Below are 240928 nucleotides of genomic sequence, written 5' to 3' on the forward strand. Positions count from 1 at the left end.
AGCATTCTTGCTGCCACCCTCCTGTCCTGCACTCAGGGCAGACATGAGTAATGGATAGTGACAGTCTCCTGCTGAACCTCTGCTGACTGTAGAACTCCCTCACAGCATTCAGCTAAGAAGTCAGATTGAACTTGCCTAGGTTGGATTCATGTGAGCTGAAATTCTGAGTAGTCTAGCTTAGGTGGGTTATTAGAGATGCCAGGCATCACAGTTATAGAATTAAGCTGAAAAGAACCTAAAGGACTAGCCTTTGAGTTTGATATTTGTCTAGAAGTCTCTAGATGTTCCACCAGAAATAATACCATACTAGATAAATTGATAGACTTCATCAGAATGGACTTTCTAGACCACTAACACATTCACTGTGTTGTTGTCAACCAGGACAGAATTTGCAAGGGAATTTAGAGGTCATTACCAGGTTTTAAACCCTAGGTCTGTCTCTTAGTGGGTGTGCAGTAAGTTACTTAACCTCTCTGAGCCTTGTTTTCCTCCTATGAGAAATACTATCCAATTCATAAGCTTGGTATCACTAATTTAGATAACATATGCAAAGTGCTTGTGGTTCGTAGGTACTCCCAAATATTAGTTCCTTCTTGCTTCTCATGTTGAAAGTAGCCAACAGTGAGCAGAATGCCTTAGCAAATATTTTCACTCTCTACTTGCATATTTCTAGGGATGGGTAGCTCATTGCTTCATAAAGCATCCCAAGATTTGAACAGCTTCATTACTAAAAAAAATCGACTTTATGTTGCACTGAAATCTGCCACACAGCACACAGCTTGCCTTCTGCTCATAGCAAGCTTAGCTTTGGAGTCTGTTGGATATTTGAAGAGAGTTGCTCTACCCTCCTAAACTTCTTTTTTTCTTAGCGAGGGGGTCACCAGTTCCTTTGCCCCTTAGAGGACACAAATGCCACTCCCATTGCCATGCAGACTGCCATCACTTGTATCACTTTCCAGAACTCTAGGATTGGTCTAGCCTCTTCTGCTTTTAGTATTAGTTCAAAGAATTTATTTTGAAAGGAAGGCATGCTGTATTATATTTAATTGTTTCTTTCAGCATAGTATTACTTCCAGAGAGAGAGAGAGAGTTCTGCACAGTTAATTTTTATATTAAACATATAGAAATTATATAAATTTAATAGTCACTAGTAACAATTCCCCCCCCCCCTTGGTTTCAGGGAGGTGTTTTGAACACATTTGTCATGGAAACATGCTTTACTCACTTTTGGGTTCACCCTCTTCTCTTGGGTGTGGGGCAGAGGCTTGTCACTCATTTCTGATTATGGTGTTGATTAACTGCTAGGCTCCTAAGCTATAATTATCTTCCTCCTTCAATTGAAATCACATTTCTTGTATTACAACACGAGCTATTGCAAAACTACTAATACATATTGGATTTTTATTTCCCTCTAAGCAAACTTTCCCTGACAATTCATATTTTTTCTTCTGGGTGGTTCAGCTGCTCCCTATTGCTGTTTAGCCACTGCTGACTAAGATGTTCTCCCTCACGGAGACTGATCAGTGCTCACTTTGCAATATCTTGGTTTGTTTTCCTGTGTCCTCACTTGCTACAATATGCTGATTAAAATACACTTCAGCATTACTCCCAGGTGATAGAATTTCGAGCAACTCATATATTAGAGCCATATCTATATGACAGCATAATTGTACGAAGATGAAAAACTCAGTCAACATATGATTTTATTTTTAACTGCGCCAAAGGATGGGCTGGATGAATAGCTTGCACTGGATTTCAGCCAATCCTCTCCCTGTGAATTTTTCCATCATTTTGACACTGTGTGAACTGAATCTGGTGTTTCTAAATCACTCTCCACCCTACATGTATTTGGCATAATGTAGTCTGTGGGATGTTGCCTTGAGTGCTGGGAATTTATTTCTGAAAGACCAATAATACGTGGCCCTGCCTTTGAAGAGGGACCAGACACACGAACTCATCTTGTAAGAGAAAGTTCAGGGCCTCCCCTGGTGGCGCAGGCAGTTGAGCACTGGGCTATGAAGCTGTCCGCAGCCTCTGCAGCGCCAGTTCCATCCTGGCCGGCTGGCGAGGGTCCCACATGGCATGGCAGACCTCTCCTGTCTTGCCTGCTGCTCCCCTCAGCAGTGTATTTCGTCAGTCTGCCTGTTCTGTTCCCCGCTCTGTCTCTGGTGAATCCTCTCACCCTCCCACACATCTGGCCTGTACCCCAGTTCTTGTATAAATAAATAAATCTTAAAAAAAAAAAGTTCAGACCGCTGTGGTTGAAGAACATAGGGTTGTCAAGAAAACGTCACTTAGTCTTGTGGGCATATCGTGGGTGAGATGCTCTTCGGTCCTTTCCTGCCCACCCACTCTGCTCATCACCATACTTTGTCATCTCATTTACTCATCAAGACTTTACTCCAAAGCTTCCTTCTGGAGAGTGCTCCTAGCCCCACATCTGGGTCCTTCATTTCTTCTCCCTCCTCCAAACTCTCTAATTCCTCATCCATTTTTCCTTTCACAGGCAAGTCTCCTTATACTTTAAGGCAGCTCTGTCTGTGTTTGATCATGCTTGCTTCTGCAACGTCCTGTAAATGTCAGTCTGATTTGGAAGAAAATCCATTTTACTTAACTAGGAACAATTTCTATTTTGGTTGATTGCCAGGAACAATAAGATTTCAAACTCATGTTTTCTTCAAGGCAAGTTAGTCTTTCTTCCATCAGTTGCTTTAAGAAGCTTGTTTTTGTACCCATACTTAGTGGATTGCATATATACAAACTTTAATGTTTATTGTCATGATGGATATGAGGATTCTGTGGTGGTTCTATATGTGAACATTAAGGGGCATATTTTTTCCCCATAGAATCCCTAGAAACCAGGTTACTCTATTTTATGGAAACAACTCCTAGGACTCTTCATATATATGGGAAAAAACCCCCAGGGTAATTTCTTAAAAAAAAAAAAAAAGCACCATGAATTAAAGGCAGCTTAGAAATTGAAAATTGCTTTCTACTGAGTCATCAGATACAATACCTTGAGCAATACGATTTATATCCATATGCCTTGTGATATCGCCAAGTTAGGATTTGTGTAGTTTAGATAAAACTGTATCTGCAGGACTGTCAAGAACCGTGTAAGTTTTCTGAAAATATTGAATTCATCCAATTTCTCAGTACAATGCAGAGCAACTTCTTTGTGGGTCTTTAAGTCTTTGACAGCCCAATTCCTTGATTCAGATTTAAGGAGGATAATATCGTTTTGTTCAAAGTCATTTCATTAGAATATCAGTGAGAAAAATATTATTCCCACTGGGGTCATGGTGTGTGGAGTTGCATGTTCTCCCCAGGCTGTGTGGGTTTTCTCTGGGTCCTCGTTTCCTCGCACACCCCAAAGATTTGCACGGTAGGTACATTGGCCTGTCTAAGGTGTCCCAGCGGAGTGTGTGTCCTGGGATGGAAGGGCATCCTGTGCAGGGGTGGGGGTGGGGTGTCCACCTTGCTCTTTGAGCTGCCAGGATGGGCGGGCTCCTGCCCCCACCCCAGACCCTGAACTGGAATAGCAGTGTAGGAGATGAATGAATATAAATGATTTTTTAATATTAAAAAGTATTTTAGGTCTTTATTTACAAGTTTAATGATGCTTTTGTGACCTGAAACCTGACACAGGAACTTAACTGTTGTCTATTTCAGTTAGCCCACGGTAAAATTGGTTTTATTATACATCATTTCTCAAGAACCAGTTTGTGACTTTTAGTGAGGAATTCAAATTCACATGACTCATGCAATTTAAAAAATAAGTAACCAAAGTAAACAGATGCAAGTTAAATATATTCAAAGCATCCTCTTAGTGCCCTCTGTGTGAGGGACACTGCTTAATAAGCTGGGGCTCCTTCATTCAATCTTACCAAAGATGAGTGGTAGAAATTTAGTGAATAAACAGATAAAAAATCTGACGGATGTTTCAAGAAAGTAATAGGAAAACTATATCTCTCACCATCCAATATTCATATTACAAATGTTTATTGAGTGGCCTTTGTGTGGTAGAAGGAACTGGGGATACCTAGAAAGTAATACAGGTGTAGAAACCAAAGTTAAGGGGTTGAATGGTTCTCCAACTTAAGAATACAAAAGAAAAAAAGACTTAGCTAAACTTTTCTTTGAGGTTTATTTTCACAAACAGCAGAGTGGGAGCTTATCAGCAGGTGAGCCAACCTGAGCTTGCATCTGAGGAGACAGCACTAACCTGGAGGGAGCCCCAAGCCAGTAGTCTCAGGGGAAGGGCAGGGATCCCCAACAGGAATCTAAAACTCCTGTTACCAAATGCCGGCCTCAGTTTCCCTCAGCCAATAAAAGGAAACAGAGTTTGAGGAAAAGGAAAGTGGTTTAATTTGTCGACATATGAGGAAGGCAGCAGACTCGTCTGAAAGACCACCATCCTGCTGTTTGGCAGAGTGCAGGGGTGTTTATACAAGGGCGAGATGGGCAAGGGTCTGCGAAGGGGAGGGGGGAGGGGGAAATTGCAACAAATGGGGCAAGACAAACTATTAATCTTGTTAATGCTAAATAAGGGGAAATCGCAAGAAATGGGAAAAGACAAACTTGTTAACTGTATCACTCCCATGACCTGAAAGAATTCCTTCATTCTCTGTATGTGCCTTGCCCTGTAACTAGCCAGTGGATTCAGCCCAGTGCACATTTCTTTGTCCTTAATCTGCTCCTTAACCAGTAAAATTTAACTCCTTTATTCTCAGCTCTACTCCCCCAAACCAATATAACCCCATTCTCCTACTTAGATGGGGACACACGTGAGTTATTCTCTTGCCTCCTAGCTCTGGCTTGTGATAAACTGTGATAAACTTGTGATTACTCTCAGCCCATTACTCTGGAGGAGTGTTGCTCCAGCTTTTCCTGAGTGAAAACCTAGCACTTGCACAGATTCATGCAAATAATGATGGTCTCCTCTGTGGAGATGTGCTGTATTGGTCCCCGAGGCTATAGTGGAAGGCAAAACAGTAGAGACTTCGGAGAGGAAAAACTCACATTAATTCAGTAGTCATGCCAATCGATTCATCATCGCAGATCCTGCTAAGAAGGCTGCAGGAAGACTGCTGAGTGCCCTGAGAGCTGCTAGGAGGTGGCAGGTGAATGGTGGGGGTGGCACAGGGACAGAGACCAGTGAAGGCTTTTCAATGGAGGGGACTGGTGAGAAAAAAGCCAGCCAGTCCAAACTGGAGAGGAAGCACCTGCCAGGCAAGGGGGGAAAGCCAGAGGGAGGGAGTGGGAAAGGGAGGCTAACCCAGTAAGGCGGTGGAGTCGTGGGGGTAGGGGTGGGGGGCAGGCACACAGTTGGAGAGGCCAAAGGGGGCCAGGCCAGACTTGCTCAATTTGGGTCTTTATTCTAAGGACCATGGGAAGTGTCTGAAGCGTTGGCGATAAAGTCAGGTCTTTGTTCTCAAAAGAGCTCTCCCTGGCAAGGGTGGGGTGATTGCGAGGGAGGAGGTGTGAGTGGATGTGGTGTGGTCACCCAGGGGAGGAATGATGGGTGGTGGCCTGGACCAGGCAGTTGCCGAGAAGTCGGAAAAATGTAACCAGATGACAGGTATTTAGGAGGCAAATCCTGCAATGGCCTAGGTATTTACTGAATGAAGAAATGGATGGTTTCAGGAAATGTGGCATTTGACCTAGTTAAAAGCTACAATGAAAGGCTTTTAGACTGAAATGGTGGTGGGATAACTCTTCTCGATTGTCTGCAGTTTAAGTGGATTAAAATGTACACATTTGTTAAAATAGCACTTTTTTATTTGGTGATTTTCCTAATCAAACCAAACTTAAATTGAATGACCTACAGACACCCTCAGCAGGGAGAGGTTGTCATGCGATGTAAGGTAGTTTGGATGTGTGTGTTTATGGCAAGTGGCATATGATTCATGGCAGACTTTTTGGGGCGCAGTTTTATGTGATCATGTTTTCAGAGTGTCAAGACTTGGGGAAAGGTAGCCAAAAAATATCTCCCTCTGGATCAGTCAGCCACTAATTGCGTAACTTGGTATGTTAGATTTGTGTCTTGGGAATGACAAATATTATATTGTCTTTTACCTTGCAGAAGTCATCTCTGTCAAGCAGCTGCTCCCTGAGTACCCTGAGGTGACAGATAGAATGATAATGATGACTAAAGTGTTCAGTGGGGCCTCCTCCCTGCCCAGACCTACCTTCCCCCAGAGCGATTCTCATCTTCCCACTGGATCTTGTTTAGTGCTCTGGCTACTTCCAGCTCTGGGAGCCGTGAAACCACCCTCCAGAATCTCAGGAGGAGAGAGATTTTCCCCTGAGGACTCCAGGGAGGAAGCTAGTCAAATTCTCACAGCTTTCCTCACCTCCTCCCCTGGACTCTACTGGACACTCAACCTCTGATGAAGGAAGTGGGGAAACTCGACCTTATCTGTCACACCACCGAAGGATGGATGTGGTAGCAGCCTGGGTGAAATCTTGTAGTTCCAGGGTTATTTCCTTATTAGATATTGACTCAGGATTTGTTTGTTTGTTTTTAAACAATGAGGGAAATTTATCTTATTATTTATCAGCCTACTCAGTCACTTATTAGATAAGATAGGGAAGTTTAATATTAAAATTACTGTGCTATCCAGATTCAGGCACATAAGTTGTTTAACATGGGTGTCCAGTGGAGATATCTTAAAAAGTCCTCGGTGGTACTTTTATTTATTTAATGAAAAATGTAGTATGAAATATAATTAAATATTTATGAGTATTATAATTTTAAAATATGCCCTGAAAATATCTTTTTAACAGTATGGGTTGAGCCTTTTAAAATTTCTAAGACCACAAAAATGAATGAGGAGGTGCTAGATCATCCATAAGGTGTTGACTTTGTTAAGTTATTGGCATATATGGGGAGTGGAGCAATGACAACTTTGCCAATTAAATAATGATGATTTATCTTATTCCATTTACACCAATGCAACAAAATAATATTAATAATAACTATAAAACTGTATCATGTATTGACTTTCAGTTGATAAAAATGAGGACTGGGCCTCCCTGGTGGTGCAAGGGGTTGAGCACTGCATCATGGGGCAATCCAAAGCCTCACAGCATGAGTTTGATCCCCGGCTGGCCAGGGAGCTACCCACCTGGTGCAGTAGACCTCTCCTGTCTCGCCCGCTGCTGCCCTCAGCAGTGTATTTCAGTCTGCTTGTTCTGTTCCCCACTCTGTCTCTGGTGAGTTCTCTCACTCCCCGCATCTCTGGCCTGTACCCCAGCTCTTGTATGCCTAAATAAATAAATCTTTAAAATAAAAAAAAGACTGACATATAGTTGGTGTTATAGAAATTTGCTGAATGAATAAACACACTAATAACTGAATATAAGATGCCCTGCATGTGTACATAAATATATCAATGGAATGTTGATTCCAAGGCAAAATTATACTTAAGTTGGTTAACAATTTATATTGAACAATTTATATTTAAATTGAACATTTAAATATATAAACATACAAATATTGAACATTTATATTTAAAATGAACAGTTGTTCATTTTAAATGTGAAAATTTAACAACCGATTTTAAAAATCCCATGATATTTCCAAACAAAACATTTCAAAATGAATGACTGCACTTTTCTCAGGTGAAACTTCAGGTATATATATTTATGGGAGGTGGGTTTCATACTGATAACTAAAATGAATATACTCTGGCTGGCCAAATGAATATACTCTGGCTGGTCCTCTGTGCTTACGGTGTTTTTAAAATGAGGATTCCAAAAGGTTGGGCAAGTGTGATTGTGCTCGATATTATTATTGTCTTTTTATAAAGGTGAATCATCTCAAGATGAGTAACTTGCTCTGATCAAAATAATGACTCACTGAGCAAAGTCCAGTGCCACCTCGTCCCCGCCTGCTAGAACCTGTTACCTCTGTGGTGTTTTTTCAAATTTTATTTTATGGTGGTAATTTTGCAGGGACTATACCTGAGAGGAGAAAGCATGCATTGTAGAAAAAGGAAGAATGATCTGTGGATGGTTTTTATTTTTTTTTAAAGATTTACCCATTCATGCATACAAGAACTGGGGTACAGGCCAGATGTGCAGAATGGTAAGAGGATTCACCAGAGACAGAGTGGGGAACAGAACAGGCAGACTGACCAAAATACACTGCTGAGGGGAGCAGTGGGAGAAACAGGAGAGGTCTGCCGCACCATGTGGGTATCTCGCCTGCCGGCCAGGATCAAACCTGTGCTACAGAGTCTGCGGACAGCCTTACAGTGCTGTGCTCAACTGCCTGTGCCACCAGGGAAGTCCCCCCCCTTTTTTTTTTGGAACGGCCCAGTTAAAGATCTACCTCTAAGAGCTGTTCCTCTGATTTTGAAGAAAAATAGCATTTCTTGAAGAATATATGCATTTGCATAGTCAACATGAACAATGAGATATTTTTAGCAACTAAAATTCACAATTTAAACAGAGGGAAAGCCAGCAGAATTTTTCCTGTACACCTCGGCTGATCCTACCCAGCCTTGTCATGCTTCCAGCACAGTATCACCATGTAGACAGATGATTACATTTTTACTATTGAAAATCAACTTTAATGAGGTATGATTTACATGCAATAAAATGTACCCATTTTAAGCACACAGTCTGAAGAGTTTTGGAATATGGATAGACCCAAATAACCACCACAAAGCCATAGACTGTTTTCTTCACTCCTAAGGATTCTCTTGAGCCCTTTGCCAGGTAAGCAGTTACCTTTCCAGCCCAGGCAACCACTGCTTTGCTCTTTATTGCTGCAGATTAGGCAAGCTTTTCTAGACATTCATACAAATGGAACCACACAGTAGGTATTCTTACGTGTCTGGTTTCTCTTGTTCAGTACACTGATCTTGGCACTCATCCGTGGTGATTTTGTGTCAATAGTACCGTCTTTTTTTTTTTTTTTTGAATTGGTAGATTGTATTCTATTTAAAAAAATTTTTTCCTGTTTTTTCATTTTTGGTAAGTTGTGTTCTGTTGTATGGATGTACCATTTATCTGTTTACTGGGTGAAAATTTTTCAAGCATGAATTCTGGTCCTAATAAATTCTTTTATATATATAAGTTGAACAGTGCAGTCATAGCTTTATAAGAAGCTGTAGTGATGAAGAGGATCCATCCAGTTAGGACATTTAACTTTTTTTAGTTTGATTTTGAGTTATGATACTAATATTAAGCAATGAGGTCTAAATCTTATAGACCAAGTTCAAGATTTAAGAAACACTGTTCCATAAAAAGTCACTTGCTCAGCGTTTTCATTTTATATTTGAGCATTTTAAAAGCCTGATAGTTCGGGTTGGCTGTATGGTCTCTAAATTTGAAATAGTTGCAGCTTTCTCCTTTATTATGTGCTCCTAGAACTTGCTCCTTTACTCTTAGATTTTCTGGAAACAAGTATTGTTAGGGGGAAAGGATGTCCTGAGATAATCTCATACAGGAATCTCAGGACATCCTTTCCCCCTAACAGTATCATTTATTATTCAAATAGGGAAATATTAATTTGTTAGGTTGATGATTTTTAAAAGGTCTGCTTTTTTTCTGTTACATCTCTCTTCCTTCTTTTTTTAAAAAGAACCAGAACTTTCTAATATTGGGCAATAATATCTTAAGTGGCTTGAAAAGCAGTGTATCTCAAGCCCCCCCCCCAACGTTCATTCCCTGAGATTCCAGTAGGTGGCGATCTTACAAAGCCTATAGAAGTGAAAGCTTTAGTACCCATTTGTTTTGCATAATGAAAATGCACCCCCCCTCCCCACCGGTTGTCAGAGTTTTACATTCTGCTTGCTAAGCATTTAAAAAATGAACAATTGAAAAAATAAAAATGTTTTTCAATTCCTTGGTGGTCCCTAAGAGACAACCTGTACACATTTAATGTGTGCAATGTTTCCAGGTTTTTTTCTAGTTCAGACAAACAACAAATTCATGTTGTAAAAATTTAAGTTAGTTTATCTTTTTGACTGCTAAGTGGCATTCCATTGTGTATCTAAACCACATCTTCCTGATCTATTCATCTGATTTTGGGCACTTTTGTTTCCATATCTTGGCTATTATCAACAGTGCTGCAATGAACACAGGGGTGCAGGCTTCCTTTGGCATTAGTGTTTTTGTGCTTTTTTGGGGTAGATATCTAGGAGCGGAATTGATGGAGCTGGGAGGGATTATGCTAAGTGAAATTAGCCAGAAGGAGAAAGATAAATACCAGCTGGGTGTGGGTCTGTTAGAATTAAAGAACTGCTTAAGCCACCATTTTGGCTATGCAGTTTATCAGTACAAAGTCCTTTAGGCCTAACCAATCCATTAACTATGAGTATACGAGAGGAGGCATGACAAGGAATGCCTGGGGACGGTTGACTGAGATGTAACTTTGCGTCCAGAGAGACTTCAGCGGAATGCCTTGTTAACAAGATGGGTGCCAGAAGCACAGGTCCAAAAATCTGATATTGGTCTCCAAATGTTGGGCCATAAAACTGGGCTGTAAATCTGAATTGGGTTCGCAGACTCCGCTCCCCTAAAGTGCAGTTAACCTAAACATACATTCCTTCTTCTTAACTTTTTTCTCTTCGTCCTCCTGCCCTGACTCTGTATAATCACTCCCTCAATAAAAAGGCGAGGTTCTACCTTCTTGGTAGCATGCTGCCAGAACAGTTGGTTTCTTTGTCAGTGTTGTGTTGCCTTGCCACAACAGACGCGGTCACCTACATGTGGAATGTAGAGAAACCAAACAAAGGGTCAAAGACAAACATTAAAACCAACCCTTCATGGCTGACCATGGATCTGAAGCTTCCAGAGGGGAAGGCAAAGGGGTGAGAAGGAAGCACAATGCACTAGTGGAGGACTATGGGTGTGGTAGTGGGAGAGTAAAAGGTGCCCACACTTGAGGGGAGAAAGCCTATACTGCCAAAATACTAACAAGGAGGTAAAACAATGGTACTTTGTTAAATTTAAAAAAAGAAAGAAAAATTAAATTAGTGAAATTTGAAATAAAAAAACCTCATCAACAAACAATACACTTGTCATTTGTTACCTGATCTGCTACTTAGGTTTTTTTCTTACTTGTTGACTTCCTTGGAGACACACCTCCCAATTCTGCAATTCCGTCAAGGCTGAGTCCAAAAGGACCTTTCATATCTGTGCTGAATTGGGGCTAATGAACGCAGACTGAATTGGCCTAATGAACGAGGGCTGGAGTCTCACGATAAGGTTATTGTGCTAATTGCATTTCTCAACAGTGAGACTGATACCGGAATTGAAGGTTTTCAGGCCTAGTCTCCCAGCCAGGAACGGATCCCAGGCTGCAGAGGCAGCGCTGAGCCCCAGCCACTAGAACACCATGGGTTGGTATCTCACGAAGCCGCAGCAGGAACTTCGCTGATGCTCAGGCAAGCAAACGAGAAGAGACAGATTTGTTTAGAGAAAGAAAAAGTTTATTGAGGAGAAAAGGAACAGAAATGAAGTGGGACTCCCAGGCCATGGAACCATGCCAGGAAGGGACAAGGAAGCTGAAGTGGAGTCGTGTCTCAGGGAATATAGACCTTCTTTCCCTAATTATTCTAAAGCTCCACCAGTCTCTGTGATTGGTTAGTTCTTGGTGGTATCACTGCCTAAATGTCTCTGTGCCGGGAACTAAGTCTCTGTGTCCCAGCCCTTCTTTTCTTCATTGCCCTCTATTTGGAATGTCTTGTTGACCCTTAGGTCATAAAGTAAGTCCCTAATGTCATAAGTCCTGAGGTGTGTGATTAGTCCCCTTTGGAATTTGTTGCCCTTATCTCTGGAGCCTTCCTTAACTCTCCTGAAGTCCCTGCACTGTCCTTGAGGCTGCCTCAGTGTCCCTAACTTGCCCTAGGATTCAAGATGAGGGCCAAGCACACTTATAAATAAGACACCAGTGCTTCCTTTACCAACTAAAAAGTACAGGATATTCTGCCTGAGAAGTTATCTGAAAAACACTGTGGGTTTGGATTTGCTACCAGTTCCCTGAGCTCCCAGCCATGGAAGCTTCAGTGGGAGATTTTGTGAACTCACTGAGGTTTTGGGGTAGACTTCCCCCTCGCGCTAGTAGAACGTAAGGGCAGCTGACTGCCCTCAGGGTGAGCATTCGGAGAAGCCCAGACTCCGGGTCCTGGCCTAGGCAGTCATCACTGTCCCTTCTTCAATAGGGCTGTTCACTGAGGGAGGGGAGCATACAGGGTTTGGGGACCAGGAGGTGAGGGTCTTTGGGGCCAGCCTGGAGGCCACTCAGGAAGTAATCAGTGGTGAATGGCAACCTAAAGCTGCAGAATTAGCTGGGGTCACCTCCAGGATGAGTGTGAGAAGGAGACCGGAGGTCACAAAGAGGAGCCTGAACAAAAACTTCCAGTGAGGAGATGTGACTGGGACTTCACTGGAGAGAATATTTCCAAGAAACAGGTATGCTGAGAATCTAAGATAATAGCTAAGACGTGACTGCTGGATTATACTCATGCAAAACCCCCCTCTTGGTTGAATCTCCCACAATTCAGGTGTAGCTGAAGGAAAACACACATTATTTAAGACAATAACTACTTGCAGCTCAGGACATAGCAGGGAAGTGGTGGTGTTTATCACTGAGGGCTCCGGAATTTGTTTAGGAGAAGGGCTTGACATCTGTTTGGGTTGGTGTAGGGGAAGGTAAAAAGTATCAGGCTTTTCTGCCCTCCTGCCATCAGGAGAGATGATGGAACCCTGCGGTCCCGAATGCATGCCTGATGGCGGGCACCTGGAGTAGGGTGTGGGCATAGGTAGATAGGGTTCACTTGGGCTAAGACTGGGCTTTTAAGGGCGGCGTCATGGGGACGCCAGCAGAAGCCGAAAGAAGAAGAAGAGAAGCAGAGAGAATGCCAGAGAGCCCAGATAGAGTGAGGATTTGCTGGGGGCTGGGAAGACTGCCAGCCTCCGGGCCCCCAGCACCCCTGCCTGCCATATGCTTGGTAAATCCCAATAAAAGCTTGCAAAAGCCACTGAGGCCTCCAGGACTCTCTGGACTCCTCCTTTACCTGGTCTGCTGAATCAGAAAACCTGCACTGTGTCATTCCTACCCCCTACAGTTGGAAAGGTGAGGTCTTCTTCCTCTGAGGGCTGGAGGGGGAGCTGAGTAGCCATGCCTAACAAACTGAGGTGACTGGAGCCCCTGTAACCAGTAGGAAGTAGTAACAGGAAGGGTGACTTCAGCAAGCTGTATCTCAAGTCAGCTTAAAAAGGCACAGGCCTTTGCACTCAACTTTGGATCTGAAAGATGCTGTTACCCCCTTCTGCTTCCTTTGACACTCCTTGCTGTTCAGTTCTTGGTTTGATTTGGTTACTCGATTTGGTTCCATCGAGTAAATAATAAAGGACACAGATATTGTGTACTTGCTAGGTGCTGGGGACTGTTCTAGTGTTTTATGCATATTTCCTTAACTAATCATCATTCCCTCTCCCCCTTATAGATCAGGAAACTGAAGGACACAGAGGTTATTTAGTACTAAATAGCAGGGTGAGGGTTTGAACTCATTCTGGCTTCAGAGCCCAGGCTCTATATCATTAAATCCTGCTTTTAGCTTCCTTATAGGGTTTTGGGTTTGGCAACCCAGACTGAAATGTCAGCTACTTAGGTTTAGACTTTGGTCACCTTTTGATCCAACCCAGAACATGACACCTGCTATTGATTTGTGAGCCTGATTTACCCCATTGGAAACCCCACCTGGGCTCTGCCAGGGCCAGATAGGAGAAAGGACATTAAAGCAATATTTGTTCATGTGCCTCTGTCTTTTCATAGTATTTTCTCTCTTCCCTTTCTCTGTTCTCTGCCTGGTTGATTTCTGTGAGAAGCATTTGTTACCCTCTGAACAATGGTTTACTTCTTCCACCTGTCCGCCGAGCTTCTATTTGCTCCATTTTGCTCTAGCACCATTCCCTGTGGCTCCACCTCTGCCCTTGACTGTGAGCTCCTCATGGCAAGGACCACATCGTACTGGTCTCTGAACTTTCAGTCTCGCACACTGTAGGAGCTCAAGCCCTGTTTCTTGACAGAATGGGAAATGATGCTGGAAAAGGAACAGGACAAATATTATTCCCTGTAGGGGAGGATATGATTTTGGTGTGACCTGGATGGGCTGGTGTAGAAAGGACAGGACTTCTAAAAGAATTTTTTGTTGGAATCAAGAGCGTAGACACTTCACGTTATTACTGTTCACCTTTTTTTAAAATTAGTTACTAAAGCAATAGTACTGATCAAAATTTTATGATTTAAAAAGTGTCACTAGAAGAAAGTTTTTTTGTTTTTGTTTTTTAAAGATTTATTTATTTTTATTTATACAAGCACTGGGTACAGCCAAAAGCGTGGAAGGGTGAGAGAATTCACCAGAGCCAGAGCGGGGAGCAGAGCAGGCAGAAAGACTGAAGTACACTGCTGAGGGGAGCAGCGGGCGGCAGGAGAGGTCTGCACACCATGTGGGACCCTCCTTAGGTGGCCGGGGAGCAGCCGGGGGTCGAACTGGCACTGCAGAGGCTGCGGGCAGCTTTGCAACCCAGCGCTCAACCACTGCGCCACCAGGGAGGTCCTAAAAGAAAGTTTTTGAAAAGACTATTTTAGGTCCAGAAAGACTGGAGGCAAATTTGATTTACTATAAATACCAACATGTTCTAATGACTTGGATTTGTAGGCTGCTTCAGAGGATAAAAAAGACTCAGTGAGAGCAGGTCCAAAGAACATTAATCAGACAAAAATAGGGATGGAACTACTACAGCATGGATTCTGAAAGGAAAAATTTCTACTTGTAAAATTCTTGTTTATGCGGAACCAGCCCTGGGCAGGTCTCATACAGTCTTACATCAGCTGTTCAACTTCTTGAACTTGGGAGGAGACCACCTCACTGTTCACCACTTCTTGCATGATGGTCTTGATTTTTCAGATTTTTGTTGGCTCTAAAGATAAAAACTGAGTCTTCAGGGGGTGAAGGTTAGTGTTGCAAATATCCAAAATTGGTTGCTCTTATCTTAAGCATCTAAAGTAGATATTGGCTGATAGAGTTAAACTTTCAAAAGTGATTTTTGCATTCTAAAAATGCATTTTATTCAATGAAAATGAAATATAGTGGTGTTTTGTGCCAAATCAAAAACATTTGCATTTCTAAATATTTAAAAAGTGATTATGATGTTTATACTACCTCTTTGGAGAGTAGATTTTTTTTTTCCTTAAAAAAATTTTGTGGAGCAAAAAGGGCCTACTTCTTCCCGAAGTCTGTGAGGATAGAGTATGGGGAAGGAGGAGGAAGTTAAAAAAAAAAAATCAACACCTGGTTTAGTCTTTTAATGTTATGTGTCATCAGGAAAAGAGTTATTTAACTCCCAGGCAAAAAAATTGTTAATTCATTTTGACACTTGAAAGGTTGAGGATTAGGCCATTGGTGGAATTGTAAGGTTTCATTATGAGTCAATGATGAGTCAATAGCCAATTACAAATATGGTGATCCATAGCCCTAGGATTAAGAGACTTATAATTACAGGAATGTAATATGAATTGTGTTTGAGTATAATTACTTCCTAGAATACCTAATGTGCATTTACCAAACCACTAAAGTATGGAGCATGTGAACTGCAGAGGTGGGAAATATTTGCATCAATGGAGGCAGGAAAACATAAGTAAGAGAAAATAGGAGGGCATTTGGGTTGTTTCCAAAACTTAGCTATTGTAAATGGTGCTGCTATAAACATAGGCGTGCAGGTGCCCTTTGGAATTACTGTTTCTGTGTCATTTGGGTAAATACCTAGGAGTGGAATTGCTATATCATATGGAAGCTCTATGTTTAGTAGGTCATGAAATCTCCACAGCTCTCCATAGTGTTTGGGCCAGTTTGCACTCCCACCAACAGTGCAGGAGAGTTCCTTTTTCTCCACAACCTCGCCAACATTTGTTGTTGCTAGTTTTTTTAATATGTGCCATTCTCACTGGTGTAAGATGGTATCTCATTATAGTTTTGATTTGCATTTCCCTGATTACAAGTGATGTTGAACATTTTTTCATATGCCTGTTGGCCATTTGCATTTCTGGATCAAGAAGATGTGGAACATATACACCATGGAATATTACTCAGCAATCAAAAAGATAAACACATGCCATTTGCAGCAACATGGATGGAGCTGGAAGGGATTATGCTCAGCGAAATAAGCCAGAAAGAAAAAGAAAAATACCGGATGGTCTCACACATAGCAGGAATCTAGAAAACTTAAATAAGGGACCAGGAAAATGAATAACTGTATGAAAGAAAATATCAAAATCAACAAACAACTATGAACCAGAGACACTCTATGGGGGGTGGGGGGTGGGGAAAGGAGGGCTTGGGGTTGTAATTGTACGGGGAATATAAAAAATAAAATTTAAATAAAATGTGAAAAAAAATATTTACTGTGATCACTCTGTGACCCAGGGTCTCCAGATCCTGGTGTTTCATACCGTTCTCGAATTTTGTTTTCTAGCTCAGTATTAGCTTCTTTTAGAGCTCGAACCTTATCCAGGTAAAAAGCCAATCTGTCGTTTAGATCTTGTATGGTTTCCTTTTCCCATCCAGAAAGGGCTCCATCATTGCAGGAGACGATACCTAGAGAACCGCCTCCCGAGCGCCCCCAATTTCCAGGCCTCCCTCGCAAGCAGTGCCCAACCCTCCTGCTAAGGGACTTCCAAAGCCACCCCAAAGCCATTGCAATACCCAAACATGGAAGCAGCAGAAAAGCCTGCCCCACAGCTGCCCCGCCCCCCCATAGCCCCTTCCACACTGGAAGCGGACATGCCCCCATAGTCACCTGCTGGCCTGCTCTCGAGGACAGGGGCAGGGCAGCCCCGCGGTGCGCCCTGAGAGGGGGGTTGCCTGGGGGAGACGCGCAGCTTGGGGAGGAAAGCCCAGCCCTTTATAGGTCGTGAAATGGGTGTTGCTGCTGAAAAGGTCACTCTATTCAAAATCTAGTGCCCCCCCCCCCTTATTTTGGCCAACTGAGCTCGTCATTGACTTATGCGTGTTGCAAATCCACTGGTATAGAAATAATCGAATAACGGTGCCCACTGCGTACTTGCTATACAGGAGAGTTGGGGTGGGGGTGGAGGTCGGTTGTCACGAGGAATTTTTCTTTCCCAAACGCTTCTACCGCCTGTGTGGTCTGCACCGCCTTGTGCGCTGTAGGAAAACACGAGCGCCCTGGGAGGCAGTAAAGGCTTCTTCCTAAACCGCAAGTTTCCTGACGTTCTTCGCTCATATTTCCTATTTGCTTCCTTTAGAAAACTTGATATGCGCCATCCAGCCCACCCTCTCGAGGCACAGAAGCAGCGTGAAATGCCCTGTGGGTGGACGTTGGCAGCTGGTTAGTTCAGGCTTTGAATTTTCAGGGACTGTGAAACTGTGTCATTGGGAGCTTGCATGGTTTCTTTTTTTCTGATTCAGAAAGACCTCTCAAACACTGAAACATGTCGTTTCTGAGCAGACTATTGTAGCATTTTCAGCAGATCTTCCTGTATGTGCAGAAGAGTGGACCTTCTTTGCAAACCCCGTGAGCTCAGTAGTCTAACCTGATTGTTCCATACTCAACCCGCAGCGCCTACGTGTATTCCTGCCACACATACTGGAGGATGATGTGCTTGCTCAATACATGTGTTGACAGCATGTGAAACTTAGGTTTCATTGCCATTATCAATCAGGAGAAAGAGGAAACACAGGGTTCAAATTCAGAAGTGACTCTAAAGCCCCAAGTTTAAGAAGCTAGACACCCTTTCACTTCAAGGCTATGAAAAAAGGGTAGTTTGTAATAGAAACAAACCAGGAGGTGTTACTTTTTAAAACTTTTGTGAACGTTTTGCCAACTGTGCTTCAAAGAATTGTAACATATATATATATATATATATATTTTTTTTTTTTTAAATGAAGCTCTCGTTATAGTTTCTTCTTTGGTATTTTATCTGCTTTCAATATTGAACAGTAACTGGATGCTTTTGGACATTTTTCTTCAATAGCAGAGATCATATAAGTAAGCCTCTAGTTGTTCTATAACTTGCATTATGTCAAAATGTCTTGATCTTTTTGGGAAATTAAATCAAGCATTTCAATCAAGCCAGTGTGAAAGTATTCAAGTGTTGCTCAGCCATTAGTAGATCAATTCTACTTCAATTTTAGTCCATTTGTCCAGTGTCTTGGACCAAATCAGTTCAATAAGTACTTGTTGAATTGATTTGTCTCTTAGTAAATCAGGAAAGTCTGTTATTCTTGGGGAATTTTTTTCAACATTAAAAAAATGAGTATGGGGGGCCTCCCTGGTGGCCAAGGGATTAAGAACAGCACTCTGAAGCTATCTGCAGCCTCTGCAGCATGAGTTCGATCCCCTACCAGGCCAGGCAGCTACCCACATGGCGCAGCAGACCTCTCCTGCCTCGCCCGCTGCTCCCTTCAGCAGTGTGTTTCAGTCAGTCTGCCTGTTCTGTTCCCCACTCTGTCTCTGGTGAATCTTCTCACCCCTCCCCCCACCTCTGGAGCCTGTACCCCAGTTCTTGTATGCACAAATAAATAAATCTTTAAAAAAATGAGTATGGATAGAAAGGTAAGTTATATGGTATATTAAGTACCAGACTCCAACATAGATGTGTACACAGCCAGAGGGTACCCTCACCCTGATGTTGACACACGCACACACACACGCACACACATATGCACGTGGACGTGGACCTGGTGCCGCTGCTTCGGTGCCCGGGAGCTGTGGGCAGAGGGAGGTTTGCGGTACCAGCAGCTCCTCCCCCTCACCAGGAACCCATTTTCCAGGGAGTTTTTCTTTCTCTGCCTCTGTCTCATGGTCATTAAACTCCAGAGTCCCTACTTGTCTTTCTTCTGTCTTCAGGAGGACACGCTGAGACTTGAGGAACCCTAGACCTGGAGTTGGATCCCCCTCTGCCAGTGCTCGCACCCTCACCCTTTCTCCTCCCCCTGACCCTCACCCCAAATAGCGAGATGTCCTCCCTGATGCCAGCCTCCCAACTACAGTTCCCTTTTCCCTTATTGGAGAAGAGATATATGCAAACGAACATACTTCCTGCACCCCAGTGAAGGCTGGAGCCCCCACAATTCCCAAGGACTCTGCCCATCCAGGGACCTCTCCCTGGGTGCCCTTTTGTTATCTCTAAGTAAAATTTGCTTTTGCTTCTGCTAAAGACATGGCTGTGAATTCTTCTCACACCATAATCAAGAACCGAGGAACCCCCAAATCCAGGAACCCCAGAACCTGGTGACAGGGGCGGTGCCTAATTTATGTTTCATCCTGAGTTCTAGCCTAGCACTTGGCTCAATTTCATCCCTGCTCGCCTACAGTTTTCCACTTGAAAGAGCTTCATCCTTACTAGGTTTGAATGTGTTATTTAAAGTTCACTTCATTTGAAAACAACTTCACTCTAATTTTCTGACATGCTTTGACATTTATTCTGAATCCAATTGTGAATGGGGAGCAATTTCAGAAGTTGAAAGGAGAAATATTTCTTCTTCAGTGGCTTTTTTCCTCTCTGAAGGCAAGGCTAACTATTTTAGAGTTTTTAGAGTAAAAATAATTGTCTTTGATAGCTGTTAATATATAGAAGGTGTATGAAATAAAGAAGATCTTAAGCTTGTTGGCAAACTTATTCTGTAAATTGAGCATAAAGTGACTGGAGCCAGGGTGAACTGCTCCAAAGAACTGTTTTCTAGTTTTGTAGAGTCCAGGGAATCCGCAGAATAAACATTTCACAACAACCATTCACTACATAAAGAGAGCAGCTGATGATTTGTGTATGATTTATTTTCATATCAAGAGGTATTAGGTCACAAGGAGGGTGTCAGTAATTTTGCTTTTAATCTACTATTTCAAGCATAGTGTGCTTTATTCGATTCAGCATTTATGATTAAAAATTGACTCTCAAATTATCACAAAAACTGAGTAGAACTTGAAAAAGAGTAAATCCCACTCAAAGCTAGCAGAACTGTGCCAAAAGGACATGGAATGAACCAAGCAATTGGCTCCTGAAAGGAGAATTTGCAGAAATGGCAAAATTGAGAGACATAGGAAAATTTGTGATTTTCATGGACTCTTCTGCTTGTGAGGTTCAGTACATTGAAATGTGCTATAATTTTCAGAAGCCGTAACAAATTGATATTACGAGGGTCTATAGCTTGTAACTACCGTACTTCATGGTGGAGATGACAGTAAGGATGTTCTAAATGTCCTAGGATTTCAGTTTTTCAGGTCAGTGGGATTTCCTCTGAGTAAAATATTCATTACAGATGCTGGTAAGTGGACTTTTCCCCTTTCTAAACACCACAAGCAGTCACAGCACTTTCTGATGGCCTCGTTCTTGTTGGGAGCAACAGTTATAGCTACAACTCTTTTAAAACCTCAGCAGTGTCTCCTCAGGCAGCTTTTTAGATAGTTTCTTCCATTTCATTGACTTCAGATGACACAACCTTGCCATCCACTATTTCTTGCACGACATGCTTAATCTTCTTGGTTTTCTTTACATCTAAAATTAGATCTGAAACATAACATGTTAATTCAGACACATGACTCTCTTGATTTATAGAATTCAGCTCAGAATTATTATTTTGTATGTAATTCCTTTAGAAAATTATTGAACCTATTCTTCTTAAATTTTATTAATATATGAAGAAGAAAATGTGTCACTAGCTTCAAATTTACAAACTATCTTCCCACTCCCAACAGAAACATGCAATATTGAATTAGGCAAAATGCTCATTTTTATCCTAGTTTTCCTTCTCAGGCTCTGAGCACACCTTGGGACAGTCAGGGCACAAGATAAGAGAGGCACCTGGCTATAGGGCCATGACACGTTTCCCATAGGAAGGGTCTCCATGCGATGCGCCTGGTCTCCAGAACCCCTGGGGTGATATCTGCTCACCTAAAAACTCATCTCTCTTTACTTTTCACCGTGACAGGTAAATGGTAAGTTGCTGAGTGAAAATTCAGTCTTAAGGAAAATGCATGAATATTAAAATGCTTACCTTTGTGTTCCAGGGTCATTACCGGGAAACTTGTATCTCTGTTTTATTTTTTTTTTAGGAAAAGAAAAAAGAAATAGAAAAAAGGTGTTATTACCCTTTTGGAAAGAAAGTGTGGTCCTGCCTTTTTTGCTTCCAGAGAAGCTCTGAGTGATGTGCTTTTAATGCTGTGTTACATTTTTATTCCCCTTTGCACTGCTGGTTCCTTCCAACTTGAGAGTCTGACTTTTTACCTTGAAAAATACACAGCTTCACAAGTGACCTGCAAAGCAATACTGCAAGCTTTACTAATTAAAATATAAAATTGCAGTGGAAGTTTAATCTCCACTTGCTGACTTTCCTGGGTGCAGGATTTAAAGATAGTCACTGTTGCAATGTCCAGGATCCTCCAAATGATCCCCACAGACCTTGGGGGACTGTTTTTTGATTCCTAACCTCCTAATGAGAATTCTACAAAATGATTGTGCTTTCAATTATGCATTAATCATAAACATTTACGTAAGCATGATGTGTATCACCTGTATAACCATTTTCTCCCAGGACAACCTCAAGTGCCAAGATTGTACTTGATCTATTTGGGTTGTGTGTTCTTTTGGGATATTGTTGTTGTGTTGGTGGTGTGTGAGTGATTGTATTTGAGCCAGGGATTGCTGGGGATTGTACTGGTGCTGGGGATTGCACTGGTGCTGCGGATTGCACTGATGCTGGGTATTGCACTGGTGCTGGGGATTGCACTGGTGCTGGGGTTTGTACTGGTGTTGGGGATTGCACTGGTGCAATGAGTGACAGGGTTTGGTGTGTGGACATTAAAGCAGCATGGCACGTAGACAGTGTGCCTATCCTATTCTGAGAACCTTACATTTCTTCCCCTTCCAGAAGGCGGCGGTAAGTGGCAATTTCCTGCTCCAGCCGGGTCTTTATGTCAAAGAGAGCGTTGTACTCTGCAGTCTGGTGTTCTATGTCACCCCGGATCTTCATCAGTTGCTTCTCTAGGAAGGTTAGCTGTCCCTGGATGGCGGCCAACTGGTTACTGTAGCGAAGTTTGATGTCCTCGAGTCTACGCTCCAAAGATTCTTTCTATGAACACAAGAAAAAGTGGATGTTTCTCTGTGGAGGACTTGATTTTAGGGGTGGCTCTATTTTAATTTCTTTGGAGAATTTCTGCAGCTAGTCATTGTGAGCATCATACACCTTCTAGCTTCCCCCCGACTCTTTCTATCTGACTAATCTAAGCCAGTCAGCTAAGACCACTAGTGCTTGGGTTTTCATGTTTGTTTTTGGCTTTGCACTCGCTCTTTGCACTCACGATGCATGCACTGCATTATTGTTCTCAACAGTTGCTTAACTGTCCATCCCCCCACGGGGAGGATTCACTTTCTCATCCCATTGACACCAGACTACGTCACGTATCTTTCTCTGGATGATGAAATGTAAATGAGACTGATGGATATCTTTTCTAAGAGCTATCACATGCTACAGACACTGTTCTTTTCTTTCTCTCACAACACTTCTAAGCCCCAGTGGGGTCTACTCTTCCAGCCTCACCCCTGGGGTGGGAATGTCATGGAGCAGAGTCATAGCTAACCCATGATGAGTAGAATGTCGTTCTAAGTCACTGTGATTGAGGGGTGTTACTATAGTGTAATTCATCCTGAACTGATGGATTTGCGCAGCCTGGAATGTCTGTACCCCTATTCTCCAGCTTAAAAATTCATTTTAGTTTTTCTGATGTAGTTTAAATGCCTGTGAAGTCTTCCAGATCTACTTTTCTTCTTTGCATCCTTGCTGTACTTTGCCCTTTTCTTTGTCTTCTTTTGATCTTTGATTTATAGTCACTTGCCTGACCTGTTTCCCTGCCAACTCTGCAAGGGGTGGGTCATTTCTTAGGTGTCTTTGCCTTTCCTGAGTTCTTAACACAAGCACCCAGGAGACACTGCATTGAGGATTGGTGTCAGCTGTGCTTACCAGACTGAGCTGGGACTGCATGTCGATCTCCAGGGTCTGATAGCTCTGTCTCAGCACCTTTATTTGACTCTCAGCTTCTTTTAACTCTCCACTGCTCACTGAGACTTCATTGCTCAGCATGGAAATCTAAAGTTCCCCAAATGAAAATAACACACGAGTCAGGAAAGAAAGAAAGAACATGAGTCACCACTTTTTGGATGTTATGTCTACACATTTGCTCACCCTTTTAGCATGACACTGTTACCTGTGAATCATACTGATCCTTGGCCTTCTGAAGGTTGGCCTGGGCCATGATTTCATATTTCTGCCTCATTTCCTCCAAGATGGCACCGAGGTTCTTAGATGGAGCTGCGTCCACCTCCACGCTGACAGTGCTTCGCAGCTGCCTGCGGAGAGCGGCCACTTCCTGTAGGAGTGAGAATCTGCATTAATTTTCGTTTGAAGCATATTCTCAGAGGAGGCTGAGCAGAATAGACATAATCAGTCTTTGGGAATGAGTTAAAAAAGAGAGAAGGTAACTTAGGTAGGGTTTCTATGGTCCAGAATATTCTATTTGTTTCCTCCATGCCATCTGATGCCCAGAGTAACCTTTTCAAAGGAAGTGAAGGTTAACATTACTCGTTGCCATTTTCACCATCACCACCACCACCATCACCTCTCCCCCCTTCATTTTTATTATTGTTACCATTATTATTATGGCCATTCCATCCCTGCCAATACCATTTCTGAATATTTTCTCACCTCCTCATGTTCTTTTTTGAGGTGAACCAGGTCTTTATTCAGTTCTTCAATTTGAAGTTCCAAGTCTGTCTTACTCAGGGTTAGATCATCAATGAGCTTATTCAGGCCTTGGAGATCAGCCTCCACTGATAGGCGAAACCCTCTCTCTGTTTCAAACCTGTAAATTAATTAATATGAAGCAATAATTTTTCCTCTAAAGTCATTGTGGAAATCATCTTGATATCATGAAATAGGTTTTTATGCAGTATGGGAGATTGATTTTAATACATTATTGTGTTTTTCTTTAAACATTCCAAAAATGTTCATGAGAACCTAGGGATCACATAAATTGCTCCTTAATATAATCTCTGTGATTTGCAGTGATTAGTAAGAAAACAAGCTGGAATTATTTTAGAAAGTCCTTACATTCTAGAATATCTTAGAAATATAAAATCTTTTTCTTTAATTACTCTGTTAGCAAAAGTGTTCTCACTATTAATGTTAAGTAATGGTAAGTCATATTTACTTAATGAATGTACATGTTAATTTATTTTTATTACTTTGTAAGCGGATACACCCAAAGTGAATTTCTATAGACCTATTTTTTTTTTTACTAAAGTATAAACTTCAAAAAACGATAATGCAATGGGACATGCTGATTGAATTAATGATATTTTATTGCTTTAATTTTCTAATCTGATTTACCATTCCTTTTTTTTTGCTCCCTGGTAGCATAAACTGTTATGCTTCTAAGCCATAAAGGGCTTGGTAGTGCCAGCATATTGTACAAACTCAGGATGGGGAAGTGTCAGTTTCTGAGGAGCCATCTGTGTCATGGTTGTGGAAGGTGACTACAGAGAGGGAACACAATTTGAACTGCTTGAGTCATCATCCTAGTTCTTTGGTCACCAAGGCCATAAAACACTGGTCTGAACACTGACCAGCTAGGAAGCATTAAGAACCCCTGAAACTTGTAGGCACTTGAAGGGACATGAATGACTCACTTGGGGAACACAAGGGCAGGCATGATTGATGCAGAAGAGGAGTTGTAATTGCTTAATTATTAATTTAAAGGGCAGAACTCAGTTCAGTGGGTGAAAAGGTAGATACCAGGTTACTAAAATGTTCTAGCCACCAAGCTAAACAGTGAGGACAGTGGGAGCTACCATAGGTGTCAGTTATACACTGAGTCACCCTGATTTAGGATGGGGGAGAGAAAAGTCTAGTTCTGTCTTGGACAACATCAGTTTGCTTCCAACCACCCTTCAACCCCAAGGTTCTGAAAATGTTTACTGGTAGTTCCTGCACCAACAATTACAGGGAAAGATGAGTGTCATGAAGAACCATTAAAAAAATTCTTTTCCAGAAGTTTTACATGGTATTAGAGAACCTACTTCACTCTGAAGTCCTCAGCAGCCAGTCTAGCATTATCAATGTTCAGAACTAATTGGGTTTTTTTCAGCTGAGCATCTTTAATCTGGAAAATATATGAGAAAAAAAAGACATTTTTAGCTGGGCAGGAGCTGAAATAATTGCCTTTATCTCAGAAAGAACCAGTATAATATCAAAGATAGTGTGCATTTCAAGGATTCCCACTCTAAAATAGAAAGGAAGAATCATGATATGAGTATTTAATTAAGAGTCATAAAATGCAATTCTAGTTGTCAGGGTTAGGCCAGTCTTCTTGAAATTTTACAGGAGAATTTAATTCAATAGGCTCACCAAACTTATCGAATATCCCGCCTTGGAGTTGTTCTTCCTAAGACTCCCACTGCTCCCTTAGATCCCTTGCTTGGTGAACTCCTTCTTCATGTCTACACTTAGATATCATTGCTTCAAGGAAGCCTCAAGACAGAATGGGTGAGCTGCCTGTGTTCTCATTGCCCTGCAGAGCCCTTCCTGCCATTAGCACTGACCCCTTCTAGCCTTTGTCCATGTCTGTTTCCCCTTAAAACATGTTCATCACCATTTTCCCCTGTGCCCAGCACCTTGTTCGTATCTACAAATGGTTATTGGCTGAGTGACTGGGCAGTTATTGTGTGGTGGGGGTTGTGTTAGATACTGAGGCTATGAGGATGGATAAACGCTTGATCTAAGAAGCAGTCACCAATGGTGAGCTGTCTAAAATGCATATGGATCAAAGTCATGACATTGTAGAAAATACCATTAACGTGTCTCTGTAGCAGACACTGGTTGTGCCCCGCTACGTGGAAGCCATGGCTGTGCTTGGTCCAAAATAGGCTCAGAAACTTGACTCATGAGACAGAAAGGGGAAAAGGGTTGGCTGACTTTGTTCTTAGTGTGAGTCTGAGAAGAATGAGAGGTGACAGGGAGCAATTTAGACACCACTCCCTCAAATCCCCATTAGTCCCCAAACCTCAAAGGAATTTCTATAGAGTTCAATCACATGTCTAATAGGACACAAAAGACTTATGGTGAGTTGGTGATCTTTGTTGGATATGAACATTAAAGTAGAAATGAAGACAGTGAACAAAGATTTAAATTAATGGTAGTCCAATAAAAATAAAAAAAATAGAAATGAAAATGAAAGGGACATTCTCCTTGATTAGATAAGAATTTTAAAGCAGAGTGATTGCTCTGTGTCATATCTGAAATACTCAACTAGGAGTAAAGTCTTCTTTTTTTTCTTTATCACACAATTGATAAAACAGAGATGATCTTTCCAGGTTATCAGATTTTGATATGATTGCAATAAATCTGAATTGGGGGCAATAGAACATTTTATGGCTGAGAAAGTAATTTCTGGACTGGATGATGTTGAGGTTATGCAACAGGACATTTAAACATCCAGCTCTCCTGAAGAACTGTCCTCTTCCCCCTATTTCCACCTTGAATCACTTTGTCACGGAAATCCATGACACAATATTTTAACACGTTTATTACAATATTTACATAAATGATAACAGGAAAATCTCCAGACTGATGAGGGTTTCAAAAATTAATGGGAACTACGTGAGAAATTAAAGATTTAATATCACATGAATTTTTTTTTAGCTCTTTTCAAAATAAGTGTTTACTCTCTGCTTAGCTCTAATGAGTAAGCAGTGACAAGGTGCAGATGATAAGACTGGAGGATAAAATTTCATATTTTCTATGTAATTTGATTAAAAAAAATTAAAGTCATAGGGCCTCCCCTGGTGGCGCAGCGGTTGAGCGCTGGGTTGCAAAGCTGCCCCGCAAACTCTGCAGCGCCGGTTCGATCCCCGGCTGCCAGGCGAGGGTCCCACATGGCGCGCAGGCCTCTCCTGCCGCCCGCTGCTCCCCTCAGCAGTGTACTTCGGTCCTTCTGCCTGTTCTGTTCCCCGCTCTGGCTCTGGTGAATTCTCTCACCCTCCCGCGCTTCTGACTGTGCCCAGTGCTTGTATAAATAAATAAATAAATCTTTAAAAAAAAAAAGTCATAGTGTCATAGTGTCATAGTGTCAAAAAAAGTCATAGTGTCACATAGGTACACCAGCATACACAATACCCATTTTATAGGTGCGGCATTAAGCCTGATTGTCTTTACAAAGTCTACCTGGACCCACCTAACGTCTATGCCCTCCTGACTTCCCATGCAGCTGAAAGTGGAGTAGAAAAGGAAGACATCATCCCTCACCTGAGTTTGCAGCTCCTCGATTTGTCTGAGATAGGCGCTGTAGTCCCGGGTGGAGGTGGGTGTGTTAGTGTCGTGCCACTGCTTGATCTTCACCTCCAGCTTCTGGTTGGACTGCTCCAGGGACCTCACTTTTTCTAGGTAGATTGCAAGGCGGTCATTGAGGTTCTGCATGGTCGTCTTCTCATTTGCAGAAGTCAGATTCCCTCCAGCAACCATGGCCCCGTAGTTCCCTATTTGTTTGACATTTGAGATGCGGGTGTTGTAGCCTCCAGCCCCCCCATATACACTGGGTGACCTCCTATAAATGGGTGGAAGTCCCAAGCGCTGCTTGCCCCCCACATTCATTGTAGAGTTTCTGTTTAAGTGTCTGAAAGTGGCTTCCTTTGGGGATCCTAGGAGGAAGCTCCTGAAGCTGCAGGATGGATGGGGTGACTGGAGTCAAGTCTATTTCTGGGTGGTGGCTGAGCTGCCCTTTTATAGTTCCGGGACATGTCACCTTAGGACCCGCTCACAGTCCAATTTGCCTTCCTAGTTTTTATTCCCTTTGTATAGCAACCTGTTTCATTCCGTTCCAGAAATTAATACTAGAGGCGTTTCTTACAGGTTTTTCTCAGGGGTGATTTCCTCTTTAAATAGCCAACAAAAGGAAACAAGAGGATGTATTCTTTTAGCCCTTGAATTTGCCTTGGCTGATTTTTTTTTCATCCTCACACACATACAAACAGCACTTACCAGCTCCATGAATAATTTAGGGGTCTGAAAAGACAGATGTGGGTACATAACAGTGAGTCCCATTGGCTGATGATAAAGAACATTGTTTAAAATTTGTTTATTTCTTTTTTAGTGAGAACATTTCAGTGACACTCTCAATAATGTCAATTACACAATAAAATGTTATCAACTGCAGGCAACATGTTTATATCAGATGCTCAGATCTTTTTTTTTCCCTTAAAGATTTATTTATTTATTCATACAAGAACTGGGGTACAGGCCAAAGGTGTGGGGGTGAGTGGACTCACCAAAGACAGAGTGGGGAACAGAACAGGCAGATCTACTAAAATACACTGGGCAGTTTATATTCATTTTTTTAGGAACTACCATGGTTTCCCCCATAGTGGCTGCACCAATCCCATTCCCACCCGGGGTCCTCAGGTCTGTTGCCCTTTCTCCACCTCCTCACTAGTGTGTCCTGCTCTCTGTCCTGTGATGGTGGCTCTGTGTTGGTAATCACCTTCAGAATCTCTGATTTAAACCTTTTTTTTCTTTCAAGTTTACCCATGTTTAGGGCTCTTATTTTATAAGATTATGAAAATATTTTCTTATAGTCCAAACATTTATTTTTGTTTTATTTAGTTAATTTGTTTGTTTTCTCTATATACCACATAGGAATGAAATCAAGACCAATTAGTTGTCCAAAGGGGAGGGGGTGGCAGAGGGAGTGGGTAGTCAGGGTAAAGAGGACAGCAGAGTGGGGGAGGGTAGACTTGCACTTCCAGTGGGGACCTTAGACAAGTTGATTCTCATTGATGAGTGTCTGAAGCTTACATAATGCTATAATGCGACGTATTTCAACTAGAGAAAGTATTTTGTACATACACAATGCCTCAATCATCTAAAACATCTGGATATATAGTTTGGGGAAATGAATTAATGACTTTAAATGAATGGTGATTAGATGATTTTTTTAAAAATTCTTTTTTGTTTTAAAGATTTATTTATTTATTTATACAAGCACTGGGTCCAGTCAGAAGCGTGGGAGGGTGAGAGAATTCACCAGAGCCAGAGCAGGGAACAGAACAGGTAGACTGATGAAGTACACTGCTGAGGGGAGCAGCGGGGGTGGCAGGAGAGGTCTGCGCGCCATGTGGGACCCTCGCCGGTGGCCGGGGATCAGACTGGTGCTGCAGAGGCTGTAGACAGCTTCGCGGCCCAGTGCTCAACCACTGCGCCATCAGGGGAGGCCCTAGATGATTTTTAAGTTGTTGATTTTCCCCCTAATGTTCTAATACTACATGAACATTTTCATTTCTCAGTTACTCCCTGATTTTGGTGGTGTCCCCCAGAAACTTAGAATAACTATGATTGTGCTTTGCACCTGCCCTGGTGCATGGGGAGCCTCTCTCTCCTGTACAAGTTCAGTTCTATCACCACTATGAGTCAGACTCTGCGCACTCCACCCTGAAGCTACGGCTGATCCCTCCTAGAGCCCCAATGGATTACACTGGCAGAAGCTGCCACTGAAGCCTGAACACGCCCACAGACCCCAGATTCACAAACAAGCTGAGAAGTTCCATATATAGGAAAGGGGTATATGTGCAGTGTCTGCGGGGTCACAGCCAGAAGCCAGCACAGACATGGGGTGGGTATGCATGTGATCTCCCCAGTAGGAATCTGATAAACATGGAACTGAGCACAATTTATTCACTTGCTCTCCCTCCTTCAACTCCCCTTGCTAAAAAATTTCACGTCTTTCCTGAAACATTGAAATAATTTCTTTAATCAAATTAAATCAAAGTCATGGAAGCATCTCATTCATTTTCATCCTGTTCTTTTAATTGGACTTTGGTTTGTATATGATTAAAGTAAACAACAAACAAAAAAGAAAAAAACAACACAAAACCTTAAAAAATCCATATCCCAAATTCCTGGACATTCTTTCTGGAAAGGAATTTACTTTTACTATTGTTTTCCCACTAAAAACCAATGGCTTTTTTACTTTTGAATTTGAGTTTTTTAAGATAAACATCCTTCTTCCAAAATAAGGTAAGATTATATTATTTTCCTTTTATAAAGAATATACTTTGAAACAATCCCTTGTATTAGAATTTGCTTCTATTCTATTATGAAAGTAAAAATTGCAGGTGAGAGTTAAACCTATTTCATGCAACATAAGGCATATTCCTGAGTGACTTTCCTTGTATTTTTATCCATTTACATGCACATCAGCCACCCCCACCCAGGGCCCATGACTGATGACTGACATGTAATAAGCAGCTCTTGCTATTTATTGCAGAGCTACAACATGCTTTGTAAATAGAGGCCACAGCTAAAATCTGTAGTAAAGAACTTTTGGTAAACACATAAACTGTGTTCGTTATGTATGTGAATTTGCAAAATGAATTGTTGTATTGTTGAATTTGTATTGTTGCTTTGTCGGGGGGAGGGAGGAAGTTGTTTGATTAAAGTGATTGGAAAATTATACTGTTTAAATTGCACAAGTGTTGAGGTGACTAGTTTTGGATAAGAGTTTCATACACTGACTCATATGGTGGTGTGTAAAGGTCTCCTGTTAACCACCAGTTAGCTTTATAACGAGAAAGGAATATAAGTGCACTATTGAATGTGGCATTTTTCTTCTGTCCTTTAATGTAATTCTTCCTCATATGTGGACCCAATTATGATTAAGTCAGTGTTAAAAATCTCATTAAAATGATGAAAGTAATTTTTAATTTTTTTGCAGAAATAACTGTATGTGTTATTCTGTCAGTTTTTGGGCTAGTATTTGTAAACTTCTGAGATTTTATATCTAAGCTATGGTGTGACATGATGGAGCTGATATCATGAGGGTTGATCACTTTCTATGCTCATTTGCTGGAATCGAAAAATCTCTGCTATGGAGACTTTCACATGTTTATGGAAGGGAAGGAGAATTTGTCAGTTCCTTTACCACAATGAGTGTTATGCTGATTGATCATTACACTTTATAATGTGGTCACAGGGAACCAGGCTACTATTTCACAATAATTATTTTTTTCTAAATTATACCTGAGAATTAAGTGTAGACCCTATTGATTCTTGGTCATGCACACATCATGCATTTAGGGGCCTTGAGGTCGGAGGCTGTCAATGGTGGCATCTGCAAATAAGTCCCGATTTCCTTGTAACTAACAGGAGATTCATTTTGATGTCTGAGGGTGTTAATGATTAATACTAAGTCTGGCCAGTGATTTGGAGAGTTATGTAGAGGACTTTCAACTTTCCTCCCCCTCGCCCCCCATCACTGATAAACTATTCCAGTTCAAACGTGATAAGCCTGGAAACTGTAACCTCTTGGAAGAGAGTGTTGTCTCTTGACATCCTGGTTGGAATGTGTTGCTCTGGCTGGTTGAGAAGGACAGCAGGGTGACATGCTCAGGCACTGTAGTTCCAGATTCTACACAAATTTAAGTCAGGAAAAAAAAAATCATATCCTCTTTGCTCTAAAACTGGTATTTAACTTAAATAGTTATGAGTGAAATGATATGAAGTCTTTGCTTTTCTTCAAATTAACATGGAGTGAAGAAAAGCTATTTGTTGAAACTGGAAAATGTGTATGTGAGGATTTATTATATGATGCAAACTACTCTAGTGTTTCCTTGAGAGCTACTATAATGAAACCTTTTCAGATATTGATGTAGTAAACTCACATTATTGCATTTTACACAGTTACTCTTGCATATACAGGTTTTGACTTGTCCTTATTTGGTAAGTCTGCCCTGCTGTGCTTCAATGAATTGGCAGACTTAACTGTGTCATAGTAGCTCAAACATTGTATGCACTTGATATTGATGTGCTATATGAATGATGAATAAATGAATTACTAAAAATGCCAATGCCCAAATTTGAGGGAGAAGCAGGTGACCATGTGGGGAGGTTCTCCATGCCTGCTGCTGTTTTGCTAGTCATGTTAGGAAAGTAACAGAATTATAGGTCTAATTGCTTGCAACTGGGGAGTTCAATGTTATGGCATTGGCACATTGGATACCCCTCCCCAAGGGAAACAACTAAAGTGCATTACCTATTTCTTTCCCCAACCACACATGATGGGAGAAGCAGCTGCTCTGCACCGCCCTCCTCGCTGCTGAGATGTTCCTTCTCTAGGACTCTTCTGCAGATTTGCCACCTGCTCACCAGGCTTGTGAGAGCCTGAAAGTGTGGTACTTACAGTGCTGGGGCGCATCTGTGAAGGGCCCAAAATATATTGCCTGGATTTAGCTCAGTAAATGGTAATAGCCAAGTAATACTGAGCTTTCTTATAGGATTTCTTTCTCATATGACCTTTCATTATATGATTAAAAGAGAAGTTCAAGTCACTTTCATTGAGAATTTGTTTCAAGGGAAAGAGTGACCAGAGGCTCAGTTTTAGGATTACTTTCATGTGATTCCAACAACCCAAACTTCATATTTCTGAAAACAAGTCAGCCAGTGACAATAATTCACCATGCATTTTTATTTTTCATGGTGCTTATTTTTAAATACAAAGAAATGCTTATGTTTAAATGCAAAGCTCCCTTCTTTAGAGACCTTGAAAGTCATTTTGCAAACAAGAAAGACAAGGTATTCCTAGATTAAATAACTTGTCTATAGCAACAACACAAAGATAGTTGAGTTCATCAACATAACGTTTGCTCTCTAAACTGATTGTCAGCATATTTGTGTGGTCAGGAAAGCAGTTTTGCAAACTCAATCTGGATGGAGCAAGAAAACTCCTGCCAATGGAATTACTGCGTAAAAGGCGAATAATATAAGGGTTGTGCCTTACACATTCTGGCTTCCACCCTGGGGTAAAGATCTCCTCTCTCAATATCTTCCCACATTTGCTGCTCAGAGCACCAATCGTAGCAGGTATGGACACATCCCACGATGTGAAGAGGCGCGTTATGAATTGCCTTCCAGAACACAAGGTGCATGGGCTCACATCAGCTCCTTGGTGCCCTCACCATCCCATCACCCTGTCACCTGCAGCGCTGAAGTCAAACCAACCTACACTAAGCAGAACATTGACTGGTACAGTTGGTAAAAAGAGAAGCTCAAGGAATTTCTGTTGAGAATTGTTGCTGTTGACAGAGTAGAACTTTAACTGAGGTAGAGTGAGCAGGAGATGGAGGGAGAATAAACCTTTCTAAATGCCAAAGGCCTTCCATTTAGGACGGAGGAGTTGTATTTAGGTTTTAGTGTAACTGCATAGAAAGGTCAACATTTTCTGAACCAGGGAGTTGGAAAAACAGGAAGTTTTCACACCTGGTTTATAAAAATCGAAAAATTTTAGTTGGTTCAGTGAATCACAGCATCGGTTTTTCAGCGAGTGTTTGTTAGGGGCCTGTGGGGTGATCAGACAACACTTTCCAGGAGCTCGTGGTCTGGCAGAGGAAACCCTGACATGAATTTTAATTTTAATTTTTAATGTGGGTGAATATGTAAGATGGGGAAGGGTGGGAAGTGAGAGAAGAACCCTGGAGACCCCGGGGGCCCTGAAGATAAAGAATCAGTTGAGTCAGGCTGCAGATTTTGGGGTCCTGGTGATGTATTAATGGTAGGGCTGGGGCGAGGGCACAGAAGAAGGTATCAGTCCTTACGGACATTCTGCTTGTGCATCCGTGGTCCCAGGAAACCAGCCAACTCTCAAGAGCCGGGCTTAGACCCCGAAGCCAGAGAACCTCTATCACCACAATGGATCACCCACACAGTCACTGCAGAGGCCACCTTTTTTGTGCATTTGTGTTTTGGCCCTGTGAGGTACTCCCCAGCCTCATAACCAGGGGCTCTGTGCCTTCCTGGGGGCCTGCGAGGTATGCATGGAGACATGTTTATTAATTTTTTTCCCCAAGAATGACTTTACTATTGGACTCACACACAGCTAATATTTTTGAGGCATCAGATTCCACAAAGATCACATTATTTGGTGTTTTCTACTTTTTTTTTTTTTTTTTACACCGTGCAAAGGTAGGAAAAGCCTGGAGCAATTTCTTATGTGTTTGACATATATGTTGAGGGAGGCTTAATAATGGCTGCCCAGGGCCAAACAGAACAGTGTTTTTATGGCTGAGTTGATAGAACTCGCAGGTGGGAGGCCCCACACACTTGTAAAAAGTAAATGCATTGCTGTGAAATGAACTGTCAGAGACCCCAGGGCTTTGGCAGCCAGCAGCCATCAACGAGTGATGCCTTGGCCCTGAGGGACTGATGTGAAGGTCGAAGCCTGATGTTTCCAGGCAATTTGATCCACACAGTCATTCACTTACATAGTTTCCTGCTACAAAACCCATTTCCCCCTTGGTCATTTGAGTCTTTATTGAATGTTTACCTGGTGGCCTGTTAAAAGCACAGCATTGACTGTGTGGTGTGTGTTCAGCCACAAGTTATATTTATTGAACATAATAAAAATAGGACATGTGATTAGAATTTAGGTTTTTATCTCTAATTCAGATCCCTGTCCTCCCTGGATGACACAGGCTGTCTTACTATCGTCAGAACAGAAGAACTAGACAGGAAAATTGACCCGAAAAAGCAATGCTCAATCTGTGGGAGAGTGAAAATGGCAACCAATGATGCTGACTCATCACACTCATGTTACTACCCTGATCCTTAGTCTGCTCTGTCCTGATGCTTATGGTCGTTTTGCATTTTAGTGCTCTAGGAACTTAATCTGACATTTTTTAAAAAAAGATTTATTTATGCATACAAGTGCTGGGGGATAGGCCAGAGGTAAGGTGGGGGGGCGGGGGAGAGGATTCACCAGAGACAGAGTGGGGGACAGAACAGGTGGACTGACTGAAATACACTGCTGAGGGGAGCAGCGGGCGAGACAGGAGAGGTCTGCTGTGCCATGTGGGTAGCTCCCTGGCCGGGGATCAAACTCATGCTGCAGTGCCTGCGGATAGCTTCATAGTGCTGAGACTTAACCCCTTGTGCCACCAGGGAAGCCTCTAATCCTGCATTTTTAATTGTCTTTGCTGGGTTTGTTATAGGACAGGGAGAGGGGCAGCCCAAACCCCGCAAACCTGCCTATTCTAAATGGGTTCTGCCATCCGCCGCATCAACACAAAACATAGGACACTTTAATGGGAAGGATCTTTAATAAAAACTAGGAAACAATACAGGTGAGGCAAAGAATCTAGTTTCTAAATGAAGCACCCAAAGTTACCCGTCCCCTCGTGGGTAAAAGTCCATCCAAATGGGATTGGCCCAGAACAAGGCCCCAAAGCCTGCCACAAGTCTAAAGCATCTTCCAGTGGGGACCCACAGAAAAGGGTCACAAACAACTGGACAAGCCCGGAAGGAAAAGAGCAAAATCAACATCAAGATAAAAGCTGCCATGGTCACCTCCCCACGGGTCTCACCCACATCTGTGTCACCCAGTCCACGACCAAAAGACAAGCGCAGTTTCTTCACGTGTCTCTAGGCTCCATGCGCCTCCTCCAGGTCTCCTGGCTCCATCCTGCTTCCTTCTTCAGTCTCTTCTTCAGCTTCTCTTCTTCCTGCTCAGCTCCCCCCTCCCTTGGGTGGGGCAGGGAACCTGGAACTTCCCCCTTTCCTGGGGACCACCCTGTTACAGGTTCAGGGGAGAGAGAAGGCTGCACAAGACAAGGTCCTGTCCTCAAGCCCACTTCATGTCTCTGTGTGTGTGTGTGTGTGCGCATTGCTCTATGCATAGGTTTGTGTATAGGTGTCTGTGAGTCTCCGTGTAAATGTGCACATTGGTTCCCTGGAGCAAGCAGAGAAGCAAACTTGGTGAGGTGAGATCTGGAGAGATGAATTCAGCTATCAAGTTGCTCCCTCCCTGCGTGATATCCAGGGCTGGTCCCATGCTCCACCCAAGGAGTTTATAGTCAAGTGGAGAGAATGGATATGTGACACTCCACCTAAGCTCCTGGAACAGAGTTGGTACTTTAAAATCCTCTAGGGCCACGTTAAAAAAGCTAAAACAAACAAAACCCAGACAGCCCTCCATGGCCCGGGACTACGCAGGAGCTGCTTCTCACAAACCTTTTCCTCTTGCAAAGCAGTAGCAGCAGCAGCTCTCTGCCTGCCTGTGTCTAGACAGGTGCCTCTTTTCCTTTCTCCTTTACCTACTAAACCTTTCCTTTCAAAATGGCAAAAAAGAAAAAAAAGCAGGTGAAAATCACTATAAAATTATTGAGATCGGGCCTCCCCGGTGGCGCAGCGGTTGAGCGCTGGGTTGCGAAGCTGCCCGCAGCCTCTGCAGTGCCGGTTCGATCCCCGGCTGCTCCCCGGCCACCTAAGGAGGGTCCCACATGGCGTGCAGACCTCTCCTGCCGCCCGCTGCTCCCCTCAGCAGTGTACTTCGGTCCTTCTGCCTGCTCTGCTCCCCGCTCTGGCTCTGGTGAATTCTCTCACCCTCCTGAGCTTCTGACTGTACCCAGTGCTTGCATAAATAAATAAATAAATAAATAAATAAATAAATAAATCTTTAAAAATAAATAAATAAATAAAGTCTGTCCATGAAAATTCAAAAAAAAAATTAATTTAAAATTATTGAGATCATTCACCTTCTGGGGGACTGTTTTGGAAGTGAGTGAGCATTTGCTACCTACGCACAGGTCCCTTTCAGGTGCTCCGCAGGTGGGAGTGGTAGCAGCTACAGACACCCTGGGTGACCCCAGAGCTCCCTGCAGGTGTCCCCACTCCTAAACCCTGCTTTGGAACCAGGATCTTTAACAAAATCCTTGATAGATCTTTGAAGTCTGATATGAGCAGTCCAGTCACTGGAAAAACTTGTTATTTGAGATAACACACCCTTCCCTATCACTTTATGCCGGGCATATCCTTATCAATGACTTGTCAGCCTCTTCATAGTCAGACTGAAGGTCTGACCTTCTTGGAATTAGGTTTTTCTCAATCAGAAGGTTGACCCATTTCATCAAAAAATGAAGGAAAGCCAAGCTCAAGATGAGACAGGGGCAATTTTTTACTCAAAGATGTGATTCAGTGGGTGATACCACCCTCCTTATTGTTGCTATTCTTTCCTGGCTTATGTTTTGAGAAGACAGAGGGGATGAGAGGGAGGGGATCTGGCTAGGTTCTCATTCATGTTTTTTTTTTTTTTTTTACCCTGTCTGAGTCCTTCTCTGGGACATATGACCTTAGAGGGACCCACACTCAAAAATGTTCTGTGGTCACAGAGGAGACATTCTTAATGATTTTTGAATAAGGGGCCCCACATTTCATTTTGCACTGGCCCTGCAAATGATGTAGTCTTCCTCTTCGGGCACACTTAATATCCACCTGCAGCTCTAAGAAAGTCAGTGGATCAACTAGGTTTGGTGAGGAACTGATGCTCTCTTTCACTTCCTCAATCACCAATTTCTCTTTATGGCCTAAGAAATAGGGAAGAGTTAACCCAGGCCTTTAGGGGAATCAGGCATTAGATAATGTTCTAAAGCCTACATCAAGAAAGGCTGTAACTATGTAATAAACACCAGTCACCTTGGGGCAGAGTGTTTATAAATCAACAGGTATAAGTGGCCCCACCCTCCCAACCCTCTCTCCCAGGTTTGATATTATCTTCTCTGTTTGAATAGAGCTTGTACACCTGGGCAGTGCCTATGAGTCAGCTGGGCCCATTCACATTGGAAGTTTAATATGGGTGAGAGGTAAAATGTTAACTGGCTTCTATTTTGTCAAAACATTTTAATAAAGTATAAAGGTATATTGGTAAGCTTAGTGTTCAGACCTGAAATCAAATGCTTTGAACCAACTCAAAGCTTTGAGACCTAAGAAAGTAGGTTAATTTTACTCCTAATCTATTTGGTACCGTTGGTATTGATATAAATCCAAAGTACTAGGAGCTGGTTAGAAATTCAGATCTGGATAAGAACCCACATCTATAAAGGATCTGCAGGTGATTTGTGTACTTACTAAACTACATCTCAAAGTAGTCATCATGGACTCGTTAGTCCTGACTTGGCTGCAGTGTGTGATAGGGGCCCAGGGGCTAACCCATTTTCACCTTAGTGCCTGAGCCCTCCTGGAGAGTTAAGGGGAAAGCAAAGCTTCTCTAAGTGAGGTCCCCAGAGGGGCAGCATCAACATCATCTAGGAACTTGTTACAAATACAAATTTCAGGTTCCTGAATTAGAGATGGGGGCCCAGCAATCTGTCTTAAATCTTTCAGGTGACTTTGCCACAAGGTCGAGTTTGAGAACCACTGCTGACAGACCCAGTGGTAGAGATGCAGGGGCTGTTTTAACCGTGTGTGCATTTTAGTTTTGAATGCTTTATTCTGTCAAGTGGAGCCCGAAGCTAAATCAAATGTATCATAAGACACTGATTCTAACTTGGAAAGAAGTCCTGACTTCTGGCCAATTTAACTCAGTTGAAATTTATTTTTATTGCAGATGATCTGAATTAGGAAAGTGGATAGAAGGAAACTAAACGGTTGAAAAACTGAATTGAGATTCATGAAGCCAGGGATGCAAAGAGTGATTCCACTTTATTTCAGTAAAGGGTGAAAACTTCCTAGGGCTCACCTGGAGAAACCCTTTGGTTTTTTCTCTCTTGCCTCAAAGTGGCAAGCAGGCTGTAAGGGACAGGACTGACCACAGTGCGGGTTTTCTGATCCCATGCCGACCGGGTAAAGGAGCAGTCAGAGTCCTCAGTAGTTTTGCAGGTTTTTTATTTGGGGTTCACCAGGCATATGGCAGGCAGGGGTGCTGGCTGGGGGACTGGGAGGCTGGCAGGCCTCCCAGCCCCCAGCAAGTCTTCACTCTATCTGGGCTCTCTGGCGTTCTCTGCTTCTGCTTCAGCTTCTCCTTCAGGTTCTGCTGCTGCTGGCTGGGGCTGCTGGCGTCCCCCCGTGACGCCGCCCTTAAAAGCACAGTCTTAGCTCAGCTGAATCCCATCTACCTATGCCCACACCCTATTCCAGGTGCCCGCCATCAGGCATGCATTCAGGACAAGGATCCATCATCTATCCTGATGGCGGAAGGGCAGAAAAGCCTGACATTTTCTTTACCCTACAGTCCACCCCCTCAGGGTTTTCTGCCATACAGTCTATACATATATATACAATTTTCTAAGCAAACAAACAATGCAGCCATGGCCCACAAAAGCAAATACATCAAATATAACAAAATACAATATAACAAAATACAACAGAACACAAATAAGTCCAGGCAGGGCACCAACCAAGTGCAAAAGACAATTATTGGTACCAGCAGATGAGCCACCAAATCTGCTGCCGAAGGCACTGCTCATACGAGGGAGGGGAATCACTCACGGCATCTACTATAACATACCAGGAGCTGTCAGGCTTCCTGGCCTTCTCTGGCTGTAGTCTCGGCTACAAGGCACACACAGCATCCACCCCCAGGATGCACTAGCTCTGGGATTGGCAATTTTATTCTGTTGGGGGTAATCGCCAACCCTCAGGGTTTCTGTCTGCAGTCGCTCCAACACTCGGCCTTCACGGCCACCAATGCGACTCACAGACCCCTGCACTCAAGCCAACCCACTGCACAATCACATGGGTTGGGGATCCAAACTCTGCATTCGGCTTGGGCTCCACCCCAAGCCACATTCCCCACCCGTCCCCCAAGGACAGGTTCCTCAGCTCCTCACCCTCGCTCAAGAATGACCAGGGCATCACCCACAGGTGATTTTACGAGACTCACAGTTCTTCAGCATACCCAGGCTGCTTAACAGCCGCTCAGGGCTTCTCAACTTATCATCAGTACCAGCTTTTGCTTTCTTAGTTGGCTTTTCTCCTCCACCTGGCTGCTGGGCATACACAGGCTGCTTTTGGCCATCAAGGCCCACTGGCCACCCCCAGTGTCCCAAAACATATCAACCTGCAAGGTCCTCCGCCTTCTGGCGGGATTGTCAGTCCAAGTCCATCAGTCCATCAGTTCAAGTCCGTTGGCCTCTCCCTGCGTCAGCAACGGCCTGCTGCCTCAGGGGTCATTGGCTGGTCCTTTCCGGTGTTGGTGGCTGGTCCTTTCCGGTGTCGTTGGCTGGTCCTTTTGGGCGTCTCCTTCACGCCAGGTCTCGTCCTGTAGCTCGTGGGCGTTGTTCACCTTCTGTGCCGCCATGGCGCCTCCAGCGTCATCACAGGCAAACAGTCTGTTCTCCTTAGTCCCTCCAGGTCTTCGGAGGGCTCCAATACCCGTCTGCATGGATCTTGCCGACTTACGCCAATTGTAAGGGACAGGACTGACCACAGTGCGGGTTTTCTGATCCCATGCAGACCGGGTAAAGGAGCAGTCAGAGTCCTCAGTAGTTTTGCAGGTTTTTTATTTGGGGTTCACCAGGCATATGGCAGGCAGGGGTGCTGGCTGGGGACTGGGAGGCTGGCAGGCCTCCCAGCCCCCAGCAAGTCTTCACTCTATCTGGGCTCTCTGGCGTTCTCTGCTTCTGCTTCAGCTTCTCCTTCAGGTTCTGCTGCTGCTGGCTGGGGCTGCTGGCGTCCCCCCGTGACGCCGCCCTTAAAAGCACAGTCTTAGCTCAGCTGAATCCCATCTACCTATGCCCACACCCTATTCCAGGTGCCCGCCATCAGGCATGCATTCAGGACAAGGATCCATCATCTATCCTGATGGCGGAAGGGCAGAAAAGCCTGACATTTTCTTTACCCTACACAGGCCGTGGACATTCCATTCAGAACTCCTCGAAGGTCTGTTCCAACATGTGGACACTGTGATCAGCAGTGGGGCTGAGGGGTGCCCAAGATTTTCCATGATGCCAAGGAGGCTGCAGCCCAGCTGGGGAGTCGGATCAATAAATCAGCAATTACACATCAGTAGTTATACTCATGGAGAATTTGAGGGCAGTGGAGAGGGACTCATTCCCCGGTGGAGGAAGGTAAAAGGGAGCCAGTGAAGGTTACCTGGAGCTGGTCACATGCCCGTGCAGCATTCAAGGAAGGCAACCAGGAGCAGCGGCATGAGGCTGGCCAGGCATCCTGAGAATGCAGCGATGAGTGACCTGTGGGTAAGTGACATGCGATGAACGTGGAAATAAATTCACGTGTCGCACATACATACATTTATTCATGGTGCACTATGTGAGGGAGACTGTCCTAGGTCACAGGGCACTTCATTGAGAAAATTAGAAAACAATTTCTGTTTATGGAGCTTCATACTAGCTAGAATTGTTCCTAGAGGGGTTGTCAATCAATTGTATGGCTACATTCCACTGTATCATTCTATCTAGAGGGATGCAGACAAAAAATTATATAAGTTAATTACATAAACAATAAGACAATGTGATACAATATACCAGAAAGAGAGAATAATGGATACAGGTGGTGGGGGTCATACAAGAATACTGCGTCGTCATCTTCCACAGGAGGAATTTAGGGCTTTTGTGTTGTAAATGGAATAATCAAGAAATAGCAGTATAAGCATGTTCTTAAAAAAATGCAATTTAGTACTGAAAGAAATAGTTAAAAGATTGGGAGAGGAAGATTCAGGAGACCAGGGCATGAGCCTTGTAGAATATTTGATGGTCCATTTATTCATTTTTTCACTCATTCACAAATACTATAAATATTGTAAGTATGTGCCGGGCCTCACTGAAGGCCCTGAGGGTATACTAGTAAAAAAGACAGCACGTTTTTGCCCTTGTGGAATTTAGATTCCGGGAAGGGGACTTGAGGTGGAGGAGAGCATGTCAGAGACTGATCTGTGCTATGCGGAGAAATGAAGGGGGTGCGTGGGGTGTGGGGCCGAGCGGCGAGCTTGTTTATGGAGTCATCATGGCAGCTTCACTGGAAGGGTAATGTTTGCACAGAAACCTGGAAGTTTGTGGAGCGGGCCCATCCAGGTGCAAAGGTCTACAGGTGTGGGCTGGGTGGGGTGTGGGTGGGGTGTGGGCAGAGCTGGAGCTGAGGGATGGAAAGGGCTCCAGGGGGGAATGCAATGCTGTGTCCATGGGCTCTGGCTTTTTTGCAAGGACTTTTTTTTTTTTAAGATTTATTTATTTTTATACAAGAATTGAGGTACAGGCCGGAGATGCAGGGGGTGGGTAAGATTCACCAGAGACAGAATGGGGAACAGAACAGGCAGACGGAACAAAGGCATTGCTGAGGGGAGCAGCGGGCGGGACAGGAGAGGTCTGTCCCACCATGTGGGTTTCTCCCTGGCCAGCCGGGAATCGAACTCATGCTGCAGTGGTTGCAGATTGATTCAAAGGTTGCATCTTAAATCCTGCGCCACCAGGGAGGCCTTTTTTTGCAAGGACTTTTTTGCAAGTTTTGCAAGGACTCTGGCTTTTCTTTGGGTCATGTGGTAAGCTATTGGGCTTTATTCATGGTATAACCCCTTATATCTTTAAAAAGAGAGGTAGAGACCCCATTTTATAAATGCTGATTTTAAATGAACAGATATATACTTTTAAACAGATTTTAAACAGAACAGATGTATACTTCAAATATACTTTTTCAAAGATTTCCTTTTCTTTACAATGTTTATTTGAAAGGGGCAAAGTTAAGTATCCATGGTAACACACGAGTGCATGTGCGCGCACACACGCACACATCTAAAAGCAAAGAAATTAAAATAAAAGCTAAAGAACAAACTTCTTGCGATGGGATTGGAAGCTTTGCAGCCCAGTAACCCAGGTGGTGTCTGGGTAACTGGGGCTGCCTTTCATTCATGCATCACCCCATCTATCCACCCTTCCATCCAACCATCTGATTATCGGAAATTCTGAAGGCCTAGTGCCATCCAGCTCCAGGTAGGTGTAAGCCCTCTTCCCTGCCCCCAACACCTCTGGAGGCCTCACAACTAGACAGAGGGGCTGGTCTCAGGCCTGCAGGTAGATGACACGGGAGCATCTGGTGAAAGTGGGGAATAGGTAGTGACTCCAACAGGTAACCGGAGCAGACCATATTGTGCAACAGGTGCCATATATACCGAAACAGGAAAATGCCTGTCAAGACTCTTCATAGACTTTGTCTACCCCATGATCATGGAACAATTTTCCAATGTCTAATTTGTAGGCGCATTGATCGTGAGACCAAGGCGCCTGGTGTAAGGGTGAAACAGCCATGGCATTCCCACTGGAAATGAATAGGATTCATTCATTCATTCTTGTGAGTGGGATCGCAGGACTCCTTTCCCTTGGCACCTGAACAGTCTGAGTACATTGGTGAAATCTCATCCCTGAACCTTAAAGTTTGAGGGCTGGACCTTGTACTGAGTATCTAAGGTGCAGTGACTCAGGGGAGCTTATCTGGGCCTAGTCTGTCTCTCATGCTCACTGTTGATACAGGGTGTGAGTGTGCCCCAGGGCCTCAGCCTCATAAGGAAGCACATACAGTGGCATGCAGGAGTGTCGCGGTACAGGAGGGTCAAAATAACCCAAACTTGAATTCAGGGCTATGAAGGGACTGAGGTGAGGTCTGGACACAAAGTACACAGTCGATGGTTAATAAATGAGTGAGCGATCTTACCTGACATGCAATTTATCTGCTATAAAGAAGAAACATCTTTATATTTTTCTTACAAATTCTTCCAGTTTTTCCGGTGTCCGCTACCAATTAAAATGCATGTGGCCATGTTCTTGCATCTAAATTAGGAGTTCAATAGCATGTTTCTGTAGGTAAATAAACATGAGCAAATCTTTTCAGGAAGAGAGCCCAGGACCTGGAGTCAGGAGACAAAGGCCTTTGTTCTCTGTGTTCCTGTGACCAAGTTTCTTTAGCTTTCTAGAAATAATATCATTGAAGATAAAATTAATCCTTTGGGCTCTAAGTTCTTGATTTCATGCTTTGACTTCAAAAAAGTATTTATTTCCCTCTTGCTCCCTCTGCTGGATGATTGGTTTTCTGAATTGCTCTTGTAATGTATAGCTGTAGAATTTTCTTTTTTTTTTTTTTCCAGTACTTAAATTCTCCCCAAGTTAATATTGAATTATAATTAGACTCAAGAGAAATCCTTCAACACAGAGGTTCCCAAAGGGCTACACAATGGAATCTCCTGGGACCCTGGTGTGACAGTTAGGTGTTTTCGGGGTTCAGTGTGTCCTGGAGGATGGCGCTGCACCCCAGTGCTTCCCAACCCTAGAAATCAGAAGCCATGGTTATTTGTTTGTAAACCAAGGGCTTTAAACCATCATGGACATTTTAATTTAATTTTGAGTAAAATCCTTGGCCAGTATTTTTTTCAAGTAAGGAGTTAAGTTCTGTGTTCATTGTTAAAGGAATTTACATTCTATGAATCCTTGTCGAAAGCTGTAGTTTCATTTTTATTTTTAATGGGAAGGGAGTCTCAAAGGGGAAAAGTGGAAACCTGGTGAGCCTGTTTTGCTGGTCATTCTTTACTGCTGACAAGGTGTACTGACCACTGAGAGTTAAGGCATGAACTCATGTTCATGCCTTGAACATGAGTTGTGAAGGTTCCCGGTCTATCCTTTCACCAGAAGATTCTCATCCTTGTGCAATCTGAGCTGACCGGAAAAAAGAAGATTGTTGCTTCTCTTGGCAGTAGGGGGCGCTCTTGCTCTTTGCAGCTATTCAAACCTGAAGCAAGCCCTCCCTTGCTTCCAGAGCCCATCCCAAGTCTGAGTCACCATTACTGTGCTTCTCACTCATTCCAAAAAGGCATTTTGCAAACAACAGCGTCACTTCTTGGTGAGCTACAGCTGACCAGTCATCCTGAAAAGCATTTGGGAAATTCAACAATTCTCAAAGTTAAAAAAAAAGAAAATATATCCTTTCTGTGATTTAAAATTTTTGCCACAAGTATGCATTACCTGAGGGAAAGGCAGACACTTTTCAATCTTCTAAAGTTATCCCACCAGAGTGCAAAATGATCCAACCACTGTGGAGAGCTGTGTGGAGATTTCTTGACCTATTAAAGATAGAGCTTCCATATGATCCAGCAATTCCACTCCTAGGTATTTACCCAAAGGACACAGTAACATTAATTCCAAGGGGCACCTGCACCCCTATGTTTATAGCAGCACTGTTTACAATAGCTAAGCTTTGGAAACAGCCCAAATGCCCAAAAATAGATGACTGGATCAAGAAGATGTGGTACATATACACCATGGAATATCACTCAGCAATCAAAAAAGATAAACTCATACAATTTGCAGCCACATGGATGGCGCTGGAAGGGATCATGCTCAGCGAAATAAGCCAGAAAGAAAAAGAAAAATACTGGATGGTCTCACTCATAGCAGGAATCTCGAAAACCTAAATAGGGGACCAGGAAAAAGACTAATTGCAATAAGGTAAAAATCAAAATCACCAAGCAACTATAGACCAGAGACACACTACAGTGGGGGGCGGGGGGAGGAGAAGAAGGATTCGGGTCAGAAAAAGGGGTTGGGACTTGTTTGGGGAATAAAACCAAAATGAAAATGCATACATTATGCAAAAATGAGAAATGATGTAAGAATTATATAAAATAATTCATAAAAAAATAAATTTATCCCACCAGTTCTGGTGTTCTTCAAATGAACCATGCTTGTGTTTGGTGACATGTGAAGGGTCAAGACCCTGTCAGGGAAAGGTTAAATGGCCTGACCGTTTCCCCTCCTCCCTGTTTCTGCTGTCATTTAACTCACTTTCTCCTGGCCTAATAGCTACAGACGTGCTGGCAGATTTCTCTGTGAAGGGCAGATGGTAAATATTTTAGGCAGATGGGCCAACGAGGCTGTCTCAGTCACTCTGCACCATCACTGCCCCCCCAAAGCAGGCAACACATGGGGGCTTCATCCTCGGGAAATTTTTTCATAATTTGACTAACTCCAGCCTATGGGTGTCCACAGGGATTCAAAGTCAAAGCCAAAAAACAGCTACTATCTTCCATATATCTGCTGTTTTAGATTCTTTTCTAACCCAGGTAAAGGTAACAAGAAAATCATGGAATCTGAATGTTCCCCTGGCCCTGCTCCCAGTTGGGAGGGGCCCCTGATCCCTAAAGCAGCCCCACTGATGGTAGTGTCCCCCATTTGCAGAGTTCCAGCTTTGTCTTACCCCATCATGAAGGCTGGGACCCCAAAGAGCAGAGAGGATGATAAAAGCCCACGGGAGTTTATAAAGTAGATAACCCAGTGATTTAGAAAGCAGTGGGGCTGGAACTGTGAACTTTTCATCTTTCCATTCACGGTGTCGCTTAATCCATGTTTTAAAAGGAAGAAGCCCCAGTATGAAGCAACAGGCTCTGACTGGCCTGAATATCGCAGGAAAATCTGGTTTAAAATTTTTCTAGGAGTTGATCCAAGAACATTTTTCTTTGTGCCTTTTGATTTGTCGAAAGCTACACAAGGTTCTTGGAGGCCTTGGCCTGGAAGATGCCAGCATGGAATTCAGACTGACGGCCAGTGCGGGTGGATGTGGGCAGGTGGGAGGGACTGTCTGTCGTCTACCGCCTGAGCCCAAGCCCTCCTTGGATTTTGCTGTGAGTGGATTCTGTTCCTCCCAAGTTTGAGTGGACTTGGGGGTAACTGAGGCAAGCTGCTTGCTGCCTGCAGTCTTCCTGCCCCCTTAACCTCCTGTTTTTGCCTCCAATTCTGACAGCAGGAAGCTCATGCCCTGTCCCCTCCCCTAAAAGGAACTTTTATCTGGGGGCTTAAGAAAGGGGAGGAGACGGGAAGCGGCAGGAGAAGCAGCGCTGGAGGCTGTTCTGCAGCTGGAGGGAGTCTGTAAAGATCAGAGGTTACTGGAGTCATCAGCTTGATGCTGGGGGGCAGGAAGCAAATGTCTGAGTGGTTCCCTAGCCTCCCTCTGCTGTGGGGCCCAAACAAGCACAGTTGGATCATTTGGGTCCTTTAAGAGTGGAAGAGGCCACTTAGAAAATTTTATTTCTAAAGGTTTATGGGGGTGATTTCTCCCCCTTAAACACCTTTCAGGGGGAAGTGGGGGCAGTTCATAGTCCAAGCAGCAGGAAGACCCTGGAAGAGCATCTTTATGGAACCCAGCCTTGAACCCCCAGCACCACTTCCCCATCACTGTCCCCCATCCCAGGTGTCTGTGGGTGCCTCTTGCCAGCCTGTCCAGTCTGGACCTCATGATTCTCTCTGGCTTGCCCAGAGATGCAGCGCCTCCAACTTCCTTCTCTCAGCTGTTGGAAGATCCTGGGTGCCTTTCAGGAGGGTGTGGTTTGAACTCTGCCTGCTGTGAAAATAATCCACAAGTGTGTGCTTGTCACGGGGGGGGGGGGGGGGGGGGGGCTTATTTCTTCCTTCTGTTCCCCATCACAGGGGAGGATTGACTCTGCATATCTGCTATCCCGAGGCACCTCCAGCATGGCTGGCACAGGAGCTGGCCTGGCCTCTGATCTCTGGTTGACAAGGGGGAGTGTGTGAGTGTGTGTGTGAGTGTGAGTGTATGGGTGTGTGTGTGTGCGTGTGTGTGTGGGTGAGTGAAATCATCTCCTCCGTTGGTCATTTTGACCTTGGCTGCATCCTCTAGAGGTGGGGCAGAGGAGGAAGACCAACATCACCTGTGGAGACCCACAGCCCCAGCACTAGGGTCACTAGTGGCTCAGCCTCTGGGACATGCAGGAGAGAGGACACTGCCTCCTTCCCAGCTGTAGCCGTGTGTGTGTGTGTGTGTGTGTGTGTGTGTGTGTGTGTGTGTGACCTCTCAGCCATCCACACTGTACCTGGCACATTCATGAACTTTCGGTGACTCTTACCCTTGTGTGGACGCTAGCCCTTTCTTTAAGTAGCAAAAACTAAATAAATTTCAAATTTCCATGGCTTCCCCAAACACTTGTAATAATGTTTTCTTGGAATGCCTTCTTTCAGCCTGCCAGCTGATTATTATTTTCGGAGACACTAATGACAGCCCAGAGTTGTGGATACAAAGCTGCACATTAAGGCAGCTTGCAGGGCGAACCTGCCATTCAGGTCTGCCTCTTGCCGCCCTCTGCGAAAACAAGCCGGGCCTTGCCAAGAAGGCCTGTGGCAGGCCATGCTGCCAGGAAGGTGTGCACCAAGTGGGTCTGACTCCGGAGCTGGGCCAAGGGGTCTCAGTGGCTTTATGAAGTTGCTGTTGAGTGTGAGAGAAAACTTGAAGAGAGTGGAAAGAACTTTTCAGAAGAGACATTTTTTTTTTGTCTTTTAGCTCAATCAATTGCCTTATCATATTACCAGCAAAGGTATTAATTACTACGATTACTTACCCTGATTACGGGTGACAGGAATTGCAGTTGGGCAAAGGGACTATTTTGTGTGATTTAATTTTCTTCTCTGAAGTTCTGACTTCATGAATGTCCTTATTTTGTCTTCCTAGTAGTGACTGACCCCAGAGGAGGCACATGTCAGGAGCTTAATAAAAACTTTTTTTTTTTTTTAAAAGCTATGGATCCGTGGTAAGTTCTCAATTATTAATAGTTATTTTTATTGCCATTTCTCCCCCTCTTGGGGACATTTTTTCCTCCTTTTAAGAACCCTATGATTTTATTTTATTTTTAAAGATTTATTTATTTATTTATACAAGCACTGGGCACAGTCAGAAGCGCGGGAGGGTGAGAGAATTCACCAGAGCCAGAGGGGGAGCAGAGCAGGCAGAAGGACCGAAGTACACTGCTGAGGGGAGCAGCGGGCGGCAGGAGAGGTCTGCACGCCATGTGGGACCCTCCTCCAGTGGCTGGGGAGCAGCCGGGGATCGAACCGGCGCCGCAGAGGCTGTGGGCAGCTTCGCAACCCAGCGCTCAACCGCTGCGCCACCGGGGAGGCCCAATAAATACTCTTGATTCGTTCTTCATTCCACCTCTGATGTGGATTTCTCAGAAACAAAGACTGACAACATCAATAACGATAATGAAAGCAACCAGGCCGGGCTGCTGTGGAGTAAGATGTCACATCACAGAGTTATTGGGGTTTTTCTTAAAAGTTCAGTCATTGTTTGGTTCACTGAATAAAGAAATGATTCTCAAAGAGGTTGTATCAGGAATTTGATAGGTGGGTACTCACAGGTAAATAGAGCATACATTTCAGGGCTGTGTCAGCTAAGACAACTGTAGGATGATCATTTTCATCCTTCTCAATGAGACTGGTTAGTGGCAAACTTTTCAGGACTTGTACTAATGCACTGAGACCAGGGACAAAAATTGGGACTGGATGGTTGATTTTTTTTTTTTTTTAAAGATTTATTTATACAAGAACCAGGGTACAGGTCACATGTGCGGGAGGGTGAGAGGATTCACCAGAGACAGAACGGGGAGCAGAACAGGCAGACTGACGAAATACACTGCTGAGGGGAGCAGCGGGTGAGACAGGAGAGGTCTGCTGCGCTGTGTGGGATTCCCGCTGGTGGCCGGGATTAAATCTGCGCTGCAGAGGCTGCGGATAGCTTCACAGTGTGCAGGCGCTCAACAGCCTGCACCACCAGGGAGGCCCTGGGTGGTTGATCCTGTTAGTGTCGAGACTTCATTCTGTTTTCCACTCTTGACCCCAACCAATAAACACCCTTTCAAGGCCTAATTGGTACTCTTGGCAGCTACACTTGCTTTGAGATAATGGGATTCTAATGATGCCACCTTTCTTGATGTATTTTTCTTCCATTTCAGTCCACATTCAGTTATGGATAAGATATTCAGTCAAGGGGGATATATCAAAGCAGATGGATTGAAACTATCATACTCTCACTACTCAGAGTCTAGCAAAGTGGATCAACAGCCTCATCATTACCTGGGAGCTTGTTAGAAATGCAGAATCTTGGGCTCCCAAACCTGACTTACTAGAAACCAGGAATCTGCATTTAAAATGGTCTCTAGGTTAAATGCATGTGGTTAAGTTTGAGAAGCACTAATACAGGCTTGCATGCACAATACCTGTATACACATGTGTATGTATATGACCTGGGGCTAGATGTTGACCCAAAACTACTGTTCTCTAGAGTGATGGGTACAACAGATATCTGCTATGTTTTTGTGATAACACTCTGGATAGAATCCTTATATCTGTGGCCCATCTATCATCACCATCTTCTCTTCATCCTTATCTTTCTTCCTTGTTCTCTGGGTGTATGGGGAGATATAATTTTGATGGAATCTAGAAGTGAGTGTAAGGTCTAACTTGACAGACTAAGGAATGTAGTCCTTTAGGTTTGGAACTTGCTAAGCTCTTCCTTGGTGTTTACCGAGAGAGTTTTATTTTATTTATTTTTTTTTAAAAAAGATTTATTTATTTATACAAGCACTGGGTACAGTCAGAAGTGCGGGAGGGTGAGAGAATTCACCAGAGCCAGAGGGGGGAGCAGAGCAGGCAGAAGGACCGAAGTACACTGCTGAGGGGAGCAGCGGGCAGCAGGAGAGGTCTGCGCGCCATGTGGGACCCTCCTCCGGTGGCCAGGGAGCAGCTGGGGATCGAACCGGCGCTGCAGAGGCTGCGGGCAGCTTCGCAACCCAGTGCTCAACCGCTGCGCCACCGGGGAGGCCCCCGAGAGAGTTTTAGGCTGAGGTAATGGCAAGTTAAGAAAAATCCTTCTGGGCACAGAGGATGGACTGCTTCACAGTTTGGGTAATGGGAAGGTAGCTGTTGGTCATAAAAATCTGTCCCTTTCCTGGCCCTGGGTGTGTATTTCTGACTCAGGTGGATTATTCTAGCACAATGTCAATTCACAGTTCTCATCCCTGGATTCTTAACCTGGACTAAAACCATCAGAAAGAGTTCATCAAAATGTATTGCCTGGGTTTATGCTTTACACGGCTCTTTAACACCCATTGCGACTTTGAGCGATGCTGAAAAGAGCATGTACGCTGGGTGCTGATTCTGTTTCCACCCCTTTTAGCCACATGAGCACAGGTAAATGAATTTACTCCATTAGTAGAGCTAAATGAGGATAAGCAACCCGGTAAGCTTGTGACACATGTTAAATGCCATTATGAATGAAAGCCGCTGTCAAGAATAGTTGTTTTTGCCAACATTTCATCTAGTATGTGTGTGTGTGTCACCTGCATGGGGGCTATGTTGTGTATACATACTTTTAAAATTAGCATAAAGTGACTTGTTTTTATTAGATGACTCACAATTTTATTAGATAGCTCCTAATTTAAATTTCAAAGAAGTTTTGGTGAGTAGGGCAGTCCTTGTGCTGTGATGACTAACACATACTCACACTCACACACACACACTCATTCACACTTACACACAAGTTCTAAGTGAGGTTAGGTCATCCCCTTGTGAAGTGTGCCAGGGCCCCTGTCTTCCTTTCGAATGATCTCACTGCAGGTACTTTTCAGAAACTCTAATCCCTTCAAGACAGTAACATGGAGATGTCATAAATGAGATGGAGAATGAATCACATGCATGGTGACGGATCAGGTGTGTGGTAAGTCAGAGAAATCAACTCTGGTTATGATACAAAAAATAACCATTAGGACACTTCAGGGGTTAGGCATAAATACCCCAAATCATAAAAGTACTTTTTCTTATAATTTGTTTATGTTGATACAAGAACCTGGGTACAGGCTAGAGGTGCAGTGAGGGGGTAGGGGGGTAGGATTCACTAGAGACAGAGTGGGGAGCAGAACAGGTGGATCTACTGAAATACACTGCTGAGGGGAACAGCGGGTGAGACAGGAGAGGTCTGCTGCGCCATGTGGATCAGCAACCTGGCCAGCCAGGGATCAATTTGTGTTGCAGTGGCTGCTGATAGCTTCACAGTACTGAGACTTAACCCCTTGCACCAGTAGGGAGGCCCCCTAAATATATAAACCAGTGGCCTCCCTGGTGGCGCAAGGGGTTAAGATGCAACCTATGAAGTTATCCGCAGCCATTGCAGCGTGAGTTCTATCTCTGGCCAGGAAGAAACCTCTTCTGACTCACCCGCTGTTCCCCACAGCAGTGTATTTCAGTCTGCCAGTTCTGTTCCCCACTCTGTCTCTGGTGAATCCTCTCATCCACCACACCTCTGACCTGTACCCTAGTTCTTGTATAAATAAATAAATAAGTGCTTAAAAAAATATTATAAACCAATAGTCACATTCCTCTTAAACTGTAAAGTCCTTAAAGCTTCCTGCTTAAGGAGAACATTACTTATCTACGTTGAAAATAGGTCACCTTTCTTGATCTGTGTGATACTGTTAGCATAAATATTTATAGAGAATTTGTTACTGTCCCTGGAATGAGGAACTTAAAGAGAGTGAAAGGGAATCAAAACTCAAAGATAAGAAGGAAGATTGACCACGATAGCTCAGTATACCCAGTGAAGGGCTGGGGTGCCTCTTCTCTCTGGGTTGGAGTTACACTGCTTAGTCCTGGTTGTGAAGATGCAGAGAGGGAGGCTATGAATGTACGGGGCCAGTAGCTTTGCTTACTGCCATCTCTGAAGAGGGGAAACCTTGACTTTTCCCTTGGAAGTCTGGGGCTTCATGTGAGGTTCTTGGGACAGAACTTCTGTCCCTATTCAGTCTTAAAATGACAGAAATCCTGATCAAAAGTTTAATGGGAAGTAAACAGCCTTGACTTCAATCGAATAGTATCACCGAGTAAATGATAAAATCTTTTTATTGAAAATAAACCATTTTGCTTGTCTATTGCTGTGTGAAAAATGGCCCCCAAACTTACTGGCTTAAAATAACTGCTATTTTATTCATTCATAATTTTGTGGATTTTGGATTCACAATCCTGGGATGATTTGTTTCTGCTCCATGATGTCTGAGGCCTCAGTGCGGTTGGCATGAGTGACTGGGAATTAGCTGGAATGGCTTGACCAGTTACATGTGATGGCAGTTGGCTGGGATCCTCAATTTCCTTTATGTGGTTTCTCAATGAGCTTAGACCTCTTCACAGAATGGTGGTTTGGGGAAACTGAACTTCTTATATGGTAGTTGGATTCTTAGCTGGAACATTCCAGGAGGATGCCCCTGAAGGGCCAATAGCTAGTAGGCCTCTGTGTCACACTTGAAATGTTCTGTGGGCCAAATCAAGTCACATGTCTAGCAGCTAGAGAAAATGTGGCAGAAACTACTGAGAGACATGAGCACTGGTAGTGTGGATTCACTGGGGCCAGAGGTATCTACTGAATACCGAGAAAATAATACACTGCTGAGGGGAGCAACTGGTGAGACAGGAAAGTTCTGCTGTGCCTTGGCTAGGGATGGAACTCAGGTCTTTGTGGAGATAGCACTGAGACTTAGCCCCTAGGCCACCAGGGAGGCCCCAAACCTTCAGAAATATTGATTAAATTATCTATAACATGGCTTAGGTTTTGGAATTTTAAAATCTCTCTAAGCGATCCAGAAGAGCAGCCATGTTTGAGTGTCCCTGTGCTAAAGAAACTTTCTCAAATTCTTTTCCCACCATAATTCCAGTCCTTGCTCTCTTCTCAGCTTAGTGATTCCCCCCCCATCCACTTTGCCCTCACCCCCGGCAGGATACACTTGCTACAATTCTTAATAATGAATCTTTATGAAATTTAGTTCTCAATTTCACACATCATTAACAGGGTAGGTGTGCAAAAATACTCGTGGAAAAGCAAACATTTAACTGGGCCATGTGTGTGATTGGATTAAAAAATATTAACTGGATCTATCTACCCACCATGGAGTGTAACTGTTGGGAAATACATTGACATAAGTACTAAATTCCAAAGCAATACTTTGTATTTCTCTTGATTAGTCAACTCTTTGTTTAACTGGGTTTTAGGATAATGGAATAAGTGTTATTTACTCAAAGTATTTATAACGAAAACAATAGAATTTATTGCCAGCTCCTTTATGTGGACTGGGTGTGTGTTATTCAAAATCAAATGCAAATGAAAACTGCTTTGGTTGGTAACTCATCGGAACACACAGACACTAATCAATTTGTAATGGGTATTTTGCAAGATTTTGTGCTGCTTTAGATGTGGGAGAGAGGTTATTCTTTGTTTCCTTAGCTCATGCACATGCAATTGTCTCTTTATTCAGGAAGATGGTTTAATTTCCTTTCCCTTTGTCTTTCAGTAAAGCGGAGGTCTTCAAGTTCGAATGTTTGTGCTTCCACAGATGTGTTGAAATCCTAGCCCCTGAGGGTAATGGTATTGGGAGGCCTTTGGGGGGTTTTTAGTTTGTGAAGGTTGATTTCTCATGAAGGGTATTCAGGCTCTTATAAAAGAGACCCCCCCATTGCTCCTTAGCTTCTTCTGCCATGAGGGGAGGTGTTGGCTATAACCCAGGGAGCAGGCGGTCACCAAAAGGTGCCTTCACCATGAACTTCTCAGCCTTCAGAACCATGAGAAATCAGTTTATGTTGTTTATAAGCCACCAGTGTGGTATAACCTTCTGATGCTGAGTTCATGGACATGCGGATTTTCATCTCTTGTTCTCCAGCCTTGCCCCTCTGCACCAGCCTGGGGAGGCTGCTGATACCTTACGACTTGTGAAAGTGGTGTCTCCTCCAGAGGACAGAGGGCCCAGTTTCCATGCTGTAGCCCCTACCATTGCTCAGTGTAATAGTCTGGATATTAATATTTGCAATTTAGATCATCACTCGACCTTGTAGGTTTGTCATAATTTATCAGTAACAAGGACTTTTTCTAAGTTTCCCTTTTTATTTTTAACTCTCTAAAGTTTTTTCAGGTTTAATTTTTTTTAAATATGAGAAGGACTAGTATTTGATCGCCTAACATTACCTATGAGAATCTCTGGGTTTCCCTTTCTCTGCTTTCTCCCCTTTCTCCTGGTACAAGTCTGGAGCCTAGTGAGCCCTTCTTGTTACTAGAACCACAGTTCTGCCTAGTGTTTGGCTTGGCTGTGATGGAAGCATCTAGTTCCTTCTGGAACGTTCACACACAATACTCTGAAGACCTGTCCTTAGGAAGTGAACTTGAGGCCCTGTCTTAACTTATGATATTAAAAAAAAGACAAGATACAGGATTGTGGAGTTTTATTGGCTACACAAGGATGGGAATCTGAGAATTGTCCCTGGAAGAGGAGCTTTATGCTCACGAACTCATGCTTGGATTTGAAAAGTGCGGCAGTGTGTAAGGTCATTAGGGGACATCTAGGGAAATCGTTACGGAAAGAAAAATAAAAGCTTCCAAGTTGGATAACACTGAGGATACCTCTTAGGACTCACCCACTTGTGTCTGGGCAAGGATTTTCCATTGGGGAAAAAATAGTTTTGCAACAGGCAGAAACTTTTTTTGGCCTCACATGTACTTTTGGATCTCATTCACTTGAGAAAGGATTATTCTTCCATTGACACTCTCCTGTGTGATGGCCTTGATCTTTGTTGCTGCAGACGCTGAGGGAAAGAAAAATGAAGAGGTCACGACCATGCTCGCCCCATCGTCTGAGCTGTGCTCATTTCAGCTCCAGCTTTCCATGCATGAAGGCTCACCATGCCTTATAGAATGTGCTTCCCACTAAGCAATATGGTGGGCTTTGCTGGAGCTAAAAAGGGGTCTTATCCAGGGAGGTTGTCCTCCCATCCTCTAGGAAATAAGGATATCCAGGCAGTGTCAGAGGTCAAGACCATCTAGAGGTCAGGACCTTCATCAGAGGCAGGGCTGAAACAGAATCTGGTTTCTGCCTGTATAGGCTTCACAGCACTGGCCCCACAGCTTCTGTAACCTTACTGAGGGCTGACAGCCATTTCTGTTACCTCGTGTGAAGGTCTAGAAATCATGCCACATGAGGACTGGTGAGAAGCCAGAGATGTTTATCATGGCCACTGTGGGCAAACACAGGCCTTGTTTGAAAACTTGTCCTGTGGACATATCAGTAAACTGGTTCTTGGGAGGGAAGAACTGAATCCATTCATAGAGCTACATGGGGAACTTTGTTAAAAATCAAACCTCTCCAGAAGTAGAATGGGCCACCCCATGAAGTTGTGGGGTCTCCCTCCCTGGAGAGGCTGAAGGACCTTCTGCTGGGATCTTGCGTCTGCTGTGATGATTACTTGGACTAGAATTCTGACTCCCAGAATGTACCTCAGAATGTTTTTACCATGAACTAGGAGGTGCTACTTGTCCCAGACTGTTGTCAAAGACATCGGGGAACACTGGGTTGAACAATGTAACTTTAGTTGTTGTGTCTCTCTCTGCTCCCTTTCTTGCCCACAGCACTACTTGTTCTCTTTAACACGGTGAAATGCTATGTTACTGTCCATGAAGAGGATAATGATGTATGTTATCGCCAGGGTTTATAGTCGTAGGACACAGCTTTCACAATTCCCAATGAAGATCTCATAGAACATGAGTTTCAACATGATACAGTTTGGGAAATGATGTGGCATCATTTTCTTGGGGGTTTGTGAACAGATTTCATTACTTAATAGGGGTCTCGGAATATGAGTGTTGAGGACAATAATGAGAGCTCATTTCATTCTGTATTATCTGACTTGTTAAGTGAATTAGGACATCTGGGGGTGCCCCAGGGTTTGTGGTTGCTACAGCTTGGGTAAGTGCACTGATTCATTAAAAGAAGTGGATTCAAATCATGAAAGACATTGGTTTTACCTTGCATGCTGGACTTCGAATCTTCCATTGTCCTATAAAAATGGTAAAGGTTACAGCTCATTTTAGGATTAGCAGCAATCATAAAAGTCTCAAGCTGAACTAACTTCCTTGCCTGCTTGTAAATTCATCACTTTTAATGATGATAATTGTCTGGACTCTGTAGTCTCAAGGTCACGAGTTCATGGGAGAACATTTTCCTGCTCTGAAGGCAGCTATACCACCTCCCGTTAGCCCTGGGGTCAGGCAAAGTCTCTCCAGATCATTCTCCCCTTTTAGTTGGCTGCAGGTTTGGATCTACCAGTCCTTGCCAGGGCCTGGACTCCTGGAGCAGCCCCGGGCTTCTGAGGCTATTCCAAGTTTGGTCTGATAACATTTTATTTATGTGTTAAAAACACAAAACATAGCACAAACGTTTGACTTAAAGGTTTGGTTCTTGGACATCAGGACTGAGCAATGCCAGGGCTGCTTACCCCTTTCCCTAGAGTTCTAGAACGTGTGTGCCCTTTGGGTGAACAACCATTGTTATTTCCAAAGGTGCTTAGAAATATGCGATTGAAAATCTAGACACTCAAATCTCTCATGAATCTTTTCCTAATTTCAGGCTAAAATGTATAGAGGTATATATGGCCCAAATTATGTGTATTCTCACTGGAAAACACTATCACCAGACCATCGTCATTGGTTTTTTTCTAGAGATTTTAATATATTAATTTTAACCATCAACCTTAAATCTCAGCGTCCTGCAAATAAGATCTGATTAATTCACGCTTGCTGGTTAATGAAATCCAGCCTGATCTAAGTATCTCCGGGAGAAATTCAACATAAGCCTTTTCCTCTGGCGTGACCCTCGCCAACAGGCTGGGCCCTTGGCGTCCTGCCCTCCCGCTGCCCTTGCCTTACCCCCTGCCCTCGCCCTCTAGGAGCTGGCGGTAGGTGGTGATTTCCTTCTCCAGGTGGGTTTTGATGCCCAGGAGGAGCTTGTATTCGGTGTTCTGACGCTCCAGGTCGTGGCGAAGCTGCCTCAGTTCCTCCTCATAGTGGGAGATGATGGTCTGCATGTCCTGGAGCTGGCAGGAGTAGCGAGACTGGGTCTCTGATAACATGTTTTCTAAGGCAGATTTCTGAAAGGGGAAGTGACATTTCTCTCATTAATCGACGGATGCCTTGACTGATTCAATAAGGTGCCCTTGCGAGAGGTTCGCCCCATCTCCCAGCTGGTTCTTGAGGATGCTGGGGATGCAAACATAGAAACAGACTGACTTGCATGTTCAGGACTTGAGTGTCTGGGGTTGAACAATGTCGGGGGCTTTTGAAGCCCAATTTCTGGGCATAAAACCTTTGTGGCAGGAGCTCTTGGCAACTCTGCTGCACTCCTGAGCATTTATTGTTCACGATGCCCACTTGGGATGGGGCATTGGGCACATGCTGCCTTCCCCGATCTGTCCCTCATCTTCTTGTGCTTGTGTTTCATCTTGAACCTGTTTGAAAACTCCTAGAGGGAAACAGCAGCTGGGACTGGTGTCTTTTAGTATCTTCAGAGAAGGGTCTTAAGAAGGAATGTTAGAAAAAATAGGGGGCACCCAACTGAACTTGAATTTCAGATAAGCAACAAGTAATACTTTAGCATAAATAAGTCCTAAATATTGCCCCAATATCGCATGGGACACATTTATATTAAAAGGACTTTGTTGTTTACTTGGGGTTAAAATTCAACTGGGTGTCCATATTTTTTTTTTTTTTTTAAGATTTATTTATTTATACATACAAGGACCGGGTATAGGCCAGATGTGTGGGAGTGTGAGAGGATTCACCAGAGACAGAGTGGGGAACAGAACAGGCAGATGGACCGAAAGCACTGCTGAGGGGAGCAGCAGGTGAGACAGGAGAGGTCTGCTGCACCATGTGGTATCTCCCTGGCTGACCAGGATCGAACTCCACTTCAGTGCCTGCAGACAGCTTCACAGCACTGCGCTCAACCACCTGCGCCACCAGGGAGGCCCAGGGTGTCCATATTTTAATTTAGTAAATCTGACCACTCTAGTCCCAAGCAATGCCTTTTGATGGTGACAGTGGTAACAAATAGTCACTGACGAAAACTTTAAAAACTGCAAAATGAAGTTGCTGGGCTAGGATCCAGAGAACCAAGCTCAAGCCCCTCTTCAGGCTTTACCACCTGCTTTAGGGAGCACATAACTTTAATCTTATAGAGAAACTTATAACTGTGCTGGATATTTTCTCTTTATCAGGGCTGCTACCTTTCAGGGAGCCCTTAACACTGCTGACCCCACACCCTACCTCCCGGGCCCAGCCCCTCAATCTCCTGGAGGCTGCCTTCCCCTCTGTTCTCACGCCTCCTTCCTCCCCATCCTTTGTCTCAGCCAAGGCTTTGCTTCCCATGTCCATGAGGAAATGGAAACCACCTGGGAGCACACACAGCGCTTCCACCGTCCTCACGCACGTGCCTGGTCCAGCTCTCATCCTTCCTGTCAGTACACGGTTGTCTGTGTCTGCGCCTTCCTCTTGCCGCAGCACTGCCCTCCTCTCTACCAGATTACTCCTACCAGCTTCCTAACAGAATAACTGCTCCCACTGGAAGGTTTTCTCTTGTTCCCATATCTCACTTCAGCTCTCAGTCAATTTTTCTGTTCTCCACCCAAAGCAAAGTTCCCCTGTACCTGCTGTTTCAAATTCCTTTTGACCACTCTTCCCATCAAGGCTTAGAGTTGGGCTCCATTGTCTCGTCTCCCCTCCCCCACCTCTCCCCTCCCCCACCTCTCCCCTTTCCCTAATTCCCTCCCCTCCCACCTCCCCTCCCCTCCCCTTCCCCCACCATAGCTTCCCTGAGGGGGGGTTAGGGAAGTGTTCCTCCGGCCCACTGGGGGTACCTGTGCTTCACAGCCTTTACATTTACTTCTCCCTCACCTGAATGCCCCTCTCTCTTAGCCATGTAACGCACCCCCCCTTACGACTTTTATGTTTTTACCCAGTTGTCGCCCTAATGTAAAACCTTTCCTGACTACCTTGTTAAGCTACTCCCCGTGGTGTGCTAGACATTCGTCTTTGCACCTCCCCCCATTTAGCCAGGATGCACATTTACTGTTACCCCCGCCAGAATATAAACTCCATTATTACTGAGTCCTCAGAGTTGAGAACATGCCAGATGCACGGGCCTGGTGTAACTGCCCCGCTGACCTCACAAGCTCGTGCTGGAATACTATGTGTTAAAATGTCTGGAAAGCTCCACAGCACTGAATCGCTCTAGTGCTCGGCACCATGCCTCGACCGTGCACATTTCCAACGTCTGCTTGCATCACAGGCTCCTAAGACCTAACAGCAATTTGCCTCAGGCATCAGCAACAAAGGGAACTAATGATTCCCCCCCAAAACCGAGTGCAGAATAGCATGAGGGGGCGATGCTGATGGTGGATGAGAAGGCTCAGACAGGCTGCAAAGGGAATCAAACGGCTGGCGTAACCTAATGAACTTCAAGTGCTTATGATGCTCAGGTTAGTGCTTTCCTGAAAACCAAAACCATGGCGATGGCAGCAATGACTTAGACTCCAGAACTTGGAGCTTGCTGGGTGAGCAGACACATACCTAGTGGACTGGGCAGTGCTGTGGAGTCAGCCAGGTCTGGATTTGCCAATTCATGTTGGCACCAGAGTTTCTCTTTACTGGAGCTGGCTGGGGGGGGCAGTCTGGTGGAAAGTGGGGTGAGCACTGATAGAGATTATGGGAGCTGCCCCACCCCCCAAACATCCCTGGCCATTTACTAGCTGTGTGACCTTGGCCAACTCGCTCATCTGTTTGGGGCTTTGGTTCTTCCCTCTCCAAAATGGAGACACTAAGAACTGTTTGGAAAAGGTGAGCGTGAGGCATGGTGATGTTTAGCACAGTGGACGGCCTGGCACACCAGCCGCCACAATATGAGAGCCCTGGCTATCGTTCGCAGCATGAACCATTTGGAGGGAAAGTGGGGAGTGAGGGATGTCCTGGGGGGCAGGAAGATGGGCCCAGGAGAGACGGCAGGGCCAGCCTTGTGGGGTGGTGGTAGCTGACTAAGGACTGTCCTCACTTAGACTTACCCTGCTGTGTTGAGCCTGCAGGTCAATCTCCAGGGCCTGAAAAGTTCGCTTCAGCTCATGGATGTCACTCTGGCCACTTGGCACGGCTGCTGGGGTGGCTGCCTCCTGGGCCATGGCTGCCGTCTGTGAGCCCAAGCAAAAGACATGTGTTGGCCCTGGCACACATGGGATGGAAACTTTGCAAAGTCTGGGTGGCTTTCCTTTACCTGCTCTTTATACCAAGCTTCCAAGTCTTGGTGCTTCTTCTTGATTATGAACTCATATTCCTGCCTCATATCCTCCAGGATCTTAACCAGATCCTCCCCTGGGGTTGCATCCAGCTTCACGTTGACCTTGAAGTCACTTGGCATGTGCTGCTCCTCCATTTCCTGTGAGTAACAGAGGAAGTCAGTGTGACCTCAGGAGGCTGGTGGGTGCTGACCCGCGGTGGTCAATAGGTCCTTCAAAAATGTGGCTGATGAGGTGGCTACTCTTTCACCGATTTGGTTTGTTTTTCAATTACTTGCGGATGACAAAGCATTATTTGCTTTTCTTCCTCTCATATTTTAATAAAATAAAGAATAGCACTAGGTAGTTTATCAAGTGGCTTCTGTGATTACTGGCTTAATAGCTGGTTGAAGACATTTCAGAAACATTCACTGGCCTAATGAGAAGCAAATTGGGGACAGGAGAATAAGAGAATCTTCCATGGACCAAAGTGACTATGCCTTACAAATGTCATTTACAAATCTAATTTCCAGAAGCTTCTAACTGACTTTTAAAAAGCTACTATCTACCTAATGTACCTGAGATTCTAATGAAATGACAGAAAAACAGGGCCACCCCGGTGGTGCAGCAGGTTGAGCACAGCACTGTGGGGCTGTCCACAGCTTCTGCAGTGTGGGTTTGATTCCTGGCCAGCCAGGGAGATAACCACATGGCACAGCAGACCTCTCCTGTCTCGCCTGCTGCCCTCCTCAGCATTGTCTTTGGTCCTGTTGCATTGCCTGTTCACTCTGTCTCTGGTGAATCCTCTCACCCTCCCGAGCCTCTGGCCTGTAACCCAGTTCTTGTATAAAAAAAAAAAAATCTTTAAAAAAATGATAGAAAAACAATCCATTTAGGCAAACAGAATCGGTTATATCATGTGTAAGGTTTTCTTCACCAAATGTTCACAGATGAAGTGATAGCACATTTAAGCAGCTGAATATTCTGGGATATATACATATATATGTGTGTGTGTGTGTGTGTATTTAAAAATTTGTTTATGCATAGGAGAACTGGGGTACAGGCTAGAGGTATGTGCATGAGAGGATTCACCAGAGAGAGTGGGGAGCAGAACAGGTGGATCTACTGAAATACACTGCTGAGGGGAACTGTTGGCGAGACAGGAGAGGTCTGGTGGGCCATGTGGGTAGCTCCCTGACCGAGGTTTGGACTTAGGCCATGGTGGTGACAGTACTGAGACTTAACCCCTAGGTCACCAGGGAGGCCCCATGTTGGGTCATAGACCAAAACTTTGAGAATAAGCTCTATAACTAACACACTCAAAAGTTGCAAAGGTTTCCTAAAGCTCATTGCTCATCAAGGCTTGATGACTATAGGGCCAACACCCATGGGACCAGGAGAAAACCAAGAAACCACAGGGCAGATTTAATTAACAATTGCCTTCTGACCAGCTGTGCAGAAGCTGAGACTCTTTGATGTCCATAAGGAATTGTGTGTGCCTAAAATGGAGATTGTTTTTCTAGCATTTCATTAGAGCACCAGGGACATTAGGTGGGTGGTACTTTTAAAAAGTCAGTTAGATGCTTCTGGAAATTAGGGTTCTTAATGTTTACCTTCAGGCATCTTTACCTTGGTCTGTGGCAGGTTCTCTCTATTCTCCGGTCAATGAAGGAAGTTCAGCCTGACAAGTTTATTCTTATGGGCTCCCATTAACAAACAATTTTAGTAAACAGTGCATGTCAACAGAATGGGGGACCAGTTCATCACTGGTTGTATTTTGGCAGCTGTACTTGGCATGTGAGTAGATAACCTTGATGTTGGAAAAATTAGATATTTACATGGTTCTTTATGATCACTTAAGCTGAAGGACAGCAGTTCTAGCAGGCAATGGTGGCTTCTTGGGTAGTCGCTGAGTCCCCCTAACTCTGCAGATTAGGAGCTGGGAGTCCTACCTGCTCGTGGCGCTTCTTCATGAGGATGAGCTCTTTCCGCATTCCTTCAATCTCCTGCTCCAGGTCTGTGGTGACGATGGTCAGATCGTCCAGGGTCCTTCGGAGACCCTCAACTTCAACTTCCAAGTCTTTTTTGAAGGAGTGTTCATTTTCGTACCTTTGGTTAGAAGGGAGGGAAAAGCACATCTGGTTTTGGAAGGTCACAGCTTTGTGAGGACTCACCTTAGTTTAGAGGTGAATGTTCTTACTTTTCAGGTTCAGTGCGAGCAAATGAAGGCATCCTTGTGTGTCTGTTTCAGGCAGGTTTTTATATGATAGTGACTCCATGTTATTTTTTTTAATTAGAGAGAATAAAGTAATAAACAGCCACATGCCCAAGGCTGAGATTCAGCAAGTGTTAACATTTTGCCATATTTGCTTCATCTATATTCTATTTTGTTATTTAAAGCAAATTATAAACATTATGACTTTTCACCCTTAACTACTTCATGATATATCTTTTCAGAAAAAGATAGTTTTCTAGCTAATCATAACATTATCACACCTAAAAATAATAATGACTCTTGAATATCATCTAATTTTTTCATATTCAAGTTTCTCCATACCACTGTATTTTATGTCTGTTTTTTTTTTAAAAAAACATGCCCAGCCAAATATTTATTCGCATTTATGCCTTGAAGTTTTACTTTTGTAAGATTCTGCATGTGGGTCAGGGTGAGATAAGCTTTCCTTTTGCAAAACAAAAACAAAAAGCAGAACAACTCCCCAAAGCAAACCAAAACACCAAATGGAACACACACAACCCTGGAAGAAGGGGCTTACTTGAGGTTGAAGTCATCCACTGCCATCCTGGCGTTGTCAATGAGAAGGATGATGTGGGCATTGGTCTGCTTACCATCCATGATCTGGAAACACACACCAAGGGTTAGTTGGGTCAGACACTCACACAGGAGGCTGCATTTCTGCCCTCTGGTCTCCTGGGTGTAGGACTTGGTCACCTAGATGACTTTTGCTTTTGGCAGTGGACCAATAGACTAGCCAGCCAATATGTATTTACTGAGTTCTTATTAGGTACAATGTGCAAGAATAAATTCTAGTAAAGAGAGGGTTTACAGGGGTCTCCCCCAGGGTGCAGCAGTTGAGCACTGGGCTGTGAAGCTGCCTGCAGCCTCTGCAGTGCCAGTTTGATCGCCAGCCTGCCGGCGAGGGTCCCACATGGCGCGCAGACCTCTCCTGCCAGGCCCGCTGCTCCCTTCAGCAGTGTATTTCGTCAGTCTGCCTGTTCTGTTCCCAGCTCTGGTGAATTCTCTCACCCTCCCACGCTTCTGACTGTACCCAGTGCTTGTATAAATAAATAAAAAAATCTTTAAATATATTTATATATAAATAATTAAAAAAAAAGAGAGGGTCTACAGCCAGTTTTGCTGTATTTTTTATACAGCAAAATAGGATAGTCTAGGGTTCAACTGCAGAAAGGACAATGTAGGGAGGAGAAGAAGAGCAAGTGTTCAAAATGCCTCTCACTTTCTAGGACAGCACATAGGTCTGCATTTTGTTTAAGCTCATCCAATTTGATGAGGTTAAAAGAAGTAGGTTTTGTCACTTATGTGAATATTAGTTTGACTCTCCTAATGTGCAAAGATTATTTTAGATGCACATCATTCTTTCTTGTGGCTGGCATTCATCACTCTGTGATGCTAAGCAAAATATCACTGATATTAGCTTGTCAAACTAATTTCAAATGATTTGAATAGTACATTTATGCTTATTTTAAATGTATTTTACAATAGTTATCACATACTATAATTATTACTTTTTTTGTCCAAAGTGCCTGTTGCCACACACGTAACTCACAGGTATGTGTCTATGTTCTTAATTGATTCAATGATGAGAATACTCCAGTTGTAGCTATTAAAAATATTAGCTGACATAAGTCTTTACCATCTTATGAAGCAGCTTAATAAACTTTGTGTGAAAGTCTCCAGATGTTTATATACTGTTTTTTAAAATTTACTTTAGAAACAAAGTATTGTTAAAATGTTTTTACTCGGGCCTCCCTGATGGTGCAGGGGTTAAAGACAGCGCTATCAAGCTACTGCCAGCCACTACAGCATGAGTTTGATGCCCAGGTGGCCAGGGAGAACCCACGTGGTGCAGCAGACGTCTCCTGTCTTGCCTGCTGCTCCCCTCAGCAGTGTATTTCAGTGCATCTGCCTGTTATGTTCCCCATTTTGTCTCCGGTGAATCCTCTCACCTCCCTCACCTCTGACTTACACCCCAATTCTTGTATGCATAAAGAAAATAAATCTTAAAAAAAAGTTTTTACTTGAGCAATTTGTATACATATAGGATTTGCAAATACATTTAGATAGCTGTAATCAGAAATAGTGAGAATCTGATGTATGTGGTTGTCTTTAGGAAAAATGGGTTGAAAGTGTTTCAGTGTCAAAATATAATACTAATTCTGTGCCAAGTGTGCTGAACCAGAACTGGGAGGTTTCCTATTTACCTCCCATTACCCATCACCAGTGTGACCCTGGGCTCACTGTTGAATAAGAAGTTTGTACGAGAAGCAGGTAACCTTGGGGATCCTAGCTCTAAACTGCTGTAATTTAGATGGGGCCAAGGAATCCTGTGACATTCCCGTGGTATTTATACAGATGATTCCTTTATTTGGAAAAGATTTTCTTAGGGCCAAGTTGTACTTCAATACAAAGGCACCCTTTGAAAATCCTGTCCTATTCAAAAGCCCAGTGATTTCATGGAATTTGGTATTATGAATACTCAATAGGGAGGACTCAGAGATGGGGATAACACTGGGCCTGGGACTCGAGGAATGCGGCCTGATCCAGCACCTGTGAGCTGAGTGAGCTTGGTTGAGTCTCAGTTTCTTCATCCATAGAATGGCAAATATAATAATAATAATAATAATAATAGTAACTGCTTCATCAAAGAGTTAGGAGAATTAGATCAGAAGAGATCGGATAAAATAATGCTGTAAAATACTTGGCTGTTCTTGGCATACTTACAGACATTCTGAGAAATTAGTCAAACTTAAATAAGTCAAAAAATATAAGCTGTTCAATTTTCTTTTTAAAATCTAGCACTTCTGTTATGAGGGCCAATGTCTGTCTGTATTGGACTGATCACAGATTTTCTGTGTTGCCATGCATTCTCAAACTCCTGCTGTTTGTGGTGGGAGATAGCCCCCCAGTGCCCTGCCCATGTGGATTCCAAATGGCCTTGTGAAAAAGAGGCTTCTCTACCTGTTTCCTTGCCTGCTCTCTGCAGCACTGCTTAGGGGCTTTCCCCCCATGTTTTTGCCTACAGGCTTGTTACTCTGCATTATCTGAGCTCATGGGAAATGAAAAGTAGCTCATGGGGCCCCTGGGGTCAGCCCAGGTGGTGCACAGAGGTGTTGACTGACACCCAGAGACACGGTGCCCTGTACATTCAGAAAATGCAAAATGCCATCTGTGGGTCTACGTGACTTCTCTAAGTTAAATGGGTCATCTCTCTGTTGTGAAGCCCACATCAGGTCTGATTCCCCAGATAGTGTCTGCTCTGAAAAGCAGCAGCATGATACAGCTGCGATTTCTGAGACATTCTTCATGTGAGCAGCAGAAGAGGCTAGATTGAGAAATAACACAGGAAGCGCGGGCTTTGTATTGCATGTTGTAATTAATCACCCGGATTCTCCCCAAGGCTCTGAGTTCGTGCTTTGAAAAGAATCTTGTTGGTCTATTAGTGCAGCATTGTTGCTCCGGGGTGTGTAATCTCCTACCGGGGAGAGGGAAAAAGAACTTTTTGCTGCAAACCAAAAGGACAAATATAGTGCCATCGGGAGACATTTGAATATTCTGGTACTGTGTTCAATTCTTCAATTCTATGTTTCAGAAGGATGGGATTAACTTTTGAACTTAATTTCTCATAGGCAGCTGAGCAACATCTTTTTGAGTAATATTTAATAACCCCAAAGTGGAAACCTCTGAGGATTTCTTTGGGGTCTGGGAAGGTGTGAGATCGGTGGGGGGCTGTGGACTCTGTTTGGTGTCTGTTTTCTCACCTATAAAAGGGGAGGTCTGGATAGACAGTATCAATTTCAAAGACCTGTTTTCTTTAACCATGGAGGAAACATAGCCACAAAAGCAAGAAATCTAGAAGAATGGAATTTGAAGTCCAAGGAACTTCCTATTTAATGTGAGAACCCAGAATCTGGGGTGTGTAGAGGGGGGTGAGCTGCTCCTACCAGGTCATCGCCCCTACTCAGTCTTCTCAATTCTTTTCAAGGATCTGGGCAACCACTGGGTCTCAGTCATCTCATTTATAAATTGGGGATAAAAATATCTGCTTTCCATAATGAGATAATGTATATAAAATATGTGCTGTATGATTGACAATGCAAATGTAATGCATTCATTTGATTAAAAAATAGTGTCATTTTTTGCATGAGGTCAGCTAGTTAGCACCATGCTGTGTGGAAATTATAAGGCCACTGGAACAGACCCAGGTTAGAATCCCACCTCTGCCTCTTGCTGGTGGCTTTGGATGGTGAGCTCACTTTTCTGACCCTCAGTTTCTTAACAGGGTTGTTGTGGGAATTAAATCAGATGATATAGAAGGTTTTCATCATTGGGAATGATGTTCTGGACAATAGTGACAGGTGTATTAAGTGCCCGCTGTGAGAACTGGCATGCCATAAGTGCTCAATAAATGCCTCCCTAGCTCCCTCTTTTCCTGCCTTCTCTCTGATGTCAGTTAACAAATTATTTGACCAGGTCTAATCTCATAATTGGGAGTTCTCAGGTGACCATTGGCATAAACCTTTTCTCCATTTTAAAACAAAAGCAACTTTATTCATGAAAACAATATGGTGAGGTTTGTTGAGTCATCTTGTTTACTTTGTAAAGACAACCATGTACTATATAGTTAAGGTAATTACACAGTCAGTTATTAGGTTGATTATTCAATAATTAGGGTTCATTATGAGGACAGATTTATATTATCTTGATTGGTCCTTCCTACAGTCAAGCAAGGATGACTGCCTGGTGCGAAATAATATGGTAAAAGTATTGGAAATCTGTGATACCCTTTCTAGGACATGATCTTACAGGGGATTTCCCGGGACTGCTTGATAGCCCAGGCAAGTGACAGGACTTTGAAAAATAAACTTACAGATGATTGCATTCCTGATCCTTCTAGTGAGTGTTATGAGATGTCTCAGAAGGCATAAACTTATCTTTAAAAAATGTTTGGTTGAAAAGTTATTTCATTTTTGATAGAGTCTTCATAAGTCATCCTAACCCTGGGGTTCCAAAAGTCACATTTCTTTTTTCATTTCCTAGCAATTTCTCACTCAGGGATCTGTGTGTAGCTGGAATGCAGACCTGCTAGCAGTCCCTAGGAGGGGACATCTGTCTGTGGAGTGATGCTAAGACAGTGCGACCCAGCTAGCTGAAAATCACCCTCTGCCAGTGCTTTGGGGTGGAACAGAACTGATGTAATAGGAGGCCCTGCTCTCCACACCTGGCGCTGAGTCTGTGGGCTGATAGCAGCCCTGCCACCACCACACACTGCCGGAGCCTCAGTGATCTGGGCAGATTTTTAAGATTTTTTCTTGGTGAGACAACAGACGTCCCCGAGTTCATTTAAGGTATAATAAGAAAACACCCTCAAATACCGTTGGGCACAATTACTTAACGCTCTTTGCCAATTTCCCAGAAATTGTCTCTGGTACTGATTTCTCCTCTCCCTGCCACCTCCGGACTTCCCAGGTCACCAGAATCTTACCTGCTCCTGTAGGCGGCTGATATTTTCCTCATAGTGGGAGTAATCTTGCTTGTTGCTGGGCTCTCGCTGCTGATGCCACTTCAGGATGTGACTTTCAAGCTGAACGTTGGCCTCCTCCAGGGCGCGCACCTTGTCCAGGTAGGAGGCCAGGCGGTCATTGAGGTTCTGCATGGTCTCCTTCCCATTTCCGCCCAAGAGGGCGCTGCCTCTCCCGGACCCCCAAGACCCTCCTGGGGGCGGGCAGCTTGGCTTGGTGAAAGACAGGGAGATGCGGACACCCCCTGCGCCGCCATGCACGCTGGGGGCCCGGGGGAAGCTCCCCGGCCGGCCCCAGCCGCCTCCCGTGCCTGGCAGGGAGCCCGAGGGGGTCTGGCTGAAGCTGTGGCTGGAGTTCATGGTCCCATCTGTGTCTGGGGCAGGGCTGGGCTCTGCTCCGCGCGGCCTGGCACGCAGAACTGAGCCACCCCAGACTGCCCGGATGGTTTTATGCCCTTTGCCGTGGGAGTTCCCTGCTCTGACAACTGTACCAACAAGATCGTATCGTTGTGCAACACGTGTTTCCTCTTGGTCAATCCCGAAGTGCCCCTGGGCGTCACACACGTTGTTGTTCAGAGCCACATCAGTTCACAAGTTTGCTTTTCCCTTCCAGTTGGGACCTGGAGGTGTGGCAGGGAGCTAGGCTGGGTAGTCTCAGCTGTCTTTCTAATCTTTCCCTGGAGCTTTTCCATGGCCCACCTACTGAAAAGGGTCAGGTTAAAGACCACCAAAAAGTTATTTGGAATAGTGTAAATTTCCTTGTAAAACACACATGTCCTCCCACCACTTTCCCCGCCCCTAAATAAACAAACCCCAACTCTAAAGCAAGGTGGGGGCAGAGACTCACAGGGGCGAGCCAGATCAGAGCAGAATCTCAGGTCCTGGAATAAAAACACTGGTGCTGAGGAAATGGAGAATGTTCCAAATATCTGGTTATCTGATACCTTTGTGGCTGTCACTGTTTGGTGGAAAGTAATTTCAAAGGACTCATTCTTAAGAACAAACCCTCAATTATAATTAATTAATGAATGACCGAGCCTTCCATTTTAAGGATGCCTTTCATCCCAGCACACCTAAAATCCAAACAATTGAGCTGGTGCTCAGGACACTCTTGGCCCCTGGGATGCAGGCAGCTTGGTCACCTGGCCAGCTGCCCTGCCCCCTGCTGAGCCCAGGAAGGCTGGCTTCTGCTGTCTGTGGCCTGCAGAGGGGCCCAGGAGCACAGGAAATGTGCCAGGGGTTGTCTGGCATGCTTGGTGAATCTGTTGCTTCCACTGCCAAGGTAAAGGTTAGGGATGAATACGGAGGCAGTCGGGGTGGGGAGTCATGGGTTGCTTACTCGAAACTAGCCTTCAAGGAGGTTTGGAAATTAACCGTCATCATCAGAAGGGACTTAAAGGTTCGTTGGTCCCAGTCATTTAATTTTGGGGTGGGCAGAGACAGGTGGTGGCTGAGTGGCCAAGTGAGGGTAGGATTCTTTCTGCCACGTGGCACTGTTATCGCTGAGTTGCATCTTAATATCTCATGCAACACTTCTCATTTGTCGTGGTGATAATGAGACTTTCTAGCTTACAAAATCCTTTGATATTCTTCATTTAATCTGCAAAACATTTTTTTAACATTGCAAATAAATCCTTGTTTACTTATTTAGCTCACAAAGTCTTTTGGTATTCTTTAATCTGCATGACATTTTTTTTAGTGTTGCAAAGAAATCCTTATTTATTCTAGGTAAAATTAGTTTATAACATTATATAGATTTCAACTTATCTATCAAAATCTGTACATACATTATGTGATTTGCTGAAAGTTTACTTTCCATCCATTAAAATACACGTGACCCCTGTTATCTGGCTTACATCCCTCTTTCCTTTTCCCTTCTGGTAACCACTATTTTGTTCTAATAATCTTAAGAGTTTGTTTTATTTTTCTTACTTATTTTATATATATATATTATATATTTACAGAAATTATAAATTTATATTTATAGTCATATAATTAATTATATATTTATAGAAATATATAATATGTATAATTACATATATTTATAGAAATATATAATATATAAAATATTTATATATATAAATATATATAATACCCCCTTTATTCATTTATTTATCAGTGGGCATTTTGGTTGTTTCCAAATCTTGGCTATCACAAGCAATGTCTCCATGGACATAGGATGCACACATCTCTTTGAATTAGAGTTTTTTGTGTTCTTTGGATAAACACTCAGAAGTAGAACAGCTGGGTCACAGGGTGTTCCTATTCTTAGTTTTTGGAGGAATTTCCATATGCTTTTCTATAGAGACTGGACTGATGTATAACTCCACCAATATGATGTATAACTCCTCCAGTATATGAGGGTTCCATAATCTGCGCGGTTCTAGATGTGGCCAGATGAGGCTTAGGGCCTACTATTTACAAATAAAGAGTTGGGGGTAATGGGGGTAATGCACATCAGAGCAGATGTGCATGTACAAGGCCCTTTAACACACGTATCTGTGGGGTGCTGGCCTTGGTCTGTGCACCATCCAGTACCTGGAGTCAAAGCCAGGGCTGCCCGCGTCTGCTCCCCTGACTTCATGACATAATTCAAAGGTTACCTCCTTCAACAACTGTCTGCTGAATTCTCCTTTTTGAGTTGGGCTCTCCTCTATGAGGAAGTGACCTCTTCTGGATCCCAAGAGCCTCCAGAAGGGCAGACAGCTTGGCAGCACCTGGCTGGGCCTGGCCACCTCCTGGATCTTTCACACCTCACATTTTACTGCATCTGGTGCCTTCCTCTGGGACTGCAGGCTTCTTGCAAGCAGTGGTTAATCTCAAGCACCAAAACCTGATTTCTTACAGGCGTTTCCTAAATACCTGCTATCTCAATAATGAACATTTTAGAGCCAGTATCCTAACTCCAGTCTTTTGGCACCACCACCTCTTGCCCCTTTTATGAGTGTGAGTAAGAAGACTGGAGAGCAGGAAAAAGCCTCTTCCAGGAATGAACTGGACAGTCAGAAAGGCAGAATCATTCCTAATTACACATAAAATCGCTAAAGCACACCAGCTTTGCTTATTGGCCTTGACCACAAAACCTTGCAACATTCCTCTGCACTTTTCTCATCTCACTGTGCACAAGAGAGAAAACTTCAGTCAAGACTAAAGGCAGCCTAGGGGTGCTTGAGGGAGTGCCTTTTAAAAGTGTTCTATCGTCACTTACCTCACTGAACAGCAGACAGAAGGGAGACAGATGAAAACAGAGCAAAGGAAGGAACCCCAGAGACTAGTTCAGACACGTGGATGAAGCAGTGCAGTGGTGGGTGTGGATGGGCCCTGATGGTTTGTTTGACTCAAGGTCAGGGTCAGCCCTGGTTCTTGTCACATGGATGCGAAGTCACAAAGGAGAACACCTACCTCTAGGTCATGCAAGGCCGGCTGCACTCGGTTTCCCTAGAGTCTCTCATAATATTTACGATGGATTTCTCAGCTCATTTCAGGTGTGCCTGATGGGTGAGTTATTAGCCCCATAAATCTGCCCGTGCATCATTTTATACAAGTGTGCAAGAGTGTGGGATTATGGGACTAACCTGGAGCAAAATGTCACTTGCATTATAGCAGGACCAGGGTAGAAGAAAATTGCTGGTGAGATTTGAGAGGAGTGAGCAGAAATATCTCTTCTGGAGACATTGCACCATGGTTTTTCTTACAATTTCTTTCTTTTTTTTTTTCTTAAGAAAGTAAAAATCAAAATCAACAAGCATCTATAAACCAGAGACACACTACGGGGGGTGGGGTGGGGGAGGAGGGAGTAGGATCATAACCAAGGGACTATAACCAAGATGAAAAGGCCTACATTGTACAAAAATGAAAAATAATGTAAAAATGTATAAAATAAAAAAATAAAGATTTATTTATGCATACAAGAACTGGGGTGCAGAATTGTGGGGGGTAAGGTGATTCACCAGAGAGAGTAGGGAGCAGAACAGGCAGATCTACTGAAACACACTGCTGAGGGGAGCAAGTGGGCACAGGAAAGGTCTGCTGTGCTATGTGGGTAGCTCCCTGGCCAGGTATTGAACTCAGGTATTGAACTCATAATGGTGACAGTGCTGAACCTTAACCCCTAGGCCACCAGGGAGGCCCTAAATTATTCTTCTTTGCATGAATTTCCAGCTAAAAGGTTTATAATGTTCACAGTTGTTTCATCTTCCTGCTAAACTGAAATGTCATCATTATAAGGGAATGAGTTTTTTGCCTGTGAGATGGGGGGTGAGTGAATGAATAGAGGTGTATGTGGGTTTATCAGGAATCAAAAGGAAGTTCTGTCCACAGCTGACATTAACTGGGAACCCAGTCTGTTGGTGCCTCTTTTTTTTAAAAAAGATTTATTTTATTTATTTATACAAGCACTGGGTACAGTCAGAAGCGTGGGAGGGTGAGAGAATTCACCAGAGCCAGAGCGGGGAACAGAACAGGCAGACTGACTGAAATACACTGCTGAGGGGAGCAACTGGCGCGGTGGGGGAGAGGTCTGCGCACCATGTGGGACCCTCACCGGCAGCGGGGAATGAACCAGCGCTGCAGAGGCTGTGGGTAGCTTCGCAGCCCAGCACTCAACTGCTGCTCCACCAGGGGAGGCCCTGTTGGTGCCTCTTTAAGGTAATAATTGCATCACTGAAGTTCCATAGGCGAGAGAAAAAACAATCCCCAACAGATTTTTATTATGCATGACATCTCTGAACAGATGAAGAGCAGGTCTTCAGGCAAAATTCTATGCCATTATCCTGTGATGTGGAGGGTTATAATAAAAGAAGAGATATTTAAAACACAGCTTCTGCGGAGACATCAGTTCACTGCACATTGTATAAATGCCATGTTATTCAAACTGGTTGCATCAAAAGAAATTATTCTTATATTCAATTTTGGGGGGAAAGGGACCAAAGGACAGAAGGTTTAAACTAACAAGTATTCAATGTAATATTTCAGACCAGGAGGAGACGATAAATCTACTTAAAGTTGCTTTCAACCAGTGTCTGGATATATTGATGGCTAAGTGACCACAACAAGCAATCTTTAGGGTCTTAAGAAAAAGAGTTAAGAAATTTGAAGAAGAGAAGATACCAGAATGAAGAAAGAGACAGCAGATTTCAATTAAATAGCTATGTCTTGACAGAAATCTAAGTCAGGGTCTCCCTGGAGGCACAGGGCTTAAAGTCTCAGCATTATGAAACAATCACCAGCCACTGCAACATGAGGTCAATCCCCGGCCAGGGAGCTGACCCACATGGCATAGCAGACCTCTCCTGTCTCGCCCGCTGCTCTTCTCAGCAGTGTATTTCAGTAGATCCACCTGTTCTGCTTCCCACTCTGTCTCTCTCATCCCTGCACCTCTGGCTTACACCTCAGTTCTTCTATGCATAAATAAATAAATCTTAACAAAATAAAAAAGAAATCTAAGTCAGCAAGTGTTTATGAAAGCCGTCATCTGAATTCACATATTTCTGAGAAGCTGGGAGCATACGAGAAGTGAAAGATGTGTTTGCAGTTCGCCTGTGAGTAAAACAACTGTCTTGGCTACCCAGCCCCTCATTGTGAGGAGGCTGAAAGGCCCAGGCTCCCAGGCTGTGGTTGGCTGCCCCTCACCCTCCGAGGACTCCCCGCTTACAGGGGCTGGGGCAGGCCCTCTGCCAAGGCCATCGCCCCAGATCTTGGGAGGGACAGACAGTGTTAGTAGGTTGTATGGAACAGAGAAGGTGAAATAAAAATGGAAAGAAAATGAAAGCTCACCAGGAATACTCTTCAGCCACAAGGCAAAATGCTGCCATTTATAGCAAAATGAAAGGCGTTTGAGGGGATTATGGGTAGTAAAGCAAGTGAGAATGACAAAGACAAATATTGGATATTTACATAGCAGACAGTTTGACATGATATGACTAGCAGACACCTAGTGAGTGACATTTCTGAGGTTGAGGGGTGGGGGTGGGCCTGGAGAAGGGATCAAAGAATCTGTAGGATGATGATGGGAACAGAAAGGAAGATGAGGGAGAGAAAGGCTTCTATGCCTCTGAGTTCTCATTTCAGATGAGTTTAAATTTTATTAACCTGCCCTCTTGCATTTGAACCCTAAGTCTAGAAATATATGTTCATTTGTATAGTTAAGAATACACAAAATAAAACACTCCAAGTTTCCATCATCAGAATTGTCAAGTAACAGTCTCTCAAAAAATTCTAGAATGCTCTCTGAGAGAGCTAGAAAGTTCTAGAAAGCTCTCATTTAACCCAAGAACCAATTGAGATATTCATCTAGACTCTGGCATCTGTCTTGAAGTGAAACAAAAAATAGTTAAAAAAATGTAGTTCAAAAAAATATAATAAAGTGAAAATCAAAATCAACAGGCAACTATAAACTAGAGACATTCTGCAAGGGGGAGAAGGGAGTGGGATCAAAACAGCGGTGGGAAGAGCACAAGGGACTATGGTGCTGGTTCACCGGTGAATGGGTGGTAGGAATTTCACAGGGACTATAACTGAGATGAAAATGCATACATTGTACAAAAATGAAAAATGATATAAAAATATATGAAATAAAATAATAATTTAAAAAATGTAGTTCAAAAAGATAAAAAATATAAACTCTCCAACAAAGTGCATACTTAAAGGACATTATGGTTGGGAAGGAGCAAGAGATCTCATTCTCATAAAGAATGGCCAAAAAAGAAAGACAAATCCTGTAGACTTTCTCAGATTCTGGATTGTGCTAACTGCATTTCTATGATTCTGCTGATTCACTAGGGGTTGGATCTAAAGGTTTTAACAGATTCAGGCTTGACATTTTGTGCAAGAATCCCTCCCAGGGAGTGCAGAGTGCACCAGGTAACAAGATGTCTTGCACCAGCCTTCCATGACCATGGCAGCTTATGTTCTCGTAGTTTCTGATCCACTGGGAAAATTCCCCATCTGAAAAAAAAAGACAGTGCTTCCATGGAAGATGAGGTTTTCAACTTAGAATTCAATGGCTAGAATTCAGGAATTGAGTGAAAACTGGATGCACATTTTCTCTGTACCTTTTACTCTTCTGAGGGAAAAGTTGCACAGACTTTTCATTAACTTTTTAAAAGAGCATATAAATAGAAAATGTTCAGATCCAATGATGTATACATTAGACATTCTTTCTCTCCATTGCCTCTAGTTATCAATAAAACGCTTAGGATTTTCATGTTTTACAGGAACATAATATTGGACTTTGAAATGAACCATAATTATCATCTGTCTCATACCTGTCATTTTACAGACGAGAAGCAGAAGGGAAGCACTTCTGACAAGCCTATGCCAGCTACTGGCAGGGTTAGGACTGCCAGGAGGATTTTGCCATTAGATTTCTGCAAAGTTCCCTATTCTCTCTATTTTGTTACTATTATTATTTTTTAAAGATTTATTTTTATTTATGCACACAAGAACTAGGGTGTGGTCCAGAGGTGCAGGGGCAGGGGAGGGGTAAAAGGATTCACCAGAGACTAAGTGGGGAGCAGAACAGGCAGACTGACTGAAATACACTGCTGAGGGGAACAGCAGGCAAGACAAGAGAGGTCTGCTGTGCCATGTGGGTCAGCTCCCTGGCCGGGGATTGAACTCATGCCGCAGCGGCTGGCAATAGCTTGATAGTGCTGAGACTTTAACCCTGTGACACCAAGGAGGCCCTGTTATTAAATTTTTAAAGTCATAGAGAGGATGCTTTAGTTCACTAAAATTTCTGCAGTTGTGGGATGTTGGTTCAAGTACCTGTGCAGGTAGAAATCATCAGCTATGTTAAAAATGTCTCCGCTGTTTTTTCTCCTACCCCAAATTGTGCATTTTATCTCTGATTCCATGTTAGTGAAAGTCCATAGCCACAATAGGGTTAACATCCTCTAATTTAATTCACTTAATTACTTATTACATTGAGAGTTTGCTTCAGAGGAGCTACAATTCTGTGACCAGGGAGACTAATAAGACCTAGGTCCTGCCTTCAAGGATCTTTGGGTCTTTGGATGGGAAGATTTTGATTTGTTTAGCTTCTTTAAAATTAATACGTGTTTTGTGTCAAGTGACTTTCTAAGTGAGGGTCTGTCCTGGGGTGCTTAGGAGAAGTTACTGCTCTTTACCTGTTTATTCCTGGTGTTCAGAGTTGCCAGTTCTCAGGATTTATCATCAACAGAGAAAGTTTCGTTCTCTGGTTGTCAGAATCTTTTCAGCTGGTGGTGATGAAGTCATTATTGTTTGAGGGACACATTTGTTATTTAATACCTGGGATGGACGCTTGGGAGGCTCAGCCTCGCCCATGACTTTGGGAGTTGAGTTTCATAATCCCCTTCAAAAAAGGAGACCTTTTCTCTCCCTTTTTCTAGCTTCCTCTTCCAGTTGATACCAGACCTTTCAAAGAAGGTGAGAGATGTTTCAGCCACATACTGTCTTTGAAAGGAGTGCCAGGGCAAGCTGACTTACACTTAGTCTTAGAAAGATCCTTAAGTCCTTCTATGCTGCCTTTGGCTCACCACCAGGTCTCCTGGGGTGATTTTGTTCATTTAAGGCTGTAGGAAAAAAAAACAGAGCCCCACTAGTGGGTGGGGAGAGCTAGTACAAGACTGAACTGATATCATTCTTCTTTCTTCCCCTGTGATCATCTTAATCCCATGAACATGATAGGTAATCAAATAAATCCCTTATGCCAAGGCTGTTGTCATTGATAATCCTCGAATTAACCTGTACATTAGCTTCGTGCTTCCTGGGCGTCACTGTCTTTAGCCATTTAAGGAGATATTTTAAATAACTGTGGTGTGACTTTGCTGAGACATCATAGCATACAATCTGCCGAAATCTTGTCCTGGTAGGTTTTACCTGTAGCCCAGGATGGGTCAAGCAGCAGTGTCAGCATACGAAAGGCGGTGGGAAGACTCTGGTACCTCAGGATTCTTCTTCCCTTGACAGTTGCTGGTGCTTGAAATGCCCCCCTTTACTTGTTTTGGGTCTCACTGTTTTTTTGGAGAATGATTTAGTGAAATATTTGAGGATATTAGAGGAGTAGCATCGTGTTGATTAGCTTTGTGCCATGAAAAAAGGCATTGTAATAAAATTCAATTTATTATTGATTCTTAAGGAGCACATAGTATGTATGTGTTTTATTCATCTATGATGAATAAATCATTAGTAATCATCAATGTTTGTTTTGCTCTCCTTAAACTGGACATGTTTACAGCTTTCAGTACAGACCTTGAAATGCTTTTAGACAGAATGTAGAGTTATCATATATTTTGCTCAAGTGTTCTTTTGCTCCAGATTCTTGTATCATGGACAAGTGACTACTGTCATGGACTCTTCCATAAACAAAAGAATTAAAGCAGTGAGGGAACAGTGACTTACCTGAGGTTGCCTAGGACAAGGGCAGAGGTGTCATGGAGCCCAGCCCCCAAGTCCATGCTGGCTTCTGGCTCATCAGGTGTTCCCAGCTGCTCCATGTGTGTTTGCAGCATCTTCAGGCTCACGTCTCGGCTTCCCCATCCCCTGCTTGTGGCAGTGACCGCCCTACCTACCTCCCTGCTTAGTAATTACAAGTCATGGTTTGACTTTTACTTTGGGGAAATTAGATTCATTCTTTCCACCTCCCCTCCTTTCCTTTGGCTAGGGATGATGATTCTCTTTCTCTTTTTCCCTCTTGCCAGTTTCAAAGAACCCCTCACCCCTTTCTTAGTAGTCATTTCAATGATGCTGTGCCTTTTTGAGGTCCTTGTTATGGTGAGGATTAGTGGAAAGAAATTTGGGTTGGGGGTAAGTTTCCTGCTCTGCTATTAACCCCCTGGAGAACCTAACCTCTCTGACCTCAGTTTTCTTCTTATTAAAATGGGGCTAATACCAATATTCCCTGTAATTAACAGGGCTTTTGTGGGGAGGAAATGAGGTGCTGTGTGTGCAATGTATATATGTGAGCTATGTGATTGGTGTGCAATGCACACACATGAGTAGTATAATAATAGCGTGCAGTGCACATATATGAGCTGTGTGACTGGTATATATGGTGCACATAAACATTATCATGTGTACCCTGTGGCCTGCAGGTGAGGGCAGAGGATGGCAACGATTGTAAGCACCCCTTGGCTACCCGTAGCCTTGACCTCGCAGTCTAGAGAAAGAGAAGACCCGTGAAGTTGTCAGGAGTTCACAAAGGCTAGATAAAATCCTAGCTTCAAAGGCATCCTTCTGTCTCCAAGATGAATTAAAAAGATAACCATTAAGTATAAGAGTTCACATTTTATAGACAAAGTTCTTGTAAAGGTCAGTGTAAATTTAAACAATGAATGTTCTGGCTGCTAGCTCTAACATTATGATTCTACCCAACTCCTCAGGCCTCGGTTTCTATAAGTGTCAAATGAGGTGACTATTCATCCCTGATTGATGGGGTTCTTGTAAGGATTAAATATAATAATCCAGGCATTGTACATAAAAGTGCTCAGTGGTGCTATTATTATTAAAATGTGTGTGTTAGAATACTCCATATTGCTCAGAAAATTAAACCTATGTCATTCTATGCCCTGACTGTCATATAGTTGGTAGAGAAAAAAATATTTTTTATAGACTGCTCTAAAGTTGTAGCATTTATAAATGTCACTGACATTCTCACTTTTTTATATAGATCATATCCAAATGTAATTATAATCTCTTTGTCTGGTGATGAAGTTAAATCAAACTTTAAAATTAAAACTGGGTCCTGGACAGGCACCCCCCCCACCCCCAGCCCAACCCCTGGCATTATTTCCTGTGCCACAGCAGCCTCTTATCAGCCCCACCATCACCCAGACCCCCTGCAGAGAACAGGCTGTTCCCTGCACTTGCTAAGCAAGCACTTGCTACATGAGCATAAAGAAACCACGGGGCACAGGAAACTAAAGCATAAAAGTAGATTCCAGTGCCTGCCACTTTGCAGACAGCCAGAGGCTTCTGCAGAGTCTGCCTGACTCTTGCCCTTTCCTGCCTTGAAAAGTACTTTCAACAAACTTTGCTTGACTTCTAAGCTCTCAGTGTCCGTGGATTTGTCCACGCCTGTGCCAAACTCACCTAGACCCCTGCCCACCATCTCATTGGTGTATTTTATTCTTAATCCTACTGCATTGCGGTTTAAAACTACTCACATTTTAGGACACTGTTATCACCGCGGGGAAGTAACCAGAACGTTCTGCATGTTACAGTGACCCCATCTTACTGTCCTTCCCTGGGAAGGCTTGGGCAGGTGGACGTCCTTCCCCAGCCCCTGCATTAGCTCCCATTCTTTCCCTTCCATCTCTCTGCCTTCTTTGTTTCCCCCACAGACTATGGCTCTTTTGTTTTCTTCCCCTTTGTTCTCTCCTATTCCTTTAGAATTAGAGGTGAGATCAGGGAGAGTGGCTGAAATTGACGAGTGAGAATCATTCCAGCTAGCTGCCCTTTTTCTTTAATATTCAGATCACGACAGCCAGTTAGGAACTAAATTCTTGTAAAGTGTTGATGGGTGAAAAATGAGAAGAGGTGGTTTCGCATGATGGTTAAAAGTGCAAGGGCTGGTGTTCCTGGTCCTGGGTTAGAATCCTGGCTCTGGTGTTCCTGGTCCTGGGTTAGAATCCTCCCAGCAATCCTTGAGAGGCTTGTGAGCTCTGAACATCTCCTGCTCAGGTTCTTCCTTTATAAAATGAGGAGGTGCAGGGCCTCCCCGGTGGCGCAGTGGGTTGAGCACAGCGCTGTGAAGCTGTCTACAGCCTGTGCAGCGCGGGTTCAAGTCCTGGCTGGCCAGGGAGATACCCACATGGCGCGGCAGACCTCTCCTGTCTCGCCCGCTGCTCCTCTCAGCAGTGCTTTCAGTCCGTCTGCCTGTTCTGCTTCCCACTCTGTCTCTGGTGACTCCTCTCACCCTCCCGCCCCTCTGGCCTGTACCCCAGCTATTGTATAAATAAATAAAAAAAAATCTTAAAAAAATGAGTAGGTGCAGAGAACACTGAACACTTTGACACATTGGAAATATTCAGTAGGAGCTAATTGTTACTGTTGCCATACCTAGCACACTCATAAGGCATGTTTACATCTTCACACTATCAGTTAAGGTTTAAATCTAAAAATTGCTTCTTTTATGTCAGCTGTGTTCCATGAGGCTTGAGGTTCCCACATGGAAACCTGACTTTAAACACTTTAAACACCTGATTTTAAACACGCATAACTTTGACCTGGTATGCATTAATCTCCAGTTTGGGTCTTGTCTTACAAACATTATATATGACATTCTCTCATTTTCCTTTGGTTCAGCTGTAGTTGAGTAGGCAGAATAATGGTCCCCCAAAGCACTGGCTAATAACTAGAACTTGTGAATATGTCACCTTGAAGTTCTATATTTCAGAGTGGGTCTCACTGGGCTAAAATTGAAGTGTTGGTCAGACAACTCCTTTTTGGAAGGAATTGGGAAGAATCTGTTTCCTTACCGTTCCCAGCTTTGGGGCCCACCCACATTCTTTACCTGGTGTCACCACTCTCAGCTCCCAACCCTATCTCTCCACATGCCTTCTTCAAAGCTGCCTCTTTTACCTTCCTCTTTTAAAGACATTTGTGATTACATCAGCCCCACCTGAATAATTCAACATAATCTCCCTTTTTAAAATCCAGTTTGTTTGCAACCTTAATTCCATGTGCAACCTTAATCTCTTTGCCATGTAAAATTGTGACAGGTCATGCTCTGTCCACAGCTTTCGAGCTCCTCCATGGACCTTCTCAGATAAACCTCAACCATAGGTTTCTCATTGCTAATTGCTATTTACCATACAGGCCTCATATCATTAGTAGGAAGGGATGTGCTAGAACTGGGACACAGGACATGACACCTACAATCTAGTCTCTCTGAACATTCTGCTCTGCTTGGGTGAATTCCAAATGGGCTCTTGGCTTATTTCACTTATGGCCGCATCATGTCTGTTTTCTTCCTTCTTTGTTTATTTCTTCTACTGTCTCCCCTGCATTTGCATACATAGCATCTTCTAAAGCTAATATATTTGATTTCACTTTTGATTACTACAATTTTTAACCTTGATCAAAAGGGATCCTGGAGGGTAGACTTTTGATATCTGATCCTATCACTCTTTATCCTGTTTATCTTAACATGGATCAAAACCAGAAAGTCCCCTGCAGCTTCAGCAACCATGATTACTGATAAAGCCACAAATCATCTGTTGGAAACAGACATCTGACAGCCATTTTTTTTTTTAAGATTTATTTATTTATTTACACAAGCACTGGGTACAGTCAGAAGCGCGGGAGGGTGAGAGAATTCACCAGAGCCAGAGCAGGGAGCAGAACAGGCAGAAGGACCGAAGTACACTGCTGAGGGGAGCAGCGGGCGGCAGGAGAGGTCTGCGCACCATGTGGGACCCTCGCCCGGAGGCTGGGGATCGAACTGGTACTGCAGAAGCTGCGGGCAGCTCAACTGCTGCGCCACTGGGAAGGCCCTGACAGCCGTTTTTTTTTTTTTAACCCTGTGCTGATCATAAAGATCAACAGGCTTAGGAATGTGATCTCTGCTTCCCTGACACTTCTACAATGAAGAGCTATTAGTTTTATGTCTAGTGGAGCTGACCTACCCTGTGACCGTCTTCAAACAATACTTCACAAGAATTGGACTATCAAAACTGTCATGGTTTTGATGAGATGAGATGGCCATCCTGTCCAGCTTCGCCATCTAATCTCTCAGGCAGCTTCATAGGGTGAAACTCCTCTGGGCATTCACAATGGTCCATGTCTGTTTTCAGGCTGGTTTTTTTGAAAGCACCAGTTTTATTAGAGAATCCAAAGGGATTCTCAGGAGGTGACTCATCATAACCTAACTCTTAAGAGCTGAATGATTGAGCCAGAATGCATACATTAATTTATTTTTTAAAATTTATTTATTATTATTTTTTAAATTTTATATTTTTTTACATCATTTTTCATTTTTGCACAATGTATGCATTTTCATCTTTGTTATAGACCCACACAATTCCCACCCCCCTTGTTTTGATCCTCCCCCCTACCCCCCCATTGTATGTCTCTGGTTTATAGTTGCTTGTTGATGTAGATTTTTACTTTATTATAATTAGTCTTTTTCTGGACTCTTATTTAGGTTTTCTAAATTCCTGCTATGAGTGAGACCATCTGGTATTTTTCTTTTTCTTTTTGGCTTATTTCACTGAGCATGATCCTTTCCAGCTCCATCCATGTTGCTGCAAATTGCATGAGTTTATCTTTTTTGATTGCTGAGTAATATTCCATTGTGTATATGTACCACATCTTCTTGATCCAGTCATCCATTTTTGGGCACTTAGGTTGTTTCCATAGCTTAGCTATTGTAAATAGTGCTGCTCTAAACATAGGGGTGCAGATGCTCTTTTGAATTAATGTTTTTGTATCCTTTGGGTAAATACCTAGGAGTAGAATTGCTGGAGCATATGGAGGCTCCATGAAATTCATAGCCAAATCTCTCCTGAAGAAAAAAAGGAAGGGAATGGAGGTATCACACCCCCAGGCTTCAAACTATACTACAAAGCCATAATAATCAAAACTGCATGATATTGGAACAAGAACATACACATGGACCAATGGAACCGAACAGAAAATCCAGAAATAAACCCACAGATTTACGGTCAACTAATCTTTGACAAAGGAGCAAAGAATATGCAATGGAGCAAAGAAAGTTTGTTCAATAAATGGTGCTGGGAAAACTGGGTTGCTACATGCAAAAGAATGAAGCTTGACCACTACCTCACACCATACACAAAAACCAACTCAAAATGGATTAAAGAACTAGACATAAGACCTGAAATGATAAAATATATAGAAGGCAATATAGGTGAACCACTACATGACATACACCTCAGTAACATCTTCAAAGACACATCACCCAAAACAGTGATAGTGAAGGAAAAAATAAACATCTGGGACTACACACATTAATTTAATTTAACAGAGAAATGGTCCATTCTGCAATCATATAGTTCTCACCTGCAAGTTGAAGTTTTTTAAAAAAATTTGAGTATCAAAGAAGTCAATTTGTGATGGAAATTGTTTGGCAAAAATGGAACTGGAAGAGAGATGTGAGGTCTGAAGGAATGAGGCCCCAGAAACTGCCCGACTTATGCCTGTGTGAATGTGATTGTGTTCAGTGTCACCTCCGCCTGGACTAACTGGGTATAAACACCGCTGAGTTGCTTTTATTTCTCTTCCTTTTCAGATCTCCATGATAAACATGTTATTTCTCTAATTATTTATGCCTTTGCCTGAGCTATAGAGGTGATAATGTTAATCTTGAATGATTAAGACCAGGCCATTTGGAGTATAGAAGATATGAATTTATTCAAAGTTTAACATTACCATTTCCTAACTGTGTGATGTTGAGAAAGATAGTTAACCTCTGGAAGCCTTGGTTTACTTGTTAGTAAGACAGGAATAGGGCCTCCCCTCGTGGTGCAGTGGTTGAGTGTTGGGCTGCGAAGCTGCCTGCAGCCTTTGCAGCGCCAGTTCGATCCCCGGCCACTGGCGAGGGTCCCACATGGCGCAACAGACCTCTCCTGCTGCGCCCACTGCTCCCCTCAGCAGTGTATTTCATCAGTCTGCCTGTTCTGTTCCCTGCTCTGTCTCTGGTGAATCCTCTCACCCTCCTGCGCTTCTGACTGTACCCAGTGCTTGTATAAATAAATAAATAAATCTTTAAAAAAAAATCTTAAAAAAAAGAGACAGGAATAATAATGCATTATAGGTTGGTCATGAGAATTGAGTGAAATAATTCATTAAAAACACAGCACAGTATCTGTAACCCTGGGACACAGTGTTCGCTGCACACATCTGCTACCCTTTGTGTTGGTTCTGCTACTGGGACTCAGAGCTTTATGGGAGCCTCCTGCTGTTTTCTCTGCTGAGACCATAGCCTGTCTCCAGGGATCACCTGGGCCATGAGAGACACAGGCCAACAGGTAAAAGGCCTCCAATCTTATCTGCACTGCCCTGTCATTTCCCTTCTACACGAGAGTGACCCTATTTGCAGGGCTGTCTTCAAACTGTTCTCCCTCCTCCTTTGGGGCCATCTTCTTCCTATTGTTCACCAAAGAATGTGAAGATGGACATATTGTAGGGAGGCCCTTCCAACCAAGTTCTATAACATTCTGGAAAAGAGTTGGAAAGAAAGAGTTGGATCTACATGTCATAATCACATCACCATATATATCAAATCACCTCCAATATATACATTTTTTATTAAAAATAAAATTAAAAAATCCATTTTAACCCAGTGCTTTAGTTAGTTATCCGGATGGCTTTGTATGACTATGATTTTGTCAGCTTGAGTGAAATATATCATTAGCTCCCATGTGATTGTTTTGCTGTTGGATGTTGCTTCTCAAAGCACACAATGAAGTCACACTCCCAGCTTTACTGGGTGCCAGGCATGCTCCAAGAGCTTTGCATGCATTAAATACATCATCACCTCAACCCTATGCAGTAGATGCTATTAATAGCCCCATTTTATTTTATTTTATTTATTTATTTTTTTAAAGATTTATTTATTTATTCATATAGGCACTGGGTACAGTCAGAAGCGTGGGAGGGCGAGAGAATTCACCAGAGCCAGAGCAGGGAGCAGAGCAGGCAGAGTGAGGAAGTACACTGCTGAGGGGAGCATTGGGCGGCAGGAGAGGGCTGCGTACCATGTGGGACCCTCGCCCGGCGGCCAGGGATCGAACCGGGACTGCAGAGGCTGCAGGCAGCTTTGCAGCCCAGCGCTCAACCGCTGCGCCACTGGGGAGGCCCAATAGCCCCATTTTAAAGATGAGGAAGTGGAAACACAGAGGTTAAGTAATTTGCCCAAGATTTCACAGTAGGTGGCATGGCTGGGAATCAGATCCAGCTGGTCTAGATTCAGGTTTCTGTTCTTAATCAGTGTGTGATTCTGCTTCTTGACCAGAGATGGTTACAATTGTCTTTGGGCTTTTCTAATGTTTTAGTCAGGAACATTTGTTATGAATTTTCACCCTAGTTTCCTTTTCTCATTCAAACTAGAGCCCTCTTACATGGCTTATAATTTTTATTTCCCATTGTGAGAATTCTATTTACACCCACAAAGGTTATGCACAGGAGGTGGAAGGGGATGGTGTCCTGCGCAGTAGCAGTGAGGGAGGAGGGCGTGGTTTTTTGTTTATGATAGTTCAGTGGAAAACGAGCTGATAAATACTTATTCCCATGAGGTGCAGAGAGGAAACCTTTCTACTCTTATGTACAAGATGTGGAAAGTTTTTCTCTGTAACCAGTTATTCAAATTTGGAGAAATTTAGCCCGCAGTGTGGTCTCTTGGGTCTGTAGAGTGTCAAAATATCAGGTGGGGGAGTCCAGTTCTGTCCTGGGGAACTCTCAGACACCTGCTAGTCCTCTGGTCAACATAAGGAGCTGTGATAACAGAGATTTTGGCCACTGATTTGGGAGAAAAGGCCTTCTTGATCATTTTTTATTCTTTAGAGAAGAAAGAGAGGGGAGGTCCAACCCCTCTGTCTTTCTAAGGAGTAGTCAGGGAAGCTGTAGCCTCCAGGAGTGACCAGTGTGTCCTTAATTGTGTGTGTGTGTGTGCGTGTGAGTGAGAGAAAGAGAGAGAGAGAGAGAGAGAGAGAGAGAGAGAGAGAGAGAGAGAGAGAGAGAGAGAGAGAGAGAGAGAATAGGGCAGGATGTGCAGGAGGAGAAAGGAGAGAACAGAAAGGCAAACAAAAGCATGGAAAGTCCAAGAAAACATACTCAGCAACCTTGCTGCTGGTGACACCTTACCCGGGGTCTCTAGGAAACAATGGCATATTACACGTTTTCTGATGTGCATGTAAGTGATGGTCTGTGGCTTCAGAGCACTAAGCCAACCCCCCAAATATAATGCTCAACCTGAAATAATCATTTCATTACATCAGTCTTGGGCTGTTCCCATTTTAACTGGGTGCGTGGGCTGTTCCCATGAAGCTTGTGACTCATGCGTGAACACAATGGCCAGACACTTCCAGTCCGTCAAATAACCAAAGGACTCACTTCCTATAAAAGGCATTTGATTATAGTGTTGAAACAACACGTCCCAGGCTTACTGGCTCTGTGCTAACGCAGGCACAGGGCCTGGGATGCAGCTGCCTCTGCCTGGACACTCTCCCTGGTGTGGATGATGCCTTCCCTTCCCTTCTGCGACACTTTCCTTTTCTCCAGAATATTCATCTCTTTACCATTCCTTCTCATTGAGAGACAGCGCTTCCTTTTAAAATATTTTTTTATTATACTCAAAGCTTTAATTTTAAATCAAAATGGACAGGATTAGGACAAGTTTACTCAGGCCATAAATAAGGTATATTTCTCCATTGTTTGGTAAAAGGAAATTATGGGAATTAATAATAACAACATATGGTCATTAACTTCTATAAAACTTAAAGCTCTTATTGATAGCATCCGGTTGCCTTTTAAAAGACACCAGAGAGAGAGGCTATCGGAGGATGTTATTTCTGGTGTCATTTCCTACTGAGCATAATACCTTCTAGATGCCTCCATGTTGTTGCAAATAGCAGAATTTTGTCTTTTTGATATAGCTGACAAATATTCCATTTTATAAACACGCAGACATACTAGGTTGTTGACAACTCTTGGCTATTGTAACTAATGCTGCAGTGAACATGAAGTGTACACATCTCTGCCAATTGATATTTTCATGTTCTTTGGATAAATGTCCAGCAGTGGGATAGCTGGACATAGGATGTCTCTAATGCTCATGTTTTGAGGACTCTCTATACTGTTTTCCATCGGGGCTGCACCAATTTACATTCCCACCAATACTGTCCCGGATTCCCTTTGCTCTGCATCCTCATCAGCACTTGTTGCTTGTCTTTTTGTTAATAACCATTTGGACATGTGTGAGGTGATGTCCCCTTGTGGTTTCCCTGATGGACTGTGACCACGGGCATCTTCTCATGTGCCTGTTGCCACCAGGGTGTCTTCTTCAGAGAAGTGTGTGTTATAGCCTCTTCTATTTTTTCTTTTTATTATTATTTTTTGAATTTTATATATTTTTTACATCGTTTTTCATTTCTGCACAATGTATGCATTTTCATCTTGGTTATAGTCCCCATTCAATTCCCACCCACCCCTTGTTTTGTTCCTACTCCCTGCTCCCCACCTGTAGTGTGTCTCTGGTTGATAGTTGCTTGTTGATTTTGATTTTGTAATCAGTTTTTAGGTTTTGTTGTTGTGTTTAATTTCCTTATAAATTTTGGATTTCACCCCTTGTGCGTATATGACTTCCAAACCTCCTCTGTTTAAAAATACACCTGTGGACCCACAGTAGCTTCTAATGCCCCTTCCCTGCTGACGCGGGGTCCCCAGGCTTTTTGCTCTGGAGACAGTGTGCCCCATGCTGCATCTTTCTTGGACTTCTGAGCTTTTGGAGAAAGGACACTGGTGTTGCGACCGCTTTGCAGGGTAGAACCTCACAGACTCTTGGTTTTGAGGATCTATCATTCAGTCCCATGGTTAAGAATGTGAGTTTGGGGACAGAGGAATCCTGGCTCAGCCACTTCCTAGCTCTGGGACAGTCACTTGCTGTCTCTGAGATTTATTTTCATCTCATGGAGAGAGAAGTAGCACGAACTGCCTGGTGGGGCTGGGCCAAGAGTCGGGGCTGAGCTGGGCAAGGCACAGCTCACAGCAGTGTCACGACCATCATGGTTACGATTGTTATCATCACTATTAGTACGCGTATTAGTACAGCACTGTCTCCCCATGTGGAGGCCCATGTGGTGCTACCTTCATGTAAATAGTGGCGATATTGCTAAGAGCAGCTAACATTTATCGAATAGGTGCATTTCCCCAGACACCCTTCTAAGTATCCTGCATGCTTTCGCTGATTTACTTCTCACAATGGGCTGTCAGTAGGTACTACTAATAGCCCCACTTCACAGAGGGGGCAAGTGAGATTCAGAAAGTTTGATAACCAGCTGGAGGTCCCAGAGTAAAATAGAGGTGGGATTTGAAGTCGGACTCCAGAGATCATGCTGGTGATTCATGGTTGTTTTTGAGCTAAGATTATACTCCTTTGGAACCCAAAGGAGTTTGGGTACACATGTCACTTTCATGTGTACTCCAGAGAAGCAGAGCCAAGGGCCAGACAGAACCAAAGTAATCAAAAAACCTAGAAGCGTGACTGTAGTGTTGAGGCTCCCAGAGAATGGGGTAGGTGGAGAGCAGGGTGTGGGGGGGCCCTGACAGATGATGGTCAGGGATGCTGGGGGCCTCCGGGTGGTTGCTGTTTGGTCACACACGTCTGAAGAGGTGTGATCCAATACCCTTCCATCATATACAGTGTTGTGAATCAAGGTTACCTCAATTAAAAAGGAATAAAAGAGAATTAAAAACCACCCATGTGCCTTTGAGAGATTAAACACCCTCTTTACCATGAAATTTATAAGGACTTATTTTTATCATTAAAATAAATTACTTTGCTCTGAGAGGAAGGAAGAGATCCTTTTTCTGGGGTAAACTGACGACGGCATTGCTACACCACCCTAGGGTGGAATCCTGAATCTTGTGAGAGTCAAAGCTCAAAGGTACTAACCAGCAGCTCTGGCATCTCACCAGTGGGTTTCCCAGTTAGTGCTGACTGGTCCCAATGGGATGACTGGAGGCCAGCACTGGAGCAGACACAGGGAAGAAGGTGTGGAAGGGAATAACATGGAGCTAGTTTGCCACATACAGAACTAAAGCTGCCTCTGCACAGCACTTGACAGTTTACAAGACCCTTCCCCACCATCATCTGGCTTAACCCTCCCGGATGCTGTTGGTATGTCCCTTTTACTCAAGGTCACCCAGACCACCTGGGGTGAGATTCTGTCCCAGGCCTCCTAAGTCCAAATCCCCGTGTTCTTTCCATGTTCCCATCTTCTGTCTGAGAAGGATTTATACTGGGAAGCTTAAAGCAATTGGGCATTGATGGCATGGTAATCGGGGTCTTCAGATGAGAGAAATGGTTGATGGACGAGATCACTCCAGGAGTTGCGCATTCCTCTGGCCCAGTGTAAGTTGCTACTATGTGGCGGATGTGGATGACTGCTCTGTTGTTAAAGGAGGCTTTGTCTTTGATGTGGGCATCACCATCAACCCATACCTGATACATCCCCCAAGACTTCAGAAATGCTTTATTGGGTAGGACTGTAGGCTTGGTCACAGGAGGTCTTGTTCCATTCTTTAGTCCTCACCACCCCCCGCAAAGGAAAACACTATTAAAATTCCAAAATCATGACTGGGTAAGTACATTCATGAAGAAAGAATTTTAACATGCCATAATAATGATGCAATTAGGTCTAGATTGAAGCTAAAAGTAAAGCTTGTATAAAAATAAAGTGTGTAGTCTGTTCCAGTGTGCAAGTAGCATGACGTAAACAATTTCTGTAGATTTTCACAACCATGTCAAGTAGGCACGACCTTCATTTAACAACAAAGGAAATTAAATTTGATGAAGGCTAAATGTTTTGTGCAGGGTCACAGTCACTTAGGAAGGGACAAGTTTAGAATTTTCAGGCTTTTTGACTTCCATTCTGTGTCTGACTCAGAAACATTTATGAAAACCTGGAAATAGCCAATAAATTTTGTAGGAATGACTGAAGCACATTATCTCTGTTAATGACTGGAATGCAAATGATACCTTCTCACACTAGGACTGCCTCATGCTTGCAAGCCACAATTATTTTAAAGTTTGTGAATATTAAGACTATTTATGGACAGACTGAAGCAAGAATTTAAATGAATATTTTCATGGTCACCCATCACAAGGACAGAGGGGAACAGGGTTATGTCTTGAGAATTCCAGCAACAGGTCCCTTGCAAAACAATCAGAACCAGCTCCCATTCCCTAAAGGATAGAAAGAGAAACAGCACACATTTAATGAAGGACCCAAGCCATTCCTTCAAAATGCTCTGCATTCACTCCCTACAATATTTGGGGAGAAATCAGAATATTTCTGATTCTCCAGGAAAATATTTGGTAAGCCTATTGGCTCATCAAGGATTGGAAGATGTGTACATCAAAGGGACAAAACTAGACCAAAATAAACCCTAGAAATCTGACTGCACAACTGGGATTACCAGAGGGGGAGCTTGGAGGAGGAGTCAAGGGTTAGGGGTCCCAATGGGCTGGGGTAGACTATGGTGGAGGATTATGGGTGCTTTGGCGGTGGGCGTGGACTGGTAACATACATTTGAAGAGCAATGAACCTAAAATAGATATTGTGTACAAACCAGTGCTCCATCCAGAAAACCAATCATTAAAAAATATGTGAATTTTTAAAATAACTTTTCTCAATTTAAAAAGCTGTCTTGGGGAAGGTGAAATATGTTTGTCTGGATAAACTAATGGAGATAGCAGAGTTCAGCAAGGTTCAACTGTGACTCTACTCAAGGAAATGAAATATTACAGGTGTTTTTTTCTTTATTCATCCTGTTCCCATTGAGGCTTCTTTCTATATCCGAAGAAGGAGCTTAGAAGGGAAGGTTGCAGCTTTTCACCTTGATGTACCATGGCCAAAAACAATCCCCAAACTCGTCTGACTGGCTCTAATAAGGAATGTAAGTAAACAAGACCTGAGTAAACAAAAGAGAAACCAGCCCATCACCTTTGGAGCTAAGTAATGTAGGTCACCTTCCTGGTGCCTGTCCCTGAGAAGTGCCACATGAGCTTCCAGAGAAGTGACTTTTATCATCACGCTGGCACCACCGACTTAGGGAAGGAGCAGAATGAAAGATGCTCTAACTAGCAATGGAGACCCGCTGTAGTAGTAAGAAACTAAGTACCTTAAGGGACTGGGGAGTTCTTAAACCTTTTTGGCAGGAGCAAGTATTGGCCTCTCTTTCATGAATGAGGGTCATTTTCATCACCTTGGGATGTTAGACTTTGGCAAGTCTGGTGATGTAGCAAGGTTGCACGTGTTCATAAGAAGAGATGACTTTCCCATCCTGGAACTCCTCAGTGAGGGTGCAGATTTTAACCAGTAACCGGGACAGGGCTCTGTAGGGATTGCAGGACTCATGTCTCCCATGGGGCGCTGCATGTTCCATGACTCTGGTCTTACTGGGTGTGCAAGTGGAAGACTCACAGTTGGTAGCACATGGGTTACAGGGAAGCCTAGGGGGAAAAAAAACAGAATTTTCCCTGTGATTGAGGGAAGGCAAGCATGGCTAAGGAGAAAAATGGTGGTGGTCAAATTGTCAACATGGGTGACTCAAGACAAGTACTTCCAATGTTCATTTGTTCATTCTGTACTGTCACTAATGGGAGAAAATGAATCAGACCAGTCCACGAGAAAGCCACATTGCAGGTACAGAAACATTACTTATGTAAGCTGCATTAAGTTGATACTGTAGCTTTGTGGCAAAGCACCACACCAGAAAGAATAGGTGGGGCCCATTTACCAGCTAATGACCTCAGGTAAGTCAGCTAACCACGAAGCTTTAGTTTTTCAGTATATCCAGAATGGGTATAATTGGATTAATGCAGGATCCACAGTGATAAGGAACGAGTTAATTAGATAGTTGCCTTATCAATGATTTAGTCAGATACTACTGGTGGATCTAGGGGAGTGTCCTTAATGGTTTTATTGGGAAGCTCCAAAGTGCCTTCGGGGCTCTCTGAGTGAAAAATCCTTAGAGAACTGGAGTTAGAAACAGGGAACAGTAGGAACTTGTTTTGGGAAATATTATCTTTCTTTGATAATTCAAGGCACTTGGTGTATTGTAGCTCCTCAGAGAGATATGTCAGTTAACCTGGTACTGGTAGTGCATGGGCATGTCAATTAAGAGAAAGATGGGAATAGAATTCACTGACTCATTTGAGGAGAGAGGTCTGCTTAGCAATTGTAACTCAGCCTGCATTTGGGGCGTTAGCTTGGAAACTCAGTCATTTCAGAGAGCTTGTTCTCAAGATCAGTGCCTTGTGGGTTGGTTAATTTTTTTTTTAATCATTTAAAAACATTACAACTTCTAGTAAAAAAAAAAAAGAGGCTGAAACCCACACATATGTACTCTGCTTTAAGTGGCCAGGGAATGTTCACCTTTGAGGACACTGTTTTCCCCCCAGTAATTTGTAAAACTCTAAGAAGCTAAACAAACTAACAGTCATTACCCTGGTATGTTGGTTCTTCAAAATCAGTTAGGCCACAACCGTCACTCTGTGCTAGGTCACCACTTTAGGCCACCCAATGCCATAGTTTGACAGTGTAGAGGGACCCTCCATCTCAAGCCCCCCATCACTGGCAAGAAGATCAAAACACATGCTTCCCTTTGCCTGTGGTGGCACCTAGTGTGTGAGCACCTTTCTCATAAACAACTGTATGTTACGTACTTGCTGTCAGAGCTCTCCAGAAGGCTGCGGTATGTGGCAATCTCACACTCCAACCGGCTCTTGATGTCCAGTAGAACCTCATATTCTTGGCTCTGTCTTTCTAGAGCACACCGGATCTCTGCCAGCTGAGCCTCCAGGTTATCGATCAGACATTGGATCTGGGCCAGCAGGGTCGTGTAGCGGGCCTCTGTCTCCGTCAGCATGCACTCCTGGGAGTCTCTCTGCCATGGAGAAGGAAAGTAGCATTTATGATGCTGACTCTGTCAAGCTCAGGTCACTTGTGATTTGCAGCATTTGGAACAATGGTGTCTCGTAACAGATACCAGTGAGGCTCCAGGTCCTCTTGTTACCGCTAAATGGAATATATCCCAAACCAAGATGATCAACTGTATTAAGTCTTGCTTCCCTTTATCCTCCCCCCCCCCCTTTTAGTTTTTACTTCTCTTCCTCTTTCTTAATCACCTGGTAATCTCCTACCACATTCTTCTATCTATGCGAGAAAGAAAATACACCAGTTCATTTTTTTATACCCAGATATTAAAAACATATCACCATGCCACCTCATTCTAGGAGTGTTTGTAGTTTAAAAAGGAAAGATGCAACATTTAGCCAACAATTCCTCACTGGATCAATTTCTTTAGGGTAAAATAAGAGCTGAAATCTTGGTGATTAAAGTTCTTTCCTGCTCTATCATCCTATAAGCTTATGGATAATGGAATCATTTGTAAGATGATTACAATTTTTATAGATGAAGATCAAATAAGTTTTGGAATGCTGGATGCCATACACTCCTGCTGGGATATTCATAGCACACATCAGCTTATTAATGGCCTGCAGGAAGGCACGTGGTGTAGCCTTTGTTTAATCCAGCATTTCCCAGCATTTCCCAGCATTTCCCAGGCTCAAGAGGTTAAATGAGTTGCCCACAGTCATGTCATTAGGTGGTGACAAAATCAACTTTAAGACAAGGTCTTCCTAACACCTTTCAGATCAGAGCATTTACATAATTCCTACTTCAGCAAGATATTGCAAAGACAGAGGAGGGAGCTCTGGACTCAGAATCTGAATTCTGGCTCAGAGTCATTTCCTTTGTGAGGCTTGACAAGTGACTCCAAGCTCCAGGATCTCAGTTGTCTCTATCTATAAAACAGATGAGATAAAACTTATCTTGGATTTGACTTAGGAAAATCACCTTCACTCTCTGTGCCTCATCTGTAAAATAAGCTTAAAATTATCCCACTCTGCCTTCATAAGATCATTTTCTAAGTCTGTAGCATAATAGTTTGTGAAAAATTCCTGCACATCATAAAATGCTCTTTCAGTGTTACCCAAAGTGTATTCCGTGGCTCATTATTGCCTCCATCAAATAAGTTTTGGAATGCCGGATGCCATATACCCATGCTGGGATATTCACAGCACACATCAACTTATTAATGGCCTGCAGGAAGGCATGTGGTATAGCCTTTGCTTAATCCAGCATTTCCCAGGCTTTTTTGACCATAATGTCCTTTTTTGGACTACAGATCCTTTAATAAACAGAGGAAACACTGCCCTAAGGAACACAGTCTGGGAAACATGCAACACACAGGGGTCAGGGGCCACGGACACCCCTGTTGAGCCAGGTACCATTCGATGCTGGGCCTGTAGTTCAATCTCCAGCGTGTTCTTGGCACGTTTCAGTTCGATGATCTCCGTCTGGCAGCTCTGCTGCTGTTGAGAACTGGTCATCACTTGCTGCTTCAGCTCCTCCATCTGAAACATAGTCAGGGACCATGGCCATTAGGAAGGTAGGCATGATTTTGACCCTGGAAATGCAATATCAGCTTATTTATGGTGACACTTTCACCCTACCTGTGTGTTGAACCATTGTTCCACATCTCTGCGATTTGTCTCCATGATAGACTCATAGTGACTTCTCATTTCTTGTAGAACTTGCTGCAGGTCAACAGAAGGGGCAGCGGTCACTTCAATGTTGAGTCTGTGCCCAAGCTGGCTCTGCAGGGTGTTGATTTCCTAGAGAGAGAATGCAAAGAGAGGGAATACAAAGTCATATGGTGAACAGATGACTCCCTTGTGTTTTTGTTTCAGTCTAACAGCAATGATTTAACTGTGTCTGACATAAATATTACAATAAAGGAATGCAGGATTTATAGGTGCCATTGAGATGTTATTAAAATGACTTAAAATTTTCAGATGTAACCAAATGTGATCAAATATGTTCAACAAAGTGCAAAAGTAAAACCAATTGACCAGCAAGATCAGGGTTTAAGACATTGAGATCATTTCCAGGGACGTGCATGGAGGAGGAATTCACAATGGAGACCACCATGTCCATGACGCCAATCGTGACCTGCACCAGTAGTGCCAGAGTCTGTGGCAAAAAGATGGGGAAACTGTGGGGACATGAAAATTAGGCTGCTTCCTTCTCCCAGAAAAGCTGGGACAATGGAGACTTAAGATGCTGTGGCTATGAGACACTCTGAGCAGCATGTACCTCCAGAGCCTAAGCGCAGAGTAGTAGAGCTTGGGGACATCTACCGTCAAGTTCATTTCAAGGGACTAAATGGTATTTTTAGGGATTTAGCTGGTATTGATGCTCTTGGCCCTTCTCTAACCATTTCATGGTTGTTTTTGAGATAAAGGAGCTCCTCTTTCAGAGACTGGACGCGCGCCTCCAGGTCAGCCTCGCCCAGGGTCAGGGCATTCAGGATCTGCTTCAGGCTGTTGGCATCTGCCTCCATTAGCTGGCGCAGGGACAACTCGGCTTCATACCTTTAAAAATGAGACACAGAAAAAAAAATTTAAAAGGTAGAGATGGTGTAAATCAAGCCACGTGGAACTCCTGCTTTTTCCTCTGGGTCTCTTGTTGACTGTCCTGCAGTCACCCGTAGGCAGAAGGGCATGGAAATTTCTTATTAAGTAGATGGCTGTGAGGCAGAAACAAGGCATAGGTTGGCAGCCCTGGGGCTGGGCAGTTCTTAGAACATGGCCAGTGGGTTTTCCTTCAATTGTGGGTTTGTTCTCTTCTGAGTGAAACCATTTGATAAACATCACCTTTTAATTACTTTTCCTAAATTAGTCAGAGTGATGCTATGTTGCTTTTCTTTGAGATGAAGGAATTTATCTTCCTTCCTCTGCCCTAGGAGAGAATACAGCTTAAGCAGAAAGAGCACTAGGTTAGAAAACTTGTATCCAAGTTTGGATTCAGTCTTGTATGAGCTTTGAATGAGTCACGGAATCCCATTAAACCAGTTTTCTCACCTTAAATGGGCAAACAATGTATTAGCCCTGTCTATTTTACTGAGCTGTTGTGTAGGCAGGCAACTAGAAGGACTCATATGTTAGAAGCTACCTGTGAGTGGTTATTAACTCCATCCTTTATTGCGTGTGAAGGTCTTTTCTGGATGGGTGCTGACACAGTGTGTGCAGGAGGGTTAGTAGATTTAGGATCATCTTATTGGGGGTATTTAGGGTCAGAGGCAGGGGAAATTCTGTCCTGGATTACAGTACTGGTGGGCTTACTTGGTTCTCAAGTCATCAGCATTCAGTTTGGTGTTGTCGATTTGTGAGACCAGTCTGGAATTCTCAGCCTTGGTACACAAGATCTAGAATTAAGAAATTGTACACACAAATGAGACAAACACCAACATCTCCTTTATAAACCAAGGGACCTGAGCATGTTTCAATGAGCAAGGAAAGGCTAGGTAGGGTTTTCATAGCTATTCTGAGGAAGTTTGGGGGATTTTGAAAGAGCAGAGTTTTTATTATTTTCCTAAAAGATCCGTAAAAATTACTTCAATAACTTTTGTTTATATTTTACTGTTAAAATGTAAGATCCATGCTAAATTTGCATAACATGCCAAGGTCCTCTAGAATAGAAATACTATACGGGCAGGGACTTTTCAGTTTTTCAGTATTTCCCCAGAGCCTAGAATAATGCCTGGTGCATTGTTGGCATTCAGTAAGTATTTAGTGACCAACCAAAAGTGAATAAATCCAGCATGTGTAGCAACATATCCCTCTGAATAGGAAGCTTAGGTTTGATATGGGAAGAAACTAAATATTTTGGAGATGATGAAATAAGCATAAAAGGGGAAATCGATGGTAATGGTGGAAAAAATGAATACACACTCTTTAGGAACACATTAAAACCAAATCTATTGTCTCAGATCCCTGTTAACTTATTTTTGTGAAAGAAATGGCAGCAACAGGTTGTTACTACATCTTAGCCCCAAATTGTCTAGTTATGATGGCAGAGTGCATCTCTGAAAAGTGATAAAATCCTTAACACTGTCTGAAGATGACAATTTCATTCAAGAGATGTTCTTACTCTACAAAACATTTTTCAGCATAAAAGCAACTAAAATACCAAAGTTGAACGAATGGCCAGTGCCTGGAGACTGCCAACTCATGACTTGACAATTCCAGTTTCTAAGAAGCTTACCTTCTGCTGGAGGGCCTCGATGGTAGCATAGTAGGACAGGTAATCAGGACAGACGACAGGGAGCTCCTTGTTGCACTCTTCCTGGATCTTACCCTCCAGTCTGGCATTCTCTTGTGCCAGTGTTCGTACCTTTTCCAGGTAGTTAGCAAGGCGATTGTTCAAGATTTGCAGGCTCTCTTTCTCATTACTGTTGATGCCTTCACCACAAGAGCTGCAGTCACCCATAGGTAGAAGGGCATGCAAGTTTCTTATTAAGCAGATGGGTGTGAGGCAGAAATAAGGCATAGGTTGGCAGCCCTGGGGCTGGGGAGTTCTTAGAACATGGCCAGTGGGTTGACAGTTGTTGACTTCAGCATCACCATGCTGGCAGCTGGTGTTGGAAGAGATGGTCCTAAAATTTGTAATCCTAGAACTGCTTTGGCATGGAATTGAAGAAGAAGTACTTGCACAGCCATTGGTATCCATAGTGTGTACGCAGCTTTCGTTTATTTCAGCCTGTGGTCCTCCGGACTGAATGAAAGCTCAAGCTACTCCGACTGAGTCTAAATTCTAAGCCTTTTGGCATTTCCTCTTTGAAGTGTTTATATAGCCTTCCCTCAAGGTGGTGTCACAGCAGGAAGGATGTTTTCCTTTCTAATGTTTATATCATGTCCCATAGGAATATCTCATTAGTTTGCTTTTTATTTGTCTGAGAAGAGCATTAAAATGTCTCATAAAAATGTGCATGTAGGCAGTTACTAAATTATTACCCATCACAACTACTACTTGTCATTGGGTCCAGAGCTTCACATTACGTCTTCAAAAGGATCTGTCGTCACAGTTGTAACAACATCCATGATGAAGCAGGTGTGAGTCGATTAAGTTCATTAAGTCCTTGTTGACCTCCCCACTCGGCAATGAGCTTGACCAGGAACAAGTCCATCCTTCTCTTCCTTTCTTCTCTGGAAAAGGGAAACTAGTAATATCTAGTAATTATTGGCGAATGTAGAAATCAGTATTTTATTTTTGTCTGCCCAACTGAGTCTCCTGTTTTCATTGTTGGTACATGACTATGGATTGAAATGTTATTCTTAAATAAGGCTCTTTTAAAAGTGACTGCTAGATTTCTGTTTTAGCTTTCCTGGTCGGGTTGGATTGCCAACAAGAAATTTCTTGGAAAGATTGGTTATCTTCTGGTTTGTTTTTCAAAGTCCACATTTTATGATATTTCTAGTGTTCAGTGTTTGCTTGTGGCATTACACTAGATAAAAATTTATTGTGATGTTGGTTTAAGTTTGCTGTTTAAATATGATCTGTTGGGCCTCCCCTGGTGGCGCAGTGGTTGAGTGCTGGGCTGCGAAGCTGCCCGCAGCCTCTACAGCACTGGTTTGATCCCTGGCTGCCAGTGAGGGTCCCACATGGCACGACAGACCTCTCCTGCCTTGCCCGCTGCTCCTCTCAGCAGTGTATTTCGTCATTCTGCCTGTTCTGTTCCCCGCTCTGGCTCTGGTGAATTCTCTCACTCTCCTGCGCTTCTGACTGTGCCCAGTGCTTGTATAAATAAATAAATAAATAAATCAATCAATCAATCAATCAATCAATCTTTAAAAAAATTAAAAAGAAATCTGATCTGTTGAAAGGCATGGGTGTTCTTTCTGGGGAATACTTACTCAGCCCTTTTTTCAAGGAAGTTGTTTGTTGCCAATCCTTTATGGGAGGTGCAGGAGTAAATCATTTTCTTGCCTCTTCACATTACATTGCCTGCATTTCTTGGCTCATGGGCCCTTCTGCCTTCAAAGTCAGCCATGTCCTGTGGAGTCTTTCTCACATAGCATCACTCTGATATGGCTCTTCTGTGTTCCTCTCCCATATTTAAGTCCTCTGATAATCTAGGGTAATCTTCCTATTTTAAGGTCAGCTCATTACCAACCTGACTTACCCTTTTCATCTAGTCTAACACTTCAAAGGATCCAGAGATAAGATGCAAACATCTTTGGGTACCAATTATTCACACAATGGAAGGAAGAATGAATTAACAAATATACAATATGCAAGAATAAATTAAATTAAAATGATACATAATCTACTTGAATAAAATGTTAAACTATACAGGAGGGCAGACAACTAGCATAAATGGAATGATGTATCATGTTCTTGGAATGAAATATAGCAGTCACCATTATAAAAATATCAATTATCTCTACACTAATTTAACTTAGATCCCAATACATTTGTTGAGATGCTCCTAAAATGTCACCTTTTAAAACTTCAGTTCCACAAGATAGTTCTGAAGTTTTATGAGAAAAAATAAGAATAGCCAGGAAAATGCTAAGAAAGAAAGGATATAAGGAGATTCATCCTCTCAGATATTAAAATGTATTTTAAAGCCTCAGTAATTACATGCCTATTGATATATGTATAGTCAGACAGTTCAATAGAATAGAAAAGAAGTCTAGAAATAGACTTGCAAGTAGATTAGGATTTATTCTATGAAAAATGTAACATTTAAAATCATTTGGGAAAGACCTGCTGTCATGTATGTCTCCATGTAGTTTGGGGACAATTCTGTATCACTTGTGGGGTTTAGGGAATGTTGGAATCATATCCCATGCCTTATAGTAGGGAAAATTACAAATAGATCAAATATCCAATTGTGAAAAAAAAAGGAATTATAAATGTGCTAAAAGAAAACATAGTTGAATTATTTTTTTAAATTTGCAGTCTGAAGGCCTTTCCAATAATGATTCGATGTTAAGAAAGGAAACAGCCTCTCCATTTGTTCTCTTCCTGCTGGCTTCTTACCGGACTCCTCCCCATCACTGAGCCTCAGCTCTTTGGTTAGCTTTCCAGCGTGGGTTTTAATGTCTGTCTTTTTGGCTGGGAGGTTTTGAGCACAACAAATGAACATAGTTCCAAGCCAGTCACAAAAGAACTTTATACTCTTGATTTTTCATGCTCTGTGGTCCTAAAGTGCAAGTGACTGTCCAGGTTTAACTGGAGAGTGGAGGTGGTAGTGTGATGCCAGACAGAGGGGCTGCTGGGGAGAGCAGAGTCTTCCCAACCCCACCTCAGAAATCTCCATTTGTACTTTTGTGAATTGAGAAGGAAATATTTACTGTTAAATAATTGTGCATGAATAAAAAGCCCAGCCTATAAAATCAGAAGACAGATGACAAGCTGGAAAAGAATATTTGCAATTATACCACAGAGAATGACCAGAAAGGGAATATAAAAGGCACTTAAAATAAGAAAAAATGTTTACTGCCACTCATAAAAAGATTTATTTAAACTACGTTGAGGTCATTTTATTTTTCCACCAATCAGATTAAAAATATCAGTTTGATAACAAATGCATTGAACTGCATTTCTTGCTGATGGGAGGAAATAAATTCATCTGGTTAAATTACTGTCATCAAGATAATTCAATAGTGTGATACTGGCAAGCTAATCAGTAAAAAAGAATATACTGTTTAGAAATATAACTTTTGGACAAAGTTTCCCAACCCAGTCAATGAGAAAAAGATCCTTTTCAATAAATGTTGCTGAATTAACTAGAAAATTATCAAAAAGCTTCATTTCTACCCCATACTATGTATAAAAACCAATCTAAAAGTATTAATTACTTAAATGTGAAGACTACATTTATAGTTTTTAGAAGATAATATGGAAGAATATCTTCATGATCTTGTGCTAAGAGAGTTCTGGTTTGTGAGAACATTATTCATAAAACGTAGATCAGACTTCATCAAAATTAATATTTATTCATGATCAAAATGTACCACTAAGAAGGTGAAAAGGTAAGCCCCATGCAGGCAATAAAAGGAAGAAACATGTTTATCTACTTTTCTGTATATCCATCCACCTACCCACCCATCCACCTGTCTGCTGTCCATCCGTCCATCCATCCATCCATCCATCCATCCATCCATCCATCCATCCATCCATCCATCTCTTTCTCTCAAAGGATCTCCTAACACCAACAATTTCACATGCAGGTGTGGGCCCCTGAGAAATGAATGTCACCATACACAGAGACTTGCATGGCAGCACTTATTGCAGCTTTACTTTCAATAACACCGAAATGGAAACAACCTAACTGCTCATCTATAGAGCATGGACCCACAGGCTGTGCGTAACTATTTAGTGGAATATTACTCAACCACAGAAAAGTATGAACTGGTACTAGTGACAATATGGAAGAGCCTCAAAACCATGTTGAAAATGAGGAAATCAGACACAAAGAGTACACATGGTATCATAACATTTGTATTAACTTCAAGAGTAGACAAAACTTATCTACCAGGTTAGATGCCTCCTTGAGGGGGCGGTGAGCTAATGGGGAAGGAACATGAAGGAACTTTCAGGCTGATATTCTACATCTTGATCTGAGTGGTGATTACATGCATGTGTATATTTTTAAAACTTTATAGGGCTACATATTTTCAGTGGCTGCATTTTATTATATCAAATTATAGCTCAACAAAGTGTGGCTAACATAAAGGTTATGATTTGCTTCAGTTGTGACTTTCTCATGGCTTAGCTAATCCATTTGTATTTGGGGAATTCAAAATATTTTCAATTTGGGTTTATACAAAGTCAAACTACTGGCATAGATTTAGACAATTACCTTGGCATCAGATGATTGTTATAGCAACAGTAATGAGCCACAAAGGCTATGTCTTGCTTGGAGGTGAGCAAGAAAGCTTTAAGACTCCTAGAATGTCATGAATAAGCAGGGAGGAGAGTAAGTGATAAAGCAGAAATATACTCGGGATGCTCAGGAGCCAGTATTAGGACATGGAAGACTTCTTGACTTAGTTTCAAGTCTGATGTCCCGCAGTGGAGCCTCATCTCCTCCAGGTCGCTGCAGGCTGATCTCCCATCTGCTATGCTGTCTTGACCCTTCATGTATAGCAGTTCTCAACTGTGCAAAGTACATATTCTGTGCAGGGCTCACAAGTGTTGCCTGGCGTGCTTGTAGCAGTACACGGGTTACAGGGGAGCCTATGGGAAAACCATTTTGAAACCAAGCTTAAGAAAGGAAACCTGGATAAAACGTCAATTCAAAAAAAGAAAAGTCAAAATTTGCCTACAAACCATGTTCTGAAAAACACTTCACAGAATAACTTTTGACTTTAACCTACTTGGTCCCCAGAACCCAAATTGCCACTTCATGTTCACTGAAGCTATAGCAGTTGAATAAAATTCTACATATTTTCTTCACTTTGCATATGTTACTTGCTGTGTATTTACCTGACTTCCCTTTAATGGAAAACAGGAGCAAAGGGAGAGCCCTCATGGAATGTTCTACTGCTTCAGAATATTTTTGAACATTTCTATTGTCACATGATTAGCCTCAGCCTCTTTTCATCACTCTTTTAAGATGCTCCTTTTTTAACATATCAGAGAGGCCTGAACTTGGCCAGATCTTGGGGAAACAGAATTCTCCTAAGTGAGGCTTTTCATGAGTCTGGGGGATTTTTAGGGTAACTTGCACACTTGCCTGCGGTCCTCGCTCTCCAGCAGACCACGGTAGGTGCTGATCTCACTCTCCAGCCGGGCCTTGACATCCAACAGAACTTCATACTCCTGGTTCTGCCTCTCCAGGTCACAGCGGATCTCAGCCAGCTGGGTCTCCACGTTATCGATCAGGCACTGCATCTGGGCCAGCTGCGTGCTGTACTGGGCCTCCGTTTCTGCCACTGTGCACTCCAGGGACTCTGTCTGCACAGGAGAGCATGTGACAAGGACCGTGCAGCTGTTTCCAGGGCCAGTGGCTTGTTTTCAAATCTTTGTTTTCCCATTTTCCAGTCATGTGACTTTGGGAAAGCTACTGAGCTTCTCTGAGCCTCAATTTTGCTTTATAAAAAGTGGGGGATGCATAGTACCTGCCTCCCTGGGTGGTGGCAGGGCCTAAATGAGCCCTGGCCCCTTACAAGATGAATGTTCGGCTGCCCTCACCTGGTGCTCTCTGTGGGACCCACCGTGACACACACTGGCGGGGAGTGACTGGTTAATGTGACTTGACTGTATGGTACTCTTAGTGCTGGGTGGGTAGAGTGGGGTGCAATGAAGGATCAGCTTGAGGTGTGACCTTGGGGGGCTTTAGGAGAGTGGTAGGATGCAAAGATTGAAGATCTTTTTTTTTTTAGATGTGATGGTGAACTTGAATAACTGACCTGAATCAAGAGTGAAAACCCACTGGAATGTGGGGGTGTTCTTGGCTGAGGGGTCCCTCTCTCATTCTGCTCCTGCTCTGTCCTACTCTCCATGTCTGGAGGTGCCATAGGGCCACAGTCATCCCAGGAGGAGGAGATTAGAGCACCCTAGTGGACAATACCAGCTACTGACCTCTCACTTCTGCTTCTAGCTGGGTAACAGCAATACTTGGAAAAGGCAAGGAAATGTAATCCCTGCAAGTTAGAAATTCAGAATTGTGGGTCTGGCCTTTGGGTTGGGAGGGGGTGTCCCATCACAGGGCCCGAGTCTCAGTGACAAAGCAGAGCCGCCTCGCCCTTACACACCAGGCTCTGCTGTGCTTGGAGCTCGATCTCCAGAGCGTTGGCGGAGCGCTTCAGCTCCAAGATCTCCGTCTGACAGCCCTCCAGCTGCTCCGCGCTCGACAGCTGCTGCTGGTTCAGCTCCTCCGTCTGAAACACACACAAGGTTAGAGAACGCAAATAAGGCGGAATTCTGGAAGCCTGTCATGTTCTGGCCCCGGTGCTGACCTGAACGGCGAACCACTCCTCGGCGTCCCTGCGGTTGCTGGCGAGCACCGACTCGTACTGGCAGCGCATCTCGTCCAGGACTCGGCCGAGGTCCACGGTGGGCGCCGTGTTCAGCTCCACGCTGAGCCGGTCGCCCAGCTGTTCCCGAAGCACGTTGACCTCCTGCAAGTGGAAATGGGTCAGGCTGGTCACCTTGTGGTGGTGGAGGTGTTACAGGACAGGGAGAGGGGCAGCCCAAACCCTGCAACCTGCCTATTCTAAATGGGTTCTGCCATCCGCCGCATCAACACAAAACATAGGAGACTTTAATGGGAAGGAACTTTAACAGGGAGCCACTTTAACATGCCTGTGGTGTCCCAGTTCTGTCTTGTTGGAGAAGTGTGGGATTTAGATGCAAATTACCTGGGCTGAATTTCTTTTTACTCCTAGCTTCATCTGTGAAATGGGCATAATGATTTTCCCTTTTCCAGAGAGTTCTTGTAAGATAGGTTAAGAGTTCATATATATATGAAACTTATAAAAGCCCCGAGCCCATAGAGAGGTCTGGAGATGTCAGCTGTTAATATTATCAGCAAACATCCAAAGGGAAAAAAGACTTCGTCACATCATGCAGTTTTTTTTTTGTTTTTGTTTGTTTTTTTTTACCAGCTTCTTCAACATGGAATAACCAAATGCTTTTAAGGTTTACATTTGCAGAATTAAAAAAACAATTGCCTGAATCTTTATCCCCTGTTGGAAATGGCCTCACGCTGTTTCGCAGCCTGATTTTCAGACCTGATGGATTGGAGGTAGGAAGGACATAAAGCCTTCAAGGAGAGCCATTTGTGGAGTTCCGTCCTGCACAAAAGCAGGACACAACCCAGCCAGGGATTGTGTCACATCCACACCCGGAGACACAGGGCTGTGAGGAAGAGCCTCAAGTAATTTGTTCCGGCTGAAGCAACCCAAACTAAGGGTGCGCTATGTCTGCAACAGGAAATCTGAACCTGTAACTCTGTCCCTCACAGCTGACCTTCAGCTGTTTTGCCACCTTTCTCACCTCTTCGTGGTTTTTCTTCAGGCAAATCAGGTCATCTTTCAGAGACTCCACATGGGCCTCCAGATCGGCTTTGCATGTGGTCAGTTCACCCAGGATCCCCCGCAGACCGCTGATGTCAGCCTCCACCAGCTGGCGAAGAGACAGTTCAGACTCGTACCTTCCGCAGCAAAAGAGACAGAGCCGGGCTTACTTCACTGGATGCTGCGCCGGGAGTCTGGGGGTCCTGATGACTCGGGACTCGAGGAAGCCACGTGCCCGAGTGGCCTTTACATCCCCACTAATGACAAACTTGAGCTTTGCAAGCCTTCTTAGCTAACAAAATATTTTATGCTTTTTTAGATAAAGACCCAGAAGTGGGCAGATGCACTAAACAAAACAAAAGCCCAGTTAGTTATGAACTGGAAGGGAGCGGGGGTACGGTGGGTAAACCTGGTGAAAGGGGTCCACTGTATGGTGAAGGACAGAACTGGACGTTTAGTGGTGGAATTTAATGCAGTGCGCACACATGTCGATTCTTAAGAATGCACACATGAAACGTAGAATGTTATGATGCAATGCTATTTCAGCAAAAAAAAAAAATTAAAATTCTTTAGAGACTGTTTCCAATGATGTGTGTGTGTGTGTGTATTGGGGGGGTGGATATAAATTATTTTCAATTTCAATTTCAGCTTACCTTGACTGAAAGTCATCAGCAGCTAGTTTGCAGTTGTCAAGTTGTACAGCAAGTCTACAATTTTCTGCCTTTGTGCACAAGATCTGGGAAATAAGTTAAGTTATAAATGTTTCTTTGAAAGAAAACTAAATATCTCTTCATTGAACATCTATGCCATTGTTTATCTTTTAAAAGTCTTTATGAGAACATGTAAAATAGCTTTCAGTCTACTTTTCTCATTAGCCATGTCGCTCATGGTGCCAGCTTATTTCCCAACCAAAAGAGAAAAATTAAAAGGACCTAAGGACCTTTAGACATTCTAAAGACTTAAGACATTTTGCAATACCGCTTGGTAGTTGAACTCAGTTCAATTTTTGCCATAATAGTTTGTATTAGGATTATATGTGATCCATGAAATAAAAATTTAATAAGAAAATGGGCATTAGGTGAAATTTTATGATTACAAAGATGACATTTCAGTATTGATGTAAAAATTATATCAAGGTACCATGTTGCATTAGACGGAAACTAGTTTTCCCTCATTTTATAGATAACCAGAACCAGCTTTGGGGCCAGTGCTGCTGTTAATTCCTGACTTTGGGCCCAGTCCTGTCCTCTGCACCCCTTCCCTTTTGGGGAACTCCCCTTTCCCAGGTTTCCTTGCACAGAACAGCCTCTTCTAATATAAAGGTAATGCAAGTCACAGATTGGCAAGGTGTAGCGTAAGGGCCATGGGACACCACACCTTTTGCTGGAGATCTTCAATGGTGTTGAAAAAGCACTGATAATCAGGGCACACCAACGGGATGTCGTCTTCACACTGCTCTCGGATCCTGCATTCCAGCTCTGCATTCATCTCCTCCAGGGCACGCACCTTCTCCAGGTAGTTGGCAAGTCTGTCATTCAGGAACTGCATCGTCTCCTTCTCATTGCTGTTGAATACCCCATCCTCGCACCAAGCACAGGTCCCCACCACACCCGGAATGTTACAGTTCCTCGCAATATAGCATGGTGCCAGGTAACCGGTTGCCAAGCAAGACCTGGATAGGAAACTAGGGGTCTGGCATCTGGGTGTAGCACAGGCGCTGGGGAGACATGTGGTTTCCATGCAACAGGTTGAAGCAGAGGTACAATCAGAAGCCCTGATGCAGGACTCAGAAGGGCAGCACGTGGGGGCACAGTCAGAAGTCATCCTATTCAGAGCGAAGAACAAAGGCCAGCTGCAAAGCACCAGTCGCCTGACTCCAAAAGTCAGCGATGCACCTGAGACTTTTATATAGCCCCCCAAATGGGTATTTACAGAATGCACCGGATGTTTTCTTTATCATTGTTGTGCCAGTTTACGTATAAACATTTCATTAGTGTTGTTTATTTGTTGAGGAGGAATTATATGCCTCATAAAAGAGACGTAACTTCAGGTTACTAAATAAGGACACCATTTCCATGTGCCTGTGGGATAAAATATATGGTCCAGAAAATTTTCATGGGAAGAAACATTGTCTTTTTTGACAGAATAAGGAAAGGAGAGAATTTGACCCATCAGTAATTACAGCCATGACCCATTATAAATAAGAAAAACAGTAGTCCCAGAGATTTTGATACTGTGCAAGGAAAATTATTGACGTCTCTTTTTAAAATTAATATTGTTACTCGTTAACTACCGTTTATTTGTGCAACTGCCATAAAAATGTTCTGTGTGATTAACCATTCTTTGCAGTGTTTTTTTGTGGTCTTGCTTTGCTCAAATGGTAGAGAAGTGAGGTATGTACTAGGTTTAAAGTGTGTGTGTGTGTGTGTGCCTTAGCTGCATATATGCAAATTGAAAAGTCTGTTTACATAACTGAGAGGCATAGTGATATCCTCCAGGCTAACATTTAACCTGGTTATCAAGGCCTGGAACTGTGATCTTTGATTCCATGAAACCTGTCTTCTTCACATCTCCCTTCCTGGCATTTTTAGATGGGGACTACAGTTTTTCACCTGTATCTCTAATAAGAGTGAAATATAAATTCTAAGTTACAATCTTTTGGTTACTTGGGAAATTCTTTGGTTATATTTCAGAATAGGGGCAAGGAAGCCACAGAAGGCTTTTCTTCTGAGATACGAATCTGTTTTCTTATATGTTTGTATGTGTATTTACTTTTATATATGCATTTTAAAAAAGATTTATTTATTTATACAAGAATGGGGTACAGGCCAGATGTGTGGGATGGTGAGAGGATTCACCAGAGTGGGAAGCAGAACAGGCAGAGTGATGATTGAAATACATTGCTGAGGGGAGCAGCAGGCGAGACAGAAGAGGTCTGCCCCGCCATGTGGGTATTTCCGTGGCCGGCAGGGATGGAACTGGCACTGCAGAGGCAGCAGAGAGCTTCATAGAGCTGTGCTCAACCGCCTGTGCCACCAGGGAGGCCTGTATATATGCATTTTTGAAGACTAGTTTCATGAAACGTAAAATATTGGAACTGGAGAATACAATTTTGTATTGTGGGTTACATACCAGAAACTCCATTGAACGAAATCTCCGTTGAAGTACTCGGGGTAGCGGGGGGAGGCAGGGATTTGTGATGTCCTCCTTTTGAATCTTCCCTTGAATTACATCTTCATTATGAAGTATAATATATTTCACTTCTCTTGTCTTTAATTGTGGTATTTATTTTCATTTTCAAATGTGTGCAGAGCAAATTGCCTCCTGAATCTATAGGATCATTATAAGGGAAAACCCCTTTACTTTGAAAAACTTAAACTTGCCTGATCTAGAATGAATTTGTTTTTCTATCTCTGAGCACTGCTTCCTAGGTACTGACAATAGGAAGGTGAGGATAAACAAAACAAAACAAAACAAAAAAAACTAAAACCAAACCAGATCTTAAATAAAGATGTTAAAACAATCTCAGGATTTTTTTATTCATTGGGAAGAGTTGGGTTTGATTTTAGTGATTTTCTTTACATTTATACTACAAGCTCTCCTTCCTGCCTCTCTGAAATTCCAATTTAATGTATGTTGGGCTACTTGATACTCATCATATGCTGCTTGGATTCTTTTCATTTTATTCAATCTTTTGTTTCTCTGTTTTAGTTTTGATAATTTTGATTTCTCTTAAGATTATCTTGAGGAACTTTAAGGCATAACTGAATACTGCATTCTTTTTATCAGTAATTTACACAGCCAGGCACCATGCAAAAGTAGTTTTCCCTTTGAAATGACTGGTGGTATGGTAAGTTTCATGATGGCATAGCTTTATTAAAAGTGGACACAAGGGCCTCCCTGGCGGTGCAAGGGGTTAAGCACCACACTATGAAGCAATCCGCAGCCTCTGCAGCATGAGTTTGATCCCTGGCCAGCCAGGGAGCTACCCACATGGCACAGTGGACCTCTCCTGACTTGCCCGCTGCTCCCCTCAGCAGTGTATTTCGGTCAATCTGCCTGTTCTGTTCCCCACTCTGTGTCTGGTAGATCCTCTCACCTCCCCCGCATCTCTGGCCTGTGGCCCCAGCTCTTGTATGCATAAATAAATAAAAAAATCTTTTAAAAAAAGGATTATCTTGAGGTACTTTAATTCATTGATTTCACCCATAATTGGCAACATCCAATCTTCTATCTATTGAATTCTTTATTTCAGATTGCATTCTTTAGTTCTAGAATTCTCATTTGCTTCTCTTATTTAATTCAAGCAAATTAAATTTATTTGTTATTAATTTATTACATAAAGTGTGAAATTTTACTTTTCTGGTGAGAGTCCTCATCCTGAACAATTTTTGCCTTTCATATCTTGTTCATCTTTCCCTTTAAATCTATGAAAATAGAATAACAATTTCAAAATCCTTGTTTGCTAATTCTATTATCCATGTATCCATAGACCTATTTTTGTTGGCTGCTTTTGTCTTGATTAGGGATGATACTTTCCTGCTTCATCACATGTCTTGAGAATTTTAATTAGCTGTTGTTCATTCTGGATGGTATACTTTAGGAAGTTTTGATTATGTTGCAGTGATGAGTTTTGGTCTGACAGGAAGTTAAGTCACTGGAAGAGCCACTTGATGTTCTTGGGCTTGGTTTAGACTTTTCTAGGGAAGGTGTGGTTTGGCATGTTTTTTTTTTTTTTAAAGATTTTATTTATTTTTATGTAGAAAAACTGGGGTGTAGACCAGAGATGTGGGGGAGGGGTGAGAGGACACAGTGGGGAGCAGAACAGGTGGATCCACTGAAATACACTGTTGAGGGGAGCAGTGGGCGAGACAGGAGAGCTCCGCTGTGCCATGTGGGTATCTCCCTGCTTGGGGATTGAACGAGGGTCTTATTGATGATAGTGCTGAGACTTAACCACTAGGCCACCAGGGAGGCCCCTGATTTGGTATGCTCTTTACTCAAGGTTTGCTACCCCCAGGAACCTTATGGAATTTCATCCTGTGTACATGCAACCCAGCCCTTTGCACTTACTTGATATAAGTGTTTTCACAGATTTCTGCACCTTCCCTTATACATATTCTTCCTCTCTAGAACACTGTTGTGCAAAATTCCAGCGGCCTAACCTTCATTTAGATATCCCACTTGTGCCTCAAGCTTGACATGCCTGGAGCATACAGGACTTCCCATTTTAAGACCTACTCCTTCTCTGTCCCCATGTTCAGTGGGTGCCATAACTCTGCTCCTTAGCAGAGTCCTTAATCTCTCTTTGACACTTGTCTCATCTCTTTGACTATCAGCTCCAGTCAATTTGTCCTTGACTAGGTTTTCTCCTCTCTCCCTATTGCATTGCAGAAATCAATCTCCATTTTTATTTTTTATTTTTATTTTTATTTTTTTTTAATTAATAAATTTTATTTTTATATTCCCCATACAATTGCAATCCCCCCATTCTGACCCCAATCCCTCCCCTCCCGCCCCCCACCCCCCAAAAACTGTCTCTGGTTCATAGTTTTTGTTGATTTTGATTTTCACTTTCTTATAGTTTATTTTCCTGGTCCCTTATTTAAGTTTTCTAGATCCCTGCTATGAGTGAGACCATCCGGTATTTTTCTTTTTCTTTTTGGCTTCTGGACCTACTAAACATAGAGCTTCCACAGGATCCAGCAATTCCACTCCTAGGTATTTACCCAAAGAACACAGAAACATCAATTCCAAAGAACACATGCACCCCTATGTTTATAGCAGCACTGTTTACAATAGCTAAGCTTTGGAAACAGCCCAAATGCCCAAAAATAGATGACTGGATCAAGAAGATGTGGTACATATACACCATGGAATATTACTCAGCATTCAAAAAAGATAAACACATGCAATTTGCAGCAACATGGATGACGCTGGAAGGGATCATGCTCAGTGAAATAAGTCAATCTCCATTTTTAAATTGTTCTCAGTTTTTTTTTTTAAACTGGGATTATTATTTTCTTTTCTTTTTTTTTTTATAATAAATTTTATTTTTATATGCCCATACAATTTCAACCCCCCCATTTTGACCCCAATCCCTCCCCTCCCTCCACCCACCCCCCCAAAAGTATCTCTGGTTCATAGATTTTTGTTGATTTTGATTTTCACTTTCTTATAGTTATTCATTTTCCTGGTCCCTTATGGAACCATAGCACTTTACTGGTAGTACCTGTGGAACACCTATATTTTTTGTTATAATATCTGCGTAACATTCTGTGAACAATTGTTAATTGTATGAAGGAATGATTGGGTCGTGTGTATTTGCCAGCTCATTGCAAGCAAGGACAATAAATTGCAGGGCACATAAATAGGTATTTAGTAAATGACCATTGAGTGAATAATGATATTGCTATGTTATTAATTTTTTGTGTAAATATAACCAGGTAACCTGGATTAGTTGATATGTCATATGCTGCACTTGGTCTTCAGATCATGTTCAGTTTTCCAGCCTACCTTAAGCCTGTTTATTAAAACACAAGTCAGGGAAAGTCTACTTCCAGATATGCTATGCTAGACCATCTTATATGTAAGACCATTTAGTTTTCTTAAAATAGCATGAACAATTAGCAAGAAATACTTGTTTGTGCCATCATCTTCAGTTTTGCAGATTTCCTTCATTTTTCTTAAAGTGCTGATTTTGGGGGTTAAGAAATACATTTAATGAATTAACAGAAATAAATAAATTGTAGACATTTGTGCTATGCCAGAGATGTAAAATTTATTGGGAAGATCATGAAGAAGCTTCTCAATATCCAGAAAGACACCACCCAAGACTGGAAACAGAATTCCCAGAGCACCCAAAGAAAGATACACCTTTTCATATGAAAGACTTGAAAATTTTGGGAAGCCACAGGCATCCATCCACCTATTCAGACTGCACTGGGTTACTGATCATCGAAAGTCTCTTGCTGTCTTTTTCTTGCGGGTAGAGGGGTTATCCGTGACAGTGCCATCTTGTTTCAGCTTAGAGTGTAGGGTCAGTTATGCAGGTACAGAGACAGGTGAGCAATGAGGCTTCTGGGCTGACTCTTTCAATGTCAGGCAGTGTCGAGGTAGCCACCCCTCAGCAGCAGCATCTGGGAGTGCAGGGGTCACCACCACAGGGCTGGACATAGGTGGTGAGGTTGAGGGTCTCCATGCCTGGGGTGGGCTGGTTGGAGTTGAGCAGGAAGTAGGAAGGCACACAGGGCTGGGGCATGTGGCAGGGTGGGGGGGTGTTGTCACAGCAGGTGGGCCCCAGCAGCCAGGTGGTGTGTGGGCAGGTGCTGGGCAGGCAGACTCCACAGCGGCAGCACTTGTCAGAGGAGCAGATGGTGGTGGCGGGGCCGGTGGCGACACTGCAGCAGCAGCGGGGAGCACAGCAGCAAGACATGGCCCTGGGAATCTGTGGTGTTTGATTTGTTTGGTTCAAAGAAAGAGGAGGCTTCTGAGTTGTGAGTGTCTCCCTGCTCTGGGATTCTTATATATCTTCCCCAGTGGGTGTTGGTCCAACCAGAAGGCTTCTTTCCTGGTTCTTGTTTATGTTAGTGGACCCATTATCCTTTGATTGGTTTGACATTTAGATGCTTGTAAAGAGTCTTTATTCTCCTAATTACATTTTATTTGAGTTCTTTGCTAAATCTTTAGTGATTACTCTTGCCATTTGTCACTGGAACACATGCTTTATGAGGTCTTACAAAGGCTTTGGCAATTATGATTCCAACACCAGCTCTGCTGGGGAAGAGCTGTGGTGTGGGGGGTCTTTCCTCTGCTGCTGCTTGGTTTTATTCTTCTACCTTCACCTGGATCAATGGGGCCGAATAATTATTATTAAGCTGGGCTTAATTTTAGTAACTTTCTTTCAGCTCTGGGACTTTCCAAGATGAAAATTACTTTGAGAAATCTGAGCAGACTTCAGAAAGATGCCTATTGTTAAGTTTCTGATGATAAAATGTTATATATTCACGTTAAAACTTTGAACAATATAGAAAAGCATAAAGAAATGAACACATCTGTCATTTTATCACCAAGAGAAATTATCTATCCATATTTGCATATCTCTCTCTGGTAATTTTTCTATTCATTTATTGTTTTATTACATTTTTGGAGTTATATTTTATCTATAATCCTATAACTTGCTTTTATGCTTAAACACATGCTTTTATTATCTTGTATTGTTAAGCATATCTGATAATGTTATTTTTAATGTTGTCTAGCATCAATCATATGACTTGTTTCATATTATTAATCATTTAGGTTATTGTCAATGTTTCTCTGTGGTAACTGTGGCAGTAGAGAACCAGTGTATATACAGAACTTCATGCACATTTATGATTGTTTTAGAAACAGAAATACTTATTGGAGCAAATGTTAATTAACAATGTTTTAAGGTCTGTGATATTCATTGCCATTCTGCCCTCCATTACCTTTTAAAATTCTACTTATTTAATTCTATTTATATAATTCTATTTATGTATTCCCACTAGCTGTGTTTGAGAATTCCTGATTCCCCACATTTGGTGGGTATTTAAAAGTGCTTTCCAATTTGGAGGGTGAAAGTTGAAATTTCATTTTTATTATATTTGTATTTATTTCATAACCAGTTGGAAGACATTCTTTCCTGCGTGCACTGGTTATTTGTCTTTCTGTTGAAAACATCTGATTTCATTCAGCTTTTATTTCCATCTCTGTGCCTGAGTTTCTCAAGCCAGACCCAGTGTGGAGGAAATGCCTGCTCTCTGGTTCCAGCATAGCATTCAGGCTTCGGGCTGTGCTCAGTAGAAGAGAAAGCACACAGGGGGAGGGGGGAGGGGGGTTGCCAGGGACCATCCTAGTACTCACACCATTCCCACTCAACCGTAACCTCTCATCCTTCAAGCCAAGGTTAGCCCACTTTCTCTCCACCGCTTCCTTGAAGTACACCTGCATCTGGTGCCCAGTACATGGTGGTGGGCAAGTCCACATGGTTTTTTGTGTTTTTTTTGGAGGGGCTATGGCCTCAAGAGGACCAGGTAGGAGTCGGGGTCGGGGGGCTTTGCTCTGACTCCAGTTTTGCTCATTGCCTTTCTTGTATGGCAAGTGATTCACATTCCGGGGCCTTGTTTTTCTCCTCTGCAAACTAAGGAAAATACATTCTTCCACTTGGAGATTATTGTGAGAACAAAATGTGTTAATGTCCACAAAAAACATAAATCTCAATGCAACAATAGTTTACTATTATCTGCGTGAGTTGCAGGTCAAATGCTAGGTAAAGGAAAGGGGACAGAAATACTGAAGAAGAAAAAGCAGATAAGCAAGAGTAACTATATACGATGTAGCAAAAATTTATCTCAAAGTTCACACCTACAATTAGAGAAAATGAATGTCAAGTAAATTAATAAATTTCAGAATGAAAAAAGTTTATATAGTTCTGCTTGGAAGAAAAAGATTATGATTATCCCTAAGTGTCCCTGGACTCGCCCACATTTACCTTTGAGTAATTTGAATAATTGTTGAATTTCTCATCCTTTTACTTAGGACTGATTAATATTTTCTTTAGTATTAAAAAAATAACAAAGAGGGAAGGAACACAATGGTCTATGGGGGTGGAATATGGGTGAGTTGGTGGTGGGTGCACTATGGTGCTAATACCAGATGGGGTTACCCCAGCATTACGTCAGTTAAAGATCAATAAATAAAAAAACCCAATAGACATATCACAGTGCCAGGCACTGTGATAAATGTTGGTCACATGGCAGTGAACAAAACAGACATCATTCCTACTCCCTTGGGATTTGGTCTGGGGGAAGCTTTATCACATACCAGATATTATTATAAATGACGGTATCACACATGATAAGCAAAAGGAAAACAGACTGAGATCTAAGGCAGAAAAAGTAAGCAGAAGAAAATTATTTTGGCTTTTTAAGAAAAACATAATCAAGGGGTTGCAGGCGCTGACAAATAGAATTTCACAACGGGAAGATGGAGGCCTTGTGGGTAGACAGCTCGGCCACTTCCAGTCTCCTCGATAAGGAGAAAGGAATCTTTACTGTTCCATGTAGAATATTACACTCCCATTATCATAAATAAGACAGCCTTACAAGTTAGAAATACATATAAAATAGTGACTTCATGGTAATAAAGTCATTTCTTTTATTGAAAAGACTTGCGGAACTTTATTAAAATGTATTTTCTCTGTGATGGTCTGAGAGACCTGGGAATTACTCTCCTTTGTTTATAAATTAGGGTAGTGAGCCCCAGAGAGGTGAGGTCATTTGCCTTAAATGGCCTGGGGACTGCTTATTAACAAGTAAATATAGCACCTATTAGGGTGAGCTACTTTTTATGTGGTTGAAAAGGTCAGTGTAAAGGGTGTGTCAGAGGAATGAAACATTTTATTTGTGGAAACAAAGGAAACACAGGAACAACATGGTATTCTTGATTAAGTGGTAGATTTTCAAGGAGCAGAACACACACACACACACACACACACACACACACACACACACACACACACGCCAAGTTTTAATTACCCTGTTCTGTATGGAGAGGACTCTCTGTAACCGTGGCTACATAAAGATCAATAGTAAAGATAAATACTTGGAAGCAAAGTGGGATTATGTCAATCTCTTGCTTCAAATCCATCTAAGGCCCTCTCCTTGGGAAGCCCCGCTTCATAGGTCTTCGCATTTCTCTCCCCCTGCTCATCCTCTCCTCGTCTTTACCACATCCCTGAGCTAGCAGACTGCACTAGACCTGGTGCGGCTGGCCTGTCATCCTTTAATGCTTAATCTGGCTGGCTCAGAGGCTTTCAGAACTGTCCCTTGTCCTAAGCTGAATCACCAAATCCGGGTCGCAGTTAACTCTTTCTTGCCAGGCTTGCGCCGCTCACATCTGGGTCACAGCAGGAATCACCCCGTGTTATAACTACATCCATACAAAGTATATGAAACACATGTATTGGGGTTTATAATAGCTTGTCTGTCTCCTTACCAGATTTGAGAGAAACTTGCAGACATTTTAGGTAATAATATTTCTTTAATTTTTCTATTCCTGGCACAGATATGGTGCCTGGCCCAGCAAGGTACTTGTGGCAAATGAATGAGCAAAGGGATGCCTTGTTGATGGCATCCTGGTTGTGCCTCACCCACCTATGGCTTCTTAGCTCTGTTCATTCAAAGTTGAGCTACTAATAAGCCTGCAGGGTCTGCTACAGTGACAGGTACACTGAGGACATTTAAAAATGTTTGTTTAAAGACATTTGCTTCCCCCTTCCTCGCCCCACCTCTTACTTTTTCATATGCATTCTTTTGGTCTTGTCTCAATGCATTTTTAGATTTTGACTTGTGTGTTTACATATGGTATCTATATATTACATGTATATTACATTAGATATAGGTGTTGCATATATACACATATATACACAATTTCTCTAAGGTTGGGAGAAGGAAAATATGCTCTAGATAAAATTAAGTAGGATGATAAAGTCGAATAAATGAAATAGTGGATTAAACATCAAATTTGTGTTTCATCAAGATTTTAGCTTTAGGTCCTCCCCGGTGGTGCAGCAGTTGAGCGCTGGGTTGCGAAGCTGCCCACAGCCTCTACAGCACCGGTTCGATCCCTGGCTGCTCCCTGGCCACTGGAGGAGGGTCCCGCATGGCTCGCAGACCTCTCCTGCTGCCCGCTACTCCCCTCAGCAGTGTACTTTGGTCCTTCTGCCTGCTCTGCTCCCTGCTCTGGCTCTGGTGAATTCTCTCACCCTTCCGCGCTTCTGACTGTACCCAGTGTTTGTATAAATAAATAAATAAATCTTTTAAAAAAAAAGATTTTAGCTTTAGCTCCCAGCTTGTCATTCTATTGATGACTGGGGTAGAGCTTCTCTGTGGAGAATAGTCACAGGAAGGAATGTGTCCCTTTGGGCCTGTTACTAGAATTTGCTAATTTAAGTCTCTCTGAGGGAAAATCAAGTAAAAATTGGCAGGCCCACCAAAGGAGCCATAAGAACCGGAGAACAGCCACTCTTAATCCACAAACCAACATGTCCTTTTTTCTATTCCTCTTGCATGTGCTGATTTGGTTAAAGGCTCTTATGCTTTTTATTTCTTTGCATATTTTAAGATGTCATACCTTGTGCATTAAGCTTCTGGCTCCATTAGTAGAGGAGGTTCAGTGATGTGGTTGGTTGACAACACTGTGTATGACTTAGGGGTAGAGCTTCACACGTTTTCAGATGTATGTCACCACCCACACCCACCACCACAGCACCCATGATGCCCCACCAGAGTCCAGGGGGCCCAGAGTCACCCTCCACTTCTGGTAGCCTTAACGCGAGAGTCACAATGTGGATGAAACTGGAAGGGAACATGCTCAGTGGAATAAGTCAGGAGAAAGACAAATCCCACATGATTTCGCTCCTATGTGGAGTAGAGAGAAACCAAACAAAGGAAGAGACAAAATTAAGCCAAAATAAACCCAAAAACTGAGTTTTAAAGGCAGATAAAGACCTGAGTTCTAGTTTCCTTAGTACCTAATTTTATGACTGGAAAATGTTGGATAACTGTTAAGGCTTCATCTTTCTCATCTTTTAATGCTGGATCGATTGAATTAATACATGTGGTTCACCTGTGAAAGTAATACACATGGTACTGCAAAAGTAGTAAAGGATGTCTCACCCTGTGTTTGTCTGAGGAAGAGCAATGAGGAGGTGCTGAACTTGAAGGCTAAACAGTTAAAATACACACTGTTAAAGTGCGTTCTTGTCACTTCTCCAACAGATTCTCTTTTAAAAATATAATAATCATCTCATGTTCACTTATTTTAAAGTGTAAGAAATAATGAAAGAACCACAAAGCTCTAACATAAACAAACACACATTTAGCCAGAGAAATAATTTATTGGAAAACCCATTAAGAAGTTGTTATTTTTCCTTGATGAATACATCTAATCCAAGAAGCAACATAACCAAGAAGATAGAGTCAGCGGTCTAAGGATTTCAAGAGCTTCTTGATATTAGATGGCATTCACCTGCCCAAATGAACCAAACGGTTATTCAGGCAAACAACCTGAAACAAATTCTTGATTCTTTTTCCATTAAAACAAATGGTAGATTTTCTCTATCTGGGTTGTCCAGTTGGCCTCTACTTCTGATAAACCATGGAGGCAAGTGATAATGGAACAGACCCTTCTTCTGGCTTCTTCATGGTCAGTAGCCACCTCTCAGCAGCAGCATCTGGGAGTGCAGGGGTCACCACCACAGGGCTGGACATAGGTGGTGAGGTTGAGGGTCTCCATGCCTGGGGTGGGCTGGTTGGAGTTGAGCAGGAAGTAGGTGGGCACACAGGGCTGGGGCATGTGGCAGGGTGGGGCGGTGTTGTCACAGCAGGTGGGTCCCAGCAGCCAGGTGGTGTGTGGGCAGGTGCTGGGCAGGCAGACTCCACAGCGGCAGCACTTGTCAGAAGAGCAGATGGTGGTGGCGGGGCCGGTGGGGATACTGCAGCAGCAGCGGGGAGCACAGCAGCAAGACATGGCCCTGGGAATCTGGTTGGTTTGTAGTTGGGGAGAAGGAAGAGTCTTTAGAAATGTTAATGTCTCCTCCTGTTCTGGGGCTCTTATATACTCACTCAACTGTTATTGGGCCAACCAGAAGGCTCCCTGTTCTGACGTTTGTTTATGAGGCTCTTTCACTAAGATTCACTAATCCATTTGGTATTTACTTGTCCACTAAGAGCCCCTGTCCTTATTGGTGCAATCATGTTTTTGACTCATTGAGCTGTCATTTTTGTCATAAAATGGGCATATTTTGTTTTCACAGGGTCCTGGCATGTCAGGCCTCACTATGGGTCATCAGTTCAAGGGTCAATTCAGCTGTAATTTCAGAAGTTAATTCTTCTCTTTGTTTCCCCTTCAATTTTAAATGCTATGCAAAGCATGATGTCATTTGGAAGTACTAATTTTAGAACATGCCACTCAAATGATTAATTGGACCACTTTGTTCTCAATAAAATCAACAAGGACATAGTTACTCAAAGATGAAGTTTGCACCGAACTATATGTGTTTCAGATGTATTTGTCTTATTTCTGGTGTTACTATTCACATTCTATTTCGCAAAGCAAGGTGACAGAATGGAATAAGATGAGACACCTATTCATTATTGTTAATAAATCTACAGTCAAATTCTAAGGGTTGTATTATTCTATAGGTTCTTTTTTTTTTTAAAAAAAAAAAAAGGTCTCTTTTTTCCAAAGTCATGCCAATCTTGCAGTGATTCTGATGCCCTGGAAGGAAAGATCTTCCTAGTTGTTTTCTTTTGCTAATTTGCCTTTAAAAGAAGTCTACTTAGTGGTCATTTATTTTCAAATGAATGATGTCCTTACTTTCAAATGAGATGAGACAGTAACTAAAAGGAGAAACTGTAGGATTTACAGAAAAAGAAGTGGGTTGGGAAGTGGTCTGATCAGAATTAGTGATTTAGTACTATGGCAGTCATAGAAATCATTTTTCTTCACTTACTTACTCCTTACTTAGCATGCTTATTTGTTTTAATACAATGGGTCTTGAATGGGGTTGTAAATTCCTTTACAGAATGCCTTCTGCAATATTCTTCACCTTACTTGGCTTTGATTTACCTTTCTGTAGGTTGGCAATGAGGCTATTGCACATCTTTAATATGCAATAGTCTATGATTCCAACATCTTTACGTACTTCCCCATGATCAGCACAAAACTATTCAGAGAGTAGAATCTAAATTACATAATATGTTGGGTGGCAAATGGTTGTTGAAAAAAACACAAGGACACCTTGATGGGTTGTTTCTGGGGGGACATTACCAAAATCCAATGTAGCCTGTTTAAAAGAGTAGACAGTTGTTTAAAACATGTCAGTGGAAAATACTTAGTGTTATTGGTGAGTGAGTCTCATGTTTTATGAGAAGAAGAACTTGTTAGTGAAGTTACTTTGAATTTTGCTTACATATTGATAGTTATCGTAAAGCCCATCAAATACAATGAAGCTTAGAGTCTCCCCGTACTTTACACCCATGTGACTATGATCTTATTGTTTGTTAAAATGTCCTTGCCCTGTTCTTTATTTCTTTTTTTTTAATATTTTATTTTATATAATTCTTACACCATTTTTCATTTTTGCATAATGTATGCATTTTCATTTTGGTTCTATTCCCCATACAATTACACCCCTCTTATTTTGACCCTAATCCTTTCTCTCCCCATCACCCCCCGGCGTAGTGTATCTCTGGTTTATAGTTGCTTGTTGATTTTGATTTTTTCTTTATTATAGTTAGTTTTTTCCTGGTCCCTTATTTAGGTTTTCTAAATTCCTGCTATGAGTGAGACCATCTGGTATTTTTCTTTTTCTTTCTGGCTTATTTCGCTGAGCATGATCCCTTTGACTCCACCTGTGTTGCTGCAAATTGCATGAGTTTATCTTTTTTGATAGCTGAGTAATATTCCATTGTGTATATGTACCACATCTTCTTGATCCAGTCATCTACTTTTGTTCTTTATTTCTTAAATCTACTTGAACCTCAAGCATCAGTTCAAATATCTTCCTCCTAAAGAAACTTTATCTGTCCATGGTTCTTCTAGATGCGTTCATTTTTTTTCTCAGCCCTCACCAAGTGCTATCTGTCTCTGCATTTAGACCTCATTTTATTCTGATCCATATTATAGTTTATAATTTATATTTGTCTTTCTTACTCCAATGCAAGTTCTTTGAAAGTGAGGATCATATCTTACTCTTTGTCTCTGTCAAGCACCTAGGATAATGCTTGGCATATGGTAGGCATTTGATAAATGCTTACTAAATTGAATGAAATGAAAGATTGAATGAAAAAGGTATATTTCATTTTCAGAATAGCCTGAATAATATAATAATAATAATAATACCTTATATAAGCAGAGTGATTAATTTCTTTTGTGAAATTGTTGGGGTGCTGCATTTGGGGTCCTTGAATCACTCTGAGAAAGAATTCAGCAGAGTGTCCATTCAGTGGCAACTGCAAATTTATTTAAAAAAAGATGTCTGCATAGACACAAATAGGCAGTTCCTTTTTTTTAGATTTTTTTAAAATTTATTTATGCATACAAGAACAGCGGTATAGGCCAGAGGTGGGGGCGGTGAAAATATTCACCAGAGACAGAGTGGGGAGCAGAACAGGCAGATCTACTGAAATACACTGCTGAACTGAGCAGCAGGCAATACAGGAGAGGTCTTCTGCGCCATGTCAGCTCCCTGGCCAGGTATTGAACTCATGTTGCAGTGGCTGGCGATAGCTTGATAGTGCTGAGTCTTTAACCCCTGCATCACGAGGGAGGCCCACAAATGGGCAGCTCTTAAAGGGAAAGAGCTGACTTTTGCCAGAGCACAAGATGTCCTTATATATTATTCTTTGGTGGAATTTATTACTTTGTAGAATTTTATCACTTTATGAAATTTATCACTTTGGGATCAGCTTGGGCTGTTTTTCATTAATCTTTTCCACTCCCAAGTCTAATTTCTGGACTTGAGAAATTTTCACCTAAATTTTCTACTTTACACTTCCATTAAACTGCCCCTGACCACATCCAGCTTGAAATCATTTGGGGAGTTGAAGAAGGGAGACTGGTCTTCTATAACTGCTTCAAATTGGATTGAGGTATAGAGCTGTCCCCACCTAAGGGGTCTGGGGAGTGGTTTCTCTAATGCTTGCCCCTGAACTTGCTGGTAGGTGATTGCTACTGTTGGTTCTGAGGGAGGTGTAGGCAGAGTCCAGGGGGTGTTTGGGCCTATTGTCCCTCTTGGAAGGGTAGTCCAAGTTGAAATTGTCTCTGAATGAGAGAAGACAAATTTAACAATGAGATTGAGTATGTAAGTTCCAAAGAGGAGAGTGAGAAATACAGCTGCTAAGGACTCCAGAAAAGGTAGTATCCATGGGCGGTCTGTACTGCAGTGCTCCCTAACCCCCACACCCCTTGGGGAGAGACTTTTCTAAGTCTTGTGGCTTGTTCTTGACGTTTTCTTGTGTTGGACATCACCTGTCCACACTGGTTAACATAATAACAACATTCCTTCTCTAGATAAAGGCAGCAGTAGGTAAGTAACTATTAGGTGGAGTTTCATGGTAGAATTTTTCAAGGGATATATTAGCAGCAAAGGGGGAAAAAATAATTAGAAATTAAAGGAAGGTAGAAGAATTGGCGTGGCAACCCAGTTTAGGGTTACTTATTTTCTGGGCTACCATCCCTTGGGCTGTGGTCACTTGTCCACTTTCATTGTCTTTTTTTTTTTTTTTTAAGATTTACTTATATAAGCACTGGGTACAGTCAGAAGTGCGGGAGGGTGAGAGAATTCACCAGAGTGGGGAACAGAACAGACAGACTGATGAAATACACTGCTGAGGGGAGCAGCGGGTGCGGCAGGAGAGGTCTGTTGTGCCATGTGGGACCCTAGGCCAGCGGCCGGGGACCGAACTGGTGCTGCAGAGGCTGTGGGCAGCTTTGCTGCCCAGTGCTCAACCGCTGCACCACGAGGGGAGGCCCAACTTTCATTGTCTTTTGAAGAGGTATTTTAGGCAACAGAACAACTGGGCCACAACATCCCTATTTGTCAATTCAGATGGAGGAAGGTTTTTTTGTTGTTGTTGCAAAATAGTGGGGGTACTACTACAAAATGTTTTACAGTTGTCAAAAGATTATGAAGTTTTACATTCAAGGTTTCACTTAATCAGATAATGAAAAAATGTGGCTCAGTTTAATGTTTGGGGTCTATTCTGGGTCTAAGTTGATCTCTAATCGCCAGCTTTTTCAATGACTTTAAGGACATATATGAGTTACTTAAAGAGGTTGGGACAAAATAAAAATTAAAAGTAAGTGCTGACCTTGGAATTGAAGATGATTCAAAGCCTAGGGCTTAGTATATTTTATTATCCAGGCAATTTATTTCAGATATTTACATATCCCTGTGAGATCTCCTTTTGGGTATGAGCTTTATGCCTATGTCATCAGAAAGTGTAATCCTGCTGGACATATTTATGAGTTCATGATGCATGCGTGTGTCAGGAGTCACCGGGTAATTATAACATGAAGCATTCAGACAGTAGATGGTTTGGGAAGCAGTGGGGTTTATTTAAAATACGAAGGTCTGTGACAGCATACCTTCTACTTCTAGTTTGAAATCATTGTTCAAAATGTAGAACACTTCTGCAAAACTGAAGATCTGCGGTCAGAACATTTTCTTCCCAAGCTTCAAATTAAAACATTGTCTAAGCAGTCTTACCGGCAATTGTTGTCCCCTAGGGCAACATGGGCAAGTTCCCTTAAACATCTCTGGCTGGCAGCAAGGTGCCTTGCTGGGCTGGGTAGAGGTGGTGACAGAGATCCCGCTCAGGTTCGGGGTTGGGTGGCAGCTGTGGAGCAGCCAACAAGACGCCACATAGGAGTCAGGTATGCAGCAGGGTTGGGGGCAGGTGACACAGCAGGTGGGCTGAAGGAGGCTGATACTGTGAGGGCAGGAACTAGGCAGGCAGACACCACACTGAGGACATACTTCAGAGCAGCAGAGGGTGGTGGCCGGTCCAGTGGGGACAATGCAGCTTCTTTGGAGACAAAACTCACAGCAAGACATGGTGACAGTGGATCAGGTAGATGGATGTTGTAAAGGAAGGTTTTCTCCCCATGTTGTTCTCTGTGGATCTTTTATAGCCACCTGTTTGGGGGATGAGGCTTCTGTGCACCTGAATGTTTCCTGTTGTTGTTTGTTTAATCCCACACACACACAAATAAATCACCAAGTTCTTATTTTCAGCCACGGGCAAGCTCTCCTTCAGTTTTATTTGGTTGTGTTGCTGCATTCAAACTTGTTTCCTGTTGCAACTTCAAGAGTGTGTCCGGGGAGCACTCCACTCACTCAGCCACAGGCAAACCCATCAGTGACTACTTGGACTTTGCTCTCTTTCACCAACCAGAGTATATCCTCACAAGTGATCACTGCTAAGTGCAAAGACTCAAGTTTGATTTCCCTGCAAAGTAGGAAATGATCCTTCTCAAATTGTGTGCCCTGGATGTATTTGGGAAGTCAAAACCTGTGTGACTGTTCTCTATCAGATTCACCTTGCTCTATTTTAATAGATCGGAGGGAATAAATGAATGTTGAAGATAGGCAAAATGACCTTGACTGGGATTCAGCATCGAGATGATTTCCTGTGCTGACCTACCACATTATGTATACGTGCTGTTAGGTATGAACGTAGATGACCTCTCTTCTACAAAGGACACTGATTATATTAACACCAGTCAGAGCAGACTAATGCATATTTCCATGAGTCTGTCCATGGGCTGAAAATTGAGCTTGTGTCCATTTGCAAAACAGCATGTGAATTTCCTTCTTTTTAGAAAATACCACACTGCCCTCTGGACTATGCCATTTTTCAAGACCATTCCTAAGGCAGATAATCTCCTCTGCTCAAACAGACAGGTAGTTTTAAAACTTCCTGCCATAGTCCTCCCTGGTGGCCTAGGAGTTAGGTCTCAGTACTATCACCCCTACGGCCTGAGTTGGATCCCGGGCCAGGGAGCTGATCCACATGGTGCAGCAGACCTCTCCTGTCTCACCTGCTGCTCCCCTCAGCAGTGTATTTCAGTCAGTCTGCCTGTTCTTCTCCCCACTCTGTCTCTGGTGAATCCTCTCACCCCAGGCACCTCTGTCCTACACCCTAGTTCTTCCACACACAAAAAAAGGAGCACACATAATCTACCATTCTAAGGCCTGAACATGCTTTAATTAATTTAATCTTTATTACAGTTTTAGTTTGTTGTTTTTTAAGTTTCTTTTAATTAACTTTTATTTTTGAATAATTTTAGCTTTACAGAAAGATTACAAAAATAGTAGAGTACCCTTAAGCCCCTTCATTCTGTTTTCCCTATGACAGTAGCTTATAAGACCAGTGTCTGTTTGTCAAAATTAAGACATCAACATCAGTACATCACTGTTTATTAAATTTTGGCATTTATTCAGATATTACCAGCCGTCCCATGCCAGACCTGCACTATCTTTACTCACCACAGCTCCTGATTCTCACAGGGCCTGTGATAATTTTTTCAGTCTTTCCTAATTTTTCATGACCTGGACAGTTTTGGGGTATATTCATCAGGAGTTTTGTAAGGTACCTATTATTTTTAATCTCATTAAACAGTTGAGGAAACTGAGGCACAGAGAAGTTAAATCCAAGGTCCATAACTAGCAAGCGATAGGGCATGATTCAGAGCAAGGAAGTGTGGCCGTGGAGCCTGCACTGGCTCACTGATCAGGCCGCGGCTCTGGTGGGGGCACAGGCCACACTGGTCCCAAGGTCAGCAGCTGGGAAGGCTTGGGGTCAATGACTGTTCCGGGTTAATGGGTGTCCTGAGAGACACACTGGAGTTCTGACTTGATTCAGTAAAAACAAGAATTTGGATCCATTCTAGAGCTCTGAGCAATTCAATTTGACTAATGTTTACAGAGGATGTGAAGCCTGACAGAGGTGCAGTTTGTGTGGAGGGAGAGGCCAGGAATTCTTGACTCTGGATTGAGGAGGGGCTGTGACTGTGTCAGGGAGGTGGTGATCAGCTTCTTGAATGGATCATCAGTGAGATGAAAATGGATGCCAGGAACAATTTGAACAAAAATTAAATGACTTGCTATTCTATTCAATTCTATTCTATTCTATTCTATTCTATTCTATTCTATTCTATTCTATTCTCAAGGATAAGAAATCATTAACTTTAAGAGTAGTTTTTAATAACCTTGAACTATGTTTTTGAAACTCATCAGAAAACTAAAAATGTATTTTGGTTGCCAAACATTCTGTATTCCAATGCAAGGTGAATGACCCAGCCATTATTTTTCCTATGGTGTCATTACTAATCTGTACTTAAAGTCTGACTTAAAAAAAAGATGTTTTCAGTAAAGATGGAAACAACTTAAAAAAGATGTTTACAACAGTTAAGATATGGAAACAACCTAAGTGCCTATCAATGGATGAATATATGGGCATGTGGCTACACTTGTAATGAAATATTATTCAGCCATAAAAAGGAAAGCAACAATGTGGATGAACCTTGAGGCCATTATGCTAGGTGAAACGAATCAGAGAGAAAAATACAAATGCTCTATCACCTCACTCACCAAACTCATAGGAACAGAGAGCAGAGCAGATTGATGGTTGTCAGAGGCAGAAGGTAGAGAATATAGGGAAATGGGTGACAATAGTTAAAAAGTACAGAATTCTAACTGCAAGATAAATAAGTTCTGGGGATGTAAAGTACATCAAGGTTAATAGTACTGTAGCTAACAGTACTACATTATGACTTAAAAATTCCTATCACAAGAAAAGTATGTGTGTCTATTTGAGGCACTAACTTTTCATAATATATATCATTTCATAATATATAATATATAATATATATAATATATATATAATATATATCATTTCATAATATATAATATATATTTCATAATATATAATATATCATTTCATAATATATAATATATATCATTTCATAATATATAATATAGAAAATCACTATTTTGTACACCTTGAATTAACATAATGTCATATGTAAATTATATCTCAATGAAATTAGGGGAAAAAGAAAGGTAGATAAAAAGACTCAAGGCACAGGGAAAGTGCATTTGGAAGGGACTGATGAGATGAACTGGGAAGGTAGGACTTACCCCTGGGTATTTGGAGCCATACCCATGAGCTTGGGCACCACATCCCTGGATTTGAGATAGATAATTGCAAAATTCTTACACTAAGGTTTTGCTAAGATTGACTTAGAATTCAGGGGAACTTGAGCTTGAGGTTTGAAGGTTAAATGTGACTACAGTTAATGAGACTGTGGTTGACAACTGCTTTAAGAAAAAATAATTGTTGAATTGGTTCAATTTGTTTTGATGGGGAAGAAAAGAAATGGTTTGTTTACCTTAGAAATGTAAACAGTTTTGTTACTAAGAATGTAAACTGGTACAGCCACTATGGAAAATAATATGGAGAGTCCTTAAAAAATTTAGAATAGAAATACCATATAACCCAGTTATTTCACTTCTGGGTATTTGCCAGAAAAATATTAAAATGCTAAATGGAAAAGAAAAGTGTCTCGGTTTATTACAGCATCATTTTCAATTGTCAAGATTTGGAAACAAAACAAACAAACAAAAAGATTTGAAAACAACTGAAGTTTCCATTGATGGATGAGTTGATAAAGAATATACATATATACATTTACACACATGTAAATGTGTGTATAAATACACTCATGTACAACATATGTATATACATGTGCACACATACAATACAATACTACTTAGCCATAAAAAGAACAAATCTTACATTTATGATAATATGGATAGACTTTAATAGTATAATGCTAGGTGAACTAAACCAGACAAAGACAACTACTGTATGTTATCTTTCATACATGGAAGATTAAGGGAGAAAACAAATAGCAAACAAACTAAAGCAAAGTGTTAGGTCATCAGAACAAAATGGTGGTGGCCAGAGGGAAGGGAGAGAGGAAGTAGATAAATTGGGTGAAAGGAATCAGTTTTGAGGTGGTGGATGGAAACTAGATTTTTGGTGGTGTGTATGATGGAACATAAAGAGATAGTGAATTATAATGCTATAATCGAAAACCTATGTCATGTTACAAACTAATATTACTGCAATAAAAATTAAAAAAAGAAATAGAAATAGTTGTTCCTAGATGTATTGTACCCACTCATTTTGTCTTAAACTATAATCACTGAAGAGAAAGTCGAGTTACTATTGACACCAATACACGATTTGGAGGATGGTAGGGAACACTGTCACGTGGCATCCACTTTCCCCTGGATAAGGAGAGCCATGAGTAAGCATGTTTCTCTCTGTGTATTGCTGTGTGCAGAGGGGGCAAGTGCATTGATGTAGTGCAAAAGAGGGACTTTGGATTCAGGCCGTTCTTAGGCTTAATCCCTGGGGCTGCCCTGGCAGAGTCAGGATTAGAATACACCATTTAAAAAAAAACAGGCCAAGATTCTTGAATGCCTGCAGTGGCAGTAAGAAGACAATTTGAATTATTTTCAGTATTAAAGATGAAATCTAACTGTCTTCCCTTACAAGTATGTATGAAGACATGAAATTGCTTTGGACTGAAAGAGCGAAGTTGAATCAGTAAGCACGGTTATCTTATATTGACCCTTACATTCTCACTGATACACATCAATATATTTGTGAACAGAATAAAGGAATGAATAAACTATTATTTAAAAAAGCCGCTTGGGAAAAATAGGTTTTTCCAGAAGAGGGAGTGGGAAAACTGGGAGCCACTGTGTGGCAACAATGGCCTCCCACATCTACTTCTGGGGACAATTTGGGCCACTTCATCCTCACAAAGATCCTGAGATGGATGCAGGGGGGATGGTATTATTCCTACTCTGATGACCAGGAAAGCAGGATGGAGAGGGAAAGACCTCGGGCCCCAGGGTAGCATGGAAACATAAAGAACCAGACACCCCTCTGGGCACTTACTGCAGATACTTGGATTTTTCCAAGGGAGGTGAATTAATGAGCATCATGAAAGTTTTGCTCTAAGAGCAGCTGTGTGTTTTGCTTCCAGAATGTGTGGCTATTTCTGGTGTCCGGAGTATACTACACAGCAGTCTGAGATTTTCAGTTTTTCAATGACATGCCATAGTTATGATTCACGTAAATCAAACCTCACTTGAAGGAGCATGGAATGCTTAATAAATGCTAATATTCATTTAAAATTGACTTTTCTGAGCCTCCCTGGTGGCATAGAGGTTAAGTCTCAGCACTATCACTGCTAATGCCAGAGTTCAATCCCAGGCCAGGGAGCTGACCCACATGGCATAGCAGACCTCTCCTGTCTCACCAGCTGTTCCTCTCAGCAGTGTATTCAGTAGATCTGCCTGTTGTGCTCCCTACTCTGTCTCTGGTGAATCCTCTTGCCCTCTGCACCTCTGGCCTAGATTCCAATTCTTCTATGAAAAAATAAATCACCCACCCAGAGATGTGGGGGGTGAGAGGATTCACCGGAGACAGAGTGGGGAGCAGAACAGGCAGATCTACTGAAATACACTGCTGAGGGGAGCAGCAGGCGAGTCAGGAGCGGTCTGCTGTGCCATGTGTGTAGCTCCCTGGCCGGGGATCGATTTGTGCTGCAGTGGCTGTGGACAGCTTCCCAGGGCTGTGCTTAACCCCTTGTGCCACCAGGGAGGCCCCCTGGATTTTTCACATCTTAACCCAGACCCAGTATCTAATTTTTCTGCTTCTACCAGAGCTCTGGTTCTGCTGGGGTACGCCTTGGGCATGATGACCTGCTGTTCAGGTTTAGGGAGGCACCCATTACCTCTAAGAGGAAACACAGGAATAAGGAACCACAGGCTGTATTTGCTAAGTCAGAATGAAGTTTATTAATGAATAGTCAGAAGGGCTACTTATCAAAGAGCAGTGAAAGAGTCTGAAAGATAGAAAGAAGGTCTCCAACTCCGCCCACAGTAGGAAAGAATGAAAAGTTGGCCATGCTTGTGGAAACATGGCCCTGGGAACTGGAGGCTGGTGGACAGAAGTCTGGTGGGCACCTAGGGCCTCGGCGACACATCACTCAGCTTCTGGGAAGACGGGGTGCTTAACAGCAGGGTTCGCAGGGGCTCTGGCATCCGGGCTGGACGTAGGTGGTCAGGTTGATCCCATTCATTCCAGGGGTGGGATAGGAAGTGCCGAGCAGCCAGGTGCTGGCCACATAGGTGTCGGGCTCACAGCAGGGTGGGGGGGTATTGTCACAGCAGGTGGGCTGAAGGAGGCTGATGTCGTGTGGGCAGGTGCTGGGCAGGCAGACTCCGCAGCGGCAGCACTTGTCAGAGGAGCAGATGGTGGTGGCAGGGCCAGTGGGGATACTGCAGCAGCAGCGGGGAGCACAGCAGCAAGACATGGTGTTAGGAGTTGGGAGTTGGTTGAGTTGAGGAGAGAAGGTTCTCAATGTGTCTGTGCTTCTCCCTTCTGCTCTGGCTCTTATATACCCACCTCCCAGGGCGTCACCCTATTACCAACTATTTCCCCCATGTTTCAGTTTATAACTATCTCCATAAAAACCATCTAATTACTTAAATGTTTATTACCTAAGACACACTCCTTACCTCATAAAAAGGGTGCAGGTTTCTTTGTTGTCAAATTAGGACTCCTTGTGTCGGCTGTTTGTCATGGCACGGAGAGCTTCCTTGCAGTCTTCAAAGGCACTGAGTGATTATCTCCTGGTCATTACACATTGTTCACGAGGGCCTGGTATCCGTGGTATCTGCAAATGTCCTCGTGTTTGTTGTATTTCCAGGTGAAGAGATAAGATAGCTTGCCCACAGATGCTCTTCCAGGAACCAAAGAATCTATGTGATAATTCAGACTTTCTGCTTGCAAGAGTGATACAATTTTTAGTTTGACTCTGTGGTTCTAAGCAAGTGACTTAAGATGAATGGGTGGAATCTCTACAGAGGATTTTGCTTTTGTATAAAGAAGCACATTCTTACAGAACAGTAATAAATCATTTCTTCTCTACTCCTTTCATTCTTGCTTTGGATCATAACTTGTTTAGGGGCCTGGAGGTGGGAATTAAGACCCGTCTGGATGAAGCAACGGATGCCCTTAAAACTGTCCAACCACATCAGGAATTAAGATTAGTTAAGAGTCTCTGTATTGGACCATTTAGAGACTGAAGGGTATAGTAGCTCCCCAAATGAATTCCGTGAACTCTTGTTTCAAGGAAGATTAGAGGGATGTCTAGTAAATAAGTCTGGGAAATACTGAGTTCTTCATCGATACACCCCTCAGAATCTTTAATAAATTAAAGTGCTCCATAACTCTACAATGAAGAGGCAGAGTGTGTGTTCTCCTCCAAATTTTCTTGACCATGGAATCATTTTTGTTAGTTTTCATCAGTTAGTATTCTGCGGAGTACACTTGGAGAGGTTTCCACACTGGATCTAAACCCTAATAATAAAATTAATTAAATATTTAAAGGCACAAAATGTGTTTTGTGTGCTGCTTCAGAATATGTATGAAAATATTAAACTAGTAAACTTTAGAAATCCATTGTTTTTAAAGTATTTGAAAAAGTACCTATTCTCTTGACTCATCTTTACATAAAATGACTCAGACTCTAAAAATAAGCAGAAAATTGCACAAATAGAGGAGTCAGAAGCCAAAAGATGCCCATCAGCAAGATAATGGGTCCAAGAAAGGCTTAAGGTTAAAACTGCGTTTGCTGTCGCCGCCTCACTACAATGATTTTTGCAGTCTTGGCTCTTTCTCCTAGAATTTGCTTGTTAGCCATTTTTTACTTCAACAGATGCCAACAATTCAGCCCAATCCTTTTCGGTAGGACACCTGCTCTCAGCCAGGCACTAAGCTCTTAACCACTCTGGTCTATTCCTCTTCACCGTGAGGATGTTGTTCTGGTCAGAGTGAAATTGACCCTCTAGATTAGCTGTGCATAAAGTTGGTGGGAAGGAAGGGGTCATGCAACTGAAGGCCCATAAAGGGAGTTGATTATAGATCTTATTTTCTTAACCAAAATAGATCGTGGAAAGAAGAGAATTTGAAGGCAGGGCGGGTGGTTAGAAGCTAGTTGAGTGTTCTCCTGGAATACTGAGGAGGACCTGATCTCTGACTTGGATGGTGTCATATTCAGCAGGAATATAGAAAAGGGGACGTGTGGGATGGCTCATCACATCATTCAGTTTTTTGGGGACCCCTATTTGTATGGCACATCATTTCCCACAGTATTCCTGTTTCAAGGTAACTAGATCATGGTAATCTTCTCCCCCGCTCACAGCTAGCATTTGTTGAGTATACCTCATGTGCCAAGCAGAGTGCTAAGTATTTTAAGTACTTATTTTTCCTTATTTCTTAAAGTCATGCAATTCTACTGTATACTCATTCCCTGGATGGTAAAACGGAGAGCAAAGATATTAAATAATGATTCTAAAGTCATTAAGCTTGTGAATGCTGGCTCACAAGCAATACCTTACACTTATTAATAAAAAGTCAGCATTTGAATGGAAATAAATTCTAGAAAATTATACATTATGTTCATTCATTGTTTTCATTTATTAATTTGTTCACCAAAATGCTTAATGCTATGCTGGGTGCAAGCATATTTCAATAACAGTTCAGATAAGGTTCTTGTTGTCAAGGTGTTCATTCTACTGGTGGAGACAGACAATAAAAAAGTAAACAGGGGTAAAGAAGAATTTTAGACAGTGCTAAGTGCCAGAACAAAATAAAACAGGGAGCGACTTGGAGGCAGAGTTGTGAGCATGCCTGCTATGGGTTGAGGGTCAGGGCTAGTCTTTGCCAGGGGAATGGGGTGTATGAAAGAGTATGATGGGTGAGATCAAGGGGGCAGACAGGTGCTAAGCTATAGGATTTTGCAGGTTGTTCTATAGAGTTTAGATATTATTGCAAGGTCATGGAGAATCCACTGGATGATTAACAAGGAGCGATGCAAGCTGTGTTCTATAGGAAATAAATGACAGTGAGGCTCCGGAGGAAACAAAAAAAAGTAGATGGTCCAGATGAGAGGAGGATCAGGGATGCCTGTGGCTGATGAGCTACTTCTACAGATGTGCTAGATTTTGGGAGATGCTTTTGTAGATGGTAGGTTAAGCTGATCAAGGGAGGCCATGGATTTCAGATTTACTCATAGTCCAGAGGATCTGAGCCCCAAAGCTGCCATCTGGGGTGTGAGGGTAGGATGTTGATGATGGGTTCAATGTGGGGCCGGCAGAGAGTGGGCTGCCAGGAGCCAGGACAAGGGGAGGCTCCAACACAATATGAAAAATGTGCCTACTACCAAGTTCCTGGACTAAGATAAAAGATCATTTTATGTGTGTTAGTCACAGCCTGCTGTAAGCCTGGATGTGCCTTACCCAGGTCATCTCCCAGTGACTCCGCAGATTTCAGGGTGGCTGTCTGTCCTTCAGGAATCCCTCCCATGACCGCACTGCCCGAGTCAGCACAAAGGCAGTGTTGGGAGGCTGAGGATTCAATTCTCTGTGACGTCTCAATTTTCTGTAAGCCTGATGGAACCCTTCATCCCTTCACAAGAGCAGGATATAAAAGCCTATGCAAGGTGTCATCCTAATAAAAATGCCTGTAAGTAAAGATATTTGGCCTTTATTTTTATTTCCTCAATGCATGATCTTTTACATTTCTGGTGAATTCTTTTATAATAGAGATTGGAAGAAAGAATGTCTGGCATCAGGACTGCTGCTGACATTGATCCTTCCAGTGCAGATTGTCCACTTTGCTCTTTGCAAATCAAGGGATTCACATCTGGGTTAATGGTGGACTTTGGGGACTGTTTCCAGTTGCATCAGAGGAATCTTCCAGAGTGTGTTTATAGTTAAGATTTTTATAACTCTCGCCCACTCATTAGGCTGCCCTGATGATTATTCTTTAATTGGATTTCTTTCATATGGAAGTCTTTTTTTTTTTCATTTGAGGACAGGTGATATGGGCTATCATGTAAGTGTATGTGACCTAAAGGGGCTCATTCTTCTGCCCTGTCTCATGTGGACACAGATGATCTCATGGAGTATGCCAGAATGGATCACACAGTACTCAGTCCCACTCTAGAGGAAACATTTATAAGTTGTTTCTTAGCTTGGCTGGAAGTGTTGGCTCTTTAAAGCGAAGAGGAATAAATGAAAACTGTGCTATTTAAAGAGCGGGTTGACTTTCTGGAGAACTAGCTGGCTGATGCTGAGAGGAGCACACTGAAGCTGGCTCTATAAAGGTTGAGAAAACTGCCAAGTTATTTCTTCTGCTGGCTGGAAGTGTTGCTTATTTTTCTTGAGGACCCTAAACTTTCAGTTTAATTCCCATATATGATCACAGGCTGTAGAGCAAGAAGATAGTAACAGAGAATTATACACAGTGTAGTCAGGTATAAATTAAGGTAGTAACTGCTATTAACCTGCCTTTGAAATGTCCCAAATGGAATGCCTAATATATGTCAAGAGTTGGGGAAATTAAATTTTCAGTTGTTTCCTTTGTGAAATCTAAAAGGAAATATTTAATCTTCTAATTATTCTATAGTAATCCTTGTTTTTTTTTTATGCTTGGAATTTTTGCTAACAGTATCTTATGATTGATTTTATCTTAAATCAGAGATTTTTTTTTTCCTGTTTTCACCATTTTCACCATAACACCATAGCCATTAGAGGTGCCACCACCACAGGGAAGGTCCATTGGGCATCAGTCTTTGCTTGGGCTATGAGAAAGCAGTGTCTGTTTCTCTAGTGCCCTCTGCCCACTTGCCTTTTTGTGCAGGCAGTCATCACAAATATAAATAATAAGTCTGTGATTTGTTAATAATTTGAGAAAGGTTTACTACTCAGTGAGGACTGATGCAAATCTCTAACAGCTCAAGTACTGAATTCTATTATGTTTCGCATTCATATCTGTGTTAAGTGATGCATTAACATTCATATTTAAATCCAGTTCAAAATTTTAGCTAAAGAATAAGACATATTGGGACAGCTTGCAGTCATAGTAGGTCAATGTTCCTCAGTAGAAATTTGGCTTTTTGGTGAGTTGGATAGAATATGTGAAGAGAAGAGCAGAAAGGGAGGAGCATGACATTAGGGAAAAATTCCCACAAATATTAAGAATGTTTTGATTTTTAAAAATGAAATAAGTTAACATATAATTTACCTGATTTCAGGTGTGCAACATAATTATTTGGTATTTGTGTACACTGTAAAATGATCACCACACTAAGCCTAGTCCTTGTTCAGTTCTAAGAGTACAGGTGAGGAGGATAAAGAAGGACCAACCACCAAAATGGAGCAAAACCTGACTCCAGACAACCCTCCTCCTAGTGTCTCAGCTGTTTCCCCCTACACTTAAGTATCTGGCAATAGCATATCCGGCATTAACAATTCACGTTTCCTGAATTCTAGTTTTTCACCCAGTAGTCTACAGGATTTGCAACTCCTACAGTCATACAGTTGGATAGAGAAGAGGTAGAGAAAAAATAATTATTAAGCATGTACTGTGTGTCAGGAATATCATTATGGATAAACTTATTTGGTACTCAAGAGACACTGTGAGGTATTAGAACCTTAATTTGATAGACAAGATAAGAACCGGGCTTCTGAGAAATTTTAGGGTTTGTCTGAAGTCACAGTGGTAGATTGGACTTTCTTTCTTTTTTTTTTAAGATTTATTTATTTATTTATGCAAGAACGGGGTACAGGCCAGATGTGTGGGAGGGTAAGAGGATTCACCAGAGACAGAGTGGGGTACAGAACAGGCAGACTGATGAAATACACTGCTGAGGGGAGCAGCGGAAGAAACAGGAGAGGTCTGCTGCGCCATGTGGGTATCTCTCTGTCCAGCCGGGATTGAACTGGCACTGCAGAGGCTGCAGACAGCTTCACAGCGCCATGCTCAACCACCTGCGCCACCAGGGGAGGCCCTAGATTGGACTTTCAACTCAGGTCTTCTGATTCCTTTCTCATCCTATCCTTTGTCCATCCCTGTATCTAAAATCATCCTTAGAGCAATCAAAGAGTAAAAACTATACTCAAAAAACAATATAACAAGTTGTTTGGGGTAGTGTGTAATCACGTACAACAAATGTTATTACGTTCAGTCTCAGCTCCTGGTTCACACTAATTTCTGTCTTCAACTTTGTGTGGGTCTCTGTAATCTCTCTCTTCTAATCATTAAAATGATGAGTGTTGGGTCAAAGTTTCCTAAATTCTAGCTTTTGGATTCTATTATCTTGTCTCTTCCTGAGCACCTGGTACAGAACCATGAATCCCTCCTGCTTTGAGCTCTTCATGGCTGTTGCCTAAACCACTGTCATTTTGACTCTCAGATGTCCTAATGTTTTCTCACCTTAGCTGCTCTGAAAATCCTGAGTTCCTTCATGTTCTCCTTTTGGGCAAATATTTAGTTTGTCTCAGTTTGTATTTATTTTAAATAAAATAAATTGAATATAATTTTAAATTTAAAATAAAATAATTTTGAATAAAATTTATTAAATTTGTTAAAAATTGACAAGTCAAAAGTCTTAGAATTTTACATTTCAAATATTAGTCTGCTAAAAGTCAGAAATTTGGATTTTAGGTTTATGTAGTATATCAACCCTGTTTCTCTGGATCTGTTTCTTGGAGAAGAAAGGAATATGCACAGAAATGATAGTCTCAGTATGGACTAATACATGGTGCTTTGGATTAGTCTCTTTCAAAATAATTTTAGTCTCACAAAAACAATTTTACCTAACTCTCAAATCCCCGGTCTTAACCAAGGCTTTCATGCCCCAGTTGATGTGATAATTCAACATTTTCTTCCTTGAAGTGTCTCAAAATCCCTGTGAATCCTTGGACTTTTAAAACTAATTTTGCCTATTGGCATTTAATAGAGTGAGCATGATGGAAAGCAGCCTTCTTAAGTCAGAGCTACTGGCTCTGTCAGTAATTAACAAAGGATTGTCTGCTCTCAGTCCTCACTGGCGAAGCCCACTTCACATGGGAGGTTGTTATAGGAATGTTGATTTAACTACAGAGCTCAGTGGTATCATATAACCTCTCTAGTTCCTCAGCCAGTTTCTAGCAGGCATAAAACATTGTAATTCTCAGAATGCCACCTCCAAAGCTCAGAGACTTTTCCCATAATCAGCTGCTATGATTAACTAAATTAAGTAAGTGAAAAGTCTGAGCAAGTGGCTTACTAAATAATCTGAATTTTTCAAGGCAGTAAGAAAACAGCTAGGGATCCAGTCAGGAGCTAAGAACCACACCCATGATTTGAATCAAAGGAATTTTAGATGAAGAATTTTTAGCAATATTTAACCATATGACTAAAAGGGTAAAAAGGGAGCCTGATGTCACAAAAGGCCAGAGTTTATCTTATTTTTTTTTTTTTTTATAGCTGAGTAAGTCATTATGGCTATATACCGCATCTTTCTAATCCACTTATTTATCTTTGGGCACTTGGGTTGTTCCCACAGCTTGGCTATTGTAAATAGTGATGCAATGAACACAGGAGTGCTGCGTCCCTTCAAATTAACTGGAAGGGCTTACCCTAGGTGAAAGAAGTCAGAAAGAGAAAGACAAATCTTGGCTGCAGTCACTTATTTGTGGAATGCAGAGAAACAAACGGTCAGATAAAACCAGCCCTATAGCAAACCCTAGAAACCTGACTGTAGAATTGAGGCTACCATAGTGGGGCAGGGAGGTTGAAGAGCCAAGTGGGGAGGGGGCACAGTGACTATATGGGGGTCTTCTGTGCCCTGGTGGTGTGATGCAGGAACATACACCTGAGGAGTGTGATCCTTAAACCTCTAAGTCACATACGTTTGTAAACCAGTTATCTTCATTAAAACAGGTGGGTGGAGGCCAGAACATCATAAAAGCAAGGGAACTTCAAGAAGGCCCTAGGGCTGAGTGCTTCTTTACAGGGAAGAGGGAAGGAATGAAAACTGAGCTGTTATTTATTTTTTTTCTACTAATCTAGTAACTTTCATATTTTTCCATTTTTTTTTTTAAAATGAGCTATTTAAAGAGAGGGTTGACTTCTTGGAGAACAGGCTGGCTGATGCTGAGAGCAGCACAGTGAAGCTGGCTCTGCAAGGGTTGAGATAACTGCCAAGTGAACTTCAGTGCTGATGAGGCGAGGATCTGCGGCTGCTGGAGTGCACCAGGGTCCCTGCGGTGTTGTTCCTGGAAACCACTAGGATACAGCAAGTCCTGAAGAAGCAGAAGTAGGAAAACGGGCAGGAAGGAGTCACTCTTCCTCCTCCAGCGTTGCAGTTTTCCTCTGCCGCCCCCTAGTGGCAGGGCCTGGCAGAGCTGTACCAGGCCTTGCAGGGCTTGTCACAGCTCAGTCACAGGTTGGCCTTCAGAGGGGAAGGTGTGAAGCTGCGAGCGACCACTTAGCAGCTGGCACAAAGAAGAACTCATCCTGAAGCCCGAGGCTTCCAGAATAGCTGTCTTGAAGTCAGCTGAGCCTCCCCACATACTCTCTACTTCCAGTTCCTTAATTTCATTGTTTCTTCATGAAGTTTGGGGTCAGAGTTGGGTTCACATTTCAATTTTATTTATTTTATTTATTTATTTATTTATTTATTTTTTTAAAATAATAAATTTTATTGTTATATTCCCCATACAATTGCAGCCCCCCCATTCTGACCCCAATCCCTCCCCTCCCGCCCCCGCCCCCCTAAAAGTGTCTCTGGTTCATAGTTGTTTGTTGATTTTGATTTTCACTTTCTTATAGTTATTCATTTTCCTGGTCCCTTATTTAAGTTTTCTAGATTCCTGTTATGAGTGAGACCATCCGGTATTTTTCTTTTTCTTTTTGGCTTATTTCGCTGAGCATGATCCCTTCCAGCGCCATCCATGTTGTTGCAAATTGCATGTGTTTATCTTTTTTGAATGCTGAGTAATATTCCATGGTATATATGTACCACATCTTCTTGATCCAGTCATCTATTTTTGTTCAATTTTATTTATAAGCAAACAGCTTTTATTGTCACTAGGACTTCAGAGCCTTCTCTTGCTCTTCCCCCCAAACTAGCAGTATTTTAGGTTATTAGTAAATGGATTAAAGTAACACACTCAAATATCATGTCTGTTGACTTCAAAAGCCAATGTCCAGGGGCCTCCCTGGTGGGGTAAGGGGTTAAGTCACAGCACTATGAAGCTATCTGCAGCCACTGCAGCATGAGTTTGATCCCCCGCCAGGGAGGTGACTCACATGGCACAGCCTGGACCCACATAATGCAGCAGACCTCTCCTGTCTCACCCGCCGCTCCCCTCAACAGTGTATTTCGGTCAATCCACCTGTTTCGCTTCCCACTCTGTCTCTGGCAAACCCTCTTACTCCCCTGTACGTCTGGCCTATACCCCAGTTCTTGTATGCATAAAAAAATAAAAAAAAAAATCCAACGTCCACCAAGAGTTGTGCTTTCCTGGCTGAAGATAGTTCTAGGTGAAACAATTTTTTTCTTGGAAAAATTGGAAAATAGATCTCCACATGCTTTTAGATAATTTGAGTCCAGGAGCCTCACTGAGGTGGTCCTTCATTTTTATGGGGTTAATCTCCCATCCTGGAGTTCACGTGTATTTTATGAAGACATCTAAAGTACTTGCTACTACTTGTTCATCATAAGCAACTAGCATGATGTCATCAGTGATGTCAAGTGGAATGCCCAGGTGATGAAGCTCTCTTGTATATTATGACAGAGAACAGGAGTGTGACAAAGCCCTGTGGCCATACTTGGAAAGTTAGTGTTAGTCATACCAGGGGAAAGCAAATAGCTGCATACCAGGTGCTGGGGGCTATGTTGTTTTACTCCATGGAAGGTACTCCATCCAGTGCGTCCATTGGGATCATTACCTTAATTAGTTTAAAATAATAAAAAGATAATTATTCTGTTGTTCTCCAAGGTTTGTCTGCTTTTTCCATAGGACAAAGGATTGAGGTAAGTAGGGAGATGGTAAGTATACCCATCCTGGATTTATTCAAGTCATTTCTGGTCTCCCCATACATATGTATTATTTTTGGTTTGCTAACCCTTGCAGTGAGAGGAATTTCCAGGGGATTCTATTTGGCCTTTCTTACCTTTCGAACTTTATTCCTCAGGTCAGAGACCCAGTGTAGGGATTCTGAGAGTTATAAAGCATGATGATTCCAATTACATTGGAGTTATATTCACAAATTGGGGAATTGATCTGTGGGTGTACTAGCTCCACTGACATGTAAATGTGAGCTAAGACTCCAACTAACACCTCTTTCAGTCACCACTTTTCTTAGTAGATCAAACTGACACTTTGGGTCTCCAGGCATTTGTGTCAACTCAGTAACTAATAATCCCTGTGGTGGGCAGAATCTTAGCCCTCATGACCTCTGAGCCTCATCATGTGCATGAATATGTTACATTACATGACAGAAGGGTTTTCCAGATGTAGTTAAGCTCCCTAACCAGTTGACTTTAAAATATGGGAAATATTCTGGATTACTACGTGGGGCCAATATAATCACAGTTGATCTTAATAGCAGAACATTTTCCCCAGCAGAGAGCAGAGGAGTTAGTGAGAGCAGCGGAGGGGAGAGTCAGAATGATTCAAAGTGTAAGAAGGACTTGACCCGTCCTTGCTGACTTGAAGGTGGAGAGCACTTCCTGAAAAAACACGGTAAGGAAAATCCTGCCAACAAAGGGCTTGGAGGAGGAGCCCAAGCCCCATATGAGGACTAGCTGGTGCCCTGATTTTACTCCACTGAGATCTTGAGGCATCCCACTGTTATAGGACAACCCCGATATAAAATGGGTTGCCTGACTGGGTCCGCACCTGCATGCTTAAAGGGGACTTAAACTGCAGGCACACACAAAAGGTGAATCAAAGGTTTATTTACAAGGAAAGGGGAAATGAGGAAATGAACAACTCAGGGAGAAAAAGAGGGAGATAAATTCTTCAATGCGTCCTACCCATTCTGCTGACCTGGAATCCCAAATGACCCACTGAGACCAAGTGCTGCCTGGCCAAGAGAGCGAGCCTCACTCACACGGTTGGTTATAAACACAAGCAGAGAAAATGGCTGCTTAACTCCGCCCTTACATCTTCACAACCTCCCTTTGGGGATCATGGGATTTGTATTTCCTGGTGTCTTGACAACGTGGGAGTGGAGTCCACAAAGCCTGTATGAAGTTTGTGCAGGACATCCTTTCCCCTAACACCATCAGACCCTGCGGTGCTTCTGAACTACAAAACCTGTGCAAAATAAACTGTGTTATAAACCACTAAGCTTGTGGTAATTTATTATAGCATCAATGGAAAACAACACAATTCCCAGACCATGTAGGTGAAGAGATCAAATAATACTTTAGTAGGTTCCCCCTTTATTTCATTCCAGGGCTATCAAGACAAATTAACCAAATCTGTGTGTGTCAAAGCATTCTAACTCCTTCCATGTATCTGATGTGTTTTGTAATAAATACTCTTATTTTTATTTTGGTAGCAAAATGTTGCAATTTGGCTTTCACTGCTCTGGGATCCCAGGTTTCCATGGAGACCAGAGTGCTCTTCTCCATGGGGGATCCTGTGTTTTCTTTCTGTCTTTTCTCCTCTATTTTGTTCTTGTCTCTTCCTTTTCATTATTTCTTCCATTCTTTATTGCCTTAATGCACCCCCCCCCATTTTTTTCCTTTCTTTCTGTTATCCACCTACCCATATTAAGGTCAATAAAAATTCTCTATACTGGGCCTCCCCGGTGGCGCAGCAGTTGAGCGCTGGGTTGCGAAGCTGCCCGCAGTCTCTGCAGTGCCGGTTCAATCCCTGGCCGCTGGGTGAGGGTCCCACATGGCGTGCAGACCTCTCCTGCCACCCACTGCTCCCCTCAGCAGTGTACTTCGGTCCTTCTGCCTGCTCTGCTCCCCGCTCTGGCTCTGGTGAATTCTCTCACCCCAACACACTTCTGACTGTACCCAGTGCTTGTATAAATAAATAAATAAATCTTAAAAAAAATTCTCTATACTTTGTAATTGGTGTCTTTTTGCCATCATTGAACTGTTTATGCAGCTCCCGTCCTCTTGGGAGTCATATTTAGGAAGCTGCCATTTTGAGTTCACTGCGTCTGTCTCCTAGCACAGCCGTCAGGAGAGGCTTCAGTTTTCAGTAGTGGAACAGCCAACAACTATGGGCTTGATCAAACAGCGTATTCTCCTCATAGGCAGGTGGCTCCTCGCATTGATTCAAACACTCAGTCATGTCAAGATCAGTGTCTCTTCATTTCTTGGGATTTTGTAGCTCTAAGATCATATCTGTGTTCAAAGTATGAAGAAGAATCCATGTGAATATGTCATTTTTATCAAGAAAGGAAAACTTTCTCAGAAGCCCACAGCTGGTTTCTGGTTAGATTTCATAGATCTATCCTCAGCTCCATTTATATAGCTGAAGTTTAAAAAAATTCAAAATCTTGTAATTTGATGTGGGACTACAGGCATCTATAGAAATGGTAGGTGGGACACTTTGGTAACTTCTAATTTTTTCTATAGTCTGACCTTTTTCAGAATGTCCTGTAGTTGGAATCACCTATGTAGCCTGCACAGACTGGCTTCTTTCAATAAGCAATATATATTAAGTTTCCTGCTTATCTTTTTGTGGCTTGAGAAATCATTTGTTTTAATCACAGAGTAGTGTTTAGTTGTATAGATGTAATACAACTGTTAGTTTGTTTATCCATTTCCCTGTTGAAGGACATATTGGTTGCTCCAATTTTTAGCAATTACAGATAAAGCTGCTATAAACATTCATATGTAGGTTTTGTGTAGACCTGAGTTCTCAGTTTATTTGGGTGAATGCTTAAAAGTGCAATTGCTAGATTGCAGGGCAAGCCTATGTTTAACTTGGTAAGAAATGTCCAAAGTGTCTTTCAAAGTGGTGGTGTCATTCTGCTTTCCCACCAGCAACCACTGACAGTTCATATTTTTCTGCCAACTTTTCTCCAGCTTGCAATTACCTTGTCACATTGTTATTTTCACCCATATATTTTGGATGCTTTGGATGTTAGCCATTGTAATAGGTGTGCAGGTTGGGCTCTTTTTTAAACCCACTCTTTTCCTTTGATTTAGAATAACCTTCAAGTTCCAACTCAAACATTCCCTTGCCGTGAAACCTCTCCTAGTCCTCCAGTTGCTCTGGAAGTGATCTCTTTTGTCTTGAATTTCTGTTTCTGATTCTTCAATCTTCTTTGCAGTCTATGTAACTGCTGTTACCCACAGTAGTGGCCATCCCTGGCCATTCTACAACTTTCTCAGGTCCTACTTTCTGGGGTTGCCCTGCCATGTGTGGTTCTTGGGCTGTCTCCATCTTCTGTTAAATCAACCTGGGCATGAAACCCAGTCCCTTCACTGATCTTCACAGGATCATGCGAATTTGCTAGCATAGCAGGGAGAAATTGTAGAGCTATATTCATGACCTTCTAACTAGATCTCGCTTCTCTTCTTTATTCTCCAGAGCCCCTTTCCAGAGTAAAACATGTTCCTCTCCGTGTCTCATGTGTAGTTCTTCACATCCTTCTCTTAGGGCTGAGGGGTTGTGAGTGTGCATGTCACAGGGGGGTACACCTGTCATAAGTTGGCATGTCAAGACATATTGATCACAAACACATCTATCTCCCTAATAGGAATTCTTCTATCAATTGCTAAGAGAATACAATTTATCTTGTCATATTGTATGCAGCTATTCTCATGCAGATATTTTTCTTACTGTCTGGGCAACAAGGTCCTCAAAGATAAGAAATAATTTTTCATTTTTCTTATGTCCATAGTCCCTATTTTAGAAGTGGTCATCCACAAATGTTCAGAGAACGAATGAATGAATCCAAGATATAGGACTTCAGTATCTTTCTAAAGGAAACAAATGTATTTCTTTTCAGCAGGCATTCTATTTTAAAAGATTAATTAATTTTTAACTGAGGTAACATTGGGGTGTCCCCCATCAGGTGTTACCACCATAGCTCACCCACCGCCAACTCACCCACACTCCACTACCCCAGACCATTATGCCTCTCTCCCTCACTATACTTCTCCTCCTTCCTCCCCCTTGACATCTCATTACTGTAGACTTATCAAGGATTAGTTTTTCAGCTTGTCTTTATCTGATTTTTAATTAACTTTATATTCCACATATTATTGACACCATCCATGTTTATCTTTCTCCTTCTGACATATTTCACTTAGTGTTATCCTTTCAAGCTCCATCCATGTTGCTGCAAATGGTGTGAGTATATCTTTTTGTTGGCTGAGTAGTATTCCATTATGTATCTGTACTACATCTTCTTGATCCACTCATCTGTTCTGGGGCACTTAGGTTGCTTCCATAGTTTAGCTATAGTAACCAGTGCTACAATAAACATGGGGGTGAATGTTTCCTTTTGAATTAGTGTTTTTGAATTTTTTGGATAAATGTCTAGGAGCGGAATTACTGGGTTGAATGGCAGATCTGTGTAAAATGTTTTGCTATACCTCCTTACTGCTTTCCACAGGGCCTAGACCAGTCTGTATTCCTGCCAGCAGTGTAAGACAAGTCTCCCTTTTCTCCACACCCTTGCCAGCACTTGTTGCTTCTGGTCCTTTAGATATGGGCCATTTTCACAAGTGTGAGATGGTATTTCATTACGGTCTTGATCTGCATTTCTCTAATGATAAATATGAACATTTTTTTTTTCACGCGCTTTTTGGCCATTCTAATGTGTTCTTCGGAGAGGTATCTGTTTAGTTCTTTTGCCCATTTTTTTGGTTGGGTTATTTGTTTTGTCTTAGTAAACTTTTATGAGTTTTTTTGTATATCTTTGCTATCAATCCTTTGTCATATGTATGGTAGGCAGATATTTTCCCCCATTCAGTAGGGTTTCCTTTCATTTTAGTTATTATTATTATTTTTTTTGCTGTGCAGAATCTTTTTAGTTGATGTAGGCATTCTTGAATTAAAAGCAATGAACTTTTTATCAATAGTGATAAATTTTATCAATAGTGAAGACACAGACCTTGGTTTCTTTGCCTAGTATGTAAAGTTTATTAAGAAATGACAAAAGACATTGAATCACAGATATAACTGCAGTAACCAGCAGGTAAGATCATGATGATTAAAAACAAGAGCTAGAATCACATGTTGAGATATGGAAACATATAACCTGCTTTTTAGAAGCGGAATGTTGAAGGAAGAACTTCCATTCTCTCTGGTGACATGTGAGGAATGTCACTTGGTTATACGCTGGTGCCTTTCAAGTTGGAAGGATTTTTAGGTAAACAGAAGCAAAAAAAGATCATAAAGTGGGAAAATTGGATGGTTGTCAATTCTCAAGGATAAATTCTACAACATGTAGTAACTTGCAACTCTGCAAGAAAATAAAAGAGTGTATCTAAAAGCAATTTGATGATCAGCAGGTGAATTTGCAGCATTCCTGTGTCTGCAGAGAAGGACCGAGGTGTTCATTGCAGAATGAAATCCAAACTGCGAGGTTCACGAACTTGGTGGTCCCCACAGCAAAGAAACAAATAGAAGTCTAAGAACTTGTTACTGATCCAGGGGTGGTGGAAGAGATAAATTGCTCAGAGATATTGGATCCAGGGCTATTGAAAATCAGCAATCTGGCTTTTAGCAGGTGGGCTCACAGCAGTGGCAGCAGCAGGCTGGGCGGCAGCAGGACTGTCCACAGTAGGAGGGGCGGCAGCAGGAGGCCTGGGCGTGGTGCAGCTGGCAGCAGCTTGGGGGGGTGCAGCTCACCACACAGCAGGGGGGCAGGCAGGTGTCCTCCACGCGGCAGTCAGGGCGGCACCACCTGACACGGCAGCTCACAGCCCCAGAGCCACCTCCCAGGCCACCGCCAATGCCACAGCCGGAGCCATAGCCAGAGCCACAGCCAGAGCCACCACAGCTGGTGAGGCAGCAGGTGGGCTGGCAGCAGCTGGTGGGGCAGCAGCTGGGCTGGGAGCAGCTGGAGCCACAGATTCCACCAGTAGAACAGCTGGGGAATCCACAGAAGCTAGTGGTGCAGCAGGCCATGGTGTCAGTAGTTGGGTTGAGAGTTGGGTTGCTTGGAGGAGTTTCTGAGTTTTGGTGGTGAGTTCTACACCGGGCCCTTATATATCTGAGCCAGCTGATAGTTACAAAATTCTTAACATATTTTCCTTGTTTTTGTTTAAATTTGTTCTTTAGTGGTTCACTGATTGGCTTACATTGAAATACTTCTGACACATTATGAACAACCACTTAGAAATTACTTCGTTTTATAGTTTCAGGCGGACTCTTTATGTTAGTCCTTTGCTCTTTGGAATGCTTGTGGTTTCCCATGTTCAAAGAGTCCTCCCATTTTAATCCCTGTCAACACCCTTGTTTTGCATAGGTAGTTACTACAGTACAGGGCACTCAGCCCAGATCTGTAGGGTTAAGCCTAATTGTGGTCTTAAATTTGACTATTCTTTTTCCTCCTAAAGAGATAGAACTGATTTCTCTTGAATGCAGGGCGTCAAGACATCCACTGAATGGAAAGAGATCTGTATATAATTAAAAGCTTCAAACTCATTTACTCTAGCATCAAACATATAATCATTATAGTTTCTTTTATTTCAAATAATTTTAAATATGTAAATATTATTGGTGTTTCGGGCCAAAGATCTTTTCTTGTGAACCAAATGACACATAGCTGGATATATGGATAGATAGATAGATAGATAGATAGATAGATAGATAGATAGGCAGGCAAGTAGGTGCTTAGCTTCTGGTAGAACCTTAGTAAATGTTTATTGAATCTGATTTAAATGGGTGGAGTATAAGCATGATTCATGGGTGCTTGTGCTACTTATAAATGATTAAATAGAACTTTCAAGCCGTAGTACCTCTCGCGAAGGGATCCTTGTTATTGTCGAAAGAGACTGGGAAAAGCTGAAAATGTTTTATCTACATTTAATGGTTAAAGCAAGACTTGGGGAAAAAATAATCCGGGAGCTGGGCCATTTTGAGGAGTGCACTGCTATCTGCTTTATTCTTCTATGAAATGTATTGTCTTGTGTGTGATCTGTGACTGCTGCCAATTAAATGATAAAGGTAAGTGATGGAAACTTGCCAATCACTTGGAAAGTCTTTTTGTTTAAGTCTTCTATATTTTATCCTGTCATATTTTTGTGTGTTGCATTCAAGTAGTTAATGACAAACTGAAAAAATCAAATGAGGAGAGGTACTTTTGGTCTTTGTTAAGAGAACATCTTTCAGATTGGGTAGTAAGGTGAAAAGTAGATAGTTGCTTCATGTTTCTTCATTTTTATTCATTTTTAGTTCTTCACAGTTCTTCATAGTTCTTCATTTTTCATGTGTCTATAAAATGGTGGGGTGGCCCTTGGGTACCTGCAGAGCTGCTCTGTTCGCATTTAGACCAGAGCTGCACTCATAACACAGTCAATGGAGTGAGCATTGGAAATTGAAGCTTAGAGAGGATTTTAGGGGAGTCAGCGGGAAGATGACATTAAGCCAAGAATTAGGAATTATACTGACATGCTCTTGGGAAATGGATAACTCTCTGACAGATAGTATTTGGTGGATATTTTAAAATATTTCATTTAGGTAATGCAACTTCTTTAGATATTGGGCCCTTATAAAGAGAACATGTAGAATATTAAGTAGAAGGAGATTAAAAATAACAGAAGTACACTAGGGAGAAATCCCATAACGTTGATTAACCTGAAAATTCTAGCTCAAAAGGCTTTCTGGGGTCAGACCTAATTGGAACAGACTAGAGCCTCTAAGTATTTGAATAACTATAAAGATTTAGCCCAGGGAGCATTTTATTAACTGATGGGGTGCAACAATATGTAGTTTGTATTTAAACTTTTTGGTTTAGACTTTATATTTATGCCTTAAGCTCATTATCAAAATGCAAATATATTCTTGAATTTCAACCAAAGGTGGACAAGCTTAAAGATAAAAGGAGGAAAATAACACAGTTTGTCTTGCTCATTTAAACAGTTTATTTGAGAGAAACAGGGGTTATTCTAGGAAAAAGCAGTTTGATGTTGAGTTCGAGAAGCAGGGAGGAGAACAGAGGTGTCACTGAAAGAACAGACCACCCATGCTGGCACGCTGCTCGAGCCAGGCAGGACGGCCAGACATTTGGTAAACTGGCACTCACTTCCAGTGTGCTAATTCAGAGCATCCAAGAAGGTTCTGACTATGATTTTCGTTACTTCTGTGTGGCTTAGAAACATCCTGATACTTAGCATCCAGGTAAAACAGAATACTTCTTCAGGGAAAAGAGCAGCTTTGCTGTGCTTCCCCTTTCAGTCAGCAACTGTGCTTTCAGCAGGTGGGCTCACAGCAAGTGATCTGGCAGCCAGTGGGCTGGCAGCAGTGGCAGCAGCAGGCTGGGCGGCAGCAGGACTGTCCACAGTAGGAGGGGCGGCAGCAGGAGGCCTGGGCGTGGTGCAGCTGGCAGCAGCTTGGGGGGGTACAGCTCACCACACAGCAGGGGGGCAGGCAGGTGTCCTCCACGCGGCAGTCAGGGCGGCACCACCTGACACGGCAGCTCACAGCCCCAGAGCCACCTCCCAGGCCACCGCCAATGCCGCAGCCGGAGCCACAGCCAGAGCCACAGCCAGAGCCACCACAGCTGGTGAGGCAGCAGGTGGGCTGGCAGCAGCTGGTGGGGCAGCAGCTGGGCTGGCAGCAGCTGGTGGGGCAGCAGCTGGGCTGGGAGCAGCTGGAGCCACAGGTCCCACCGGTAGAACAGCTGGGAAATCCGCAGAAGCTAGTTGTGCAGCAGGCCATGGTGTCAAGAGGTAGGTTAAGAGTAGGGTTGTTAAGAGTTTCTGAGTTTTGACTGCAACGTATACATGCAGCCCTTTTTATATTCCCCGGACCTGTGTATTTCCCTAACATTTAGCATCTTTCCTTGATACCATTTGCAAAGTCTGTCTCTGATTGGCTAAGACCTGAGTTGTTTAGAAAGGTATAAATAGCATTCAATAGCTTTGGTCATTTTTCAATTAAGTCTCATTATGTTTCTTCCTTGCTCTTCAATCAAAAGTGAAGGCTCCTATGGAAGCTCATCACAGCAGCTCCTCTCTGCAAGTCACATGATCGACTAGACATGGCCCAACCCCCGCCCAGGCTTACACTGTCCCAGCTGTCCTTTGATAACCTTTAGGTCAAGTTTATCTAAGCTCAACATTTTCTTCCTAAGTTGTCATTCAATTAAGGATTGTGATTTCATAAACAATTTGCCAGACGTGGAATGGCTAAAATTACTGTCATCAAAACATAAGCTGAATCACCTGACTTGTCAACATGCATGAGAAGCTGCTTTCCTATGACCAGTTTATGCCAAAATACCATCTTCAGAGCTCTAAGGAGTATTCTGTGCCTTCCACCATCAATGTGCAATCCCCAGCTGCAACCCTTATGACTTGCTTATAGATTTTTTTTTCTGACTTTACTAAATTAAAAAAATATTCTAGCCACAGGCACATATTCCAACAAGTCAGCAATACAGTCACATAAAGAAAAGTTCATGCTTTCCCCCTAGACCAAAACACCCCCATTCCTTTCAAAACTAGCACTCTAGAGACAATTTTAACAGTTTGGTGCATGTTTTGATGCCCTTCCCCTTGTTTTTACAAACACAAACCAGCATATCTACACCTTCTAAGTAAAATCAGGGTCTCCCATCATTATATTTTAAAAATATTTACTAAATTTTAATGTAGTAAAATTTACACAACATAAGACTTATGTTTCACCACTTTCAAGTATATAGGTTACTAGTGCTAAGCATATTCACATAATAATAGTACAGCCTCTAGAACTTTCTATCTTTCAAATCTGAAATTCTTTATCCATTAAATATAATGAGGTTCCCATTCTCCCCTTTCAAGTTTCTTGGCACCCACCATTTAACTTTGTGTCTTGGTGAATTTGACCATTCTGGGCACCTCACCTTAATGGATTCATCCAGTATTATCTTTGTGACTGACTTATTTCACTTAGTATAGTGTCCTCAAGATTCATCCTTGTTGTAAAATGTGGCAGAATTTCCTTCCTTTTTTAAGGCTGAATAACCTTCCATTGCATGTACATACTACAGATTGTTTATCAATTCATCCAGCAATGGATTCCCTCCAAAAAGGATTAAATTTCTCCATGTCCTTGACAATGCTTTTTGGATTTTTTAGAGTGGCCAATGTAGTGGCATGAGGTGGTATGTCATTGGTTTTTTCTTTGCAATTTCCTATCTTGAGCATCTTTTCATGATCCTATAGGCTGTTTGTATATCTTCTTTGAAGAAATCTTTATTTATGTTCCATGCCCAATTTAAAATTGTTTTGTGGTTGTTCTTGTTGAATTATAGGTGTTCTTTATATATTCTGGGTATTAGCCCTTTATCAGAGATTTGATTTGCAAATATCATTTACTATTCTGTGGATTGCCCTTTCATTGTGTTGATTGTGTCCTTTGATGCATAGAAATTTTAAATTTTGATTTAATTTATCAGTTTTTTACCTTTGCTGCTTATGCTTTTGGTGCATTGCCTAAGAAATCATTGACAGATCCAATGTCATGAGGTGTTTCCCCTATGTTTTCTCCTAAGAATTTTATGGTTTTAGCTCTTATATTTAGGGCTTTGATCTATTTTGAGTTAATTTTTATAGATGTTGTAAGATGAGAGTCAATATTAATTATTTTGATGTGGCTATCCAGTTTTCCAGGAATATTTGTTGAAAAGACTGTCATTTCCCATTGAATTGTCTTGGCATCCTTGTTGAAAATGTTGTTGAATCATTTGTTGAAAATCATTTGTACATGTGAGGCTTATTTCTGGATTCCTATTTTGTTTGCCCTTATGTCAGTACATTACAGTTTTGATTACTATAGCTTTGTAATATAGTTTAAATTCAGAACTTTTCCAATTGTTGGTTTATTTTATACTTATTACTAATTATTTTATATAGCTATGTAATATTCTGATATATGAATGTAGCACACTTTATTCAATTTTAAAAACTGTGTTTTTGAATTTTAAGCTGTAGAGATTTTTAAATGGGTCCAACTTTAGGTGATTATGCATGGGCTTGTGATGGAGGGGACTGAACTATTGATCAAAAACTCAATTTAATTAAACTAAAATGGGCTTCTCAAACTGGCTTTACTATTAGGGACTGAGACACCTCAGAAAAGTTACTTGATCACTCTGAACATTGCTTTGTTTATATGAAAGATGAAGCAATTTATTATACATCTTCATAAATAGAATTACACAACTGCTCTACTAGATCATTGACCCCTTAAATGATCTCCCTATGTCTGATTCACACTGGTATCCTACATAGTGCCATCTGCACCATCATACATATAGACTTCCCAGCTTGTTGAACAAAAAAGAAAGAAAATGAATGGTTAGCAGTGTATGATAATAATGAAAACCAAATAAATGCATATTACCAAAGTCATGTGTTATTTTATCTGTATATTTTTTCTCAGCAAGAGGAATTAATTAGGTAGTGATGTCTAAAAGTGATCAGTAGTTAGACTCAGAGGGACAAGATGTCTCTAATTCTGTTTTGTTCTTCAACAATGTTTTCTGTATTGGACCAGATCTCTAGATGTATGTCAGGAAAATCATCCTTTGTTTACTTTGTCTTTTATTCATCCTTCGTATTTCTTGATTTTTCACTAACCTTGAGTGGATAAAGCATTGTAATTTTAACTAATGTGATATTCTTAATAAAAAAGGATACCATTTGTCTCCTCCTGTCTAAGGAAACATGAATTAATCTTAATTCTTGTCCAAAAATTCTTACATATTTATGATGCGTTCCCTAAGACCTACATTTAAATGTATACAAATTCATTGTACACGAATGTTATATATAAATTCATGTATATGTTGAATAAATATATGTGTATTTCTATTAAGTGAACATTTTTAAACAAAAGTTAATATGTTGATTTTAAAAATAGAATAAGACATTTATTAGCTCTACTTCCAGCTTAGGAACTGGGAAAACAACTTTGCAATAAAAACCTCCTTTTAATTGAAAGGCTTTGAGAGTCCTTTCCAACTTGGAGCCCTCTTACTTTACTCTGCTAGACCACATGTAAAAGACTGTGATTTATTAGTACTTATACCATTGTTTTGAAGATTGTCTGAAGGACAGTTCCCCTATAAGTCATGGAGAAATAAGTCATATTCTGACTCTAGATTCAGAGATGTTGATCTCTATAACTTTCTGGCTATCGAAGTACTGTGAGAGGTGAGGGTAAGGTAAATAGTGTCTGTGCTATTTTTGAGGCTCTAGATAATCAAATTTTCTGTATGTTTTTTAATTAGAGTTAAACTCACTGAACCTGATCAAATTTCCTAATATGGCATAAGAAGAGGAGTATAGAATATAAAAACCAGATTAAAATCTTCTGTGTGTGTATATACATCATGAGCACACCCAATAATGAAAGAGAGACATGTTTGCTGCATCAAATGTATATAATTTATTAGACCTTGAAATATTCTCCTTTCATAGGACGTGTAATTTGGAGGACAGTTGAGTATAGGAAGTGAATGCGTCTGAGAACAGGTGGTTTTACAGCCTCTGCAGCACTGAGCCAGGAGGAGTAAGATGGGAGTTTTGCTGAAGGCCAATCCCAAGACAAATTGGTTTTCCCACTTTTTGGGTCAAATTTGTGTTTTGGCATCCTCAGTGGAAGGATGAAGTTCTTTCTATTATTGAATGGAACCAGGTAGATCTGTAAAGCACCATGTCACAAAGCCAAATTAAAGTTCAAGAACCACCAGGGGTGGTTGAAAGATAATTAGTTCATGAATTCATTGGAAGTTGAAATTTCACACTGAAAATCAGCAACCTGGATTTTAGCAGGTGGGTTCAGAAGAGGTGGTCTGGGAGCAAGTAGGCTCAGAGCAGGTGGGCTGGGAGCAGGTAGGTTGGGAGCAAGTAGATTGGGAGCAGCTGGGCTGGGAGCAGGTGGGCTGGGAGCAGGTAGGTTGGGAGCAGGTGGGTTGGGAGCAGGTGGGTTGGGAGCAGGTAGGCTGGGAGCAGGTGGGTTGGGAGCAGGTAGGTTGGGAGCAGGTGGGTTGGGAGCAGGTGGGTTGGGAGCAGGTAATCTGGCAGCCAGTGGGCTGGCCACAGTGGCAGCAGCAGGCTGGGCGGCAGCAGGACTGTCCGCAGTAGGATGGGCGGCAGCAGGAGGCCTGGGCATGGTGCAGCTGGCAGCAAGTTGGGGGGATGCAGCTCACCATACAGCAGGGGGGCAGGCAGGAGCTCTCCACTCGGCAATCAGGGCGGCACCACCTGGTGCGACAGCTCACAGCTCCGCGACCACCCTCCTGACCACCACCAATGCTACCACCAGTGCCACAGCCAGCGCCACTGCCAGAGACACAGCAGCTTGTCTGGCAGCAGCTGGTGGGGTGGCAGCTGGGCTGGCAGGAGCTGGTGGGGCAGCAGCTGGGCTGGCAGGAGCTGGTGGGGCAGCAGCTGGGCTGGCAGGAGCTGGAGCCACAAGTCCCACCAGTAGAACAGCTGGGAAACCCACAGAAGCTAGTAGTACAGCAGGCCATGGTGTCAGTCGTTGGGCTGAGAATGGGGTTGCTTGGGGGAATTTTTGAGTTTGGTGGGAACTTCTATTGTGGGCCTTTTATAAGTCCAGATCAGCTGCTGTTTACATAATTTTCAAAGGCCTTCCTTGTTTATGTTTAAATAATTTGTCTCTGAATGATAATTGGCCTGTTTCCAAGTTATTTGTTTATCCTCTAGAAGCCTTTGAAAGTTGATTTTATTTGGTCTTCAATGACAATTCTTTACCGTGATCAATTAGTCATTAATGTTCATTGGCTCCTTGCTCCTAATTTCTACATTTGTTGAAATCTGTTCAGTGGCCAAAAAATAATTGAGTAATGCTGCCCCTTTAAGAGGTGTCAATGTCACTCAATGATGACCCTTATAATTGAACACCAGGTCTCACATGGCAGCTCCATTCCCAGCTTGGTGGCCTCCAGCGTGGACTGCTGCTCTTTTCAGGTTTGGTTTCATCGTGATGCAAGTCTACGCTCAGCTTCCAGACAGGGCTGCCTCCTTCGGGGCTGGGAATGTGGACAGGTTGTTACTGTCAATATTTTGTTACTGACAGCTCATGTGCCCATAGAATTGAGAGACTTGGCTGTATCAGTTCATTTAATTTCACAGGAACCCATAGGGGGTATGGTTGTCACTTCCGTCTTCCATGAGAGGAAACTGAGCCACTAACAGATTTAAGTAACTTGCCCAAGTTCACACTAACTGAAGGTGAATCTGAAATTGGAGCCCACATTGATTCCAGACTAAACTCTTTTAACCACTACAGTTAATTCCCTCTTTTAGATACAAACCATTGTCCTATGTCAATATAAACCAATGTCCATAGGTCCATTTCTCTAAGGGACAAAGCAGATGAGAAAATCTTGGCCCACTTTCTTCAAGATGTTTTAAAGGGAAGAAAGGCAGAGTTAACTTTTAAGGTGAGTGATAACACTGTTGATTAGACATGTGCCTGGAGATTTTTTTTGTATGTGTGTGTGTTTTTTTTTTTTTTAAAGATTTATTTATTTATTTATACAAGTACTGGGTACAGTCAGAAGCGCGGGAGGGTGAAAGAATCCACCAGAGCCAGAGGGGAGAGCAGAGCAGGCAGACTGAGGAAGTACACTGAGGGGAGCAGCGGGAGGGGCAGGAGAGTCTGCTCGCCATGTGGGACCCTCGCCCCGGGGGCTGGGGATCAAACCAGCACTGCACAGGCTGCGGGCAGCTTCGCAGCCCATCGCTCAACCACTGCACCACCGGGGAGGCCCTGTATGTGTGTTTTTTAAAAAGCCTATATAAAAGGCAGACTGCAAAAAAATCTCAAGTGCTAAAAATGTTAACTTCTGTGACTTGTGCGTTCACCTAATATTTGGTCTTAGGATGGGTTATGGGTTTAATGTTCTTAACTGCATAAAAATCACTTGTAATGGATGAAAACTGGAAGATGAGGCATCCCTTGCCATGTTAGACCTGCAGGACAAAGGTCATTGCAGATGTTAGAGACTAGTCCTGTTAGGTGGGAGTTTCTATAACTTGAACGAGCAACTGATGAGTGCTTTATTGAGGACTAATGAAAGACAATCTGGCTTTCAGGGAGTGTGGTCTGCACGGCAGGAACAGCGAGTCAAAGGATCACTCACCAGGTTTGAACCAGGACACCAAGTTCACCTCTCCAGCAAGGACTGCTTTGCATTTGTTTAGATGTAACTTCCCAAGTCAGAATTCAGATATTTTCAAACTTCACATTCAATTTAAATGAAATTCAAATTTATGCATACAAGAACTGGGTGTAGGCCAGGGATACAGGGGAAGGGGTGAGAGGGTTCGTCAGAGACAGTGTGGAGAGCAGAACAGGTGGATCTACTGAAATACACTGCTGAGGGGAGCAGTGGGCTAACAGGAGAGGTCTACTGTGCCATGTGGGTCAGCTCCCTGGCCAGGGATGAAACTCGTGCTACAGTGGCTGGTGATAGCTTGATAGCACTGAGAATTTAATTCCTCAATACCAGGGAGGCTCCAGCTTCTCCTCCTGAAGCAAATCTAAATCCCAGATTCTTAGACTAGCTATCTTTCACCTTGGATATTTGCCATATGTTTGTCATTATTATAATATCAGGAGCAACTTAATTCCTATTTAAATTCAGCAGAACCCTTGATATTAAAATCCTTTATCCCCTTGCACAAAGTTCAGATGTTTGAGGAGCTGAGATTCATGTCGATATGGGCACTGAGGTAGCAGCTCCTCTCCTGTGCTTTTGTACCGGACAGTTTTCAATTTCTCCCTCCATGTAAAATTTAACTCAATATTCTTGTTTCTGGTCTTTAGTTCCCCTTAGAGAGTTATTAAGAGTAAGGTGTATTAGACAGGGTTGTCCAGAGAAATAGAACCAATATATATAAACCCCCCTGATATATTTTAGATGTATTGAGATGTACATATGTATACAAAGATTTATTATGAAGGAATGAGAGATTGGTTCTTGCAACTATGGAGACTGAGAAGTCCCTTGGTCTGCCGACCAGAAGCTGAAGAGCCAGGAAAGCTCAAAACTGGGGAACAAATGATGTAAAGCCCAATTCGAGTCCAAAGCCCCTAGATCTAGTAGAGGAGTGTCTGAGGCCAGGGCAGATGGATGTCCAGGCTGGAACGAGGGAGCAAATTTGTCTCCCTCCACCTTTTTGTTCTATTCAAGACTTTGGTGGATTGGGCGATGTCTCCCCCAAACCCCAATGGTGAGGGTGGTCTCTACTCAATCCACAGATTTAAGTGCTACTCTCTTCCAGAAATATCCCCATGGACATACCAAGAAACAATGTCGTACCAGCTATCTGGGCATCCCTTGCCCAATCAACTTGATATATAAAATTATCAATTACATGTGGATTGGCACTTATTGGAAAGTTCTGTTCTGCCACAGAATGAATAATAATCTGAATATCCCCTTATCTCTCTAAATATATCATGAAAATAAAATGTAACCAAAATCTTTCATCCCACCACCTCACTCCATTTCTCGATAAGGTCTCATGCAAAAATAACAAGAAGTTATACTCATTTGTGATATTTCTCTGTATAGATTTTTATCCTGTTCAAATGCTGGGAAAACCCATTGATATTCTTTAAGGGAAAAAAATGCCATTACCTTTACTTTAAAACTTTTTTAAAAAATTGCTCTTAAAATTTTTTTTTAAGATTTTTAAAAAAAATCTTATTGTTTTTGGTTTTTATTATTTCATTTAAGACATGTGGTCCAGCCATTCTAATACCACAGAAAGAGAGAATGTGTTCTTTCTTATTATTTTTTATTGATTTTTTAAAAGATCTATTTATTTATTTATATAAGCACTGGGTACAGTCAGAAGCACTGGAGGGTGAGAGAATTCACCAGAGCCAGAGGGGGGAGCAGAGCAGGCAGACTGACGAAGTACACTGCTGAGGGGAGCAGCGGGTGGCAGGAGAGGTCTGCGTGCCATTTGGACCCCTCCCCAGCGCCCGGGGATTGAACTGGCGCTGCAGAGGCTGGGGGCAGCTTCGCAGCCCAGTGCTCAACCGCTGCGCCACCAGGGGAGGCCCTATTTTCTACTTCATAATACACGAGATAATCGTAAAGTGTTATAAGAACATTGGTTTAAATTTCCTTTCATCATTTTCCAAGTGCATTTGAGGAACACTAGTGTCACAGTATGTCAGTCAGTGAAAAAGAAAGAGCGGTTTCCTTTTATCAGTGTAGAAGTGATGGTTATTGCAGGACGCTCAGTCCTGTGAATATTGTGAATACTCTAACCTGCTTTATAAACCTTCAAGATGGTGATAAAACATGCAATAAAAATTGATCACTGATTTTTTTTGGGGGGGGATCCGGAGGGAGTAAATGTTAGTTTGTCACCTGTTTGTCACCTGACATGCTGTCCTATGCTTGGAAGGGATGCTGGATCTCTGTTGTCTCTTCTCTCATTTTCCAGGCTAGAAATAGGTGCCTAAGCAGATAAAGTGACTTGCTCAACAATTTATGGTTATTTAGTTACAAAGTGGGGACTAGAACTCAGGATGCCTTTAGGTCTTATGCTAATACCACAAAATCTTGTTTACTGCTTTTCAATTATGTATTATCATTTTTTTATATCCTTGACTGAAAAAAGTATACACAGAATCATGTATAAATGAAATGAATGGATTTGATGTCATTAAAGAGGCTAAATGACATAAAATTTCTTTTTGTGAAATCAGTCTTCAGGAATACCTGGTCCATCAATTTGAACATATGAGGGGCTTAGTGAACAGTTCCTGGATAGAGATGTATTCTTTTAAAGAACACTGTATGTGTGTATTTATTGCATGTTTATATGTTTTATATGATATATATATTTATCTTTATTATTTTATATCAATGTTTAACCAATCAAACCCCAAAATGATGACACTGCATATATTCCATATCTTCCCAAATCCATATCTTCCCCAAGAGTGTATTAAGTTTGGCCCTCCCCTAGTGGCGCAGCGGTTGAGCGCTGGGCTGTGATGCTGCCTGCAGCCTCTGCAGCACCGGTCCGATCCCCAGCAACCGGCAAGGGTCCCACATGGTGCGCAGACCTCTCCTGCCATGCCCGCTGCTCCCCTCAGCAGTGTGTTTCGTCAGTCTGCCTGCTCTGTACCCCGCTCTGGCTCTGGTGAATTCTCTCACCCTCCCACGCTTCTGACTGTACCCAGTGCTTGTAAAAATAAATAAATCTTTAAAAAAAAAGTGTATTAGGTTTCCTAAGACCCATGAACCCTATATAGAAAAAGCCACCAGACATTTCCCCTGCTACTGCATCTGAAATTCAAAAGGGAAGTAGCAGCTGCAAGCTGACCCCCTAATACCACAATCTGTCAAAGCTACCTAAGTTTAATTATATGTTTTGCTGCAGAATCTGGAATCATTTAATGGCAAAAGAAAGGGAAAGTACCTTTCAAAGACACAGTTGTAGAGAAAAACCAAAGTGGCATGACACATTTATTGAGAATTTGTAAAATCCCAGTATCCCAATACCAACAACAACTTCCAGAGAAAAGGCAGTTCCAACAATAGCTTCATTATGGAATGAAATTTTTTATTAAGTCCAAAATCCAATGAGCTGCTGAAGTATTTCAGACGATATTTATGGCCGAGGATTACACATCCCCTTGTTCATGGTAGGGATTCTATTAATATCCAGGTCTATGAAATAAGTCTGGTTTTCTTTCATAAATTGATTTTATGTCTTACGGAAATTATGTAGCTTTGTGGCAGGAGGTTGTAAGCTGGGTGGTCATCACTGGAGCTCAGAGGTTTGTTGGACTCTATATTGGTTAACTTTGAAGTGCCATTTTTCTCCGGGTTTCCATCAGAAGGAGGCTTTTAGCAGGTGGGCTCACAGCAGTGGCAGCAGCAGGCTGGGCGGCAGCAGGACTGTCCACAGTAGGAGGGGCGGCAGCAGGAGGCCTGGGCGTGGTGCAGCTGGCAGCAGCTTGGGGGGGTACAGCTCACCACACAGCAGGGGGGCAGGCAGGTGTCCTCCACGCGGCAGTCAGGGCGGCACCACCTGACACGGCAGCTCACAGCCCCAGAGCCACCTCCCAGGCCACCGCCAATGCCACAGCCGGAGCCATAGCCAGAGCCACAGCCAGAGCCACCACAGCTGGTGAGGCAGCAGGTGGGCTGGCAGCAGCTGGTGGGGCAGCAGCTGGGCTGAGAGCAGCTGGAGCCACAGGTCCCACCGGTAGAACAGCTGGGGAATCCACAGAAGCTAGTGGTGCAGCAGGCCATGGTGTCAGGAGGTAGGTTGAGAGTGGAGTTACTTGGAGGAGTTTCTGAGTTAGGACTAGCTGCTTATTCTACCTCAGGCCTTTTATAGACCTTGAGCAGTTCCTGGGTTTGTGACAGACAGCATATTTTTCTTGTTACTCTTTAAACAAGCTTTTTCAAGGTCCTCTCATTATTCAAATAGTGAATTATTTTAAATATATCTCCAAATTGGTTTTTCCTTATTGCTCAGCTAATACTCACAAAATGTGTTTTTCTTTGGTAGAGATAGTAATGCTTCATTTCCAAACTATGCCATGACTTCCCTGAAGTCTTGGCCTCATTTCTGCATTTTTGATAGCATTGCCTAACAAAGTGACTCTCCCAGGGCATGCAATTTTGGGGTTATAGTCACCAAACCTTAACTCTCAAGAAGAAATTTATAGACCTTTGACTGTTCTTCAGGAAAGACTATCTTTGTTTTTTAGATTAATAAGATTATAGTCTTTACAGTGAGATAGAAGCTCTGATAAACTCCACATTCATAGAAATTTAGGTCTTTCTAGAAATTGGATTTCTCCAATTTCTGTGGCCTCTCCTGAACTTCAGACATTTAGACTTGAAGAAACATTTATCATTTGGAAGTGTGTGTGTGTGTGTGTGTGTGTGTGTGTATGGTACAAAACCTGTTCTATTCCAATTTATTATGGATAGCAGAAAGTTAAAAGAAGAGCTAAAATTCATAGGCAGTAAGTAGGAAAAGAATTAAAAAAATTTAAGTGTAATTTATACTTCTCTGTGAAAGATAAATATTATACTATATAGATGATTCTGGGCAGTATTTATTTCTCAAAAGTAGGGTTAATTACCACTTATGTTGTTTTATGTATACACCCTGTGTCTTAAGAGAGGGTATTAGAATAAAAAGCACAATAGATTTTATCAAGGGGGATCAATAAAGAAAAAGCAGAAGTTGGGAAATGCTTTTATGGATCATAGTGTTTATAAGAAAGTTATGAAATAGACAATCAAGTACCATTCATACGTGTAAGTGCCAAGAGATGAAGATAAATTGCAGCAAAAGAAAAACTGAAACAATTCTTGCTGGTTGATGAAAGAAAGAGTGTGAAAAAAAGAGTGTGATTTTTCATTGGAAGTTTAAGGTTACATGGGGAAAATGAAAAAAGTGGTCGCCAAAACAACATGGTATTGTTACTTGTGATAAGCTTATTCTTCCCTTCCAATCATAGACAGAAGCACATAGTTAGCTCTTTATGGGCTGGAGGTATTGGTTTGTACAGTCATAGAACGGCATTAGAATGTGATTCATGCCAATGTCAATAAAGATTTTCTTGTCATGTGATAACCATGACTGCAGATATGATGTTGAAAATTGGTTTGATGGAATCACTGAATATCAGAAATCAAAGACATAGTAAATCATTTAGTTTTATAGGTGTGGAAACTGACATCATCCTTTTTTAAAATAACATGTTTATTCAATCCTCTTGTGCACAGATCACTAAAGGGAAAACAAGATCCAATCTGTTAGCTTCATGTCTTGTTCTAGTGCACATATCAGCAAGTACTGATAGGAGGGATCAGCAAGAGGCAGTCCAATATAGAACCATTCTCTCTCAAAGTTCTAAATTAGGAACACTGATGTAATAGGATTATTTTTAATTTGCTAGCAGCACCACATGATATTAGAATACTGCTGGGTCTAGTAATGGCAGAATTTTGGAGTGCTTAGTAAACTACTCTAGTACATCGCCAGAAGAACTGGGTATAAAACTCATATCCCTCATTCCCATTTGGTTTATTTTATTTTATACCATGCTGCTTTCCATCATCAATTAGAGTTAGCACAACTCTTTGTTTCCTCTTTTAAAAACTATTTTATAATAGCTCAAGAACAGAGCTATTAGCAGTGGGCAGAATCTATTATAGAGCAGTGATTTATCATGAACTCATGATAAATAAACATCACTAATTTAAAATTCTTTCAAGTGTCTTCTGACCTGAAAAGTTTCTCCTAAAACTGCAGCAATTCATCTTTGCTTCCTAATTTCCCCATATTTGTGTTAGTTAATATGCCTTTTGAATTTCTATGTCTGCCACACTCTTTCTGTGTGCTTTATACCATGATCATCATCAAGTTCATCGGATCACTTATGCCACAGTGGCCTCTGGATTGGTCTCTGTATAATTATTTTGTGTCTAACCTTTGGGCTTCTGTTTTTAGAACCAGCTACCACAGGAATCACCCCAGTGCCCAACTCCTGTCATGAGACTCACTTGCCCCAAGGATTTCAGCAGACCTTTAGTGCCTATTGCATTATAGGCTTACTCCTTTGGCAAAGTGCACACATTTTCCTAATTTATCTGCCATAACTTTACATATAACCAGGGTTCCTAAACTATTCAGTGAATACCCCTTCTCTGTAACCCTTGTGCCCACCATTTCCATTGCCCAGCATGCCATCTGCCCCTGGGACTGCACCCTGAGATCTGAATCCATGTGAAGTGTTAACATCTCCTTTCAATCTTTCTGGTTCTCCCTAATCAACATCTCCGTTGTCACCAGACAGTGTGCTCTACATTCATTTTTTTCATACTCCAACTTTTAGTTGAGTTATTGTGAATTTGATTCATTTCCCTAGAAGGCTTTGAGGAGGGCAACATTTCAAATTCGTTTTTAATCTCTATTGTATGCCATACCGCCTGAGACTTGCATATGGTAGGGAAACTGTCTAATTTTTTTTTAAAGATTGTCGGGTATTTTTTTTTTTTTTGGTTTATATAATTTCCTTCATCAGTTTATTTATTTTTTTTTAATAATAAATTTTATTGTTATATTCCAGGTATTTTTTTTTTAAGATTTATTTATACAAGAACTGGGGTACAGCCAGAGGCATGGGAGGACTTGAGAATTCACCAGAGACAGAACGGGGAGCAGAACAGGCAGACATACCGAAGACACTGCTGAGGGGAGCAGCGGGCGAGACAGGAGAGGTCTGCCACGCCATGTGGGTTTCTCCCTGGCCAGCCAGGAATTGAACCCGCACTGCAGAGGCTGCGGACAGCTTCACAACTCAGCGCTCAACCCGCTGCGCCACCAGGGAGGCCCAAATCTGTCTATTTTTAACATTTAAATTTAATGAAAATATTAGAGTGAATAAAGAAAGCCAGAGTTGTGTTTGCTAGGTCAAAGAAGAGAAGTTTATTAGAAACAAACTTGTCATAAGACTGAAGATGTAAGATGGGACGAGGATGAGGTGAGAACAGTTCAAGCTTAATAGGTGAGGCTCAGTCTCCATTCCCTTCTGGTTGACCTGTGGTCTTGATGGCACAGGACAGGAAGTTTGCCAGAGAAATGGGAATGTGACTTTTACAGAAGGTAGATTACTTGCTTAGGCAGTTGGCAATGACTAGGGTCATTTCCCTAAAAACAACCTGTTTTTCTCTGTGCTTCATTAAATGCTGTGCAGGTGTTCAGGCTGGCGTTCTGCACCTGGGCCGTCCGGGTTCAGCAGGAGCAGCAGGAAGAGGTCCTGCAGGTGGTGCGGCAGGGGGCGGGCTGGCAGCAGGGGGGGCGGCAGCAGGGCGCCTGCACCAGGATGGGCTGGCAGCAGGTGGAGGCCCAGCAGCAGGGCCGGCACACCACGGCCGTGCAGGACGTGGGGCAGCAGGTGATGGGGCGGCAGCAGCCCTCCTGCAGGCCGCAAGGGTCACAGCACACAGGGCGGCGGCAGGGCTCGCAGATGGGGCGCGTGCAGTGGGGCACGCAGGTCACGGGGCGGCACACGGTGGTCTGGCAGGACACGGGGCGGCAGCAGCAGGGGTCGCGGCTGCAGCAGGGCTGACAGCAGCTTTCTCCGCAGATGGAGCCACAGCAGGAGCCGATCATGGTGGAGGTGGGTCTGGACTGAGTGGGGCTGGTGGCAGAAGTGGGAGTTTCTAGGTGTGAATGTCTCCCTTCCACGCTGGGGCCCTTATATACACTGGGCTGGCACTGATGACCCCTTTGTTTATCTTTTGGCCAATTAAGTAGAATTTTGTTTTGACTAATGGTTGCATTGTTGGTAACATACTCATTCTCTCATTAAAGAATTCTTGTTCCATCCCTCCATGGGGATGTATATAAGCCATTCATCATCAAAATCTAAGAAAAGCCACTTATTTTACAGATCTTGATCTTTATTTGGAGTGGGTAGTACCTGATGAATCCTGGACAAATGTTCCTAAAGGAGCATTAAAGAAGTTAAAAATTATAGAGTACTGACTGGTTCCTGTCCTTGCCGGCACAAGGTCCGCTGAAGAGCCCGCATTGACTCAGACAGAAGTTAGATGTCCTTCCTTGTGGGTTCCATGGGAATGTATTTACATATCATGTGATCCAGTGGAATGTAGCCTATGCCTTGTATAGCATGGGATACTGGCATGGGAAAGCCACAAGTCCATTTTTATGTTACATTGGTGCCCCATAAATTCCAAATTTTGTTTCTAGAATGAAGAGGAACATACTTATAAATGGCGGATGGCCAGTTCTCTGCTCAGTCACTGCTGAATACATAATAATAAAAGTATTCAGTGGTGAGTTTTATTAGTAGAAATAGAATAAAATAGAAGAATCTGGAAGGAAGACAGAGAACTCCCTCTCTTTGAACAGTGTTCTCTGTGGGTGGGAGTCAGGCTACTGCAGAACCCTGGAGAAGAATACTTGTTAGAATTATGGCCCAAACTCAGGAGAGACCCAACATCCTTGCAACACAGAGTGATGTCTTAGAAAAATGTCCTTAAGCCTTAAAACAAACTTAAGACAGGTTTCTAGTGGTAAAAAACAACACATTTTGGATAAAGAATTCCTTTATTTAATAATGCCATTCAACAATTACATTCTGAACAAATGTTAACATGAAATGTGCTGTCTTGTATGTCCTCAATAATCAATTGTTGATACAGATGAAAAAAAACAATTCTATGTGCAATCTGAAACAACCAACCATTAAAAAAATTTTTTAGTTTGGCACTTAGCAAAAGTGCATCTTATTTTATACAATTGAGATGATTCTAAAATATTAAAATAAGAATTAAATGTTTATGGGCCTCCCCGGTGGCACAGCGGTTGAGCGCTGGGTTGCGAAGCTGCCCGCAGCCTCTGCAGCGCCGGTTCCATCCCCGGCTGCTCCCCGGCCACCGGAGGAGGGTCCCGCATGGCGCGCAGACCTCTCCTGCCGCCCGCTGCTCCCCTCAGCAGTGTACTTCGGTCCTTCTGCCTTCTCTGCTCCCTGCTCTGGCTCTGGTGAATTCTCTCACCCTCCCGCGCTTCTGACTGTACCCAGTGCTTGTATAAACAAAAGAAACAAACAAACAAACAAATAAATAAACAAAACATGCCTCTATTAAAAAAATAAATGTTTAATAATTTGATCATATTTTAAAGATATCAGAGAAGTCCATTATATATGACATAGTGGCATACTCTTCCATAGATATTAAAATTCTTTGGGAGTTCAAGCAGTTGCTGTCAAACATACTTACTTTAAGTCCATTTGTACTTTGACAGGTTGGCTTTGAGAAGCAGAATATAATCATGATAAAGATGTAACTATGTTTCCCAAAACTGATGTGAGTTTTAGACAGTTTGTTTCCTTAAAAATAAAATATATATGTATTTCAAAAATATGTAATCAAGAGAAATATAAAGAAGAAAATAAGTATTTAATAAGTTACATTTTGAAAAAACAATAAGTTAGATTTTGTTGCACAATATTCCAGCTGTTTTTTTAGCATAAACACACACAGACACACTTTTTCTCATGAAATTACTTAATATTTGACAGCACCCTTATTTTTTACATAAATATAAGACAGAACAATTATATAATGTTTCTTAATAGATTTATAATCTTCGAGGACTATTTCTGGTATTTCCTTTATGATTATATTATGCTTATATTATGTACTATTGGACTTTCTTCCCCCCTTCTTTATTTCTTATCTCCCTGAGTAGATTATAACCAATTTGAAACAGAAGACCTGTCTCATTCTCTTACATTCCCACAGGCTCCACTCCGTGCTCCACTCATAGAAGATATACAGTAAACAATAAACATTTAGACTGGTGGTAATGGATTAATTTGCTGGGAAAATGCCACTTAAGTCCAATTCCTGAGCACAGGTGTAAGCAGCCCTTGAGAGTCAGTGGATTAAAATCCACAGGAGTCACCTTTGTGCATGGCATTCTAAATAGCAATCAGATCCTCAGCACTGAAAGGGAGCGTTACCCTAAATAGCACCTATTCTTGGACACAAAAGACAAAAAGCACCACGATTCTGGACATCATATAATAATAAAAAGAAGAAAAAGCATTTGATTTAAAGGCTTCATGCCTGGGGGGGAGTGCATCCCCCTGGGTCTTTTCTAGACAGCTGTGATTTTAATTAGTTATATTTATATTAATAGGAAATTTATTAAATCTTTCATTGCTTATTTCTCTTCAAAAACAGACTACTGGTCTGCTTTCAACTAAGATTTTTCCACCACTACTATGAAAAGCTGATACGTGTTGGTTCAGTGAAGGGACTGTCAGACCAGAAATATGTGTCAGTCCAGGCACAACCTCCTAACGCGGAAGGACACTGCTCAGGTGTTTGGCTGTGTCTGGAATTGCGGGCACAGGTGACGGTGTGACCAACTTCTTTCCTTGGCTCCTGTGTCCGATGAATGCTATTTACAATGACCATAAGTGCCGCGGACCAGCACAACAGTGAAGGATGAGGCAGTCTCAGGGTTGAGAGATTGCTCAGGGTGGTCAGGGATTCGGTGCCCAGTTAGGTTATTTCAGAGAACAATGCGAGAGGATTACAGGCGGGCCTCGATTTATTGTGCTCCACAGAAACTGCATTTTCACAGATCCAAGATTTGTGGCAAGCCCTCACCTAGCAAGTCTCCCTAATAGCCTGCACTCTCTCTGTGTCCTGTTAAGGTAATTCTCACAGTACATCAGACTTTTTGTTATTTTATATCTGTCAGGGAGACCTGTGATCAGTGATCATTGATGTCACATTATCATTATTTGGGGGGAACCACGAAGCACTCCCATACAAGACAGTGAACTTACCTGGTAAGTGTCCTGTGGGCCATTCCTAGTCTCTCGCCTGCTTCTCAGACCTGTTTATTCCGAGACACAACAATATTGACATTGGGCCAACTGTATACCCTACAGTAACTCTTAAGTGTTCAAGCGAAAGGTAAAGTTGCAAGCTTCTCACTTTAAATCAAGAGCGGGAAATGACTAAGCTCAGTGAGAAGACAGGTAGAAAGCCAAGATAGGTCAAGCATGAGGCTACTCACCCCAGGCAGTGACCTAAGTGGCTGTAGGGTAAATGGAATAATTCTAGCTTTTTATGCCACTAGCATCTGTGGCTATCACCTGTGGCTTTGATCATGTTGATGCAGAAGGCGCTTGGGAGCGTGGGTGCGGGGCACGCCTGCCTGACTGTGGACACCTGGGGTATGGTGTGGGCATGCGTAACTGGGCACACCTGAGCCTAGAGGCCAGGGCTATAAGGGCAGCGTCTCTCAGAGGCAGACAGCTACGGGGGATGGCTATGGGAGGATGGATGCCTGTGCAAGACTCGAGACCACGTAACAACACCAGAGAGAGCCCAGAGGAAAAGTGTAAAGATTCATGGGGGCCTGGGATGCTTGGTTGCCCATCTGCCTTCCAGCTCCCCTGCCCCACCTGTGTCTGCCTCCTTGCATGCCAGCCTCCCTTTTTGGTGGGTGCCTGCGTGCCTGGTTCCCAAGAGAGCATTAAAGCCTGAAAAATCCACTGAGGGCTCCTGGACTCTCCTTTATCCTTCTGACCAAGTCAGTGGTGAACCTGCACTGTGCATGCTGGCACAACAGGTCTTGGAGGACATTAAAAGGGTTATTCCAGTGAACACATAAATGATAGCAGAACAGCCTTATTGCTGATGACAGAGTTTTCGGTGTCTGGATAGAAGAGAAAACCAGTCACAACATTCCCTTAAGCTTTATGGGGATGGTCTGGAACTGAACCCCCAACACCACCCAGTCTTGTCTGTGTCTTGCTTTGTCTGTCTCTGGACACGAGAGAGAGAATCTACTGAAACAAGGAAACAAGACAAAGACCATGACTTCTATGCTGGGAGTATAAGTTTATTAGAAAATAGACATCTCCTGTAGGCGCTGCCCAGTGGTCCTGGGAGGACAAGCTGGACACCTGGGCACTTGGCTGAAGCTGGTGATGGACGTCAGGCTGTCTTGAGACGGTAGGAGCTACAAATGACTAGCGCCATCTTCTAAAAACAACCTGTTTTTCTTTGAGCATGATTAAATGCCGCGCAGGTGCTCAGGCTGGCGTTCTGCGCCTGGGCCATCGGGGTTCAGCAGGAGCAGCAGGGAGAGGTCCTGCAGGTGGTGCGGCAGGGGGCGGGCTGGCAGCAGGGGGGGCGGCAGCAGGGCGCCTGCACCAGGATGGGCTGGCAGCAGGTGGAGGCCCAGCAGCAGGGCCGGCACACCACGGCCGTGCAGGACGTGGGGCAGCAGGTGATGGGGCGGCAGCAGCCCTCCTGCAGGCCGCAAGGGTCACAGCAGACAGGGCGGCGGCAGGGCTCGCAGATGGGGCGCGTGCAGTGGGGCACGCAGGTCACGGGGCGGCACACGGTGGTCTGGCAGGACACGGGGCGGCAGCAGCAGGGGTCGCGGCTGCAGCAGGGCTGACAGCAGCTTTCTCCGCAGATGGAGCCACAGCAGGAGCCGGTCATGGTGGAGGTGGGTCTGGACTGAGTGGGGCTGGTGGCAGAAGTGAGAGTTTTCAGATGTGAATGTCTCCCCTCCACACTGGGGCCCTTATATACTCTGAGCAGGTGCTATGTCCCCAGGACACGTGGTCATTTCCTTGTTTGTGTTTATTTTTGAAATCACCCTGGCGGGTTAGTGAGTGTTCTAGACATCTTTTTAGGGGTTAAATACTCATAAAAGAGCTTTTGTTTTCCTTATTTAATGGAGTCCTATTACATTTTGTTATTTATGGTTCAAATATGAACTTAATGACCTTACCTTCAAAGTCTCCAATTATCTTTGTAATTCAGGGATGCCTTTGCCAGCTGATGTTTAGCTAGCACAGGGTAGCTGTCATGCTCTGAGGTTACTTACTAACCGTGGTCTTATGTCCCCACGTGGTAAGGAGCCTTTTGCGCTGTTGTTCCTCTTGGGCAAATTAACATGATAGGAATATTTTTAAAATCATGGTTTGTAATAAAAGAAGAATTTTCTAGTCTACTGTTTGGAATTACAAGAATGCATCTTAGTAGGGCTCTTTCATCAGTGGATGTTTTCCCCATTTTTTTTGTAAAACACATGTAACCAAATTTGTTATCTTAACAGGACTTCAGTTTACATTTCAATGGTATTAAATGTGTCCCTATTGTGCAACTACCCACCCGCCAACTCCAGGGTGCTTTTCATCTTGAAACTCTGGTCTCATCAAACAATAATTCTTGGGATCTCCTTTCTCCAGCCTTGATCAACCACCACCTACTTTCCGTTAGTATGAGTTTGGCTTTTCCCCCACAGTTTTAGTTACTGGCTCATTTTTTCCACAGTTGAATCTGTCCAAGCCAAGGTGATTTTCATTATTTATGTCCTTCATGGTAGTGTCATGCCATTCTCCATGTCTCAAGCATTATGCTAACACAGATGTGGTAATTTATCTATCATAGTATTCCTGTGAAGTGGGTATTGTTATCATCCTCATTTCACATGTAAGGAGACCAGAAAAGTGACTTACCTGAGGTCACACGCCTGCTGTGTTGGAGGCAACACTAATTCCAGCTACATCTGTGGGGATGTTATTTATAAGCTCCAGAAAATGGAAGAAGGAGCTGCATATTCCTTGTCATTAAGAAATGCTTTATTTAGGAATTTTAGCAGTGATTGTTTTTAAAATGTAGTTGTTGCCATGGTCTCTCTGGCCATGGATACCAGGATCCCTGGGCATATCAAAATCTACAGATGCTCAAGTCCCATATGTAAAATGGCATCATCTCTGTATATAACCCACGTGCTTCTCCCACATAGCTATGTGACCATCGACAGTCATCCAGGTCACTTATAATATTCAATACAGTGTAAATGCTATGGAAGTAATTGTTATATTGCTTAGGGAATAATGACAAGTTTAAAATGTCTGTATCTGTTTAGCACGGACACAACCATTGTATGCCTCATTACTTCACATGTATTTTGGATTTGACGTTGCTTGATTTGGGGACACAGAACCCTCTCACTCAAAGGACTGAGTGTAGTTGTTTTTGAGAAATGGCTAGTTATTAGGGTCCTTTGAAAAAAATTCTCACTTTACCTCACTTATATCCTCAGGAATTGAAAGAATTATCTCCCATATAGCTTTCTCAAAACTCCAGAGCATATCTCTTGGAGATCATGTCAAAGTTGGGCAGAGTCGAGTGGCTGTGGGGCATCAGCGTCACTGGGCGAAGACTGCTGTGATCCCTGGGAAAGGTGGCTTCTGGGCCTGCGCTGCCATAACTTACGCCAGTATCTCTTCCAACAGCACCTCTGTGAGGTTATCCAGGCTTACAGAACCAATTGTGACTTTCAGTTGTTTCAAACTGTCAGGGCCTGTGGGAAAATCATGTCACTGGGTCATTCTGTAGCCTCTGCCTTTGAATTTGCTTGGTTCCCACTTTCTTTCTTTATGACTAAGTCTGTTTTGGATCTGTGACTGAAGGTTCCAGTCTAAAACTTCTTTCTATTGTTCTGCTGAAGGAGTCCCTTGAAGCTTACTCTGACCTGCCCCAGTCACTGTGGCTGCCCAGGGTATCGGGTTCCTGTGGAAATGAACCATGGTCCAGTACAAACAATAAGATTGGGAGGAAACAAACCATTCTAGGGCTGAGAACATGTAGTAAGAAGAGGAGGTCTCTAAAAGGCTAATAAAGAACATTCTTAGAGGAGGAAAACAGATGTAGGACTTATCTTGCCAAGCAGGCAAGCAGCACATCCCCCCAAATTCTTTTAGATCAGATACTGGGAACTCAGTACAGTAAGTCCTCACTTAATGTCAGTGATAGGTTCTTGGAAACAGACTTTAAGCAAAACATGGATAGTAAATCCAACTCCTACATAGCTAATTAATATAAACATGAATTGTTTCCACATCACCACACTTCTAAGACCCCAAACATTTTTCGTATTGAGCAATAGTTTGTATTCACTCATTTTCTGATTCACTTAGTTCAGAGTCCCAAGTGCCAGAGTCTCTCCTGACACCTCTAGATGCAAGGTGGGACCCACCCCAGACTGGCCCCCTTCCATGGGAGAGCACCCCCACCCCATCAGAGTGGGATAAGGGCGACACATCAGTGAATGCACGGTGCATGTCTTCAGGATGTGGGAGGAAACCTGAGAAAAACCCAGGAAAAACCCACACAGGCATTGGAGAACAAGCAAACTCAACACACACAAAGACCGTGATGGGATTGATTTTCCCCTCATCAACATTTTAACAAAAGACATTGAGTGAAAGAGTGTGGCTCCAGAAACTTGTGTGCATATTTCTCAGGAGGACAATAGTGGTTAGTTTGGGCAGCTTCCAGATCAGCCTACAAGAGTACAACAATGAAAATGTATCCAGTGTGGGTTAACACATCAGCATGGTGACCCCTCTGCATTGTAATGGCAAACTTCATCGCTGTTACATTAGAATGGTCCCAAGCAAGGTCCCTTGCTCCCTCTCTTCTCAGCAGCAGTGACTCCACTGGAGACAGACTTCATTGTCATGATGCTGGAGGGAGCCCAGCAAAGATGGGACAGTAGGGGCTGCCACACAGGCCTTTGTGATGAAAGAGTCCCTTGAGCCAACTGGTGTCAATCACAGCACAGTTTCTCAAATTGGGGAACAAAGCAGCTTCTGACTTCCGGCTCCTTCCTCTCATCACATGTGTGAGGATAAACCATGAGCCAAGTTCATGATTAGAGAGACCTGCTATAGTCTTCCCACTTCCTCAGCATCACTACAAAACCTGTGGCGTGAAAAATGAGGTATTTTTCTGAAATGTCTAAAGTATTTGAACAGCTATTAAAATTATAGCCCTGCCTCTAAATTACCCCTACACCCTCAAAAAAGTGGCCCCTGGGAATCCTTCTTCCTGTGGTTCTTCTGATTTTTCCTACCACAGTATCGCCTCAAAATCAGCTGATGAAGATTCATAAACAAGAAAGAGAAACATGTTTGCTTTTGAAAGATAGCAGTTTTTATTGTTCTACCACTCTGAACCAGAGCATTCATGTAATATTATCCTGGGAAAAGATCCCGTCTGAGAACCTTGAATTAGTAGAGAAATGAGGATGAATCAGTGGGACTGAGCTTCAGTCAAGAGGAGCTTTGATCTTTGTTTACTCATTTTTTTCAAGACAGGAATGCCAACTATGAAGGCTGGGATTTTTCTAAAGATTATCAAAGAGGGCCATGATTGGCATAATTAGGTTGGGGTGGGGGATAGGCAGACAGTTATTTTTGAGCTAGTTGTTGAAGAGCAGGTAGGTCACAAATGTGGAATCTCTCATCTGATAGGAGAGGGAGAAAGTGTCTGCACATTTCAGAACACCTGGCACTTGTCATCCTTGCCGGGCAGCTCAGTTCAGGGAGATGGATAGCATCATCTTCTAAAAACAACCTGTTTTTCTCTGAGCATGATTAAATGCCACACAGGTGCTCAGGCTGGCGCTCTGTGCCTGGGCCATCGGGGTTCAGCAGGAGCAGCAGGGAGAGGTCCTGCAGGTGGTGCGGCAGGGGGCGGGCTGGCAGCAGGGGGGGCGGCAGCAGGGTGCCTGCACCAGGATGGGCTGGCAGCAGGTGGAGGCCCAGCAGCAGGGCCGGCACACCACGGCCGTGCAGGACGTGGGGCAGCAGGTGATGGGGCGGCAGCAGCCCTCCTGCAGGCCGCAAGGGTCACAGCACACAGGGCGGCGGCAGGGCTCGCAGATGGGGCGCGTGCAGTGGGGCACGCAGGTCACGGGGCGGCACACGGTGGTCTGGCAGGACACGGGGCGGCAGCAGCAGGGGTCGCGGCTGCAGCAGGGCTGGCAGCAGCTTTCTCCGCAGATGGAGCCACAGCAGGAGCCGGTCATGGTGGAGGTGGGTCTGGACTGAGTGGGGCTGGTGGCAGAAGTGGGAGTTTCCAGGTGTGAATGTCTCCTCTGCCTGTGAGGCCCTTTTTATACCCTAGGTAGGTGCTATGTCCCTAGGACACGTGGTCATTTCCTGGAGTTGTGGTTCCTGTTGAAAAGGGGACTGGTTGGTGGATTCATTTGCTGAGGCAACAATTCCATCCCTGCCACTGATTTCCTTTCTCCCTGCCTGTTTTTGGCCTGGAAATGAATACTTGATGGTTTATATCATCAGAAAAATGGCTCATTGACTAGTCAGTTTTTCCCCAGCACATCATGTGACAGGTGGAGCTGGGAAACACCCAGAGTTGCCAGCAGGACCCCTCTTCTGCCTGTGAGTAAGCATGTGGCTGGCATGTTCCTGAAGGCTTGGACCTGGATTCTGCTCCACTCAGAGGAAGCAAGAATGTCTAAGAAGCCAAAATGGCTCATAATAGGAGATGTGCTCTGACTCAGCTGTGGGGAGAGTGGGTAGTGCTCTGTCAGACAACACTCTGCTTCACCTTGTTGATGAGGAAACAGCTACCAAGGCCAGGAGCACTTTTTTTCTAGTTGGCTCATGACTGAGTTGGCCAATAAGTCAAAGTTACTTAGGAGACATTATGTACACAGTGTGCTACTGTTTGGGAGTGAGAGGAAGAGGAAAGAAAAATAAATTCTCTATCATTTGTTATCATACAGTACTTGCAAATTTTAGGAAGGTAAGTTAAAGCAGTTAAGGAGAAGGACTTTTCATGATGGACAGGAAAGCCAAACTAAATGGTATTATACTCATATTGGTTTTGTCTTTTCTTTCTTTTATAAGGGTAGACTTATTAGAAAAGGGAGAAAGGAAAAGAGAGGCACCTGCATAGCTACAGGTGGGGAGGAGAGCGGCCATATTGGTTTTTTCTTAATGTTCCTCCCTGAGAATGGTTTTAGAAATAAAATGGAAAGCAGGGTATTTTCTTCTTCATTGGTGTGACATTGGCACCTGTGTTGAGTCCTTGCAAAACACATGGGACATATCTGTAAGGAGTCAGTTATCTTTTGGAGGTAGCTGTTTTGGTTTGTTGGCTGAAGGTTTTGATGCCTGTGAGGTGGGTTTTGAACAAAGCCAGGTGAGTTACGTGAGCCAATGACTGATACAATCACTTTGACCCTTTGAGCCACCAAAAATGAGAAAAATGGGGCAATAGGAAACCAATTTGTACTTGGAAGGGGGGTTAAAGATGACACTACTCAAAGGTGACTGATAACTTCAGGCAAAATTTGTCTCTGCAGTCTGTTTTTGTGTTCATCTTGCACATGCTCTTTGGTCCAGTAAAACCCTGAATGATCCTGGGAGGTCTTTGAGTTTGTGACCCATCATCGTCCATCACAGTTTTTGAAAGGGCCAGCTTTGTAAAATAATTTCTCTACAGTCATACAGATAAAAGAATGGCAAAACTTTCACAGTCCTGAAAGTTTTGTGATGACTATAAACACTGGAGAGTGTTTATACTCATCTTCTTCCAGCTCCAGGCCACTTCAGAACAGTCCACATGGGTAATTGTGATCAAAATTTCCATCTTATAGCTTGATTTGTGGTTTAGCATGTTGTTACTTGGTTTAAAATGTATACAGAGATCCAAATACTGGAGTAGGAAACTCACTGTTCTTGTTAATGAACTAACTAAAATAGCATGGCACTAACAAATCTTTTTTCTAAAATCATAGGTGGCCAGAAACTTTGACGTCACATGAGTAGGAAGGGAATATCCCGCCATTGCCTATTGCCTGGACAGGTCCTTAGTCCTAAACACAGAGAAACAGCCTCAACTTTCAGTCCAGACACAGCTTAGATTTTCAGGCACAACATTTTCCCCATTTGGGAGTCATGAGGTTCCTGAAGAAAGAGGATCCTAAGTCCTTTGCATACCGAGTCCTGCTGTTCATTCCTCTGCACACAGCCACCTGCTTCGCCACGACCTGATAACAACACCATTTCACAGGATGTTGTCATCTCCACCTCTTCTCTTCTCCTCGTCACTGTTTTTTTCCCTATTCATTGTCTTTACCTCCCCTTCTCCACTTTTTCTTTAGTTTCTCAAAATCTTTCATTCTTCTCTCATTTTGCTGCTCGTATATTCTTTTCATTCCACCCAGGACAAACTTTAGATCCTTTCTCCCTGTGCTCTCATTTAAGGGTACCCCTGCTCCAGATCCACTCTTTGATTGTAATCTGGCAGCTGCTGTTGCACTAACACCACTACGTGTCCCACACTTCTTCACTTTAGTGTCTTCATGATGGCTTTGATGCTCAACAGGAAGCCTTTCACTCTTGCTATAGGGGCAGGAAAGAAGAGATTTCCATTATACTTGGAAGGCTGTTATGGCTATGTTGGTTAAGCCCCACAGGACCTCAAATCCAGATATTCCTCCAAGATAGTGGTTCTGAAATTCTGGTGAGTGTGAGAGCCAGCTGGATGTGGCCGTGGAAACAGGAGCACATGCCTGGGCCCTATCTCAAGAGATTTTGATTTAGTTTTGGGTCTGGAATTTGCACCTAAGGATTTACACTTCTAATAGGTCATCCTTGAGATTCTAAAATGGGTGAACCATCATGTCTTGCACTTTGAAAAGCTCTGTTCTAAGAAACATGGTAAAAGGAAAAGGAGAGGTGGCAAGCATATGTGAGCTGACTGCTGGGGATCACTCTATTCTGGGCTTGGCTCATGCAACTCCCAGCCCTTCCTCCCTCTTAATTATCTGGCCTATTAGACTGAAAGCTCCTTGGCTGCAGGCACTGACTTGTCTATCACTCAGCAGGCAGAGCCTGGCACTGAAGCTTCCCTGAGAGACAGCTATTGAATGGACACTCCAATGACTGCCATCTCTCTGCATAAGGTTTTGCTTTGGTCAGCTTTGGTCAAGCTTTGTTTCCCTTGTGCAAATTCTAAAATCTTGCTCATCTTTAGGCCTTAATCAACATGCCCTAGTGAATGAATCAGGGAGCAGGGAGGTATGCAGGAAAAAGTAGTTTATTGAAGACAAGTGAACAACACATTACAAATGGGGGGGGGAGGGGCTGAGCAGCCTGCAGAGCTCAGGATGGGTTGGATTTTAAAAATGGTTTTACTACCATCCTCTGCTGAGATAGATGCCAGGCATTTGGCTGAAGACGGTGATGGACGTCAGACTGTCTTGAGATGGTAGGAGCTACAAATGACTAGCGCCATCTTCTAAAAACAACCTGTTTTTCTCTGAGCATGATTAAATGCCGCGCAGGTGCTCAAGCTGGCATTCTGCGCTTGGGCCATCAGGTTCAGCAGGAGCAGCAGGGAGAGGTCCTGCAGGTGGTGCGGCAGGGGGCGGGCTGGCAGCAGGGGGGGCGGCAGCAGGGCGCCTGCACCAGGATGGGCTGGCAGCAGGTGGAGGCCCAGCAGCAGGGCCGGCACACCACGGCCGTGCAGGACGTGGGGCAGCAGGTGATGGGGCGGCAGCAGCCCTCCTGCAGGCCGCAAGGGTCACAGCAGACAGGGCGGCGGCAGGGCTCGCAGATGGGGCGCGTGCAGTGGGGCACGCAGGTCACGGGGCGGCACACGGTGGTCTGGCAGGACACGGGGCGGCAGCAGCAGGGGTCGCGGCTGCAGCAGGGCTGGCAGCAGCTTTCTCCGCAGATGGAGCCACAGCAGGAGCCGATCATGGTGGAGGTGGGTCTGGACTGAGTGGGGCTGGTGGCAGAAGTGAGAGTTTTCAGATGTGAATGTCTCCCCTCCAAGCTGGGGCCCTTATATACCCTGGGCAGATGCTATGTCCCCAGGACACGTGGTCATTTTTTGGTTAATATCTGGCCAATTAAGTGAGGATTTAGCATTGAGTAATGGTGCTTAGGGTTACACTTCAGCTCATGCATGTCCATGCATGTGCACCACAAATATTTCTTCATTTTTTCATATTGTTTATTCCCATCAAATGGAAACATTGGATTCAATTACAATGAATTTGCTTTAAAATATTCTTAACTCATAAAAGAGAAAAGTATGTGTTTTTGAAACCAATGGTATCTAATCACACTGCCTTTTGGCCCTAAAGTTAGTTTTGTTCCTGGATGCCAAGACTTATAATTAACACCCCAGCACTGATTTGTTTTATTTCTCCCCAGGTGCATGACAGGGACAGGGTAATAGCCACACTCTAATGCAGAGAATGATCCTCTGCCCCCAGGAGTCTCTTCCCACAGCTCCACAGAAAGGCAGGTGTGTTTTGTTCATCTAAAGAGTGGCCACTTGGTCCTCGGATCCCTGCTCCCCAGCTGGTTGCCCTTCCGGGCAGAGCCTGGGCTCTGTGCCCTAGAATGCCCTCTGCAGCCTTCCCAGTCAAACTCAATCAACCCCTTGAGCTTCAAGGGGGAGGTTTTGTGTGGTTTTCATGGGGAAGTTAGTTCCATTTTTGTTTTGACACCATGGAAAACATCACAGATATGAGTCTGTCAAATTCGTTTTCTCTATTTCTTCGTCCCAAGGTCCCCCTCCCTTGGCTCCTTTTATAATATTAGTTGATTTTCACTGTATAGATGAAATAATTCTCTGAGATAATGTGGCTAAAATTATATTATAATGACTTCTAAGCAGTCATATTATAATTGGGTAGAAGGATAATATTTGTTTACAGAGAGCCTTTTTATTTATGACTAACATTCTATGGATATTTTAGGCCTCCACGGTCCTTTGAACTAACTAATTAGTCCTTTGGACTAATACTAATGTCTTGTATCATAATTTTACAAGGAATCTTGTTTTTTCTTTTTTAACTTGGCCCTACTGGCAGCTTACACCCATTTCCCTCTAAGAACTCTTTGTCATAATTCCCTCACGACATCTGGCTTCATTCATTTGGCAGGTGGCTGCCTTTTTCCTCTCTACTGGGTATGGACATTTAGTTACCATTTATTGGTAGGTTCCAGGGATTGTGATAGGTATACTTTATCTGTCTTATCAGGTTAACCTCATAATAGTCAACTGAGTTAGGTATTATTATATCCACTTGATAGAGGAAGAGTCTGAAGCCTAGACTGGTTAACTAATTTGCTGAAGGTTACATAGCTTCTAAATGACAGAATCTGGATTCAACCCAAGTATTCAACCCAAGTTCAGCCCTTGAGCTTGGGTTTTAATGAATATGCTTACAAAACAGAATGGAATTCTCCTTTTACTTAACATGAATAATTTCTCTTTATATACCCAGAAAAGCTTAATTTTAGCTATAAACCTAGAAATTTATTAAGCTATGTCCTCCAGAAAGTTGATTAGAATAAAACCAATGCCAATACAGATACTTGAGCATTCTCCAGTTTTTCTATCAGCTTGTCTTTTCATACTGAGTGGTGTATGAAGCTGATTTCGTATTGCCACCATAGTTGAGTTAGTCAGTTATTGCGGCAGACCAAACAACTATAAATGCTCGTAACACACAATAACAAACACTTATTTCATGGTCACGTGTCTGCAGCTTTTGGCTGTGACACTGGTCTTGGCTTCAGGCTGTCTTCAGAATCTTTAGAATCTTTAGAATTTCTTTCTAAATTACAGTTGCCAGATTTAGGAAATAAAATTAAAGGTCCCCAGTTGTGTGTGTGTGTGTGTGTGTGTCTCATATAGCATAAAAATCTTCCAATTTACAATAGGGTGTGGGATAAGAAACATTAAATTTTACTGAAATGAAATTTATCAGTCTTTTCTTTTTGATTTTTCTTTTTCATGTCTTAAGATATACTTACTGACCTGAGTTCTAAATGTTTTACTCTTATCATTCTTTTAATAGTTCTACAATTCTTACAATTCATCTCTTTGGACTTTTTTAAGCATTGTAAGAGGGGAATGGTTTTTCCTCTACATTACCATACCCAATGACATCTATTCAGTTTTCTCTAATCTTTCCACGATTTGTGATACCTGCTTTCCAAATTGTAGGATTCCATATAAATTTGGGTCTGTTTCAGGGTGGTAAGATTATATCTCATTGCACATTACTATACCAAGATCACTTCATCTCAAATAGAGCCTTATAATAAGTTTCAGTGTCTGAGGGGGAACATCCCTCTACCTACCTTTTTCAACATCCCCTTCACTAATCTTAGATCTTCCTTTTCTATATGCATTTTAGAAACCACTTATCATATTGTTTAAAAAGAACTCATTGGAACTTTTGTCAGAATGGCACTGAATTTATGGCTTCAACTAGGAAGAATTCACAGATTTACTATATTAAATCTTCTGAATAATAAATATAGAATCAATTCTTCATTTACAGGTAAATTTTCTAAGAACATTTTGAATTTTTTCTTCACAGACATTGCACAATTTTGTTAGCCTTATTTTGAGGCTGTTTAAAATATTTGTACTATGTGGCCTCCCCTCGTGGCGCAGCGGTTGAGCGCTGGGCTGCGGGGTTGCCTGCAGCCTCTGCAGCGCCGCTTAGTTCCCCGGCCGCTGGCGAGGGTCCCACAAAAAAAAAAATTGTACTGTGAATGAAATTACAATTTCTGATTTACTATTGTAGATAATAAGAAATTTGTTGGGTTTTTTGTTTGTTATTATTCTACATAGTGACTCTTCAAAGTGCTCTTTTTTAGTGTGCTAGTAGGTTTTCTTGGGTTGCCTGTGTTGATAAAAGTGTTGTTTACAAATATCAACAATTTCATCTTTGTTTTTTTCAGTAACACTTTTAAAATCACTTTGCATTATTTAGGACTTCAAATGATATCAAATGAAAATTCTTGTAATTTTTTTAATAGCAATATACCTGAAGTTTGTTAATAGCAATACATCTAAAGTTTGTTGTGAAGTTTTGGTAATAGCATTTAGTTCTAATTTGCTTAGAGTTTTTAAAATAGTTCATGGCAGTTGTGGTGGTTAATTTTATTTGTCAGCTTTGAGGCATAGAAAGTTTGGACATTTGGTCAAAACTTATTTTTAAAACCCCTAAACATGCTCTACATTTAAGAACATTAAAACTACCAGGTCTATATTGAGTCGGGAAACTTTTCCTATTTTTCTGTTCTTTTCCTTATTTTGAACAGGAAGCAACAACCTTTAACTTTTAGTAAACTTCTTAAATCAATACAGGTCTGGCATTTTTAATGTCAATAAATGTGGAGGGATGATTTTAAATCATAAGTTTAGTTTCTTGATGATTATTGGTTTATTTATGTTTTTTTATCTTGTGGAATTAATTTGGTTAATTACTTTTTTTGAAATAGCTGACTGAATTTTCAAGTGTATTGGTGTAAACTTATACATGGTATTCTAAATGGCTTTTAAAAATCTCTACTCTCTTTGTAGCTGACTATACCTCTTCTCAGAGTATTATTTGCAGTTTTTCATTCACTCTTCTTTCTTTTTGATCAGCTTTGCCAGACTTTTTTGATTCATTTTTTGTCTTTATTGTGTTTACATAATTGATTTTATTAAACATTTCACTTTTTATCTTTTTGCATTGATAGAATTAATTTTAAACTTTTCATTTTAAAATATCTTATTACTAATTTTCTCATTATAACCTTCCTTCTACATTGAGTTTATTGATTGATGAAGAGAGGCTGGAGGTGCAATAGATGGGGAAATCTCAAAAAATTATCCCAAAGCATGATTTCTGGTATAAAAACTGTAACACCAGCCTGATCCAACCACACAGAGAAAGTATAAGCTTTCACTTTTTCAATCCAATGAATAGAAAGGTTTTAAATATGCAGAACCTCCAATACTAGAGTTTACAAGCTCTCCTATGACTTCAGGACTTGTGATATCCTGACAATACTCCTAAGTCTTTCTTGTCAGATATAAAGTCTATTTCATACTATTGGATTCTGTCTTGATTCAAATAAACTAAGGCAGATTCTGGATGAGTTGTCTAATAAGGGAATTATATGATTACAAGAAGGTGTCATAACTCTATGATTAACATCTTGGCAACAATTCTCTAAATACATCTGGAGAAACATGAAGCACACTGGTGAAGTTGGGGCAAATAATCTTATACCAGTCAGTGTGGTGCCTTCGGGCAGTTCAGAGCCTGGTAAGTGGCTAACTGCACTTAGCAAAGGGTCAGCAGCAGAGGCTTATGCCAGAGGGTCCTGTAATAATCATTGTAGTGTGCTTTCAAAGTTCACATTTTCAAATTCAAATGCTGACACCATTCCTGAAGATTCTTATTCTGATAGGCATCCCAGCTGAGAACTACTCAAGACTACAAACTAATTCTAATTAAGAGATCCTTAAAAAGAGAAAATGAGGGGCCTCCCTGGTGGCACAAGGCATTAAGCACAGCACTGTGAGACAATCCACAGCCTCTGCAGCATCCTGGCCGTCCAGGGAGCTACTCATATGGTGCAGCAGGCCTCTCCTGTCTCTCCCGCTGCTCCCCTCAGCAGTGTATTTCAGTCAATCTGCCTGTTCTGCTCCCCACTCTGTCTCTGGTGAACACTCTCACACCCCGCACCTCTGGCCTGTACCCCAGCTCTTGTATGCATAAATAAATCAAATCTTTAAAAAAAAAAAAAGCAAGAGAGAAAATGAGTTCTGAAATCCCAGTCTTCCAGGGTCAATAGATGCTAGAATGTTAAGTGAGAAAATGATGAGGAAACCCTTACAGACGACGAGCCAATGATATTAAGGGGGCTTCATATGTCAAGGGTGTAAAGTGTTTTAATTAAGATTTAAGGATAGAAAGTAAATCTGTCCCAATTGAGGGTATTACATCACACACATGCATACATACACATAGGCCATTTCATTCTAATATCTTAAATTATCTGTATTTAATATTGTATTTAATTTTGAAGTGATTTCAACATGGGCTGTTCTTCCTGCCTCACAGTGTAAAGTAGAATCGCCTATGGAATGATCATGAAAACACTAGGGAATGATGCCAGTGGGTTCTTATATGCAGAAAAGTTTAGTAGAAAGCAGAGAAGCAATAAAACAGAAGAAATTGAGTCCAGGAGGAAGTAGAGTGTAAGTGGACCCCCAAGACTTAGGATTTCAAATCAGTGGTGCTTAGAGGTGATGTCTACCTGGTTGGGGAAGTCTCACCTAGGGCCCCAAAGTGACATGAGAGAATGAGAAGTAGGAGGGTTGGGCTAATTTCTTAGCTAATGGATTGCACATTAGTTCATATTTGGTGCCATTATCAAAAGGAAAAAAACACCAAGGGAGAGAGCTTAAGCTGGACCACAATGTGCTCCTGAGTCAGTGGTACAGTGCGGGCTCCCTGGAATCATGGTGCCGAATGATATCAACCAAACTGTTGTGTCCTAAGGGAGCACTAACAATTGGGGTCTACCTCTGAGGATAGAGAGGCAAAAGCTATGGTGGTCATGGGGGAGGGGGCTCAGCAGCAGGGAGAAGCACAGCACGTAGGGTGGGAGCAGGTGGAGATAACACAGGTGGGTTGATAGCAGGTGGTTTGGCAGCACACCTGGCCACAGATGGGGTGCAATCAGCACCAGGGCTGGCAGCAGCTGGAGCCACAGCAGCTAGAGCTGGAGCCACAGCAGGGGCAGCAGCAGGTCGTGCAGCAGGTGGTCATGCAGCAGGTGGGCTGGCAGCAAGGGGCGCAGCAGTTCCCCTGGGAGCAGCCCTGGCCACAGCTCTGCTCAGAGCAGACAGAGCCACAGCAGGAGTTGACCATGGTGTAGAGGGTGGAGGTTCTGGGAGGGTTTCCAGGAGAGTGAGGTTCAGGAGTTTCGGGCTCTTTGGCTCAACCCCCCTTTTTTACCTGGCTGAAGGGCTGCTATCACCATGTCATTATTTCCTTGTTATTATTTAGCCCACTGAAAAATGTAATCATTTAATGACATAGTTGTGCATTTGTAGGTAAGTACCCAAAATGCAAAGAATAAACTTTTCCTGGTGGGCTCCTGTGTTTGCAATTGAAAAACATCTCACATTTCTTTGTTGATAGACATCACCTTTATTTCTGACCGCAACAGTGTCTTTTTTCAAAGCACAAAACTCTGAGACTGTTTTTGAATGGGACATTCCTTCTAATTTGTATGTGGCTCCCTGGAAATCATGGAGAGTGGTTCTGGCAATCCTAATACATCATGTTTGGGGGGTGGGTCAAAGATGAGGGGGAAATGTATTACTCTAGTGAAATGCTGGAGAGGAATTCAAATGAAAGATTGGGGGGGTGGTCCCGTCTATCAAGACGATGGCTGTGATCCTTGTGAGCATCTTGGGTAGTTAGGGAGATGGTTGAAATCCAAGGAAGTTTTAATCTTTTACTGTTTCAGGTCTTTTATCATCTGATTTGAAGCACTTATTATGACTCACTGTTTTTATTTATTTATTTATTTTTAAAGATTTATTTATTTATTTATATAAGCACTGGGTACAGTCAGAGTGCAGGAGGGTGAGAGAATTCACCAGAGCCAGAGCGGGGAGCAGAGCAGGCAGACTGACGAAGTACACTGCTGAGGGGAGCAGCGGGCGGCAGGAAAGGTCTACGCACCATGTGGGACCCTCGCCGGTGGCCGGGGATCAAACTAGTGCTGCAGAGGCTGCAGGCAGCTTCGTAGCCCAGCGCTCAACCACTGCGCCACCATGGGACGCCCATATGACTCACTGTTTTTAAACAGTAAAACCATGGTATTGCTATATGTCTTCCAGGGTAGGTATTAACAATGAGAAGTTTTTTGTTTTTTTGGTTTTTTTTTTTTTGGTGGGACCCTCACCGGCGGCCAGGGAATGAACCAGCGCTGCAGAGGCTGTGGGCAGCCCTGCAGCCCAGTGCTGAAAGGCTGCGCCACCAGGGGAGGCCCCAAGTATGAGAAGTTTTTTCATATGCCTGTTGGCCATTTGCATTTCCTCTTCAGAGAAGTTTCTTTTTAGCTCTTCTGCCCATTTTTTGACTGGATTATTTTCTTTGTTGTTGTTGAGTCTCATCAGCTCTTTGCAGATTTTTGTGATCAGTCCTTTATCATTAGTGTTGTGTACAAAAATGTTCTCCCAGTCGGTGGGGTTTCTCTTTGTTTTTGTTACTGTCTCTTTTGCTGTGCAGAAGCTCTTTAATTTGATGTAGTCCCAGCTGTTTATCTTTGCCTTCACTATCACTGCTTTGGGTGATGTGTCTGTAAAGATGTCTTTGATGTACAAATCACGTAGTGTTTCGCCTATATTTCCTTCTATGTATTTTATGGTTTCAGTTCAACATCACTTGTCATCAGGGAAATGCAAATCAAAACTACCATGAGATACCATCTTACACCAGTGAGAATGGCACATATTAAAAAAACTGGCAACAACAAATGCTGGTGAGGGTGTGGAGAAAAAAGAACTCTTCTGCACTGTTGGTGGGAGTACAAACTGGTCCAACCACTATGGAGAGCTGTGTGGAGATTTCTGGACCTACTAAACATAGAGCTTCCATATGATCCAGCAATTCCACTCCTAGGTATTTACCCAAAGGACACAGAAACATCCATTCCAAAGTGCACCTGCACCCCTATGTTTATAGCAGCACTGTTTACAATAGCTAAGCTTTGGAAACAGCCCAAATGCCCAAAAATAGATGACTGGATCAAGAAGATGTGGTACATATACACCATGGAATATTACTCAGCATTTAAAAAAGATAAACACATGCAATTTGCAGCAGCATGGATGGCGCTGGAAGGGATCATGCTCAGCGAAATAAGCCAGAAAGAAAAAGAAAAATACCAGATGGTCTCACTCATAGCAGGAATCTAGAAAACTTAAATAAGGGACCAGGAAAATGAATAACTGTAAGAAAGTGAAAATCAAAATCAACAAAAAACTATGAACCAGAGACACTTTTTGGGGGGTGGGGGGCAGGAGGGGAGGGACTGGGGTCAGAATGGGGGGGTTGAAATTGTATGGGGAATATAAAAATAAAATTTATTATTAATTTAAAAAAAGAATGAGAAGTTTTGATTAACCTTTTGTTAGTCAAACTTGCACAATGAATATTTCATATACTTGGGAGGTGATCCCAGGAAGCACAAGGGAGGGAGAAAAATAAGACAGGAGAGGGGGAAAAACCCAGGATATTGTGTTAATGAAGAGGTTCTCCTTACGTGGGGTTGGGGACTGAGCCATAGGGACATGTCTGAGGCTGGAGGCCATTGGCTACCCTCATTATCTGCCTAGAAATTCCCAGAGTCAACCAAGTATTACCACTAACAGTGAGGTCAGATGCAAGGAAGACTTATAAAAACTGATAAATTTCTTAGACACTAGCAGTAATTGTCCATAAAATGTAATGAAAAAAAAAATGTACTCACAATTCTCAACAAAAAATATAGTAATATGTGAATAAATTCACCAAGCAAAACACTTGACCTACATTATAGGAAAGTATTAATATTTCCTGAAGGACATAAAATAATACTCGAATAAATGTTAGAACAAGAAATGTTCACCTAAAGCTTGGTTTATAAATAAATACATGTACTATAAATGTATTTAATAAGGATGAATGTCCATTTGTAACAATGGGTAAATGAATGAAGGGAAAGTTACTGTTTTTATCATTTTCTTTTGTGTCACTTAACATCTTTTAAAGCATGTATTTGTGTATTAGAAAATATCTCAGAATAGAAAAAATGTGATTTATATAAAATCCATAATTTTCTCTATAGATTCAGTTAAATTTTTTTCTGCTATTATGTTTAGACTCCTGTTTCTCTTGCATTAAAAGATTAAAAGTACATCTCAGTCAATTATTCCAGCTCTCAAATTAGTTATGGTGAATTTTAGGTGGGTATTGAGACAGTGTGTGTTGGGGAAGTAGATACAGTGTGGAGATTAGCACATAGGAGATACACAGCAGTGCTCTCAGGATTAATGTCTGGGAAAGAGATGCGGGGAGGGGAGGAGAGATCTGGGGAGAGAGGAAGGCAGAGAAAGGAGCAGGTTTAAACATGGGACAAAGTAAGCTGAGATGTAGCCTTAGTGGGAGTCTCAGTACTGAGAATGACCTTGAAAAGGGGACCTGAACTTGTGCAAAAAATCACAGCCTCTAGCAATATCCATGAACTATCACAGTCCTGCTTCATTCATCGGCACCACCTGCCTGGTCCTGAAGGTTGTCCCGCCACCAGATCAACCATCCCCTGACCCCTATTCATAAAGCAGAACCACTGCTTATGTAGAGAAAGGGGTCATTGCTCATGAGGCACTAAACTAGCTATTGGTTATTTTATTGGTGGAAAAGTCCTGACAGGTAGTGTTTTAAAAGATCATTAATTGCGTTCACATCTTCTGAAACATCCCATCATTATATACGTGACTTCAGTTTCACAATTACTCCCCATAAAGATTAGAAAATGATTAATTGCTTGAAGACTTAGAAGACTTTCCAGAAAAAAATCAGTAACAAATAGCATTTGGCTTCTGTTGGAAGTTGGTTAGTATGTGCTTTTTGTCCAACAGGTGTAGGTAAAATACAATGACCCAGGACTTAAAGATAAAACCTTTAAAAACTTTCAGTGGCAATAGAAAGATGTTTATTTTGCCATATGATTTGAACAAGACTTAAAATATGAACACAGAATTAATAAGACTGGGGTTGGCTGATGGGGCTCAGGTCAAGTCAAGTCTCCTGAGCACGCCACAGTTTATAAACACAGGATTTGCAATATGGGGAGGGAAATGATACAGATGGTGTATTCAAAGCAGAGATTCAGCTGCAAGAGGAAGCATAGCACGTGGGTCAGGGACAGGTGAGATGATACAGGTGGGTTGATAGCAGGTGGGATAGCAGGACACCTGGCCACAGACTGGGCATAGGCAACAGCAAGTGAGTCAACAGCTGCAGCTGGAACCACAGCCACTGGAGCCACAGCAGGAGGGACGGCAGCAGCAGCAGATCTGGGCTGGCAGCCACTGGATCTGCAGCTGGAACAGCAAAATAGAGATGCAACAGTTTGGCTGGCAGCAACCTGAGCTGGAGACACAGCCAATGGAGCCATGGAAGGAGGGGTGGCAGCAGCTGGAGACGTAGTAGCTGGGGTTGCAGCAATTAGACATGCAGCAGTGGGGCTGGACCAGATGGAGTTGCAGCCACAGCCACTGGAACCACAGCAGGAGGGATGACAGCAGCTGAAAGAGCAGCAGCTGGACTGGCAGCAGACAGCTAGATCCAAAGCTGGACAGCAGAAGCTGGAGGTGGAGCCACAGCCACTGGAGCCAGAGCAGGATGGGCGGCAGCAGCTTCAGATGCAACAGCTGGGCAGGCAGCACCTGGAACCACACCTGGGGTGGCAGCAGCTGGAGCAGGAGCTACAGCCTGGGGAGCCACAACAAGATGGGTGGCAGCAGCTGCAGATGGAACAGCTAGGGCAGCAGTAGCCAGAGCTAGAGCAACAGCCACTGGAGCCACAGCAAGATGGCTGGCAGCAGGTGGAGATGCAGCAGCTAGGCTGGCACAGCTGGACAAACAGATGGGGTGACAGCAGCTGAACATACAGCAGCTGGGGAAGCAGCAGCCGGAACTCGAGCCACAGCCACTGGAGCCACAGCAGGAGGGTCAGCAGCAGCTGCAGATGTAGCAGCTGGGCTGGCAGCAGCTGGAAACACAGCTGGGGGACAGCAGCTGGACATGCAGCAGCTGGGGCAGCTGCAGATGGGCTGGCAGTACTGGCTTTTTTTTTTTTTTTTTTTTTTTTTAGCTTTTACCAGGCTAGTGCTTCATTCATGTATTTAGCACCCAGATGAAATGCTGAGAGCAGATCTTAGGCTGAAAAAAATCTGCTCTGCTGTCAGAGGTTACAAACAAGTCATCCAAAATGCTTGGGAGAAAATGACAAGCAGCTTCTTGGGGAGAGATGGTCACCACGTGGAAGCAGGAATAGGTGGGTCCTTTGAACTGCGTTGTCAGGGAGGTGGCAAATGTTCCCATGAAGTTCTTCTCTGTATGTCTTACTGCATCTGTGCGGTTGAAACAGCTGTAATGCACAGACTCATGACAGCAATGGTAACAAATACAGTGGCGTGAGCTGGCCTTTACATACATGAATGATGATTGAATGTTCTTCCGAGGTAGGGCTGCTCAGGTAACATTTTTATCTGATTTGGCAGGACAACACACCCCAGGGAATGCACATAAAGGGAGTGCGATTCATATGCATTTTCTGTCTTTTTTTGTGTGAAAGAGGTATTTGTCTATGCATACAAGAGGTGGGGTCCAGTTGAGAGTTGTGGGGCGTGAGCACATTCACCAGACAGAGTGGACAACACAACAGGCGGATCTGCTGGGAATTGAACCCTCGCTGCAGAGGCTGTGGACAGCTCCACAGCGCGACCTCAACCCGCTGCGACACCAGGGAGGCCCAATTATTCTTTATTCTTTAGACATGGGGCTGTTGAGGCTCAGACAGATGAAGTCATATCATCAATAAGGAAAGTAGTTTTTCCTAGACTATTCCAAGAAGGTATGAGGACTCATAATACTCTGCTGTTTTTCACAATGTTTCCTTCTTTTTTTAATAATCTTTTTTTTATTTTATTTTTTAATAGAGGCATGTTTTATTTATTTGTTTGGTTTTTTTTTTTTTTTTTTTTGTTTATACATGCACTGGGTACAGTCAGAAGTGCGGGAGGGTGAGAGAATTCACCAGAGCCAGAGCGGGGAGCAGAGCAGGCAGAAGGACCGAAGTACACTGCTGAGGGGAGCAGCGGGCGGCAGGAGAGGTCTGCGCGCCATGTGGGATCCTCCTCTGGTGGCCGGGGAGCAGCCGGGGATCGAACCGGTGTCGCAGAGGCTTCGGCAGCTTCGCAACCCAGCGCTCAACCGCTGCGCCACCGGGGAGGCCCACAATGTTTCCTTCTTACTGATGTTATTTCTACCCGGTCAACTCATCCAGCACTTCCTCATCCTAAAATAGCCAGCCCCGATACCCATTCTTCTCTATTATTGTTCTCAACATCTACCACATTCAAAGTAAATCATTCCCTTCCTTTTGCGACGAACTCTACCTCTGGTGGAGGGCATCTCATTGATCATGACTGGTTTATATCTCTTTTTGTGATCCTTCTGTATATCCCGTGTGATCAGAGAGTGTCTTGGTCATATTTATCAACACACTACTTAACCAGGGCCCTGAATGAACGTTAATTGAGAGAATATATGATTTGTAAAAATGCAAGATATTTACTAGTCCTGTGTAACACTCAGCCTTTCATTATGTTTTTCCCAATCACCCATTCCTCCCAGCTCCAGTCACCCTAGTTTAGGACCCTTATCATTATGAATGGTCTGCCTATGTCCCATAGAATATGAATGATTTCCACATTTTTTAAAAAGTGTTTTTTTTCTGATGATGATCTCGAGACTTTCTTTCCTGTCTGAGAATTAAGGAGACAGTCCATGCAACCTAAGCTGTGAGAAAGATGGCTCAGCTTTTATGTCCCATTCACAGCAGTCCTGTGTGTGTAAAGGACAATTTTCATTCCGTCAAAAAATCTTAAAGAAGAGTATGCACACGATGAGAATTTTGTTTAAGGAAAGGGGTGGTTTATTTTGTGTAGAGTCATAACATAAGTTGGGGAGCAGGAATGATTACAGAGAGTCTGCCTTTGGGCCATTAAGAGAGAGACCTTACAATTCCATCATGGTAGAAATACTGAAATCAACTTTTAGCTCCTTGGACTTTATACCCTGAGGCCTGAAAGCTAAGAAGGAGATTTTGGGGAGAATAGGCACAGACAAAAGCCATAATGTTACAAAAAATTCCCACAAGGGTGGGAGGAGAAACATCTAGAAGGAGCAGAATTGGACCCCAGGCCAGAGGTCCAAAGGATGTACGGCTGCGGTGGGCTCAGTAACATTGAGAACAACTCATTGAGCAACATCAACAGCATTTTATGTACTAAGGGTAAGCACAAAGAGGGTGTATATCAGTGGTTAGAGAGGTGAGCAATGCGTTCTGTGAATTTGTGAGGCCATCAGACAGAGATCACAGGCAGAGGGACAGGGTATAGCACAGCACTCAGGGCAGGGGCATTTGGAGATGACAGGTGGGTTGATAGAAAGTGGTTTGGCAGCACACCGGGCCAGAGATGGAGTGCAGGTAGTGGCAGGGGAGGCAGGATGTCTAGGACCTGGAGTCACAGTCACTGGAGCTGGAGCGACAGCAAGAAGGGTGTGACTAGTTCCAGAGGCAGCGGCAGGGGTGGCAGCAGCTAGAAATGCAGCAGGGGTTGCAGCAGCAGCTTGAGCCAGAGAAGCTGGAGCTGGAAACACTACAAGGGCAGCAGCAGCTGGACCCACAGCTGGGGCGGCAGCAAGTAGAGCTGCAGCAGCTGGGCCTGCAGCAGCTGGAGCCGGAGCCAGAGTCGCTAGAGCCACAGCAGGAGGGATGGCAGCAGCTGCAGATGCCGCAGCTGGGCTGGCAGCAGCTGGAACCACAGCGGGGGTGGCAGCAGCTGGAGCTGGAGCCACAGCCACTGGAGCCACAACAGGAGGGGCGGCAGCAGCTACAGATGCAGCAGCTGGGCTGGCAGCAGATAGACCCACAGCTGGGGCAGCAGCAGCTGGAGCTGGAGCCACAGCCACCGTAGCCACAGCAAGAGGGTCGGCAGCAGCTGGAGATGCAGCAGCTGGGGTGGCAGCAACTAGACATGTAGCATCTGGGCCTGCAACAGCTGGTGCCGGAGCCAGAGCCGCTGGAGCCACAGCAGGAGGGGTGGCAGCACCTGCAGCTGCAGCAGCTGGGCTGGCAGCAGCTGGAAACACAGGTGGGGCGGCAGCAGCTGGAGCTGGAGCCACAGCCACTGGAGCCACAGCAAGCGGGTCGGCAGATGCAGCAGCTGGGCTGGCAACAACTAGACATACAGCAGCAGGGCCTGCAGCAGCTGGAGCTGGAGCCACAGCCACTGGTGTGACAGCAAGAGGGGTGGCAGCAGCTACAGCAGCAGCAGCTGGGCTGGCAGCAGCTGGAACCACAGCTGGGGCCACAGCAGCTGGAATTGGAGCCGCAGCCACTGGAACCACAGCTGGAAGGGCGGCGGCAGGTACATATGTAGCAGCTAGGTTTGCAGGAGCCAGAGTGGGAGCCACAGCCACTGGAACCACAGCAGGATGGCTGGCAGCAGCTGGAGATGCAGCAGATTGGGCAGCAGCAGCGGGAACCACAACTGGGGTGACAGCAGCTGGACATGGAGCAGCTGGGGCAGCAGTGGCTGGAGTTGGAGCTGGAGCTACAGCCACCAGAGCCACAGCAGGAGGGGCGGCAGCAGCTGCATATGCAGCAGCTGGGCTGGCAGCAGCTGGAACCACAGCAGGAGCCACAGCCATTGCAATTGCTGCAGCTGGGCTGGCAGCAGCTGGAACCACAGCTGGGGCGACAACAGCCGGACATGCAGCAGCTGGGGCAGCAGCAGCCCGAGATTGAGCTGGAGCCACAGCCACTGGAGCCACGGCAGGAGGGGCGGCAGCAGCTGCAGATGCAGCAGCTGGGCTGGCAGCAGCTGGAACCACAGCTAGGATGACAGCAGCCAGACAGGCAGCAGCTGTGGCGGCAGTAGCTGGAACTCGAGCCACAGCCACTGGAGCCAGAGCAGGAGGGCTGGCAGCAGCTGGAACCACGGCTGGGATGACAGCAGCTGGACATGCAGCAGCTGGGGCAGTAGCCTGTGGGCTTGCAGCAAGGGGCGCAGCAGGTCCCCTGGGAGCAGCCCTGGCCACAGCCCTGCTCACGGCAGACACAGCCACAACAGGAGTTGACCATGGTGTCGGAGGGCGGAGGTTCTGGGTCAGTGTCCAGGAGAGTGAGGTCTGGAGTGTGACCCCCACCTTTCCTCTGTCTCTTTTATACCTCGCTGGCTCTCTCTGGCCAAGGGCAGGACTCTCATTGTTGACACTCATAGAGAATCAGTTTGTTGGGTCAATTAGGACACTGCTCTGACCTCATGCATCCCCCTATATATAGAAAATGGACATTTCCCGTTCTGGCTGTGCTCTGAGCTCTCCCTTTGGATCTAGGCCACGTGAATCAACCCCCAGATTTCTGCCCTCCTGTGACGAGTGTCCTCTTCTCTGTTGTGTTGATTTTTTTTTTTGTTTTTTGTTTGTCTGTCTGTCTGTCTGTCTGTTTGAGCTTTTGGTCAGTGCCAGTGCTTCATGCACGCACGTAGCTCCAGGATGACATCTGAGAGCGCATCTTAGGATGACTCAATCTGCTCTCCTGTGAGAGGTTACAAGCAAGTCATCCAAATGCTGGGCAGAAAATGAGGACAAACAGCTCCTTGGGGAGGGATGGTCACTACGTGGAGGCAGGTATAGGCGGGTCCTTTGAACTGTGTGGTCAGGGAGGTGGCGAATATGCCCATCAAGTTCTTCTCTGTTTTGTCTTACTGCATCTGTTGGGTTGAAACAGCTGTAACGCACTGACCCCTGACTGCAATGGTAACAAATACATTGGCGTGAGCTGGCCTTTACATACGTGAATGATTATTGAATGTTCTTCCGAGGTAGGGCTGCTCAGGTAACATTTGTATCTGATTTCAGCAGGACAACACACCCCAGGGAATGCACATGAAGGGAGTGCAATCAAATGCAATTTCTTTCTTTTTTTTGTGTGTGAAAGAGGTATTTGTCTATGCATATAAGAGCTGGAGTCCAGGTGAGAGTTGCGGGGCATGAGCGCATTCACCAGGCAGAGTGGGCAACACAACAGGTGGATCTGCTGAAATACACTCTGAGGGGAGCAGCGGGCGAGTCTTCTCTCCAACTACTGCTCCTCCACAAGGCGTATTAGAGATACTTTGCCTGCTGTCGGTGAGTCAGAAGGGATGATGCTTTCATCTTTTTCATGGACAGTTTAAGAAGACAAGCAAGACATGCTCAGGGGTTTGGTAACTCTGTAGAGTACTGTGTGTGATTAGTACGCACAAGCACCGTCCGCATGGAAAACCATACATTTCTTCGGAAATGTGAGACGGTGCTAGTCGTTCATATTCTTGAATGCCTGCTACGTGTCAGGAGTTTCTGAGTCCTCTGTAATTGTTAACTTGTTTACTCTTCACAAGGACTTGAAGAAGTAAACACAATTTTTCCTTACTGTTTAGACGAGGGGTGATTGAGGCTCAGATTGATGAAGTCATATCATCAATAAGGAAAGTAGTTTTCCAAGAATATTCCAAGAAGGTATGAGGACTCCTAATACCCTGCTGTTTTTTTTTATGCTGTTTCATTCTTAGGGATGTGCTTTCTAGCTGGTCAATTCATCCAGCACTTCCTCATCCTAAAATAGCCAGTCCTGATATGCATTCTTCTCTATTATTGTTCTTAACATCTACCACATTCAAAGTGAATCATTCCCTTCCTTTTGCGAGGAACTCTACCTCTGGTGGAGGGCATCTCATTGATCATGACTGGTTGAAATCTCTTTTTGTGATCCTTCCGTATAACCTGTGTGATCAGAGACTTTCTTGGGCATATTTATCATCACGGTATCTAACCAGGGCCCTGAATGAACGTTGATTGAGAGAATATAGGACTTATTGAAAACACAAGATGTTACTAGCCCTGTCCTAGCACAGAGATAGTCCCGATAGATGGAGAAGAGAAGAAAGAGCGCTCAGATCGTGGAGGGATGACTGAATAGGGGTTTGTTTTTCCCTTTCAATGGCGTGACTGACTGTGTGGATGTGTCAGGTATATGGGACAGTGGAGAAAATAAAAATGCACTTAGGCTGAGGATGATGTAGAGACAGTCTTGAATTCTACACAGAGAATGGGTATGATTTTGATACCCAGAGGGCACAAAGTTGCCAGTACACATCTCAGCTCCCTAAGGGTTTTTTTAACTGGGGTTGGGTGGAGTGCTGGGATTGAGAAGAAAGTTTGGACAGTCTCGGGGTGAGAGATGAAACAGCCCTCTGGAGTTCTGGGGCAGCAGATGTACAATGAGTCTGGAATGCCCTGTTCTATCAAAAGCAAGAAAATCTCCAAAACTACCAGATTCCTGTCAAAAAGAGAGTCATCCCGAATATGCTTATTTGAGCATCCACAGGAATGTAAAATGGAATAGACACTATGCCATCCAGTCTATTGAAATCCAAGTGTTCATATTAAGACACATTACATAAAAAGAAAAAAAACCCTCCTTGTTGACCGTTTGGGGAATGCTCAATGGCAAATGAAGAGAAAGGACCAAAGACTTTATTTTGCCTTTCTGATATTTATGATTCCTTAGGACAACCAAAAATGGATGAGGGGGAAATTCCTTTTTTTTTTCTCTTCTTTTATTTGTCCTTTTTCCCCCATTTTTAGAGAAGATTCATTTATTTATGCATCCAAGAACTGGGATAAAGCCCAGAGTTATGTGGGTGAGAGGATTCACCAGAGGCAGAGTGGGGAGCAAAACAGCCAGACTGAATGATACACACTGCTGAGGGAAGTAGCAGGCGAGTCAGGAGAGGTCTGCTGTGCCATGTGGGTAGCTCCCTGCCTTGGGGGATCAAACTTATGCCCCTGTGGGCTGTGGACAGCTTCATCGGTTGCTTCTTAACCACTTGCACCACCAGGGAGGCCCGGAAGATTCTTTGATCGAATCCTGCTAATGAACAAACAGTAGGAGAATAGTAGATTTATGGTATCACAATTTCATACCTCCTCATGAGATAATGGTTCTGGGTAATGTCATCCATTTCTATGCATATTACAAAGAGAGACCACTGGAGCCTCCCTAGTGACACAAGGGGTTAAGCACAGCCCTGTGAAGCTATCACCAGCTTCTGTAGCACAAGTTTGAAAGGTGGCCGTCCAGGGCACAGAACCAAATGGCGCAGGAGACCTCTCTTGTCTCCCCCACTGCGCCCCTCAGCAGTGTATTTCAGTCAGTCTGCCTATTTTGTGCCCCACTGTTTCTCTAGTGATTCCTCTTGCCCCGCTGCCCGCAGCCCTGGCCTGTACCCCAGTTCTTGGATGCATCAATAAATCAGTCTTTCAAAAGCAAAACCAAGAGAGACAACAGAGCGTGTGTCCCTGGTAGAAGGAACGGCGCTATCCATGAAGCTGCCTTTAGTCCTGCGCAGCTTTTGGGCTCTGGACTCCCCTTAGGGGGTTTGGTCATTTTCTCGGTGTGCTGTATTGTAACTCAGCCCCTACGTATTGGTCTGTTGGTCTGTAGCAAGAGCTGTAGGAGACAGTAGTGAGGTGAGGTGTGTACTCTTTCTGCGTCATCTTCAAAAACAGGCGTCACAGAATGTCAACAGGGAAAGTAGCATCACTGCAAATGCAGAGCATGTCAGGAAATTTGGAGACTCCAGATCATGGGCAATCATGTAGGCGCCCCCACCCCATTGTTCAGGGTCCTGTTGTTGACCTTGGTCTAGACCTTGGCGTGGTAGACCACCCTATGCTGGGACCTGCTCATCTCTGACTAAGTCCTGGTATTTGTCCTCAGCTTTATCTTCCCTCTGCCTGCAGATGAGTCCATTTCTAGGCGGCCAATAAAGAGTCTGGCTTGAAATCCTGTCCTAACCTCTGCCCCCTTTTTTTTTAAAGATTTATTCATTTATGCATAGGAGAGGTGGGCTACAGGCCAGAGGTTCATGGGGTGAGGGGATTCACCAGAGACAGAGTGGGGAACAGAACAGGCAGATCCACTGAAATCCACTCTGAGGGGAGCAGCGGGCGAGAATGGACACATCTGCTGTGGGTGAGCTCCCTGGCTGGGAATCGAACTCGCACTATGGTAGCTAAAGATTGCTTCATAGTGCTGAGCCTTGAGCCCTTGTGTAACCAGGGGGTCCTGTCTTTCATCTTGGATGTATAACACTCAGCCTTTCAGTATGTTTTTCCCAATCACCCATTCCTCCCAGCTCCAGTCATTCCAGTAGGACCCTTATAATGATGAGCGGTCTGCCTATGTCCCATAGAACATGAATGGTTTCCATATATTTTTAAAAGTGTTTTTTTTCTGATGATGATCTTGAGACTTTCTTTCCTGTCTGAGCACTAAGGAGACAGTCCATGCAACCTAAGCTGTGAGAAAGATGGCTCAGCTTTTATGTCCCATTCACAGCAGTCCTGTGTGTGTAAAGGACAATTTCATTCCATCGAAAAATCTTAAAGAAGAGTATGCACACGATGAGAATGTTCTTTAGGGAAGGGGTGGTTTATTTTGTATAGAGTCCTAACATAAGTTGGGGAGCAGCAATGATAAAAGAGAGTCTGCCTTTGGACCATTGAGAGAGAGACCTTAGACTTCCGTCATGGTAGAAATGCTGAAATCAACTTTTAGCTCCTTGGACTTGATGCCCAGAGGCCCAAAAGCTAAGAAGGAGAATTGGGGGAGAATAGGCCCAGACAAGAGCTGTAACATTACAAAAAATTCCCACTAGGATGGGAGGAGAAACATCTAGAAGGAGCAGAATTGGGCCGCAGGCCAGAGTTCCAAGGGCTGCTGTGGGCTCGATAAAGTTGAGCGCACCATCTAAATTGAGCAGCAGCTACAGCATTTTAGGTCTTAAGGGTGAGCACAAAAGGAGGATGTACATGAGTGGTTAGAGAGGTGAGCCATGCGTTCTGGGAATTCGTGAGGCCATCAGAAGAGATCACTGGCAGAGGGACAGGGTGTAGCACAGCATGCGGGGTGAGGCCATCGCAGATGACACAGGTGGGTTGATAGCAGGTGGTTTGGCAGCACACCGGGCCAGAGATGGGGTACAGGCAACGGCAGGCTTGGCCACGGGGGCGGAAGCAGGACTGGCAGGAGCTGGAGCCACAGCAGTTGTAGCCACAGCAGAAGGGGCGGCAAGAGTTCTAGATGCAGCAGCAGGGGTGGTTGCAGCAGCTGGAGCCAGAGGTGCCGGAGCTGGAGCCACAGCAGGGGCGGCAGCAAGTAGAGCGGCAGCAGCTGGGCCTGCAGCAGCTAGAGCCAGAGCCAGAGCCACTGGAGCCCCAGCACGACTGGCGGCAGCAGCTGGAGATGCAGCAGCAAGGCTGGCAGCAGCTGGATCCACAGCTGGGGCAGCTCCAACTGGAGTTGGAGCTGGAGCCAGAGCCGCTGGAGCCACAGCAGGTGGGGTGGCAGCAGCTGCAGATGCAGCAGCTGGGCTGGCAGCAGCTGGACCCACAGCTGGGGCGGAAGCAGCTGGAGCTGGAACTGGAGCCACAGCCACTGGAGCCACAGCAAGAGGGTCGGCAGCAGCTACAGATGCAGCAGCTGGGCTGGCAGCAAGTTGACATGCAGCATCTGGGCCTGCAACAGCTGGAGCTGGAGCCACAGCCACTGGAGACACTGCAGGAGGGGTGGCAGCACCTGCAGCTGCAGCCGCTGGGCTGGCAGCAGCTCGAAACGCAGGTTGGGTGGCAGCTGGAGCTGGAGCCACAGCCACTGGAGCCACAGCAAGAGGGTTGGCAGATGCAGCAGCTGGGCTGGCAGCAACTAGACATAGAGCAGCGGGGCCTGCAGCAGCTGGAGCTGGAGCCACAGCCACTGGCGCAACAGCAGTGGGGGTGGCAGCAGCTGGGCTGGCAGCAGCTGCAACCACAGCTGGGGACACAGCAGCTGGAATTGGAGCCGCAGCCACTGGAACCATAGCAGGAAGGGCGGCAGCAGCTACAGATGCAGCAGCTGGGCTGGCAGGAGCCAGAGCAGGAGCCACAGCCACTGGAACCACAGCAGGATGGCTGGCTGCAGCTGGAGATGCAGCAACTAGGGCAGCAGCAGCTGGAACCACAACTGGGGCGACAGCAGCTGGACATGCAGCAGCTGGGGCAGCAGTGATTGGAATTGGAGCTGGAGCTACAGCCACCGAAGCCACAGCAGGAGGGGCGGCAGCCACGGCAGATGCAGAAGCTTGGCTGGCAGCAGCTTGAGCCGGAGCCACAGCCACTGGAGCCACAGCAGGAGGGTTGGCAGCCGTTGCAATTGCTGCAGCTGGGCTGGCAGCAGCTGGAACCACAGCTGGGGCGACAGCAGCCAGACAGGCAGCAGCTGCAGGAGCCACAGCTGGAGCTGGAGCCACAACCACTGGTGCAGCAGGAGCGCTGGCAGAAGATGGAACCACAGCTGGGGTGACAACAGCCCAACAGGCAGCAGCTGGGGCAGCAGCAGCATGTGTTTGAGCTGGAGCTACAGCCACTGGAGCCACAGCAGGAGGGCTGGCAGCTGCTGAAATCACAGCTGGGACGACAGCAGCTGGACATGCAGCAGCTGGGGCAGTAGCCGGTGGGCTGGCAGCAAGGGGCGCAGCAGGTCCCCTGGGAGCAGCCCTGGCCACAGCCCTGCTCACGGCAGACGCAGCCACAACAGGAGTTGACCATGGTGTCGGAGGGCGGAGGTTCTGGGTCGGTGTCCAGGAGAGTGAGGTCTGGAGTGTGACCCCCACCTTTCCTCCCGTCTCTTTTATACCTCGCTGGCTCTCTCTGGCCAAGGGCAGGACTCTCATTGTTGACACTCACAGAGAATCAGTTTGTTTGGTCAATTAGGACACTGCTCTGACCTCATGCATCCCCCTATATATAGAAAAGGGACATTTCCCACTCTGGCTGTGCTCTGAGCTCTCCCATTGGGTCAAGGCCACGTGAATCAACTCCCAGATTTCTGCCCTCCTATGACGAGTGTCCTCTTCTCTGTTGTTGTGTTGACCTTTTTTTTTTTTTTGTTTGTCTGTCTGTCTGTCTGTCTGTTTGAGCTTTTGGCCAGTGCCAGTGCTTCATTCACGCATGTAGTTCCAGGATGACATCTGGGAGCGGATTTTAGGATGACTCAATCTCTCTCCTGTGAGAGGTTACAAGCAAGTCATCCAAATGCTGGGGAGAAAATGAGGACAAACAGCTCCTTGGGAGGGATGGTCAGTACGTAGTGGCAGGAATAGGCGGGTCCTATGAACTGTGTCGCCAGGGAAGTGGCGAATATGCCCATCAAGTTCTCTGTCTTGTCTTCTGCATCTGTTGGGTTGAAACAGCTGTAACGCACTGACCCCTGACTGCAATGGTAACAAATACAGTGGTGTGAGCTGGCCTTTACATACTTGAGTGATTATTGAATGTTCTTCCGAAGTAGGGCTGCTCAGGTAACATTTTTTGTGATAGGTCAGGACAACACACCCCAGGGAATGCATATAAAGGGAGTGCGATTCAAATGCAATTTCTTTCTTTTTTTGTGTGAAAGAGGTATTTGTCTATGCATACAAGAGCTGGGGTCCAGGTGAGAGTTGTGGGGCGTGAGAGCATTCACCAGACAGAGTGGGCAACACAACAGGCAGATCTGCTGAAATCTACTGCTGAGGGGAGCAGCGCGCGAGTTTTTCTTCCCAACTACTGCCCCTCCACAAGGCGTGTTAGAGATACTTTGCCTGCTGTCGGTGAGACAGAAGGGATGATGCTTTCATCTTTTTCATGGACACTTTAAGAAGACAAGCAAGACATGCTCAGGGGTTTGGTGACTCTGTAGATTAGTGTGTGATTAGTACGCACAAGCACCGACCGCACGGAAAACCATACATTTCTTCGGAAATGTGAGACGGTGCTAGTCGTTCATATTCTTGAATGCCTGCTACGTGTCAGGAAGTTTCTGAGTCCTCTGTAATTGTTAACTTGTTTACACTTCACAAGGACATGAAGAAGTAAACACAATTTTTCTTTACTGTTTAGACGTGGGGTGATTGAGGCTCAGATTGATGAAGTCATATCGTCAATAAGGAAAGTAGTTTTTCCTAAATATTCCAAGAAGGTATGAGGACTTCTAATACCCTGCTGTTTTGTCATGCTGTTTCATCTTAGGGATGTGCTTTTTACCCGGTCAATTCATCAAGCACTTCCTTATCCTAATATAGCCAGTCCCGATTCTTCTCTATTATTGTTCTGAACATCTACCTCATTCAAAGTGAATCATTCCCTTCCTTTTGTGACAAACTCTACCTCGGTGGGGGGGCATCTCATTGATCATGACTGGTTGAAATCTCTTTTTGTGATCCTTCTGTATAACCTGCGTGATCAGAGACTGTCTTGGGCGTATTTATCATCACGGTACCTCACCAGGGCACTGAATGAATGTTGATTGAGAAAATATAGGACTTATTGAAAACACAAGATGTTACTAGCCCTGTCCTAGCACAGAGATAGTCCCGATAGATGGAGAAGAGAAGAAAGAGCGCTCAGATCGTGGAGGGATGACTGAATAGGGGTTTGTTTTTGCTTTCGATGGAGTCACTACTGTGTGGGTGTGTCAGGTATATGGGACAGTGGAGAAAATAAAAATGCACTGAGACTGAGGATGATGTAGAGACAGTCTTGAATTCTACACAGAGAATGGGTGTGATTTTCATACCCAGAGGGCACAAAGCTGCTAATACACATCTGGCTCCTTAAGGGTTATTGAGCTGGGGTTGGGTGGAGTGCTGGGAAGTGGGAACAAAGTTTGAACAGTCTCCGGGTGAGAGATGAAACAGCCCTCTGGAGGTCTGGGGCAGGAGATGTACAATGAGTCTGGAATGTCCTGTTCTATCAAAAGCAAGATATCTCCAAAAAAACCTACTGGATTCCCGTCAAAGGACAGTCATCCCGAATTTGCTTCTTTGAGCATCCACAGGAATGTAAAATGGAACAGACTCTATGCCATCCAGTCTATTGAAATGCAAGCACTCATATTAAGATATCTTACATATTAAAAAAAACCCTCCTTGTTGACCGTTTGGGGAATGCTCAATGGCATATGAAGAGAAAGGACCAAAGACTTTATTTTGCCTTTCTGATATTTATGATTCCTTAGGACAAGCAAACATTGAAGAGGGGAAAGTTCCTTTTTTTCTTTCCTCCTTTTCTTTTTTGTTTTTTTCCATTTTTAGAGAAGATTCATTTATTTATGCATCCAGGAACTGGGGCACAGGCCAGAGGTGTGGGGTGAGAGGATTCACCAGAGACAGAGTGGGGAGCAGAACAGACAGACTGACTGATACACACTGCTGAGGGGAGCAGAGGGAAGTCAGGAGAGGTCTGCTGTGCCATGTGGGTAGCTCCTGGCCGGGAGATCAAACTCGTGCTGCAGTGGGCTGCGGACAGCTTCATTGGTTGCTTCTTAACCACTTCTGCCACCAGGGAGGCCCGGAAGATTCTTTGATCGAATCCTGCTAATGAACAAACAGTGTGAGAATAATAGATTTGCAGTATCACAATTTCATCCCTTCTCATGAGATAATGGTTCTGGGTAATGTCATCCATTTCTATGCATATTACAAAGAGAGACCACTGGGGACTGTCTGGTGGCACAAAGGGTTAAGCACAGCCCTGTGAAGCTATGGCCAGCCTCTGTAGCACAAGTTTGAAACCTGGCCATCCAGGGTGCAGGAGACCTCTCTTGTCTCCCCCACTGCTCAGCAGTGTATGTCAGTCAGTCTGCCTGTTGTGTGCCCCACCGTGTCTCTAGTGATTCCTCTCCCCCCGCCGCCCATAGCCCTGGCCTGTACCGCAGTTCTTGGGTGCATCAATAAATCAATCAAAAACAAAACCAAGAGAGACAACGGAGCATGTGTCCCTGGTGGGAAGGAGCAGCGCTATCCACGAAGCCGCCTTTGAGTCCTGCGCAGCTTTTGGGCTCTGGACCCTCCTTAGCGGGTTCGGTCATTTTCTCGGTGTGCTGTATTGTAAGTCACCCCTAAGTACTGGTCTGTAGCAAGAAGTGTAGGAGACAGTAGTGCGGGGAGGCGTGTGCTCTTTCTGTGTTATCTTCCAAACAGAGGCCTCACGGAATGTCAACGGGGAAAGTAGCACCCCTGCTACTTGCAGCGCATGAGAGCTTGTCAGGAAATTGGGAGACTCCAGATCATGGGCAATCATGTAGGCGCCCCCACCCCATTCCTCAGGGTCCTGTTGTTGACCTTGGTCTAGACCTTGGCGTGGTAGACCAGCCTATGCTGGGACCTGCTCATCTCTGACTAAGACCTGGGATTCGTCCTCAGCTTTATCTTCCCTCTGCCTGCAGATGAGTCAATTCCTAGGCACCCAATAAAGAGTCTGGCTTGAAATCCTGTCCTAACCTCCTGTCCCCTTTTCATTAGGATGTATTTATTTCTGCATAGAAGAGCTGGGCTATAGGCCAGAGGAGCATGGGGTGAAGGGATTCACAGAGACAGAGGGGGGAGCAGAACAGGCAGATCTACTGAAATCCACTCTGAGGGGAGCAGGGGGCGAGACTGGACAGGTCTGCTGTGGGTGAGCTCCTGGCTGGGAATCGAACTCGCGCTATGGTAGCTACGGATTGCTTCATAGTGCTGAGCCTTGAGCCCTTGTGCACCAGGGGGCCCTGTCTTTCATCTTGGATGTATAACACTCAGCCTTTCAGTATGTTTTTCCCAATCACCCATTCCTCCCAGCTCCAGTCATTCCAGTAGGACCCTTATAATGATGAGCGGTCTGCCTATGTCCCATAGAACATGAATGGTTTCCATATTTTTTAAAAAGTGTCTTTTTTTTTCTGATGATGATCTTGAGACTTTCTTTCCTGTCTGAGCACTAAGGAGACAGTCCATGCAACCTAAGCTGTGAGAAAGATGGCTCAGCTTTTATGTCCCATTCACAGCAGTCCTGTGTGTGTAAAGGACAATTTCATTCCATCGAAAAATCTTAAAGAAGAGTATGCACACGATGAGAATGTTCTTTAGGGAAGGGGTGGTTTATTTTGTATAGAGTCCTAACATAAGTTGGGGAGCAGGAATGATAAAAGAGAGTCTGCCTTTGGACCATTGAGAGAGAGACCTTAGACTTCCGTCATGGCAGAAATACTGAAATCAACTTTTAGCTCCCTGGACTTGATGCCCTGAGGCCTGAAAGTTAAGAAGGAGAATTGGGGGAGAATAGGCCCAGACATGAGGTGTAACATTACAAACAAATTCCCACTAGGATGGGAGGATAAACTTCTAGAAGGAACAGAATTGGGCCACAGGCCAGGGGTCCGAGGGCTGTAGGCTGGATAAAGTTAAGAGCAACTCATTGAGCAGCATCAACAGCACTTTGGGTCTTAAGGGTGAGCACAAAAGGATGGTGTACGTGAGTGGTTAGAGAGGTGAGCCATGAGTTCTATGAATTTGTGAGGCCATCAGAAGAGATCACGGGCAGAGGGACAGGGTGTAGCACAGCATGCGGGGCGAGGCCATCGGAGATGACACAGGTGGGTTGATAGCAGGTGGTTTGGCAGCACACCAGGCCAGAGATGGGGTGCAGGCAGTGGCAGGGGCGGCCACGGGGGCGGAAGCAGGACTGGCAGGAGCTGGAGCCACAGCAGTTGTAGCCACAGCAGGAGGGGCGGCAAGAGTTCTAGATGCAGCAGCAGGGGTGGCAGCAGCAGCTGGAGCCAGAGGTGCCGGAGCTGGAGCCACAGCAGGGGCGGCAGCAAGTAGAGCGGCAGCAGCTGGGCCTGCAGCAGCTAGAGCCGGAGCCAGAGCCACTGGAGCCCCAGCACGACTGGCGGCAGCAGCTGGAGATGCAGCAGCAAGGCTGGCAGCAGCTGGATCCACAGCTGGGGCAGCTCCAACTGGAGTTGGAGCTGGAGCCAGAGCCGCTGGAGCCACAGCAGGTGGGTGGCAGCAGCTGCAGAAGCAGCAGCTGGGCTGGCAGCAGCTGGATCCACAGCTGGGGCGGAAGCAGCTGGAGCTGGAACTGGAGCCACAGCCACTGGAGACACAGCAAGAGGGTCGGCAGCAGCTACAGATGTAGCAGCTGGGCTGGCAACAAGTTGACATGCAGCATCTGGGCCTGCAACAGCTGGAGCTGGAGCCACAGCCACTGGAGACACTGCAGGAGGGGTGGCAGCACCTGCAGCTGCAGCAGCTGGGCTGGCAGAAGCTCGAAACACAGGTAGGGCGGCAGCTGGTGTTGGAGCCACAGCCACTGGAGCCACAGCAAGAGGGTTGGCAGATGCAGCAGCTGGGCTGGCAGCAACTAGACATAGAGCTGCGGGGCCTGCAGCAGCTGGAGCTGGAGCCACAGCCACCACAGCAGGGGGGGTGGCAGCAGCGGGGCTGGCAGCAGCTGGAACCACAGCTGGGGCCGCAGCAGCTGGAATTGGAGCCGTAGCCACTGGAACCATAGCAGGAAGGGCGGCAGCAGCTACAGATGCAGCAGCTGGGCTGACAGGAGCCAGAGCTGGAGCCACAGCCACTGGAACCACAGCAGGATGGCTGGCTGCAGCTGGAGATGCAGCAGCTAGGGCAGCAGCAGCTGGAACCACAACTGGGGCGACAGCAGCTGGACACGCAGCAGCTGGGGCAGCAGTGGATAGAGTTGGAGATGGAGCTACAGCCACCGAAGCCACAGCAGGAGGGGCGGCAGGGCGGATGGCAGGCAGCAGCTGCTGGAGCTGGAGCCACAGCCACTGGAGCCACAGCAGGAGGGTTGGCAGCTCTTGCAATTGCTGCCCCTGGGCTGGCAACAGCTGGAACCACAGGTGGGGCGACAGCAGCCGGACATGCAGCACCTGGGGCAGCAGCAGCCTGAGTTTGAGCTGGTTCTACAGCCACTAGAGCCATAGCAGGAGGGGTGGCAGCAGCTGCAGATGCAGAAGCTGGGCTGGCAGCAGCTGGAACCACAGCTGGGGCGACAGCAGTCAGACAGGCAGCAGCTGAGGCGGCAGCAGCTGGAGCTGGAGCCACTGCCACTGGTGCCACAGCAGGAGCGCTGGCAGCAGCTGGAACCACAGCTGGGGTGACAGTAGCCCAACAGGCAGCAGCTGGGGCAGCAGCAGCCCATGTTTGAGCTGGAGCTACAGCCACTGGAGCCACAGCAGGAGGGCTGGCAGCAGCTGGAACCACAGCTGGGATGGCAGCAGCTGGACATGCAGTAGCTGGGGCAGTAGCCAGTGGGCTGGCAGCAAGGGGCACAGCAGGTCCCCTGGGAGCAGCCCTGGCCACAGCCCTGCTCACGGCAGACGCAGCCACAACAGGAGTTGACCATGGTGTCGGAGGGCGGAGGTTCTGGGTCGGTGTCCAGGAGAGTGAGGTCTGGAGTGTGACCCCCACCTTTCCTCCCGTCTCTTTTATACCTCGCTGGCTCTCTCTGGCCAAGGGCAGGACTCTCATTGTTGACACTCACAGAGAATCAGTTTGTTTGGTCAATTAGGACACTGCTCTGACCTCATGCATCCCCCTATATATAGAAAAGGGACATTTCCCGCTCTGGCTGTGCTCTGAGCTCTCCCATTGGGTCAAGGCCACGTGAATCAACTCCCAGATTTCTGCCCTCCTGTGACGAGTGTCCTCTTCTCTGTTGTTGTGTTGACAGGTTTTTTTTTGTTTGTTTTCTGTCTGTCTGTCTGTTTGAGCTTTTGGCCAGTGCTTCATTCACCCATGTAGTTCCAGGATGACATCTGAGAGCGCATCTTAGGATGACTCAATCTCTCTCCTGTGAGAGGTTACAAGCAAGTCATCCAAATGCTGGGGAGAAAATGAGGACAAACAGCTCCTTGGGGAGGGATGGTCAGTACGTAGTGGCAGGAATAAGCGGGTCCTATGAACTGTGTGGTCAGGGAAGTGGCGAATATGCCCATCAAGTTCTTCTCTGTCTTGTGTACTGCATCTGTTGTGTTGAAACAGCTGTAACGCACTGACCCCTGACTGCAATGGTAACAAATGCAGTGGTGTGAGCTGGCCTTTACATACTTGAGTGATTATTGAATGTTCTTCCGAAGTAGTGCTGCTCAGGTAACCTTTTTTGTGATTGGTCAGGACAACAACCCCAGGGAATGCATATAAAGGGAGTGCGATTCAAATGCATTTTCTTTCTTTTTTTGTGTGAAAGAGGTATTTGTCTATGCATACAAGAGCTGGGGTCCAGGTGAGAGTTGTGGGGAGTGAGCGCATTCACCAGACAGAGTGGGCAACACAACAGGCGGATCTGCTGAAATACACTCTGAGGGGAGCAGCGGGCGAGTCTTTTCTTCCCAACTACTGCCCCTCCACAAGGCGTGTTAGAGATACTTTGCCTGCTATCAGTGAGAGAGAAGGGATGATGCTTTATCTTTTTCATGGACACTTTAAGAAGACAAGCAAGACATGCTCAGGGGTTTGGTGACTCTGTAGATTAGTGTGTGATTAGTACGCACAAGCACCGACCGCATGGAAAACCATACATTTCTTCGGAAATGTGAGACGGTGCTAGTCGTTCATATTCTTGAATGCCTGCTACGTGTCAGGAAGTTTCTGAGTCCTCTGTAATTGTTAACTTGTTTACACTTCACAAGGACTTGAAGAAGTAAACACAATTTTTCTTTACTGTTTAGACGTGGGGTGATTGAGGCTCAGATTGATGAAGTCATATCGTCAATAAGGAAAGTAGTTTTTCCTAAATATTCCGAGAAGGTATGAGGACTTCTAATACCCTGCTGTTTTTTCATGCTGTTTCATCTTAGGGATGTGCTTTTTACCCAGTCAATTCATCAAGCACTTCCTCATCCTAATATAGCCAGTCCCGATTCTTCTCTATTATTGTTCTGAACATCTACCTCATTCAAAGTGAATCATTCCCTTCCATTTGTTGCAAACTCTACCTCGGTGGGGGGGCATCTCATTGATCATGACTGGTTGAAATCTCTTTTTGTGATCCTTCTGTATAACCTGCGTGATCAGAGACTGTCTTGGGCATATTTATCATCACGGTACCTCACCAGGGCCCTGAATGAACGTTGATTGAGAGAATATAGGATTTATTGAAAACACAAGATGTTACTAGCCCTGTCCTAGCACAGAGATAGTCCCGATAGATGGAGAAGAGAAGAAAGAGCGCTCAGATCGTGGAGGGATGACTGAATAGGGGTTTGTTTTTTGCTTTCGACGGAGTCACTACTGTGTGGGTGTGTCAGGTATATGGGACAGTGGAGAAAATAAAAATGCACTGAGACTGAGGATGATGTAGAGACAGTCTTGAATTCTACACAGAGAATGGGTGTGATTTTGATACCCAGAGGGCACAAAGCTCTAATACACATCTGGCTCCCTAAGGGTTATTGAGCTGGGGTTGGGTGGAGTGCTGGGAAGTGGGAACAAAGTTTGAACAGTCTCGGGGTGAGAGATGAAACAGCTCGCTGGAGGTTGGGGCAGGAGATGTACAATGAGTCTGGAATGCCCTGTTCTATCAAAAGCAAGAAAATCTCCAAAAAAACTACTGGATTCCCAAAAAGTGACAGTCATCCCGAATTTGCTTCTTTGAGCATCCACAGGAATGTAAAATGGAACAGACTCTATGCCATCCAGTCTATTGAAATGCAAGCACTCATATTAAGATATCTTACATATAAAAACAATACCCTCCTTGTTGACCGTTTGGGGAATGCTCAAAGGCATATGAAGAGAAAGGACCAAAGACTTTATTTTTCCTTTCTGATATTTATGATTCCTTAGGCAAACAAACATTGATTAGGGGGAAATTCCTTTTTTTTTTTCCTTTGCTTTTATTTTTTCTTTTTCCCCATTTTTAGAGAAGATTCATTTATTTATGCATTCAAGAACTGGGTACAGGCCAGAGGTGTGGGGATGACAGGATTCACCAGAGAGAGAGTACGGAGCAGAACAGACAGACTGACTGATACACACTGCTGAGGGGAGCAGCGGGAAGTCAGGAGAGGTCTGCTGTACCATGTGCGTATCTCCTGGCTGGGAGATCAAACTTGTGCTGCAGTGGGCTGCGGACAGCTTCATTGGTTGCTTCTTAACCACTTGCGCCACCAGGGAGGCCCAGAAGATTCTTTGATCGAATCCTGCTAATGAACAAACAGTGTGAGAAAATAGATTTGGAGTATCACAATTTCATCCCTTCTCATGAGATAATGGTTCTGGGTAATGTCATCCATTTCTATGCATATTACAAAGAGAGACCACTGGGGTTTCTCTGGTGGCACAAAGGGTTAAGCACAGCCCTGTGAAGCTATGGCCAGCCTCTGTACCACAAGTTCGAAACCTGGCCATCCAGGGCGCAGACCCACATGGCGCAGGAGACCTCTCTTGTCTCCCCCACTGCGCCCCTCAGCAGTGTATGTCAGTCAGTCTGCCTGTTGTGTGCCCCACCATGTCTCTAGTGATTCCTCTCACCCTGCCGCCCATAGCCCTGGCCTGTACCGCAGTTCTTGGGTGCATCAATAAATCAATCAAAAACAAAACCAAGAGAGACAACGGAGCTTGTGTCCCTGGTGGGAAGGAGCAGCGCTATCCACGAAGCTGCCTTTGAGTCCTGCGCAGCTTTTGGGCTCTGGACCCTCCTTAGCGGGTTCGGTCATTTTCTCGGTGTGCTGTATTGTAAGTCACCACTAAGTACTGGTCTGTAGCAAGAGGTGTCGGAGACAGTAGTGCGGGGAGGCGTGTGCTCTTTCTGTGTTATCTTCCAAATAGAGGCGTCACGGAATGTCAACGGGGAAAGTAGCACCCCAGCTACTTGCAGCGCATGAGAGCTTGTCAGGAAATTGGGAGACTCCAGATCATGGGCAATCATGTAGGCGCCCCCACCCCATTCCTCAGGGTTCTGTTATTGACCTTGGTCTAGACCTTGGCGTGGTAGACCAGCCTATGCTGGGACCTGCTTATCTGTGACTAAGACCTGGGATTCGTCCTCAGCTTTATCTTCCCTCTGCCTGCAGTGAGTCCATTTCTAGGCACCCAATAAAGAGTCTGGCTTGAAATCCTGTCCTAACCTCCTGTCCCCTTTTCATTAGGATGTGTTTATTTCTGCATAGAAGAGCTGGGCTACAGGCCAGAGATGCATGGGGTGAAGGGATTCACAGAGACAGAGTGGGGAACAGAACAGGCAGATCTACTGAAATGCACTCTGAGGGGAGCAGCGGGCGAGACTGGACAGGTCTGCTGTGGGTGAGCTCCTGGCTGGGAATCGAACTCGCACTACGGTAGCTACGGATTGCTTCATAGTGCTGAGCCTTGAGCCCTTGTGCCACCAGGGGGGCCTGTCTTTCATCTTGGATGTATAACACTCAGCCTTTCAGTATGTTTTTCCCAATCACCATTCCTCCCAGCTCCAGTCATTCCAGTAGGACCCTTATAATGATGAGCGGTCTGCCTATGGCCCATAGAACATGAATGGTTTCCATATTTTTTTAAAAGTGTTTTTTTTGTGTGTGATGATGATCTTGAGACTTTCTTTCCTGTCTGAGCACTAAGGAGACAGTCCATGCAACCTAAGCTGTGAGAAAGATGGCTCAGCTTTTATGTCCCATTCACAGCAGTCCTGTGTGTGTAAAGGACAATTTCATTCCATCGAAAAATCTTAAAGAAGAGTATGCACACGATGAGAATGTTCTTTAGGGAAGGGGTGGTTTATTTTGTATAGAGTCCTAACATAAGTTGGGAGCAGGAATGATAAAAGAGAGTCTGCCTTTGGACCATTGAGAGAGACCTTAGACTTCCATCATGGTAGAAATACTGAAATCCACTTTTAGCTCCTTGGACTTGATGCCCTGAGGCCCGAAAGCTAAGAAGGAGAAATGGGGGAGAATAGCCCCAGACAAGAGCTGTAACGTTACAAACAAATTCCCACTAGGATGGGAGGAGAAACATCTAAAAGGAGCAGAATTGGGCCACAGGCCAGAGTTCCAAGGGCTGCAGGTACTGCGGTGGGCTCGATAAAGTTGAGCGCACCATCGATAAAGTTTGGAGCAGCAGCTACAGCATTTTAGGTCTTAAGGGTGAGCACAAAAGGAGGATGTACATGAGTGGTTAGAGAGGTGAGCCATGCGTTCTGTGAATTTGTGAGGCCATCAGAAGGAATCACTGGCAGAGGGACAGGGTGTAGCACAGCATGCGGGGCGAGGCCATCGGAGATGACACAGGTGGGTTGATAGAGGGTGGTTTGGCAGCACACCGGGCCTGAGATGGGGTACAGGCAGTGGCAGGGTTGGCCAAGGGGGCGGAAGCAGGACTGGCAGGAGCTGGAACCTCAGCAGCTGGAGCCATAGCAGGAGGGGCGGCAAGAGTTCTAGATGCAGCAGCAGGGGTGGCAGCAGCAGCTGGAGCCAGAGGTGCCAGAGCTAGAGCCACAGCAGGGGCGGCAGCAAGTAGAGCTGCAGCAGCTGGGCCTGCAGCAACTGGAACCGGAGCCAGAGCCGTTGGAGCCATAGCAGGACTGGCGTCAGCAGCTGGAGATATAGCAGCTAGGCAGGCAGCAGCTGGAAGCACCGCTGGGGCAGCCACAGCTGGAGTTGTAGGTGGAGCCAGAGCCACTAGAGCCACAGCAGGGTGGGTGGCAGCAGCTGCAGACGCAGCAGCTGGGCTGGCAGCAGCTGGACACGCAGCTGGGGTGGCAGCAGCTGGACACAGAGCTGGGGCGGCAGCAGCTGGAGCTGGAGCTGGAGTCACAGCCACCGTAGCCACAGCAAGAGGGTCGGCAGCAGCTACAGATGCAGCAGCTGGGCTGGTAGCAAGTAGACATGCAGCATCTGGGCCTGCAACAGCTGGAGCTGGAGCCACAGCCACTGGAGCCACAGGAGGAGGGTAGGCAGCCGTTGCAATTGCTGTAGCTGGGCTGGCAGCAGCTGGAACCACAACTGGGGTGACAGCAGCTGGACACGCAGTAGGTGGGGCAGCAGTGGATGGAGTTGGAGCTGGAGCTACAGTCACCGGAGCCACAGCAGGAGGGGCGGCAGCAGCTGCGGATGCAGCAGCTGGGCTGGCAGCAGCTGGAGCTGGAGCCACAGCCACTGGAGCCACAGCAGGAGGGTTGGCAGCCGTTGCAATTGCTGCAGCGGGGCTGGCAGCAGCTGGAAACACAACTGGGCGATAGCAGCCGGACATGCAGCAGCTGGGGCAGCAGCCCGAGTTTGGGCTGAAGCTACAGCCACTGGAGCCACAGCAGGAGGGGTGGCAGCAGCCGCAGCGCAGCAGCTGGGGGCTGGCAACAGCTGGAACCACAGCTGGGGCGACAGCAGCCGGACATGCAGCAGCTGGGGCAGCAGCCTGAGTTTGGGCTGGAGCTACAGCCACTGGAGCCACAGCAGGAGTGGCGGCAGCAGCCGCAGCCGCAGCAGCTGGGCTGGCAACAGCTGGAACCACAGCTGGGGCGACAGCAGCCAGACAGGCAGCAGCTGTGGCGGTGGCAGCTGGAGCTCAAGCCACAGCCACTGGAGCCACAGCAGGAGGGCTGGCAGCAGCTGGAACCACAGCTGGGACGAAAGCAGCTGGACATGCAGTAGCTGGGGCAGTAGCTGGTGGGCTGGCAGCAAGGGGCGCAGCAGGTCCCCTGGGAGCAGCCCTGGCCACAGCCCTGATCACGGCAGATGCAGCCACAACAGGAGTTGACCATGGTGTCAGAGGGCGGAGGTTCTGGGTCAGTGTCTAGGAGAGTGAGGTCTGGAGTGTGACCCCCACCTTCCTCCCGTCTCTTTTATACCTCGCCGGATCTCTCTGGCCAAGGGCAGGACTCTCATTGTTGACACTCATAGATGATCAGTTTGTTTGGTCAATTAGGACACTGCTCTGACCTCATGCATCCCCCTATATATAGAAAAGGGACATTTCCCGCTCTGGCTGTGCTCTGAGCTCTCCCATTGGGTCAAGGCCACGTGAATCAACTCCCAGATTTCTGCCCTCCTATGACGTGTGTCCTCTTCTCTGTTGTCGTGTTGACAGGTTTTTTTTTGTTTGTTTGTCTGTCTTTCTGTCTGTCTGTTTGAGCTTTTGCCAGTGCCAGTGCTTCATTCACCCATGTAGTTCCAGGATGACCTCTGAGAGCGCATCTTAGGATGACTCAATCTGCTCTCCTGTGAGAGGTTACAAGCAAGTCATCCAAATGCTGGGCAGAAAATGAGGACAAGCAGCACCTTGGGCAGGGATGGTCACTACGTCGTGGCAGGAATAGGCGGGTCCTTTGAACTGTGTGGTCAGGGAGGTGGCGAATATGTCCATCAAGCTCTTCTCTGTCTTGTCTTACTGCATCTGTTGGGTTGAAACAGCTGTAACGCACTGACCCCTGACTGCAATGATAACAAATACATTGGTGTGAGCTGGCCTTTACATACTTGAATGATGATTGAATGTTCTTCCGAGGTAGGGCTGCTCAGGTAACATTTGTATCTGATTTTAGCAGGACAAAATGCCCCAGGGAATGCATATAAAGGGAGTGTGATTCAAATGCATTTTCTTTCTTTTTTTGTGTGAAGGAGCTATTTGTCTATGCATACAAGAGCTGGGGTCCAGGTGAGAGTTGTGGGGAGTGAGCGCATTCGCCAGACAGAGTGGGCAACACAACAGGCGGATCTGCTGAAATACACTCTGAGGGGAGCAGCGGGCAAGTCTTGTCTTCCCAACTACTGCCCCTCCACAAGGCGTGTTAGAGATACTTTGCCTCCTGTCGGTGAGACAGAAGGGATGATGCTTTCATCTTTTTCATGGACACTTTAAGAAGACAAGCAAGACATGCTCAGGGGTTTGGTAACTCTGTAGAGTACTGTGTGTGATTAGTACGCACAAGCACCGTCCGCATGGAAAACCATACATTTCTTCGGAAATGTGAGACGGTGCTAGTCGTTCATATTCTTGAATGCCTGCTACGTGTCAGGAGTTTCTGAGTCCTCTGTAATTGTTAACTTGTTTACACTTCACAAGGACTTGAAGAAGTAAACACAATTTTTCCTTACTGTTTAGACGAGGGGTGATTGAGACTCAGATCGATGAGGTCATATCATCAATAAGTAAGTAGTTTTTCCTAAATATTCCAGGAAGGTATGAGGACTCCTAATACCCTGCTGTTTTTTTATGCTGTTTCATTCTTAGGATGTGCTTTCTAGCCGGTGAATTCATCCAGCACTTCCTCATCCTAAAATAGCCAGTCCCGATATGCATTCTTCTCTATTATTGTTCTTAACATCTACCACATTCAAAGTGAATCATTCCCTTTCTTTTGTGACAAACTCTACCTCAGGTTGGGGGGCATCTCATTGATCATGACTGGTTGAAATCTCTTTTTGTGATCCTTCTGTATAACCTGCGTGATCAGAGACTGTCTTGGGCATATTTATCATCACGGTACCTCACCAGGGCCTGAATGAACGTTGATTGAGAGAATGTAGGACTTATTGAAAACACAAGATGTTACTAGCCCTGTCCTAGCACAGAGATAGTCCCGATAGATGGAGAAGAGAAGAAAGAGCACTCAGATCATGGAGGGATGACTGAATAGGGGTTTGTTTTTCGCTTTCGACGGAGTCACTAAACTGTGGATGTGTCAGATATATGGGACAGTGGAGAAAATAAAAATGCACTGAGACTCAGGATGATGTAGAGACAGTCTTGAATTCTACACAGAGAATGGGTATGATTTTGATACCCAGAGGGCACAAAGCTCTAATACACATCTGGCTCCCTAAGGGTTATTGAGCTGGGGTTGGGTGGAGTGCTGGGATGTGGGAAGAAAGTTTGAACAGTCTCGGGATGAGAGATGAAACAGCCCGCTGGGGGTCTGGGGCAGGAGATGTACAATGAGTCTGGAATGTCCTGTTCTATCAAAAGCAAGAAAATCTCCAAAAAAACCTACTGGATTCCCGTCAAAGGACAGTCATCCCGAATTTGCTTATTTGAGCATCCACAGGAATGTAAAATGGAACAGACTCTATGCCATCCAGTCTATTGAAATCCAAGCATTCATATTTGGACATATTACATATAAAAAAAAAACCCTCCTTGTTGACCGTTTGGGAAATGCTCAAAGGCATATGAAGAGAAAGGACCAAAGACTTTATTTTGCCTTTCTTATATTTATGATTCCTTAGGACAAGCAAACATTGATTAGGGGGAAATTCCTTTTTTTTTTTTCTTTGCTTTTGTTTTTTCTTTTTCCCCATTTTTAGAGAAGATTCATTTATTTATGCATTCAACTACTGGGGTACAGGCCAGAGGTGTGGGGATGACAGGATTCACCATAGACAGAGTGGGGAGCAGAACAGACAGACTGACTGATACACACTGCTGAGGGGAGCAGCGGGAAGTCAGGAGAGGTCTGCTGTACCATGTGCGTATCTCCTGGCTGGGAGATCAAACTCGTGCTGCAGTGGGCTGCGGACAGCTTCATTGGTTGCTTCTTAACCACTTGCACCACCAGGGAGGCCCAGAAGATTCTTTGATCGAATCCTGCTAATGAACAAACAGTGTGAGAATAAAAGATTTGCGGTATCACAATTTCATCCCTTCTCATGAGACAATGGTTCTGGGTAATGTCATCCATTTCTATGTATATTACAAAGAGAGACCACTGGGGTTTCTCTGGTGGCACAAAGGGTTAAGCACAGCCCTGTGAAGCTATCGCCAGCCTCTGTATCACATTTCGAAACCTGGCCATCCAGAGCGCACACACACATGGCACAGGAGACCTCTCTTGTCTCCCACACTGCGCCCCTCAGCAGTGTGTCAGTCAGTCTGCCTGTTGTGTGCCCCACCATGTCTCTAGTGATTCCTCTCCCCCTGCCGCCCATAGCCCTGGCCTGTACTGCAGTTCTTGGGTGCATCAATAAATCAATCAAAAACAAAACCAAGAGAGACAACGGAGCATGTGTCCCTGGTGGGAAGGAGCAGCGCTATCCACGAAGCCGCCTTTGAGTCCTGCGCAGCTTTTGGGCTCTGGACCCTCCTTAGCGGGTTCGGTCATTTTCTCGGTGTGCTGTATTGTAAGTCACCACTAAGTACTGGTCTGTAGCAAGAGGTGTCGGAGACAGTAGTGCGGGGAGGCGTGTGCTCTTTCTGTGTTATCTTCCAAATAGAGGCGTCACGGAATGTCAACGGGGCAAGTAGCACCCCAGCTACTTGCAGCGCATGAGAGCTTGTCAGGAAATTGGGAGACTCCAGATCATGGGCAATCATGTAGGCGCCCCCACCCCATTCCTCAGGGTCCTGTTGTTGACCTTGGTCTAGACCTTGGCGTGGTAGACCAGCCTATGCTGGGACCTGCTTATCTGTGACTAAGACCTGGGATTCGTCCTCAGCTTTATCTTCCCTCTGCCTGCAGGTGAGTCCATTTCTAGGCACCCAATAAAGAGTCTGGCTTGAAATCCTGTCCTAATCTCCTGTCCTCTTTTCATTAGGATGTGTTTATTTCTGCATAGAAGAGCTGGGCTACAGGCCAGAGATGCATGGGGTGAAGGGATTCACAGAGACAGAGTGGGGAACAGAACAGGCAGATCTACTGAAATCCACTCTGAGAGGAGCAGCAGGCGATATTGGACAGGTCTGCTGTGGGTGAGCTCCTGGCTGGGAATCGAACTCGCACTACGGTAGCTACGGATTGCTTCATAGTGCTGAGCCTTGAGCCCTTGTGCCACCAGGGGGGCCCTGTCTTTCATCTTGGATGTATAACACTCAGCCTTTCAGTATGTTTTTCCAAATCACCCATTCCTCCCAGCTCCAGTCACCCTAGTTTATTACTCTTATAATTATGAACCGTCTGCCTATGTCCCATAGAATCTGAATGGTTTCCATATTTTTTGAAATGTATTTTTTTTTTTGATGATGTTCTTGAGACTTTCTTTCCTGTCTGAGCACTAAGGAGACAGTCCATGCAACCTAAGCTGTGAGAAAGATGGCTCAGCTTTTATGTCCCATTCACAGCAGTCCTGTGTGTGTAAAGGACAATTTCATTCCATCGAAAAATCTTAAAGAAGAGTATGCACACGATGAGAATGTTCTTTAGGGAAGGGGTGGTTTATTTTGTATAGAGTCATAACATAAGTTGGGGAGCAGGAATGATAAAAGAGGGTCTGCCTTTGGACCATTGAGAGAGACCTTAGACTTCCATCATGGTAGAAATACTGAAATCCACTTTTAGCTCCTTGGACTTGATGCCCTGAGGCCCGAAAGCTAAGAAGGAGAAATGGGGGAGAATAGCCCCAGACAAGAGCTGTAACGTTACAAACAAATTCCCACTAGGATGGGAGGAGAAACATCTGGAAGGAGCAGAATTGGGCCACTGGCCAGAGTTCCAAGGGCTGCAGGTACTGCGGTGGGCTCGATAAAGTTGAGCGCACCATCGATAACGTTTGGAGCAGCAGCTACAGCATTTTAGGTCTTAAGGGTGAGCACAAAAGGAGGATGTAGGAGAGTGGTTAGAAAGGTGAGCCATGCGTTCTGTGAATTTGTGAGGCCATCAGAAGAAATCACTGGCAGAGGGACAGGGTGTAGCACAGCATGCGGGGCGAGGCCATCGGAGATGACACAGGTGGGTTGATAGAGGGTGGTTTGGCAGCACACCAGGCAGGAATGGGGTACAGGCATCAGCAGGGTTGGCCACGGGGGCGGAAGCAGGACTGGCAGGAGCTGGAGCCACAGCAGCTGTAGCCATAGCAGGAGGGGCGGCAAGAGTTCTAGATGCAGCAGCAGGGGTGGCAGCAGCAGCTGGAGCCAGAGGTGCCGGAGCTAGAGCCACAGCAGGGGCGGCAGCAAGTAGAGCGGCAGCAGTTGGGCCTGCAGCAGCTGGAGCCAGAGCCAGAGCCATTGGAGCCACAGCGGGACTGGCGTCAGCAGCTGGAGATGCAGCAGCTAGGCAGGCAGCAGCTGGAAGCCCCGCTGGGGCAGCTACAGCTGGAGTTGTAGGTTGAGCCGCAGCCACTGGAGCCACAGCAGGTGGGTGGCAGCAGCTGCAGATGCAGCAGCTGGGCTGGCAGCAGCTGGAACCACAGCTGGCCAACAGCAGCTGGAGCTGGAGCCGCAGCCGGCACCACAGCTGGAAGGGTGGCAGCAGGTACAGATGCAGCAGCTGGGCTGGCAGGAGCCAGATTTGGAGCAACAGCCACTGGAACCACAGCAGGATGGCTGGCAGCGGCAGGAGATGCAGCAGCTTGGGAAGCAGCAGCTGGAACCACAACTGGGGCGACAGCAGCTGGACACGCAGCAGCTGGGGCAGCAGTTGCTGGAGATGGAGCTGGAGCTACAGCCACCAGAGCCACAGCAGGAAGGGTGGCAGCAGCTGCGGATGCAGCAGCTGGGCTGGCAGCAGCTGGAGCTGGAGCCACAGCCACTGGAGCCACAGCAGGAGGGTTGGCACCAGTTGCAATTGGTGCAGCTGGGCTGGCAGCAGCTGGAACCACAGGTGGGGCGATAGCAGCCGGACATGCAGCAGCTGGGGTGGCAGCAGCCCGAGTTTGAGCTGGAGCTACAGCCACTGGAGCCAAAGCAGGAGGGGCGGGAGCAGCCAGAGCTGCAGCAGCTGGGCTGGCAACAGCTGGAACCACAGCTGGGGCGACAGCAGCCAGACAGGCAGCAGCTGAGGCGGCAGCAGCTGGAGCTGGAGCCACTGCCACTGGTGCCACAGCAGGAGCGCTGGCAGCAGCTGGAACCACAGCTGGGGTGACAGTAGCCCAACAGGCAGCAGCTGGGGCAGCAGCAGCCATGTTTGAGCTGGAGCTACAGCCACTGGAGCCACAGCAGGAGGGCTGGCAGCAGCTGGAACCACAGCTGGGATGGCAGCAGCTGGACATGCAGTAGCTGGGGCAGTAGCCAGTGGGCTGGCAGCAAGGGGCACAGCAGGTCCCCTGGGAGCAGCCCTGGCCACAGCCCTGCTCACGGCAGACGCAGCCACAACAGGAGTTGACCATGGTGTCGGAGGGCGGAGGTTCTGGGTCGGTGTCCAGGAGAGTGAGGTCTGGAGTGTGACCCCCACCTTTCCTCCCGTCTCTTTTATACCTCGCTGGCTCTCTCTGGCCAAGGGCAGGACTCTCATTGTTGACACTCACAGAGAATCAGTTTGTTTGGTCAATTAGGACACTGCTCTGACCTCATGCATCCCCCTATACATAGAAAAGGGACATTTCCCGCTCTGGCTGTGCTCTGAGCTCTCCCATTGGGTCAAGGCCACGTGAATCAACTCCCAGATTTCTGCCCTCCTATGACGTGTGTCCTCTTCTCTGTTGTTGTGTTGACAGTTTTTTGTTTGTTTGTCTGTCTTTCTGTCTGTCTGTTTGAGCTTTTGGCCAGTGCTTCATTCACACATGTAGTTCCAGGATGACATCTGAGAGCGCATCTTAGGATGACTCAATCTGCTCTCCTGTGAGAGGTTACAAGCAAGTCATCCAAATATTGGGGAGAAAATGAGGACAAGCAGCTCCTTGGGCAGGATGTTCACTATGTGGAGGCAGGAATTGGCGGGTCCTTTTAACTGTGTGGTCAGGGAGGAGGCGAATATGCCCATCAAGCTCTTCTCTGTCTTGTCTTACAGCATCTGTTGGGTTGAAACAGCTGTAACGCACTGACCCCTGACTGCAATGGTAACAAATACATTGGCGTGAGGTGGCCTTTACATACTTGAATGATGATTGAATATTCTTCCAAGGTTGGGCTGCTGAGGTAACATTTGTATCTGATTTCAGCACAACAAGCCCCAGGGAATGCATATAAAGGGAGTGTGATTCAAATGCATTTTCTTTCTTTTTTTGTGTGAAGGAGCTATTTGTCTATGCATACAAGAGCTGGGGTCCAGTTGAGAGTTGTGGGGAGTGAGCGCATTCACCAGACAGAGTGGGCAACACAACAGGCGGATCTGCTGAAATACACTCTGAGGGGAGCAGCGGGCAAGTCTTGTCTTCCCAACTACTGCCCCTCCACAAGGCGTGTTAGAGATACTTTGCCTCCTGTCGGTGACATGGGAGGGATGATGCTTTCATCTTTTTCATGGACACTTTAAGAAGACAAGCAAGACATGCTCAGGGGTTCGGTAACTCTGTAGAGTACTGTGTGTGATTAGTACGCACAAGCACCGTCCGCATGGAAAACCATACATTTCTTCGGAAATGTGAGACGGTGCTAGTCGTTCATATTCTTGAATGCCTGCTACGTGTCAGGAAGTTTCTGAGTCCTCTGTAATAGTTAACTTGTTTACACGTCACAAGGACTTGAAGAAGTAAACATCATTTTTCCTTACTGTTTAGTATATGTGTTGCCGAAGCGAGCACATTTTCCTTACTGTTTAGACGAGGGGTGATTGAGACTCAGATCGATGAAGTCATATCATCAATAAGTAAGTAGTTTTCCCTAGAATATTCCAGGAAGGTATGGGGACTCCTAATACCCTGCTGTTATTGTACGCTGTTTCATTCTTAGGATGTGCTTTCTAGCCGGTGAATTCATCCAGCACTTCCTCATCCTAAAATAGCCAGTCCCGATACCCATTCTTCTCTATTATTGTTGTTAACATCTACCATATTCAAAGTGAATCATTCCCTTTCTTTTGTGACAAACTCTACCTCGGTGGGGGGGCATCTCATTGATCATGACTGCTTGAAATCTCTTTTTGTGATCCTTCTGTATAACCTGCGTGATCAGAGACTGTCTTGGGCATATTTATCATCACGGTACCTCACCAGGGCCCTGAATGAACGTTGATTGAGAGAATATAGGCTTTATTGAAAACACAAGATGTTACTAGCCCTGTCCTAGCACAGAGATAGTCCCGATAGATGGAGAAGAGAAGAAAGAGCGCTCAGATCGTGGAGGGATGACTGAATAGGGGTTTGTTTTACCCTTTCAATGGCGTGACTGACTGTGTGGATGTGTCAGGTATATGGGACAGTGGAGAAAATAAAAATGCACTGAGACTGAGGATGATGTAGAGACAGTCTTGAATTCTACACAGAGAATGGGTGTGATTTTGATACCCAGAGGGCACAAAGTTGCAAATACATATCTCAGCGCCATAAGGGTTATTGAGCTGGGGTTGGGTAGAGTGCAGGGATGTGGGAAGAAAGTTTGGACAGTCTCGGGGTGAGAGATGAAACAGCCCTCTGGAGGTCTGGGGCAGCAGATGTACAGAGTCTGGAATGCCCTGTTCTATGAAAAGCAAGAAAATCTCCTAAAGTACTGGTTTCCCGTCAATAGGACAGTCGTCCCGAATTTGCTTATTTGAGCATCCACAGGAATGTAAAATGGAACAGACTCTATGCCATCCAGTCTATTGAAATCCAAGCATTCGTATTAAGACATATTACATATAAAAACACCCCACCTTTTAACCATTTGGGGAATGCTCAATGGCAAATTAAGAAAAAGGACAAAAGACTTTATTTTGCCTTTCTGATATTTATGATTCCTTAGGACAAGCAAACATTGAAGAGGGGGAAGTTCCTTTATTTCTTTCCTTTTCTTTTTTGTTTTTTCCCATTTTTAGAGGATTCATTTACTTATGCATCCAAGAACTGGGGTATAGGCCAGAGGTGTGGGGGTGAGAGGATTCACCAGAGACAGAGTGGGGAGCAGAGCAGACAGACTGACTGAAATACACTGCTGAGGGGAGCAGCAGGTGAGTCAGGAGAGATCTGGTGCACCATGTGGGTATCTCCCTGGCTGTGGGGATCAAACTCGTGCTGCAGTGGGCTGCGGACAGTTTCATTGGTTGCTTCTTTTCTTAACCACTTGCACCACCAGGGAGGCCCGGAATATTCTTTGATAGAATCCTGCTAATGAACAAACAGTGGGAGAATAATAGAATTGCAGTATCAATTTCATCAATTTCATCCCTTCTCATGATATAGTGGTTCTGGGTAATATCTTCCATTTCTATGTATATTAGAAAGAGAGACCACTGGGACTTCTCTGATGGCACAAGGGGTTAACCACAGCCCTGTGAGCTATGGGCCTCTGTAGCACAAGTTCGAAACCTGGCCAACCAGGGCGCAGACCCACATGGCTCAGGAGACCTCTGTTGTCTCGCCCACTGCTCCCCTCAGCAGTGTATTTCAGTCAGTCTGCCTGTTGTGCGCCCCACTGTGTCTCTCGCGTCGCCGCCTGTAGCCCTGGGCTGTACCCCAATTCTTGGCTGCATCAATAAATCAGTCTTTCAAAAACAAAACCAAGACAGTGGAGCATGTGTCCCTGGTAGAAGGAACGGCGCTATCCATGAAGCCGCCTTTAGTCCTGTGCAGCTTTTGGGCTCTGGACTCCCCTTAAGGGGTTTGGTCATTTTCTCGGTGTGCTGTATTGTAATTCAACCCAAGTACTGGTCTGTAGCAGGAGGTGTAGGAGACAGTAGTGAGGGGAAGCGTGTGCTCTTTCTGCGTCATCTGCCAAAACAGGCATCACGGAAAGTCAACAGGGAAAGTAGCATTGCTGCAAATGCACAGCAATCAGGAAATTTGGAGACTCCAGATCATGGGCAATCATGTAGGCGCCCCCACCCCATTCCTCAGGGTCCTGTTGTTGACCTTGGTCTAGACCTTGGCATGGTAGACCAGCCTATGCTGGGACCTGCTCACATGTGAATAAGTCCTGGGATTCATCCTCAGCTTTATCTGCCCGCTGCCTGCAGATGAGCCCATTTCTAGGCAGCCAATAAATAGCCTGGCTTGAAGTCCAGTCTTTTCCCCGCCCCCCACTTTTTTTTAGAGATGTATTTATTTTTGCATAGAAGAGCTGGGCTACAGGCCAGAGGTGCATGGAGTGAGAGGATTCACCAGACACAGAGTGGGGTATAGAACAGGCAGACTGACTGAAATACACTGCTGAGGGGAGCAGCGGGTGTGACAGGAGAGGTCTGCTGTGGGTGAGCTCCTGGCTGGGAATCGAACTCGCACTATGGTAGCTACGGATTGCTTCATAGTGCTGAGTCTTGAGCCCTTGTGCACCAGGGAGGCCCTGTCTTTCATCTTGGAAGTATAACACTCAGCCTTTCAGTATGTTTTTCCAAATCACCCATTCCTCCCAGCTCCAGTCACCCTAGTTTATTACTCTTATAATTATGAGCCGTCTGCCTATGTTCCATAGAATCTGAATGGTTTCCATATTTTTTGAAATGTATTTTTTTTGATGATGTTCTTGAGACTTTCTTTCCTGTCTGAGCACTAAGGAGACAGTCCATGCAACCTAAGCTGTGAGAAAGATGGCTCAGCTTTTATGTCCCATTCACAGCAGTCCTGTGTGTGTAAAGGACAATTTCATTCCATCGAAAAATCTTAAAGAAGAGTATGCACACGATGAGAATGTTCTTTAGGGAAGGGGTGGTTTATTTTGTATAGAGTCCTAACATAAGTTGGGGAGCAGGAATGATAAAAGAGAGTCTGCCTTTGGACCATTGAGAGAGACCTTAGACTTCCATCATGGTAGAAATACTGAAATCAACTTTTAGCTCCTTGGACTTGATGCCCTGAGGCCCGAAAGCTAAGAAGGAGAAATGGGGGAGAATAGGCTCAGACAAGAGCTGTAACATTACAAACAAATTCCCACTAGGATGGGATAAGAAACATCTGGAAGGAACAGAATTGGGCCACTGGCCAGAGGTCCAAGGGCTGCAGGTACTGCGGTGGGCTCAATAAAGTTGAGAGCAACATCGATAAAGTTGAGAGCAGCATCAACAGCATTTTAGGTCCTAAGGGTGAGCACAAAAGGAGGATGTATGTGAGTGGTTAGAGAGGTGAGCCATGCGTTCTGTGAATTTGTGAGGCCATTAGGAGAGATCACAGGCAGAGGGATAGGGTGTAGCACAGCATGCAGGGTGGGACCATGTGGAGATGACACAGGCGGGTTGATAGCAGGTGTTTGGCAGCACACTGGGCCAGAGATGGGGTGCAGGCAGTGGCAGGGTTGGCAATGGGGATGGAGCATGGCTGGCAGGAATTGGAGCCACATCAGGAGGAGCGGCAAGAGTTCTAGATGCAGCAGAAGAGGTGGCAGCAACTAGAATGGCAGCAGGGTTGGCAACAGCAGCTGGAGCTAGGGCAGCTGGAGCTGGAGCCACAGCCACTGGAGCCACAGCTAGAGGTTGGCAATAGCTGCAGATGCAGCAGCTGGGCTGGTAGCAACTAGACATGCAGCCTCTGGGCCTGCAGCATCTGGAGCTGGAGCCACAGCCACTGGAGCCACAGCAGGAGATGCCGCAGTATCTGGAACCACAACTGGGGCGGCAGCAACAAGAGAGGCAGCAGCTGGGGCAGCAGCAGCTGGAGTTGGAGCTGGCACTACAGCCACTGGGGCCACAGCAGGAGGGGCGATATGAGCTAGGCTGGCAGCAGTTGGATCTGGAGCCACAGCCACTGGAGCCACAGCAAGAGGGTCGGCAGATGCAGCAGCTGGGCTGGCAGCAAGTAGACATACTGCAGCGGGGCCTGCAGCGGCTGGAGCCGCAGCCACTGGAGCCACAGCAGGAAGGGTGGCAGCAGCTGCAGATGCAGCAGCTGGGCTGGCAGCAGCTAGAACCACAGCTGGGGCCACAGCAGCAGGAGCTGGAGCCGCAGCCACTGGCACCACAGCAGGAAGGGTGGCAGCAGCTACAGATGCAGCAGCTGGGCTGGCAGGAGCCAGAGCTGGAGCCACAGGCACTGGAACCACAGCAGGATGGCTGGCAGCAGCTGGAGATGCAGCAGCTGGAACCACAACTGGGGCGACAGCAGCTGGACACGCAGTAGGTGGGGCAGCAGTGGCTGGAGTTGGAGCTGGAGCTACAGCCACCGGAGCCACAGCAGGAGGGGTGGCAGCAGCTGCAGATGTAGCAGCTGGGCTGGCAGCAGCTGGAGCTGGAGCCACAGCCACTGGAGCCACAGCAGGAGGGTTGGCACCAGTTGCAATTGCTGCAGCTGGGCTGGCAGCAGCTGGAACCACAGCTGGGGCGACAGCAGCCGGACATGGAGCAGCTGGGGTGGCAGCAGCCCGAGTTTGAGCTGGAGCTACAGCCACTGGAGCCAAAGCAGGAGGGCTGGCAGCAGCTGGAACCACAGCTGGGACGACAGCAGCTGGACATGCAGCAGCTGGGGCAGTAGCCGGTGGACTGGCAGCAAGGGGTGCAGCAGGTCCCCTGGGAGCAGCCCTGGCCACAGCCCTGCTCACGGCAGACACAGCCACAACAGGAGTTGACCATGGTGTCGGAGGGCGGAGGTTCTGGGTCGGTGTCCAGGAGAGTGAGGTCTGGAGTGTGACCCCCACCTTTCCTCCCGTCTCTTTTATACCTCGCTGGCTCTCTCTGGCCAAGGGCAGGACTCTCATTGTTGACACTCACAGAGAATCAGTTTGTTTGGTCAATTAGGACACTGCTCTGACCTCATGCATCCCCCTATATATAGAAAAGGGACATTTCCCACTCTGGCTGTGCTCTGAGCTCTCCCATTGGGTCAAGGCCACGTGAATCAACTCCCAGATTTCTGCCCTCCTGTGACGAGTGTCCTTTTCTCTGTTGTCATTTTTTTTGTTTGTTTGTCTGTCTGTCTGTCTGTTGGAGCTTTTGGCCAGTGCTTCATTCACGCATGTAGTTCCAGGATGACATCTGAGAGCGCATCTTAGGATGACTCAATCTCTCTCCTGTGAGAGGTTACAAGCAAGTCATCCAAATGCTGGGGAGAAAATGAGGACAAACAGCTCCTTGGGGAGGGATGGTCACTACGCGGAGGCAGGAATAGGCGGGTCCTTTGAACTGCGTGGTCAGGGAGGAGGCGAATATGCCCAAGTTCTTCTCTGTCTTGTCTTACTGCATCTGTTGGGTTGAAACAGCTGTAACGCACTGACCCCTGACTGCAATGGTAACAAATACATTGGCGTGAGCTGGCCTTTACATACTTTGTATGTACTTACGAGGTAGGGCTGCTCAGGTAACATTTTTATCTGATTTAGGCAGGACAACACACCCCAGGGAATGCATATAAAGGGAGTGCGATTCAAATGTATTTTCTTTCTTTTTTTGTGTGAAAGAGGTATTTGTCTATGCATACAAGAGCTGGGGTCCAGGTGAGAGTTGCAGGGAGTGAGCGTATTCACCAGACAGAGTGGGCAACACAACAGGCAGATCTGCTGAAATACACTGCTGAGGGGAGCAGTGGGCGAGTCTTCTCTTCCCAACTACTGCCCCTCCACAAGGCATGTTTGAGATACTTTGCCTGCTGTAGGTGAGATAGAAGGGATGATGCTTTCATCTTTTTCATGGACACTTTGAGAAGACAAGCAAGACATGCTCAGTTGTTTGGTAACTCTTTAGAGTACTATGTGATTAGTACATACAACCACCATCCGCATGGAAAACCATACATTTCTTCAGAAATGTGACACAGTAGTAGTCATTCATTGTCTTGAATGCCTGCTATGTGTCAGGAAGTTTCTGAGTCCTCTGTAACTGTTAACTTGGTTATGCTTCACAGGAACTTGAAGAAATAAACACAATATTTCTTTATTGTTTAGACACGGGGTTATGCAGGCTCAGGTCGATGAAGTCATATCATCAATAAGGATATTATTTTTTCCTAGAATATTCCAAGAAGGTATGAGGAGTCTTAATACCCTGCTGTTTTTCACTCTGTTTCATTCTTACTGATGTGTTTTCTACCCAGTCAAGTCATCAAGCACTTCCTCATCCTAAAATATCCAGTCCCTATACCAGTTCTTCTCTATTATTGTTCTTAACATCTACCACATTCAAAGCAAATCATTTCCTTCCTTTTGTTATAAACCATAACTCTGGTAAAGGACATCACATTGATTATGATTATTATTATATCTCTTTTTTGATCCTTCTGTATATCCCGTGTGATCAGAGACTGTCCTGGTCATATTTATCATCACGGTACCTAACCAGGGCCCCAAATTAATGTTCATGGAGAGAATATAGCATTTATAAACACACAAGATATTTACTATTCCTGTCCTAGAACATAGATAATCCCGATGGATGGAGAATTGAAGAGAGAGCATTCAGATCATGGAGGGGTGATCAAATAGGACTTTATTTTTGCTTTCGATGGAGTGACTGACCAGTGTGGATATGTTTGGGATATGGGAGATAAGAGAAAATAAAAATGCACTATTAGATTGAAGGTGATGTAGAGACACTCTTCAATTATGCAGAGAGAGTGGATATGATATTGATACATTTGGGGATAAAGTTAGAATACACCTCTAGGGTTGTAAGTTTATTGAGCTGGGGGTGGTGGAGTACTGAGAGTGGGAAGAAAGTTTGCAGGGTGGACAGTCTAGGGGTAAGAGATGAAACTGCTCTCTGGAAGTCTGCGGAAGGAGATGTACAATGAGTCTGGAATGCCTTGTTCTATCAAAAGCAAGAAAATCTTGGGCCTCCCCTTGGTGGGTAGGCGCCTGTGGTTGAGCACAGGGCTGTGAAGCTGTCTTCAGCCTCTGTAGTGCTGGTTTGATCCCAGCCAGCAGGTGAGGGTCCCACATGGTGGGGCCGACCTCTCCTGTTGCTCCCGCTGCTCCCCTCAGCAGTGTATTTCGTGAGTCTGCCTGTTCTGTTCCCCTCTCTGTCTCTGGTGAATCCTCTCACCTTCCCGAGCATTTGTCCTGTACCTCAGTTCTTGAATAAATAAATAAATCTTTAAAAAAAAAAGCAAGAAAATCTTCCAAAACTACTAGATTCATGTCAGAAGTACATTCATCCTGAATTTGCTTATTTGAGCATCCACAGGAATGTAAACTGGAATAGACTCATATGACATCAAGTATACTAAAATCCAAGCATTCATTTTTTTTTAATTTTTTTTTTTTAGAGGCATGTTTTTTATTTATTTGTTTGTTTGTTTGTTTTATACATGCACTGGGTACAGTCAGAAGCGCGGGAGGGTGAGAGAATTCACCAGAGCCAGAGCAGGGAGCAGAGCAGGCAGAAGGACCGAAGTACACTGCTGAGGGGAGCAGCGGGTGGCAGGAGAGGTCTGCGCGCCATGTGGGACCCTCCTCTGGTGGTCGGGGAGCAGCTGGGGATCGAACTGGCGCCGCAGAGGCTGTGGGCAGCTTCGCAACCCAGCGCTCAACCGCTGCGCCACCGGGGAGGCCCCCAAGCATTCATTTTAATTCACATTAAAATAGAAAAAAAAAAAAACCTCTTGGTGGTGTTTTTGGTATTACTAAATGGCAAATGTAGAATAAGAATGAAATACTTGGGCCTCCCTGATGGCGCAGGCAGTTGAGTGCTACATTGTGAAGCTGTCTGTTGCCTCTGCAGTGCGAGTTAGTTCCCAGGCAGCAGGGGAGAAACCCACATGGCGCAGCAGACCTCTCCTGTCTGGCCCTCTGCTCCCCTCAGTCTACCTGTTCTGTTTTTGTCAGTCTGCCTGTTTTTGTCAGTCTGCCTGTTCTGTTCTGTATCTGGTGAATCCTCTCACCCTCCTGCACATCTGGCCTGTACCCCGGTTCTTGTATAAATAATCTTTAAAAAATAAAACCAGGAAAATGAATAACTATAAGAAAGTGAAAATCAAAATCAACAAAAAACTATGAACCAGAGACACTTTTGGGAGGTGGGGGGCGGGAGGGGAGGGATTGGGGTCAGAATGGGTGAGTTGCAATTGATGGGGAATATAAAAATAAAATTTATTATTTAAAAAAAAAATCCACTAAGATGGCAAGATGTAAGTTCAAAAAAAAAAAACTTTTAGAAAAGTAAGATTAGGAGGATGCTTTATATATTATAAAGACAATATATCTTGATTCAAGAACCAAGCCAGAATTAAATATTGAACCCCAAAGACATTCAACTTAAGGGGTTGGGGGTGGGTATGATAATGCTTCATCTCAGTGAGTTCTGGAAGTTCTGGACAATGTAATTAGAATTAAATAAGATTTTAGTAAAAAAAAAAAAAGAACACAATACTTTATTTTGCCTTTCTTATATTTATTATTCCTTAGGACAACCAAAAATTCATGAGGTTGGAAGAGTAATAGATTTACAGTATCACAAGCTCACAACTTCTAATGAGATAATGGTTTTGGGTAATGTCATCAACTACTATTCATATTACAAAGAGAGACACTGTGCCTGTGTGGGAAGGAACAGCGCTATCCATGCGGCCACCTTTGAGTCCTGCATAGTGCTGGGGGTATAAATTCCCTTTAGCAGGTTCAGTCATTTTCTAGGTGAGTTGTGTTGTAACTTAATACTAATTATTGGTCTTAGCCAAGAGATGTGGAAGACAGTAGTGAGGGGAAGCGTGTACTCTTTCTGCGTCATCTTCAAAAAGAGATGCGGCACAAAATATCACAGGGAAAGTAGCACCATGGCAAATACAGAGGATGTAGGGAAATTTGGAGACTCCAGATCATGGGCAATCATGTAGGTGCCCCATCCCATAGTTCAGGGTCCTACTTTTGACCTTGGTCTTGACCTTGGCATGGTAGACCTACCTAGCCTGGGAACTGCTCGTCTGTGATTAAGTCCTGAGATTAGTCCTCGGTTTTATCTGCCTTCTCTCTGAAGAAAGTCCATTTCTATGTGGCCAATAAAGCCTCTGGCTTTGAATCTTGTCCTTTCATTTTTTTAAAGGTTTATTTATTTATGCAAATAAGAGCTGGGTTACAGGGTAGAGGTGGGAGGGTGTGAGTAGGTTCACCAGAGACAGAGTGGGGAACAGAACAGGCAGATCTACTATACACTGGTGAGGGGAGCAGCGTGCGAGGCAGGAGAGGTCTACTGTGGGAGAGACCCCTGGCTGGGGTCGAACTGGTGCTACTGTAGCTGCAGATTGCTTCATAGTGCTGAGCCTTAACCCCTTGCGTCTCCAGGGAGGACCTGTCTTGTCATTTTTGATGTATAACACTCATCTTTTTATTATGTTTTTCCAAATCATCAATTGCTCTCGGCTGCAGTCATCCTATTTTATGATCCTTATAATTATGAACTGTCTGACTATGTCCCATAGAATATGAATTGTTTACCTGTTTTCTAAAAAGTTTTTTTGTGATTTTGATCTTGAGACTTTCTTTCCTGTCTAAGAACTAAAGAAACAGACTATGCAACCTAAGCTGTGAGAAAGATGGCTCAGCTTTCATGTCCCATTCACAGCAGTCCTGTGTATGGAAAGCACAATTTTCATTGCCTCGAAAAATCTTAAAGAAGAGTATGCGCACGAATAGAATGTTATTTAAGGAAAGGGGTGGTTTATTTTGTGTAGAGTCTTAACATAAGTTGGGGAGCAGGAATTATAACAGAGGGTCTGCCTTTGGGCCATTAAGAGAGAGATCTTAGAATTCTGTCATGGTAGAAATACTGAAATCAACTTTTAGGCACTTGGACTTGATGCCCTGATGCCCAGAAGTTAAGAAAGAGAATTTGGGGAGAAGAGGCCCAGACAAGAGCTGTAACATTACAAATAAATTCCCACTAGGATGGGAGGAAAAAAATCTGAAAGGAGCAGAATTTATATGAGGCCAAATGTCCTCAGGGCTGTAGGGCTGTGTTGGGTTCGATAAATTGCAGACCAACTCAGTTGAGCAACATCAACATTTTAGGTCCTAAGGGTGAGCATAAAAGGAGGGTGTACATCAGTGGATAGAGAGGTGAGCAATGTCTTCTATGGATCTGTGAGGCCATCACAGATTACAGGCAGAGGGACAGGGTGTAGCACAGCACGTGGGGCGGGGGCAGGTGGAGATGACACAGGTGGGTTGGTAGCAAGTGGTTTGGCAGCAGACCTGGCCACAGACGGGGCGCAGGCAGCAGCAGGGGCGGCAGCAGGGGCGGCAGCAGGGCTGGCAGCAGCTGGAGCCACAGCAGCTAGAGCTGGAGCCACAGCAGGGGCGGCAGCAGCTGGAGATGCAGCAGGGTGGGCGGCAGCAGCTGGAGCCACAGCAGCTGGAGCTGGAGCCACAGCAGGGGCGGCAGCAGCTGGAGATACAGCAGCTGGGGCGACAGCAAGGGGAGCAGCAGGGGGAGCAGCAAGGTGGGGGGCAGCAAGGCCTACAGCAGGGGGAGCAGCAAGGTGGGGGGCAGCAAGGCTTGCAGCAGGGGGAGCAGCAAGGTGGGGGGCAGCAAGGCTTGCAGCAGGGGGAGCAGGAAGGTGGGGGGCAGCAAGGCTTGCAGCAGGTGGGCTGGCAGCAAGGGGCGCAGCAGGTCTCCTGAGAGGAAGCCTGGCCACAGCCCTGCTCAGAGCAGACGGAGCCACAACAGGAGTTGACCATGGTGTCAGAGAAAGGAGTGGGGTTCCAGAAATCGGTGTGAGTAGGTTTGTAGGTGGTCAGGTTCTGGGGTTTGGTAGTGTCCTCTGCCTGACTCCTTTTATACTCTGCTGAGTAGCAAGTATTACCATGACCAACACCCTATCTTTGTTGTTTTTCCTATTGCCAAATCATTTAATATTACTCAGTTAATAGCTGTGTTTGTTGGGTTAAATGCCAATATATGGAAAAGCATCATTTCCCTTTCCTTCGATCTTATGATTCATGGAATCTTGTTAAGCTTGTTGAACTACTTTCATGTTCTTTATCTGTCTAATGTGACTTCTCTATTAGAAAGAGCACATGATAGTCTATTTCTGAGTTTTTTGAGGTGTCATATTTTTTCTTTTGTGCATCACACAAAACGGCACATGATAAAAAAATCATCTCCATGCTAATACTTTGAGGATGACTCTTTCAATGCCAGCCCTCTTTTCTGTGTTAAACTGGAAAAATACATACAATACTTTCAAGCGGCTTGCTTATGGAACTAGGAAGCAAGATGTATCATTGGGGTTACTTGTGAACATTGGGGGGCAGACTGGAATGTGTTTCCTTGATGATCAGAGAGACTGCAGATGTCACAGACGTCACAATCTCATGATAATCACCCTACCTCAAGAGTTAACTTTTAGTCATTCCCTTTTGATGATAAAGAACCATTTGAAAAGAAACACTCTCCTCCCACTGAATCTCTTTCCACATAGAGTAGCCAAGTTGAACACATATGACTTATCTTTTCAAAGGTCAACATAGGCAATGGATTCCGAATTACATAGAAAGCTTCATTTAAAGTAACTTTTAAACATATAATAGGAATTCAAGACATTCTGCTTGAATAAAGAAGATATAAACAGATAAACTTTGCTTTTTGTCCTATGGGCACTTGAGATTTATTTAAATACGACTTGGGCAAAAATTCAAAGCATCAAAACACTAGGGCACAAAGCAACCTCAAGCATTAAATCCCTGTGTACTTAAAGTAAGTTGTATTTTCCATGGGAAATGAAGTGATGTCACTGCTACTGTGTGTGAGCATGTGGTCATGTGCCAGGAGCTCCACTGAATGTGGGGCAAGGATGGGGTGCTTACTCCTCTCAAAGAGCCCCCAAGGTACTCCCTGTTCTGAGTTCTCGCAGGTGTGGGTTGGGGCTGGGAGTCCTGTAACATGCATGAGGTGGGTGCCGTGCTAACCCCATGCCTTTGTGCTGCGAAAGCCCCTCAGAATATTCCTTTTCCCATGTTACCTCAGCAGATTCTTGTTCTTCCTTTACATTTCAGCACAGGTGCTCCTCCACTTGGTTTTCCTTGACATACATTTGAATTTTGTGTTGTTATTGTATTTGTTACATTTAACATAGCAACTGGAGGGAAAACCTTAAATTATAGAAATGATTACCTTGGGGGCAGGGAAGAGTCTATGTGGAGGAGACAGGTATAGAAGCAAGCCTTCTTGGAATATTCCCCTCTTTGTAGAAATTATTTTGGAACCATAAATACTTGACATACTGACAAAACAAAATCCAAATTTAAAAGCTTAATCCCCTCTCTCACCAAGAGTGGTTGGAAGTCTCTAAGATGATCCCAATGATCCCTGCCTCCTAGTACCATGCCCTGGGTATCCCAGGCCCCCTTGAGTGTGGGCTGGATACTGTGATTCATATTGACTGAATGGACTACAGCAGCTGGGAGAGTGTGTCACGGCAGATTAGGATATTATAAGAAGGTTGTGGCTTCCATCTTGGGTTTTCTTTCATTTCTCTCCCTTTCTCAGATTATTCATTTGGAGGAAGCTGGCTGCCGTGTTGCCTGAACAACCCCCTTGGTGAAGCACTGAGGAGGTGGTGAAGAGCATGAGACAATAAGTACTTGCAGTTTTAAGTTGCTAAATATTAGGATCACTTGTTACACAGCATTGGCTACATGTGAAACACTCCTGGATTTTCCTTGAAGGCAATCATATTAACTGCAATCAATGACATGTTTTGTTTTCTTTCTAATTCTTCTACATATATTCTTTTTATTTTACTCTTCCTTTATTGTGAAAAAGTACTGTTAGAGTTCCTTTTTCTCCACATCCTCGCCAACATTTGTTGTAGCTAGTTTTTTTTAACATGGGCCATTCTCACTGGTGTAAGATGGTATCTCATTGTAGTTTTGATTTGCATTTCCCTGATTACAAGTGATGCTGAACATTTTTTTTCATATGCCTGTTGGCCTACTTGTGGGAAGGCAAACTGGTCCAAGCACTATGGAAAGCTATGTGGAGATTCCTCAACCTGCTAAGATGGAGCTTCCATATGATCCAGCAATTCCACTCCTAGGTATTTACCCAAAGGACACAGAAACATCAATTCCAAAGAGCACCTGCACCCCTATGTTTATAGCAGCATATATTTACAATAGCTAAGCTGTGGAAGCAATCCAAATGCCCAAAAATAGATGACTGGATCAAGAAGATGTGGTATATATACACCATGGAATATCACTCAGCAATCAAAAAAGATAAATTCATGCAATTTGCAGCAACATGGATGGAGCTGGAAGGGATCATGTTCAGCGAAATAAGCCAGAAAGAAAAAAAGAAAAAGAAAAAAAATACCACATGGTCTCACTCATAGGAATTTAGAAAACCTAAATAAGGGACCAGGAAAAAGACTAATCATAATAAAGTAAAAATCAAAATCAACAAGCAACTATAAACCAGAGACACACTATGGGGGAGGGGAGAAGAGGAGGGATTAGGGTCAAAATAAGGGGAGTGAGAGTTGTATGGGGACTATAACCAAGATGAAAATGTGTACATTGGGCAAAAATGAAAAACGATGTTAAAAGTATATTAAAGAAAATAAAAGAAAAAAAGAAAAAAAATTACTGTTAGAGTAACACCCCTGAAAAAAATGATTTTTTTGGTGCAGAAACTAAATAAAGGTACAACCAAGTCTCACCTACTGTCTCAGGTCTACCAGGTGCTCTGTGCTTTGAATGGGGTGAAGGGGATGCCCCTAGTTTTCCCATATCATTATTGTTCATACAGTAGAATTTATGGAAGTTAAAGATATTCATGGGCAATACCACTCTACTACTCGTTAGCCTGCAACTCTAAGACTGTGCATTTATTACAAACCTTTCTAAATATTTTTCCTACTTTCACTAACATAAATTCAACATAGATTAATTTTTATCTCCCCCCCACCCCAATACAGAATTCATAGGAATTTGGAACTATCGTGGACTTAACTGAGAACCAAACTTGTGCCTGATTTATTAAGTCAATACTTAATTTTGATTTATAGAGGACAGTGAGACAATTATACAAATTTTCTCTGCTGTTCTGTCAAGAGGATATTCTGCTGAGATCTTGTTGTAACCCAGGGTGGTGTTTCAATAACAAAAAAGGAGCCGTAACATTTACTGAGAATCTCTATCATGTGCCTTCTATACGCTATATATAGCGCATGGGTTGTGACTTGGAGATTTGGATGGACATAATATATTTTACCCATTTCACAAAAAAACTGAGGCAGCATGGGGGGAACATTCCCCATGTCATAAATGGTAAAACTTAAAATACAATAAATGACAAGTGGGACCTCAGTGCCAACAGATCCCTGCATTTGAAGCACTTCCATGGTGTGACGTGATAAGATGCGCACATGCACACAATAGAAAACACACACACATACACACACACATACACACACACACACACCACGAATCATTACAAATCAGATCAATATCAAGGGAAGTGGCTGTTTATTAAGAACATGGGGAAACAATGTTAAGTGAGGCCATCACAATCAGTGTATACTCAGAATGAAGACTTTGCTGGTCTACATTTGATGCCTTTGGCCTGGGATCAAATTATTTGACAAGTGTTTTCATCTGCCATTTCCCAGAGGAACTGCATGACACATCAGAAGAGGAGTTGGCAGCTAAGGAGTCCATTTCCTGGTGCCTGACGGGAGCAATGCACTCTATGGATCTGTGAGGCCATCACAGATTACAGGCAGAGGGACAGGGTGTAGCGCAGCATGTGGGGCGGGGGCAGGTGGAGATGACACAGGTGGGTTGGTAGCAAGTGGTTTGGCAGCAGACCTGGCCACAGACGGGGCGCAGGCAGCAGCAGGGGCGGCAGCAGGGCTGGCAGCAGCTGGAGCCACAGCAACTAGAGCTGGAGCCACAGCAGGGGCGGCAGCAGCTGGAGATGCAGCAGGGTGGGCGGCAGCAGCTGGAGCCACAGCAGCTGGAGCTGGAGCCACAGCAGGGGCGGCAGCAGCTGGAGATACAGCAGCTGGGGCGGCAGCAAGGGGAGCAGCAGGGGGAGCAACAAGGTGGGGGGCAGCAAGGCCTACAGCAGGGGGAGCAGCAAGGTGGGGGACAGCAAGGCTTGCAGCAGGGGGAGCAGCAAGGTGGGGGGCAGCAAGGCTTGCAGCAGGGGGAGCAGCAGCTGGGCCTGCAGCAGGTGGTTGTGCAGCAGGTGGTGCGGCAGCAGGTGGGCTGGCAGCAAGGGGCGCAGCAGGTCTCCTGGGAGGAGGCCTGGCCACAGCCCTGCTCAGAGCAGACGGAGCCACAACAGGAGTTGACCATGGTGTCAGAGGGTACAGATGCTGGGTGGGTATCCAGGAGAGTGAGGTTGTGTAGTTTGGGAGTCTCCCTGACAGATACCCCCCTTTTATACCCAGTTGAAGGACTTCTGTGATTATGAAAAGACTATTTCCTTATTTTTGTTTGTAGGACTACAAATGCAATTAGTAATTATATTGTTGTATTTTTCTGGTAAAACCTCCCAATACAGGGAAAATAATTATTTCCCTTTTTTCAAGTTCTCCTCTGTCCCCACATGAATCACCTCTTTTACTTCTTCCTTTGTTTCAGTGTCACAAGACTCAATCCCTGTGTATCATGTGACACAGGTGAGTCTCTTCTGTCCATCACCTTGATGTGATTTGGGAAGAGATTGTGATGGGCTGTGGTCATCAGCACTAGGAAGCAGAAAGTTGATGTTCCAATCTTGAGGAATACTGAGGGATAAAAAGAAGTTTCTCTCTTTGAGTTTGAGAAATGAGAACACTTGTAATTCATTGTGTGTATTCTGGGTGTTTGTTGAACTTACAAAATAAAGGAAGCCCAGTGGATTATAGTGGAGGATTTGGGGTGTGTAGTAGAGGGGGTATGGTAACATTTATCTGAAGAGGAGTGATCTTATACTCCTAAATCATATGCAGTGTTGTAAACCACTGTTACTTCAATAAAAATATGACACAAGAATACATACTGAGGGGAATATAAATGACATAGTCATTATCTCATAAGTACTTACACAGACGTTGCCTCTATGAAGAATCTTCTAATCTAATGTACAATGAGATGACATTGATTATATTCCTATACAAAAGATCTTTAGTGGCATGTGCAGTTAGGGAAAGACGTACTCCAGGAAAGAACAAATTACCTTCATTATATTCCCTTTTGGGAAAGTCTTGTGAGTTCAACACTCTCCTAGCTATCTTTTATCTGTGAGTTCAAACGCCATCTTCCTCCAGTAGCTTCCTTTGACCCCAAGCAAAGCCAAGTCCTTCCTCCAATGCACTTTGCTTGTGAGTGGACTCTGTTGTACCATTCTCTATTAGAAATGCATGTCTGTATCTGGATCCTTGTAGAATATAAATTCCTTCAGGGGAGAGACTATGCTTTCCTCACCTTTGTATCCTCAGGGTAAAAAAATGAATGGGTTTTGATAAAGTTTGTCTAGACCATCAAGAAGACATTGAGTTTGAGAATACATGTTTTTTACATAGGTGGATAGAAAGGTGATTCAAAAATAAGGAGTAACCGTCAAGAATGGAGATAAACTTGACTTCTGAGAGTGAAAGGGCTGTGTCTGAAAGGTCTTTTTCAAGAACTAGTGAGTGATCAATGAACACAGGAGAGCTTGGTTATAGCCTTGAATCCAGAGGAAATGGTGGGAATCCATTAAAAGTCTTTAGGCAGGAATGTAACATAATATACATGCTACATGCAATTTATTTAAATTTTTGAGCAACCTGTAGAAATGCCAAAATGTACTTCCATTTCTGGGGAGATGTTGCTTCAGAGGTGCATGTGGGGTAGGGTGAGAGCTGAGCCTGCAGCATTGGATAATGGCCGTGGGCATAACAGGGTTATTGCCAAGAAAGAATCAGCAGAGACAGGGACCGAATTGAAAATAGAAGTATAGAGAGGGTTTCTCCCCAAATTTAAAAAACCTCAGTTGAACTGTTTGTATGTTTTATAGCTTTCTATGTGTATAATTTAGTCACCTCATCTCCTAAAAGTAACTAAAAAATTGAAAGCATAAATAAATCAGGAAGGATAAGTCCAAAGCCATTTAGAGGCAAGGAAGAGATATTTACATCAAAAGGCTAGAAGGTGTATCTGGCACAATGAGACACATCTCTTCTCCTTAGGAGCCGAAGCAGAATGAAAACACAATGGATTATTAAATTCCCATTCTTCTCGCCTTCCTTCTCCAAGCTCTGAGAGTTGTGTTCTGAGCACTTTGCTGGAATAACAGCACAACAACCATGTGTGATGCAATTCTTCTTGTGCTTGACACTCATTTACTGATCCTAACAACCCAGTACAATAAATTCCATCATGTCCTGCCTATTACAGATGAGGACATCGAGGCACAGGGAAGAAAGCTTAAAGCCACAAAGTGGGGAAGCTGTAATTTTACCCCCACAAGCCCAGTCCAAGCTTTGGACTCCACATGTTTAACCAACATACTCATAGTCTCTCTGTGAAAGAAACTGTCCTTGCCCTGATGTTGCTGAAGGGTAATGGAGTTGAGTTGCTGCATTAACATAAATAGGGTGCATGAAACTTACAAAGCCCCTGCTGTCAGCAAAAGTCTATGGACGTCTGTTATGGAAAATTCAGTCAAATTTCCTTTCATGGGCCTAAGGACCCCTTGATGTTCCCTATTCATAAAATGCTTTCCAATTTCTTTTTGGAATTAGCTATATTTGTAAAATTTTAAATAACACATTAAAATCTACAATCCCTTCCCAATGGTAAGTTGTTTATATTTCAATAAAGGAGATCAACATATAACTTTTAAATAATTCCCTTGGAATTTATCTCTATGCCCCAAGCATGATTGCTGGCTATTTAATTTTTCTCTGGAAAATACATAGTCAATAAAGATGCCTCAAGTGAGGTAACTGAATTATTATTTGAGGCCGCCACAGCCCACTGTGACTCCCAAGAGGCCAGAAACCTTTTTCCCATGTCCAAGTTCCATAGTCCTCCAGTCAAGCCCACTGATCTTGGCCAGAGGGAGTGGCCAGTCCCTCTCTGTCCATCCCTGTGTCTGTGTGCATGTCAAGAGACCAGCATTGATGAGACATGAAAAGAAAATAATCCCCTTTGGAAGGAACGTAGGAAAAGCTTGAATTCCTTTCAGCATCATCTTGGATAGGGAAGAAGTGGAGAGTGAAAACCAAAAAAAGAAGTCTATGGAGAAATAGGTGGATATTTGTTATCTTTTCTATATTTTTGTATCTTCTGTATCTCACAAGTACAAAAAACAGAGACAAAGTGAAAAGGTCTCCCTCCCTTTCCTTTCCAGCCACCTCGATCCTCTTTCCAGAGTGGCTAGAGATATTTAATATTTAAGAAAGTAATAGAAATATTTATCCATTTCCTTCATTTATATAATGGTGGTCGACCACTCATACTCCTCTTGCTTTGCTGTTTTCACGCGAAACACTCAGATAATGTAAACACAGCTTCCGTTCTTTTTCTTTTATAGTTACCTAGTAGCCCGTGGACAAATGCACCATAATTTAGTTAGCTGATCTCCCGTTGGTGGATATTTCGTCTTTTGCTCTAGCCTGTATTGCTGCAATGAATTTGCTTAATCATGTATAATTTCACTACTGTGAGTATTTTTTCTACAGGATAAATTCATACAGAAATAAAGTTACTGGACTAAAGCATAAACATTATTTGTAACAGTTGTTAGATAATGCAAGCATCAGTTTTCTTAGATTGTACCAATTTATACTTCTGCCAGAAAGGTCTGAATGCCTGTTTTCCCCATTCTATTGATATAATTATACATATACACGTGTGTGTGTGTGTGTGTGTGTGTCTGAGTGTGTGTAGAGAGAAAGGGAGAGAGAGAGAGAGATAAATATCTGTCTTGGTTAATATGATAAATAGAAAGTTTTTTTCACCTAATTTTAATTTTCATTTCTCTTATTGTCAAGTGGAACAGTTTTCCAGATGTGGAAGAATTATTAGTATTTCTTTTTCTTTTTTTTTTTTTTTTTTCTTTTTTTTTTTTTTTTGTGGGACCCTCGCCAGCGGCCGGGGAACGAACCAGCGCTGCAGAGGCTGCAGGCAGCCTCGCAGCCCAGCGCTCAACCGCTGCGCCACCAGGGGAGGCCCTTAGTATTTCTTTTTCTACAAATTACTTATAATTTATATTTTTCTACTGGGTTTAGTGTCTTCATATGTTGAGTTTGTAGGTCTCCTTTATATATGATAAAAAATAGCCTTTTATATATAGTAAATTTCAAATATTACTCCTAGGTTCTCTTGCTTCTTTGACCTGTTTATGTGGTTTGAGCCATGCAGCTGTTTACTTTTTTTTTTTTTAAATCTTTTTTTTTTTTTTTTTTAATAGAGGCATGTTTTATTTATTTATTTTGTTTGTTTGCTTGTTTTGTTTATACATGCACTGGGTACAGTCAGAAGCGCGGGAAGGTGAGAGAATTCACCAGAGCCAGAGCGGGGAGCAGAGCAGGCAGAAGGACCGAAGCACACTGCTGAGGGGAGCAGTGGGCGGCAGGAGAGGTCTGCGCGCCATGTGGGACCCTCCTCTGGTGGCCGGGGAGCAGCCGGGGATCGAACCAGCGCCGCAGAGGCCGCGGGCAGCTTCGCAACCCAGCGCTCAACCGCTGCGCCACCGGGGAGGCCCTGCAGCTGTTTACTTTTGATAAAGTAAAATTTATCAAAAGGTTTTGATAAAGTAAAATTTATCAAAAGGTTCGTGACATCCTTTGAAAGGCCTTTCTTCTTGTAAATTTGCTTAAATGCTGTCTCATAGTTTCTTCTGTCAAGTTCACAGTTTCATATTTTACATTTTCAAATATTTGATGCATTAGGAATTTATCCAGATAATAAGACAGGAAGTATAAATGTATCTGATATAACAAAGTCCAACACTATTTTTTAAATAATACATTTTCCCCTACGGGCTTAAAATACTAAATGTCTTTATGTATCTGGGTCTCTTTCTTGTTCCAATCCATTAATTGCTTTTCATGCACTAGTTCTAGAATCACCAGGGTATAATTTTAGCTTGCTCTTCATGATTATCAAGTTCAAAGCCATCTCAATAGATGATGGCAGTTTGCGAGTTACTCAGCTGTCAGTGAGGCAGAAGAGCACATGTGCCCTGGCTCCTGTGCCAGGAGAAAGTTGATGGCACCTAATTGGACTGTGAACCTGGTATTAGCGAGTCTCTATGGAATTCCAGCCTTGCTGGTCTGTTGTGCATCCTGTAAGGTTGTGTAGAAATGTCACAGCTGGAGCAATCAGAGACCCAACCTTCTTTAATTGTAGAGCCCACTGTTACCCTTCAGGAATGTCTTCTCATGCCTTGGCCAGAGAGGACTGTTAAAAGGGACTTGGTAGGAATTAAAACTCTTGCTTTGGCTAGTCCCTATCAGAATGGTCATTTCTTGTTGCTCCTCTGAAATTCTATATGGCTTAGTGTTGACCAGCTGGAGGGCCTCAGTAATTCCGTGGCTATATTTACATGGTCAAGTAAACCGTGTGGGGCAGACTTAGTTGATGCTCCACCACAACTATAGATAAGGTAAAGTTGATGGAGCCACAGAATAATCACTCCAGCCACACTTTCCCATTCACAACCTCATCTCTACTGTGACTTTCTCTACTATCTGACCTCCATATCACCTCTGGGCTTTTTAGAGCTCCCTCACTCTCCCCAGCAGCAGTGACTGACATTGATGGTCTGTAAGTAGTGACCATTGGACTCCTTCTTCCAATCCATGCATGGCCTTCAGGGGTGATGCTTCTTGCTTGTAGGAACCCCAGGTACTGTGCTATGACTGTCACTTCCCCTAAGCTCCTTTACAGACTTTGTGGATTCTTGTGCTAACTTGTTTCCTCCGTGACCCAGTTCTTGTTGTAAAAGCAGGAAATTAAAAGCCTTATGTACTTTAATACTGAAAAAGGCAGTAAAAAACATATTCTTTGATTTAGCTCTACCTAATAAATTGTAATGTTACAACCAGAGCTGGCACCCTATAATTAGTGGTTATAAGAGAAGAACACATGGGAGGATGAAAGATTTGGTAATTCTATTGTATGAAAAGACAGGGCTGGGTTCTACAGAACATTAGGGAGTAAACTGAGAAGAATGAAGATAAAAATGTCTGTGAGGCATTTATATGACGTGAAAAGAAATTATACCCGACCTAACACATTCAATATTAACTTCTTTTTTTTTTAAGATTTATTTATTTATTTGTACAAGCACTGGGTATAGTTAGAAGCATGGGAGGGCAAGAGAATTCACCAGAGCCAGTGCGAGGAACAGAACAGGCAGACTGACGAAGTACACTGCTGAGGGGAGCAGCAGGCATGGCAGGAGAGGTCTGCACGTCATGTGGGACCCTCGCCCGGTGGCCGGGGATCGAACCGGAGCTGCAGAGGCTACAGGCAGCTTCGCAGCCCAGCGTTCAACTGCTGCGCCACCAGGGGAGGCCCCAACATTGACTTCTATCCAAAATCTTCAAAGATTTTTCTTTTTAAATTTTGGAAGGAATAATCAACAGTAAGTTACTTTTGTTATTTGGAAACATAACATGGCTAACAGATAAAACTGATGAATGTAAAATTTGAATTGAAAACATTTTTAGTGTCATTCAGATTACGAACCAAAACTTAGAGGCTCTTACATTCCTATTAACATGACAGTATAATAGATAGTATCTATCTATTATAGATAGATAGATGACTATAGATAGATAGGTGACTTCTTGGAGCTAACGAGGCGATCATGCTTTTCTAAGTTTTGCTGATGAAAAACTGATTCTAAAACAAACATCCTGCCTGTGTTCCCTTAAGTATGACCATGCAAGGTGACAAAAGGCTAACATGGGAGAGCAGATGCCATCAAGAAGATGGAAAGAGCTCAATGACATAAGAGACTATAACTATGAAGGCATTTCAGTCTGGAAATAATAGAATTTTGAGCATCTATGAATAAGAAATTTTAAACATTTTATGAAAAAGTTACATGAACTTCATAAATTACCAGGAATCTGGGTTGGGAAGGCATACCTAATATTCTGAAGGAGAGCTTTGTGGTTGGAGAGAAAAGGAAGGTGAGAAAGCAGGAAAGAAGAAGAGGGGCAAGGTGGGAGGGAGGGAAGAGGAACAACTAGAGTCGGGAGAACACCTGAAATATACACAACTTGTGATACAGGCGACCGGAAGCAGAACATAGTCAAGTGAAAGACTTCATGATGTTTAACTCAGCAGAGTTTTTGAGGAACATTTGAGACATCTACTAAAACTTATTTTTGACTTATAAGGGCAGTGAGACGATTATACAAATTGTCTTTGCTGTTCTATCAAGAGGATACTCTGCTGAGGTCTTTATCTAGCCCAGGGTGGTGTTTCAATAAAACAGGAGCCATGACACTTATTGAGAATCTATCGTGTGCCCACCCTAAGCTGTGTATAGTGCATGGGTTATAACTTGGAAACTTGGATGGACATAATATATTTT

General features: G+C 44.0%; 19 protein-coding genes, 1 non-coding gene and 3 pseudogenes across 21 annotated transcripts; 1 reads left to right on the forward strand and 22 right to left on the reverse strand.

Annotated features, from left to right (window-relative positions):
* Window positions 1-20438: 20438 nt before the first annotated feature.
* On the reverse strand, window positions 20439-27680 carry KRT20 (keratin 20). The gene is given in 8 exon segments (XM_037493274.1): window positions 20439-20536; window positions 21036-21071; window positions 21887-22109; window positions 22998-23123; window positions 23242-23403; window positions 23739-23895; window positions 25112-25194; window positions 27336-27680. Coding segments are annotated over 8 exon segments (1230 nt in total).
* A 27191-nt stretch (window positions 27681-54871) lies between these two features.
* Window positions 54872-68886, reverse strand: KRT23 (keratin 23). Its single transcript, XM_037494364.1, has 8 exons — window positions 68491-68886; window positions 63523-63605; window positions 62701-62857; window positions 60748-60909; window positions 60542-60664; window positions 57357-57577; window positions 56457-56488; window positions 54872-55240 (listed from the first exon to the last, which is right to left on the reverse strand). Exons 1-8 carry the CDS (start codon window positions 68884-68886, stop codon window positions 55146-55148), a joined length of 1269 nt encoding a protein of 422 aa, XP_037350261.1. The 3' UTR covers window positions 54872-55145.
* Window positions 68887-91467: 22581 nt separating this feature from the next.
* On the reverse strand, window positions 91468-97829 carry KRT39 (keratin 39). The gene is made up of 7 exons (XM_037492440.1): window positions 97365-97829; window positions 96443-96525; window positions 95536-95692; window positions 94772-94933; window positions 94547-94672; window positions 92921-93141; window positions 91468-91705 (listed from the first exon to the last, which is right to left on the reverse strand). Exons 1-7 carry the CDS (start codon window positions 97827-97829, stop codon window positions 91468-91470), a joined length of 1452 nt encoding a protein of 483 aa, XP_037348337.1.
* A 4418-nt stretch (window positions 97830-102247) lies between these two features.
* KRT40 (keratin 40) lies at window positions 102248-106954 on the reverse strand. The gene is made up of 7 exons (XM_037492718.1): window positions 106508-106954; window positions 105784-105866; window positions 105111-105267; window positions 104072-104233; window positions 103868-103993; window positions 102835-103067; window positions 102248-102347 (listed from the first exon to the last, which is right to left on the reverse strand). Exons 1-7 carry the CDS (start codon window positions 106952-106954, stop codon window positions 102248-102250), a joined length of 1308 nt encoding a protein of 435 aa, XP_037348615.1.
* Window positions 106955-108888: 1934 nt separating this feature from the next.
* LOC119233162 (small nucleolar RNA SNORA15) lies at window positions 108889-109024 on the forward strand. Its single transcript, XR_005122313.1, has one exon. It is a non-coding gene; the product is annotated as a small nucleolar RNA SNORA15 (small nucleolar RNA).
* Window positions 109025-111903: 2879 nt separating this feature from the next.
* LOC119232182 (keratin-associated protein 3-3-like) lies at window positions 111904-112565 on the reverse strand. Its single transcript, XM_037494105.1, has one exon. It carries the CDS (start codon window positions 112563-112565, stop codon window positions 112257-112259), a length of 309 nt encoding a protein of 102 aa, XP_037350002.1. The 3' UTR covers window positions 111904-112256.
* A 5807-nt stretch (window positions 112566-118372) lies between these two features.
* On the reverse strand, window positions 118373-118681 carry LOC119231570 (keratin-associated protein 3-3-like). Its single transcript, XM_037493276.1, has one exon. It carries the CDS (start codon window positions 118679-118681, stop codon window positions 118373-118375), a length of 309 nt encoding a protein of 102 aa, XP_037349173.1.
* An 11133-nt stretch (window positions 118682-129814) lies between these two features.
* LOC119232507 (keratin-associated protein 3-1) lies at window positions 129815-130117 on the reverse strand. The gene has a single exon (XM_037494543.1). It carries the CDS (start codon window positions 130115-130117, stop codon window positions 129815-129817), a length of 303 nt encoding a protein of 100 aa, XP_037350440.1.
* A 15232-nt stretch (window positions 130118-145349) lies between these two features.
* LOC119232627 (keratin-associated protein 1-4-like) lies at window positions 145350-145757 on the reverse strand. Its single transcript, XM_037494738.1, has one exon. It carries the CDS (start codon window positions 145755-145757, stop codon window positions 145350-145352), a length of 408 nt encoding a protein of 135 aa, XP_037350635.1.
* A 2286-nt stretch (window positions 145758-148043) lies between these two features.
* LOC119232654 (keratin-associated protein 1-4-like) lies at window positions 148044-148511 on the reverse strand. The gene has a single exon (XM_037494804.1). The coding sequence runs from the start codon at window positions 148509-148511 to the stop codon at window positions 148044-148046; it is 468 nt and encodes a 155-aa protein (XP_037350701.1).
* Window positions 148512-152607: 4096 nt separating this feature from the next.
* Window positions 152608-153315, reverse strand: LOC119231571 (keratin, high-sulfur matrix protein, B2C-like). The gene has a single exon (XM_037493277.1). It carries the CDS (start codon window positions 153313-153315, stop codon window positions 152608-152610), a length of 708 nt encoding a protein of 235 aa, XP_037349174.1.
* Window positions 153316-158691: 5376 nt separating this feature from the next.
* On the reverse strand, window positions 158692-186530 carry LOC119230879 (keratin-associated protein 1-4-like). 2 transcript variants are annotated; one of them, XM_054689005.1, is made up of 2 exons: window positions 186484-186530; window positions 158692-159100 (listed from the first exon to the last, which is right to left on the reverse strand). In XM_054689005.1, exon 2 carries the CDS (start codon window positions 159097-159099, stop codon window positions 158692-158694), a length of 408 nt encoding a protein of 135 aa, XP_054544980.1. In that variant the 5' UTR covers window position 159100; window positions 186484-186530. The 2 variants fall into 2 exon arrangements, with proteins under 2 accessions (XP_054544980.1, XP_037348331.1); XM_037492434.2 differs by lacking the exon at window positions 186484-186530 and having other exon boundaries at window positions 158692-159124.
* LOC119231572 (keratin-associated protein 2-3-like) lies at window positions 162605-162985 on the reverse strand. Its single transcript, XM_037493278.1, has one exon. It carries the CDS (start codon window positions 162983-162985, stop codon window positions 162605-162607), a length of 381 nt encoding a protein of 126 aa, XP_037349175.1.
* LOC119230881 (keratin-associated protein 2-3-like) lies at window positions 167494-167874 on the reverse strand. The gene has a single exon (XM_037492436.1). The coding sequence runs from the start codon at window positions 167872-167874 to the stop codon at window positions 167494-167496; it is 381 nt and encodes a 126-aa protein (XP_037348333.1).
* Window positions 171881-172261, reverse strand: LOC119230880 (keratin-associated protein 2-3-like). Its single transcript, XM_037492435.1, has one exon. The coding sequence runs from the start codon at window positions 172259-172261 to the stop codon at window positions 171881-171883; it is 381 nt and encodes a 126-aa protein (XP_037348332.1).
* Window positions 185966-187183, reverse strand: LOC129144797 (keratin-associated protein 4-5-like; annotated as a pseudogene).
* A 3005-nt stretch (window positions 187184-190188) lies between these two features.
* Window positions 190189-191012, reverse strand: LOC119232969 (keratin-associated protein 4-3-like). The gene is made up of 2 exons (XM_037495351.1): window positions 190301-191012; window positions 190189-190208 (listed from the first exon to the last, which is right to left on the reverse strand). The coding sequence occupies exons 1-2, from the start codon at window positions 191010-191012 to the stop codon at window positions 190189-190191; spliced, it is 732 nt and encodes a 243-aa protein (XP_037351248.1).
* Window positions 191013-196054: 5042 nt separating this feature from the next.
* LOC119230873 (keratin-associated protein 9-1-like) lies at window positions 196055-197560 on the reverse strand. The gene is made up of 3 exons (XM_054688618.1): window positions 197328-197560; window positions 196200-197252; window positions 196055-196163 (listed from the first exon to the last, which is right to left on the reverse strand). The coding sequence occupies exons 1-3, from the start codon at window positions 197558-197560 to the stop codon at window positions 196055-196057; spliced, it is 1395 nt and encodes a 464-aa protein (XP_054544593.1).
* A 5967-nt stretch (window positions 197561-203527) lies between these two features.
* LOC119231573 (keratin-associated protein 9-8-like) lies at window positions 203528-204184 on the reverse strand. The gene has a single exon (XM_037493279.1). The coding sequence runs from the start codon at window positions 204182-204184 to the stop codon at window positions 203528-203530; it is 657 nt and encodes a 218-aa protein (XP_037349176.1).
* Window positions 204185-208625: 4441 nt separating this feature from the next.
* Window positions 208626-210526, reverse strand: LOC119231574 (keratin-associated protein 4-11-like; annotated as a pseudogene).
* Window positions 210527-214993: 4467 nt separating this feature from the next.
* LOC119231575 (keratin-associated protein 4-7-like) lies at window positions 214994-216800 on the reverse strand (annotated as a pseudogene).
* Window positions 216801-222185: 5385 nt separating this feature from the next.
* LOC119231576 (keratin-associated protein 4-3-like) lies at window positions 222186-223042 on the reverse strand. Its single transcript, XM_037493280.1, has 2 exons — window positions 222460-223042; window positions 222186-222367 (listed from the first exon to the last, which is right to left on the reverse strand). Exons 1-2 carry the CDS (start codon window positions 223040-223042, stop codon window positions 222186-222188), a joined length of 765 nt encoding a protein of 254 aa, XP_037349177.1.
* Window positions 223043-233106: 10064 nt separating this feature from the next.
* LOC119231577 (keratin-associated protein 4-8-like) lies at window positions 233107-233700 on the reverse strand. Its single transcript, XM_037493282.1, has 2 exons — window positions 233462-233700; window positions 233107-233362 (listed from the first exon to the last, which is right to left on the reverse strand). Exons 1-2 carry the CDS (start codon window positions 233698-233700, stop codon window positions 233107-233109), a joined length of 495 nt encoding a protein of 164 aa, XP_037349179.1.
* Between the last annotated feature and the right edge of the window lie 7228 nt (window positions 233701-240928).

The sequence above is a fragment of the Talpa occidentalis genome, unplaced genomic scaffold (assembly GCF_014898055.3).
Source record: "Talpa occidentalis isolate TD23 unplaced genomic scaffold, MPIMG_talOcc4v2.1 talOcc4.7, whole genome shotgun sequence".
Taxonomy (NCBI): Eukaryota; Metazoa; Chordata; class Mammalia; order Eulipotyphla; family Talpidae; genus Talpa; species Talpa occidentalis.

Excerpts from the sequence above, each read along its gene's own strand:
- KRT39 (XM_037492440.1), bottom strand. The coding sequence starts at position 97,829 with ATGGATACCAATGGCTGTGCAAGTACTTCTTCTTCAATTCCATGCCAA. Across the intron at positions 96,526-97,364 it reads TCGAGGCCCTCCAGCAGAAG|ATCTTGTGTACCAAGGCTGA; the intron begins GTAAGCTTCTTA and ends TCTTAATTCTAG. Across the intron at positions 91,706-92,920 it reads CTGGAGAGCTCTGACAGCAA|GCTTCCCTGTAACCCATGTG; the intron begins GTACGTAACATA and ends TTTTCCCCCTAG.
- LOC119232627 (XM_037494738.1), bottom strand. The coding sequence starts at position 145,757 with ATGGCCTGCTGCACCACTAGCTTCTGTGGATTCCCCAGCTGTTCTACT.
- LOC119231577 (XM_037493282.1), bottom strand. The coding sequence starts at position 233,700 with ATGGTCAACTCCTGTTGTGGCTCCGTCTGCTCTGAGCAGGGCTGTGGC. Across the intron at positions 233,363-233,461 it reads TGCTGCTCCCCCTGCTGTAG|CTCCAGCTGCTGTGGCTCCA; the intron begins GCCTTGCTGCCC and ends CTGTGGCTCCAG.
- LOC119230880 (XM_037492435.1), bottom strand. The coding sequence starts at position 172,261 with ATGACCGGCTCCTGCTGTGGCTCCATCTGCGGAGAAAGCTGCTGCCAG.
- LOC119232507 (XM_037494543.1), bottom strand. The coding sequence starts at position 130,117 with ATGTCTTGCTGCTGTGCTCCCCGCTGCTGCTGCAGTATCCCCACTGGC.
- LOC119230873 (XM_054688618.1), bottom strand. The coding sequence starts at position 197,560 with ATGGTCAACTCCTGTTGTGGCTGCGTCTGCCGTGAGCAGGGCTGTGGC. Across the intron at positions 197,253-197,327 it reads TGCTGCCCCAGCTGCTGCCT|CTCCAGCTGTGGCTCCTGCA; the intron begins GTTGGGCTGTTG and ends TTGTGGCTCCAG. Across the intron at positions 196,164-196,199 it reads TCCAGCTGCTGCCGCCAGTC|CTGCTGCAGGCCCAGCTGCT; the intron begins GTGCTGGGGCTC and ends CTCTGGCTCTAG.
- LOC119230881 (XM_037492436.1), bottom strand. The coding sequence starts at position 167,874 with ATGACCGGCTCCTGCTGTGGCTCCATCTGCGGAGAAAGCTGCTGTCAG.
- LOC119232969 (XM_037495351.1), bottom strand. The coding sequence starts at position 191,012 with ATGGTCAACTCCTGTTGTGGCTGTGTCTGCCGTGAGCAGGGCTGTGGC. Across the intron at positions 190,209-190,300 it reads CAAACCTAGCTGCTACATAT|CCCAGCTGCTGCTGCTGTAG; the intron begins GTACCTGCCGCC and ends AGCTGCTGCCAG.
- LOC119230879 (XM_054689005.1), bottom strand. The coding sequence starts at position 159,099 with ATGGCCTGCTGCACCACTAGCTTCTGTGGATTCCCCAGCTGTTCTACC.
- KRT23 (XM_037494364.1), bottom strand. The coding sequence starts at position 68,886 with ATGAACTCCAGCCACAGCTTCAGCCAGACCCCCTCGGGCTCCCTGCCA. Across the intron at positions 62,858-63,522 it reads GTGGATGACTTCAACCTCAA|GTACGAAAATGAACACTCCT; the intron begins GTAAGCCCCTTC and ends TTCTAACCAAAG. Across the intron at positions 55,241-56,456 it reads TTCGAAGTCCAGCATGCAAG|CGTCTGCAGCAACAAAGATC; the intron begins GTAAAACCAATG and ends TCTTTCCCTCAG.
- KRT40 (XM_037492718.1), bottom strand. The coding sequence starts at position 106,954 with ATGACTTCTGACTGTGCCCCCACGTGCTGCCCTTCTGAGTCCTGCATC. Across the intron at positions 105,268-105,783 it reads GCTGATGACTTTCAGTCAAG|GTACGAGTCTGAACTGTCTC; the intron begins GTAAGCTGAAAT and ends TTGCTGCGGAAG. Across the intron at positions 102,348-102,834 it reads GACCGCAGGCAAGTGTGCAA|GCTCCCCTGTAACCCGTGTA; the intron begins GTTACCCTAAAA and ends GTTTTCCCATAG.
- LOC119231573 (XM_037493279.1), bottom strand. The coding sequence starts at position 204,184 with ATGGTCAACTCCTGTTGTGGCTGCGTCTGCCGTGAGCAGGGCTGTGGC.
- LOC119231576 (XM_037493280.1), bottom strand. The coding sequence starts at position 223,042 with ATGGTCAACTCCTGTTGTGGCTGTGTCTGCCGTGAGCAGGGCTGTGGC. Across the intron at positions 222,368-222,459 it reads CCAGCCCAGCTGCTGCATCT|CCCAGCTGCTGCATCTGCAG; the intron begins GTAGCTGCTGCC and ends AGCTGCTGCCAG.
- LOC119232182 (XM_037494105.1), bottom strand. The coding sequence starts at position 112,565 with ATGTCTTGCTGCTGTGCTCCCCGCTGCTGCTGCAGTGTCGCCACCGGC.
- LOC119231572 (XM_037493278.1), bottom strand. The coding sequence starts at position 162,985 with ATGATCGGCTCCTGCTGTGGCTCCATCTGCGGAGAAAGCTGCTGTCAG.
- LOC119231570 (XM_037493276.1), bottom strand. The coding sequence starts at position 118,681 with ATGTCTTGCTGCTGTGCTCCCCGCTGCTGCTGCAGTATCCCCACCGGC.
- LOC119232654 (XM_037494804.1), bottom strand. The coding sequence starts at position 148,511 with ATGGCCTGCTGCACAACTAGCTTCTGCGGATTTCCCAGCTGTTCTACC.
- LOC119231571 (XM_037493277.1), bottom strand. The coding sequence starts at position 153,315 with ATGGCCTGCTGTACTACTAGCTTCTGTGGGTTTCCCAGCTGTTCTACT.